Source organism: Pavona decussata, unplaced genomic scaffold (assembly GCF_977016875.1).
Source record: "Pavona decussata unplaced genomic scaffold, jaPavDecu1.1 SCAFFOLD_130, whole genome shotgun sequence".
Taxonomy (NCBI): domain Eukaryota; kingdom Metazoa; phylum Cnidaria; class Anthozoa; order Scleractinia; family Agariciidae; genus Pavona; species Pavona decussata.
This window is the reverse complement of record NW_028145544.1, coordinates 1,528,577-1,812,656: the sequence shown is the minus strand read 5'-3', so window position 1 is coordinate 1,812,656 and position 284,080 is coordinate 1,528,577. Positions and strand designations below refer to the sequence as shown.

Genomic DNA, 284,080 nt, shown 5'->3' with positions numbered 1-284,080 from the left:
GACGCACGTCCTGTAGACTGCTGGGATTGATAACACTGAAAACGAAATGCTTACCGGATAAAGACAATTACACTGAGTTTAGATTACTATTCTGGGCCGGGTTGTTCGAAAGCCGATTACGCCAATCTACAATTAAAAGTTAAGGTTTTCATCTCTGGTCTTAAAGCCTAATTTCAAGCTAAAGGTAAAGTATAATCAAAGTCAAAACTGGGGGGCAAAAATCTTTTGGAAGAATCTTTACCGAATTGTTATCAAACTCGAATCAAAGTTCACGTTAATCCAGGATTAGCTTAATCGGGCTTTGAACAACTGGGCCCTGAATCCACCATTTTCTAACCACCATAAAAGGCATAAAATCTTACGAGCCCTCAAAATATCAAAATTGTCATAATTTTGTTTTTTACTGCCTACGGAGAGACGTCTTCTGTCTTCTTCATGAGGAAGGGAAGGCACCTGGGCATGCGCACTGACTAGTGTAGGAGGTACGTCACGTGACCTAAAGGAAGGAGGAGAAACGAGAATTGTGGGAAAACATGACAGACAACCAAACTGTAAAAGGATCCTGTGGCATCCCCGAATAGTTAAAACAGAGACTTCTTGGCAAATTTCCGAATGAGTATTTGGGTTTAAGTGCTGTCATGCCAAGGCACACAGCTGGAACCGCTGGCTGCCACGGGGACACAATAGTGTCAGCTCACATGAAAGGGTATATCAAACGGTGGGAAATTAACAAAATAGCAGCTTGCGTCTGGAGAATATTTTGGGCGTGTTCATTGGAAATACTGTTCCACAAAACGCAATATCCCGAAATAGATATATTGATCCCGTTGCTAAGCGCTGAAAAATATTCAGACCGCAAGAATAAAAACATCTATTTCCGATACGTTTTAAAAGAGGAATACGTGTCAGATTTCGAGGAAATGTGATTTGAGAATATCCGAACTATGTTTCGAAAAAATAAAATTAAAATAACGCACTACTAATTTTATGTCGCGTTTATAAACTTACGATTTTCAAAGCTAGACGGATATATGTCTTGTTTTTAGATACATATATAATACAATCGACTCCCGTTTTCACCGCAAACTCTCGTGGGAAACTAAACTTCATTCTAGAAAGAGGAAGTTCGAGATACATTATCAAATGACGGTAAACAGAACTGGTAGAGAAAAGAAGTTCCTCTTTAAGATTAGCGGTGTTCCAGACAGCGGCAGCCTACTTTACAAACCCCCTGCCAAAGTTATCATCTTTTTATCGGCCATGCCAGAAGCCTCTGGAATCGTCCACGGCACAAAGCTTTCTGCCTGTTAACGTAGCAGAATTCGCCTTCGTCGTCGCCTGTGTTTCTCGCTCGAGCGCCAAAATGGCCAATATGTAAACAAGCACGCAGAAAGCTGGGATTCAAAAATACTCGCCAAAATTTTTGTTTCTGAGAAATGAACATTTAACTTTCATAGGAAATATTGAAAGTATAGCCGCACATTTGTCTGGTTCGCATAAAATATACAAATTGTCAAAGTACTCTCGTAATTCTCTCGCGTCCTTTCGATAGCCCTCGAAACGTTTTCCATTTTAAAGGTGGCGGAAAGATTTTAGTTAGTTCCAGAGGTGGGAAAAGAAAAGGTGGTAGCCTTACAAGAACTGTTGCGGGTGGTATCAACTCATTGTTATTGTCTACCCTTTAATGGAAGTGAATTTTCCTCTTTTTGCCTTCTCTTCCCCGTCCACATGATTCTGTTTGTGGGCGTTCTTAATTTCGTTGCTCCTCCTTAATTTGAACGCCTGAAACCGGAGCTTGAGAAAGTTATTTGCCAACGTCTTTCCCTAACAAAACCTATCAGTCACCGATATTTACGGCTTTTCAGAATGGCAGATCATTTTTAGTGAGAGTAGGTCTATGCAAATATTGTTTAGAGAATTATTTGCCAACGTCTTCCCGTAAGAAAACCTATCAATCACCGACGTTTACCGCCTTTTCAAAATGGCAGATCATTTTTAGTGAGAGCAGCCCATACAAATATTGTTTTAGAAATATATTTGCCAACGTCTTCCCGTAACAAAACGGTTACCACCTTTTCAAAAAGGCAGATCATTTTTAGCGAAAACAGCCCATGCAATATTGTTTTAGAAAGTTATTTGCCAACGTGTTCCCGTAACAAAACTTATCAGTCACCGATATTGATGGCCTTTTCAAAATGGCAGATCATTTTTAGCGCGAGCAGGTCCATGCAAATATTGTTTAAAACTTTAAACAAGTCAATACAAGCAAACCTGTCAACTGACCGCATGTTAAATATATTATTTAAGCTTCTGAGTTGTTTCGGTTAAATTAGCTTCCTTTCTGGGCAAATAAACACGAATGTTAATTTATTCATTTTAAACAACACGGAAAATACAGAATTAAAACTTTAAAACTCAACAATGATCAGAAATAATCTCGGTTTTTTAAAAACCTTTCTCGCCTCTGCAAAACACATGAATAATTGACTTCAGCGTAAATTAAAGATATGTGAATAAATTTGAGAACACGAGTTTTAATTAAACAGTTATCGCTTTGTTATATGGACCAAGATGGTTAACAACGGTGTAACAAATCTTTCTAGTTAACTTATATTTAACAGTTTGTGATAAATAGACCTAAAACTTTCTTTAAACACTTTCTTTGGAAGTCCAGCGAATTAATAACAAGAGAAATTTCTAAATGTGTCATTAATATTTAATGTTTCCGCAGCGATATAATCGTCTAAGGGAAGTTTAAGACAGACAAAATATTGAAAAAAAAATTAAGTGAATTTCATGCAAATATTAGGGTCTGTAAAATTTACCTTAAGGCCACGAGCGTCATAACTTTGTATGACCTTGTATTGTATATCAACAAGTTCTTCAAAAATTATAAGTTTTGTGTAAATGACAACAAAAGATAAGATGATTGCAAATGTTGATTTAAACAAAAATTTGAGGGCTTTTCATTGATAGGAACCAAATAGTCATTCTTGTCAAGAAACAGAATTTCAGGCGTGGGAGTAGAGCAGGGAATCTCTGCAATAAAGCATAATGCAACAGATTCTGCAGCCGAGTTGAAATAACGCCATATACCACGATCCGCGGGCAGCATCATGGCCGTATCATCAAATATCGCTCGTTCTCGAAAGAGATTCGATTTTTATTGCTTTATAATTTTACAGAACATATAGGGCAAGTTGCGCTAAAAATATCATCAATGATTTTACAAGAGAGATATAAACGGATCTGAAAATTTCTGACCGGACCCGGGAGAGAGGAAGGGCTGTGATTGGGCCTTAACCACGCATCCGGTAGGCTATAACTCATGCGTATAATTAACAATTATTCCACGTGCGTGCGTTGGATATGAGATGATTGATAACCAACGAGGTTGGTTATGATCATCATACATCCACAAGCGCGAGTGGAATAATAACTTTATTACACAACCAAGAAATATTCCTAGGTCTTGCTGATTTGATTTTGCAAGAATGACCAGGATATGATGTGCTGGTCACCATTTTGGGGGCATGGTATGACTGTTATCGGCATGGCCGCTAAGCCAATCAAATTTCTGGATTTCCATTAGTCAATGACCAATATTTAGTAATGTGATTTATCTATATATTTTTATAACAGGCGTACTTCGCTGTATTAAAAACAGCAGATATCTAAACTTCCTTGAACATAAGTGCATGGAAATGCAATTTTATTTACATTCATTTCGATGAAAATATCTCATAAAAATGACTACGACTTGAGCTTATCTACAGACTCTCGAGTTAAAAAACCTTCATTATAAACAATACAGCTGAAAGGAAGGGACAGCTAGATAGTAGGATTTCATCCGCAGACTTAACAATGAGTACCCCAGGAAAGTACGACTCAGTAGCTTTCATTTGCATGAATGGTCACACTTCATGACTTCACTCACAGACTCAAAAGTTAGAACCACCTTGTACAGCATAATAAACAGCACCACAGGAAAGTACTGCTCTGTAGCTTTCATTTGAATACTCGCACTTTAGGATTTCACCCACAAGACTCAACAATTAGTCAATGCTTGACTCGGGTAAATAAATCATTTAGCATCAGTATTCCCCAGCCACAGAAAGCTCGCAGTTACTGCAAGGTTTGAAGACATCACCCATGGCGCTTTTCAATCAAAGTTACCATAACAAACCCACGTGTTCGACAGTGCAGCTAATTGTACCCTAACATAAATTACCAGCTGCAGTCGCTGAAAGTGAGTCAGTACTATTTTGTACAGCATAATAAAGAGCACCACAGGAAAGTACTGCTCAATAGCTTTCATTTGAATGGTCACACTTTAGGAATTTATCCATAGACTCAAACGTTAGAACCAACTTGTGCAGCATAATAAACGGCACCACGGGAAAGTACTGCTCAGTAGCTTTCATTTGAATGGTTTAATAAACTTTGAAATCCTAAAATTTTCGCACTCTTTAAGCATTAAAATTGCATTTGTGTGTTGAAAAACGATAGCTTTTACTTTTTAATATGCTTCTTTCTGGTCGAAAAATTTGGCGCCGTTTTCATTACTTTTGTAAGCGATCAATCCAATTCATCAGCCCACGCTAAAATTATAAGAGAAGAAGGCTCTTGCGGGGTATTCAATTGCGGTTCAATTGTTTTATAATCAAAACCATTGCGGATTTATTTCCGAAATCATAACCAATGTTTCGTAGATTTAAAAACACAGCATTTCAAAGTAATTTGTTTCTCTTTACGAGATTGTCGCAAGGTAATAAAATAAAATATACAATGCTCCGTAACTAAATATTCTAAATTATTAAACACTGGATCATTGTATAATGGAATTCCAGGGATTTGATTGGCTTAGCGGCCATGGTATATGAGCTATTATACCATGCCCGAGGATAGGGATCATTAAAATGGTCTTCTGGTTGTTCTTGCTTAGCGAAACCAGCCATAACTTACAATATTTCTTGATTGTTTTTAATAAAACAATTATTCCGCTCGCGCTTGTTGGATATGAGATGATTATAGCCAACTCGGCGCTTCGCACCTCGTTGGCTTTCTATCAACTCATATCCAACGCGCGCTCGTGGAATAATTGTTAAATATGATCTGATGGCGGGAACGACATTATCAAAAGAAAAACAGGTAAAGTTTTTTAGAGACACTTTTTTAATGTGTTGATTTACTTCAGGAAAATGCACACGTATTTTAGAGTTGCCTTTTGATGATGTAAACGTTGTTAACACATGTACAGCGCTTAATTCATCTGTTTTTATAAATTAAGGCAACGGCTAATCATCTAACTTAGGCTGTTATAATTATTGCGAATAAAACAAACATGAGTACTAGCATGGACTGCACATTTTAAAAAGAGAAAAATAATCCTTTTTTACTTTGCAAAAAACGACGACAGTGGCGTTTGAGTACACTCAATTCAGGGTACAGGGTTTTTTGCAGTTTAATGTGTGTACTGAAAAATATTCACCAATATGCCCTGAAATTTCTTTTGTACAACAATTACCCCTTTAGGACGCACAACCAAACTTAAACAAATGGCAGAAACATCACCACACATTTGAAGTCGCCGACACCGCTCTGTTATGTCTTTATAGTCACCACCGTATGTTAAAAAATTTAAATACAATGTCTTTACTAGTCTTACAGTCCTAACATATCTCCAAGGAGACCTCTCAGTATAAGCCCTGGGGGTTTCTTGAGGTCTCCTCGCCACTTCTATTATTCACTGTAATTTTTTTACGAATGTATGTCGTGGTGAATAAAATAAAAATAAATAAATAAATGCACACTAACAGGTATGAACTTGTAAAAGGTAACTGAATTTAGTCAGCTCAGTTACAGCCGTAGTGGATCCGCGCGATTCAAACGACCCCTCTGTGGACTGCGCACTTGTCATGTTGTGATATACCTGGTGGGCAACTCATTGCACACCTGAAAAAAAAAAATTAACAGCGGCATCAATGAAGAATGAGCGCACGAGAGTTGAAGAGAATTCATTTCTAACTTGTGTCTTATGCCTTCTCATTGAAATTAGCAGTGGAACAACGGAGAGAGTTTATAACAAGAGTTTAAATTCAATCCATTTAGAGCTGGAGGTGGCGCTCAAACATGCTAAAGAGGACGGAGTCAAATCTTGTTCACTCTAATGAAATTTGTGAGTAGAATCCGTCAAAGGGTTTGACAGTGTATGAGAGGTGATGACAGTGGGTGCGCATTAAAAGAGTAAAGATTGAATTTGCTTCTGTTTGTTATTACATTTTCGAGTACATTATTTAGTAAAACTCTTTGAGTGGTCACTGTCGTGAGCCTTTGAGCACCCTTGACGTTGGGCGCACAACTACACGAGGCCGAGAGTACGGCGGTCTCTCTTCAATGCTAATGAAAACTACGAGGTCATCAAAACTGCTTGAGGCACTCGGGAGAGTTAAGCGTATTCAACTGGCGATTAAACAAGACGCGGAGTTCGGTCACTCGTCGTATCTCCATTGTCATAGGCCTTTGCAATTGTCAGTGTTCAGAGAGCGAATCTCGTATGTGTTTCACTGTTTGTCTATCGCGTGTGATATTTCCCTCGTTGTTCCAATTAGAACCTGACTAGGTTAAATTTAAACCAAGACCAATATGACTGATAAAACACTTACTGAATAATTCGTTGGCATGGAGCTCGGTAGGCGAGACACTTCCGTTCTTTAGTGAAAGGCTGTCCTGTCACTTGGTCATTATAAGCCCCCGTTTTCCATTCTTTCTACTGAACACATTTTCGCTTTGCTTTAGGGCTGGAAGCAAATAGGTGGCATTCATTAAAACGATCTGATTCTAGATTTGATATCAGTTTTATTTAGCGAACGTTTTTACCCGCTTAACTTTATCGGATAACTCACAATCCCTTAAAAAAAATTAAGGATAAAGAGCCGGAATTTTCACAATCGTAAAGTTGGGTCAATATTCAAACACAGGAATACAGCTTTTTGTCAGCTGGCTTATCATTCTAGCTCCTTTACTATATTGAATACCAAAAACGAAATTTAAAAGAAAATGGTATTATCTGTCAGCTGGTGAAGAAACAATGAGCAAGGAATATAAATGGCAGTAATTGTTATCTGTAGGAAAAACAATTTTCTCACTCTTAGTTCGTGTCGGCAGATTGTTCCTTTCTTTGAAAGAATAATTTAATTCTTGGCTTTGCCAAGGAGGTAATTAAATTTGACAGACAAGATGTGTATAAGGTAACTAAAGCCTTTCTAAAACTAAAACTATATTTGAAAGAGGTCTGACATTAAAACGAGCGTTCTTGGTTTGATCTGCAACTTCTTTGAATTTTCAAACAAAAACATTATTTAATTTCAAGGGGGGATGTCATTAAGTGTTAAGAGACTGAATGAGACAAGGTTTTTATTAATAATATATCAGCAAACTTCAACCGCAAACACTAAATAGAAAGCAATTCGTAAATAGAGCTGAGACATGAAGAGCATTAGGGAGTCAGAATTAACATCATTTAAATATTTAATAATGGCATGCCCTACGGCTGACGAAGATGAAAAGTGAAAAAAGAGAAATGAAAAAGCAGGACGAAATAGTTTTGGCATCGTTTCATCCGGAGTTTTTCGTCTTGGTTGTTCAGGGCTTTGATTTCTCGATTGCGTTGGCCGTTTGGACGAGGAAACAAAGGTGTAACACGGGTCTCAACAATGCCGCATTCAATTCAAAGAGCAAAATTTATTCGTAAAGTAGCTCTTTGTCAGCCAGTTGTATTAGCATATTGAACACCTGCTCGCTGAATGTTTATTTCTCATATTGGCCACGCTAAATAAGGGGCGATAAATCCTCGCTGCCTTCGCATGTTCCCTAAACTGATCACCGTGAAGTATTAAACACAGCGACAAAAGAGCAAAGCATTTCGAGAAGATAACTACTTAGTGTATTTTTGAAGTAGGACGACAGGCGCCATGCGGTAAACTATCTTGATTTAGAAATTCAGTTTGCCAAGCTCGCCATCGTCTGCAAATAAATGCCAAGCTAATATCTGTGAAATTTAAAACGCGTATCAAAGTGGACATAAGCTGGGGTGTTTACTAAAACCGCGGTTGTTTCATTAGCGCTTGCCAGCCTTTTTTGGTAATGATGTGTAACCTAAATGTGTCTTAACCGCAGCTTTAGAAATGCTCAGTAGACAACTTTACAAATTAACAAAGAAATTAAAACCACAACACTTCTTGGACGACACCGTTCATAGCGTTTTGAAGAGAAATTAAATGACGTCTTTGCGTAAACTGAAATCGCTAATGAAGACGTCGCTGATAATTTTAAGACTATTTTTAACAACCGTGTTTTCCTGCCGTTCTCCACGTGCGTTCGTTGTTTTGTCTCGTGAAATTAATGCATAATAACACTTTAGATCGTTCTTAGAAACAATTACACATGAAATCAGACTGCTTCTTGACAGGGCGAGCTCAGTGACCAATCACGTTGAAGTAAAATGACCCCGATCTTTAAAAAAAAAATGCTGACTTTTTAAAACACGCCGCGATTCACTCAAACCGCGTCCAAAGCCATTACGTGATTGGTTAAGGCTAATGATCGTTTTCAATGGAAACAATGAGACCACATGTGCACCGCTTCTCCTTAAAGCCATTTTCAATGCGCCTTTCAAATGCATTCACAACAGCGATGATAAAGTGACAAAAACAGCATTTCAAAAGCTCTCTGGCAGCTGGTGTTGAAGTGGATCGGTGTATAATTGTAGCTCCATGCACACATTAAGTTCGAACGTTCACGTTCTTTAGGTGGTGCCGAGCTTTTGTCAGTGTCAAAACCTGATACACCTCATTCACAAAGTTAATCAGCACGATCGAAACAAGTGCAAGAAATATATAGTTTCGCTCTTGGATCTTTGGTCGCGCAGGAAGATCGCAGAGGCTAAATTCGTTAATACAGTCCCTAATCTGCACGCGATAAATTGCTGACTGCACCACGAGCTCGGAACAATGGGAGACGAAATGTTGAGCGTATTCTATAGCGGAGACATCTTCCCAAGCCACGGCAAGATAAGTGCCCGGGAAGTAGCGAGCCTCAAGGCTAGTTTCGATGAAAAGAGCGAATTTCGTCTCTTTAGGGACTATTTTGGCCTGATAAGGCTTGTACAGAATGCGGCGGATTTGGACAGCCAGGAGCCGGGTTTTGACAGCTTGTACGATTTCACCTACACCAAGAGATCTCGAGTAGACAGCGTGGGATCTGATCATTCCCTAACGAGTTCAAGCTCCGGTGGAAACCCTGATATAGAATTGTGCATTGAAACGTCCAAAGCGCCTGGTCCCTCGCTGGCGCCCGGTGCGCCTACGCGTGTTTCGAAGCGGAACGTTGAAAACAACAGCGAGGTAGCCAATCGTAACCGAAAGAACCGAGAAAGCAAGAAAAACAGAAACGCGAACGTTTGCGTTTTTTGCAGGAATAACGGCGAGAGTAAGAAGGTCTATTCAAGCCATGTTTTGAAAGATGCTGAAGGAAACACAACGTGCCCGATTCTGCGCGCGTATACCTGCCCTCTTTGCAAAGCTTCAGGGAATGAATCGCACACTATCAAGTACTGCCCGAAGAACAAGGGTACTTCAAAACAGCAACAGCAAAGTGCAACGGCAGCAGTAAGCCAAGTTTGAACTTAGAACGTTGTGAGATCACCAACGCACGCGGGTTTTTCAAAGACTGAATTCGCCCGTCGACTAAGCACCGACGCGAACTGTACCTTCCGCCAAGAATATATCGCACAGGTTCGAAAAGGCTAAAGCCCTTAAAATCAAGCCTCTAAACTATATGGTAAATTAATCTAGATATATAAATTATACAAGGACATATTAAACCCATATTTAGATAGATTGTTAGGGTTTTTATAACGATACACATTGTAGTATTTTGCGCTCGATTTCTTCACAAAAGTACCGTAGATTTTTAGATCTTTGTAAACTTACAGAACATTTATAACATATGACTAAAATGCCGAGATAATTGTTTTCTGATTCAGCGACTTATGTGTTCACTACTTTGTCTGATTTATGCATTCAAAAATTTGTGCATCAGTGAATGTTTAAGGTATGACGAAATTTTAAAAGAATTTGAAATACCACTTATTATTGTATCCCAAAATTTGCCTGTGTGTTCGGCACGTCAAAATTTGAACTCATATAAAATTAATTTGTGTACAGAACTAAGAAAAATACTCTAACTTCTAGTGTTGAAAATTGTTTGATCCTAAGGATAATTTTTATCAACATTGAGATTTCAGTTTCCAGCCGGAATAATTAAAGGATTTCTAACTGAAGAGCTTTCTCGATAGAAATTTATTTCATTGTGTTTCAGTTTAAAGTTGATATCACCGAGCAGGGTTGTATTCGGTCGTGCGGTAAATAAATTGAAGTTATAAACCTGAAATAAGCAAATGACAAAAATATCACCCGTGTAAAAACTGACCATGCAGAATTGAGGTGAATTGTATTGTTTCTGCTTTGGAGCCAGTTTGCGGGCCTATGCAGAGTCCGAAATATTTCCCAAAGTAATATTTGAATTTTAATTGAGAGTAAAATCTTCGCCAGCATTTGAAGGGCGATTTTAAGAAGCTGGAATTGACAAAGTTTGTGTACTAATGATATTAGAAAATACACATCCATTATATTCAAGCAATAAAATTGAATTGTTTTCGAATAGACGTGTTGTTGACCGAAGGAGTGCAAATTCATTTTTAAATGAATGCTACTTTAACGTTTCTAGAAGTTTCTTTTAGAAAGGAACCTTTTTATAATCTGCCTTACCGTTATAGCAAATGTGCTATTAAAATATCAAGCGACAGTTTATGTATACAGTCAAAAATTATTGTTATCGATGCTTACGAGCAAAAGGTGTGACCAGCGATTTTTTTCAGTTCTCCTGGAGAATCTCGTATCAAAAGGACCCTGAATATTGCGAAAATTTCGAATCGTCAGTTTAATTAAACAAAACAAAACGAGATAAAATTATATTATTCTATTTTATTGTACGCTGGTATTCTAAAGCAAGGCGCTGAGTTTCGAAACGATCTTAGAATTAGCAGCGTGCATCGAAACTGAAATTGACGATGAATTGATGAGGCAGGTTATCCATTTCTTTTCAAAAGGCCAACCTCCGTGTTTTAAACGCCGCCGTGTTTTAAAACGCCGTCGTTTTTCGATGAGATCCTCAAGTATGACTTCTCAAATGCAAGCTGCTGAGCAATGGTTTCTAACATTGCTCATGTTTTTTTGGAAAATTACATCCTTCAAAATGAGGTTTAGAATTTTTTTTACACTGAGTTTGGAATTAACGCTTCGCGTGATATGAAAAGGACAAGGCGTTTTTTTCGTGTCAGTTTCGCTCGTGTTGTTCGAAATAAGGGCGCAAATGACTTAAAGCTTGCTACTGAGTTCATCTCTTTCGAGACCTTCATTTGCCATGCCGGCAAGCTGGCACTTTGGAAATCGAAACAAAAAGACACGAGACTTCTGAACAACACAATAAAAACCGTCACGTAAATGTGAGCTTTATTACGGCTTTGTGACGTGCACTTATTGTCAAAATAATTTCCAAAGAAGACACGAACGTAGTACTAGTTCTTTGAATTTCAAGAAAGATTTGTTTTGCAGTTTAGAAAGCGACTCAGAGGAACTTTTCTTAGCGTGTGACCATTAATCCGCTCTTATTGTTATCGACATTGCCCTTAGCTTAGCACAAGGTGCCGTTTCTTTATTAAAATTAAATGAACTCAGCTTGGCGCTTTTTAAACGCACGAAATGCACACTTGACAGGAGTTGGCAACGACGAAAATCCGCGAGAAGATATGTCAAGCCCGCGCTGCCTTTAGCCAAGACGTTTTATGCTCAGAATAAATTCTAGCCTTACTTAAAAACCGACAAATTTTTTAAAAGAAAAATTGAACACAATTTCATTACAGTGCAACACCCGCGAAAGACACTGTTTAAATTTCTGAGTGAATAATTTTCAATTTTTTGCAACATTTCAGCGCGCCCAAAATAAAATTATGAAACAACTTCATTTTTTCTTTCATTTTCACGAAGATTGAAGAAAATTTATGCAAACCCAAAGCTATACTCTTATTTTTACTGTTTACATTTAGTAATTTTTCTGCTAGATATTCAGCTCTTATTGGAGTTGAAAAATATCTTTTTGGCTCATGAAATTTCAAGGGATGCTTTATATTTGCATAAGCAAGGCTCTAATGTGCGCGCAAACATGGAAGATTAGTATAAAACAAACCGACTTAAACGCATGCAGAGATATTGTTCCAAAGTGTTTAGGAAAACAGCGGTGGTGCCATTTTTTGAGGCGATCGACCGCGATAAGCTGCTAATGTTCACTGGCTGCTTTGTTTGCGATCGGAATTGCGGCAACAAAACATAGGAAGGAAGCGAGAATAAACTGGAGCTGTAATTTATGGATTTCACGTTTAAAAAGTGAAACGAGAAATGCTTGTCAATTCTGCACATTTTGTTTCGCGCGATGAAGGAAGCTTAAACGTGAAGACGCGGAATATTATAGCGAAAATTAGATCGATTCAAAGTTTTGATTTCCGTGGATAACAAAAAAAATAGTAAAAGATAGACTGGTGTGGTTAATTACAAGGTAAATAGCGCAGTACTTTTTTTTTTGGACTGTTCATTTTCCGAGTCCGTGGATAAAACATTTTAAACATGAGCCACCTTCAATATTTGGTTATTTAACAGTAATTTTCTACTTGAATCTTTGGTTTTTCGACTTTCTAGTGAAACAGATTATATATGGAACTGGCTATTTTACGATATCTTTCTCGAATGTGTGTTCGTATCCGGGGTGAGTTAAAAAAAAAGGATCGAACCTTGGCTTTGTTGTCAGAACTTTGACAGTTGTTAGTTAAACTAACCGAAACAATCGAAAAACAGTGTACATAATTCATTGCCTTTTAATTTTTTTCTCAGGAAAGTTTAAAGAGAGGCCTTGATGCTCTTATCTCATCATGTAGACCAAATTCAGTTGCTGTTCGTTGCAGATAAAATCTTGCGGTCAAAATACAATTTCCTCGCCCTCTCGGGCTGTTTCTAATTTTGACAGTACAAACTATTCAATTGTTGTTATACGGTACTTTTTATCGATTCTAATCCATTCGCATCAAATTTATCAACTTGTGTTAAGCGAAATCGAAAAGTTCATCGATAAAAATCTTCAACCGTCTTCCCGCCTAAAACACTGTTGAGTATTTAGAGACATGCACCAAAGAGGGGCAAGAAACACAGCGAAAAAATACAAAGGGGAATCTTGTTGTTATTTATGTTTCTTTAGCTAGGTGATAACAGGAAACATAAGCTCTACTTGCCGGAGGAAATAAATTTACCTTTGTTTCCAACTGGAAACACCGAACAAAGAGCAAGAAAGAGAAATGAATTAAAGATTGGCGCAATAAGTCAACAGGTAAAAATTTTGACTACAAATAACACAGACGTTTCCTGGACTGTTATTGATGTAATTCTATTTTGCATGCTTTTTCTACTTCAAAAATCCGGCTAGTTTGGCGAGTCTTGTCTCGTAAAGCTGGCTGTAAACTTTAATGAAAAGAAAAAAAACTGATAATGAAATGCACAAAAGCAGATGTTTTGATTGTGAAATGGTTTATAATAAATCGCGACAAAACATAGAATTAAAATTCACCTTTTGTGAATACCTGTCATACAAAAAAAAAATGTACATATATATACAGTATTATAAAATTAACTTGTACAAAATTTGTTCCTAAATATAATTTAAAAAATGAAGTCTCAACAACAACGGTGAATATTTCTCAGCCTGTTTGTTGGGTCCTAGTGTTTTCCGTAAACACAAAATAGGTTCAGAGGTTTAGACCAACATTTCGAGTTATTAACTCACCATGCGGTCCTGATAAGTTGTCTAAGTTGCTATTTATCTCCCTTAGATGAGTTAATGGTGTCAACAAATTGCCGACCATGCTTTTTGATGCTTTTTGTGCCGTCATAAAATAGATAAATTACAAAACAAAATGTTCTCGCACGGATTAAATTACCCTGTGTAAGTTATCTTTCGAAACCCCGTCGGGCCTGCGATATTTTTTTCGTGAAATTTTTGGCAAGATTTCCGCGCGCACAGCCCTATACATTAATGATGTATACATTTTGGGATTCAAGCTCTATTCACGCTCGTCGTTTTTGGAAGAGGGTTAGTATGACAGTGTCACATGTATAATTAATGTTGGGGCTGTGTGGACTGAATGCGCGTACTGAAATCGTTTAAAATGCTTACAAAGATCTGAGGGCTGTTAAGATATGAGTGAAAACAAACAAACAAACAGTGGAAAATTCCGTGTGTGAGATATGAAGCCTAAAGCCAATGGAAGAGAAACGGAAAATTTCAATTACAGAAAATTAAAATGCATAAGGCAATACTATAGCGGGCAATCTGAAAGAAAATCGAAGAAGAAAAAACGCAGGCCAATTAGCTTTACAGGTGAAAATAAACTTTCCCAAGCTGCACGTAGCAATAAAAATCGTGCTTTTTGCTTGGGCTTAGCTTTCAATTTAAAACACAGAGTTAAATTAATTTTGACGCATTCAAAAACAAACAAACAAACAAACAAACAAACAAACAAAACAAAAAAAGCAAGAAATACAAAAATTGCTTTATTTCGTTAGCTCTAAAGTTTTAATTTTATCGGCTTTTTCTCGCTCTTTCTGAGAAATAAGCCAATCCGGAAGCGAACGTGACCGTGTAACACTAGATTGCGACCACGCGGGAGGTATTTCGAAAAATTGCCTTTCTAAATTGATTTTATATTATTCAACCGGCTCCTTTGGTTTCGGAGTACAAAGTAATGAATCTCTGATGCCTTCAGGCTATCTGTATTATTCTGGAAAGATTTGCAATTATCTGCAAACCTGAACGACAGCCTCTTGGCAGAAAGCTATCAAACAAGGGAAATTCTCTGGTTTTATTGAGTTTGTGGTGGCAATATAAATCAGCGCGATGAAAGTAAAAACGACGAGACTCTCTAAATGGGCAAAAGCAGGAGTGATTAAATTCGATATATTTGACACGAGGCAACAAATCAGTCCGGAGGAGATTTGCTTCACTATTTCCACTATATAAACCAGTCTGACCAATCAAAAGAGACGCACGCAACACAATGAACCAATAAGACGCCGAGGGAAATACATGTAACCACCGCCAAAGAAAGCGCGCGAAAACGCGTGGGAGCAAGTCGCGATTGGTTTTGTTGTTACTTCTCATTGGTTAAGAAAATGGCGCCAGTTTTGCTAACCAATCACAGAGCGAAGTAAAGTAAAACCAAAGCAATTTTGACACTTCAAACCGCTGTAATACGGACACTACAATAACACTGAGCTCTTTAATGAGTATGTACAGTTCTTTTTACGGATACCTACAATTAAAGACAGTTCACTTGGTCCATTGACCAAAACGTATCTTAGGTCGGTGCCTCATTTTGCTACTGCGCATACGTTCTGCGCATTTCAGGATGGCCCGAGAACGCCTATGGGCGGCGACTACTAATACAGGGATATTTTGCGCGCTTTATAACTATGCAGAAAAGGCACAATTTAGCATTGGTTTTTGGTACTTCAAGTAAAATTGGGGGTAACCATGCATTTTTTACAGATAATTTAGATTCAATTTGCATGAAAAAAACGTCATACATTCCTTTGTATTTGACAACTTTTTACAATTATTGTCGCTTAATTATTTCTAAAAAGTGTACGGCTATCCCCAATTTTCTTTTTGTTTTCCAGTAGCCCATGCTAAGATATGTTTTTCAATTGAATGGTCACACTTTACGATTTCATCAACATATTCAAAGATTAGAAACACATTACACAACTCAAGGTCAACCAAGGCTTGTTGGACAGTGTGAACCACCGCTGACTGCATTTAAAAGGTAACAAAGGTTGAAAACTAGCAATAATCAAAGATTAGGGAGTTCGTTCGATGATCTCGATCCAAGGCTCTCTCTCCTTTGCCAAGTTGGTGATGACGTCTCCGCCCCTGCAAAATCTGTGGGGGATGCCAGATACGCTTCGTAAGATCCATTCATTTGTTGATTGTCCCATACAATCTCGACTCCAAACGCAATTCGGAGTGCATTCTTTCTACGTCGAACGCACTTTTAAAACAATTAGAAAGACGAATCCGAGGTTTCTATCGGCTGACAGCGAGGGGTGAAGCCCCTATCCAACTAATCAAAATTGATAAAAAGCGAGAACGCGCCGTGTAATCGTTTTAGTATAACCCCAGTGACCGATCTGTTCAACAAAGATATTCCGTAAAATTGGTTTTTTTCAAGCTACAATTGACTTCTAAACCTTGAAACAATGTCCGATGAAAGCACTTCCCTCCCTCTCCCCATCCAAATAATGTTGTAAAATAGGAAAACACAAGCCACGCACGCGCTGATTTACTCAACTGTGTCGCAACAACTTTTGAGAGTCGTTGTAGCTAGTTGGTTTGTGAGTTCTGTGATTTTCCTTGCGTGCACCCCGAGGGTAGTCTATCGAAAATTATCTAAAACTGGATAAAGCAATTCTACGGATTTGATTGGCTTAGCAGCCATGATATATGAGCCATTATACCATGGCCGAGAAACAGCGATCGTTGAAATGTCTTCTGGTTGTTCTTGCAAAGCGAAATCAGGTGAGCAAGAGCTAGCAATATTTCTTGGTTGTTTTCAATAAAGCAATTATTACACTCACGCTTGTTGTCCTTGTTGGATATGAGATAATTATAGCCAACTTGGCGCTACGAGCCAAGTTGGCTTTCTATCATCTCATATCCAACGCGCGCTCGTGGAATAATTGTTAATTAGACTGCTCTTGTGTAGCCAATCAGATGCGAGTTCACCTAACAGTCGGTCATAGGGGTTATACTAATATATAAATTAGAACACCGCTCAGTCGTGTTTTTGTTGCCAAGCGTTATCACTGTGTACTTAGTAATCTCTACTCCTTATACACCGCAAAAAGCAGCGCAACAGCGAAAATATCCCCCTTTTTGTAACTAGTCGAAGCAAAGTTGTCCACATTTTGATCCCATAGACACTGACTAGCCACTCGCATTCCCTGGCCGCTCACAGATCCAATATGCACAAGACAGACCAGCTTACAGCGCTCGTAATTTAACCACTTCACTCTTTGCTTGATATCTTCGCACACCTGCGTGGTGAGCGCGCGGCATTTAACAGCATCGTAGTGACTGAGTCCATCTAAACTCTCCTCAAAAGCTTGGTCCATAATTTGCTTGACAACAAACGGGCGGAATCTTCGCTCGGGTTGCGGCTGCATTCGGTACGTCGGTAAAACTTCTGCTTGGTTTCCACGAAGTTTTGATGGGTCTCCAGTGTAACCGTCTGATCTCGGAGATACGCTGCTCGATACTTTACGGTTTGACGAGTACAGAAACGGACTTGTAGTTTGGGACGGTTTCCTTCGCTCGGCCCTGTCAGGAGAGAAATTATGAACGCTTGAATGTTGTGAGGTGTTAGTTGACGTTCTTTGTCGCTGCTCTGTTTCAGCCTGTACAGAGGAGACGGAAAGCGAGGGAGGACGATGGTCTACGGTGCTGAAGCGATGGGTTTGTGTATCCATGATTGTTTGATACTAACAATGAAACTATCGTATCTTGGAGTTCGCTGTAAAAAAAGGCCGATGATTAGGTCCTCAGTGACTATGTAATCAAGCAAACTGCTCTTCGATGCAGTATCAACTGAAAAATATCAGTCAATGTGTTTATAGTTTTCGTTCGCTCACAGTTCTTGCTTCGTCACTGTGTAGCGTTAACTTTCAGCTGACTTTCAGCGAAGGGCAATCTCGAGTAATACTTTTTCATTAACCGATGATCTTTACATCTGCCTGTAAATCTTTGATAACATAATCTGTTTGATCGCTTTACATGGTACGGTTGCCAGGCAATCCTTAATGAAGAATCATCTTGTCAAAACGAATGTTTACTTAACTTAGGCAAACGATCGATCGAATATTTCGTGTGGTGTGCTTAGTATACATATAATATGCAGATGTTCTGACTTGACAGCCCAAATTTTATGTCCACAATTATGTATAATTTCGCTATCATACCTGATACGAACCTTGCTTATTGGTTCTTATGCTTCTCTCCTGCAAGCTTCATGGTGTTTCGTTTTGTTTAAAATTTCTAAAATTAACTTGATCTGTAAATGAAAGGGAGGAATAAAATATTTTCAAATCAGCTTGAATTTTGTTTAACTAGCCTGACTTAGCAGAACAAAAGGACGACTAAGAGCCCATCAATCAAGAACAAGGTAACAACAATAGGGTCAATTCAAAAGGCCTTATGTGAATGCTTCAATTAAATGGAAAATGCGAATCGTTTTTCTTTTCATCCGCTCAAAGCCAATATTGAAAAAAACAGAAAGAGGATTAAAAGGGAGTGGCTATTAATTTAGCAAAAAAAAAAAAAAAATTCACGTTTAATTGTTTTCTGTAGCATAAGTAATGACGGATTGTTGGCCTACGAGCAGTCAGGTTTTACGGTAGGAGAAACAATTGCACTCAGCGTTACAAATTCGTCGCTGTCTCCCAGGAAAGAACCATCAACAGATTTCGTTGACGCTAGCTTGAAGTATACAGTTCATAAAATGTCGAAAATAATTACATAACTGATGTTTTGCATTTCCTCGTTTCATGTTACAATAACTTTTAATTTTTTTTTACCCCACTCAGGCTTTTTTAGGATATCAACGTTCGTTTTCAGTGAGATAGTTAGCCATAAAAACTTCTAATTACTCCAGAAATACCTTAATTCTATATATTGTATCCCTTAAGGGATTCAGTAAATGGCGCCTTATCTAAAGGAAGTGTGACAATACGTATTACAAACGATAAAACAGGTCGCAATCGTCGCCTTTTTAGCGTTATGTCGGGAGGTGAAAATAATATTTTAATTGTAAACTTAGTTCAATTCCCTAGTTTGGTTTTTATGCTCACTTCGAGTGAGTAACTACGAGTATTCTCGAGGGAAACACACAAGTGAGAAGCAAAATCGCCTCCAGCGAGGAAACGCGCGCGACGCGTGAGCGGCGAAGAGAACATAAATTTAATTTCGTGTTTGTTCATGTAGGAAGCGTTTTTCTTGCCTTATCCAAGAATTTTGCAAAGGCAAACTTTCTTAAACCGTTTGTACTGATAAAGGTATTCAAGGCGATGGAAACTGGAAGTCCCACTGTTTTTATTTCGCGTTTGACCTGCGCGAAACTCGCACTCAATTCTCCGCTCACTGTTGTCAATAGGTTGGTTACCAAGACACCATACCAAACCGCTGCCCTAGGAGCCTGAACACTCTGAAAACCTGGAAACTCATAATAAAAAATAGGCCCGCAAGGCGTCCGCACGAGAATCGAAATCGGTGAAATTGGTAGTGACCAATTATAGTGGATGAGGCTAATTATAGTGTTCATCTGTTCATCCAGCCTAAGCTTTCAGCTGTCTAACAGAATAGAATAGAATGGTGCTTTGTTTAAACACGGTAAAATCCATCAGAAGTATAAAAATTAGAAATAACCTAACTATTCTAAACAAAATTCAAAACCTAACTACAACTAATCTAACTAAAACCTGTTTTTCATGAATGCCGTGTATAATGAACATTAACTAATCTTTTAAATTGACTTAGAGATTTAGCTTCTCTCACATCACAGGGCAGGCTGTTCCAGAGAACTGCTCCGCTATACCTAAAGTTGTTTTTCATGAAATTAGTTCGCGGAAACGGGGCAAATAGTTTGTTAACAGAGTCTCTCAGGGAGTAACACGTTTCATTTCGTTTAACAAATTTAGAGGATAAATATACAGGAACAAGACCATTTAAAGACAGACTGTTTAAAGCCAAGATAAATGTATCAAACTTAAATTACTTTTTCTGAACTTTTGCATGTACCACTTGAACAAACAAAATTGAGCAATTTGTAGCTGGATCTTGGTGTCTAAGAAAGACGTGGATCAAACTTAGGATTGTGACCAGTGCTGATGCTTGGGATGGGACTCAAGTCACTTCGCACCATAACAAAGCGGGGAACAGGATGTGCACTCTGAATAGAAAGGTGTGGTTAGAATGAAACTCGAGTCACTTTGCACCATAGAAAAACGGAGTAAGTTGACATAAGGATTCTGACGAATGCAGGATGGTTAGGATGGGACTCGAAACACTTCGCACCGTAGCGAAGCAGGCAATCAGACAAGGTTTTGACTGTCGTAGAGGGGGATCGAATCACTTTGCACTATAACAAAGTGGAGATCGGTATATGGATTCTGACTAGCGTGAGATTGTGCGATGGGTCTCGAGTCACTTCGCATCACACCAAGCGGTTCTGCCTGGCCCGGGATAGTAGGACTCGATCGAGTCACCTCGCACTATAACAAAGTAGGATCTGAATGTGGATTCTGACTGGCGTGAGATGGCAGAACAGGACGAAAAACAACGACGAGAAGTGGAATTGAACAGGTGTGCGCATTTATAACAAATAAATTAGCACGCAAATTGCTCATTTGATTGGAGTTTCTCGATACTCTAGATCAGCTGCCGGCTTCGCCCTGCTCTCAGGCTATAAACAAGCACCAATCGCAAACCGGTGCGTTGGCGTCTCTACATTCAAGATATTTTTAGCCATGCACTTGCGTAACCTTCGTTGGCTAAGAATACCATTCAATACTTTATTGTTTATCGAGTTTCTTTACGTTAATTTTGCTCATTTTAATCTCGTTTCCAAGGTCACTGAAATATCCAGTCATTAATTTGGAATCAGTTATTGTTAGGTGACAATAACTGATAACCTGCAGATGGGAATTAAAACCCAAAGGAATCTGCATTCTTAAGTACTTTCTTTTATTAAAAACTATTAAGTGGAAACGTGCGGGACTAGTGAGTCATTTCAAGAGCAGCTATTCATTGTCGTCAGTTCACGCAAGGGGTTTAAGCGTCAAATTCCAATTTTTCAGTTTGGTGCGAGACCGGAACTACGCCAATCACAGTCCTAGTGTTCGTCAATTTACGACTAATCATCAAACGATTGCAGGTATCTAGCGTCCAACATGACATAAAGTACTGCAAAAATGTAACCGCTCACTTTTCGTAAGACAAGATGTTCATTTTCGTCACTGAATAGGGAATTAATAACAACGTGTACCGATACTTCGAAATGAACAATGATAGTCTGATTCTTACGAACAGCGCAAATACAAGTGCAAATGTATCACATTTGAAACACAGACGAAAAACAAACACAAGAATGAGCTTTTTTTTTTTGGTATTTTCTTTTGCTCGATTTCAGTTTGTACGAACTCTGTTTATTCGTAATCTTTGTACGTGTGGCGTCCCACTATATAAAACTAACTTTAAGTGTTTAATTTCCGTTTTGCGCTTGTTTACTCCCCAACAGATTGACTTCTCCTAAGAGAGTTAAAGAAGATACTCGTTAACGTCAAGGACAAGAAGAGGAAAGAGTTGATAAGACGCACGTGTCCTCTCTGCAGTGAATGAACTAACATGTAACGTAGGCACTCGCGATATTCTCATGGAGCACTCGACCTTGAATCCTCCAGCTTTGACGCCGTTACACACATCGCACGAATCAGAGCCTTCTCTGACTTTGAGAGGTCTTACTAACGCTAAACTATGGGCACGCCGGCGTCGACGATCGCTCTTCGTCCCTCAACGATGCGAAAGTGACATTGGAAATGCGTTTCTGACGCACGCAGACTTTCCCAAAGCCAGAGCAAACTCACTGACTTCGTTGAATCGCGACAAAAAAGAAGAATTCGAAAAACAAGCGGCGTACAAAATCATCGAACAAGTGATTAACATGGAGTTATCTTTTAAGTCTTATGACGCTAGAGAGTGCGCAGCCTCGTCGCAGAAGATTGCCAAGCTGATAAAGGATAAAATTTGCAACACGTTCGATCTGTCAGGCTGTAAAGTCATCTGCTCGTGTTATGTCACAAAGAGAGCCAAGCCTTCGCTAGCGATCGATAGCGGCTGCGCCTGGGATGAACTGAAAAGTACCGTGGACAAGGACGCTTTTGTGGATTACGTTTACAAGAATCAAAACATTGTAGCAGTCGCCTCTGTGTTTGTGGTTCATTGCGGAAGATCAGCCTCAGCGAAAACAGGAATAGATATGTTCCAGGTGCCAAGTACATCGATCCCTAAAGCAAGAAGCGCGACATTTTCTGAGTCAGGAAGAATGAGGAAGGATGGCAGCGTTTTTTTGCCTCTGCCCCAGAGAAACGAGTGGATGAGTTGAGTATAACATAGTTGGAAAACTAGAAAAAAACATCTAACTTTATTTTGCACAGTACCGACAACTAAAAAAACTTAGCTAAACATTATATCGTATATCATATATAGCGTTCATTAGTTTGATTGGTCACACTCAAGAATGGTGTCCACAGGTTTAAAGGCTACAATTTAATTCTCTAAAACATCTTTTGACGTAAGGAGTCTCGTAAAGTTTAAGGGGTTAGTTTCTAAAGAAACTGTGGTGTTGCATCGGTGGGAAGTAGAAACAAATGTTTGGATTTATCAACAGAGTTGATAACTCAGAGATTCGAGTGCTGACGTTTCGAGCGTTAGCTCCTTGTCAGAGCTACTCGAAACGTCAGCCCTGGAATCTCTTTATGGTGGTCAATTTACCCGTAAAGTTTAGTTTGTGACTGAAAAATTCCACTGAAGTGTACGCTTCTAAATGAAAATGTTTGAGCAGTAATGTTAAGTGGTGCTGTTTATTTTAAGTATTTTACAAAAAGCATTTTAGTTTCAGTATTGAATATTGCGGAAACAGTTTGATTTTGAGGTTTCTTTGATGTTCAATGAGATTGAAAATGTACTAACTGGGGCAAAAGGTTGTTTACTAGAATACAGAGTCGTGTACGTGAGTTGCTTACAATTAAAAGTCTTTTGTTCTCTTAAAGAAGAAAAGAGGTTTTGTTTGAGCGAGCCAAGTAAGACTCAATTAGCTATCCCAATGGGACATGGAAGAGTAACTCATGCAGGGTGAGTTAAACAATTAACTACACGTGACTGCTCTATGTATAGATGAGTTTAGTTTAAACGATGAAGAAATTCTTCGTCAAAAGTTCACTTATGTTTTCGCTTAGCCTACGTAATATTCGTTTACTTTCCAAGCGAGCAAGAGAAACGAACGAAAGCTTCCGGAAAGAAGCTCCTTTTCGACTTCAAAGAGCTTCCGTGCTCTCGCAAAGGAAACGACTTCTACGCAAACAATGTTCTGCCTTATTAAAATGTCATTACAAACAGGTGGATTCAAAAGTAGATCTCGCGTTGTTGGTTTAGTTAATAAGAGCGAAATGATCTCTAACTAATGAGACCAGCTTCTCGGGAATTTATGGGAGTAACTCAAAGGCATGTTTAATGTATAATATTGTAAAATAGCGCAAGTGCAACAGGCTTAAAATTTGAGCTCAGCTACCCGTAATTAACTAATGCATGTACAATTACAAGAACACGCCAATGCACGTATTAAGAAAAATAGTTGCAGGTACAGTTTCAATAAAGACAAATGATTAATAAACCAATGATTTATTTGTGTTTCCTTGAACTTTGGAGCTTTAGCTGGTTATTAATGTGTGGGGCTGGCTGGAACCGGTTTGCGCGCATGAAAATCTTAGAAAGAAGCTAGCAGTGCAGAGAAAAAACAACAGACCATTTTTTGCTCCCAAGGTCTATTCTCGATCCTCAACAGAGCACTTCATTGTATTGGGTTAAAGAAAGCTGATGCACGGGCCCAGAAATGCACCTAAAGCTCTGAATTTGGGTACTTACATAACTGACAGACCGTTTAGCTATTTTCATGTCTTCATGTTTAACAGAAGTATTTTTGCTTTAGTAAGACTTTAAAAAGTTTAAGACTTAAGAATTAAGGTTAGGGGACACCTTGTGATGTCTATCATACAGTTCATGCATCTCATTAGCGTGCATTTCTGGGCATATCTCACGGGCTCAAGATCTTTCTCCCAGCCCTGAACAAATTATGTGCTAACAACTCTCAGTCTCCTAGCATTTTGCGTTGATCACGTATATGAAATCAGTTTAGTTTTGTCTCTGCGCAAATATTCATCCTATCCCAGTATACTGGTTAAACGGCGCCTTTGGGAGGCTAATCAGATTGCGGCGAGTTTTTCAACGCTGGAGCTTCGTTTTAGTACCGAGAATTGTTAATAAACTACAGCTGTTTTGCGCGTATACACACATGGAGTTAAGGGCCGGCTTAAAGCCTTGGTCAAACGGTGCATGATAGTCGATGGTAGTTAATGATATGTAAAACTCGTTCACTCGTTTGACCACTCCAACTTTCATTCACTATCGTCAACTATCATTCACTTTGAGCGTGTTCAACTGAATTCTTCATGATAGTTGATGATAGTTTTTCCCGTTTGACCACGCTGCATGATAGTTGACGACAGTGGATGATAGTTTTGACTATCATCAACTATCATCGACTTTCATGCGACGTTTGACCAGCGCTTACGGGGGCTCCCTCCTAAGATGTTATTCTAGCACCCAAGACTAGTCATGTAAGTCCGTCGTGGTACTGGCACCAAAATCCTGACAAATGTTAATGTAAGAGGGAATGAAAAAACAAATAGAAAAGAAACAAAGAAAGAAAAACTGAAAAATTCATTCTAAATTGTAATTTCGTTTAAGTTAGTTCTGTTTGACTGAAATAACTGCAAGGCTGATCTGACTGCGTAGAAAATTTAACATGACAGCGACATGATAGAGACCAAACCGAGAATCAAAATGCAATCGTGGACCGTTACAATAGCAGGTTCAAGGCTGCTGTCATTTGAACTATGATATATTGCACATCGAACTAATTCATTCCCTGAAACCGTTTAAAAGATTCAGGGATGGTTTCATGAACCATTATGTACGTATAGTAGCTTGTATCAGTTCTACAAATCAATCTTACACCTTTTACTAATCAAAACGTCACGATTTAATTCGTTTTAGACAACCTCCTTCCCAGGGCTTTTCCCTTGTAAATTGGGAGGTAATTTACAAGGGAAAAGACTGGGAACGAGGTTGCTGTTTAGACTGTTAATCTCGGTAAATTCAGAAGATTTGTTACTCGTTTAAAAAAAGTGATAAATACTAAACTAACTGCCTTGCATTTTCAGTGTAACGTTCTATATTCAAGTTCCGGTTGTTGAATTTTTCATTAATCCGCATGTAATTAGAGTGAGTATCTTTTTGTTGTTCTTCGTCTTTGTTTTTCAGACACGAAAACAGTAAGTAACTACGTAATACAACCAAGAGCAGTTAAACGGATGGCTCGAATGCTTTCTTATACCGTGAAAAGCGACAAAATCTTGTACATTGATTTGTATTGTATGTACGAGTATCAATTATGAAGACATATTTTTAGCTCAATCCCTCAAGGAGGCGCCCTCTTGTCGCAAATGAGATTAATTAAAATCAAATGTCAGTCTACGTTGGTGGCTAATGTTTTCTAATGAGTCCATCTTGCCAGGATCATTAATAAAATTTAATTATTGAACTAGCAGGTCTTTTCGGTCTCTGAGTGGAATCCTAAAGTGTGACCATTCAAATGATTTCTACAGCACTTTCAAAGTGTGGTTGTGTTCTCAACTGAGTGACTTTAACCGTGAGTCCGTGAGGATCAAAGTGTAACTGTTTAAAAAACAGTGCTTTACGTTCATCGATTTTCAGAATTTGAAATTTTGGAAAATTTATTGAACTCCACTGATTGGTAACCATAAATTCCATAAGACCGTGTGGGGGAACCTTAATCACGGCATAAGTATCACCGCCGGAAATGAAGTGAACTGTAGCTGAAGCTTTCGACCGTATTAAGTGAGTCCACGAACGCCCTAAAATGTGAGATATTTAACTTCTTTCTACTTTTTATTTGTTTGTTTATTTTGCTAAGGAGAAATCTAAAATCACGTTTTCGTGCGCAACGATGATGTGTACGCGTGATTGTGCAGGAGCCCTCAGGGGCAAAAAGCTAGTAGTTGTGCAGACACTGTTTCACTTCATTGATACCAAACCATTTCGTGTCCTGCAATAATAGTTTCATCTTGCATAAGCCACGCAATGTTTCAAATACTAATCTTTTTCTTTTGTTTCACTTTTTTTAAACAATCTATTTTCGGACATCGGCACGGAAGCCGTAAGTACCTCAGTGTATATTAATGTCCACCAGTGCGCAATAGTGTTTAATTAAAAGCATGCAGTTTTCTTAAACAAAACGGTGCAAGACTCGACACATTTTCTGATCTTACAAAGAAGGGAAAATCCTTGTCCACTAATCTCTGATACAGCGTAATTTTGAATAGCTTTATTAAACTTGATCAAAAGCGGCGCCTGTTTGTCGCGAATTGGGTCAGTTTTACAAAAACCCCTCAATGGAATCAATCCTTGATTCTAACTTTTGAGTCTGTGGATGAAATCCTTAAGTGAGACCATTCCAATGGAAGCTACTGAGCAGTACGTTCCTGTGGTGCAGTTTATTATGCTGTACAAGGTGGTTGTTAGTTTTGAGTCTGTGGATGAAATCCTAATTAAGGGTGTCCGTTCAAATGCATCACTCCCAAGATATACATTTTCCATGCTGCACAAGGTCATGTCAGGTTATTACATTTGAATTTAAGGATGAAATCTTCAAATAAAAGCTTTTACAGCTGGTTTCTGTGGTACTGTTCGACGTTTTCTCATGTCTCACAACTTGATCCGGAAAATTTGTTTATCTGCACTAATTGGTCATCATAACAGTATCAACGCTCGGAGTAAACGGAACTACTGAAAACAACTGAAGCTCTCGACCGTGTAAAATGAGTTAAAGAAGGCCGAGCACATCTCATTAATCCTCCTAGAAATTCATATAAAGCGCAAGCACATTCAGCTAATTTCTACTCTTCTACGTAGAAGAAATCAGTAAAGAAATAAGTTTTCAGCGCTGATCATGATATGGGTCTAAACACAGCTCGTGCCCACGTAACTGCACGAGTGACCTGGGGACAAATGGCTCATTATGCAGAACTACGAAGAGCCATTTGTCCTAAAGAATTTTGTTTACATTAAAGAGATCATCAACAACAACGTATTGTATCATTGTAGCCAAACTGAAGAGGGCAGAGATATGAATCTAACCAGTAAAGCAAAAGAAACGCAAGTTAGCGTGATCGCCGCCGAGACGTAACGCTGTCGTGATTTTTGTCCGATGCAATTATTACGTGAGACACGCTTTCGAAGGGATTAACCCACACGAACGGATACAAAAAAGGTACTTATATTAAACACTTCAGACACCTAGAACTTGCAAGGTGCGAAGCGAGAAAGGTCAACTGACTGGTCTAATTGAAAATCAGAAAAGAAGGCGTGAACAAGGCGGGTATCCAAAGGTTTCTGCTCGAGCGCAAGTTTTGAAATGTCAGAAATTTCTACAAAGCAACTGATTCACGACCTCGAGGGTATAACTCTTGCAAAGAATACTGCCGCGAGGAGAAGAAAAGTTTCGTTGTTTGAGGCAACGGAGCGACCTCGACCAAAGGATGAAGATCGCGGGATTGCGGTGATGACGCACGCTGATTATCCACTGCGAAGTCGTTCTCGATCGCTTCCGGTGGATCCACAGAAAGCGCGTGTTCCGAGTGGATTTGTGAAGGAGAATATCAGTAACATGATTCAAGAGGTGTTGGAGACCAAACTGAAGGGGAAAAGGTATGAGGCGAGTGAATGCTCTGCGCTAACGAAGCAACTCGTTAACACTCTAAGAGACAAAGTGTACGCGCTCGATCTGAAGGAGTACAAGCTGATTTGCACTTGTTACGTTACCAAGAGTCTAAAACCCGCGCCTTCAATGCAGAGCGGATGTGCTTGGGACGAAAGCGCAACCGGAGTGGAGAAAGACGGTTTTGCGGAGTATATTTACAAGAGCGACGAACTTGTCGCTGTTGCTACGGTGTACGGGGTTTACAAGAACAAGACGACAGAGCGCGAGAAGCACATCAAAGCGATTAAAGGGTTTATTCACAAACCAATCCCCGAGTAAAAGACATTGAACTACAGCGAAAAACTGCGCACATAAGCGTAAAACAACAAAACAGACAGAAAAGGTAATTTGATGTCATGATTATAAATAGGGGGACATAAACAACGGCGTTGTTAAAGTCAACAGTGGCTTGTCAAGAGAAACTGTTTACATCGGCAACTGTGAGTGCTTTGCAAACCTTTTTCACCCCTACAAAAGACAAACTGAGATGTGGACGCTGTTTATCATGCTCAAGGTTATTGCAACTTTTAGCTGTGGATGAAATCGTAGTTTCATCAATTGAATGAAGCAGTCTTGTTGAACTGTTCTTTTCTTTTAAACGTCGCAAAGCACAACTTCAAAACTCTTGCCAAGTTGTCAAGACACCTCACTTTTGAAATTGAAAGTGATAGAGTAAGAACTTGAACTGTGAACTTGCATGGTTATTTTAAAATGTAGCGTTATAACATTCGCGTCAAACCTCTTGCCTTACAACGGGCGGAGAAATCAAGGCATTCTCATGCCAATATTGTATACGACACAGTTGATAAGTCAATACACCAAGTTAATAACCTCTTATACAGAAAAACAACCAAAAATTGAAAATAGCTTAGTTATTTGGATAATCATTTAGTGAAAAAAGAATTTACGGCATGACGCCAGTTTCTTAATTAAGACGGTGAACAAAATGGAAAGAGTCAAATTAATATTCACATTAGGACCGCGGCAACCGTCGGTAGATAATTAGATTTTGAGGTCCGCTTTCACAATCCGAGTTATTAATCATTTCAAGACAATTTAGACATGCAACAAGTCATACATGAGTAAATAATCTAACATGACAAAAGTTATGCAAATTTTTACATACTACGAAGTATATTAAAACAAGTGTTTGCTTTTAAGAAAGGCTGCACTGAGCAGAGCTACAATCTAACCGACTAACAACTAATTTACTTACTAACTAGCTAACTAGCTAACTAACTAACTAACTAACTAACTAACTAACTAACTAACTAACTCACTCACTCACACACTTACTGACCAAATGACTAACTAGCAAACTAGTTAACTAACTAACTAACTAACTAACTAACTAACTAACTCACTCACTAACTGACTTACTAACTAACTAAGTAGCTAGCTAACTAACTAACTGACTAACTAACTAGCAAACTAATTAACTAACTAACTCACTCACTCACTAACTAACTAACTAACTAATTAACTAACTCACTAACTCACTCACTCACTCACTCACTCACTCACTCACTCACTAACTAACTAACTAACTAACTAACTAACTAACTAACTAACGAACGAACGAACTAACTAACTAATTAACTAACTCACTCACTAACTGACTAACAGCTAGCTAACTGACGTACTAATAACTAACTTACTTACTAGCTAAGACTATCTAAAGCTACTAACTACCTGACTAACTAACTGACCAACCATCTGCTCTTAGGACTATAAACTAACGAGAGAAAATTAAACTAAGTAAGTCTAAGTAACTCATTAAGGTGGACCGTCAACATTAATTATTTTAACATTTTTTTTTAAATGAATTTTTGTAGGTTGACCGTTTAGGTCAATAAAAGTAACTGAATAATGGCGATGGTCTATAAATAAGAGAGAGTAAATAAATAATGAATAAGAAGTATTTGTCCTTTAGAAATAACAGAAAAATACTTATTTCATGATACTCGTGTATATGTATTTCATTGAAGTAATATTGACTGTATATTTGTTGAAATAAAGATGAACATTATATTTACATCCAACCGACTTGTTATTTCTAGCTACGGCTTGACGCTAAACCGGTACGACCGGTTTTCTACTGACCATCACGGACAGCATAGTTTGCGTAACGGAAACAGTTTGTGCATAAAATGCGTCACATTTAAAACTTTATACAGGGGAAACCTCTTACGTCTGTCTAAAAATAACACTTATACCAAACAGTACGAAATAAGGAAATGTTGCAGCGACGATCTCTTTTGGGAAAAAACGAAGATCCCTCTTGGGAATAGCGAAACCATACGAAAGCTTACGGAAAGAACCAGAGGGATGTGTTGAAGTGGCATCCAAAGTCCCAGTAGCAAAATCTGGTGTTGATATATCGTCATCCTTCAAAAGTGGTAACAAAACGTCAAGGTTGCTATGACAACCCCGAGGTAAAAATTCCAACTCACAGACAGGAGCTCTTGTCACAGAAGAATACTTCGAAAGTGAAATATATGGAAGCGGGGGAAGAAAAATACTCTGTAAAGAGAAACTATTTAAATTGAGGTCAAGATATGGTCACAAAGATTGAGTGAATTTGTGGTGAAGTTTAGAGTAAGATCGCCGCTTGAGTCAAATAATGATTGATGGGAAGAAACAGTATATAATACGTCGCCCACTTGACTAACTAAACTAGTAGTTTATTCAGACATGAACGTTCGCCTATTAAAGGCTCTCAAGGAAACCAAGTCTGTCCAGCCTTATTATCGTTTGAGTAACCAAGATGACGTTTCGAGATGCCACCACTGTTTGCTCCGGGCTAGGATTATTAGTAGCAATAATTGTTGCAATCATTGCATTTCATAAAATAATTGATTTTAATTACGGCATACAGGATTAAGATTAACACTGTACCTACATAGGATTTAGATTAGCACTTTAATTAACTGCATTGTTTCTAAAACGTTGAGTTTTATTGAATAGTAACACGTTAAGCGTCTGCAGTTACGTTACCCTACACGCTAAGGCTGAATATATAACAACAACAACAAACAAAACAAAAAAAAAACAACAAACAACACTTTATTAAAACAGACAGTTACAAGCTGGTTATATACCTACCCGCAAATAGCTGAAGCTAGTCGAGGCGGGTAGGTATGTCTATACTTTTTCAAATACAAATAAATTTGGTGTTTACAATTTGTCTAAAATAAAAGTTAAATAAGTAGTAAACAAACAAGTAACGCAAAAAGGATTCGCTAGCTGATAGAAATTAAAGGATTGTTACAAATTTACAAGCTTTTCATTATTTCAAGAATTGAAGAAGGTGTAAGGTAAGCATTTTCTTCTTTTAAAATGTTGATTAGTATTTCATGTGTTTGTTTTTTTTAATAGTTTTCTGTTGTCAGACTTTCTAATATTATCCGGTAACGAATTCCATAGCCGTGCGCCAAATCGAGAAAATTAATTCTTTAGTTGATCAAGACGTGAAGACGTGATATAAAATTTGTCGGCGGTTGCTGACGTGGTGTTGTAGGAATGTATATCTGAGACATGTTTAAATAAATTTTCAATATGAACAGGTGCTAGTTTGTTTTGAATATCATACATTAAACAGGAAACAGATTCGACATAGAGAAAATGATCAGGTAGGATGTTTTAAGGTTATAATGATGATGATGATCCGTCATTATTATTATTATTATTATTATTATTATTATTATTATTATTATTATTAAACAATGAAAGTCATGGCGACTATTTTTTAATGATGCCCACGGCGTGTTTCATACAAAGTCTTTGTGATGTTATGTTGTTTCCAGTGTTCTACATCTAACCACCCTTGCTTTTGTTCAAGATCAGCGAACCACACTAAAAAACAAATACTGCCCACGTGCTCAATAGAGCCAAAGCTTTGATTGTGAATAAAAATGTGACTGGAAGGATGCACATTTGATTGACACTTCAAACAAGAAACTATAAGCGGCGGCGTTTGCATTCAATGGTACACAGTTTCAGTATGCGTTTAATTAAAAGTTAAACCTTTTAAAATAAAACGGTGATTCATCATGAGTGATCTTGACCCTATGTCATTTTGTTAACATAATCAATTTATAGCAAACACACAAACTTTTACAGGAATTTTATTACTAAAATCGTGAAAATCTGCATTGTCGATAAAAACGAAACATGTTACAAGCGTTTCATCGATCCTGTAAGCACCCTTACAACTTAAATATGATTTCTAAGAAATAAATTATCACTCAGCTTTTCCCTCATAAAATAAAACATTTTGATTATCTAATACACTTGCTTTGCATGTAACGGGAACAAACTCTGTTAATTTTACAACCTTTTAAACAGAAGCAACTCCAAGTTGTACAAGGCGGTTGTCAGTTTGAGTCTCTGAACAAAACTGGAAGCTTTAACAGTCCTTTCTTGAGATGATGTAGTTTTTCCAAAGATATTGTGTCAAATGGCATTTAGGGTATATTTAGATTCTAGAAAGAGCACGCGACAACCTTCTTCAACAAATGTCATGTTTCACGTGTACAAAAGCATAAAGTCCGTTTTGTTTCCATGGAAACATAAAAAGCGTGTTTCCAGTTCCGTCTTTTTGTCTCAGGGACATTAGTACATGATTTTAAATAAACACAGCTTCATAAAAGAGTTTAACTAAGTAAATTTGGGACTTCGATGAAAGAATACCGCTAAGAACACTGCAAACATTATATGGGACAATTAATTTATTGTTTAACAACTCAGGCGGGTTAAATATAAGGCGACACACTCATTCACACGTACACCAGATACACTTTAGACACACTTGGGTGGGTAGCGGGGGGGGGACTATTGGCTAATATTCTGTTTGCTGCTAGACTGCGTTTGTGCTTACAACAAAATAGTTACCTCTTAATGCACACTTCTATAGGACACCTCTAATTACCTCTCTAAAACGAACACCTTAATTTGTTTTCCACTGATTTAGTCACTTTAAATGCAACTTATACGTAGCTCTCTTCAAGACCTCACAACTCTCTAAAACGGACAGTGTCGGCGAGGCCCGAGTAGTTGACTTTTGTAAAATCAAACGCAGCTTCAAACAATAAAACGTCAGTAAGTACAAGAGCCCTTTAACTTACGAAAAAACAGAATAAGAATTAAGTCATTCAGTCGTAAACCGGTGCCACTAGCAAAGAGTGCGAGACTGGTTTGAAAGCCGGATAACAAAACCGGCTTGATTATAACTGAATTTGAAAGAGCCCAGCTCTATCCTTAAATGCTACGGAATTTATTTTCCCTATTTATGTAAAAATAAATTGATCATTTCACGCGTTTAGCCTTGAAAAATGGCATAAACTAGTAAAGCACACAGGAAAGATACCTCCCCCCCGGACAAACCGGGTCAGACACCGGGTCTACTCTTTATAAATACCATACACTGCTGCAGAAGCAAATAGATCATCGCCACAAAACGACGATGTAGCCATGCGATCAGTTGCTGTGTCCCATAGACAACGACTGGCCACTCGAACTCCTTGATTGTTCAGTTTACCGATTGTCACCAGACAAACAAGTTTGTATCTCTCGAAGCCTAACAGCTTAACCTGGTCCTTGATTTCGTCCGCGATAGTTGGCAATAAAATCTTGCATTTGTCAGCATCGTAAAGTTGTCCTTTGAGGCGGTGTTCCAAGACGGTATCGATAACATCCTTCACATCTTTGCACCGAAATCGCTTGTCTTCGTCTGGTCCTAACTTGTACGTATTGGCAAGTTTCGAACCGAACGGATTTTCGGCACCGGCTTGATGTGCCCTTGGATGCAAACTGAAGGATCTTCGTCTTCCTGCGGGTTTGGGTGAATTAGCTGAATGTGTGCGCTGTTTAGTGCCAGGATCAAGCAGATTCACTGCTGCCTTATTCTGAATATCGGTAGCGGCCATCGAGCTTCTTCGGCTGGAAGCTTCACTTGTAGGCATGTTTCTTGATGATGTAACAGAACTTGCACCACTCACTTGCGATTTCAACTACTGTTTTCTTTTTCCAACCTTTGATCTCACAGTCTATGACTCTAATCACGTTTGCTTTACTAGAAAAAAAATTCTATTCACGTAATATTATATAATCCAGCCGGTATTTCCGCCCTTGAAGGAAGCTTTTGTCCGTCACAATGGAAACGCTTTACTTATTGCCTGTTATATCGCAATTATGTATCACCTGCTCCAATGGGGTTCATGTGATCAATGAGATATTAAGTGGCCATTCGGGTGTAAATAAAGTGTCACTTTAGGCGGGATGTTACTAACTAATTAAGACTGAATCACGCTGACACCGTTCATGTACACAAAGAAATCACGATATTAAATGCTCAAGGTAAAATATAAAACTTCCTGTTTAATTCCTTAGTTTTACACAAAGAGACCAAGTGAAATAATTGTTTTTAGACAAGGACTTAAATTATGTAAATGAAACATTTATATTTCTTTCCACCATTGACGCAGTTTAATAAAGTTTATTCGTACTGCAAATGAAATATTTCTAATCTTTCAACTATTTCCTCAGTTTACTTCATCACTATACTATAGACCGGGATATATGATATGAGCTGATATCCTATAGCTGGCAACCAATCAGAGCGCGACTTTGCTCACATCTATGGCAGCTGTCAAAAATCATAATTAACTTGACTTATTTGATGCTAACAATCAATGGCCTAATTAAATCTCTCCTAATAAGAGTTCATGGTAAATTGTTCTTGCTAGTTTCACCACGTAGAGAGTCTATAAGTCCCATTCGCAACCGGCCATTCAGTTTGGGTCGTCACGCCCTGTTTATTGTCACGGAGAGAAGGATTGCGTTGTAAGACAAATAATCTCGTTGCGGAGTTCAGCGATGATTTCTGTGGTGCTGACAGAAACGTTTTTAAATTTTGGATTTTTTGTTCAGCTTTGAACTTCAACACTTGTTAAAGATTGTAAAAAAATAGTGAAGAAATGAGATCGTCAATCAAATCGCATGAACATGGTTTAAGGTCCGACTAACGACAAACTGTTTGAAATAGGCCTTATCCCCGGCCTTATCACGGTTTTCGACGCCATTTTGACGAGTAGGCAAACAGGCTTGAAATAACAGTGTTTGTATGGAAATCCGATGTCAAATAATTTTCATAAAACATCGCTTCTGAAAAATTCATGAATTGGAAACTTTTGGCATTAGGAAAAGGATTTTAAGAAAAAAATTGGAGGGATGTAGCTGTGCCAGAAAGCGTCCAGTCGTGTTTTGAACTTTCCATACATTTCCCTGTATTTTTTTTCCCGCGAACTATTTTTAGTAGCAGTTCACGGCTGGTTCGCTTTACAGACAAATGTATGTACAAATGTAAAGCTCCCCAGCCCATCCCCCTCCGCGGTCCCTGTCGATTCCTTCAATTAGCGAAGAAGGAATCTTCCGCAAATCTCTCCAGATTCGTGGAGGAATTTCCTGTGAAACAGGCCCTTGGTCTTGGACACCTAAGGGTTGCAATCCCCCCTGCCCGTAAATGTATTTATCGATGATATATTTTCAAGGGAACGTGTTTTCTGTGCAGAATTGGCTTAAAGCCTATGAATAGTACACAATACCCGTCGACAATTTAATAAGGACATGACAAGGGACATGAATGAAATGCTTCTTTCCCTACGATGTCTTTGAGCGACTTGCCAGCCTTAATATCAACGTGATCATCCTGTTTCTAAAATGTAGTCACAGTGTCTTCCAAATGGCATGTTTAACTCAAAATGGCTGAAAAAGAGAGAAAAAAACAGCCGACAGCGGTACCTCTGGACGCTTTGCCGGAGCGTTGTACCATGACGATGCACCACGAGATTTCGGCCCGCGGTTCGCTTATGCCAGCCGGAGATGGTTCCGCGATGCTTTCCGATACCTTGTCCCCGACAAGACAGTGAGGGAGAGAAATGTCGGCCCCTAGACCATATGAGACAGATCCCTTTCGTTGGCACCTCAGTTCCACCTTACCGACTTAAACTGAGATTCAGCCATGTATATATATGACAATGTAGTCATTTTCTCTTCGATGTGGTATGTTTTGAGGTTTGAGCATGCGTACGTACTAAAACGATATAATGACAGAAGGATGATCCTTGGTCAAACGACCTGTAGTCTTGGAGGTACCGCTAATGGACTCCTTTTACCTTGTTTTATTCTTACAATTTAAGGGTATGAGCATGCGCACAGGCTAAAACGAGCGCAAGCGTATTAAACAGTTGTTTAATTTGCTTCTGGCCTTTTCAATCTCGGAATCAAATCCTATAGTGTGACCATTCAACGCATGAAAGCTACTATTGAAGTAGCCTTTTTCATTTGTGTTATTTATCATACTGCGCTGGTGATATTAAAGTTAGTGACTCTAACTTTTGAGTCTGGGGATAAAATTCTTAAGTGTGACCTTTCAAATGAACGCTACTGAGCAGTACTTTCCTGTGGTGCTGTTCATTATGCTGTACAAGGTGGTTCTCAGTTTTGAGTCGGGATCTGACGTACTAAAGTGTGACCATTCAAATGAAAGCTACTGAGCAGTACTTTCCAGTGGTGCTGTTGAGTATACTGTATAAGGTGGTTCTAACTTTTGAGTCGGGATCTGACGCACTTTGCTTCTGAGCAGTACTTTCCTGTAGTGCTGTTTATTATACCGGAAGAGGTGGTTTTAACTTTTGAGGTTGTGAGTGAATACCTAAAGTGTGGTCATTCAAAATGAAAGCTAATGAGGAGCGCTTTCCAGAGGCGCTGTTGAGTATATTGTATAAGATTGTTTATGTCTGTGGATCCCAAAAGATGACCCTACTTTTGAGTCTGTGGAGTAAACCCTCAAGTGTGACGACCATTCAAATGAGAACTGTCAAGCAGTACTTTACCGAATTTGGCGCTGTTTAGTTTTCGAGAAGTAAGTGGGTTATTCACTAATTTTCTTGAGAGGCAATGAGTTAATGTAAGCTTCAATTAACAGCGCCGACGCGAATTCGAAGTTTTATTTACCATGGTTTAATTATGATTCCAGTATCACTAACAACATTAAAGAGGAAATGAATATTTGCTATAATCTACCCTTTATAAATCTCAAGTAGGGTCATTTATTTTACATGATTAACGATACTCGGAAATACTTCTTAAACGAAAGGCGTTCCTTTAAATACTTGCAGGTGTTATCACTGCGTATGGGCCGGATTTGCCCAGTAAAACCAGTGAATCAGTAAAGATGAATAACTGCTGAGATAATTATTTTAGCAATGCTAACAAATCATTATTCATGCCCTCTTGATTTAACGAGGTCAAAATCAATACACACAAAGATGTCGAAGGTTGAGTTAGAAAACTGATCCGTCTACAGTTCTGTTTCAATCTAACTGGCATCGCCGCAAAGCATACTTTTCCTCGAAACATAGACCTTTGTATCTTCTGAGCCAACATTCGATTCGTAATAGTCTTTGAACAAAATCCTAAAGTGCGACCATTGAAATCAAACGGTCACTAGACAGTACTTTGAAGTGGTATTAATTGTTTATTATGCTATATGAAATAAAGTGCGGCCATTCAAATTGCCGTTCTTGATTCCTGGAAAGCTTTTCAGTAATACGCAGTTTCCCGCATTGGTGTTTAGTAAACTCCACTATTAAAGTGGTTCTAACCTGTGACTGTGGCGGGAGGCGATTTTAGCTAAGCTGCTGTTTGTTCAGTATTTTGCAAAATAAAACCGCTTTTTTCACTGCACGAAACAGATACTATCAGGAATCAGTAGTTTAAATATTAGCCGTCCAACATAAGCCAAGGGGAGTAAAAGTTAAGAAATCAAGCACCAAAACTATCTCGATTCTTTCACTCCATGTATTTAGTAGTGTACGGTGAAAACGGTACACACAGCAAACAAAGTTTTGCTCCTGAAACTTGCAGTTACAAAGTTGTCCGTCTCGGGGTCCCACAAACACTGACTAGTTATCTCAAGCCCTTGATCCCGTATCTCTCCAATGTAGACCACTGCAAGAACCTTGGTTTCCTGCGGAGTAATCTCTTTGACTCGAGACTCCACTGCTTGGCTGATATCTGCACACTGGGTCACACACCTCTCGCTGTCGTAGTCGCAATCGAACAGAGATCTGTCCAGTTCCTCTGCGATAATATGCCTAATGACCTCTTGGGATTCAAGTTCGTCTTGAAAATCTTCCAAATCGGCGATGTCGTGATGAGTGTTCAATGGAAGAGTAAATTTAGGTGAGCAGCCTAAGCTCAGCCCGGATCCATCTTCCGCACCGTGCCATGTCGAAGAGCGCTGCCGTTCTTCAAAGCTCGCAATTCCGGATGCGATGGAGTTAATGCTGGTTGCGCGAAGGCGCTCCCGTTTCTGCTTCCGCAAGAAAGGTTCCACGGAGTTCAAAGTCACAGACCGTTTTCTCACTGCTTTTGTTGTGTTCATAATTCACTTAGTGGAGACTCAAAGTATTCAACGTCTTGGACTCCGTGGCAGACTGCAAAGCAGGGACAACATAAACTGTCTTACTTACTTCCCATGGGCAAACATATCAAGGCTTATTTAGCTCACAGAAGCTTTGTTTCGTGCCAAATTGCGGTATCACCCAGATGATGCCTAATAAATCGGGTTGGTGAAAACATGTATCTTTTAATTACACGCGGGTACGTTACAAAGACGTCAGCAACCGAGGCATTTTATACGGCTTTTCTGCTTTGAAATGAAACGTCCACGGCGTGGCTAATAAGAGGATTAAAATAATCCTTCTTGATATTGCTTAATATTCATAAAAGGTACGTCAACAAGTGTCATAGAGTTGATTCAAAAAGTTCAACACGGTTTCATCGAAGGCTTTTGTCAATATGAAATTGAAACCAAGAATGGGACGCATTTCAAACTGAAAGGGGTCGAAAGATGGTAAAATTTGTTTCGGGTTTGAGAGTACTAAATTAAAATTTGACGAGGGAATTTTTCAAAGTGTTTTCTTTCCTGGATTAACTTACCTTCAAGTCCAGACGATCATGGATTCCTTGCAAAACTCAGTTCGTAGCGAAAGGAGGCTTTGGATCCGTTGCGTGTCTAGGTAATCTTCCGACAATCTGCTATGTTACTCCCTACAATTTCTAAACAACTGGGAAGTCAAATCAAAAGCCGTATCTTGAAAACAAAACAACATCAGAGCGGGCTTCAAAAGCCATATTACCTTTAGGCACACGATACGCGGGGTTGGCCGTCATGGCGCTGATAACAACGTTTGTCTCCCATCAAAACCTATTAACAAAATCAGGCGTTTTGAAAGGCTATTTTAAGGCAACAAAGATTTAGCATTGAAAGGCACTTCCTGATGCACCACTGAGCTTTATCAGATCCATAGCAAAAGCTTCGTTTACTCAGAATTAATCCTTGGGAAAATAGACAAACGATTATGTTCGGTGTTGGGTTCCGTATAATATGCAAGAATTTCGCGACCAAAACATGACCCCAGGCGAGATCTAAGTATAAGCGATTTTCGACCTGCGCCGAGCCTAAAACCGCAAGTTTTTTGTTACGTGGAATGAAAAACAAACTTATTCTGTCTACATTGAAATGAAATATTTGCTTTGGCGAAGACAAAACACAACATTCCATCTCAATACACACTAAAACCGTCCTACGCCCAAACCATTATTGGACTAGCACAAAAATAAATATTAATAACAGAAACAGTTATGGGTCTACCAAAATTAAGGGAACATATATCGTATTATAATTCCTGCAATCATTGCCAAACATCTCCAGCCAAAAAAAAAAACAAAAATCCATTAAAATGACTATTTCGTGAGATCTTGATTGATTTGCACAGAAAGCGCAGGAACACCCAACAAGGAAACTCATTATTACAACTCGATCTGTTTGGATCGCCTTACCTGAATATTAATTTTGGCAGAAAGTTTTGTTGGAACGAAATAATTTGTCCCTGATTACAATTTTGTGAGAGATGGAAGCCCAGCCTGGATTTACAAGGACTCCCCTGTTCCCCTGAACTAAACTTAACCATTGTTACTCAAAATAAAATTCATTGCCGATCACCACTCTATGAACAGTTAATTTGCCCATGACAGAAACACTCTTCGAGGCATTCGGGTGAAGAAAATTCTAGCATAACAGTAATAATATGTTGCCTATGAACCCATGTAGTATTACATGGGATAATTGTTTTCAGTATTATATGTACACAACCCCTTTAATTGTGTGTGAAAAGGTTATACTTACTTTACTAACCAAGGAAAACATTTGGATCGTCAAAATCATTTAAAGAAATGTTTATTTGTACCCTTAAAGGGGGCAAGTAGGATATACCGTGTTAAATGTTACCCTTGGGTATCAATCATTTCTACCGTAACTACTCACTGGCTAGTCGAGGGGTGCCGTTGAAAGCCGATACCAATCGCCATACCGGCCATATTCCGACTGAATGATGAATCACCGCCTTCAAATCATCACCCACTTTTGGTGACTGAAAACGTTTCAGGAATGCCCCCAAAACCATACCTCGAATAGAATTATCCCTACCCCACAAAAGCACCTTTGGGACCAAAACATGAACAGAAGAAACGGAGTTAACGTCTCTTAAAACAACGTAGCCAGAAGTTCCCTTTTTCCGGTAGACATTTTCCCGAGTTTCAGTGCTAGGTCTTCACGCTATCTTATATTGATAAGCAAGACCTTCATCCTCTCTTGTGATAAGACAATACTAATACTGATAGATGAGTCAACAACTCCGAGAGTTGAAATACTGCCCGGGGGAGGGACTCTCATATGAAAGGGACGGGGATGCTCGTCGGAAGTTTTCAATTAAACCCCTAAAAGAGACCACATGGCTCAAACTTTTTTGAACCCCTATTAAAAAAGAGACCATTTTAAAACACAGCCAAGTAAAAAATACAGTAACTTTTTGCGTGCAACCCTAAACGAGACCTTCACGGCTAACTATAATGGCGTTTTACCCAGAACACCCCAAGTGAGAGCAAAATCCGAAATTTACACCCCTAAGCGAGACGACGGGCATCCCCGCCCCTTTCATATGAGAGTCCCCCCCCCCCCCCCCGGGCTTGAAATACTGGCATTGGCTGAATGCAAGTAAAGTTAAGGCACTCACCTTGGGTGACGTAACGTTCTTTAGAGTCTGTTGACTGAATTCATAACTGTAATGTAGTGGGGGTGTAATGCTAAGCTGCTGAGACGTAAACTACATAAATGGTTTCACAGACAGTCCTTTCCAGTGCATCTGTTTAACATGATTTATATCAATGTGATTAACATGTGACAATTCAAATGAAAGGTATTGAGCAATACTTTCAGTGGACTGTGGTGCTGTTGTTTCGCTGTAAAGTAAGGTGGTTTTAGCTTTACGTTGTGGATGAAATCTTGAGGTGTGACAATCAATGAAAGCTACTGAGATGTACCTTTAGTGGTGCTGTTTGTTATGCTATACAAGGTGGTTCTATGTTTTAAGTCTGTGGATTAAATATAAAAGCGTGACCATTCAAATGAAAGCTACTCAGCGATAACAGTACCCGGGGGGGGGGGGGCACTCCCCTATATGAGCTATACGGGGACGTGCCGCTGGATAGGGTATGGTTTCTGCCCTTTCTGCCCTGAACAGGGTATATAATTTCAAGCGAGTCTGTCCTGGATCCCTCCTAGACAGGGTATTGTTTGCAAGACTGTCCGGCGTCTTTTATTTGGCAATCCGAAATCAGAGACGTTAGTCCGTATCTGTTTTAGTGAACAATTCTTCACGTCAATTGAGTTTCCACTTAAGGTTCACCACTGTTAATGCGAAATTTTGGGATTTTTCGCCATCACTTCTAGGAAGTGTATTATTTTATCTGTTGTGATTGGTATTCGTGTTTCAATGCGTGGAACACCACGTCCGGTAAGTGACAGTAGGCCTTTAAATGTTATTACTATTGCCACTAAACACTTGTTTAACACAAGAGCTAGATGTTTTCATTTGTCCTAAATAGGGTCTTAAAATAGAAGGCGCTGTCCTACACAGGGTAGGCATTTAAGGTTATTTTCGTCCTAAACAGGGTCAGGGTTTCAAACCCCCAGCGGCACCCCTATACCCAAACATGGGTCAAGTGCCCCCCCCCCCCCCCCCCGGGTGACAGTACCGGCGTCAGAAACAAGCACTGAAATTGGATGATACGTTTATCCAATTTGGACCTTGATCTCAAAGCTTCTATGGTTAGAGTTGTTCCAGACCTTCTGCGCATGGACATATGAGAGCAGCATACAAAGTCTCCACAGTCATGGTCAACTCGTCATCGCATATTTCTTTCTACAGTCGAACCTGTATTAAGCGGTCACCCTCGGGGAATGGCTAAGTGACCGCTTGATCATACAGGTTGCACGGAATAGACTCTATTAACCTTGGATGCCAGAGGTTATAGGTTACGGAAGAGAGAGAGAACCGCAGCGCAAAGCGCCGAGAGAAGAAAATAACCCGTCTCTCGTCTTTTTATACAACGATGCGGTTGTTCGCTCAGATCCCCGCCGAGGGTTTAAAAAAACTGACGGAGCTTCTTTGTTAACTCTACTTAGTACTGTTCGCGGAACATAGCTTCCCAACCGAGTGAATAAATATGTCACTACATTCTTATTGCGTTTGACGTTAAGAGAACGCATACTGATACTATTCGTGTCACTTCTTTCTGGATGCTGTGCTATTTCAGGGTTTAAGCGACATCTTGGACGAGAGAGCTTTGAATCCCGCTGGCTAAGTGAAGTCCGCGGGTTGACTCGCTTCGGTCTGGATGCCATGTTATTTGACAAGAGATCGAACGCACTCTACTAATCCATGATTATCTCTAGTAGACAGTTAGATAACTTGTACGTTTGGTAGTTATCAGTCTACAGCCGCAAAAGTATGCGTTCTGCTTATGATGCATCTTAGTTTTGAATATACTTTTAATAATTGTAATTGTTAATTTAATTGTTTCCTTAATTAAGGTTTGTAAGGCGCCTTTATAGAACATTTGGATTTTGGCGCTATATAAATTGTATTTATTATTATTATTATTATTATTATTATTATTATTATTATTATTATTATTATTATTATTATTATTATTATTATTATTATTGAAAAGGCCAGAACTCTTCGGCCAACTCTTTAATTTTCACTCCTGAGTAAATATCTTATTAAATGCTTCATTGAGTGATCTCACTGCATTCATCTTTCACTCGTTGTTTTTATTTTGAATGGCTTGTGGCTACATCAAAATCATCTACAGCACAACTCGTACGCTATGAATTCGTAAGAAGCTTAGTCCCTGCAACGAACGCAGGATACACTTGTACAATATTATAGGGTTCTTTTCTTTTCTTGACCAGGATTAAGTTTTTCCCGCAAAGATTCCTGAAAGCAGAACCACATCAGGGTGGAAACTGAATACACAACTCCCATTGAATGATTTATTTTTTAGATTTTCTAAAAATTACTGAAGTCCCTTGAAGTTCCAGAGTTAATTTTCTTTACGTCAGTTCCCTAGCTGGACGTTCGCGAAAATTACTCGATTTAACATGCGTATTCGTCTTGTGGTAATTTCACTGGAAATTCCTGGAACTCTCGAGTTATGCAGAAAAATTTCCATTTATTGCCAAATATGGAAATGGTAGCCGCCACAATAAGTTCCCGCCATTTTCAGTGAGCTAACTGGAGTACAACGTCAGCAAGCCAATCGGAGATGAGTATTTCTGGGCACGTGATTTTATTTGAGCGCACGGCGCCATGTTCAAACTTCAAAACAAGCCCCGGCGTCGTGAAAACATGGTGAAAATTTTAACTCAGTTGCAATTTTACTCCAAATTGCCAGTGAAAAAAGTTAAAATAGCAACGGCCTTCACATAACTGAAGAACGAATTTACGAAGAGGGAAATATTAGTGGTGAGTGTCTCAATTTTCACTGTGCATGATACATTTTGCAACACTTGCTCTTTGGCGTTTTCACATACATGTAAACATGGCCCGCATTCATGCCAGAAAATTCGTCTCTTTGCTGGTTTGCGAACTTATTGTTTTCTTCATGTTTTCAAGGATGAGATTGTTTTGTTTTGTCCAAAGTTTAATTCCTGTTTATAGCAGAAATTCTCAGTAAAACAAACAAATTTGTTACTTTTTCTCAAACACGTGGCATCGGAACATTTAGTTTTGTCAGTGCTGCAGTGTTGACAAGCAAAGTCTTGTTTCCCTTAGTTTTCAAAAATGTAAGCTAAAACCTGAGTTCTTTTCTGTAAATGAAGTTTCCTGGAATTTTCCCTCTAATTCTTGTCGAGTTTATATTCGCAGAAGTTTTTGTAATGCCATTTTTAAACACAGGTTTCCTGCGAGCGAAAATAAAATACATTTTGCTCAAAACACAAAGTTCCCTACAAATGCAGGAACACACACCAGGAAAAATAAATATTTAAAGTTTTTTCTATTCGTAATTGTTTATAGAGGGGAGATAGAAAGACAAGTACAATTTCAGTTTTACTTGTAAGGCGTAAAATAAACAACAGAACGTATACCCCAACGATATAAAAAACAATAGCAGCCGCCACACAATGGCAATTAAAACTAAGCTTGCGAGACCTGCTACTTCTGAAAATATTCGGCTTGGAATTCAAAAGAAATGAAATCTTTTGTTAGAATTTTTGTATTTTTTTTAAATGCGCACAAAGGCTGTCCCAAGTCAGATTATTTTCATTAAGTAAAAGTTAAGCTTAGTAAAAATTTAATGCTTATTTTATGAACTCAAGTTATTAACATTCATAGTTTTCTCACTCTATGCCATATTGATGCAATGTAATTCCATGCTCGTGCAAAGGTAGACTTTCTCAAAGTCGCTCGCTTGCTTCTCATTGAATGGACCTCGAGCTCTGACGATCGCGCTTCGCGCTCTCTAAGCTCGACTTGTAAGCAGGTCTAGTGCAAAGACTTTTAACAAAGTTCATTTCTGACTACAAGTTGAATTTGAGAAGTTGCTAAGTCGGCTACCCTGTGGGGGTTCTTGGAACCAGACTCGGAATCAAAAAGCGTATTATACAAAACTATTGGGGAGGGAGGGGGGTCCGTGCATAGGGCATCTAATATGTATCTTTTACCTTGTAAAAGACCTTTATTATTATTATGTATGCAAATGCCGCATTTTCACTGTTTTTGCTACATGTAGATTTTCTAACCAATATTCCAATACATTTTTTGAATATCTCAGCTATATAGGTTGAAATGCCCGGCCATTTCCACAATAACATCTACGCATGGAGTGTACTATCACTTTCCCTTGTTGAATTGTATTCTTTTTTTTTCCAGTTTCCCATCTGCAAAAGAAGCCAGCCAGATTTATTCATTTCCAGCTCCAAATGTCTTGACCACAGAATTAACCCAGTGTTCAGCCTGTGAACCACAGACCTACCAGCCTAAACACCACAGCATACTAGTCTCCTGCAGCCTAAGCCGGATACAAGTACCAAGTCCAGTTGCTATTCAGATCAGACCTCACTGGCAGTTCCATACCAGCCAACTCTGTCCCTCAACTGTCTGAACCACAGCATACCCACTGTCCAACCTCCATGCCAGAGCACATCCAGTTTCCATTCAGATCAGATCAGCTCACCCCACCATCCATGAGTCTCAAGAAAGATGCTTTATTGTAGTAAGTGAAATTCCTTGTGGGTTGGGAGTGGGGGGTAAATAGAGCTCTGGATGAACCTTACAAAGCATACCATGCACACATGTTCGGCTAGAAGTCCAGACTTCTTATTCGGCTTTTCATTCGGCTTAACTTAATTGTAGTTAAATTAGTTAAAGGGTCCCCTGGGTTGGGATGGTTTTTGCCCCCAGCTCCCTTTAGGCTCCTTGTGGGTTCTTTTGCAGGTCATTCATACATCGACTCGACTTCGATCGGCTAAATTGTCTTCTTCAAATCATTCGGCTTCGCTTCGACTTTTCTTCAATCAGCAAATGTTTTTTTGATTCATTCGGCTTCATTTTGACATTTCATCGTCTTCAACTTTTCTTCGACATCTCTGCAAGTCTTCCACGATGACTGCACATTTCATCATCTTCATCTTCTATGCATTTTCCCGCCTAGTTGCGCCTACTGAAGTGAATTACTTTTACACTTCACTTGACAGACTAAGCACTGATTTAAGTGAAGCTTTTTCTCGTAAGGTTCAACCAGACATTAAAATTATTGTAATGACTTAGGAAACCAGAGGCTACAAGCCATTCAACTGTTGCAGGGAGACCTTATTTGGCCACTACTTGCAAGTTTAGTGGTTTCTCTGGTTACAGCCAGATAGTTAGGTTAGGCTGGCAATATTTGGGTTGGCTTTACCTCAGTTGAATTTGAATAAGCTTTTTCATTACCAAAAAAAAAAAAACAAACAAACAAAAAACATGACCGTGGCAGGCTGCAAAGAAATCATTTGTTTATTAAAAAAAATAAGTAAACAATTTAAAAAAAAATATACAGAAAATTTTTTTTTAAGCAGGTTCCAATGTGGCAATGAGGTAATTGTTTTAACTAAAAATTTTGCAAGCGTAGAAAGTTTTCAGGACTTACAATAGGTTACACAGCGTAACCTGGAATCAGGCTCTCTGTCACTTTAGAGGAAGCTTTATCACAGGTTACTTAGGGGCACTATGGGACAATACACACACTCTAGAACGTTGTTGTTATTGTAAGCATACATAGTCTTCGCTGGAGACCAACCCACGAGGACGATCAGTTGGCCAAGACCAAGATGATAGGCAGTTTTAACAACTAAGCAGTCAGTATAAAATGTATACTGCAGAGTGTAGACTGAGAAAGCGTTCCACCTGGGCAGTATATTAGGCCTAATGTAGTTCCCATCTGGGTTGCTTTAGTCTACAGTCTAAAGTGTACAGTTTGTGCTGACTGATTCATTAGGCAGTGATAGATAGATGGGAGATTTTTGTAGCTATGGCAGTGTTAACAGTTAGACAATCGCAATTGTCTTCTTGTTAATTTTGCCTTGTTGGAGAAATCTCTTGCCAGGAAGCCCTGCATTGCACCCAGCTGGCACAGACCGTCTGAAAATAGTAGACGTAGGTAGCCTTCACATCGATGACTTCCTGGAGAACAGTCACTTTGTCCTACAGTAGGTGTCAACAGTTTAACACTGCAGACAGTTACTATGGTACAAAGTGACTGTCCATTGGTACTCTTCAACTGGCCCGTACTGGTATAATTGACTGTCCAGACAAGAATCCAGCTGCGGAACTGCACTGGAGCCAGCCAGCTGAAGAATTCAACCTCAAGAAGACAGCAGACTATCATGCACCATAGGTAGTTATTGTAAGTAGGCCAGGTAGCTGCCAATGCGGCCATGACAGCTCATGCGAGATCACAAGGTTGGAGCAGACCTGAGGATTATAAAAGGAGTTCATCATTCAATGACAGTTATAAATATACACACTTGTTGTTGAGATTTAGACAGAAACATAGTCAGATAGAGTATTTACTGTAATAAATTAACAGCTGCTTCAACAAAATGTTGACGCACAGACTTCATTAAATTGATGCAAACAAAAATTTGCTGATGAAATAAAAATAAAGTTTGCCCTTGAAACATGGTTTAAATCAAATTAAATCCTTTATCCAAACCAACATTTTTTTTTAAAGTGAATATATGAAAATTCATACATTTGAACTGCAGACCAAAGAATGAATAAGTGAATGATCACGAGATTGCCATTACAGACACCACTTAAGCAGTTGCGAAAAGAATGCCCGAAAAAAATAGGCTTGAATGGGATTCAAACCCATGACCTCGGCCATACCAGTCTAGTGATCTGCCAATAACTATTGAGCTATCAAGCCAACTGGGAGCTGGTCAATGACAAGCAATTAATTTTCAATTAATTAGCAATTTTATTCAACCTTTTTGTCTTTCAATCCTGATTAAATTGTTCCATCCAAACACTTGTTTTGCCCTTGAAGCTGAAGTCGCAACATATGTTGAAATAGCTATAAAATTATTTAATTGGCTGGCTGGCTCCCACTTTTGGGTAAGTGAAGCTCAGGCCAACAACAACACTATCCAAGTCAGCTGCAACAACAGCCAACTCGTTACCAAACTTGGAGATTAAAGCCAGACAGCAGCCCATCCATGTAAGGTGGGGCCAATTTTCATGGTACAGCTTTTGCCAAAAACTGCTGCTGCTCGGGACATGTGAATATCGGGTAATACACTTTACATGTCCCTGAGCCCAGGATTCAAACCTGGGACAAATTTGTTGGGAGGTGAGTGCTCAAACCACTTCACCATTCCTTGCTCCCCTGTTTACATAAGGTCTATACAAATTCTATTATAAATAACATTGGCACCTCAAAATGTTTCAAAACTTTAAGCAACAGTTTTAACAAATGCTGCACCATGTCAATTGGCCCGAAGCTATACACTACAACTTGGCATGAGGTATGTGGAGCTGGCGCGCAATGCTGCATCATTTTCGGTTCCGATTTCAATTCCATTCTTTGACTGATTCAGCCTGTCTTCCGTTTTCATCTCCGAGTTTTTTATTCATCTTCGATACTTCGGTTTTTGCATTAGCTGTTCCAGTTATGGATATGTAAAAGCTTGGTATCGACAATGACTCGATAGCAAGTGAAAAATGATCCCTGATATTGTCTAGGGGCCCTGAGTGTTTCATTTGCGGTGTCAAGTTTTATGGACACAGAAACATTCTCGGTTACACTGGACAACAAAATTTTTCATCTTTAGGAGCGCACCCCAACATAGCCTAGTTATGGAGTAGTGTAGAAAAACTTGTAAATCATGAATATAGAGAAATAAAACTTTGATGACTCAATTGTGTTCAGCTTATTATTGTAAAAACTAAATAAAAGCTTACTTGAAATATTAATTACTACAGAAATTTTTACTGCAGGTTTAAACTTTAACCCGGCTTTCGGTACATTTTAATATTTAAGCGCATGTGCATTTCACTGAGTATTCAAAACAGTGAAACAAATATTGTAATCAAGTTACTGCAAATAAAGATCTGAAAAACAGCCAGTCTGGCAGTGTTTTCTACTAAAACATTGCCTCCACAGCTACTAACAAATAGTTTTATCCTAGCAGTTTTTTACTTTTCAGGACAAGTATTTGCCGCCGCAAAACAATTTAGCGACAGTGAAACAAACATTGTAATCAAGTTACTACAAATAAAGATCTAAAACAACCTGTCTGGCAGTGTTTTCTACTAAACATTGCTTCCACAGCTACTAAGTTAAACAAAGAATTTTATTCTAGCAGCTTTTCCTTTTCAGGACAAGAATTTGCCGCCGCAAACAATTTAGCGACAGTGAAACAAATATTGTTATCAAGTTACTACAAAATTAATAAAGATCTGAAAAACAACCTGTCTGGCAGTGTTTTCTACTAAAACATTGCTTCCACAGCTACTAACTAAGAGTTTTATCCTTGCAGCTTTTACTTTTCAGGACAAGTATTTGCCACCGTAAACAATTTAGCAACAATGAAACACATATTGTAATCAAGTTACTACAAATAAAGGTCTGAAAAACAGCCTGTCTGGCAGTGTTTTCTACTAAAACATTGCTTCCACAGCTACTAATGAAGAATTTTATTCTCACAGCTTTTTCTTTCAAGGACCAAACAATTTAGCGACAGTAAACATGGCAATACTTCAGTTAAAATAAAATTAAATCTGAGCACAACACTGTTCTGACTAATAATGCAGCTGTCAGTTGTATATTTACAGCAATAAAACAATGAAAAAACTGTTGTTAGTATGTTTTCTTCCAAGATTATTTTTTCCTAACTGAAAAATTGCCTCTACAGGTTCACTAAAATAACACAAAAAGTTTTATTCCAGCAACTTTCACTTTTAAGGGGAGGTATCTACAAACAATAACTATTTTAGTAAGAGTGAACACTCGCACATACTTTAAATGCAATTCTGTTCCATGAAAAGCTGTCAGTGATGCATGTTTTATTAACAGCAATAGAACAATGGAAAACTGTTGTCAGGGTGTTTCTTCAAGAGAATTGTAAACTGTATCAGTTAAAATAAAAACAATGAAAACCTGTTGTCAGTGTGACTACTTAAAACTTTAAAGATGTCAAAAGAATTAACTTCATTTTTTTCAGGAACTTTGTTTATTTAAGCTTGCAATCAGTCAGGTTTAATTTGTACCACCATGACTGTCATATTTAAGGATTATGTGGAATGCAAAAAAACAAATGTTATCAATAAATTTTAAGGCTGTCATCTCTTTGATAGTACAAAACGTAAACGAAAGAGAACATTCATTGAAAGACTGACTGCTGAGTGAGGAACAAAATGTAATTATATAATTATGGATCAAATGTTCTGCTACAAAAGGTAAGGCATGAATTAATACTCTATTTGAACTTTTTTAACTTTGCTGTGTGCTTTAAGTTTGCAGTTCCTTTAAGGATACAACTAACGGACCGTCTGAAAACACAGTTCAGACCAAAGCCAGTACTGTGCATGTAAGTACAGAGATTAAAACACACTGGGCCTGCCTTGAGATAGCCTGAGTATCAGGCCTTCCTAAGGGGAGGGGGGAAGGGGAGGGGGAGGGGAAGGGGAAGGGGGAGATAAGGAAAGGAAGGCCTGACACAAAACCTTTCAGAAGTTTGTCAAATGTCCGAATTTTGGACGTTGGCGCTGATTGGATGAAACACACTGCCGGAAACAAAAATTATCATGATAGACTAAACAATGCAACTGTCGCATGTTTTGTATTTTGATATCAAAGGTCATTTCTGTCATTTCTGGGTTACGAGTGCTGCGTTTATCGCCTGTTGAGCAACCGTCGTTCTTATACCCGTTGAGGCATTTTATTTGGGTTTGGTACGTTTGGCCTGTTTCAGTGCGTCCGGTGACAGTACAGCCTCTCTAGTTAGGATTTGAACTTTTTAATAATCTTTGTCCGGCCGCCTATTTGTTTTCGTAGCTGAGATCTTGTGTTTCTTATCACGGCTATTCGTCTTTTGATTAGTTACGGCTGCATTTTTGCCATCACATCTTGCCATCCTGAACTGTGAGATTTGTATTTTCCTCCTGTAATGAAGCTGTATTTACTCGCGAATTCTGCTTAGTGGTGCTCAACAGAAAATATTTTGTTTGGAGAGTCTTTTGCAACGGAGCTGTCTGTGTAACTTCAATTCATATCTCTCACAGCGGTCATCGCTGACATGACAGTTGCATGACCGGAAGTTACTTGCGAAGCGTCATGCTCATCGAGGGGGTGGAATACTCGTCTCAATGCTTTTGTGTCAGGCTTTTCTTCCCTTTTCCCCTTCCTCTCTTCCCCCTCTCCCCCCCCCCCCCCCCCCCGAAAAGCCTGATACTCAGGCTAGCCTTGAGATGGATTGTGTGTAAGTACAGCAAGGGAGTAAGCATAGCTGAAAATCATTCAGTGTTGACTAACAGTGAAAGTTGCAAAATTAACAAATCGAATGTGGTTTATAGCGTTGTCCGTACTCTTATTGACAACGATAGTCGTCATCACAGTGGTCAAAATGTTGTGCGCCAAGTGAGTCCACAACAAATTTTGACCACTGTGATGACGAATATCGTTGTCGATAAGAGTACAGACAACGCTAAGCCACATTCGATTTATTTTTTACCACAATATCAACGTCAAAGAAAATTTTTACAATAACTGTCAAAATTTCCGCGTGCTGATTGACGTGAGCAGCGTTGTCTAGACTCTTATCGACAACAGAAAATTAGCCAATCAGATTGCGAGATTACAAACAGTTGTGGTAGAATGGATGAATGGAAGACAATCAATATTGTTATTGTTCAGTCAGACAATCAACCAATCAATCACTGAGAGTGAATTCTTTGCAGTTATCATCACTAGTCAGTCTTTAAACTCAGATCTCACGACACAGAATCCAGAACATCTTATGCTTTGGGTAGTTATCAAATTTATTCATTCAAAGATTCCAGCTTCATATAGTCTCTATTGTCACGGATGGAATATATTTAGGGACGGTGCCTACTAATACCGAAGTATTTTTGTTCGGTTTATGACAATGCGGGAAAAGTAGATCTTAGCAAGGCCTATTGGAATCCAAAAAGAAAATTGGGGTAACCACGCATTTTTCAGAGATAATTAAGCAATAATATCTCTAAAAAGCGCCAAAATATAAAGCAATGTATGGGATTTTTTCCTAAATAAATTATTGACGCTTAATTATCTCTGGAAAATGCATGGTTACCCCCAATTTTCTTTTGAGATACCTAAAGCATTTGACAAGTTCTGCTTTCTCCGTATAGTTTTAAACCGCGCAAAAATATTCCTGTATTAGTAGGCACCACCCATAGGAAACCTGAGTATCTTGCGATGCGCAGAACGTATGCGCAGTAACAATAGTAGGCACCGTCCTTAATAAACTTTTGATTCTGTCTTTTTCATAAATTAAACTAGAAATATGTGACTCGCAAAACCTCGAAGCTGGGGCTGGGTGGAAAGCCCTCTTTACTCGTATTGTAGCATCGAATGAGGAGATTAAAAGGTTTCTGAACATAGCAACTATTTTGATGAGCATGGTCTTTTCGTAGTTCCACAGGCTAGTTTGCGGTTTGCGGTTAAAAATCTATTTCTGACGAGATGAAATGTACAACGGGCGTACAATGCTGTCGTGTTCGATGAATTTATTTCCCACGGAAAATTATTTTACCGCGGCCACAAAACGTGTAATTTCTTCAATGCAATCTTTCACAAAAAAGATTTCTGGAAGAAAGGGAAAAGATTCTGGAGAGATTGATCTGGATCCGGGGAATATTGATTAAATTTTATCCGACACGCAAACTTTCCCGATGTATGCAAATTTTGCTGCAGACGACGCCAGACAACCTGACGTCATTCATACTTTGTTTTTCACCGTTGCTAGGCAATATGCGGACACCTTCACGGAAATATATAAACATACATACATACATATATATAAATATATGTTCGGCTCGAATTTTCACGGCTTAGCTCCCGAGCGCGGCCTTCGGCCCGACAAATTTATTAACCTCGCTACGCTCGGGCCTTCGGCCCTCGCTTCGCGAGGAAAAATACTTTTTGGGGAGCATTTATTTTTTAAGGTGACAGGAAGTCCAGGACACATGTACAGTCGATTCCATAAGGCCATAAATATGTCAAAGGTGAGTGTAGAAACTTCACAGTCAAGTAGAGTTGCATGGGATTCAAACCTATGATCTGTTATTTTTGCACATGTTATGTGCAAAAGCAGGAAGAAAGCCGTGGGATACACCCCATATTATCCTACATCATGAAAAGTAAAACAAGTTGTTATCTAAGAAAGCAGAAAACCTTTTAACAACCTGTGATCTGAAGGGTGTATGTTGAGAGCAAATTTAAGTCTTGAGATTGATTGACGCACATCAATTTGAATATCAACATTTGAACCCAAGAGCTCCGTGAAAGAAAAAATAGGCATTGATCAAGGGAACTTCATGAGCTCATGACCTTTCATGTAGAAGGTGCTGGTCAAACACAACTTAACTGGTGGAACTACCATAGACACCTGATGATTAACAAAAATCAAGACTTGCATGTTGATACCTATATGTGATCGCGATGAATATTCAATTAAAATTCCAATGTTAACTGTCTCCCGAGAATGTTTTTGTTTGATAAGATTTCAAATGAATTAATTTTTCTGTAGTGAGTGGTTTTCGCAGGTAACCGAGAAGTTCTAGAGTCATGGTTGTGATGTCAAGCTAAAACAGCATAAATCAGAATCGCTAAGAGTCTTACCAGAGGCCGGGTGTCCTGTCCACAGAGGTATGAGTATTGAATCTGTAAATATTTTAAAACAGTAAACCCTTTAACCCCTATAAATTTCAAAGAACAAATTCTCAAATCTTGTCCCCATACTTTTCTTATAAAAGTACTGGGAAGAAGTGATTAAAACATCAAGAAAATTCACCTCAGGTAATAATATTCTTAATTTTCATGACCTCAGAGGTTGAAGAAGCATTGGAATTACAAGGAGAAATTTGATGCTGATCACTGTTAGGGCTTAAAGGATACAAATCAACTCTGATCTCCTTAGCAGTCTCCTTGGATCTCCTTGGCAGCAAACAATTAAAAGACCTTTGTCCTTTGCTCTTACATTCAAATTTTAATGTTATTTCTGATAATATTCTTACCAAAATGAATTATTTTTCTTGATTGAGTGATGTTTCCTTTCCAGACGTCACAGCGTCATGCACTCAGCTGAACCATTTAGGAGGTAAAAAATGTGCCAGCTCAGCCACTGGCTAATATACGGAAGCTAACTGTTATCTGTTTCCCATGAATTCAGAAGAGAGATCAGCAATCCTACAATGGATCATGCAGCAGGATATCTACCAAAAAGAAAGAAAACTTTCAATTCTGTGTAAATGTCTGTTAAATTGCTACTGCCAAGGCACTTTTTATTGATAATAATTCACTTTGGTGAAGTGGACATGGATGATCAGCATTCCCAACCACGCATGATTTGAACTACAAACACAGACAGTATCTTCAAGATTTTGTAAAATTTTATATGAAATAAATATTACAGAGCAATTTCACAAACCTCAATTCTTATATATATATTCCAACCAGAATACTGTAAGTAAAAATAATTATCAAAAATAAAAAAGAGAGCACACATGCATACTATACAGAAAGAGAAGCTAGAGAAGAAATTTGTCATGTTATTTAGAATTATGAAAACAAATGAACCCTCTAAAATATTGTTGCATGTGATTGTCATAATGACAATCACGATATGCTGAATTTCAGCATTTTAGTGATTCTTTACTGACCAACAGTTTACAAGGTTTGAGGTTTGTGAAATTCCTTTTCTTTAGTAAGCTTTCCATAATGAATCATTTCCAACAGAAAACTTGTAATAAAATCTAGACATCTGTGGTGGAACACCTTTAAAGTGTATGTGACAAAAATGTTTTTATTTACTTGATCAAATCTTCATTTCCTTCCCTGCGTTTGAGGCATATAAAAGCGTCAAATTTCACATCTGGTTGGGTACATTAATACTGTGCAAGCTGACCTTAGACTGGGATAGTAGGGCTGTAATGTCAATACAGGATTGCTAGTTTTGCGGTTTCTCTTACCTCAGTTGTTTTCTTCTTTTGTGAATGGAATTGTTGAATGTTCAGAATGAAACAACTGAGGAATAGAGGCCCCGTGAAACTAGCAATCCTGTATTGACATCACAGCTATACTATCCCTGTTGCCAAATCTTGTGCAGCATTTGTATCCTACCAGAAGTGAAATTTGATACTTTTAAATGCCTCAAATGTGGAGAAGAATAATTGCCAAGGAATTTGTTTCAATTTTCATACAAGAACAACATGAAGATTTGATGAAGCACACAAAAAAATTCTGTTGTGTATACGGTTTAAATTTCACAGAGGCAAAGTAGGCAAATTTTAAAGATTTTTAAACTGTGCAGTGAGGAGGTACATTACAGTGAACTTGGAACATGATATGGATTTCTTCTTGATTAATAACATTTACAATAAGCCACAAGCTGATGTTGCTAACATATAATAAAAACAAGCAATAATGCTGATGCTAATGCTTCGTGAAGTCTTCCATTCGCAAGTTCCAAGTAAGTTGCAAACCTTGCAAAAATGTCCTGCAAATTTAGACAAGTTTGCTTATAGGAAGATCAGGACCCAGAATGAAATTAAATATATCAAACTGATAAAAAAAAAAATCAGCAATTTGAATTTATTGTCAACACATTGATTTACCCACACAACAACAGGACCAGTTTTTTCTGATACAGAATCGGTTGGTTGAAATATTATATTTAAATTTTACATGACTTCCTGTAGCAGAACATGAAAAATAGTCCCAACAAAATAAAACATTAAACCAAACAAACAGATAAGAAAATAAAATAGGGTAAAACAAAATAAATATAAACAGAATAAAAAAAAAATAAACTGAAAAAAAAAAAGAATTAAAAATAAATGTACTAAAAATATAAATTATTTTGTATTTTATTTTACACATGTTTACACCATTTGAACAACGTTTGTTTGACAAAAGTTGAATGGATCAGTTGGACAAATGTTGAACGGATCGAGTGTTCAAACGGCTTCAACACCTTTCAACATTTTCAAGAACAAAGGAAATGTTGTATGGATGTTGAATGGAAGCCCTTACCAAACCAATGATATGGCAATAATATGGGGGAAATGAGAGCCATATATGGCCCATATATGGAAAGTAACTGGGTATATTAAATCAAAATATGGGTTTTATAACAAGCATGTACTTTCAACTTACTCCAAGTATGGTGTTTATATGGACACAAAATTAAAGACATCAATAATGTGGGAATAACATGGTTGACTGATTCCCCGTGCAATAACCACATTCTCTCTCATTTTGAGATATATAACAGTTATATGGATATAATATGAATGATAACTATAGTTATGTCATATGTGGAATTTATATGGCAGATGTACCCATGATCACTACATTACTAATATATCACTTGGTGCCCATGCTAATCCCATATATGGGATTAAGACAACAAATTAATGCAATCTAGTGTTGGCTGAGGAGGATAAAAACCACACTCCCTCAAGCACATATGGAAAAAAAGATCAGCAATGCTTTGAATCATAATTCGTTCAAGCACAATGCTAGGTTTTACAACGAGTTAGAAACAAGAAATGGTGGAGTCACAACAATGGCAGCCATCTTGGATTTCAGTCAGACTGGGAAGACTGGGCATGAACAAAGCTATTTTGGTCAGCAGCCATGCCACTGCAGGCTCGCAGAAAAACCGTTTCATTTTAGATTTTAGGCGGGATTCAAGTTTACAGGCATATTTCTCCTGGCTTTTCACCTCAGTTAAGCTAAGAATGATGGCCTCAAGCAGGAATAATGTGGATTAATACTTTAAGAAAGAGGTATGCTTTGATTTATCAATAATTTTGATGAGAAACTGCACGAAAATGTGTGATTATGTAAATAGATTATAGTCTAATTGAGTAGATGTGCTTCTTGGATTTATATAGCTCCAAATTCTAGACTGTTGAGATAGACATTCCCTCTTAATTTTTTTAATATATTGATCCACTGAAAAGAATAATTAAACCATAATTGGCTTCAATAACAGTTGAGATTCACATTACAAACTATATTCCTCTAACCTTTGTTCAACTTCATGCCACATGCTTTAGATTCTATTAGTCATTCCATAGAGTGGAAAGCCAAATCTGAACAGGATTTTTAATAATATTTATAGCCTTTACAAACGATTTTAAGGAGTACTTTGTAGCCAGGTTGATATCATGTCTTGGTATAATCAGAAGACTTGTACGTCTGATCTTGATTTTGATTCAAGTTGCATGATCCACTTCATGGAGTACATGTAAGCTTACTTTTACACTATTATATATACTATACTTTTGTAGCACCATGAGTTAAATTCTGTATACCCTCATATTTTTAATTACTCACGATTGTTATGGGGGAGAAGCTCATTGTAATATGTATATATCTGAAGTCGTACTGGCAGCCCTGATCAATAAGAAGAATTCACTAAAAGTGCATAATTTTCTGTTTTACTACAGATTGTGAAGGCCAATACTCAATTAAGACTGCAGCTTCAGAGTCAAGTCGCCAAATCCTGATAAATATAAGCTAAGCCATCCATGACTGTGAGACTCTTATCTGTTATTGGGTTCAACTTGAGGAGAACACATACTATTCGTGTCGCTTCTTTCTTGATGCTGTGCGAATTCAGGATTTGGGTGACAGCCATCTTGGACTGGTTGACCACCTGCCTCGATTTCATGAAAAAGCTTTAAATCGCGGTGGCTAAGTGAAGTCCCATGGGTCGATTTTCTGGGCAATCAGTACAATAAAAAATATAATTTGAATGGAGATCGAAATCACTTTATTAAACTATGATTTTTAGTAGTAACTGATTTAATTTTAATTGTTATGAATTGTGAGTTCTGCTACTACAACTTCAGGAACAATTACCAAATATATTTTTTTAACTTGAGTAATGCAGTATTGGTCATTGCTTGATATCACAGATGAAAATGGCAAAGGTGCAATCTTTTTTATCAATCCAATCATTTCTCTTATAATTTAGCACTTCCCCTAGACCTTAAACCGCAACACAATTTGAGACAAAGGCAAAAAGGAATGTTTCTTTCTCGAGAAATTCGATCACTGTGAAATTGTCTTGCTGTTACTTGTGACGTTTGTAGCTCTGGCTGTCGTATATGGTGTCAATCATAAATTTATATAGTGTGCAATGCATGTTATTACTCATCCAGATATAGGTAGGTGAAGGAATATAACTTATCGATCATTAAATGATTTCTAATATTGATAAATACTACAACTAAAGCACACCATCTTTGGTAATTCTAGGCTGAGGATAAAGACATGCTGTTTGATCTGTCACCTACTCAACCTATTTTATATCTATTTCATTTCTGCATCATTCTATAAAATGGCAGTGCTGTTTTAACCCTATTTTAACTTGCGTGGCATACATAAAATGCCCTATTTTACACCTATTTTAAAGGTATTTATGACCTATTTTTCAAATTTGTTTTCCTATTTTATCCCCAATTTATGTCTATTTTAAACCCATTTTATTTTTAACATATCTAATCGCGTACACATTTTTTCTCTATGTTATAGCTATTTTAAGGCTATCTTTTAGGTAGTGATGACTTGCTGGTCGGACTATTTTTTGACTATTGTTTGTTTCAAAATAATAGATTTAAAACAGGTAAAAGAGTAACTTGAAAATAGAGAAAAACTAAAAAAAGATAGGAAAAAAATAGCTTAAAAAATACATATAAAATAGGCACTATTTTTGTAGGGATAATTATATGGGATTCTTATGGTGGCCTGAATTAAATCACTTCATGTAATGTTTAAATTAAAATCAGATATCATAATTTTATAGTTATATATACAAGGCCAGGTTGCGTGAATACCTGCAGGTATATGCACTGTGGTGCAATTATAAATGTGTTTTCTAGTTTTCTTCCATATTTTCTCCATATATGGGCAATATCTGGGGACAGTCTGATACCTGTTGTTTTTTTAGTTTTCTTCCATATTTCCTCCATATATGGGAAATATCTGGAAACGTTGCAACTGACTGATTGTAATTTAGTTTTCCTCCATATTGTTTCCATATATGACAAATATCTGGAAATTGTCCAAATACATATTAAACCCATACCTCTTAAGTATGACAACATCAGAAAATTCTAAAATATGGGTTTAACATGGCCATACAAAACTCATATATATCCCATAGCAATCCCATATTTTGCTCCAGATAATTTCCAGTTTTGGTCCACATATGGCCCATATTAACATTTTGGTAAGGGAGTTTAAACCAATTTAAATTTGATTCAACATTTTTTACACTTTCAACAATGTTGAATGACCTGTTCAAACGTCCTCAACATTTGGTTCAACAAAGTGTTGAACTCATGTTGAAGCAAATGTTGAAACCGTTTAAAGACCTGTTTAAACGGTTTCAACATTTGCCCAACATTCATTCAACAAAAGTTGACCGGATGTTGGGCAAATGTTGAATGAACGGAGTGTTCAATTAGTTACAATGCCATTTAACATTTTCAAGAGCAAAGGAAATGTTGAATCGATGTTGAATGGAAGTTTAAACCAATTTAAAAAATGCATGTTGAAGCAAATGTTGAAACCCTTTAAACAGGCCTATACACGTATATTATAAGGAGTTAGTTGTTTAGGTTGGACTATTTTTCATGCAGTCAAAATTGCTACACTAGGCTATTTGAAATTTAAATCTAACATGGTGATCAACTGACGAAGTCTCAAACAAAACTAGTCTTGTCGTCGCATTTATAAATCAGTGTGTTGACAGTAAACACAAATAAGGTGTGTCCTGATCAAGATGAACAATTAAGCATTTTGATCCTAAAAAGGGCGATTTACACGGTACGACTTTGTCGCATACAACAAGCTTACGACAGGCCTATGACACGAATTGTTTCGTGTAAATCAAACCTACAACTCGCTTACGAGTGTCGTGCATGTCACAAAAAATGTTGTAGGATTTTAAAACATGTTTTAAAATCCTATGACAATTGTAGGTATAGGCAATGTTGAATGGCAAGAGTTGTGTGATATTTTTTGCATGACACGAGCAGCACACGCTCCAGAAATCGCATGTGACAGTCGTAAGCAAAAGTTATACCATCTAAATCGGCCTTTAGAATTTTCTTAAGTTTACTGCTGAAGAAAAAAGGTGGACAGGGCAATCCCTGGCGACCTACAAAATTTTGATCCACCACTGATGTCAATATAATTGAAGGGTTTTGTGCAAGAGTATCATAAGACTTTTTATTGAAATTGCCCCATGTAAGCTCTATTTTGGCACAGACTGTTTATCACACAACTCTATGTATTTAGTTTTTTAACAAAATGTTAAATTTATCTCAGTCGCATCGTTAGATGTATTTAACATGCAAACAATCTACACAAAAGAAATCGGTCAAGCACCATTACCTCTTGTGTTTGCGGTGCGTAGTTTCTTGTACATTATTAAACTAGTTTCTGTACTATGCCGAAAAAGAGCTTATCTGGAGCAATTTCGAGGCAAAAAAGTCACGATTCTCTTGCATAAAACCCTTAAGTTGTTTGGGGGTATTTTGCAGAAAGCAGAATATAAATTAAATAGTCTAAAGTGATTAGGACTTGAGCACATGTACATGAGTATCTATCAAGGGTATGTTGCAAGTATTCTTGTTTCTCACATCTCTAGGTTCACTTGGTACACAGATTGATAGCATTAATATATATCTTAGTTGGCTGTGTTGTTGCAAGACAAATTAAGGCGTGCATGAATTCTGCATTCAGCAAAATAGCCCAGCATCAAAAATTTGAGATGTGAAACAAATTTCTGAGTGATGAAAATTTATTAAAAGAATACAAAATACTTCAATCTGTTTCCATTAAAAAAACTAAGCCATTTTGGAAGTTAAATGGTAAGTTACTGTTGGTGTAGTTAACAATTATCTTGAGAAATTACGCAGATTATTGCACAGTGTTGGACAAATGTTGTGGGAAGTGTTCATTTCAGGGCATGTTAAACTTACCCTCCCATGCAGTCATTAGGGAGTTTAAGAAGCTACTACAGCAATGGCAATGATAACGTCACAAAACAATAAGATTTAATGAGAAAAACAAATAAGGCAGTGCACATGCTTTTTCAGTTTTGCTACATTTCTTCGCCCTACTCGGCCAAACAACATAAAATTGCCGAATTCAATGTTTTGTGGAGTTCGAACTGCAGTCTTCGACGGGTAAAATGAGTGATGAGAAAGCGATGAGGAAAAATTTTTAAACAAAAAACGTGAATTGCGAAATAATAAAAAATGAATGTTTGTTAAAAAGAATGTTGTACTGTCCAGGTAATGGACAAGAATTGTTATCTGCGTTAGGTGTCACTTTGGTTTGTAACGTAACAAGGTTACACTAGCCCAAGTTTACAGAGCACTTTGTCTGCCACAAAATTGCAAGAGGGGTGTGACGTGTAATGTAAGGTTGAGCTTGAACTGTCAACCAGCAACCCCCATTAACCCTTCTATCCACTGGTAATCAATTCACTTGTTATTGTTCAACACATGAGGATCTTACACTGTCTTGACAGTTTGTTTTAGGAATCGAAGAGCCTGCCAAGTGGAAGAAGGGTGAATGCAACTATTCGGTCTATAGAATACAAAAATTAATTTGAATAACGTAATAACTAGTAAGTCTGAGTATTTTTTTAAAAAAAATTTTCATCACGTTAGAACTTTTGTTTAAATTAAACAAAGAAGAAAAGAGATCATTTCAAACAGACACTTTTTTATTGGTAGAGTTTTTAAGCTCAACTAAGGCCCTTAAATCATGATCTTCTGGAAATGTGGAACTATGTTTCTGATATGCCAAATTAGAGCAAATTTAAAGAAATTTCAATTTCATTTTGAGGCCAAATCATCACTTGCGCCCTTCTTCTACCTGGCCATTCAATTGAGTTTTGAGAACAAGTCCTTCCTGCAGTGTGTAGCCTTAGTGCTGCACTCTAGGAATAATTTTATTTTAAGTATTATGCCCAGTTGTTTAAACACTTGTGCTAACTAATCCAGGATTTAAACATCAAGAAAAGTTTTTCGGCTAATTTTAAGCAACACTTTGAAGGTAGTCAATAAAATGCAAGGTGCAATAATTTATAAATGGATCGGTTTCCATAATGATAAGGGGTAAAGTGAATTCAAAACAGAATTTGGAGAAAATTGGCAACTTGTTTGAGTTTGCAAGACATGTTTCGATTGACCATCGATCATCATTAGTTGCAAGTGTTCATTACAATGTGAATTTGAATTATATTTAAGTTACAAAACACTTTTTAACTATCCTGGATTAGTATAAAGCTACTAGTATTCTATCATGAATGCCGTTCTCTGATTGGCTACGCTACTCACTATCTATTCTGTGATAGATAGTGAGTAGCGGTTTTCAACAAAATGGCTGCCGCTTCGTCGCGTTTTTGAAGTGTCTGCGATGAGGAAATAGATATTTTACTTGTTTAGTTTTGACTGACTAGTAGATTTATAATAAAACAATTAGATTATTTGCTCTCAATTTCTATGCGTGATAGCAGATTCGGGCTGTGCCCTCATCAGCTATCACCCGATAGAAATCTCGAGCTCATAATCTAATTGTTAATTAGATTTATTGCTTTGAACAACTTGGCTTTGTAATAATGAATGTACATGTTTGTAAGTCCTGTTTTCACTTTTAATTTCTATAAGTTAAATGTCGACTACATAAATTAAAAAAAAAAAAAATAGCCTGAATGGCAGAACTGGTCAAGAGTACCAGTATTGGTGTGCTGGTGTTTGCTTTAACTCAAAGACAGATTCCATATTTTACTAACTTAATTGTTTTCTCAGTCCGTACGTAGTTATGGACCAAGTTTTTTTCCACTGATTTATGGCCCACCCTTGGGTCATAAATCAATGGGAAAAAACGAAGATCTGTAACTTACCGTATGAACTGAGAAAACGAGGTTAGTAAGATATTTATTATATTTCTGAGGTTAATTGGCCGCACGGGAAAGGAAACTAGTTGAAGTTGAGGATAATTTAGTGGGCAGTACAGTGAAATATGGCCCACAAAATTGACCAATCACACTGGGACGGTGCCTCCTGATAAAGTGGGTTTGTTTTTTTTTTTCATGGTAAGCTGTGACTTGAAGGGACTATGTTAGCTGGGGCACAAGTGTAGTAGAGTTAAGGGCGATTTACACAAACTTACAAAAGGCCTACAACACAAACTGTTTGGTGTAAATCAAACCTACAACTCGCTTACGACTGTCGTGTACATCATAAAAAATGTCATAGGATTTTTTGAAAATCGTAGGTATAGGCAATGTTGAATGACAAGAGTTGTGTGTGATTTTTTTGCATGACGCAAGCAGCGTGCACTCTGGAAATCGCATGCGACAGTCGTAAGCAAAAGTTGTACCGTCTAAATTGGCCTTTAGGATTAGTGCATACAATTTGTCACAGAATTTTTGCTTTTCTGCCATATTGCAAAAGCTTGATCAAAAATATCGCAACAAACAGCTTGACATGCAGCATCAAAAGGGTATGGTTTTTGAGCCGTTTTGGTCTACAATAGGGTATAGATTTCGACCTTTTTGGTCTCAAAAAGTGGAAGGATTTTACAGAGATGATTCTCAATTCTTTAAAACAGGTATGAATTTTAGAACCCAGATCTGAAAAAGGGTACCAGAAGATTACATATTTTGGTCTGAAAATAGGATCAGGGTTTGGTGAATCAAGCTGTACACCCCCACCAAAACGTCCGAGGGGGCCCTCTCCCCGGTACCCACAATAAAAAACAATGATTACCATTTTCTCCCAAATTGAAGCTTAATTATCTCTGAAAAAATGCGTGGTTCCCCTTATTTATTTATTTATTTTGATGCTAATAACTTGCCAAGACCTGCTTTTCCGGCATAGCTATAAACTGTGCAGAAATATGTCTTAACAGGTACCACCGTACATAACCTGAGTTTCTTGAAACATCCTGAGTTGCACAGAACATGTGCGCAATACAGCAAAAGGAGGAACCGTTCCTGACATTTTGTTGGCTTTAATCCAAAGAGAAAATAACCTGTTTGCATAACCTAGTTGACAATGATACCCAAAACTCGAGAAATATTTGCAAAATATGAAAGCAATTAAGACGTATTTTACAACATGTGTAGCCTTATTTGCGGCACTGCTCACTCAAGTTTTCGAATTCTTTTCAGTGCATGACATGGATCACGCAGATTTTGCAGAGAAGCGCAGCATTTTCTAAATTTCATAATGAATTGCTTTCTCGAGCAGCATTGAAATTAATTTAATACTTACTTGACTGACCATGAAGTCTCTTAGCTTGTTTTTCTTCATAATTTTTGTATTCCAACTTCAATGAACGGCCAATTGATGAAGCAAAAAAGTAACTCCGCATGCACACGCATCAGTAGCCCATGTTGAATTTTTCTGGCGAGTGAATCTGGGGATAAGTCGATGGTCGCTGGAGCTCTGGGGACGAATCTTGGAAGTTGCGAAAAAACAGTTTGGGCCCCTGGTCAGTATGTATTTTTAACTGCAGGTATGCTTTTTCTTTTCATCAGTTTCATCACTGTTCCTTTCATCTGTCTTCATTCTCACATTCTATCCCACCCCTTCCAGGCTGATCCCGGCCACTAGTATTTTTGAAAAATTAACTGGCAAATGCCCCACGCTGTAGTAAACAAGATGCCTATACTGGCATTTACGCGTGATGCTATTCCTGATTTATTTCCATTGTACGCTTCACAGCTATCCTGAGATCATAACGGTAATTGCTTTCGGAAAACGTCATGACCCGGGGCAGATTACATTATCTGACTCAGAAGACAGAAGATAATATTATTGTTGAAGACAAAAAGCTTTACTTAATGAACACGTAAACTTTAAGTAGAAATTGACAATCAGACTTTGAATTTTTTTATGGAGTGGATTTCCAATAAAGTTTAGGCATCAGTTCGACGAAGTCTGCAGCGCAGGTTTCCTGGCTCTTCGCACTGCGAAGCACAATCTGGTCCGCAGTCAATACCGCGAGCTGTCCATTTTCTATCATTTAAACTGTCGAGTAGTTCTTGGAACTTATCCTTTCGATTTACCCCTTCAAAAGGTTAATTTTCTTTCTGTAAACAGTACATTTGAATCTAAAACATTAAAACGATATGGTCGCTTGCTCCTTGTCAGTTCCAGGTACGTGACGATGTACTACATAGTTTAATTTCCTCTTCACGCCGTAGTTATCAAGAAGATAGCACAACTCACTGTATTGGAGCTGCAAGTTACTCTACAAACCAAGCAAAAAAAAAAAAAAAAAAAACAGACTGAACAAATGCTTTATCCATGTACACATACTTTTGAATACAGTAATATTTTTTCTTCATCTATAGTTTTCTAAGATTTCTTGCACTTGTAAGTACTACCGGGAACTACAGCATTGTGCAGCAATAGTCTTGATTCCTGTAGCTGTCATATGTTCACATCTTCGTATAATGAGTTTCTTCAACGGAGGCCAATGAATGCTGATAATATGCATACCATCAATATCATAATCCATGATGTTACACTTCCCCATATCAAGAAATATCAGTTTGAAGCAGTTTTGAACGATGTGAGTTATGCCGACATCTCGTACAGCTTTGTAGCCTTTGATATTCAAGTAGTTTAACTTAACACAGTGCTTCCCAATGTATTTCATTCCATTGTCTGTCACTGGACACTATGCTTCACTGAGATACTTCAGGTTTGCAGAATTCTTTCCAAACTTGAAACTGTCGCCTGTGCCTTTTTCAATAGGCGACAGCGCGAAGGAGTTCTTGCGCCAAACCGAACATTGGTACTTGAAGCACCCCCTCGGGAAGGGCTAGCTTGAATTGTCCTCAGTTTAATTGTTTAAAAATTCCCTTTCTGAAGCAGTTCTTGTGGTCTTCCAAAATTCCTGAAGCCTCGTTTGTTGTTGTTGGGTAGATTGATCCATGAGTTATGTTCGTCGTCTAAGTACCGGATCTTTATATTACATTTATTCAGGAAGTTTATACTTGAGCATCTACTCATTATATCTTGCGCTAGTGACTGAAAAGAATAATGGCTGGAATCATAAAGCGGATCTATTTCGTTCATTTACAAATTAATTTATTAGAAAATCTACTTGTATTCTGCATAATTGATAATACAATCCATCGACGCATTAATCAAATCAATCAACTTCTAGAGCTCAACAAAACATCACAGTAAGGAGTCGAACGTTGATATAGAAAAAGTAAAAAGCCTTTTTGTATCCTACTTACTTGATAACAGAATCCATGAATGCATTGATGACAATACATCGGCACTCGGCTAGGAAGGATGGACGGGCTCCTTTCTGTGTCTCATCAGATCAAATTATATCAAAGTTTTTAACATTCTTTTTTGATTTAACGAATTATTTTCTGTATTGGAGATACGAGGTCTATTATTTATCAAATACGAAACGGTAAATGCGAAGTTTAAATTCGTATTGTGATTTTTATTGCATCATGATCAGAGTAGTACACATTGATTACTGAACTATCGATATTAAGTTTATTTGCTTGTCTGATGTAAACATGGTCTAGTAAACTACCTGAAATAAATGTAGGCATCGCTACAATTTGTAAATAATCCAAAGACTGCATTAATGATGAGAGTACTTCCATGTCGTTGCTGCTAAAATAGTTAATATTGAAATCTCCTAAGATTATATCGATAGGATTGCTTCTAACTAAATAGTCAATACCATTAATAAGGTCAAGTATGTTTGAGTTATTTTTACGATAAATTAAAAGGAGAGAAATATTTACGTGTGATCTATGGTTGTTAAATGTGAACATAAACCTAACAGCATTTAAAGTTGGGTAGTATTCTTGATTTGTAACATGAAATTTTTTTTTGATGCATATGGCTAAACTTGAGTATTTATCTGAATTATGATCATACCTATATAAGGAAAAAGGAGATAAATTATCTATAATATCTGAATCGTTATCATTAGGTAAAAGTTGAGTCTCAGTAAATGCTATAAGATCATTTTTCAAAAGATTTACATCACATTTAACATCAGAACTATGTTTTCTTAGAGAGCGTATATTTAAAAGGCATAATGTTACAACTAAATTGTTATCTTCTATCTTTCGTTTATTTGAATGTGTAATGTCTTTTAAATCTACTAACTTGAAACTTCTTAATCTATCATATTCATTATGTACTCTAGGATCTGCTTTTATGTGTTTAGTATTGATTTCTCCTAAAATATGAAGTCCTTGAAGTGAAGTTGACCTGCTTAACGCAACATATACTTGTCCATAGTTAAAAGATCTTTGTTTGTTCAAATGGAAACTTATAACAACATTTCGCAGTGTTAAACCCTGGACTTTATGAATTGTACATGCCCAAGCTAGACTTATAGGAAATTGAATTCTCTGTACTTCTGGAGACGATGGTTTACCTGGTCGAACTTTTATTTTTGATAATACTTGTTCAATAGGAACAACAGCATTTTCTCTAGCAAATATACTACTACTGTTTTGTATTAAAGTTCTTCCTGCTTCATTATCATCAAATTTTATATAAACCACAGTTGGCTTTTGTGTTTTTTTATTGACATGAATCTTAACAACAGTTCCCATTTGTCCATTTATAAGTCTATCTGCAATATTAATATTTGTAGTAAGCATTACTCTAGCACCTTCTTTAATCTTCACTTCAAATTCAAGCCCTCCTGTTTCAGATCTCCCTCTTGATAATACTTTGTCAATATCTTGTTTTGTAACATTTGATGGATACTGGTCTGTTGCTCTAAGTACAAACAAAGGTGTAGATAATTGTAAAAGTTGTTTGTTGTTATGTTCATTAACAGGATCATTTTCTGCCCAGATGTGAAGTGCATTCAAGGGGTAATTGTTTGTTGATGGGACTAATACTCGAGAATTAATACAATTAAGATCCTCTTCAGTTTGTGAAGCTGTTCTAAATCTGTTTAAAATTTCGGCGAACTGCCGATCATTTTTCTGCCTCATAATGTCATTCAATTCTATCATCGTGAAGACATGCCATGGATGACATAAATTGAAACACTCATTGTTGAATTTTTCAAAAATAGGTTTCCTCCGTATAGGTGGTAGTTGATACAAATCTCCTACAGCTATAATACTTATACCGGCAAATAGTTTAGAGCTGGATGATCCAAAAATGTCCTTTAGCCTTTGATGTATATGAAGAAGAGTAATGTTAGAAACCATAGAAATTTCATCTATTATAATAAGCTTTAATTCCGACAGTGTAAGTCTCATTTGTGTTTTCTTTTGGTCAGACATTGCTGGAAGATTGTCACCGGTTTCTTTAGGGATAGCCAACGCTGAATGTATAGTTGTTCCGCCTATGTGTATTGCAGAAACACCAGTGGGTGCCATTAACAGTACTGTTGGCAGATCAGGATTGCTTGTTGTCTGTCTAAATGTTTTAATTGCTGTCTGATATATTGTATTTATTACATGACTTTTCCCTGAGCCAGCACCTCCAGTCATAAAAAGATATATTGGGTTAATGTCGTAAGGTTTTAAAGAACGAAGATTTTTAACTTTGTTTCTACACCAGCGTAGCACACTATCATACGCAATACGCTGTTTCTCGTTTAACGACCTTATATGTTCACGTAATAGATCATCAGAAATTTCCCTTGGTTGAACATAACTTGTAATTGTTGCATTTGTAGACACTTTATCACTATTAGAATTGGAAGAAAGATGTGAAATAATTTGTTCATTAAATGATTCGTCATCAATTTCAACATTACTTTGCATATCTAATTGCAAGTCTTCATTTTCTTGATCATTGAAAGAATCAAAGGAATGGCTAAAATTATTAACTTCACTATTTCTTAGGGCTTCTAATGCTTCTGTTATAGCATCTGCTTCAGGTTCAAATATTGTTCTTTTTTGTTCAACAATAGCTTGCACTTTCGGCTCATAAAATCTTGATGCGTATGTTTGTTCATTGCCAATAAGACTATCTTCATTACGCCATGGATAGTACAGCATAAGTAAGTGGTGAAAGTACTTTTCGGGTTCTTTTACTTTGTTGGGTCTATGATACCGTAATACAGCCTTAGTTTTTCTACATTTCATAACTTCGTTTGTGTTTATTAATCTTATTTTGGATGGTAAATAGTTAATGACATCTGCATTTGTATTAAATTGAACATGTGATTCTATAACATCATCTGTAAGAATTTCAGGTTGTGCATCGCTTGTTACACAATCATTTTTGTATTCTTTGTAATAATATGCAGCAAATTCAGCTAGACATAAGTTATCAATAATTGGATTTTTGTTAGGTCTGATGCTATAGCGTTCTATTATATTGGATTTGTAAATATCTGTACTATCTTCATGTAACTCATCAAGTTCTATTTTGCTCTTTGCAACTCGAATTCTATTGTCAGGTAAATCTGTACTCACAAAAACTGTTTTAGGGAAAACTTTTCTCAACCAAAGTTCAGGCATACATCTATATACACATTCTTGTGAACTCACTTCTCTAGTAGAAAGAAAAGCCGCTCCTATTTTTCTCAAACTGTCTTTAATGGCTAAATTTGAAGTCTTTGCTTCTTTTGCTGCATTGGCAATAGCCTGTGAACATTCTGTTTCATCCTTTGTGAAGTATGAGCAAACATAAGTTATACATTTGTAATGGTTAAAAACAGGTTGTAAGTCAACATTAGCCCTAAAACCTTTTATTCCAGCAACAAAATAATTATTGATAAAACAGCTATCAAGCGGTCGTTTAAGGTGGCCGAATATAGTTTTTTAGTGTACAGGTGTTAGAAGACGTTATTTGGAAACTATGTACTTCTGGACGCCCAAAATTGGTATGGTGTAAGACTAACTAACAAGGAATGTATTTTCGTACGTCTTGTTGAGCTAAGTACCGTTTCCATGGCAACGCAGCAAACTATTAAACGTTCATAAATAATAGGTTTCCTTTATTTTTAGAAAATGTACTCATTAGATTTTTTCCATTTTTTGTATCTAGAAAAACTCAGAAAATACTGACACAGTTGCACTAATATCGTGTAATTTTAACAGACAGATCTCCTGTAAATATCGATTTTGCATTTTAATGTTTTTTGAAGTTACCCTCTGTTAGATTTACGTTTCTCTTTGAAGACGAGTTACGCTTTTAGGGAACTATTTTCATGCCAAATGTCACGAAATTCTAATGAGCGGTTCCTTAGAAAACAGTTCATTTCCACAAAAACAACCAGTCACAATTTTTTGGTCTAATGCGCATGCGTGGCTTTAATTGGGTTTCGTGGCAAAGATGAAAGCATGCATAATGTCTTAGTGAATGAATTTTTTTGCTCGGAAAGAAAAGAAAAAGAGTCCAGCAACGAGAAACTTAGTTATTTAAGATCAAAACTTAAATTTATTCTCCATTTCATGTGAAATTGAGGGATCACTTTATCGACCGCCGTATTTGCGTACCACAACCCTAGCGCGCGCTTAATAGCATCACTAACAGAATCTGTAAAGCGCGCGCAAAAACTGTGTTCGGCCACCTTAAGATGCAGATCAAAATCAGAATCACCAGATATAGACAAGGCCCAGTAATATTGTTCTTCTGTAACACCTAATGAACTCAACAGTTTTTCTTCCGTTGTCTTAGGATTATACTGTGGTTTATTTGGGTTCAAGATTTTATTTATTTCTTCTTTTACTAAGCAAAGAATTTCATTTCTTCTTGTTAAAATGTCTCTTTTCAACTCTTCATCTAACTTTTCAGAAAGTGGTTCTGCTACTACTGTTCTCTTTGTGAAAAATTGTCCAAAATTAAATCTGCATGGAACATTAGTATATTTTCTACAACTCTTTGAGTGATTGTGCTTCTGATAAGTCTGAACTAAGGTAAATAATTGAGAATCTTTTTGTTTATCTGGCAAGTATGCTTGAACATGATTGTCTATATATTTTATGTAATCTTCTTTTGTTTCATTTGTTAACTTTGGGCAATCACTTGTCCATATTAGTGCATGTAAATGAGGTGATCCTCTCATTTGAAATTCAATACGTAAAGCATAATAAACTATTTTACCAATAGGATTTGCTTTGCTCAATAACACTTCAGTAAAAAATGTCTCTACTCTATACTGAAAATGCTTAGCAACAACAACAGGATTAGAATTAAGCATAGAGCACCTCTCATTGTAAGACAATCCTTCAATTTCTTCATCAGTTAAATTAAGTCCTTGTATTTTCCCAATAATTTGAAACAACTCAGGCCATCGAAGGTCAGCACAAGACAATGTCATGAACCATGTTGGAATTCCAAGTTGTTTTACCATCGCTATAACTTCAAACATAAATTTTTGCCAGTATGGTGGTGTACCTGGAATTTGCCTTAAAAACAAGTAAGCCTGGTCTTGAAAGATAAGATTTTGAAAATTTTGCACATTAGATCTTAAATGAGATGCAGTCAGAGACTGTCCATGAACTTTTGTCAGAGCAATAGCAATACTATCTGAAACTTTTTTTTGTTCTATGATGAACTGCGCAAAAAACAAATATTCAGGATTCATTGCAAACTTACCACTATAATGTAAAAGACGGGCATTGAAGTATTTTGTAGGTGACAGATTGACCGCTCTCTCTACAGTATAGCCAAATCTGCCCTTTGGAAATAATACTGGAAATGCTAATTCTTCACAATTTTTATCAGTCATGAATGAAACTGGATGTTTATTTTCACCTGGTGCAATATTAAAAATTTCATTTCCATGAGACTTTAATCTGGTATTTTTGTCCACATTTACAGGATAATCTGGTAGCACTGACTGTAAACACGTTTCAGAAGTTGCTGCTCTAAATTCATTCAAAGGATCATTTCTTTCCTCCTCACTTTGATCATTTGTTGCTTTCTGTTCACAAGATACCTGAATAATTGGAGACTCTTCACCATCGGCACTGTCTGAATTAGCTCGTAACTGCATTTCTCTCAGATTTATGTCAATGTTTTCAATATTAACTGTTATACAACTATATAAAGGATTGTTTATTCTGAGCCAATTTAGCGCATTGAGTATAACTGCAGGTCGTACAGCTTGAAAATAAACATGGCCTCTAAAATCAAGCTTTCTTTTAAGTTTTAACATAATTATTCCTGAGCTTTCAGGAGGTCTAGGCAAGACATTACAGGTATGATCACATTCTACAGGCACATTACAGATGGCTCCTTTAATTTTCCTTTGTTGACCTTTGGGCATAATTACTATTTTTTCAAAGACAATGCGTTGAGATATAAGAATCTGCTCAAGTTTTTCTAGACATTCTAGTTCTGGGGGGGTTTCATCAACCATTAATTTGTTATAAACAGCTTGACAGGGAACTTGTTCTTTTAACAATTTAGAGTGACATGTTTTACAGATATATTCTTTCTTATCAAAAGACATTTTTCCTGTGAAAAGATGCTGTTTGACATATTTAATTTTCTTTAATTCTATTACTGTTTTCCTATAAAGAGTTCTATTACACACAGAACATATGTAATAAGGCCCTTCTCTTACTGCTTTTTGGAAAGATGCAATACAGAAGTCCAAGTCATTGTCTGAGATAGCTTTTCTTTCCTCTGTATTCCTAGCCACTCTCCTGATCTTTTCAAGCCATTTTTCTTTTTCTTCGCTTTTCATGTTGTGATAAGTTTCTCTTGTTTTAGCTAAGAGTTGTTCTTTCTCATGAGCATCCATAGATTTATATTTCTCTGCACGGTGAGTGAGCATATTTTGTTTTTCATTGGGATCCATAGATTTATATTTTTCAGTGCGTGCAATCAGAACTTTTTGCTTTTCATTATTGTAACACTCACGGCGCTTATCTAAGCAGATTTTTTCCTTGCAGGTTCAAATTGAGAATAAGACTTTCTCCTTTTAATTGCAATTTCTTTTTTGCACTTAGCAGATTTGTGGCATTTCATAATCTTTTGTTTTTCACCTTTATTTAACTCACAAGTGCACAATACACTCTGAAAGAAATACTGTATTTCATTAGACTTTGCAGTATTTGTCACACTTTGACAGACCCTTTCTACTAAGTAATTTTTATCACTTATTCTGTGTACACCAAGTCCTTGAATTTTATTCAAAGAAATTAAGTAAAATGTTACATTTTTGCTGGTTTTGTGAAAAACGCAACTTAAACATAGGCTGGGAAACTGAAGTAAAAATCCTGAACTCTTAGTTCCATTTTGCAACATCAACCTCTCAAGGGCTAATTTACTAAAAAATGAATTACACACAAGAATTCCTTTATTACTCGTAACAACCTTTACATTAATATTGGCACCGTATATATTAACATTCTGTGGTAGTTCACTGGAACTTGTCTGATTTTTAATAGTCTCAGTAAAGAAAGCACTTCCATATTCAACAAGAGCATCTAATGTATCAGACTTCCAATAACTACAAGGTTTAATAACAGAAAAACAAATTGCATACAGAGCTATGGCAGAACTCTTCGTTATAGTTTCATTATTTGTAGTTTTAATAATAGGTACATCTTTCGGTAAAGTGCCAACAAAAACGTTATTACAACTTTGCTGCACAGTTTTGCACGCCACTGCATTTTTTTGTATACCATTATTATCCCTTATTAAAGACTTTTCATATATAGCAAAAAACCAACCGTTAGAATGGCTACTCAAGAGGTGCTGAAAAGAAGTGTAAATTCTAACTGAAACACACATATCATCTACATATATCCAACGAGCATCATCTTTTATAGCAACTGTAAAATGAGAACTTAGACATCGAACCATGCCTTTAAGTACATAATTTTGACCAAGTACATCCATAGTCAAAGGAAAAAATATTTGATTAATATAATTGGATGACAGTTCCATAGTTAAAAATCGTGGAAGTATGACAAATTGTTGTAGCATTGAAAGATCCCCAGAATGCTCTTGACACAAATCACAGTAGAGTGCACTGCTATTTGGTAATATAGCCTCAGAAACATAATTCTCTAAGCCATTGTGAAGCAAGTTCGGAGAATTTATGTAAAGTACAAATATAGCTGTGTTTTTTATAATTGCATTGTTACACGATGAACAAACTGACTGATTACTTTGTTGTATAAGAAAAAGGGATTTTAATTCCTCCGTCATCATACCAACTGTATCCAACCTAAATATGTCACTAAATACAGCATCTGCAGACATTGCGGTAAATGAGTTGCAATGTTGTCTTAAGTAAACCCAAACAGGTTCTCGAACTACTGCCATTTCTGTTTGTACATCATGGTTTTCTAACTGTAGACATGCGTCAAATAAAGTTTGAAAAAACTCATTACGTTCGATATCTCTCAGAGAATCTTTAAAAATAGCAACGCTAAGTTCAAGAAAACAATCTACTGCACATGAAAACTTGCCTGAATGAGTAAGGCAATAATTTATGAAATGTCTTCTAGCATTTGTTCCCTGTTGTGACAGTTCACTGATGGAAGAGGTCTTGGAATTTGTTGCTTTACTGATGAATATATTCCCATTTATAATATGTGCTTCTTTGTTTGAAATAACGCAAGGATCGAAGAGTCCACGTAAAGCAATGACACGAGGATAAGGATTGGTCTCTATATCGCCAGATTCCTTTATACTGACATGTGTCATTTCATGATTAACATTTTTATAAGTCCTTTCTTTTTTCGATGCAAGATATTTGCTTGTGCAGTTTTCCATAGCTTTCCTGCTGTTACAAAGTACTGTTTTTCGTAATGAAGCTACTTTGATAATTTGATAAAGAAAAGACGATTTTGGGACAGTTTTTAAAACATACTTTCTAAGAAATATTCTGTTTCTCCTTTTTAAACCCTTCTTTAGAGCTCTTAATGGGATTCTACTGGGTTCTCGATAATGATGTCGTCTTCTTTTAGTATCCCTTTTAATATTATTAATAAACAATGCAAATAGTGACCTACAAGTACCGTATTTCACTTTTTTATTCATGTCAAGCATTGTTAAATACTCTTACTATTTTTGTCCCACTCTTCTTCACAGTCCTTTATTGTGTAATTCACTGTCTCTTTTGTTTCAATATCGCACTCTATGTTTTATGTCACACTCTTTCAGGTTTTGCAAGGTTTGCAAGGTTTGTATAGCTTTGAATATCTGTTAATTTCTGTTAATTTCTTGTTCAATGTGTTACAGTTGTAACAACCAAGTGGCTGCTACTTATTGTTGTAACAACCAGGTGGCTGCTACGATGGGTGTAGCAACCGAGTAGTTGCTACGATGGGTGTTCTGTTGTAACAACCAAGTGGCTGCTACGATGGGTGTTGTAACAACCGAGCGGCTGCTACGATGGGTTGTTGGGTTTTCTGTTTTGACAATCAGCTGACTGCTGCGCTGGGGGTTCTGTTATGACAACCAGTTGACTCCTACGCTTTGTGGTCGCTACGTTTTCTGCCACTGGATGCTCTTGTAACAAACAGTCCACCACTATGTAGGTGCTACGTTTTGTAGGCCTTCTTTGCTAACAATCAGTTGGTTTCACTCTCAGGAAGAAATTCAACCTTAACGACTTACACCTGCAAAACAAAACCAAAAAAAGACAATCTGTTAAAATTGAAAGAAAAAATAACTACTGAAAACTAATCAGAATTATATTACTAAAATAAAACAAAATACAGTATATGAGCAAGTTTTTGGCTGAGGTCACACTAGAGGCTTTACCATGGTAAAAATTGCTTTACCAAGGTAAATTGCGCAACCACCTAGTTACCGTAGTAAACCTGTCAAAGTCATAAAAAATAGATTTGACGCTTTCCATGTACACTTTTTCGCATGATCAGTAAACTTATACGTGACGAGTACACTAAATGTTGACATGTCGCGTGAGTTCATATCGGCGGTAAGTTACTGAACTGTGACTTAGCGCGTAATAAAATTATGGATCAACAAGAGAGAGTTGCATTTTCAATTGTTCCCATTTTGCTTTTAATTCTGCTGCTTAGACAAGCACGTAGAATTCACTTCCTTCTTACATACAACCATTTAGATCTTGGGACCAAAGAAAGTGCAGCGGTTTCGTTAATTAACCGTCGACGGCAAAGACAAAGAAGAGCGCGCAGGCAAGCCTGGGTTTACCCTCGACCACAGGGATGGTTTGAGGAAATGTATAATAACCGGCTCCTTCGAGCCCTTTGGAAAGACCATTTCAGGGTAACAGGGGAAACATTCGACTTCATTTGCCAGCTCGTTGAAAGGAACTCAAACACACGCGCGAATGAGCGGGGAAATAAATTTCATGTTTATAAAATATGAATCCACAAATGTATTGTAATTACTGCGTTTGTCCAAAAAGATGACAAACTGTCAACAAAATAAGCATGGTTTAGATAGACAAGAGATGTACCCACCTATTTTTTGGGGTAACTAGATTCTTATCTGGGATCAAGTCAACTTTGTTCTTGCCGCTGTTGTCAGGGCAACTTACCAGAGTTAGGTTTACCATGGTAAACTGAAAATTGGGGGTCACACTTGCGGTGCCGTTAACCATGGTAAACTTGAGTTTACCATGGTTAACTTTCTCCAGTGTGACCTCAACCATTGTCTTACTGACCTTTCATTATCTTACGTGACATCATACTGGAAGTTGCTTATGATAAGGTAATTACCGATACGCCAGAGACCTGACCTCCGGCTACTTCGCCGACTTGTCCAAACGTACAATTTAAGCATTGCGAAAAACATTTCTACCAGTGCCATTGAGATTATTTAACAGTTTCACTTAAAAACTCTACTAAGCCTCTGGAGAGGGGGTTATTTAATTTCAGGCCTCATCAAAGGGGGATTACTAGAGAAAGGCGCCAGTAATCAATAAGAGGGACCAATTTATCGCCTAACGGCCTCCACCCTGTGAGGTCGAGAGATTATAGAGCGTTTTTCTTTCTTTTTCCTGCAGGGATTTGACGTCCTGCAAACACTGTTTTAACTTATTTGGTTTAAAGGCGCCAGTATGTAAAGAGGAAACACGCAAGTACGCGCAAAAAAATCGACTCCAATGAGGAAACATGAGCCTTGAAGGTTGTCAGTTTAAAAAAGAGGTATCAGTTGTATTTATTATCAATGGGACAATGATTATTTCAAAAAAGAGTAAAACTTCGCTGTTATTATCCTTTGTTCGATATGCCGAGAAGAAACTCTACCGAAGATTTCTCAATTACATGTACTTCACATAAGGCGTAAATACACGAGGTAACTTTCCGTACCACGCGATGTAATTAAAAATACAGAACATGACGTAATAGTTTTGCCCATCAGCCTCTCTTGTTTTTCCTTAAAAAGCATATAGGGATTTCTAGTGATGTTACGGTAGATGAGTTCCCCGTTACGACATAATAGAAAACGTTGCATCACGCAGGCAGTCACATTTTCATGTGTAGGGCATTGTTATAATTAGAGCGGCTGCACATGAGGGTAAAGTCATGAAATTCAAATACAGAGGTTGAGTATTAGTTAACAGACGCTGCAATAGAGCAGATTTAACTAAACGGGTTCTTGTTTCATATATTACATTAGCCTGTGACAAGACAGGAAGAAGTAGCTCATCCTCTCTTGCCTGTGTACAGGGTTCCAAATCGCGTACAGCGTGAAAAGAAAAATGATGAACGTTGTTGGAACTTCCTTTCACCCGAAACAACAATTGAGTCTTTGGTATGCTACCAAATGCAGTCTTAACACAAAAGTATAAGAATGACAGCTTCTTCAATCGTCGCCTTTAAAGATAAATTACAAACCATCAAATCAGAAGTAAATAAAAAAAATTGATGCTTTTTCAATTAATGCCAGTTGAGATTATTACAAACCACAACCTTGCAGTGAAACACATGAGTGAACGTAAACTATGAATATATAAACCGAGATCTGCAGCACACTTTTCGCCTATTTATCATTTCGTACAGAATACCGCTATTACAAGCTATATCAACCAAACAGAGTCTACGTTAAAGCAGTTACCTCAAGCAGTAATTGATGTCCTCCTCGAAAAGGATCGCTAAATACGACTAATGAACACGTTTCCAACTCAACGCCAATCGCTAACTGCAATTGTTACCATCTAACTAACGCTTAACTTGCTATTCGCCGTATTTATCAACGTAGATTGCGCAAGTTCAACGTAACCTTGTACCCAGATTGATTGCACCATCACAAAGTAACATTGTACCCAGATTGTTTGCACCATCATAACGTAACCTTACACCGAGATTGTTTTCATACCATGGCAATAACATAATTGATTTTTCGCTCCAAACACCGTACATCATCCCTCCAGAGTGCACATAAGCTTGCAAAGATTAGATGGCATTTCATATTGACTAAGCTTGTTAAGGGATCGTTTCTTGAGTAAAATTATGACTTTTTCAATCAATTTCAAAAGTTGCTAATGATATCGTAATTGTAAGATCACAGCAATTTCAGAGATACCGGAAATTCTCGTGAAGCAATCTGAGCTGAAAGAAAAAAGCATCGCTTAGGCTAAAAATAACGAATATCATCCATTCCCAATTCATGAAATCCTATCAGCGATTTCCATGTGTGCATGCAATAGTATGAGTCACAAAAATAGCATTATGTTGTTTCACCCGCCGACGTTTTCTTTAGATACCCCACCTACCGGTCTGTTTGACGAAATTTTCATATTTTGTTATTGTATGAAATGACAGCTAACGAAACTAGAGGCGAACGTCATATACTTACTGTTGGTAGCTTTCTTGAGGAATAAATGACCGCAGAAAACAAAGGAATTAGTTAGTCTGAAGGTTATCTGTTTGTGAGACGTCAGGCGACAATCGAAAATGAAAGTAATTTGTTCCCCTAAGGATGTTTATTCTCTGACGTATGCGTCTATTTTCACAAAAATAATCGTAAGGTCAAAAATGCGCAATGACACGCATATTTTTCCTACCACTACTTCCAAGTTGTTGTGAAAATGTTACTCAAGCGTCAAGGATGTTTAAATCAGACGTTTGAAGAAGAGAACTTAATACAGTCGGGACACGAGCAATATTTTATGCGTTTATTTTTTTTTTTAGAAAATGGAAATGTTGATAATCACGCGAGCGACGATGAGTGACATGACAGATTGTTGACTTGCAAAACAATGTACCTCACGAAACATTCTAACACACCGTAGTATTGCAAAAATGGCCAGTCTGCTGCTGTAGCGTCCCATTTTTGTTGTACATAGACGTATTCAATAAGAAACTTACTGTATTTGCCAATGAATAGGTCATTAAAGGGGGGGGAAGATTCTGTAAGGTGAAAAACAAAGAGATGATCAAATTCCCCGGGGTAATTGGGTAAAAGTCTAATGCTCGACCACCGGAATGGACAGTGTGGCAAAATACCCCATTATTTCCTGGGGGAGGAGGTGTCAGTCTCCCATCGTGGTTCTAAAACTGTCAAACAAAGCACGATTCCTTCGCCAGGAACTATCCAATTTCCACCGTTTTAAATGTCGAGTGCTTCGCAGAAGTTATTCTTTCGATTTACCGCTTCAAAATGATTGCTTCGCAGATTGATAAAACTATCCTGAGTCACCTGAGTTTGAGTCACGATGATCGCGTTTATGTTGTTCCCCCTGTGGTACGCTACCGGAAATTTCGGAGATCCCATTACGATAACGTAAGCGTATCAATGACCTCTTCTCAAGTCCCATCGTGTTCTAGAACAGTCAAACAAAGCACGATTCCTTCGCAAGGAATTTTCCAATTTCTACCGTTTTAAAGGTCGAGTGCTTCTTAGAAGTTATTCTTTCAATTTACCATTTCAAAATTGTTTATTTTCCGTTTGAAAACGGCACACTTGAGTCCACAACATGTTAACAATATGGCGCAACCAATTTAATCCAAGATTAATGCATAAATCAAATGATGCTTTGACGTCACACGAGTAGGGTTGAGTGGGTCCCCTCCCTCGCAATATACGCGACAGATATGGATTTTGATTGGCCTGCTTCTGTTGAAGACAATCAGAACAATACACCCCGAGTAGGAGAGGGGTGAGTTTAATGAATAAATTAATGTACCGATTTGAAGCTACGACGAAGAAAAAGAAATCGTCCCGTTTTTAGACACGGTATGCCCCCTCAGGGCATCCCGCGTAAAAAGAAGTTGATTTCTGGGCTTTCGTACCTTCATTCTAACAAAAGTTTTGTGAAAATCCAAGATCAGATGACTACCATTTACCAAACATGATGTAATTAACACGTCGTATGACGTCATGAATTCCTGTTGCGGACCTCAAAGGAAATATCTTTGGATGTACTATCTCCTTGATCCTCCAACTCCGCCTGTTCTAGCTTTTATTCTTGCAAAGTTATTTTGGGGGGGGGGGGGGGGGGCGGGTAATCCGCCCGGCCCCAAATAAAAAAACCGGTCTAGATAGCATTTTTTTTTCCTTTAGAGATCGGCTTTTAATGGTGATTTCATTTTCACACTGTTATCGCTTGGTTGGGCGCGCATTTGAACGCTAAAAACCATGTCACAATATAAACAGCTCAGTAGGAAATTGTGTAATGCGCCGTTGCGTATTTTTATGATTCAGTGTTTAGTTTTTCGGGCGGAGAAAACAAAACTGACGAGTAAAAATTCCACTGGTTCTTTTCAACTTTCCGCTGAATTAATTTTTTATTATATGACGTTTTCAGATATTGCCCTAAACGTTTTCAGATATTGCCCTAACAAGCGGCTTTTTCTGTGGATTTCGAGACGCGCTTCCGAAAACTGAGTGTCTCGATCTCCTGCACTCGTTACAGTACCTTACTGCGGTTGTGAGAAGCAATCTTTCATCATAAAATGCCAAAAGCGAAATAAAAAAATATTAATACTGTCTCTCAGCAACGATTATATCTGTTTCGGAAGTGGCAAAGCACGACATAGCAAGCGGTATAAAGCAAAGAAGTGTTTATAACTAAACAAGCTTTTGTGGAATATTGTTGCCAAACTCATATGAAATATATATACAGCTTTCAATTGAAAAGTACTTCAAAAGTAATTCATATTAGATAAAGTTATTAACAGGTGTGTTTGGTAATGTATAGTATACAACATGCAAAGCTCCGTTTTGTTATTCCGGTTACCGTAAGTTGCGTTTTTTTATGTCTCTCGTCAACGGTCTTCAGCGGTGTTTCATGGCGCACTTTCAGTGTTTTGTAACTGTCTAATCATAGCTCAGTTGAAAATTAATAACCTGCATATCAACCTACGAGCGATAATACATAAACAAATTAAAGCTAATGCTGAAACTGTAATTATACAATTTACGACTTGAAGTGTTATGAAACGCGAGGCTTCATTCTTTCAATTGTATTTGACAAGAATGACAAATGAAAAAAGTTTGAGGCGAGTTTTATCACGAAAGCCATTCAAACTCGAAATTAAACGTCCTTTAAATATTAGCAGGTGCTTATGGACCGCCGGTGGGAGGTCAATACGGTTGTCTTAAATGACGTACGGACCGGACAAGCCTATATCAATGTCAATCAAATATCAATATAGAATCAATTCACATTTTTCTTGTTATAGCTTGTTGTCTCTGGAGAAGGAGCTCAGTTCCTAGGTGGGGGGAGGGGGATACTCCCCTATATAAGCTATATAGGTATTTGCGGAACGATAGGGTGTGGTTTTTGAGTCGTTTTTGGTCTAAAATAGGGTATAGATTTTAGTTTGGTCTGGGAACTGGTATGGACCCCGGCTACAGAAACGAGTATGGATTCAGGTCTGAAAATGGGTATAAATTTTATAGGCCTGGTCTGCAAAAAAAAAAAAAAAACTGGAAAATTACATGTCTTGGTCTGAAATAGCGTCAGGGTTTGGAGAACTGAGCCACATATCTCCACCAAAACGTCAGTGGAGTACTCAGTAGGCTCATTTTAGCAAAGCCTCTGGGCCTTTCTCAGAGTAGCCTGCGTGGCCGGCGTAATCGGGAAAGGGGAGGGAGGCGAGAATTTTTTCTCGCCTCCCTCGCCCCTTCCCCGATTACGCCGGTCACGCAGCCTATTCTCAGAGCACCTGTTGAAAGAACTTATACTTTAATTGCCTGGGTAATATTTTTTGGCTGTATGCGGGGTTCCTATATGCACTCTAGTTGATCTATTATTAAATTACAATCACTAGTTTTCTAGGTTTTAATATCACTTCACTGTTTCGTTTCATCTTTTTTCCTTCTTCTTGAAGACGTCTCAAGCTTTCAATAACGAGAAACACTTGATCTGTGGAACGTGTCCTCGCCATTGGAGGTGTACGTCTACATTGAACGCCATTAGGAGCCATAATCAGGGATGGAGACTGTAAGCGTGGGGTCCACGCGTCCCCATGTGTTGTACCAAAAAATATAATTTTAGAAAAAATTGCGCCACCCTTCACGTCATAAACCCGCGCGGATACACTCAAATTTGCGTGGGGCTAGTACCTTATATGGAAAATGGAAGAGAAAGTCCAGTTCAGTTTCGACAAAATTATATAATTTTTAAACTTTAAATGTGAAAATAACATTTTATTATCATGTCAAAATGCAGGAGTACCTGGTGGGGCCGCTCGACTAAAAACGCGCTCTGCATGCTGTAATAGAGCTGGCTGTTAACACTGGCTGAAATTTTTCTAAATATTTGGCTTGCTGAGTATTTTTATGAAAACACTGGTTCTCGCTGGCAAAAAATGTTTAGTTTGTTTTTCCTGCCTGGCAGGCTCGTAAAAAAACGTACAGTGAAACCTCTCCTTACGGACACCGGACACGGACAGTTCACTTGGTCCTTGGGAGAACGAAATCCATATAAAGCCTACCTCTCCAAAACGGACACCTTTATAATGCGCACACTTATTCCTGTCCCCTTGGTGTCCGTAATAAAGAGGTTTGACTCTATTTGACTTTTTGCTCTCTAACACTGCTAATGAAATTTGGAGGTAACACGCCAGGAAATGATAGCGGTTCCTTTTTAAAATTTGCTATGATTGTTTTCCGGCATCATCATGCTTTGTTCTTCATAAAAGCAAAGCCTATATCACGCTGTGAATGTCAACAGAAAAGAGGAAATGCAGAGCATAAATTGTCAAAACATTTTCGGCGGTGAGAAACAACAGAAACAACTCTGTCTGTAAGCCCAATCTGTCTAGCTAGCTGTCTGCAAGCCCACCCAACTCTTTTGTTGAAGTCGTCGAGACATCGATCTCTGATAGCCCTCTGAACTTGTCGGGAAAGAAGCACTGATGTGCGTGACGTAGAATATTAACTTGGAAATTTGATGAACAATGTCACGAAATAGTAACGCGAGCAATACTTTAAAATTAGTGAGCAAAGCAGATTGCACAATTGTACTCCGGGAAAGTCCGAAGTTAATACACTGCATGACAATGATGTAACTGCACGCGTAGACCCGCGTAGTATTAAGCTAAATAAGGAAGAGAAACGCGTGTAATTGTGTAATTGAAATCAAATTTAGTAGCATTACAATAGTGTAGCCTTGGGATTATACTGTGCTCGTGATTGTAGTAAAAATACTTGTTGCGCAAATAGAACCTAGAAAATCTTAGTACAATTGTAATGTAAGATCAGATCGATTAAGAACGAATTGTGAACGGAACTGTGCATCGCGAATATTGTAGATTGGATCAGAGATTGTCAGATTGTGAATGTTAAATAAATCTTCAGAAAAGGAAAGAATTACAGTCCTCTTCAGTTTGTGAACCGGCAAGTGCGGAGTTCATGAAAGATTCCGCGATACTTGGTCAGTTCGAGCCGGATTGGAAATGACCGCGGAGGTTGGAAAAAAGAAAAAGCGACGAGGAGGCCATCGATTGTACCTTGCTGGAATCCTCCCAGATGTAGAAGCCAGTCTTGAACATTACACCGTGGAAAGGAAGGCAGAGCTGGCGAAATGGAAACACACGCTAAACGAGCAGTTGGAAAAGATAGCGCCCCTCGACTTAGAGATCCTGGCCTTGATGGGAGACGACGAAAAGGTGACGGAGGAGGATATGGCCAGAGAGATAGACGAGAGCAGCCGTCTTGCGTCGGACATAAAGTGCAAGTTGGCTGCGATCGAAGAACTGTTAACCGCACCGCAAATACCACAAGTACAAAATGTACCGCAGCACCAGAATTCGCCGCCAATGCAGACCGGACAAGCAAGCCAGCATAAATCCGTCCGAGCGAGACTGCCGAAATTGGAGGTGCGTAAATTTGACGGAAAAGTGCACGAGTGGCAAGAGTTTTGGGACTCGTTTGAGAGCGCCATACATCGAAATGACATGCTAGAAAACGTCGACAAGTTTTCTTATCTTAGAGGTTTGCTTGTGGGACCGGCCAGATCGGCGATCGCGGGTTTCGCTTTAACGTCCGCAAACTATCAAGCAGCGGTGGAACTGTTGAACAAACGATATGGAAAGAAGGAGGCGATCCAGCGAGCGTACGTGAATGAACTTTTGAATGTTCAACCTGTATACAACGAGAGAGACGCGCCGAGACTGCGGAGCTTGTACGATTTCCTGGAAACCAAACACAGAGCCTTGCAAGCACTTGGAGTAGACGAGACCACTTATTCAGCGATAGTTGTACCATCTGTCCTGGAAAAATTGCCGCAGACGCTGCGTTTGACCATTACGCGAGGTAAAGATCATCATCAGTGGAACTTGAGAGACTTGTTGGAAGGCCTGGAACAAGAAGTAGAATTACGAGAAGAGTACAATGACAGCGCACGTCAAAAGAACTCGGCTGGAGACTTCCGGAGAAAAAACAATGTAGCCACACTGTATGCAGGAAACACACGGAAAGCGGCGAAAGAAACGAACTGTGCCTTCTGTTTAGGAGAGCATCCACACGAAGACTGCAGAAAGGTCCAGGACATCGAGGAGCGTAAGCAATTGTTGTTTAAATACGGTAGATGCTTTAAATGTTTAAGAAAGGGACATTTATCCAAAGACTGTACTGATCGTAGTGTAACATGTAAGCGTTGTAATTGTAAACATCATTCGGCGATTTGCATCGCCTCCCAAGGGAATTTAAGAACGACAGAAATCGGAACCCAAGGGGCCCAGGGTGGTGCAGAACTAGTGGGAAATAGTATGCACGTCGGGACTGGGAACAGTGTAGCCTTACAAACGGCTCAGGCTCAACTAGCGGGGAAGGGTCGCGCTAGAATTAGAGTGCTTTTTGATTCGGCTAGTCATAAGTCCTTTGTCACTTCCCGCGCGGTATAATCGTTCGGATTGCGATCTGTTAGAAGGGAATGGTTGACTGTTAACACCTTTGGCCAAAGGGCTACTGGATCAAACCTGCGGGATGTAGTTGAAATAGATTTGACCCCAGTGGGTGGGGGGAAGGTTATGCGCATCGAAGCTTTTGTTGTTCCCGAAATTTCGCGCGTGCAGAACGAACATCTGGAAATTGCGCGTAAGGACTATCCGCATTTGGCGCAAATATGGCTGTCCGACGTTTGCAAGGGAAGCGAACAGTTAGAGATAGATGTATTGATAGGGGCAGACTATTTGTGGAGTTTTCAGACAGGCAAGATAGTCCGGGGGGAGGTAGACGAGCCAGTCGCAGTAGAGACAGAGTTAGGATGGGTTCTCTCCGGACCCTTGACATTTAAACAGCCAGCAGATAGACCGCAGGAAGTTAACGTAAATTTTGTTGGCAGAGACAGTGTATCATTAGAGAGTTTAGAAGGGAATGTCCAAAGGTTGTGGGACTTAGAAACCCTAGGAATTAAAGAGAGTGATGGAGTGTATGAAGAGTTTGTAGACAGTATTGCCTTCAACGGTAATAGGTATTCAGTTAAGCTCCCCTGGAAGGAAGGTCGGGATAGTTTGCCAAGCAATTACGAGTTGAGTTTGTCGCGCATGAAGAGTCAGATTAGGAAGCTTAGAAAGGAACCAGACATTTTGCAGGAGTACGACTCAGTTATAAAGGAACAGTTAGATTCGGGAGTGATAGAGAAAGTCGCACAGTTAGAAGAGACGGATAGGGGTCACTATATTCCCCATTTAGCAGTCATACGCAGAGAGGCGAGCACCAGAAACTGAGAGTTGTGTATGACGCGTCCGCAAAGGCAGGAAAGGGGGGGACATCTCTGAACGATTGCCTACACAAGGGACCCTCCCTCAACCCTTTATTGTTTGACATCCTGCTTAGATTCAGAGAGAAGAGAGTGGCGTTGATAGGGGACATAGAAAAGGCGTTTCTTAACATTGAGGTAGACAGTGCAGACAGGGATTATCTTAGATTTTTGTGGTTAGAAAACGTGCGCGATCCTTGTAGTCGAATTGCAGTGTACCGCTTTTGCCGTGTTGTGTTCGGTTTAAATGCGTCTCCGTTTCTGTTAAACGCCACGCTGAGACACCACATTTCGAAGTTTAAGGATGAAGACCCAGAATTTGTGCGAAAGATGATCGAAGGTTTCTACGTTGACGACTTGGTAACGGGCGATAGCAACACGAGCGACACGTACACATTGTACGAGAAATCCAAACAGAGGATGGCCAGTGGGGGCTTCAAATTGAGAAAGTGGATGACGAATGACAAAGTGTTGAGAGAACGCATTGCGCAGATTGAGAGTAACGCAACGGAAAGCGCGATCGTGACCAGTGAAGAAGAGAGCTACGCAAAGTTCATCTTAGGTTCGGGGCAGGCTAGCAAGAGTTGTCCAAAGGTCTTGGGGCTTCCGTGGGATTGTGAGAAAGATGTTATTCAGTTTAGTTTTGAGAAGCTTGCAAGCAAAGCCCTAGACATGCACCCGACCAAGCGAAGTTTGTTAAGTCTGCTAGCAAGCATTTTTGACCCCCTGGGAATCATTAGCCCCATCATTGTGTGCATGAAAATATTGTTTCAAGAATTGTGTTGTGAAAATTTCGACTGGGATAGTAAACTCGAGGGGAAAGTAAAGAAGAAATGGGACGAATGGATTGAAGACTTATCCAAAATAAGGGGTATTACGATCAGTAGGTGTATTTGGGACCATCCAAAACAAGAGGTGCTTAATTGTTACTTGCATGGGTTCGGCGATGCCAGTAACAAAGCTTACTGCGCTGTTGTGTACTTGGTATACAACACGCCAGTAGGGGTTTTCGTGAGAATGTTGACCTCAAGGTCACGGGTAGCACCTCTGAAAGCGTTAACTATTCCCCGTCTGGAACTCATGTCCGCTAGAATTTTGGCGCAATTAATGAACACCGTGATGAAAGCATTAGAAACGGAAGTGAAGCTCAGCGGAACCAGATACTGGTTGGATAGCAAAACTGCTCTCTGCTGGATTCGAAACGGGGGGGAGTGGAAACAATTTGTCCGTCACAGGGTAAACGAAATTCTGAAGCTCACAAAGAAAGAAGAGTGGAGATATTGCCCTGGTGAGCAGAACCCGGCAGATGTTGGTTCCAGAGGAGCGCTTGGATCGAAACTAAAAGATGACGAGCTGTGGTGGAACGGACCGCAATGGTTGTCAGAAGGAGAAGACAGGTGGCCACGCGTAGAGAGTGTCGTCAGCACACCAGAAAGTGAAGAAGAAGCTAAGAAGACCGCCAACGTGATGGTAGTAGACGTTCAGAACCAACCCAGTGTTGCAAATCTTGTTGACATCAATCGCCATGGAAGGCTAGAGAAGCTACTCAGAGTGACAGCATGGGTGTTCCGTTTTATCCGAAATTCGAGACCGAACCGAACCGAGACAGCTAGACGGAAGGGAAGACTGACACGAGAAGAATTAGTCGGGGCCGAAAGTGAATGGGTGAAAGCGGCGCAAGCTGACCTGAGAAGTAAGGGTAACTTCCAACAGCTAAAGACCGAGCTCGGCCTAGAAGAGAGTGCAGGAATTCTGAGATGTACCGGAAGACTCGTCAATTCAGATTTGGAGTTTGATGCGCGAAGACCAGTCATTCTCCCAAGGGATCACGCGTTAAGCATTATGCTCATAGAAGAGTGTCACAAGAAGGTGTTGCACAGTGGTGTGAGAGCAACGCTTGCGGGGTATTGGATCCCGAAGGGCAGACAGTGCGTGAAAAAGGTTTTGAGCAAATGCGTAATCTGCAAGAAACAAGAAGGGAAGGCTTACAGCGCGCCGCAGACCGCCGCATTGCCAGATTTTAGAGTAAGAGAAGCGCCAGCGTTTTCGAAAGTAGGCGTAGATTTTGCGGGTCCGCTCTATGTTAAGGCACAAGCTGGGGGAATGAGAAAGGCGTACATTGCATTGTTTTCCTGCTGCGTAACTAGAGCGATACATTTAGAATTAGTTGAAGACCTATCTTCCGAGGCCTTCAGACGAGCGTTAAGAAGATTTTCAGCGAGACGAGGCACGCCGACATTGATCGTATCAGACAACGCGAAAACCTTCCAAGCGACCGAAAAAGCGCTTAACAATCTTTTTAGCCACCCAGAGGTAGCTAGTGAGCTAGACAGACAGCGAATTGAGTGGAGGTTTAATTTAGAGAGATCACCCTGGTGGGGAGGATTTTTCGAGAGAATGGTTGGAAGTGTGAAAGCTTGTCTCAGGAAGGTGTTAGGAAATGCACGACTTACATTTGACGAGCTGCGAACGGTGTTAGTGGAGGTAGAAGGAACGTTAAATTCCCGTCCGCTTACGTACGAGTACAATGAGGTAGAACATGAAGCTTTAACACCTTCACATTTAATCCTTGGTAGAAGGATTAAGTCTATGCCAGACGAGATAGCGGAAGAGCCAGAAGCGAACGAGAGTAGTTGTTCAGAGAGGTTTAGATATTTGACAGTGAAGTTAGCGCATTTTTGGAAGAGATGGAGAAACGAGTACCTGGTGAATCTAAGGGAGTTTCACCGCCTGAAGGTAGATCGCAAAGACAGGCAGATTCAGACAGGAGACGTAGTAACTGTGTTTGAGGAAGACAAAAAGAGAGGAGAGTGGAAAATTGCAGTGGTTGAGAGTCTTATCAAGGGCACAGATAACGTTGTTAGGGGAGCAAACGTAAGAGTCATTGTCAAGGGTAGACCGATGCGTATTTCCCGACCAGTTCAAAAGTTGTACCCCTTAGAAGTAAAATGTGCCATACAAGGGAACGGCCAAATTGGTCAAACTGGGAACCGTAAATTTGAACGGGATCATACTACACCTCTTAGACGTAACCCTAGCAGATCTGCTGCTTTAGATGCTAGGTGGAAATCGAAACATATGCTTTGACTCGTAGACGAGTCAAGGGGGGGAGAGTGTCGGGAAAGAAGCACTGATGTGCGTGACGTAGAATATTAACTTGGAAATTTGATGAACAATGTCACGAAAAAGTAACGCGAGCAATACTTTAAAATTAGTGAGCAAAGCAGATTGCACAATTGTACTCCGGGAAAGTCCGAAGTTAATACACTGCATGACAATGATGTAACTGCACGCGTAGACCCGCGTAGTATTAAGCTAAATAAGGAAGAGAAACGCGTGTAATTGTGTAATTGAAATCATATTTAGTAGCATTACAATAGTGTAGCCTTGGGATTATACTGTGCTCGTGATTGTAGTAAAAATACTTGTTGCGCAAATAGAACCTAGAAAATCTTAGTACAATTGTAATGTAAGATCAGATCGATTAAGAACGAATTGTGAACGGAACTGTGCATCGCGAATATTGTAGATTGGATCAGAGATTGTCAGATTGTGAATGTTAAATAAATCTTCAGAAAAGGAAAGAATTACAGTCCTCTTCAGTTTGTGAACCGGCAAGTGCGGAGTTCATGAAAGATTCCGCGACAGAACTCACCGCGCGAGTCAGGAGTTACCCACATTGGGCTTAGTGCTTTGTGGTTTGTTGTTGCCTTTGTGCCAGATTTGTTTTATTTTTTTTGCAATATTTGGAGTGAGAAAGGGCCAATCTGAGCTCGACGGACTGTGAGTGATCTCTGGGAATTGCAGTAAGCCTGAAGGCGACAACACTACCAGCCAGAAATATCTGGACAACGGAAAGGTGGGCAAAAATGTTATGTTTCTCGCCAAAGCTCTTTTTAGCGAAAGCCAGCCTTCTTATATACACCGACGCAATAGGAACCATGACGTTACAAATTTGGGGGGGGGGGGGGTTACTCCCTTATATGGGGTGTATAGGTATATGCGGTGCCAAAGGGTATGGTTTTTCAGCCGCTTTGGTCATAAATAGGGTATCGATTTTAGCCATTTTGCCGCAATTTTGGTAATAAATAGGGTATCAATTCTTGCACTCTAGTCTTGAATTCTTTTTTTTTTCGTGCCGCAACGGGTGTACGTGCCGCAACGGTTTGTCATGCGCTCCGGTCACGCGCTGGACTCCAGGGGTTTTGGTCATCAGTAAATAGGGTAAGGGTTTTGGGAAGCGGGCCGCACACCCCTGTGCATTTTTTTTTGGTAATAACCCCCCCCCCCCCCCCCCGGGTCAATTTCAGAGCAAACGGACTTGCTGTCATTATGGAAGTGATATTATTTCTATTCAGTAATGTGCAAGTTTACCGTTCAAATTAAACAAAACCTGACTATGACTGTGTAAAGGTAATACTTTGCTACAAAGTCAACAAGTGGTTGAGTACAAATAGTTCGCTCAGTTTAGAATAATAAGGATTCAGCATTTTATGTGTTAATTTTTCCTTCCCCTTCGCTCGGCGCTCAGTCGGTTGACATCAGGCACATCTATCATCCCGGAGGGGGGGGGGGGGTTACTCCCTATAATGGCCTATACGGGAAGGCTCCGCCCGAAAGGGGTACCTTTATCACGCTTCAGGTAAGTGTAGGCTAGGGATTTCACGAGTCGAAGTATATGTAAGGGTAGGGAAATCTGTCATTTAGGTATTTAAAAGGGCCTTTCATTATTTTCTAATGGAAGGTATACGAAAGGGGTACCTTTTCTGCCAAAAATAGTATATAAAAGGGTAAGGGGTCGGACCTCGGGGCAGAGCCTGCCTGCACGTATTAAATTTTTTTAGTCCCCCCCCCCCCCCCCCACCCCCGGGCTATCATTTAGAAGGCGAGTAAAATGATGGCCAAAAATCACTAAACAGTTGACTAGGGACAATCCAAAGGTAGGCAAAAACTGGGTTTAGTTTAGCTATGATGGCTATGATGTGAAAGCCTAATTTAATTTAACGACATTCAGCCGTCCTCCATACGCTAGGAAAACACGTTCCAATTTTGAAACTTGATATTTCAAAACAGACTGCTTGGCATGATTTATAAAACTTTAATCATGAATTTTTTTAAAAGTGTTATAGATAAGAGAGGGGTCTCAGGTCAAAAGCCTCGCAAAACTGGCTTCTTGACCTGACATATTCATAAGATTTAAAGTGACCCATCGATTCCTTGCTGTAGAAAGTTCACTGGAACATTGCGTGTGTGCCATAGATGTACCGGCACGACGCTCCCAGCTTGAAAAATTGCGTTCGTTTAATTTTGTTTGCCTCTTTAACAAATTTTTAGTTCCAGGTAATGACAATTGTCAGAAAAAAAAGTAAGTGGGAGAGACATTATTTTGTTATACAGTAAAAAAATCTCGAGTGAGAATCTGCATTTGTCAAAGAAATTCTTAACAGGCTCTTATATAAGTAGTGCTTAACAGCAATGTAGGCTATATAGGTTCATAAACACGTTCTTATTTTCTTAATAACAAAAGCGTATACACTCTGCTTTTTTCTTTTTATAAGAACCTTTGTTATAAGAACGTCGAGGCTGAGATTAACCAAAATTTTAAGAACTTATTAAGAACATTCCTCAGGCTGAGAGTCGATTAAGAACGTTTTAATTTTGCTAATCTGTATATAAAATCAAGGTCACAAATGTAAATTAACCAAAATACTTAAGGGCATGTTTTTTATAACATTAAAAATGGTGACACATCTCGGTTTGTCATAATCAGCAGTTCTTGATACCATATCTCAGCAGGCAATGCACTTGATAAGTTTCCTGGTCACGTCCGCATTGATTTACTGATGTAGTGTATACCATGTAATTTAAGAACATCTTAAGAACGTTTTTAGCCTCAAATCGCAAAAAAATATAAGAACGTTCAGCCTCAGCTCCAAAATTAGACGTTCTTATAAAAAAAAAAAAACAGAGTGTAGTGGCTGGAAGAATCTAGTGTTACTGTCTAATGTGTAAAGTAGTGCCATAATGTGTGCACTGTAAATTACGTGTTCTTTATACCGTCAAAACAGAGATGTTTTATGAAATGTTGGCCTTTTTCTATGCCTGGTGAAGTTTTGGTCTGTCAAAGGATTGGAGTTCTTACTGGGTACACAAAACTTCTCTGGCTGGCTAAAAATTTTCTCTGTCCTGGCTGGCATTGTCTACCTTTTGCTATTTTAAACTTTGCTGGCTCGTTGATAGACGTCATAGATATGGCTAGGCTGGCTGGGATTTTTATTTCTTAATAGTCTTGCTCGCTGGCAGTGAAGAGCGGGTATTTTTTTCCAAGGAACGTTAAATATTAACCAAGATTGACGTGGGGACACTCAGCTGGTGTTAAGTGTACGTTATGTACAATCAATTTTCTATGAATGTGTCGTTGAGTACTCCTGAAAATGTTTAAGTCCCTCTGTCTAGACTTACTAAACTATGACTCCTGACACCATAGAGGAAACTCGTATCATTTTTTTGGCGACAAATCCCCTTTCCTGATTTTATATGGTCAAAAAAATATCCCAATCGATCGACAGAAATTCGATTGAACAAGGTCGTCATACTCCAAGCAGGCTGCTACAAGGTGGGGGGTCTAAAATGCCGCTTTGCGTCTTCCGGTCGTGAGTGGTATTTGTATTAAACAAGTTAAAGAAGTAGACAGGTGTTTTAAAATTTTCATCTCAAGAAAAATGCGTGCAAATTAAATATCACTGGAAGATGTTAAGCGTAGAGTGCCAAAGCTCAGCGGCACTGATCTCAGTGGTGGCTCATAAGACCTCCAAAACCAAATAACGTTTGACAGAATTATAACATTACATGTCAAAAAGTTGACTCTGAAAATGAAAACTTTAATAAGAAAGGATGCTAATTAATTGCCACAAGCGTCAGATCTAAAAACTAATTAATACGGTCTTGAAAGCGGAGGCACTTCATAACAACGAAATAATCACGCGATTTAGCTTGGTCAGTTATAACAGAACTTTTTCGATTTAAGACCGTAAGGTTAAGTCTATTACGAGCAGACTCTGTTTCAAACGATCGCGAAAAGGCTGGTGAATAGTCTGGACTAAGCCACGGAAAAGCTAGGAACACTTTTCATTTCCGGTGAGTACAACTGGTTATTCTCGAGCGCTTTCCACTGATATGGAAAGCGCTCTAACAAAACCTGTTTTTCCGGTGGGAAGACAAATGATACGGTCCTTTACACCGTAAATTTAGGGCAACAAACCACGCATTTCATCAAGAAGCTTGGTACTAGAGGGCTGAAGAAAATGGTACAGTGATATTCCGGTTAAAAACGAGAAATGAGAAATTCCTCTCAAGGCATAATTCTATTTTTCCGAAAATTTTCAAGTAGAAATGGCCGTTCTATTTGATCTTCTACTGACTTACAAATGGGTTGGCGGCCAATTTGAACTAAGGCAAACACGGCTCGAATTGAAGTGCTTGTATTGAATACGATGCTAAACAATTTCCATACGAGCCATGTTTTGAAAAACACTCAGTTTTTTTATAAGAACTAGTTTTATGAGAACGTCGAGGCTGAGGTTAACCAAAATGTTAAGAACGTATTAAGAACATTCCTCAGGCTGAGAGTCGATTAAGAACGTTTTCAGTATTTTGTTAATCTGTATATAAAGTCAAGGTAACAAATGCAAATTTACCAAAATACTTAAGGGCATGTTTTGTATAACATTAACAATGATGACACACATCTCGGTTTGCCATAATCACTTTGATAGGTTTCCTGTTCACGTTCTCATTGATTACTGAAATACATGTAGTGTATACCATGTAATTTAAGAACATCTTAAGAACGTATTCAGCCTCAAATCGCAAAAAAATATAAGAACGTTCAGCCTCAGCTCCAAAATAAGACGTTCTTATATATATAAAGAAAAAAACAGAGTGTATGCAATCTCTGTAAAGTGAAAAACTCAAGCCAAAGAATTCGCTGATTTAACACGATTGCTCCGCTAAATACGATAGGAGTTGTATAATGACTTTTCCCGGGGATTTTACAGACCTGTGACTGAAAACTAAAAACGAGAATGCCCGCTTTCCACTGAACCTCAGCCTTCGAACAGACGCCTTCTCCAGCTTATACATACTTCACCCTAGACTTCTCAAATTTCATCAGCAAAATGGTTTGAGTATCCTAGTTAAGTCTTCAGAGTTTGAATATACCGGAAATCAATTTATACAAAAATTATTGAAGCAGCGGCCATTTATTTTACGTGAAAGGACTTAAAATTGGTGATTTCTAGAATTCTTTGAAACAGCTATTCTGCTAGAGCTAAAAAATCCAAGCAAAATCTAAACTATTTGAGAAATGAGTCGTAAATACAATAGCCTGTTCCAGGCCAGTCCTCCCCCCTCCCCCCCCTCCCCCCCCGTTTTCGTCCCCTCGCCCTCTCCTTCGCGCGTCTCTCTAGGAGCCTGGAACAAGCTACAAATACTACTTAAAATCACGGTCCTTTGTTTGAGGACGGTGCTTCCTCTTCCTATTGCGCATACGTTCTGCGCATCTTAGAATGGTCCGAGAAGGCCTACTAACTCAAAGATATTTTGGCGCGGTTTGTGACTACGCGGAAAGAGAAGATCTTTAGCAAGGGCTTTTGAAATTCAAAAAATAGACTAGTTGGGGGTAACTACACATTTTTCAGAGTTAATTAAGCTTCAATTTGAGATAAAAATAAAATGCCATACAGCGCTTTTTATAATAATTGTTACTTTATTATCTTGAAAAATGCATGGCTATCCCCAATTTTCTTCTTGTATTTCATTAGCCCTTGCTAAGATCTGCTCTCCCGCATAGTCATAAACTGCACAAAAATACCTCTGTATTAGCAGAAGCCTCATTAACGTACGTATTTTTTTTCTTAAAATCTAGGCCTTTGATAGTATTTCGTTTTCGCTCGGTTGGGCGCGCATTTGAACTGGAAAAACCATGTCACCGTTATAAACAACTCGGTAGAAAATTGCGTAATGCGCCGTTGGGTACTTTTATGAGGTTTTTCGGGCCCTTAGGCAAGAAAACAAAACTGATGAGTAAAAATCCCACTCGTCCTTTTCAACTTCCCGCTGAATTAATTGTTTACCCCCAAATTTCTTTTTGGGTTCCAATAGCCCTTGCTAAGATCTCCTTTTCCCGCATAGTCATAACGGCGCAAAAATACTTTTGTATTAGGGGACGCCGACCTTAAATTTCTTGACTAGATCCCCTGCTGTTTAAACACGCTGAGATACAGTGGAATACCGATTTTTCGGACCTCCAAGGGAAACTGAATTTGTTTTGAAAAATGGGGAGTTCCAAAACTCGGGGGTAAAAATGTGACAGAAGGAACTCCAACGGATACCACTTTTGTTGCGAAGAATCGGGAGTTTCGAAAAAACGAGGGTTTGAATAATCGAGAAATAAATTGCACTGTATTAAAAACATAATCACAACTGAGTTGCATTAACGTCACACGTTAAGCGGTAAACTTTAATTTAACCTTGCAGCTGTCTCTCCAAGCCAAACTGTCGGCCTGATAGAAAACAATTAATTCAGTCATAATTAGCCATATTGATCAAGGCAGAAGCAACAAGCTGTCAGAGGCGCTTCAGGTTCGGTTAGCTAAACAGCATGGCATTGGAAGACGCCTTGGAAATTACAGAGTTCGAAGTTGGAGTTGAAAGTGACGAGACTTTTGGCCTGATAAAAAGACTGGAACAAGATACAGAAGAGGTAAGAACACATTTTTTTTAAATTTGTAATATTATAATGCTTTGGGGTCAGAAATTTGTATATAAACACACTGACAGTTGAATAAGAAGCTAAAATGTAGGAAAAAAACTGAATGGTTTGTCGATTACTGGTTATAATACTCCCTTATTTTCTCTTGCTAAGACTGGCATGATCGTGCAGTAGAAAACATCCTTTCCGCACACTGAGTTCAGTAACGGTATTACCACCGACCCTGCCGGTTCTTAGGAATAATTACAGTATCCTCTCTCTGTCACCAAAGAGACTCTAGAAGAGGTTTCGTTAGTTTCAAACTTAATATATAAGTTAATTGACCTTTCCGGCCCCGGCTACAACAGGACGAATGGATGAATTGAAAAATTTCTGCCCGTGTGACCTTTCCAACAAAAACTTTTGAATATTTAGACCGTTTACTTTCCTGTGGTGCGGTTTATTCACTGTCGGTGTTAGAAGATGGTTCCTAACGTATTTCCACGTGCATTCACTGGATCAAATTTATCGGAACCGGTGCCGGCTTACTATGACCGTACTGCACTTCACGGGTAGCTTTGCCATGGATGAAGCCGTAAACTGAGTATACGATTATCCGGCTATAAAACAGAACTAAGTGAAAGCTACTTGAATGCATTGCGTAGTCCTTTTTGTGGCTCTGTTTTCCGTCCTTCGATTGTTTCTTTGTATTTTGCTGCGCAAGCTGGTTCTAGATTTTTATTTTGTCAATGAACTTTTAAATTGTGACCACTCAAATGCTAAAGCTGTTGAGTAGATAGGTGCACTTTGCTGTGAAGTCGTTGGTTTAGTTTCTCTCTCCTATTTTGCCAACGAAAATTACTATTATTTTTTTTTTGAATGTGAAGATATACTCTTGGTGGTAAAAGTATTAGCCGGGTTCAATTTATACCTTCTTTTTTAATTATACCCCGTCGCTTTCTGTAAAGCTGGCGACACGCTAGGTGATTTTATACGCCAATGGCAGCGATCGGAGAAAATCTCCAGGTGTGCTCGCTATTCCTATTACGATTTTCGCCGCGATCGGCGTTATCGATTAAACTCGCCCAATGCAATGCGCTCGCTTCCGCCTTTTTTAACACTCATCGCCAACTAATCTAACTCATTAGATTGCACAAATAATTCACGACTTTTTCAAGTTGGCGGACACCAACGAAGTGGAATGCGAAATCTTATCGACTGGTAATTACAAAGATTGGAAGAAAAAAACGGTGCTTTTTCATTTTCAAAAGCGACACTGGGATCATTTGCCCTGATCGATCGAATCCTGAAAATTGATGGACAATTGTGTCTCGTGAGTAGTTTAAGTTGAAGTAGCTATGGTGACGCTTGCGCATGCTCTGTTCAGCTAATCTGTCCTGGGAGACGAATGAACCACTTAAGACGAATTATAAGTATTTGCTCAAGTCGTAAATTCGCAAACGCATAAAACATGCACTAAGTGGATAAAAAGAAGAGACTAGACACAACGCCACCACCTGACAAAAAGTTGGCGTGACATTATTTGAAAGGGTATGTGGTTAGGATGGAATGGATTGCCATTTGAAAAAAAAAATGTGCCTTTTTTTTTTCAACTTTCTCACTTACAACTCATCCCAAAATACGTAGTTTTGGGGTTAAGTGAACGGTCAGTATTTTCTTTGTGGATGATACTTTGCCGCCATCTTGGATTAGTTTCAGAAGGCTAGGAAGAGTACTGAGAAATGTGGCCAAAAGAGTGGGCGTACACAACCGACTGTAAATGCAGCCCACACCTGCACTGAAGGCCAAGCGGCATATGACGCACGAAAATGGTTAATTAGTTTTAATCACTCAAAACAGTTTTGACACATACCCCCACGGCGAAGGACGTCAAGGAAGGTTTTCCATCTTAATTTTTTCAAGTTTTTGCCGTCATCATGTCAAATCACAAACGTCAAAAAAAGGCATCAGTTTTCCTATTCGTGAAGTAAGCAAAATTCGTTAATCCTGGTTATTCATCATAAAGGGACTAAGACCCTCCCAGCTACCCACTGAAGAGGACGAGGATTCTGCTAGCTTGGGTTAACCCGTGCGGAGACTTTAATGTATAAGAAATATTGGCGGCAAGCCATGCACGTACCGGTCAAGTTATGTCGTCAATGGAACCACTGCTTGCTGGTTAGCTTGAGGCGATCCTTAAAACCCCGTCTTATATCACGGGTGCGTAGGTGCTTTTTTTTTCATAGCGACGTTCATTGGCCATTAATTATTATGAAATAAATGCTAATTCCGCTAAGTGGGCCAAGAGGAAAATTATTACGTATCGCATAATAAAATTTTATTTGAAATGTCCGACTGTTAAACGGTATTTGGACTGCGAAAAATACTTCATATTTTCGAAGGTTTTTTGAAATACAGAAACACAACTCTTTGCCGCCTTTCTCGCGCGAGTAAAAAATTTAAAATTAGTCGCTTTTCAGTTTCTGCATGCATCCCGTGCACTGAAGGATTTTCCTTTTCAAATTGACGTTATTTAAATTTATAATTTATTGCCAAACAGTCATTATAAGTATAGTGTCAAAACAATTTCTCTTCAGTAACTACGGAAGTTTGTTTTGCCGAAGAACATGGAAGAGGATCTCCAATTTTCGGACGTGGAAAATTCGGAGATATTTCATTTAGCAGTTGTCTCCGCTGAGAAAGAAACTTCAGGAAAGTTTTCACTTTACCTACCAGGGGTGAGTAAATTGATCGTATCCCGGCTCCAGATATGATCCTATATCAATAATTGTTTATTCTATCGCGGAACAGTAGTTTTTCCTTGTGATGTGTTGTATTGCGTGTGAAAGGAGATCGTACCTTTCTAGGCAGAAAACTCTTCATGACACTTGTTCCAGGGAACTCATACTGATGTTACTTTCAATTGACATTAAATACTGATAAGTAACTGATTGATCGGCTATAGGTTGAAATGCTTTTTGAAATTATAAATGCCCGCTTAATGTCAATTTTAGCCGTCTGTAAACGTATCCAGTTTATAAATATCGGAAATTATTTAGCTGTTATTTCTGTAGCTCGGAACTGTTCGTTTCGAAGAAATATCTGTTCGGAAAGCATTATTCGCCGCCAAAATTCGGATTACGTTTTGAAGAAAAAGTAGCATTTTTTTAGCTAAAATGTCACCTCAAACATTCGTTACGAGTCAAAACACCAGCTTGGAAATTCGGGGGTCACTAAAATTTTGTCAGATTTGAATCTTTTAAGTCTCTGTAAAATACCAACAGATCAAACTATATTAGCTTACACAAATCAACCACTGTCCACTCAACCGAGACCGTGGGCTCGGCCTGTCAGATTTATTGTGGTATTAGGCAAGTGATCAAAACCACTATAAACTAAATGTCAGAAGTGGTGTTCCTGTGACTTTCCGCCCCATCAATCAGCCTTTCACACATTTTGCGATCCAGCTGAATTTAAATTAAATTAAATTCACCTGTTTATTCAATGTTATTGTTACACACAATGTCGCATAATTACACGGAATGCCCGCAGGGCATGACGTGTCTAGGTTTCGGTCGGGTATCTTTTTCTTCATCGGTGTCATAAATGTGCACATTAATTCATGCATTAAACTCTGTCCTCCCCTAGTAAGGATATATTGTTCTGATTGTCTTCAACAGAAGCGGCCCAATCAAAATCTATTTTTCAGGCACATATCACGAGAGAGGGGACCCACTCATCACTTCTGAGTGACGTCAAATCATCATTTGATTTATTCATTAAAACTAGATAAAATTCTTCCCTCTCCCAAAAGGGATCTATTGTTTTGATTGTCTTGAACAAAAGCGGCCCAATCAAACTCCATTATCTGCGCGTATATCACGAGGGAGGGGACCCACTCATCTCTACTTGTGTGACGTCAAAGCAAATCATCATTTGGAAAAATTGTTTTCGTTCAATGGCGGCCACATGTCTGAATTTAAGACTCCGGATCTGCCGTTTTCAGAGAGAAAACCAACCTTTTTCAAGCAGTAAATCGAAATAATAACTTCTAGGTAGTACTCGGCCGTTGAAACGGCGGAAATTGGGAGAGTTCACAGCAAAGAAAATCCGCTTTAAAAAACAGATCGAATGATCAACGAGAAGGATTAGAGCTAGAGGAGGCCAGACCAGTTCAGCGGGGTCATGACGTTATTGCATAGTTATTTCTGGTATGATTCCTAGTAACACAACGATAAGTATCACGCAATATATCTGAATAAAACCATTCAGACAATTATTTCAATGGCCAAGGGAGGATATTTTTTTAAATATCTGCGAAACATACAATGGGGAATAATTGGGGCTACATTAAGCATTCCGTGTAGTGCCATTAGAGGGGCATCTTGTTAAGGTGTTAAAACGTTGATGATCCTTTTCGAGGAAAGAATTAAGTCACCCGAAGCAGTATGGACGACGGTCTCGTATTTTCGACATTTTCAGAAGGGGAATCTTCGGATATAGTTCCCCTGGCTGTTTTTGTTGATGAGGCACCAAAAGGGTTTTCACTACCAGGAGTGAGTTAACGTATTCTCTTTATATATGAATTCTGCACCGCATAACAGGTTCCATTTCTATATTTTGCGCTTAATTTGCATGCGTTTGTATGACTGATGATCAGCTTGACGATAAAAAAATTGTTTGAATCTGTAAAACATTAGGTTTCAGCGCACGTAATTTTTGGAGAAATATATACAATACGAGTCAACTAGTAGTATCGTTTAGAATAAGGCGATTACAAATTTAAAGCATGGTTTTAGTTTCAACAATTACCGACCGCATTCAAATTTAATGACCGCTTAATAAGATCAAGCTATTTTTCTCAAAGCACACTATAAGTTAGGAGGGTCTCTGAGTCCACTATACTCGAACAGGACCCACCCTGAACCACAAAATAGATGGTGGTCTCTGCCTGCAGCCCCCTTCCTCAACCTCAAAAGCAAATGGAACCTTTATTACGTAGCCACTCCTCTATCCAGCAGTAAAAAATGACAGTGAGATTCAAACCACACCTTTCTTGTTTATCTAGCAATTCTGGCACATGCTAGCTGAATATTTCTGTGTCAACTCAAATTTTAAAGCCAATAAAGTAGGTAATGTTCATGAGATAGGTGGTGCCTTCGGTAATCCACATTACTCCAGACCAGGCGCATGGTCCTCTTAGAACAAACCTGTTACGACCAGTTCCTTAATAAAGATGCAACAGACAAGCATACCGGGTCTGTCTGGGAAGAAGTCTTCAAACAACGCTCACACGAAATTTAACTTATGGCTGGCATTATTTTGTGTCCACTTCAATATCTACACGGATATCTATCAGAACAAAGAGATTATATTCCGTTTGTGCGCTTAACGTCATGATAAAACTGGCCAATAAGAACCCGTATTTGTTTGAACCCGCTCACAGCTGCTGGATCTGCTAAGTACGGGGATTTGCAGAGAAAAAATTGTGACCTGATAATTAAAGTATTTTTGATTTCATTTAGCAAAAAAATGCAAGCTATTAAACAATGTTGAGTCATCCTGTTCTTCGAAGTCTCAAAAATAAAAAAAGGCTGCTGCTTTTCTTTTCCCGTAACGAACTATTTCATATCTTTAAACCCTCAGTGTTTTTCTTTTTAGCTGTAATGAAATCCATAAAAATAGTAATCCATGAATATAACAAAAAAAATAATTATTCGTAATTCCTCTTACTGTAATATTAAAATTGATTTAGAAATAGCAGCACGAGTAATAATATCCCAAATTTAATAGAGAATAATTAGTAGCTGATAATGAATTTGATTTTGAGCATCAGACTATGAGGCGACATTTAAAAGGAAAACTGCCCATTTTCAGAGTTAATTATTTCAATTGAAAGTTAAGAGGAAAACCAAATTTCAGATTTGCTTTTCAACTTAATACATTACATCTCTACATTTGGTTGCTATCTCTTTCAAATAATTGACATGTTATTAATTTCAATTTAAATTCATTGTCGTGTTTCTAGAACCTACAAATTAATATCCAAACATTCGTCAGTGTAGATAAGGTGTCAAATGATACTGTAATTAGTTTGTGGGGCTTTGGCTTATGCGAGCAACATGATCAACGAGGCTTTCCAGCTGTTTTCAGATTTCAGTCCGGAGGTACTTGAGTTGGAGGCAGTTGCTGCTGCAAAGAAAGAATCAAAAAAGTTTACACTTTCTGCCATAACAGTGAGAGCAGTGAGTTAAAATAATCACATTCTTTGTTTCTCATCAATATTATTTGCTCACTATTTTATCATTACGTACTTGTTAATTTGCCTTAGTTTGTTTCTTATTGAACTACTTCTGACTGTAATTCATAACATATATATTGGGACAAGAAAACACGTAACAATTACTTCCCCGAAATAGCGCCGACTTTTCTTTACCTCTTTAGTGCTCATGTGATGGAGTAATCAAACTGATAACACAATTTTAATTTTGTTTTAATTTGTGACACCGGTGTGACGAAAGCTACGTTTTGCAGTCTATCGATACATATTAAACTAGACTTGCTCAGTACTTGGGGTATATTTACCGGCTTGAGAGCTTAATGAATATACTGACTTCTCGGCTCAATTGTTCAGTTGCGCAAAAATCGAGTCTTTAACAAATAGAACGTTTGCCGAGAACGTCAGAGGCTGGGGAAACTCGGTAGCGCGCACAGCGCATGGCGCCCAACCGCCTACACTCGGTCGGTACCCGGCGCCAAGGTACAGAGAACTCGTTTTAACTTATCTACTGGGCGAGAGAAGAACCACTAGTAAGACTTCTTTAAGTTTCAACAAACGTCTTTATTCTATGTAAGTCAAACCTCGAGGATGACGCATATAACCGTATAGCTGCTACTGCTTAACTTCAAGTAAGGGCAATGAAAACTAAGCCTCGAAAGTAATCGTATGTAATCATATAGCCGGGTTAGGTGGATCGTCGTGTATAGGTCAGTCGAATTTTTGTTGAATAACAACGGTTTTGTGAGGTATTAAACTTATTCTTCTCTACTTGCAATCGATATTAAGAAAGCTATTACAGCTTGTGATTTGTAATCAAAAATTGGTCACTCAGTTTAGATCTAATGATTTCTGGATTTTAATTAAATCTAATCTAAATTTAATTAAAGTTTTCGTTTATCCTGGTTATAATTGATAAGATAAAGACTAAAACAAATTTTCTTTTGAAATACAAAACTGCAAGGACATGTATACGTGTTCTCAGTATTCAAGGGCAAATCCTCATTGTGAAATTTGTTAAATTCTCAGTATGACTATTTATTGTAACTTATTTTGGACTGTGATAAATTTTGTTTTACCATTTTGAAAGACAGATTTCATTCATATGCAAAATAGAGATGTGCTAAAATGGCGCTATAGAGTGTTTTCATTCACGTGACTACTGGCCATATTGGTTTACTGAAACAAAAGAAAGTATTTGCATAAAAATAGAGTTCAATTCTCAGAGGTTTAGTTTGGGGCACCAACATGGCAGCCATTTCTTTGTTTTGGGACACCAGCAAGGCCGTTGTGACGTCATGTGAAAACACTCTATATAAGCATTCACTTATATCATTATGGAAATTCCTCAGTGATATTTTATAAAAGGAATAAGGAAATTATTGGCAGTTTTATCACTTAAATTCCAGACCCACCATTCTCAATTAACCCACGTTCCAGAGTCAAGGAGATCTACTCATTTCACTGAGTCTGATTAAATTAATAACTGATTATACTTCATTTAAGTCTTAAGGTAGCAGGAAACATTAACAAAACTCGTGACACTTTCTCAACCAATGAAAACCGAAACCGATCATGCCTCGCCCGCACGCTTTTTCCCGCGGCTGGCGACGGTGGCACGTATTTGCTTCGAGTGTTGATTGGTTAATTGCGCTCTTAACGTCTGTTGTCATTGGTCAGAGTAATAACTTTGGTTTTGGTTTTACATTTACGATCCTCAGTTGAAAACCCGCTTTATCCTTAAAATCCAATGATATCAAGTATATTTAATTGATATATTTTGCGATTGACCACGGACATGGTGATGTTTACGTCAAAAAGAAGGAACCTCCCCTTACGTGCCTAATAAATGCCATCCCTTCGTTCAGTCATACGGCGAACATAAATAAGAGCCCCTATTAGAAAATCGAATCGTTATTGTACTTGTAGCAAAGGTGAGTACTTTCTGAAATTATAAATTGAAATCATCGGATATAACCCCAGTTCCATGCAGTGTCGTCATTAAAGCCGTTAACAGCATGAAGAAAACGTTACTTTATTTGAAAGGAAATGAACGCGCGAGACGAGGTGAGATCTCCCAATAAAGGAAAATGCCTTTTCAAGTACTTCAAATTATAACAATAAACTAAATGTCAGAAGTGGTGTTCCTGTGACTTTCCGCCCATTAGACAGCCTTTCACAGCTTTTGCGATGCAGCTAAATTTAAATTAAGTTAAATTTACCTGTTTATTCAATGTTATTGTTAGCCACAATATCGCATAATTAAGGTGTAAAAGCATTGATGATCCTTTTCGAGGGAAGAATTAACACCCGAAGCAGTATGGACGACGGTCTCGCATTTTCGACATTTTCAGACGTGGAAACTTCGGATATAATTTCCCTGGCTGCTTTTGTTGAAGAAACACCAAAGGGGTTTTCACTACCAGGAGTGAGTTTACACATTATCCTTTATATACGAATTCTACACCGCATAACAGGTTCCATTTCTATGTTTTGCGCTTAATTTGCATGTAATTGTATGACTTACGATGAGCTTGACGATAAAAAACTGTTTGAATCTGTAAAACATTAGGTTTCAGCGCACGTAATTTTTGGAGAAATATACAATACGAGTCAACTAGTAGTATCGCTTGGAATAAGATTACGAATTTATAACATGGTTTTAGTTTCAACAATTACCGATCGCATTCAAATTTAATGACCGCTTAATAAGATCAAGCTATTTTTCTCAGAGCGCACTATAAGTTAGGAGGGTCTCTGAGCAGTCCAGTTTGTAATTGGCCTGCTGTAAGTTGAATAAGTATAATAGTAAAATCGATACTTGACATCGACCCGTTCAGATTGACTGCAACGCTTTAAATCAGTTATCATTTGAACGCCTGTTTTAATTTCGTCCCTTTGTTAGTGGTAAGGACAGACATTTCATTCTCTACCGCACCATTTTTGGCAGACTTTTAAAGCATCTGATCTGGGATGATTTTTTCTACTCAGAGATTTCATTGTCAGTTGTTTTTTCCAAACACGATTTTTATGAAATATTTTGCGTTACTTTTCACAGGGTTATAATAATACCTTACTGTTCTTTTATTAGCCGGTGCGCCGCGGCTTAACTCGTGGTAACAAGGCAGTGGTTTCCTGGACTACTTATTGTAGAATGTCGGAATTCGCCATTTGATCCCCGCCGAGTTCAGTAAGCCAGTTTCTGGGCGCGCCCTTGGAGCCACAACATTGCATTTCTTTTTAGTTCAAGAAACATTTAAGTTTAAAATTTTACTATTTATTCTTAGAAATCTTTTTAGCTTCCATTGCTTGAATTTTACAGTTTAACTTTTTTTTTATATATGTGCAAGGCCCCCGCTGAAAACCACCCGCTGTGACGTGGGCTCTGTATTAACCCTTTAACATTTTTTATTCGATTTATCGTTCGCCGGCGAACGATAATTTTACTCGCTCGGTACAAGAGGAGAATAGCCTATGTTGGAAAACAAACAACGCCAGATACAACGTTTGATTGAAGAGGTTTCTGGCATTGGCAGGTCTAAAGGAGTACCTTTAACGTTCTTTGGCAATTTCTAGTAAACTTTGTACTCTCAAGGTACTTAAATGCAAGAAAAATAGGTTAAAAATGCGACATGTTCATATCTGCCTGTAAAACAAATCATTCATTGCATGCAACCTACATTCTGCTAATTGAAGCGAAATATCGTACCATAGATGTGGAGGGCAATAAAAGGTTCCCAGCTTAAATTCTCAAGCTACAGCCTCGCAACATAATGCATTTTTCCTAGTTTAAGGACCAAAAAATGTGGAACATTTGACCTTGTAACCCCACGGGGGGGCCAACTATCAATGCAAACACAGAAAGAAATACAAAGGTTTCTCGCTGTTCTTAAAAACGATGTGTTGTTGACAGTTCCTGTCGCTATAATGTTACAAAATCAACCCAGAACAAGGCGAACTCAAAAACATGAAAATAAAGATCGTAAAAAATAATCCTGATAAAAATACACAAATGTGTAAACCTTAAATAGTCAATTCGGTTTCCTAGGGATATCATGGAACATCAGAATAATGCTAAATAGCAATCAAAATTCTCCGTCAACCCTCTTGGTGGCCGAAACAATTCTGTTTCCTCCCTCCCCCTCCCCCATTCCTCAACAATGGCACACAATACTAAAACAATGTTTTGTCTCCGGCAACGTTGAGGGGAGGGGTGAGCTACGAGCATGCCAAGTGTAGTACCACAAATCTAAATCCTCTGTTGTTGTTGTTGTTTTTTTTTTTTTGGGGGGGGGGGGGGCAAATTCGCTGTGGTAGTAACACAAACTACACAAACTAGGCGTCGGTCACATTTGAACTAAGCCGTCTCGATGCATGGTTTATCAAAAGAACACCGGCCACAGTGTTGCTGGCACTTACTGGCATGCTTTCTGTAGCCTTTCTGAAAAGCATTCTCTATAAGCCCAGGATGGATGGCAGGCAGAGTTATCATCATTCTCCATAATCAACCAACACTGCGTGAGGGTTTTACTAACAGTTCGATTCGCTACAGGTACTAATTAGATTGAATCAGAGCAATACTTAAGCTTAAGTCTTATAGTTTTTTATTTATTTTATTTTTTTTAATTAAACAATCGTCTTTTATCAAACTTTGATTCTAGAATCTGATAATCTTACGGCCTTAACACTTCCTTTCTTGCTTCTCAGTTTACACTCATTAATTTTTCAATGACTGTTAAACATCATTTATCGCTTTCGGATGCCCACTTGACTCTTTCTTACTATGATCAAGAGGCCGTAGGAGCGATCAGAACCAGTAGGAAACCGCTTCAAAGTGGAGTACGAGTGCACTGTCGCATGTCGCACACTGTCATGTTTTTGGCGGGAAATTTCCCGCCAAAAAAACACGACGGCAGCAGTCGGCCGCGCGGCGCTTCAGCTCGATTATTTAAAAACAAAGAAGAAGCAACAAAGTTGGACGGTTTTACACGATTTTCCACAACTTTTGACGCTAGGATTAGCAAAAGAAAGCGTTTAGGTAAGTTGACAGGCGGATAGCTATATATAGGCTAGAATACGTAGGGACAAAAGACCGGTTTTTACACGGTAAACATTCCTCCTAACTAAAAACATGACAACAACTGATAAGCTTCGAGCTTACGTATCAGTGACTCTATCGCAGTTACGTTTTGACTAGAGGAAGATGTTACCTTTGAAAAGGATTTCTTAAATCAAAGTTCGATATAAGAATTGCTATCATTTTAGGCCTCAAACTGGCCTATATGGAGAAGTTTCAAAACATCGATGATACGAATCCATTTTCGGCTTTAGCTGAAAATGATTCACCAGTTCAGCGCTATTTCTTGCAGAATTTCAGGCTTACATTTCTTCCCAGAAATTTAGTTTTTAATTCAACAAGCGACAGTTCTGAAAGAACAAAAGAAAAAAAAAAGAGAAAGAAGGACACAAAAGGAAAAAATTTGCCGTGGAGAATCCGGGTATCGATCCCGGTACCTCTCGCATGCTAAGCGAGCGCTCTACCATTTGAGCTAATCCCCCGAACACGCCAGAAAATGGGCAAATTTTGCATGTCTTTCGTTCAAATGCAATATTTAGTCATACTTCTGATATTTTGACTTATTTTGTACGGTTTCTAAGTCAGGTTTGGTCTAAACGGTTGAAAAAGCGTGTAAATAAAAGCATTGGGACGCCAAAACCAAGCTCTCTTTACCTTTTATTTGCCGACCATGTGCTTATGAGCGTGACATATATTACGTCACCATTGCGTTACTCGAAATGAACAACAGTCTCTAATGGATCATCGCCTGTAAATTTTAGTGTCAGTGTAGACTTTACCGAATTTTGCAATAAGATTACAGAATCAGCATAGCAAAATTAAGATTCCTCGATTCCATTAAATGGATGGCTTGTTTCTTTGCAGTCAGTTTCTCTTCTAAATTTTCTTATGCTTGAATGATTTCGGGTATATATAATAAGTGCCAAGCCGTGTATACGTTAAGTTTACCTTTAAAAATTTAAGTTTACCTTTAAAAATTGCCGCATATTTCCAGACTTCAGTTACATGATATATCGCAGGTCTATGAAGCCCATTATCGGCTAGCTGTCGCGAAAATGTCGTCGACCGACGTGGAACCTTCCGACAGAGTCACGACAGTTCAGCAGCGTTCAAGGACTTATCAATTCTTCAGTAAAAGGAAGGCTTAACTCATAATTCCTTATGAGTTAAGCACGCAAAATTTCACTGCTTTGCCCTATTGAAAGAAATATCCGAAATCAAGCTGACCAGTTCGGCCAGTGTGCGTGCGATTCGCTGTATACTTTCCAGGCCGAGTACTCAGTGATGACACAACTTAAGCCCAGTTAAATGGACGTTACAATAGTTAATCGCGACACAAATTAATTCTCTTTTAATTTTCCACCCATGGAATCAGCCATTATTTCCATTTAAGTGTCCTTAAGGAATCATCTTTAGATTTTCTTGTGAATGGTATCTTTAATTCTTTGGTTTTTGCGCTTTCGGCACTGACAATTATTCATACGGCAAACATAAGTTAAACACGCAAAGCCCTATAAACTGATATCCCGGCTGAATCTTTAAGAAATCTTTGATTATAGCATCAAGAAATAGATATATATAAAAAAAAGTAGACTTTAATTTTTTGTCTAGAACTCTCAACCCCTTCAATCAAAACAGACGTTCAATTTTTTTTTATGTTTTTCATCGATCTCCTATATAACAAACTGACGTAAATGAATATTACAATAAGAAAAGAATTAATCATTGCACTGTAAACAGACTCGCATTTATCAATAATAACTGGACCTTAAAATTTCCCCATTCATTTCACTCACTGGTGTCAACAATGTGATGTTGAACCAGTATCTGTCAGATAATTAGTGATCTGCAAACAAATCATTGGCAGAGCAGACAACTGTAATGAAAAAAATAGTTCTGTCACCTGGAAACGGGGCAAGAAAAGTACTTTTCTCTTGGTGGCCTAGTGAAGATCGCGACCTTAGAAGGAACACTTCAACGATGGCTGCCTCTCCAGGAAATATGTACCAGAAACAGGCCTTGAAAAAAAGGCAGACCATTTCATACCTTCAGCCTTCCTCTGGTTCCCTCTCTAAAGCGGACAAGTATCGCAAAGCAGAGAAAGACATCAGTTTAAATACTTTACCTCCGCCGAGTCCAACGATAAACCGATCGGCAAACATGAGAAAATTTAGTCAAATATCTATGAGTTCTAACTCTTCCGATGGTCTTCATAAGGACGCTAATAGCAATAATGCGATAAAGACTAAAACTCCTAAACCCGCGCGCCCAAGACTTCATCAGGTAAGATATGACTTTTTGTAGCCCACGCTAAACGATTGTCAAACTTTTCGTGTGAAGGTTATTGAAAACGGTGTCATGAAGTCTTTCCAAAGAGCGAGGTGATGTTGACATATGTACTTGCATGTGTAATCAATGAACTCTAGGAACGAGAATACTTTTTTTATTGAAAAATATATTAAAGGGAACATACCATCAGTGAAATAGGCAATATAAGCTAGCTATCACTAGTATTCAAATTTAAGTTGAAAAGACCAGTTGCGGAATGTAAAGGACGTATTTCATATACCGGAGAATTCAGTTTAATTTTTGGGCTTTAATCACGAAGAGCTTAACCTTTTGTTATTAGTTTTCGCACTCGTCAGCCCTGATTTCTTAATCTGGGCAGTAAATGGCGTGAATTTTTCCATTAATCGCTTCACAAACAAGATTGATTTTACCCGAATGAAGTATAGTTTCCAACTCGTTCCGTTTTCAGCACGAGTGATGTGTTTTATTTAATCCGGCTTGGCTTGGCTATCCAAAACTATGGGAACTTGACTAATATGAGAGAGCCTTGGAACAGAGATAAACAGCAATCTTGACAAATTCGCGACACTCATGTTACATTATTACTTTGGATCTTACAGGAGATTGGTAAGATGAAAGTTCGCTAATTATTACAGATAGCGCGCAGCTCCACATAACCTCAAACTTCGTTGGACATGTATATCACGCAAGTCTATTGTTTCTGGCTGATTATGCTGTCCCTTTAAGCTTTTTGACGAACGTCGGGAAAATATACAAAACGTGGCTGCATGCACGTTCATTGACGTCTCAGACTAATTGTGTAGTGTACTGTCTAAAGGAGTACAGTTATACTTCTCAGACAAGTGCAGCCTGCCGCTGCTAACTGTATATCACACGCGAGTGAATTATAACATGATCACAGGAATTGAAATGGCAAATTGTCAGGGAAGAGTTTAAACTACTTTTTTCCTATCGAAAATGATAACGTTTACGCAATGGTTAAAACTGATCAGCGATTAAAACCTATTAGTGTCTAGCTGACCGGCTTTTCAAAGTTTGAAAAGTTTTCAGACGCCTAACGAGATGACGTCAATATTCTCACGCACAACTCCTTCAGTATAGAAGTTTACTTCAGTTAATTATATAGTTAGAGTTATAATATATTGGACTGAGATAATTAGGTATTAACTGGATTATATATAGTACCTTATCTGCACGGTCGAAGCTTTATGCTACTGATCAATAGTAGAAACTCGGGTCTGGAAAGTCAATGTGAACCTCTTCATGACTCAAAACGTAAAATATAATATAAAAACTGTCAACGCATTGTTTACTGAGTAGCAATACACTTACATCGATATGACTTACCACTTTAACCCCTGATATCAAAGAACAAATTCTCCTATCTTGTCCCCATACTGTTCTTATAAAAGTACTGAGGAGAAGTTATTAAAATATCAAGAAAATTCACCTTGAATGATCATATCCTTTATTCTCATGACCTCAGGTGTTGAATAAGCATTGAGAAATTTGATGCTGATCACTGTTAGGGCCTAAAGGGTTAAAGGCTAGTTTGCAGGCACTTCATGTAAATAATGAGAGACGAATAATTCAAACAAAACATAACAGATTAAAAATCCCAACTGGCAGGAGGCAGACCAGCCTCCTGTGCGTGCGAGAGGCAGGAGCCAGCAAGAGTGGCCGAGCCAGCAAGCGGTAAGAGAGGAACTTGAACCCTAGACCTCCGTATTACACGTCCGGCGCCCTAACCGCTTGGCTAGTACCTCCGCCAACCTACTTGAGAGAGTTATATCCTATCAGTTTTGCAAACAGTAGTCTAAGTAGAGTGGTTCTGTTTCTCTTTCGATATTTCTGACAACTGCATGAAAAATGGATCAGTATAGCCTCCCCCGCAGACGTCCTTAGGGATTCGTCACGCGTTCCTGCCCCACGGATAGGGGGGCAGGAACGCGTGACAAACCCGTAAGGACGTCTGCGGCGGAGGCTAGGGTCAATATATTCCTTGCAATTTTCACGGTGACACTGTGAGTACCGCTTTAGATGTGAAACTTGTATACGGCTAACATTGTTGAAGTCTCAACACGTTTCTTGTTTCTTTTGTTTTTATTAGAAAGCGGGTAAAGGAAACAAGTTGCAAAAGCTACACCTCGCAGCTTTGTCTGGACATGAAGAGGAAGTTCAAAAATTGCTTGGGAAAGGTGTTGGTGAGTACCTGCTCTTTAATAAGCCTGTGAGCAAGCTCACTAGGCTTGCTTTTTTGGCTAGTTTGTTGGCGGCTCCTACTTGGTGATCCGGCGGGGAGAATAGTTTGTATTGTACTGTAATAAGGTGGAGTGGAGGAGAGGGGGGAGAGAGATAAAAAGTACTCTTTGACAATAATAACAGGAAAAAAAAAATTCTTTTCTTGTCTCATAAAGTTCTGCTAACACAGGCTTGAATGGTTTCAGATAAGAAAGTCCTGTGGATGTCATTGATGTTTCAAGTTCTTCCACACTTCCTGGTTTTCTTCCGGGTTTTGTTGCGTTTCTTTTTTCTGCAAGTTCGGATTGGTTCATTTCCTACTGGCGTCAACCGTCTTTGGCTTCCGCCATTTTGAAATGACATACAAAAAAGCCTCGTTATAAAAGACACGCTCAGTTGGAGCTAAGATAAGGTGTACAAGCAAGAACCCTTCCATAATTGCGAGACTATTCTGTATAATCATTCGCCGGAATTATAGGATAGTTCCGTAATGAAAGGGTTTTAGAAAAGCTAAGACTGAGGACTTAGTTGAATGTATTAAGCCGGAATATTGAGTGACTTTTCTTTACCCGCAGACGTAAACACCCCAGATTCGTTTGGCAAGACACCCCTTCACAATGCTATCCTTGGCAAACATGTCAATATCGTGGAATTGCTGCTGAAGTCGGGAGCTGATGTCAAGTGTCTCGATGAGCGTGGAGATACGCCTCTGCACGCTGCAGTTAGGGTCAACAGCGAAGCTATTGTGGTGGTGAGAGTGAAGAACTAGCTGAGCTGTTGTTTAAGAACAATTTTTAAGGAACCCCATATTCACAATATTCGTTAGGAATTCAAGATGTGAAATATGAGGTGTTCCAGACAGTGTGTTAGGACCTTAAATTGATCCACTGTTATGGAGTTACCTTCGTTACCTTGTCGGTTACAGAGAAAAAGAAAGACAATAGAAACAAATGTAACTTCCACGGTGACAAAAACGGCGCGTACCGTACGAAGAAAATGTAACAATTTTGCCGGGTACCTCTTAGGGCATCTCCATTAATTTTCGAATTGGGTCTAGTCCTACAGAGTTACCTCACTCACGTGATATAGAAATCAAAATTTGACACTAACCCGTTTAAGCAAAAAACAGTATTATTATAAATACTTCGAATCTAATTCATTGAGTGTTAAGAAGACGTGGGAATGTATTAATAGTTTGCTAAACAAAAAGAGAAATCGAAAATTCATCTGTAAACTCAAGGAACCTGATAATAGCGGTTTTACGCAAGACCCATCCCGAATTGCCAATATTCTTAACAGCCACTTTGCCTCCATTGGACGCAAACTAGCTTCGAAGCTACCCCGATCTTTACACCATTTCACTGATTATTATCGTCAAACCAGTCACCTGAACTCTTTCTTTTTTGCTCCTGTGACCCCTTTACGAGGTTCAACTCGAAATTCTGTCCATCTCCAACAACAAAGCGCATGGTCTGTATTCGAGTCCAACTTCAATCTTAAAATGTGCTAGCTCTACCCTCTGTTATGTTTTGGCGAATATATTCAATGCTTTAATTAATTGTGGGAATTAGCCGTCTTAAAAAATATGCTGTTATAAGATTCTTGAAAATAAGTCACGGTTGTTATAAGATTTATGAGCATAGGCTTTACTGAGTTGCCATGTTGCTTTAGGCCTAAGACAACAGTTAATGCATTTTGCTGCTCTATTTTCAGCTTCTATTGAATGACAGTAAAAGCGATGCCAACGCCGAAGGCTTTGGTTCATACACGCCTCTTCATATCGCTGCTCAGGTTGACAACGTCGACATTTGTAAGCATCTGGTAAGAAAATAGCATCATTCACCTAGCTAACAACAGGGCCTTATTTTGTCGACAAAACTATCTGTTTAGCCTAGCCTCGCTGGGAAATGATGGTGGTGGGGCGTTTGGCTATTGTTGGGTGGTGGAAGAAGGTCTTGGGGTGGTTGTTAGTGAGTGATAATTCACACGTGGACACGAATTCATGCAGACATACAGGCACAAAGATTGGTAAATAGACTTACAAGCAGACGAACAGATAGACCCATAGACAGTAAGACAAAGAATCAGATGGAAAGACAGACTAACAAACAGAAAGACGTACAGGCCGATAGACCCATGAGACAGTCACATATACAGGCAGACAGACAGACAAAAACCTGACGAGATGTTTCCTTTTGCTTAGGTGGAACATGATGGTGACATATCGCAAACAGCTGAAGATAAGATGACGCCTTTTGGTATGGCGGTATCCAAAGGAGCACAGTCAGTGGCTGAGTACTTCGCTGGAATTGGTAAGTATCTACCTTGGGTCATTTGCCCTATTATAGTGTAACCGACTAATCTGTGTACTTGAAAACAAAACTTCTGACAGCCACTGTTAGGATCCTACCCGGGATCGGCTAAAGGGGGAATGCGCCTGTTCATCTTAGCTCTAAATAAGGAAAGCAAAACTGTATTTCACAAAGATTTAGTGAAGAGAACCACGTAAGGCATAAATAAACGTCGCTGTTCAGTTGCTAGCGCTAAACGCGCTGGATGTTTGCTAGGTTAACACTCCTGCAGAATATGGGCAAATTTATTGGTTGATATTTCAGTCGCAGAGACAGTCTTTCTCATGGCCATGGCCAGAGGAAGACTCGTTGTCCCTATGCCGTACTAACGCCAGCCCATCGTATGCACCTCCCTCCCAAAACCCCCCTTCCCCCACCCCCCCTCCTCCCTTTCGGTTTAAGGAAGCCAGCTAGACCTGCTATAGTGATTGCCACTTTGGTTTTTATCGCAGTCGAGGAAAAACAACTGGATGTGGAAAGTCTCATTTGCAATGCTGATATTGAAGGGAGCACATTACTTCATCTTGCAGTGGATAGCGGAATACTGCCGGTAAGACACGAAACCAACATCATTTGAAATACAAAGAAAAAAAAAACTGAACAGAAAACTGACTTAAAGGGCAAGCAAGCATATCCAACAAACAGACATGTTAAGCAAAAATTAGCCATTGCAAAACATCAAACAAACAAAAACGAATGATACCAAACAACTAAGCTCAAACAAAGAAACAAGCAAATAAACAACCAAACATAAACAAACAAGGATAGACAAACACACTCGTAAACAAAACAAAACAAACAGTAATTGGCCTTAACGGATAGCTCATCTCTCCTCAGATTGTAGGGCTGTGTTTGAAGCTGGGATCAAATGTGCGTCGACAGAAGGTAACAATGACTTTGATTGGTTGATTGATTAATTGATTGATTGAGATCAAGTCAAATCATCACCTTTTAAAATGTATAATGAGTTGTCTGTTCACAAATCTCGATCTTTCACGTTTCTGACAATGTCGTACCCAGAGTCCTCAGGCTTTTTGATCAGCGGGTGGGCCCCAGGAGAGACTCTGGAGAATTCGAAAAAAAATATTTTTTTTGATTGGCTGCCCCGTAACAGTTTGCATTGTTTTACCGCAGAAATCCTGCGGTAATAAAATTCCAGTACCCCAGAGTCTCTCCTGGCGACCAACCGCTGGCCAAAGAGCCTGAGGACTCTGGATACGAGATTGCGTTTCTGAGGACAGTTTTCCGTGGAGGGACCACAATTCCTGGATTAGAACCGTCCAGTATAGTCAGTTGGCTCCTACAAAAGGGGTTTGTTGTTTACCTTTAGTCCATGAAGAAGGTTTGATTGTATAATGCCTTACATCTGCTGGGTATTCTTGCTCCCTCAAAACTTAAAATTGACAAGTGTATAATAGCCATTTGTTGCTTTCTAGGAATCAGACAACAGTACAGCGTTCCACCTGGCCTGTTCACAAGGATCGCTTGAGATTGTTCAATTAATGACCACAGAAGACATTGAAGTATGTAAAGCCGAGATCCTGGATGATCAGGGAATGGTCCCACTGCACCGAGCGGCACTTAACAATCACGTGACTGTAGTCAACTTCTTGTTGGACCAGGTATATAAATTTCAGAAACTACTCAAGACGTTTGAGTTAGGTACAGTTGTCAAGAGTTCGAATCCTCCATTTCACACCAACTAAAGCAATGCGATTTTTTTATAGAACGACTTTCAATTTAGTAAGATTTCTACCACATCACAGCAGGCTCAAGGAACACAGTGATCTAATCAGAGCTCAAAGTAAATACAAGTAAACGTGTTAAGATCTGGAAAACGTGCATGAGCCAGTCATGTTGATATTCAACAAAGTGTTCTGTCTTAGGACTCAAAACAAGGTCATCAGGACTCGAACCAACTTCCTCCCGACCTCATCGATTGATGTCTAATATTCATATCCACTAGCCTATCATTCCTCGCTTAAAAGAGTACAATACGGTCATACGGTCTAAAAGTACACTGACTCTAAGTCTCTTTGTTTTCAGGGTGCCCCGGTGGATCCGCGTGACAGTCAAGGCCGCACCCCTCTGTTCTTAGCAGCCTCTGAGGGGGGTACATCTACTGTTCAGCTTCTCATGGACCGAGGAGCCGACATCACACTTAAAGATGTGGAACTGCGATCAGCTTTGCATGTGGCTATTGGGAATTCGTCCACAATGGAGGCTTTGATCAAGGTTATAATATAAAAAATGATTTCCTAGTTTATGTACGTAAATTGTTTTTTTAGCGGCTTTAGCATCATTTTATTTAACCCTTTAAACCCTAATATCAAAGAACAAATTCTCCTATCTTATACCCATATTTTCTTATAAAAGTACTGGGGAGAAGTTATTAGAATATCACGAAAATTACCTTGAGTGATCATATCCTTAATTCTCATGACCTCAGGGGTTGAATAAGGATTGATATTATAAAGAGAAATTTGATGCTGATCACTGTTAGGGATGAGAGGGTTAATTCGTTCCTCTCCTTTTCTCCTGCGTTCATGTGCAGTACACCTAGTAGGTGCGTGTCTCTAAACGGCCATTCTTGATCCCAAAGCTCACCAAATTTTATGATAATTAAGACCACATTTCCGAACCTCATTCACGGTAGTGATTTCCTTGGTTTGCTTTTCATGAATTGTTAATTAATCTTTTAACGAAATACGAGGTATCCGTCATGCGTCGTACTGTTATAACTTGACTCTTTCTGCACTCTTTCAGAGCTCTGCGTCAAAGGCCTTAGTGATCGACAAAGATGTGTCTGGGTACACACCTGTGCATTATGCAGCTCGTGCAGGATACTTGCAGGTAAAAACAAAACCCACGTTAAACAACCCACCTGCTCTCATTTGTAGTCCAGCGAGATTTTTTAAGCAACCTGGCGTGCAGCGCAGAGTGGGTTATTAAAGCTTATAAATGATAAAGTTGATTCCTGATATTAAGTAATGGACCTTTACCACGGTGATTTATAATTTTGATGCCGTGTAGGCCTGGTAACGAGAAACCATTGACACTGCTGGAAAGGCAAAGCACCTTAAACTATGAATTAGTAAAAAGGCCAAGTTTGAGAGTCTTCAAGCGTAGTTCCGTAAAATTCAGTGATTTTTGCAAACTGTTCGTAAGGAGACGGGAAAAACTTGTCCGTTCTTGTTCTAACAAACGTCTGTAAAATTCTCAGACTAAACGAAACTACATCTTCGCTATTTTAAAAGACAAAGTGCTGGGTAGATTGGTTATATCCAGTGTTAGTAGTTAGTGAAACTCTTTACGGTTGCTCAACGATCAACAACTGATCATTCGGAATATCGCAATAAATGAATCTAATAACGTCCTATTTTTCTACAGCACATCGCGCTGTTCATCAACAAGAACAAGGCAGCAGCTCAAGTCACATCAGACTCACTCGATACACCTCTTCATATCGTTGCAAGGTAAGACAGCGCACTTACAACTATACAGGTTATCACCCACAATACCAAAGAACTTAGGTCATAAGTAGAGTGAATATGAAATAGAGTGTGCCTATTGTTCATTCGAGGTCTTCCCCTCCTCTCTGAAGGAGTTAGGGGCTGATATTCGAATAACTTAAACATAAAAATCACAAAAATATTGTACGTAATTGCTTTGCATTGAAAGCTTTACCTGTGAAATGTTCTTATTTCTCTAGATATGGTTGGCTAGAGATTGCGCAAACACTGCTCAATAAAAGAAATGTTCGAATGATAAATTTGCAAAACAACCAGGGCAAGACACCTCTGCACTATGCTTGCCACGAGGGACATGCGCAGATTGCTCAGCTACTGCTGACGGAAGGAGCTACTATTGAAAGGTCAGTTCAGTGAAAATAAACGTTTTTGTTTGCGTGCGTTATGTTGCAATAATCTCTTTCTATCTTTTTACAAAAATATTCATGCGTTTCCTCGTTTTTTTAAGTTCGTCCTTTATTTCATTAGAATATTCCAGGCGTTCAGAAAGTGGGTAGCGCCGCAAAGAAAATAGGCCATTTTCGAGTTGCTGTGAACCTCATTATGAAAGCAAGGCTAAGTGCAAAGTTTTTCATATGAAAATTACATTTGTTTGCATATGAATGAAAACTAATTTTCATAACAAAAACTTTGCACTTAGCCTCGCTTTTACAATGAGGTTCAAAGAAACTCGGATTGGCCTATTGCGATGTGATCGAATAAGAAAAGCGAGGAAACTGGAGAGAGAAGACCCCTCTACCCAGTCTCTTCTCGTTTTTCCGCTCCTCTCCATTCGGACGCATTGCAAATTACTTCGCGCCGCTCTCCACTTTCTCAACGCCTAAAAGAGGCTATTCTTTCGTTTTTTTTTTTCAAATCGTTGAATCATCTAACCAACCACCTAAAGTGTAGCTCCATTGCTCACTATATAAACACAAACAACCACAATTCCTTGATTCGCTCGGACGAAAGGCTAACGCTCGAAACATTAGCACTCGAATCCCTTTAGTTTACGGTGGAAAATTTACCTTGAGTTGTCAACTCTGTTGATAAATCAATCAATCAATCAAGCAATCAATCAATAAATTTGTCCTTTACTTAAATATAGGTCTGGACCCGGTTGTTCAAAGTGCGGATAACTCTATATGCCGCTGTCCAGTGGATAAAATGCATTACATGTTGTTGGCTGGATAGAATTATCCCCTCTTTGAACAACCGAGGCCAGTTTGAAATTTAGTTTTCAAAGCTAACAAAAATTGACTTCTTTTAAGAAACATTTATCACCAAAATCACTTATCGGGCCCGGTAAGTTACCGGGACTTTCGAGAAATGGGCCCCTGTCAACCAATGTAGTCCATTTATTGAGTGAAATATTTACTACTGTTTGTAATATATATTATTTTCCAGGGATCATCATGACCGCACTCCACTCCACATGGCTGCCGTAAACGGCTCTGAGCGCTGCGTGGAGTACATACTGGAGGCACACCCTGAATGTTTGAATGCTGTTGATAAACATCAGGTAACGAAACGTAGCTCTTAGGACAAAGGGGTACCTCCCTTAATTATGTGTGGGATCCTAAATTGTCACGTGATATTCTTTTTTTTCTTGTACCCAGAACACGGCCCTAAATCTGGCCGCCACCACCGGCCACGCGTCTCTCGTGTCCTATCTGCTGTCGGTGAAAGAACAAGAAATCCTGTTGAACAAGTATAACCAGAATGTTCTTGATCTCGCCATCTCCAATGACAAAGATGAGGTTGCCATGGCAATAATCGAACATAGCAGGTAGGCAAACTTGACGAATAAGTGATCACTATAGCCTTTATGTACATCAACTTGCACATGCTATCGTGTGATCAACGACTCTTACGCCAGCTCGCTATAACGCGTAAAAACTTTCAAGTCGCGACCGAAGCATTATAAGAATGATTTCAAAAACATCAGTGCTAAATAGGCTAGACACTAACGACAACGTGGGCAGTCTAACCTGCAAACTATTTGCAAAATTTCACATTACAATGATAGTTGTACGCAACTGGCGCAACGTTTTCCAAGCTGTTTCGTATTACAAACAACAACAAAATTCTTCCTGTGAGGTGCAGCCAAGTTGATGAGGATTGTACCATTTAGAAACATACATTCGTAATAAGTAACGGTTATTGTCAACTGACAGGTGGACGGAGGTGCTAGCTGCTGCAGTTGGTGGAGGATTCTCTCAGATACAGACACTGGTGGAAAAAATGCCTGACGTGGCAGAGGTATTGAATAAAAACTGAAAGAAGACCTCTGAATATTGAATTAACTTCCAGAGCGATAATGTATCACTTATGAAGCAGTACGGTACACTTACATGTCGTCAGTCACGGCTGTATCAGTTCATGTGTTGCAGTTATTTTCGGACCAGACAAAATCAGTACTTTTCCTTTCGCTGTGGGGTACAGAGTAGATCCGCTAAGCTGATTGTGTTTTTTTACGCTTAAGCCTTCAGTCGAGAAAACTGAATTTCAGATAAGGAAGTTTAATGTTTTGATTTTGAGCCTGTACCGAAGCAGTGGTTGAAATGAATGCTTTTATTCTCTAGCGCGTTCTTGACCAGTGTATTGAACGAGATGGTGACCCAAGCAGTAAAGATTTCAAGGTAACCTGACAAGTCATCTAAAAGTATTAAGGTCCTCTTTTAATTAAGGAATCGAGTTTTACCTAGATCCCTTTAAATCAAGATATCTCGGGAGAAAAACTCTCCAGAAACTTAGTATTCAGACTGCATAGACATAGATACACTTTTTTTATGAGTAGGTTTAAGACATCGGGAAGCCAAAGGGCTGATGTGGCCTGATGGAGAATGGAGAATGAGAATTCTCTAGCATTAGATCTCAAGTGGAGCACCAAAATTAACATATTTGGATCTCACAGGGCTTTTATCTACAATCCTAGCCAAAATTTATCTTGTTGTAATTTTGGTAAATTTTGACAGATAACGTACAATTTAAGTATGATACAAGGAAAGCAGAATTCATCAAGTCCGTTGGAGCACTCTCTTGATGCCCTCAAGGTGAGATACTTGTGCAGTCTGTTATTTAACTTGTCAGGATGGCCGAGCGGTCAAAGGCGCTGCGTTCAGGTCGCAGTCTACTCTTGTAGGCGTGGGATCGAATCCCACTCCTGACAATTCTTTTTTTATATATTCTTCTCTTTATCCTGTATTTTATATATATATTTTTGGGATCATTAATGAAAAAAAAGAAAAAAGTACTAGTAAACGGGAAATCGCTGAGCTAGGTTATAACACTAAACCGATCTTCATGGTCAAGAAAATAGAAGGAAATGAACTGCCCTACTAGCAAAAAAGATAGCAAAATAAAACTTCATTATATTTAGAATGGACTGCGGTCGAGCAGAGGCATCCAATTTTTTGTTCACACGCAAAGATGATGAAATAAGAAAGATACAGTATGCAACATGCATGAACTGTCTCCACCTCAGCCTTATTTCATACTTGGGAATAAGATGCATCGTTTTGCTTTTTCATCATGGTGACAGAAATGTTTGTTATTCCTGCGTATACACTTCAAAAAAGCCTATGTTGGAACATTATATTTCCTGTAAAGTTCTTATAAACAATGATAACGTTGTATTATTTTTTTCTCTCCAAAGACTATGGCGGAACGACGCCGGGAGAATTGTTTGACGCATCCAGTGTGTTACGTTCTCATGAACATCAAATGGTGAGCTTTTGGTTCAGTTTGGTTCGGATATAGTGGATTTACTTTACTTTAATAGTTTGGCAACACAAAGAACAAGTATTGACAGGAAACCCTAAACAGCACCTAAGTCCCTCACTGGAGGGTTACCTAAAGCCTACGTTAACTAAAAGTAAAAACAGCACTAAAGTCAAAAAATAACTACATACATACATAATCAAGTGGAAAATATGTACAGTAACTAAACTAGAAATATGATAAAAGAAAAAGAACAAATCAAGAGAATGTAGTAATATCCTTCAGGTGTAAAAACCTTCAGGTGTAATAAGGATTTAAGGCGATTCTTAAATTCCTTTAAAGATTCAGTTTTTCTTAAATGTAATGGCAGATTTCCACATGAACACTCTATTGTTTTTTTGTTTTTTTTTTTTTTTGTTTTTTTTCATCAGGAAGAAGTTTGGTTGGATAACATTTATCGTTAATCTGTCACTGTATCTGGCATTTCTGCTGCCGTTCACCGCTCTGGCAGTTTACCTTAAGATCAACATTTGTAAGCTGTGCAGCAATTATCACTTCTGCAACAGTACACCACAAATTCCTACTCTTGAATCAGTAAGTGGTAGAACAATGAGTGTTTGATTTAATTACTTGGCATAGCAATTCCATGTTTTCCCGCGCTGTCACTGCGTTGGTTCAATGTTTTCTTGCGCTTGGCACCGATTGTAAGAGTTTCCCGCGCTTGGCTCCGGTTGTACGAGATTCACGCGCTTGGCCTGCAGGTTTATATATGCTGCTAGTTTTTTGAATGGTTAGTTGTGTACTTAATACTTTGGTTTTGGCCTAGGACATTTGCTCGCTTTTTTTTTCCTGTTGCAGTTTTTCAGTCCCGATTTTGCTGTTGAAATTTTTCTTATCTTTACTACTGATATCTGACTTTTTTCAAGGAACAGCATTGTCGTCTTCACAATGCATTCTATATTCTCTCCCATTCCCATCTCTCTTGTAAGTGGCATCTTTTCTCCATCATGGTTAAACTGACTTGTACAATTCATCTCGGCAGGAGTGGCACGATGAAAACAACACATGCAACACTGACGACAAGGTGACGCAAAAGTATCTTTCTTAGACTCGCAGTAGCGCATATTAGTATATTCTGTACTGTAATGGCTGTGGTAGTAGCAGTAGTAGTAGTATTAGTAGTAGAAGAAACGACAACAGCAGCAGCAGCAGCAGCAGCAGTAGCAGTAGTAGTAGTAGTAGTAGTAGTAGCAGTAGCAGTAGCAGTAGCAGTAGCAGTAGCAGTAGCAGTAGCAGTAGCAGCAGCAGCAGCAGCAGCAGCAGCAGCATCAGTATGTTCAAATGCAAAAAGGGCTCTGTCTAATACTTATATATGTGCTGTGTTCCATCCTTGCCTCTAGACTGTTGTGGTTCTCCATTACATTGTGCTAGTCTTCGCCCTGATTCACCTCATAAAGGAACTAGTGCAATTTTTCAGACAGGTAAGCGTATTCATTGTTTATCTTTACACCTCTTTTCAGTTCCAAGTATGCCCAACTTCAAAATAACGAAAAACAAACTCTGAATTGCGTATCTGAAAAAATCTTCACGAAAACATTTTGAGGTTTGTGACTTGTGTTTTAATCACTTCGAGAATCTTCAGAAGTCTTCCGGTGAGGTGAAGTCTTTGAATGTTCATAACACCTTGGTGAGTTTCGGGAGAGCTTGATCAGTTGAACTACGAGGCTAAATTGAACTAAGCTGATGAATTATCGGGAGACTTCGGTTGTCTTTGTTAGTCTTCGGCGGAACTTCGTACGCTAGGTTTTAGTCTTCAAATCGTGATCATTTGGAAAACCTCGGGTCAGGAAACCTCGGGAAAAACAAAGTAAGTTACTGTAGCCAATCACAAGACTTAAACAGCGCAAATGAACCAATCTGAACTCGAACCATATACATGTAACGGTCGTAAAGCGCGAGAGCTAAATCAGATGCTCCTGTATAAATAAATAAATAAATAAATAAATAAATAGCTGAATAAATAAATAAAATGAAAACGTGTTCGTGCAAGTCACGATTGGCTTTGGTTTTGCTTCTCATTGGTTGAGAACGTGGCGCGAGATTTGCCAACCAAGTCACAGAGCGCTATGAAGCAAATTACCAAAGTAACCACACCTTACTTTTTGAAACTCAGCTGAAAAATGAAAACCAATCCAGAAAACAAAACAAACACATTGCATTTTTTTTTTACTTTCAAATACAGCGCCTGAAATACTTGGCCTCTGTAACGAACTACATCGAGTTGCTGATCTACGTGTCTGCTTTGGTGTTCGTGTTTCCTGTTTGTGCTTGCAAGTCACACTACAAAGCTGAAGTAGCCGCCTTCTCTCTGTTCTTTGCTTGGCTCAATCTTGTCCTGTACTTCAGAAGGTCTGTAAAACTGTAGCTACGATAACAGCAACCAAACTGTGTTATGTATATCATGAACACGAATACCCGACGAAGGAAACCGAACCCACGATCTTCAATCAACCGGTCGGGTGTTCTATCAATTGAGGAAAAGAGAGACTTTTAGCGAGAAAGGTCGATTTTCTTTCATATGTGACAAACGTCCAGCAATATGACAACGGGAGCTCAGTTTAATAGAGCAGTTTTTGTTTTCCTTGTTGTTGCCTGTAAAATTTCAAAGCAAATGGATAAGGATTTCTAAAGAACTGTGGTGCTGCGTCGGTGGGGGAGTGGAAACGAATGTTTGGTTTATCAACAGAATTGATAACTAAAGGTAAATTGGACACGGTAAAGAGATTCCGGTGCCGAAATTCGACTCTTGTTTGTTGTTCTCTGACATTGTTACTGGCAAGGAACATATGTCCGACATGGTTGACCGAAACAAAAATCTAGGGTAGATTAGATTATCAGAGGAATTTTGTTTTTGTCTAACATTAAGAAGACGTTTATAAACTCACTTTGTTTTGTTTTTCTTCAGACTTTCGTATTATGGTAAATACGTGATCATGCTTGTGACCATGTTTCAAACGCTTTCCCAGGTAAACATCCTGTTAACATAATAACGCATGAAAGAAACTAAAATTTTGTAGAAAAAATGTCAGCCTTGGACATACGGTGCAACTTTGTGTGTAACAGTGCATGTAATTTGCTAAATTCCATCCTGTGTACGTGTATCCTTGAAAATGTTGCTTAAAAAATTGCAAGAAATCGCTAAATTGTAACATGTGTCCATCCTGAAACTGTTGTTCGCAATATTATTTGCAGAGACATTTAAATTGCATTATGAATTTGTCCGCTCCTTACGAAACTGCAAGAAGCAATATTGCGCACTTTTGCAAAATTCAAATTTGAAATTCGAGTTTCAAGTTTGAGCCTTACGAAATCCAGATTTAACCGGAAATAACCTTTTGTCTTGTCATTTCCAGGTACTGCTTCTCTTCTTCCTCTTCGTGGTAGCATTTGGGACAACGTTTTTCTTACTCATGTACAACAGGGTAGGTGATACAATAATCTGTCTTGTGTAAAATCTAACAAAATAACAAATCAGGACGATTTCTTGAAAATATCAGGGCGATGACTCTTTTTGCCGCTGCGCACACGTTCGGCGCATCTCGGGGTGGTTCGAGAAACGCGGGTTCTTAAGGACGATGCCTTTTTATACAAAGACATTTTTGCTTTGAATTAGGAGGCATCGGCCTTAACTGACTGTCACACATAATACAATGCCTTCATTTAACAGATCCTTAGGAAGCGTGGTTGTGTAGTAGGTTGTGCGTCAGTGTTTTTTTCGTTTAATAAGAGTGTCGGTAGTTTGAGGCTAAGTTTTTCGTCTCTCAGCTGCACTGTCGTGTTGTCTCCTTAAGGCAAAGTAATAAGGGCAACACTTTTTTTTTTCAACTTGTCGCGCAACAATGTTGCATTGCAAGTTGCGATTGTTTGTTGGTCCAACTGCTGCCCCAAATTTCTATGTTGCAGAAAGTAGACGCTCTTTCTACTTTTTGCAACATGAAAATTTGTTACGCGCGGAGGCGGTAATACGGGCAACAGACAATCGCAACTTGCAATGCAACATTGTTGCGCGACAAGTGCCAGTAATAATTGGTCTTTAGATAAAGTAAATAAATAAAGTACCAAAGTGGACGTTTTACGCGCAAATGTATTCTAATTCCGAGAATCCCGCAATGCCACACCTTAGATTAATCAAGCTTCTTTCTTCTAATTTGCCCTTGCTAAATTGTCCTCCTCTTCTCTCTCAAAGGAATTCCAAACCTTTGAATTTGCTTTAATGAAAACCTTCGCCATGACTTTGGGTGAGTTGGACTATGAGAGTGACTTCATGTTGCCGGACACGAAACCGCACTATCCAGAGGCTGTCAACGTTGTCTTCGTGTTGTTTGTCCTGGCCATGCCTATCATCCTCATGAACATGCTGGTATGATATGGAGACAATAAATAAACCCCTTCAGGCTGCTCGTATATTGAACGATTGGCTGAAAGATTAACGGAGCTATCCTAGGAAAGAGAAAAATTTTGAAGACGGGAATTTTTCAGCAAAGGACTTAAGCTCCATCCACACCAACAAAACATATTTAATTAAACCAGGTTTAACAAAATGAAAATTTTCAACAGAAAGCTGAACCTTTGAGTTTGACATAGGATTCAAGTAAACTTTAACTTATGCTTTCATTTGTGCTAAATCTGCAGTCGACAAAATCCGAAAGCAGCTTTTAAACTGTGTTTAACTAAACAGCTTTTAAACGTTTTAGCCGTGGTGTGAATGGGGCATTAGATATACCAGCAAGTCATAAAGGGGTTTATTTATTTATTTATTTATTTATTTATTTATTTATTTATTTATTTATTTATTTATTTATTTATTTATTTATTTAGTTTATTTCTACCACGCTTGCGCTTTCTCGTAGTAAGGAGAAAACGTGTACGTGAATGTTAGAGAATGTAAGACTACTATTTTATTCGATTTCATTTTCTAAAACAGATTGGTTTAGCTGTTGGCGACATCGACAAGATTCAACAGGAATCCGTCATGGAACGTTACGTCATGCAGGTAAACTGGTATACTATAATAATTTAATACTATAAAACATTACGATATGATACCATACGATGCAATACGATACGATGCGATACGATACGATACGTTGAACACGAGCAAGTTTTCCTTGATAGATACATGTATGCATTTGACAAGTTTGTGCTACCACAATAAATGCAATACACGTCAGCACAGAGGAGTCGCAAAACCTCGATAAGACAACATATACAAGTGATGTAATGTAATGTAATAGCCGTTTATTCACAAATCCAAGTGAAAAGGAGATAAAAAGGAAATAAATGATGCTTAAGCTTTGGTCAATTCAATGCACAATATCATCAAATTAGGTTTTTTAAGGCCAGTACACGAACAAGACAAATTTGACCCAAAACTTTTCAACATTTTCGCCGTTTTAAATTCCTTCACTGTAAGGCAAATCTTGAAGGAAAACTTTTTTATAAATTTGTTATTGCATGGAAAACACAATAGCGGCATGGGCATTAAAGACATAGATTAATTATTTCGCAAAATGTGACCTTTTAAAACCGCTTCTTGTCCATTTTTCAGTTCTGCAAAGTATTACACTGATCCAATATTGACTAACGTTCCCTTACATCACACTCCTGAGTTACGAATTCGATTTATCTGTTTTCTATCAAGGTTGAGCTGTTGCTTGAGATTGAAGAGTCTCTTCCTCAGTGGATTTTGAGGCGAGTTCAGGTCGACAAGCATGAAGAGTTTCCAAACAGGAGTTCTAACCTACAAACTAAGGTCAGCATATAACAACTACCGCACGAGAAAGTTAACAAATTCTTTTTAAAATTCTGCTTGGAAAATGGACAGCAATATCAAAAGTACTGGGCCCGGTTGTTCAAAGAGCGGATAAGTCTATCCAGCGGATAAATCGCTATCCATGTACTCCAAATAATACATTTTACCCACCTGTATAAAGTTAATATCCGCTCTGGCGCCTGCTTGATAACCTTATTTAACTTTGATAGACACACTTTGCTTGGGATTTCATCCACGGAGTCATAAAATGGAACTACCTACAGTCAACTTCCTTTATTGCGGACACCCTCGGGGCCGCGAGTCCGTAATTGGGAATTTATTTCAGTCAAACGTCTCTATTCTCTTTTTGCCGGGGATTTAGCTGCTGTTCGTATTATCGGGGTGTTCGTAATAGCGAAGTGTCCGTAAGGCGAGAGTTGACTGTAATTGTGCAACGTAATAAATACAAAGTGCTATGTGCATATATTTAGAACAGTTAATTAGGCAATTTATCAGAACACCCTTACAACGTTTTTAAAGCTTACAAAAAGGTTCACTCTTCGTTTCTTTTTTGCTTGGTTCCTTTATCAGATATACGAGAAGATCATTGGATTTGGAAAAGCAGAAACCAAGGGAGACGATGACGGCCTTCCCCCAGCAATGGCACAGATGATTGAAAAGATCCTGGAACAAGATTCAAAGTACAGTGTTAACGCTTTTAAGTCCAGAAAGAGCACAGAGCAAAATTTAACAATTTTCCCCTTGAAGATTATTGAAAATACAAGGCGGGACCTTCGACAGTACTATTCTAGCCTGATTACTAGTCGCTCAATTGATTATAGGACGATTGTCGAGGGTGTGCAAGGGGCTTGCATCTGTTTTTTTTTTGTTTTTGTTTTTTTTCAGTAGTTTATCATTTAAGTGGAATGGCCACACCTCGGTCATCCACAGTCTTAAAAGCTAGAGCTACATCAAATGCATGACTGTCACATTAGAGTCTTAGAGTGGTTTTCAAATGAGTGTTGTAAAACCAAATCCACAGTGATTACTCTAGCCAATCACTACAGACGTAAAAAGCGTAGTGAACCAATCAGAATTCAAAGAAAATATATGTAGCCGGCATAAAGCGCGGAAAATGCGTGCGTCCAAGTCGAGATTGGTTTTAGTTTTGCTTCCAATTCAGGCCTGTAGGCTGGGGTGGATCGGGGGTTTGGACGAACCCCTCCCCCCCCCGCCCACCCCCACCCCCACTGCCAGAAAAGGACCGGCCATACAAGGTCTGCTCATGCAACTGTTCAAGATTACTGATGTCACCTCTATTTATTTGTATAAAAAATAAACCAATTTCCTAAACTTTCCACCTATATCTTACGTCGATAAACCGATCTGAATGGCATGGCCGCACAACTGTTACACGTCTACATTTTTAATTGTAATTAACAAATCATTAGTATTATCCAAAAAAAAAGACGAATAAATACAAGATATTTACTGCCTTAAATTCTCGTCGTCATCGTCGTTATTTTGGGATGCTCTCTACCTTCCCCGTGTATTCATTTCTTATAATTCATTCGATTCCGATTAAACTTGGTTATGTGGCAATTTTGCAGCATGCCTTTTAACGGTTATAGCGCAACTGGCTGGAATTACAGTAAAGCTTCAGCATGGAAGCCCAAGGGATGATCAAAGAAGTTGCTAGTTTCTACCGAAAAGAAAGGGAAGTTTGTGACACAAACTTGTCCGTCTTTATGTACAAAGTGTTTTAAAGGCTGAGACTGAAGTTGGGTACTGAGCTGCTGAAATGCCCCGAATTTCTTCGAGACAACCGCATCGCTCTGATGCTGAGGCGCAAACTCCTAAAGAGTTTTTCAAACGGAACTTAACGATTCCTTCACTGGATCACATCATTATGAGTATCGATGAATAGTTTTCGCCGTCAGCGACAGTTGCCACATCACTTCTTGGCCTCGTTCCAAGTTTTTTCTCTGCTCCGCGAAGAATATGGACCTCGAGGTAGCTATTGCTAAATACAGTGACGATCTTCCATCACCGGAGTTATTCAAAATGGAGCTTGCGCGGTGGAAAGTCTGATACTTACTAAAGGAACCGGAACTGAGGCCCCGCTGTGGCAATTAAGGAGTGTGATGCTGCCATATATCCGAACGTTAGCGTTCTGCTGCAAATTGCGTGCGGTATTCCAGTAACATCATGTGAATGTGAAAGAAGTACAAGCGCGTTGCCCCGACTGAACAACTACATGCGCGCATCTTTGGGAACAGCCGCTTATCGAACCTCGCGCTTCTCCACATCCATTACGATACCGCTGTAGACCTAGATATGATAGTAGATACCCATGCGTACCTACATCCCGAATACTACAATTGTAAAACCTTCTCGGTAACTTTAAACTTTACTGTTCATTGGTGGAGAAGGTTTTCCAGTTGTAGTCTTGAACCAGTTCGTATATCACAATATCATCAGTATATAACATTGACAAAGATAAAGAATTAATGATGAAATTTTTATGCCACGGCTGTTTGGTCCGTTTAAAGAGAACACAAACTTACCCGGACAAAAACCAGCCTACAGGCCTGTCAATTGGTTGAGAAAATGGCGAGCATTTTGCCATTCAATCACAGAGCGCATTGAAGCAAAACCAAAGAAAACGCGCAAATACTTTCGACACTCAACTGCAAAATGCTCTATACACTTCAATAAGATGTTGTTATTTTTCATTTCAAAATCATGTAGGATTGAGGATATACACCAGATGCTGAAAGAGCAATCCAAGCTTCTCAAAGCCATTGGCCAGCGCGAAGGTCTCGAGGAAGCTGGGAATAGAAAGAGCATCTTTGGATGGTTCTCAAAGAAGTAGTAAGCGTCCATGTGAAGGTCACACGGGACAAGTGTTCACGGGACGGGATTAGGGACAACAAACAAGAAGCTTGCATATAAGATAGCAAATAGTTAAATTTTAAATATTGTTATGGAATATATAAATTTCAATAGTGGGTGAAAACAAGAAACAAGAAGTGTATCAAGTAGAATCTGTTTTTACAGAACAAACAAACAGAACTGAATATAAAAAACGGCTGGGTAAACGTTTCTGTTTTCCACACGTCGCTCGATTTATCATTTAAACAAATTTAGATGTTGACGGCCAAGAACATCTGTGATAGGAAAAAAACGATCATAAGGGGGTAGCAACTGCGTCGCAAGTGCATCTGCAAGCACAATTAAAAGTTACTTTAATGAGCAAAATTTTCAAAATATTGTCTATACTGCCCCTTTAACCAATGAGCTATAAGATACTAATGTAAAGCTAAATCAATACTAGCTATAACTCTGATATAATGCTGTATAGAAAAGGCAAGCGATAAATAAATTCATAAATTAGTAATGGTACATTAATAGGACTGAGTGGAGTACAATTCGGGGAGTAATCGGGCGAGTAATTTTAAATCGATGTGAAATTACGAGCACAATTACCCATGAATTGTACGACACGAAGTCCGATTTCCAATTAATTGTGTCAATAAAAAAAATGCGAGAAATTCAGTAAAAGACTATTTAATGTAAGTACTAACCTGGAACTTCTTATTACATCAGCTTACAGTTCAGTATTCCAAAATCAAAATCATTTCAAAATTGAAAAATCATTGTCAATTTCCAAAGAAAGCATACTTGAAGAAAAGTCATTTCACCAGTTAATTTCGTCCCTTTTTGTTTTCAAGCTGAAGCTTGGCAACCTACCCACTCGAAGTTTTTTCCTTGATTTTGATTGGTTAGCATGGGCCAGATAATTAAATTTCATTGGCTGGTAACAATTGCTGCTTTATTTTCATTGGTTGTTTAATTGTCCGATTTGACCTGATTGGACAGATTTGGAGTTGAAACAGCCAAATAAGGGCTGTTGAGAACCAATCAGATTACAGCATTTTGTCATTGACACAATAACAAAATCGAAACAAATTGTTAAACATAGTATTTTCTTACACTACCCACCTCGATTAGAGTTCACTATAAGCGGGTAGTGTGTGTCTGTGTCATTGTTTAAATCCTGTTATCAATAAATCAAAACCAAATCAGAGAAAACCCATACTATTAATTAAGTGTTCGGACAGCGATTGGTGGAACGGTCCAAATTCTATTCTATTCTCATTGTACTCTCATTGCATTCTCCCTTCGTCACAATTATCTCTCCATTGAAATAAACTGTACGACTTGTGGGGTTAGAGTTCGATATTCCTTTATCACAGCAAACTTGTTCCCAGATCCTAATGAAAAATTCTCGGAGTTTTGGGGCATAACGAAGGCCTCGTGGAATCTTGAGAAGTGTGAAGTGAACAGTTAGGGTCGCAACGTAAACAAAACAAGGTCCCACAAAAAAATTACTTAAATATGACACTGTCAATGATTCGACAGGCCTTTTTTCTCTTAATTCTCTTAACCTACTCAGTTACCATAAAAAGATTTTACATTGTTGACGTGCAACTTGTGAGTGGTTCTTAACCTTTGCTCTGATACAAGCAACTGCTTGGCATGAAGCACTTTTTTCTTAAACAAAGCGTGAAAATTAACACCTTGACAAGAACATATATAAAGATATACTGCACTCATGAAACGACCTTCATTCTCGTAAATATAAGGAAACATTAGCTTCCTCTTAGTCGCTGTTGTGTGAAGAGCCCTTGAACATTTCAAAGGATGACTTTATTTTTTTTTCCAAGGGAAATACTTAAGTTCCATCGATTTTGGAGCAATAAATTATTCATAGGCGTTTCGGCCAGGTTTTAAAGTCAGGCCGGATGATAACGTTAAAATATGGCGGGGGCTAAAGGAGATAAAAAGAGCGTAAAATGCATTTAATCATTTAAGGAAATGTAGTTTTCAGAGGTATAGAGAAAGACAAATTCCCGCTGTTGGTTGACGGTAACATAAACGCTCATTTGTCACTACAACATGACCATAGACTCAACCATTTAATATTTTGTTGATTTTAAACCGTGGAGGCCAAATCCATAGTACACGCTTGCAGTCGATTGTTAATCTTGGTGCAGTCGCGCTTCAAGACAAAACGGAGATTTTTATTCATCTTACATCCACTTTGGCAGCGGTTCAAAGACACGGCTGGATCTAAGCAGATCATGTGGACAGTGTTGGCCTGTGTTGTGGTGGTTTTCTGTGCGCTAAAGGGGAGAAGTACGTTGCTTTTATTATACATGTAGTACGTTTTAAAACGAACTCTATAGATTTATTTCACTGAAACTTCCTAGCAAACGATTTCTTCAAAATCGAAGAGTCGGTACCACAAGGAGGTTGTCATTCACTTGTTTTCAACTCAATGAGCAATCTTAACCCTTTGAGTCCAAACAGTGATCAGCATCAAATTTCTCCTTGTGATATCCATTCGTATTCAACCCCTGAGGTCAAGAGAAATAGGGCTATGATCACCCAAGGTGAATTTTCTTGATATTTGAATAACTTCTCCCCAGTACTCTTATAAGAAAGGTATGGGGACAAGATAGGAGAATTTGGTCTTTGATATTAGGAGATAAAGGGTTTGTTTGTAAACTATTAAGTACTCAGACACTATTTGAATGATCAAACGATGTGAGTCAAGCCCAGTCTCAGAAGTCAGAAACTGTAGCCTCGTAGATAAAGGCAAATATTGCTGCCGTAATAGTAGTAGTAGTTGTTGAGCCCTCGGTTCGTCCGTGGAGCATACGCCACTAATGATTATTTGATAGCTTCTCTCAACCTGACTTAATCCAGTGTACAAACTACTCGAAGTTGATCCAGTCGTAGCCAATTCTCCTCAGCCCATGCAACCTCAAAAATGTCTCGATCCTCAATTAATGTATTCTCTCGGCTTGGAAATTCCATTTCATCCCTTGCCTGGTATATACAGTGTTGTTGGCAACTTATTCAGAGTTTCGTCAATCCATGCGTATTCCCTTTTCTTGATCTCTCTACCCGTTGTTGGTTTTTAGTATCTAAAAAGTTGACTTCGACTTTGCGATTTCATCCACAAACTCAAAGGCCACATCACAGAGCGAAGTAAGTCAGTAGGGTGAACGAATGATTGGCATCAATGGTTTTCAGTAGTCCAAACCGTCCTTTACAATCGGAACCATGGTAAGTAAAATATGACTGAACGCAGAGTTTGAACTGAAGTTTTCAGAAAATCTAATGTAAAGTGTTTGTTTGTGTGTCATTAGGTCAGGAATGTGGAAGACAGTTTGATTTTGCCGACGAACTTACCGGGAATGTCTCGAGAAGAATTATGGGTGGAGAAGTCTGCGGCGTCTGCCGCTGGCCTTGGCAGGTGGCACTGATCAACAATGGAGAGCAAGTTTGCGGGGGGTCCCTAGTAACTGCTGAATGGATTGTTACTGCAGCTCACTGTTTTGATTTAGGTACCATGTATCTTAAATTTTTCGCTCCAGGCTTAAAATCCCACTGTTTTGGAGCTTTTATCTCATACACATAAAATGTCATCTTAGACAAGTCTACAGTTGTTCTTCCTCTTCGATTTCGGTTGGCCCTTCATTCCCGTCAGTAGTATTGTGTCTACATCTCGAAAATATTGTCAAGCATCATGCAGTGTTGATTTAGCTGCCACTGCAACAGGCGCTTAACGCTGAAACAAGTTTTTAGAAAGTGTTGATTTTTCTTTGCAGTGTCGCTTGGGAACACCTCCTCCTGATCTCGCTGTTTATTTTTCCTTGCCTTTCTATAGTCGACGTTTCGTGATTCGTGAGACACTTCCTGAAACCGGAGTTTCAAAAGGGTACGGTTAAACCACGCAGTGCATACGCTACCTCTGTTAAGACTCTGTGGCTAACTTTTCGTGGTCAGTTTCATCCAATAGACCCTTCTCCAAAATGGCGGCCGAAAACTCGAATAAGTCAGTTAAAATCAAAAACGTATACCAGCACTAGAAAGAGCACTTTTACTTTAGTAACAAACCCTGCAAAGTTTCAGCATATCAGGTGTAATATCAGCTTAGAAAATGTAAGTTGAAAAATGAAAATTTACAGACGTTTGTATGACTGGGGGTATGACGTATACCTCCAGTCATACAAACGTCTGTAAATTTGTCAAATTTCATCTTACATTTCCTAAGCTGATAAAACACCTAATATGCTGAAACTTTGCAAGGTTACTAAAGCAAAGGTGCTCTTTCCAGTGCTGGTATCAGTTTTTCATTCCGTTCAATTTTAACTCATTCAAATCTGTTGCCGCCATTTTGGAGAAGGGTCCATTATAGCAAGCAAAAAATCTAAAGAGAAGAATTACGATTCGATCGGTTTAAAGTTCTGATCACGAGATTATATTTCTTTGCAGATGTCATTCCAACTCAGTGGAGCGCTATTGTTGGTGAAGATAGCCTGAAGATTAACGGAGCACTAAAAAGAAGTGTAGAAATCTCTAACATTTATATTCACCCAGACTACAAAACTAATGCCCCCACCTACGAGTTTCCATCTCACTATGATATTGGTAAGTCGACTGTAAGATGCGTTCACCGTTTTCTTGATTTCTCTCCGTAGTTTCAACCATGCGTTCACCGTTTTCTTGATTTCTCTCCGTAGTTTCAACCATGAGTTCACCGTTTTCTTGATTTCTCTCCGTAGTTTCAACCATGAGTGCACCGTTTTCTTGATCTCTCTGTAGTTTCAACCATGAGTTCACCGTTTTCTTGATTTCTCTCCGTAGTTTCAACCATGACCTGATCGAGAAAACTGCTATCTATTTGTTTTTTACAATAACATGGAAAAAGTACGAGACGGAATTGACTTTATTTTCACAAAATGAAGCGCGCGCGTGACCGGTGACGCCATTTTTATTGTCTGTTCTCTTTTAGACAATAGCTAAGAGCCAATCAGCGCGCGGAATTTTGACAGTTATTGTAAAAACTAAATTATATTTTATGTCTTTGTTGTACAGCCATGGTCCTATTAAAGCAGTCCTTACCATTAACAACAAGCACATTTCCAATTTGCTTATTACCGAATGGAGCAAGTTTTATTCCAGGCACCGCATGTTACGTCACCGGCTGGGGAAGACTGGCCTTTGATGGGCCTCATCCAACAAAACTCTTCGAGGCCCAGGTCCCTCTCGTTTCAAGAGATCTATGTAACATCCCCGAGATATATGATGGCATCATACATGAAAGAGCTCTCTGCGCTGGCCCAGCCGAGGGTGGAGTGGGGCCATGTCAGTTTGACAGCGGCGGACCGCTGGCGTGTCAAGAGCGCGGGCTCTATTATCTTACTGGGATTGTTTCGTGGGGAGTAAGGTGTGGTGAAGCTAACAAGCTTGCGGTGTATAGCGACATGAGTGTACTCAGTGACTGGGTGAAAAATATGATATCCACAGTTGGCGAATAAGTCGGATCAAAGAAATGCTTTGTCACTATATTGTCTTGAAGTCTGCGAAGACGCTAGGCTCGATTTCCGCCGCTCCCTCGGGTCCAGCTTTCCTCCCAGAGTCCTCAGGCTCTTTGGCCAGCGGTTAGTCGCCAGGAGAGACTCTGGGGACTTCGAAAAAATTACATTTTTTGATTGGCTGCTCCGTAACGGCCTGCATTGTTTTACAGCAGAAATCCTGCGGTAATAAAATTCCAGTTCCCCAGAGTCTCTCCTGGCGACTAACCGCTGGCGAAAGAGCCTGAGGACTCTGGGTACGAGATCGCCCCGAGTCTTTTCAGGGGGATAAGCGCGGACTCGTTTTCCCGAACAATGGCTGGTAAAAGACGCTTGCTTTGTAGTCTTGGAATCAGTTTACATTTAAGGACTAAATAATACTAATACAGATGTATTTTTGCTTAGTTTATGATTATGCGAGAAAATGAGATCTTAGCAGTGGATTTTGACATCCAAAAAGGAAATTAGGGGCAACGGCGCATTTTTCAGAGATAATAATTACGCAAGGATAATTCTAAAAAGCTTTAAAATACAAAACAATGTATGGCATTTTTTTCCAAATTGAAGCTTGATTATCTCAAAATCCGTAGCTACCACCATTTCAATAACATTTGCTGAGATCTGTTAAAGGGGAAGTATCACGAAAATTTGATCAGTAATTTCAAAACCCAAAAATGTTTGTCTGACAACAGAAACAAAAAAATAGTTGTCTAGGTTTGTTATAAATTATCACTCCAGTGCAAGAAAACTCTCGATTAGTGCCTCTGGCCAGGGACAGAGTAGGTCGCAATGGATTGAAACTTGAAAAATATTAGGCTAATGTTTTTCAAGTTCTCGTATTTTGTTTCCAAAATGTGCTAGAACAAATCACAAGTCGTTCCTGTCAAGAATTGAGTTGATTTTTCTCTTCTCCTTGTTCTAGTAAAGTGAAGGTCTTATTTCACCATTTTTAACAAAAGAGGTCAATTAAACCCCATGATACTTCCTCTTTAAGACTGTCCACAAGTTGCTCGTAATTTCTCACAACATTGTTGAAACGTTTCTTAAAAAAAAAGGTTGCTGATTCTCAGTTATTCTGATTATTGAGTAATAATTCTCCCTTATGTCATGAGAGTAAGGCTTTTCCAGGTTTTTATGCAGATTTATTAAAAGGCTTGCAAGAGTAACAACATGAATACTTTCTGTGCCCTTTAAAATACTATTAAGCTTGTTTTATTAAGAAAAATACATATTTCGAACAGTTCTCTCTAAGTATGGTACGAAATTCAGAATAAATCAACTGAAAGTACACGTCGAACATTGAACCAATATTTGATATTTTTTCGAGATTGATATCGAATGGCGGACTAATGACGTCATCGCTCAAGGTAACCACGCAAATTGTAGATTTTGTAACATGATTTTTACAAAGTTATCAAACATTTATTGCCAAAAATGTCGTTAATGTTCAATATAAGGCTTATAGGCACTAAACGTTAAAGTTTCTCAGAACGAAAAGAATTTGCTGAAGAAGTAAATAATTCCTCAAAACGAAAAAACTTGCGCCAGATAAGCAAAGTTGCAAAAAAGGTTTTTTTTATTTGCACGATTGATTTTTAGTTACAAGCGTAAATTCAAGAAAAAGAAAAAAAAGCTAACGTGGTAACCTGCTTATTGCAAAAAATGTTGCCGCGCAACTTAGCGTGGACAGTCTAACTTGTAGTCGTCTAGTCTTCGGGATAAAAATCTCCATGTCAATCTCGTTATCGCTAAAAGTATGAAAGTTAAGGTAAAACGTTCTACCAGATTATTTGCACACCTGATTAACGATAGAATCCGCTACTTCTTTCGCAGCCTTAGAATCAGTTAGCCTAAATAAATGTTGTTTAACAGGTTCGCTAGATAAAACTTCCATTTCTTCCTTGTTGATTCTGTTGGTAATTCCAATAGCGAACATTTCAATTCCACGTTTCTTCATAAGATCAGCTCTTTTCTTCACAATTTCTGTTCCTATGGAGCTATAGCCGTCTGTAACAACAACGATCGCTTTTCTTACGTCTAAAAACATAATTTTCAATAGACAAGACATGATTAAAAACTGAAAGAACATTTCCATTTGGTGACTTCAAGAAAAAAGTAAAAATCAGAAGTTGAACTTCCGGTTTTGGTGGTATAAAGATCTATAAGGAGTATTACTACTCCCCCTTGGATACTCAGCATGCAGCGACTGGGAGTATTACTACTCCACACTGAATAGGATGCTAGTCCATCACAGGATACCTAGCATGAAGTGACAAGGAGTATTACTACTCCCCCCTGGATGGGATGCTAGTCCATCACAAGACACCCAGCATGAAGTGACTAGAAGTATTACTACTCCACACTGAATAGGATGCTAGTTCGTCACAGGATACCCAGCATAAAGTGGCAAGAGGAATTACTACTCCACACTGAATATGATGCTAGTCCATGGTAGGAAATAAGCATGAAGTGACTAGGAGTATTAATACTACCCCTGGATGGAATGCTAGTCCATCGCAGGGTCAAGTCAACTCCACCCCTCCCCCTTTCCCAGCATTGTGGAATTACCCATTACAATCTTGAATAACTAATGTCACTTCACTACTTACCAGGCTCCCAGTTTCTCGCCCCACCTTTAGCTGAAAACACCTCAACATTGATGGCTTCCAAAGTCTTCCCAGTACCAGTTGAGGATCCTTCAAAAAGGTGCTTGCTTAGAGTATTTTCAATGGATTCCCGATCGTAATAATCACTGAACTTGGGTAGTATATTAATGTACTGAGAATATGAGATGGCAGATAAGTGAACCTTGTCTTTGGATATTTCAAATCGCCTGGCGAGAGTTTTGACGAAGTCTTTCGCCATGTTGAAATTCTCTTCCCCGATGCTTGCAGAAGCGTCCAGCATAATGGCTAAGTCAATCTTCTTGTGGCATTTATTTTCCTCTCCTGCAAAGATAATTTCATTTTTTTTAATATATGCCAACCATCCATTACTTCCCCATGCTCACTAAACCCGATACACTGGAAATTAAAAACATCAGACCCCGGTTGCCCAAAGAGCGGATAACTCTATCCAGTGGATAAGTCGCTATCCAGCGGATAAATGTACTCCAACCAATGCATTTTATCCGCTGAATAACGGCTTATCCGCTGGATAGAGTTTAAAAAACCGGGGCTTGTTCTAGCTCAAAAATTAGGGCTGTTTCGGTAGGTAAAATACAGAGCTATTTTATATTCTGTTCCATAATGATGAGGTCATGAATACGTAAAATCTTACCTTGTTAAAACACAATTATGATCAAAGGAAAGATTCTTGAAGATTAATTGTACTTTATTCGTTGCAATTTTATTTTCAGTAGTATGCAATAAGTTACTCGGGCTCCAGATGCCCGTTGTGTAAAAAATCAAAACGAGCAAGTAACTACATCGGTGCCGGGTTAAATGGTCACATTAGGAGCATAAGCATATGGTTTCTTTTAGAGCCAAAGGCACGGAGTTCTAACCTCTTCTGAGAACTCCAATTTCCAATCATTGTAACTACGTTATACCTTAGGCACCCAGTGTAGCGATAAATTTTTGGTGGAGTATACGTGTGATACTCTGAGTAGCTTGTATCATTTACTCGTGGGGCTTCACAGTTTGTTGGTATAAATTGACTCACACCCAAGTTGCGGTAGTTGCATTTCTAACGACCTCAGAAGACGCAAATTTCAAACACGGATTACACTCACAGACTCCCCCAGGGACGAAACGTACCCACCCCACCCCCACAAACACACACTAAATATGCTCCGCGCTCCCTGCTTGTTATGGTGCTGCACACTGTGTCCACAAGACTTCAATACGAACAGGAAGTTGTGTTTATTTGTCCGTCAAACTCCACTTCGAATTTACCAAAAAAAAACCATTTCGTACAACACGAGAAAAACAACGAGATCTGATCCGACTAAAAAAGCATGAAATTTTTATGGCAAATACATGAAAGAAATATTTGCATGTCCCTCGGGCAAAACAAAAACAATTTTATTCCTAATGAGTAAAGTCTTGGCATTCTTTCTTTTGTCCACACTGAACGTGGTTCTACTAACCGAAGTCTTCAGTTACATTACGGAGTCCCAAAGTGTGACAATTCAAATAAAAGCTATGAATTACCTACTTTCTGTGGTATTACATATACTAATTTTTACTGTCATCTTGAAAGGGTTCATACAGTGATTGCAAATTGAAATTCTCTGAAGAAGTTAGAGCCTCGTGCCAATGCCCTAGGGCTCTAATATGTATCTGATACATTTACAGGTCCAGTTTTGTTGATCTTGTTTCAACGGTTGTTCTAGCGAACAGAAACTATTAATCTGCATCTTTGGCCATAGTTTTTAGCATGAAAATAGATTCCAGCTTGAAAAGTTCGGACTAACGTGGGGTTTTTTAGTTAGTTCATTGTCTCTAAGCCGTTAAACCGTTGACGCTCCTCATGTGATCCTTTAACTCTAAGGGACAGTTCGTTTTTCAATCAATGTGGGTACAAGACATACAAAATGTTGTTATTTTTTCGAAAATACTTAATGTTTCTGGCTTGAACCACGGCACCTTTGAGATTCATATTTGTGCCACACACAATTTTTGTGCTCTTCTGTTAAGCAAACGAACATTCATAGATGGATCGTGTTCCATTTCCCACTTACTTTGTTACACACTAATACAATTTTTTGCATCTCTCAACATTATCCCTTCATATTTTTTCTTACCTTCAACAATGATAACGGATGTCGATGACACAAGAAAAAACAAGCAAAACATATCCATTTTCAGGTTCTCTCCCAAGTCAAGTGTCTTCTTCTCGTGAGTGATTTTAATTGTTATGAGGATTTCCATGAGAAAACAATGGTGTCAGTCAACACAGGTGGTATCACCTGCATGGATCAAAAAGGTACACGCGATTCTTTTCACGTTTTACTTGTAAAATTAGGGACAATCACAAGACTATGGTTACGATAGTTTCATTAAGAATAGAACGTCAATTGGAGGAATCAGGTGCATCGAATCTAAAAACGTTGTGTGACTTTTTTCAGACCCCGAAAACATCGCAATTTAAATTATATTTCATTTAATGATTGTTTCGAAGACCACGTGCTGAGGCACTTGAAGTACAAAATCAAATTAAAGCAAGGAATTCGAATGCACGCGCTTAGACACTACAAATGCAATGGCAAATCAATGGAGAGTAAAAATAGACAGTTCTATCGATGTAGGCGCGGCAGATTGAAAGGCCTCGTTGGTCTCTGAAACCAAAATCCTGGAACTTTATTGCCTGGTTATGAGTCATCTGTGAAGCCGGAATAGAACTTTAATATAATATTGTCTATCAGCAGACTTGCTTGACAATAGAGTCAACTATATCATTTATAACTTTAGCATCAGTTAGCCAAAAAAAATGGTGTTTCATAGGTTTACTGGATAAAACTGTCAATTCTTCCTCGTTGATTCTGTGAGTAATTCCGATCGCGAATGTTTCAATTCCAAGATTCTTCATAACATTAGCCTTGTCTTTCACAAACTCGGTTCCTGTCGTGCTGTATCCATCAGTTACAACTACGGCCACCCTCTTAACATCTGTAAAAATAAAGCAAACGGGATCTTAAGCTGAACACTGGCCAGTAACGGATCTAGGTGGCTAACATGAGTGTTTTGCAAACAATTTCACAGCCCTTTCCCATTTTGGGGCCCGGGGGTACTCAAAAAAATTTAATACGGGGAGGCTGCGACCCGAGGTCCTACCCCTTAACTTTTTATACACCATTTTTGGCAGAAAAGGTACCCCTTTCGTATACCTTCCATTGACAAATGGTACCCCTTTCGTATACCTTCCATTGGAAAATAATGAAAGGCCCTTTTAAATACCTAAATGTAAGATTTCCCTACCCTTTCATATACTTCGAGTCGTGAAATCCCTACCCTTTCATATACCTGAAGCGTGAAAAAGGTACCACTTTCGCCTCCCTGTATAGGCCATTATAGGGAGTACCCCCCCGGGTCTTAAGGACACCCCCAAATTCCCAACCATGAAAAGCCCGCGGGGAAAGCTGTACCGTTTGGAAAGTCTTGCATGGTTGGTCGAGAGGACAAAATGACGAACAACAGAACAATGTTCCCAGCCCTAAAAAACAATGCAGCTATAGGTTATCAGGGTCCAGTGAAAATAGAGCTTTTGAAAGATGCAGGTCTATTGAATATGACAAAGTCATATTAAAGCAAGGAATTCGAGTGCACGCGCTTAGACACTACAAATACAATGGCAAATCAATGGAGAGTAAATATATACAGTTCTATCGATGTAGGCGCGGCAGATTGAAAGGCCTCGTTGGTCTCTGAAACCAAAATGCTGGAACCTTGTTGCCTGGTTATGAGTCATCTGTGAAGGCGGAATAGAACTTTAATATAGTATTGTCTATCAGCAGACTTGCTTGACAATAGAGTCAACTAAATCATTTATAACTTTAGCATCAGTTAGCCAAAAAAAATGGTGTTTCATAGGATTACTGGATAAAACTGTCAATTCTTCCTTGTTGATCCTGTGAGTAATTCCGATCGCGAATGTTTCAATTCCAAGATTCTTCATAACATTAGCCTTTTCTTTCACAAACTCGGTTCCTGTCGTGCTGTATCCATCAGTTACAACTACGGCCACCCTCTTAACATCTGTGAAAATAAAACAAACGGGATCTTAAGCTGACATAACACTGACCAGTAACGGATCTAGGTGGCTAACATGAGTGTTTTACAAACAATTTGACAGCCGTTTCCCATTTTGGGGACACCCCCAAAGTCCCGACCATGTAAAGCCCGCGGGTTAACCCGTACCGTTTGGAACGTCTTACATGGTTGGTCGAGAGGACAAAAGAACGAACAACGGAAAAATGTTTCAAGCCCTAAAAAACAATGCAGCTGCAGGTTATCAGGGTCCAGTAAAGATAAAGCTTTTGAAAGATGCAGGTCTATTGAATATTCAGTAAAAACCTGAGTAATTTTAAAACTGTGTTTGCAAGGACCACCGCGACAAAATAAAAGTCAGCAAAAAATTGTAGAACAAATGACATGATCTAAAAAAGAGCAAGGCTGATTTCACCGTTAGGGAAGTATATTTTTCCAATATTTCAAAAGGCACGGCCTTTCGTCTTCAGGATATGTTTGAGACTAACCCTGTGGCAAGAGACGTTACAATTTAATAGATAACTTAAAAAAAACATAGACTAAAGTTACGTAAACAAAAACGTTACAATTTGAAATTTGAAAATACAACTGGTCAATAGGCCGCAAAAAACGTGGAAAACGAAAACAAAACACGTGGCGGCCGTTGTGTACAGCGCTTGTTCCCAGTACCTTTCGGGTGACGTCACATTATCTTCGTAGCTCGTTTCCAGTTTTACTCGGTTGTAATCGCGCACCATTCTTCCACGGCCTTACAAAGTTTTTATACTCGCACGACGACAAGAATCGATTTCACATGGTCATAGATGTAAAAGGGGCGTATACATTCAATTACTGAAAAGGGATGATAGAATCAACGGAAGAAAGGGAGAGCCCGGTTTTGTTTTCTCTTAACATTGTTGAATGTTCTGACTCCTTCTTTCTGACGACAGGCGAGCATGAGTGCCAAAATATCTTGGCTAGCAACCGTCAATCAAACACTTAATGAGATTAGTTCGATCCGGTTGCTATAGTTGCACGACAAGTCGCATGTGCTGTGCGCATGTGTAAACGAGTCTGTAATAACTCATTGTGTCTTTTCAACTCGTTAAACCGTATTTCTCGCCGTTCTCTGATTGGTTAAAACCCTTTTACTACTCTGCCATTTGTTGTCCTCACAAAGTGTTACATGACATTGGTTACAACAACGGTCAAGAAATATTTCCGGTTTTTCGGTTTTCATGTACGATCCGAAAACACTGCTCACCAGACTCCTTTGTTCTAGCACCGCCCTTCATCTCATTAAACACGTTAAGATTGAGCACTTTCAGAGCCCTGCCAGTGCCGGTCGAGGACCCCTCGTAGAAATGCCTGTCCAGGATAGTTTCGATCGAACTCTCGTTATAATCATCACTGAACTTGGGCATTAAGTTGATGTGTTGTGAATACGAGATGACGGACACGTGGGCCTTATCTTTGGATATTGCAAATCTCCTACATAGTTTCTTGGCGAAGTCTTTCGCCATGTTAAAATTCTCTTCACCGATACTTGCAGAAGCGTCCAAGATGATAGCTAAATCAATCTTCTTGTCGCATTTGACTTGTTTTCCTGCTTAGAGAGTAAGAATATAACATAATTATCATATAATTATTTTTAGTGGCAACAGTCGAAACTACTGCCCCCAGGGGTAGTGGGTGTGTGTGTCTGTGTGGGGTGAGGGGAGAGGGGTGTTCAGAGGTTTTTAGAAGTATGGCCGGTGACCGTACGGAACCAAGAACTCTGGGGTACCCTTCTTGTGCCGTGTTGGTCTGGAATAGTGCTTGGTCTAAACTAGGGTTTGGAATAGAACATAAAATTTCCCAGCCTTTTTTATACAGTTACTGACAGATACTGACTACGTTGTCACGGGAGTTACAATTTTAGAAGGATAACCCATCTGATTATCCTTCTCTTGAGACGGATTTTGAGGACGAATTATACATCTGAGACGGATAATCTGTCTTCTATGAAGTTCCGTTTTTACACTAGGAGGGATAATTCGTCAGACGAGTTATCCGTCTAGACGGATGATCCGTCTTTAGCGTGACAACGGCCATTGATGATATCAGTGAATTTTTCCTTGACTCGTATGGGGTGCCCTTAACCGATAAATACCTCAACATTCTCTCTTTACGTTTTTCTTACCTTCAGCAAAGACAATCGCTACTGTAATCAGGAGGAGACGGGAAACGGCCATGTTAAGAAACGTCTGGTGAAGATAACCGACTATAGCTATCTACTGTAGGCGCAAGAACACAAAGATGAATCATTTATCAACAAAGTGATTTTAGATTGATTAGCCCACCTTAAAAAATGACCTCATGCCGGTCAAATTATGACCTCAACCACTCTGCTGTATTGTGCTAATTTTAAAATAGTCTTATTTGCCTTGCAACTGCACCAAGAGAGGCATTTACACAAGTTTGGCCCTTCCAAGTTCACTAAAATGCCGAATTTCAAACTGATTCCAGATCAGTTAGATCAACAATTCAGATACTTCAGTCGGCCGTTAAATAAACATAAAACACAGCGCCCTAACCTGCCACCATGCATTCATCTTCCATTACGGACGTTAATTAATTATTAACAACTACCCAAACTGAGAACTGAGGCCGGTAAAGCAAAGAAATTGATAAAAAAACAACGGAAATGTGATTTGCTGGAACACAAAAAAAAAGACAAAAAATGAGCCAAATTTATGTAGCCGGCTTTATCAGGTGTGAAATGCTTTGAAACGCTAGGATCTTTGATGGAAAAATCGAATTTCATACATTTTGCAGGTGGATTCCTCGGGGGTTAAAATGATTCATTTAAGTCTTTCGCGACGGTGGGAGATTCATCAGTAGGTCTGGTTCCAAAGCTGGTGTACTGGTTAGATCCCAGGGCCTCCCCGTAGCGAAAGCGATGTTTGCCCTTTTGTCCTCAGACAAAGACTTCACTTTACATTAGGGTTTCGTTTGTAAAGAAACTGTAGGAGTGGAAAAGAATGTTTGGTTTTATCATTGAGCTGAGTAACAAGGTAATTTGATCACCGTAAAGAGATTCTGACAAAGGGCTAACGCCCGAAAGAAACGTTAGCACTCGAAACTCTAGTTACGGTGGTTAATCACTTTTAGTTATTTTGTTTAATTTTTCCCCTATTTATTAGAAGGAACACAAAGTTTTTTTTTTTTTTCATGCGTTACACTATCATTAATTGTTTCAAAAAACCTCTCGAATACATTTTGACCTAAGAAGTATTTTTTCTTTCACACCATATTTAATCAAATAGTGTATTTTTTTTGTGCAAAGCAAACTAGAAAATTAAATTCCTGTTGATGAACTCTGAGTCCATTCGGCAGTTTTTCGGTCCCAAAATAATTCGTGACTAAGTTCTGGGCATAGAAATACGTTTATTTTCCTTGTTCTTTTGATTCTTTCTTCTTTTAGGCAGCAAGAACAAAGAAATGAACGCTGACTATATACTGTATATAGTCAGATCGGAGTGCGGTTAGGTGCCCACGGAGATTCCAACACTCCCGAAAGTAGCCCGAAGTCTCCCGAGTCGGGAGTCCCGAATCCGAAAGTATGACGATTTGAAGACTAACCTCCCCTTCTCCGATTTTAGTCACGTTGTCCCTATTTACACTTTAAAAAAACTGCAAACCTGGAAAAATGCTGCTTGTCTTGGTACTTTTCAGTGCGATATCAATGCGAGAAAACACGAAACGAAAAAGGGTTGTAATAAATCTTTTCAATTCCTTCCTGTTTATTTTGGAGTTATCGCTAAAAAACGAAATATATTTTGTTTTTCTTAGAGAAATCACTATTTTTTTCCTCTCGGTGCTTTAAAAGCAAATTGATGTTAGAGTACTAGTTAAACAGTGAATTATAATTTAATTATATTTGCAGAAAGCATAGCAAAAGAGGGCCGTTATGGAATTCCCATCCAATGAACAGGTCATGAACAGGTTATGAATAAATAGTTTATGAAAAAAAAAAAGAAGAAAATTCCGGCTTTCAGGTACTTATGAAGCAAATCACGATTTACGCCAGTCACGAGTGATTTTATTCCTCGTTACTTCCCTACCCCTGCCAGCTAGAGATAGTACCGAAACCTTACGTAAATTTTACCAGCGAAAAGACGTTTCCAAAACGCAAATAGAAGGCAAAAAACAAGAAATTAAATTAAGGGAAGATCTGTCGTGAGAAAATTGATTTTGACTGTTAATTGCTATGTATCACAACTGAGTCATGTGCATATGGTATTCCTGTTTATACGTAACACGTATGAATTCGTGCGTGTTTTTTTTAAGTTTGTTTCAAATTGGCTATCACCTCTAACCATACCCAAGTGTAATATAATAGAAGACTGCGAATTTGCTTTACCCTGTAGTTTTCGAGGTTTAGGGAAGAAAACTCGTAGCAGTAACAACTTAAGGTGGTGATGATAAGCTATATTTGGTCACAAGAGATGATTTCCACTACCCCACCGACGCAGCACCACAGTTTCTTTGGAAACGAGCCCCCTTATCTAAAGTAATAATGACTTGCTGTTTATGATGCTTCTGCCGACTTTAGCCAATTTGGAGTCGACGCACGTTCAGCTTGGCTGTGCTCAAACAGCACTAATTTCACTATAAAGAAATTCAGAAATTATCTTTGTAATTGCAGAAAAATACTGCTGAGAAACTTCATTTTCACAGGTTTACGGAGATCTTGTTTGCCGGGGGTCGATTAGCTACCATTAACCATTGTAGCGAGGATTCTATTTTTATGTATTACACTACACGTTCATCTAAATTCGAAACTCGGCGAAAAAAACTTAATCAAAACAAAGCAATGACTCATAGCCACAAACCCAGCTTGGAAATTTTCATCACGCTATAGTACAGTGGTGCAATAACCTAAAAATAAAAAATTTCGTAACTAGGCGCCAAAATATTTACATGAGAACGAGAAAAATGTGGCGCAAGTCCAATCCAGTTATGCTAATGTGTTCATTTTTTAAACGCACCGGGAGGGAGTAGTGTCCAGATAAATTTATTAATTGATATTTGATATCCTTCCAATAGATAGAACTTTCTATACCGAAATGTAAAGTAAGTTTTAAATACTTGAAGGCGAATGAACGTTGTTCAGTTTCTGAATTTTTCTTCACAATATTTTCTGTTGTCAAGTTCCTTCTCTCCCCACTCCACCCTAGAAGTTATGTAACTACGTCTCAACAGGCTTATCAAGTTTGCATGCATGGATTAACCACGCGAAAGCGGTTGTCGGTTTCAGTTGCCTTTCGGCTTGACTTCGAGAAGAGTGTTTGTTTGTTTGTTGGCCTCTTAAACGTAAGTTTTAACAGCTATTTTACCTTCCTAAATGAGCGAATTCTTTGATGGTGATTGCGAGGACGACCTGGATGGCAGTAGTGGCTTCAGAGGGATTCTGGTGCTGCGAGAAATTTTTCAAGTAATTTTTGACGAAGGAAGTTAACGCGTGAGATACAAAGACTTGAACGTTCTTCTTCTGCTATACTGAAATTGCTAGCGGGAAAGGAATTGGGGAAAGGACTGTTTAGTTTCGTTTTTAAAGCTCAAGAAGAAGGTTTGAAATACAGATGAAGAACCAAGTGGGCGCAAAGCTTGCGATGGCAAACGACAACGAAAGCTGCTTCGCTTCGCCTGGATCCATCTTCGCCATCGTGGACAACATTCACTGGGCGATCGCTAGCGCAAAGCACAACAAAGCTTATGTCCTTCGATTTGTACCAGTAATCAAACAGATCACCAAAGTCTTAAATGGAGCAGATATGAAGTTTATTCGTCAAGCGGAATTCTACAGCGATCTGAGAGAAACGCTGTTCAAGATCGAAAACCATGTGAAGGAAAGTTCGACCCGAGGAAAATGGATGAACAAGCTAATGGCGAAGAAGAATCAGAAGAGCTTCGAAGAATTTGAACAACACGTCGAACACCTCATCACAAGAATAGTCTTTTCGTTTGCTCAACGAGTTCAACTATTAAACCTAGCTCGCCAAACTCGACAAAAGCGACAGAGGGCCTTATCAGAGATACAAGAAGAAGATGAAAGTGAAAGTGACATCGTTGACAACAGCTCCTGTTCGAGCCAATGCATTGAAGAAGAAACTTCTGGGGAATTGACAAGCCAAGACGAAGAGATCGGCGAACGATAAACTTTTTATATCATTCTTTCCTTCGATTATTCAATCAAGGTACAAATCAAAGAACATGAACATTTGCTGGAAATGCAGTAGCGTCGTGGTTTACCGTGCACATTAAATATTCCTGACTTTGTGGTAAAAATCCTTGGTGATTGAGCTTTGTAAACGAGTGTTGAATAGATTAGCATGTAGAATTTAATTTTTACGACGTTTAAGTCACGTTTTTAGATAAATTATAATATTATTGTAATATCATAGGTATCCGATTTGGAAGGGAATCGCTTGTAAAATTCTGAAAACAGAACCATTTCTGTCTTGTGTATAATTATATTTATTTCTGAAGAACAATTGATGCACGCCATTGAAATGTACATGTATATAATAGCTACTAAGACTAAGACTTGAAAAGGTTAAAAAATTCCACTATTAAATTTGGGGTGGACAGGGCTATATTTAAGCTTATATCGTTATATTTTAATATAAGGTTTATTTTGGCAGTGTGTCTACAGTTAAGCAAAATTATTGTGGGAAAAGGTTCAATAAACACGAATATGTACACCACTGAAATCCCTTGATAATGATTTGTAAAACCATAAAAAACCTACGTTAATTAATCCCTGGACTTGTACAATCTAAATAAAGGTGCTTATAAGTGGCAACTTGGCTGCAAGGTGAATTGGGCGCTTGCGATTTGCTCCCCTTGCGTGCGCCCGATCCCAGTTCTCCCTTCCCCATTCTAGTGGGTGGGTACAAAACGAAGACCCCTCCACAATTGTTTAGAAATCACTTGAAAAAGGCTTGAACATGATTCGCGACCAAAGCAGAAACAGGGCACAACACATTTGTGGTTATCAATGAATTTGACTAGGGTCTTCGTTTTGTACATAACCCTACCAAATATACAAAACAAAGACCCCTTCAAAAACATCATCTTGAAATTAGCTCAAAACAGTATTCTCTGACTTATTAATTAGCGAATAACATTTAGTGATACTTTGAAAACTTTTTACAAATTTTTTCACACGAGAATAGAAAATTAGTGAAACTTGCCCATGCACATACAGATTTGGAGAAGGTTGTGACAGTCTTGTGACGAGTACTGCTGTAAACATTTTGTTATGCTCATGATGACATGATATTTATGTCAAGCACAGCCTCCAAAGAAAACTGTATAGTCAAGTCTCTATGGTGACAAGTAGTACAGCTTGCTGTAATTTTTCCAGTCTATACCTAAATGGTTACTACTAGACTTGACCCAAGAGGTTTGGAAAGCACCCCACATTAGGCACTTTTCCACAAGTCTTCCCATACAGGGAGAGAATGCCTGCCTTGTTTGGTGGAGATAAAGCAATAAAATGTATTGCTACATCTCCACCAAACAAGGCAGGCATTTAATATATTGAGGGGCTGGGCGCATGAAATAATGTATAATTTTTAGGTTGATTTGGCCATGTAAACAACAAGAAAGCCCTGAAGGCTTAATAAGCAGCCTCAATTATCCCCATTGTACGCCTCGCAGGGTTTTAAAACCTTTTATAATTATTTAAAGGGAGGGTTTCATGGTTTGGTGCAAGTCCATGAATCAAGATACTTTACACTCTTGCCCACTATGACACAAGCCCATTTAATTTAATTCATTGTTTATGAACCATTCAAAAGAGGGTGGATAACTTGGGTGGCGAATTTCACGGTTGATGACTTCTCAGCTGATTGCATTATTTCGCATGCAAATACCTGTAAAATTATCAACCATGGAATAAATCCTTCTGGTCAACACCAAATTCAATGTTGACAATGTTGGTGTTTATTAAGCCTTTAATACAAAACTTCCCCCTTTGTTATGACATCATAACAGGGTATTTGTAATACATATGTACAAAGACTTCCTCAAAGCAACAGTTTCTAGTGAATAGACAATCAAATATCATTTTGTTTCAGGCCTTTGCTTTTGAGGATTAAAGGTGCAGACTTTTGTTGATCCATGATTTAGACTGTTTTAGCTGACAATGCTATTTATACTTGTAAACACTTTCATCAGTTTTTTATATACATTAAATATATTTTCTTCATACAAAATTCAAAGAAAACCAGCCTGCAAAAAAAAGGGAAATTGTCCAGTTCAAAGATTGTTTTGTAGGAGCGAGGTCCTCAAATTCGTTTTCACCCTTATCATCATCATCATCATCATCATCCGCCGACAAAACTACAATGGCATGGCCTTGAATCTGGCCTGATGTCTGACATGCCACAGAATGTTCACGATCCAGCATGCAGCTGATTAACTCCTCCTTCTTATCTACAGCTTCTCTACTGTCCTCCATCCTAAGCATTGTCTTGGTAGGTCAACCAGGGTTACGCTTGCCATGATGTGGCAGTTCCCAGACAATGACCTTGCTGTCTGGCAGCTCTGCATAGCATAGGCAGTGCCCAGTGGCCATTTTCACCCTCAAGAGCTACATGTATATTTTAACACCATACAAATACAATGTATTCTACGGCAAATACGTTTTATAATCATGAGTTTCTGGCAGTTCATCAAGCAGTGTGCCACCCAGTTCTCCTTTTCTGAATCTTGAAATAAAATGAACATTGGCTTTACGGTAATCTGGTATTCTTCCTGAAATACAAAGACAACATGCATTATCACACAGGGTTTATTCTAGAAAAAAAATTATTTTTATAAGTACATTAATTCTGCAGTGTACCATACTCAAAAATATATCCTGATCAGTGTTAAAAATTTTCTGACTAGCAGTCATCAATTTTCCACCCTTTTTTTTTTTCTCTTAACTTTTGTGGTCGTTGATTCCCTTTATCCTCCTACCAACTCTGCATGTTTAGTCAAGTACTGACAAATAATACAAGGAATATTTTTAAGTAATAGATGCTGAGCACCGTTGGTGCCTTAAGGGCTATGACAAATCCATTGCTTTTCATTGTATATCCCTTAAAATACGATCTTCGCAATACAGCATCATCATCCTCTACTAACAAAGAGTCATTAGCTCATAGGGTTAGATGCCCAATGTGAGTTATTGTAACAGGGCAATGGTGTAAAGCAGATATTTATTTAAATGTTACCTGGCACTTTGTCATCAAGCTTCCAGGCGAGCTGTCTTGCTACATAGTCAATGTTATCACTTGGGTCTGTGAGACCAATCATATCCACATATCTGAAATTCCACACAGTAGTTATTTAGGAATAATATATTAAAGCCTGGTTCTCACTAGTGGCAAAAGCATAGTTGCAACCACAACCGCCAGCATAAGAGTACTTATTTCACCATCAAAACGGCCTTGATGCAAGCATAAGCACAAGTGCAATCACAAGCACAAAGATCAAAATTTTTCCTTCTCTTGTGCTTGTGCTTGTATCGCTAGTAAAAATCAGGCTTAAAACACACCAATGTTAAGAAAGTTAACATGAACTGTAAATAATTATGATTCATTAAATCAAAATGACAAAACATAAATGTATGTAAGTATACTGTACACATCTTTCAAACAATGAAGATAACAGTCACTTGTCTCCTGGATGTCATAATTTTATCCTAACAGTTCAGTAATTTGGAGTTAGAATCATTATTGATAATCAGAAGTTACAAGTTATTAAAACTTACTTGAAGCACCTTGATTTGTTCAAGGTAAAGAGAAGATAGTCTGCAATCAGATCTTCACCTACAACATGGTCTTTAAAACAACCTACAGGACAGACCATAAGTTAACAATCTTACAATACACTGTAGAACATGACTTGCACTTACACTGTAAAAGGAAACCTTCACACAACACTAAGGGAAGTGGTCAAAACTACTATACTTGAACAGGACCCACAAAACCCCAAAATAGATGGTGGCCTCTGGCTGCAATCCCCTTCCTCAACCTCTAAAGATGGCGTCTTTATTACACAGCCACCCCTCTATCCAGCAGTAAAAATGACAGTGAGATTCAAACCTCACTTTTCTTATTTATCTAGCAATGCTGACTCTTGTTAGCTGAATATTTCTGTGTCAACTCAAATTTATAAAGCCAGTGAAATTTTGTCAGGATTTTGTCAGAAAAGATAGGTGGTGTCTTCGATAACCCCCCTACCCCAGACAAGGTGGATCCTCTTCAAACAAACTTGTTTTGACCAGTTCCCTTATAACTGAACATAGGAGAAAGACCCTCGCAGTGATTTATGCAACTTAAAGTGCCCCTGGGACGAAAATTTCATTTTCCATCTTTTTGCATTTTCGTGTAGAATATGACCTTCTTACTCATGTTACCAAATTGCAATCCTTTACGGCGATTGAAAGTTTTTTTTTTTTTAGCTTTTTATTCGAGATTTCACGGCCGCCATTACTTGGCCTTGTTCCGGAAGTTAAGGCTCAAATTACAGGAAGTGACGTCATTGGCTCAACACAAAAAATTCCACATGGCTAATTTTCATATGGATTCTACTTCATAAACTGTATTCTGCTGTTGCGAACTAAATAACAGCAGAATACAGTTTATGAAGTAGAATGCATATGAAAATTAGCCATGTGGAATTTTTCGTGTTGAGCCAATGGCGTCACCATCCTTAAGCAGACTTAAGGATGGTGCCTACTAATAGCAAAGTATTTTTGCGCAGTTTATCGCTATGCGGGAAAAGCAGATCTTAGTAGCAGCTATTGAAATCCAGAGAGAAAATTGGGGGTAACCACGCATTTTTTAGAGGTAACTAAGCAACAATTATTCTAAAAAGCAGCAAAATACAAAGCAATGTATGGCACTTTTTTTCCAAATTGAAGCTTTATTATCCCTGAAAAATGCATGGTTACCCCCAATTTTCTTTTTGGATACCAAAATCACTTAATGTTAAGTTCTTCTTTCTCCGCATAGTTTTAAAGCGCGCAAAAATATCCCTGTATTAGTAGGCACCACCCATAGGAAACATGAGTATCTAGAGATGCGCAGAACGTATGCGCAGTAACAATAGTAGGCACCGTCCTTAAAGGGGATTGAACCCATGACCTCTGTGATACCAGTGCAATGCTCTACCAATAAAAAATTGTTGAGCTATCAAGCCAACTGGAAGCTAGTCAGATTGTGAGTTCACACCACAATTATGTAACTTCTAGTGTACCTATTAGTGCCAGCTTCATTCCCACTTCTGCTGATGGGATGTATGGAGCCATGATGCCTTCAGGACAAGAAAATGCAATAAAATTACCAGATAATACAGTAAACAAAATTAAAAGGATCCTGGGGTATAAGAATACAAGAAATTAATGGCAATTTTCAAAGATAAAGGTTTCAAGACAAACAAATGTAAAAAGTAAACTTGGAGAACTATTAAATTGCTGTTGAATTCAAGGAAGGAGGAAAGGAAGTTTGAGAAGGAAAAGGAAGGAAGGAAGAATAATTTATTATTAAAAAGTTGCTTAAACCCTTCAATAAAAACCCTCAATTTGAACACCTCATTGGTCAATTTCTTAGTATGGTATAATACACATAAGAGAATGCATGCTGAGAGTCCTACATGAAATAGTTTCTGGTGGACATTTTAGCTAGTGAATGATTTCCATGTAGTACACCACATAAATTACAAGTAACATGGATTAGAAATTCTGCATTAATTTTCATTAAATTACCTGGTGTGTCAAACATATATGTGATTGGCTCATCACAGACCTACCAAACAATAAATAAATAAAAAATGATAAATCAATAATATTATTATTAATTATTATTAATAATACAGTAATTAATAACAACAACACTAACTAACACAATACACATGTTGGGTTAAGAAGGTATAGGGTAATAATGCACTGATATCTTACAGTGCACTTCTAAGTAAGCAGCATTCAGTTTGGTACAAGAATGAGGCAAACAAGATGTCAGAGATCCTGATAGCAACTCTTCCAACTCAACAATATTATTATCTCCACAAAAAAATGCTATTGATTGAGGCCGAGATTTAAGAAGGAAAAATTGTTAAATAAATCCAGCACAAAATTCACTGCAAATTACACTCTTTTTTCTGACTAATTATTTTCTAAGCCATGTACATCTACCTTAACTCTGGTTTCCATCGCTTTAGTTATCCCTGGCACAGAACCCACTCTTGTAGCCTTTCCTGGAATACAGACAGATTAAAAACAGTTGACAACAAACAGCAAACAAACAACCTATTCACAACAAAAACAAACAAAAACAGGGATTACTCCTTACCTTTCCTCATGTATTTCCTCCTCAAAGCATTGATTAAAGACGATTTTCCAGTATTTGGTAAACCACAGATTAAAATATTGTAAGGCTTGTCTGGTTCCTGTAAAATTGATAATTACAGTATATAAAAGAACACATTGGAAACATTAATAAGATGTACTATAGATTATAAAATAAATCAATGGCCATTTTTATACTAGAGGACACATAATCTATCCAGATGGATAATGCATCCGTTACGCTATGTGCCTGGCTGTAAGTCTCTGGTATAAAGATGGGCACAAGACGCGTTATCTGTCTGGAAGAACTATCTTCCGTCATGCATCATTCAAAACACAAAAGTCGCGTGGTTCTCGTCCATAAACACTTGCATTTGCATTTTCCCAAATTTCTACTTATATTTCTATGACTCCATGTATGGATATAAATCAAAGACATACACTAACATTTACTGTACATGTAGGTGCTAATAATTGAAAAAAAAAACACTTACTGATCTGATGTAAGTTCCTTCATATTCAGCATCTTTAATAGCTTCTAAGGCTGTAGGGATAACCTAAAGGAAAAAAATTCAAGTATTCAGAGGCATGCGTTCTTCAATGTTGTTGTTTTTCCTATGGCAATGTCTGAAAAAGCACAAATAAAAGCAAAGCTTTCCTTGCAGACACACTAATCTAGATACATTTTATATGCCAATAGACAGTTTATACTTGGTTTTAAGTGAAGACAAGGCCACAGTTTATCCTAAGCTGGAAGGCTCACAGTTTGAACTTGCCTTTTTTACACTGTAATGATACTGTGATTTACAATCAGTAAAAATGGCTCTGATGCCATCATCTTCCAGACATCTAAGAATATCCTGAAGGTAAAAAATAACAAATTGAATATGGTTAAGTTAAACAAGGAATTAGACAGCATGTAATAAATAATTATAATAAAAATAAAAATGAATGATTACTAACATCATGGAAGAATGTTTGCCAACAACCCAGTAAACAATAAATACTTGATTGATTAAAAGATGATTAAGGCAAGCTAGAAATGCCAATCCCCTAATGTGCCGTACCAAATTAAAACTGCCGTACCAAACTGATTCAGATGCCGTTCAATTCATCAATTAGGTTTAGGCACATGAGTGGAGTGGTGTCTGGATCAGACCTAACACTGACTCAGGACTAAAATATATGGCTTTAAAAGACTTGTTTCCTTACCTGTTTCCTCTTTGTGTTCCCTAAGAGATCTACCTTGTTCAGTACCAACACATGTGGCCTGCCGCTTAGTTTCTCTTTTAACTTCGGATTTCTTCCAGTAAATGGTACGTAAAGTACAGTTAAGGTGATATTTGTACACAGATATCGTTATAGGTTTATAATCACACCATGGAAAACATAGCCTGCAGTGCAGGCGTATTTTGTCGCGTGAGTGCACATTTTCTTATTAGGTCACCATCTTCGATTTGGTAACTGTGGAGGATTGCGGCGAGGAAATATTTGCCGAGGGAGTAGGTGTTAAGTAGAAAAATGATATTTTTCCTTCCCCTTCCCCTCCCCGCTTGCCCATTTTTCCTCGCCTCAATCCTCCACAGTTACCAAATCCAAGATGGTGGCCTAATAAAAAAATGTGCACTCGCGCGACAAGATACGCCTGCACTGCGGGCTATAGATCACACTAGCTGGGAGATGTTCATGATAAGGGAGCTCAAAGATAATAATGAAAAGGAGGAGGAGAAAAGACTTGTTCTCCTCCTTTCCATGAAAATAAAATGGTCCTACATCAAGAGAGAAGTCAGATATAGAAAACCACAAATTGTCAACAGCAGAATGTCTGGCAAGTCAGTCTCAACAGCATCAATGGGATTGTACATAACTTTATCAATATGACTGCCCCATTACAAATTGAAAGAGCTTGAACTCCCCTGTGTAGTTAAATGGTTCACATGGGTGCATGCAGATGCATAAACACAATTAGTTACTGAGTTGGAATTTGCTTTATAATAATAATTATTACAAATTGTACAAAAGCGTGACCAATCGGCCACAGAATAGACCACAGTACATCAGATGTAAAGGATATTCTTGCATCATGTACTTCAATTACGCAGTCACATTTTTGCAACCGCATCTGCATCAAACGTAAACCTTTACAAGAACACATAAGACCTCAGTTAATTTTTACAAGAGGCAGTTAGTGTGATGCCTCACCAGCCTTAATGACTTAACACAGATGATGATGATGATGACAACAATGAAACAATATTACTAATTCGTATAGTTACCATTATTTCAATAGAAAAGCTGTTGCCTGAAAAATAATAGGGAAGTAATTGGGAAGGGTGGGAAAGGGGTGTTATCAAAGTGCTAGATGGAAGGTAAGGGATATTATGGGTCCCATCAACATATTTCAAGATGTCAGTGATCGGTTCCTTTAAAGATCCATAACGCACCTTTCGCCATATGACCTGGAAACCATTTTAGAAATATGCTGGGATGAAAGTCGTTTGGAAGGCGAAAAACTGGTCGAAAACTTGAATTTGCAAGCCACAACTCTGCACGACTAATGTAAGGACTGACCGCCATCTTGAATTTGCCTGGCGCGATTGGCATGCCGGGAATTTTAATACCGCTGAAGGATTGAAGGGAGGAATGCAGGCGGATAAACACGACGCTTGGATTCAGTGTTGATGGTGATGAGTGTGTTTGAATAATGCGGTTTTTGAAGCGTTGTAAACAAACTGAAACGCATCTCTACCGCATTGCCTTTAGTCCTTGAAAAGAGAAAAGATAATGCCTGGAATTACAAGTAAGTTTGTGTTCACGTTCGTGACATTATGCGAGAAAAAATGATTCGAATGTCGCTACATAGCCTGATTGATCTCTAAAATAATGGCTCGTATTTGTTTTCTATACAGGCATATTACCCGACGGCTGGGAACGTTCTGAAACGACCAGTGGGATTCCGTATTACATAAAGTACGTATGTATGATAGACTGAATATTAGTTTGTAATATTACACGACGTATGTAGAAATTACAGTAAGAATTTCTGTGCGTGCACGGTCATGTCCGCTTGCTACATGTGTATGAAAAGCTAAGCTTAATTCAAGTGAAACAAATATACTTATTAAGCCTGCCGGTAGTTAATTAACGCTTGAAGGCCATAGGGAAAGAGAAGACATTGAATGGCACCTTCTGTCTTTAATTTCATTTACAACCAAAAAGATATCTGTATAGTCTTGCATGTGAACTAAAAAATTACAAGCTATCAGGAAACCATATGAGGCAAGGAAGCCAGAAAGAAAAGTATTAAAACAAACCATAAGACTTTTGATGTGAGGGTTCCTTAGTGTAGCAAAGATTTGCAAAATGTACTGTATTTTCTTCATGGAATGAATTTATAAATTTGTGAAACCTAAAAAATGCTAGCACTCAGAACTGTTTTTTAATAGCAGTTCCCCTGATTCACTCTATGTGACAACGCAGCTACAATTGTAGAGCTTCCGTATACAGAGAAGTTGCATTAACCATCATTTCTAAATCTACAATTTGCAATAATTTCCTAAAACCTGTTTTTTATGGGTTAAGGTTTTTTTGTTTATACCAAAGTGCCCCAATTAGTCATTTTTATTTTGGGAAATAAACTGTAGTGAGTACTGTCTGGAGGCTGAGTAGCCAATTGGAGTATGTGAATATAAATACCTCTTACTAACTTGCTTTCTCGGTCTGTAATGTAGGTTACGAACAGAGTTTTTTCCTGTTGGTTTATGGCCCAAGCATGAAGTGTGTTGGCCATAAATCAACAGGAAAAAACGAGGATCCATAACTTACAGTATGAACCTAGAAAGCAAGCTAGTAAGATATTTATTATATCACTGAGATTAATCAGGTGCGCAGGAAAGGAAACTACTTGAAGTCAAGGGAATTTAGTGGGTTGTACAGTGAAATACGACCCGCAAAATTGACCAATCACACCGCACGTACTAACTGAGAGATATAATAATATATTTTACATCGGCATTCCCAAAATTAGAAGTCAAAAGAAGTTAGGGAGCTGCCAAGGAACTTGGCTTAAAGGGTTTACAAGTAACATGGGAAATCGAGCATAGAGTAATACTAATATTATAATAATTATTACAAATTATGAAATTTTTATCTTGTTTAATAACAGCCATGAAACAGAAAGAACTCAATGGGACCACCCAGAGATGATCAGTTTGCTCGAGGAAATTGGTACTTGAAATTATTTTCTTTAATTCTCATAATTATTGAATTTTGTAAACAAGTCTTGCAATAAAAATTGTGGATCATGGATCAACATGATTTTTACTAATATATTCTATTTTGTATATTTGTAGAGAGTTTGAGTACCATTAAGTATGCTGCATACCGTACAGCTATGAAGTTGAGAGCCATTCAGAAGAAAACCCAATGTAAATAGTTCAATAAGTAAAGTTTTGCTGATACAAAAAAAAGCAAAAATTGACAATAAAAAATGATGTTTCAGCATCTTCATGACACCATTATCAAGTTGAAAATACTGTGAATTAGACTCAGCTTCCTTCTTCTGCTTATTTATTTGACGGTTATTTCTGATGATTTTTCAGAGTCTAATTTACATTTTAACTTGGTAATGGTGTCATAAGGATGCCTAAAGGCCCGTTTACCTGTTAAAAGAGAAGGAACGGCTCGGTTAGAAACAAGTACTGGTTCCAGACGAAATCTCCCGTTTACACGTACAAATTCTGTAATGTACCTAACAGAAAAAGGCACGGTACTTGAGCCCCTTTGAACGGGTACTAGACGGTTTACATGTTGTTTTCTTCGAGACCGGTAACGATAGAGCCCGCAATAATTAAACATAACTGCTTCGATTAGTTGTTCATATGCGCTTACACATACAGTACACTGTGCGCATCTCCGATTATCATGGATTTACAAGCACTTTTCTGGTTTCTTCTGAAGAAGAGAACACGAAATTCACGTTTGACAGCGCAAGTGATTCTTCAAAGAAATTCTTTTGAGTGAATGTACCGAATTAGGGGAAAAACAAGGCGTACGGTTCTCCTATTACAGCCCTTGTATCGCACTTCACAGTCGAACGGAGTTTGTGGCAAATTCCAAGAACAAGCGCTTGGTTTGACCTTGCATAATCACTTACTCTGACGATCAACGGTATGCTAAACAACTGACGTGGAGTACTATGGGCTCAGAAAAACGCAACAGAACGGTACAGAAAAAAAGGACGAGCGTTTACACGTTGAAAAGAAAACAAAAATGTGGGTACGGAACCGTTTTTTAACGGTTCCGCGCCGAAAGGGGTCCATAGCCGCCTATGGACCTTTTTAGGAACGGAACGGATAAGACTGGAACAGGTCAAGTACTGTTTACACGTCAAATTTTGTCGGAGCCGTTTGTCTTTTTATCCGAGCCGTTCCAATTTTTTTGGTCGTGTAAACGGCCCTTAAGTGTTGTTTTTTTATTTTTGATTTTTGCTTGTACATGACTATTATTTTGTAAATGAGTCTACATTGATAATTTACATTACACTGAGCATACTACGGTATTAACCGTTAATTATTGGACATATTGTCTGTCTCTGCCTAGGTCAATACCGGTACCCCAGACATCTTGTCACTTATTATATCCTATAAATAACATGTAAGACAAAAATTTAAAATTTTATATTAATGGCCGTGAACAGACTGCATTTATCTCATCAATGGTATTGTAAAAAAAAATTAAATTCAGTGAAACTACTTGCTGATCAATCCTATCTGTGATGTTTATTTTGTTAGTATATATGGTTAATCTACGTGTCATAAAGTCATCTCTTGATGAAGAAGGAATTAAAGATGGCTATGTTGAGGGAACCTTGTCTGTAGCAGAACTGACTAGAATCATAACAGCCATCTTTGTCAACCAAACTGGTGATCGCCACACTGATCAAATTGATGTTTCCCTTGCAAGCGAACTGGTGCTTAATTGGATCCTTAATGTATATGACCCGTGAGTACTGTTCTAATAATTTATTATACTCTACAAACTACAGCTATAGTATTGGACTCGTGCACCTGCGCAAGTGTTGGGCAATTCTATAAATAAATAAATAAATAAATAAATAAATGAACAAATGAATGATTGATTGATTGACTGAATGACTGACTCAGACTGACTGACTGACTGACTGACTGACTGAATGAACGAACGAACGAACGAACGAACGAACGAACGAACGAACGAACGAACGAACGAACGAACGAACGAACGAACGAACGAACGAACGAACGAACGAACGAACGAACGAACGAACGAACAAACTTGCCAATAATTATGTATAAATTTATAAGTACACATACCAGTTGTAATTGACACAGTTCTCATACTGTTTGTAGTAGGATCAGACTGGCCTATAAGGTTGAGACCTTTCTGGAGGAAAGGAAAAGGGAGTGAGGGGGGAGGGGTGAAGACAAAACTTTTCACATCAAGAAACAAATCAACAAACGACAGAATTGTTCTTTTTTATTATTATTATTATTATTATTATTGTTACCGTCCAACTATAGATCATCGTAAAGAAGCAATACTTAGGACGAGACATCTTATCTTAGGAAGGCTTTGTGAATCTGGCCGCCAAAGCACTTCTCCTATCTTCTGCCACTAAGAGTGGAACTTCCCTGACCAGTGAACCTCAAGTGTTACTTTTTTTTAGCTGCATTGACTATAACAGGAATTTGGACTCCAGGTGTGCTTACCATTTACATGGAAAACCAGGAAATTCTGGTTGGAAAATCAAAATAATGGTACACATCATTCCATTTGGAGTACTTCGGAAATTATGGGCTTCTGGTCAAAGTGATGCATTTTTATTACTCCTTTTGGGATTCACAGCCGATGTTCATACATTTTGCATGTTATCCATCTTCTGTTAAGACAAGCTAAATCATTTGGTATTTATGCTGAAAATTTCCATCCGGGTGGTTTGCGTAAATGGTAAGCACTCCAGATTTCTCTTTCACATATGAGTTTCAGGATTTTGCCAACATGTTAAATCTGATTTCCATTTTTTTTTTTTTTTACTGCAGAGGGAGGATGGGATTTGTACCAATTCTTTCACTCAAGGTTGGCCTTGCTGTCATGTGCTCTGAGAAGGTGCAAGAAAAATACAGATGTGAGCTCATTAATTTCATTTTATTTATTTCACCACACACATTACAAAAACAAAATACAAATGAAAGAGAAAAAGAGATTACAGAGAAAGTGGCGAGGATGCCTTAGGAGAAAACATAAGGCTTATAGAATAAGGCTTCCTCATTGCATTGCTGTAACATAAAAGGTTTAGAGACTGTGAGACAGTTGATATTACTAACAGTTTCAGAAACAATCATAAAACAAATAGACGGAAAATAATCAATAGATGTTTGAAAAAAAGTAACATTAAAGGTTAAAAATGGTGATAATAGTTGGTTTTAAGGGCATGACTCTGAAAAGTTTAACAAACCATGCTTACAGATGATTTAATAGTGAGGCCTGTTAATGTATAGGTAATTGTCATGTTGTTTATAACAATACAATATAGGAAGAATATTATAGGAAGAACAGAAAAACAGAACTGCACTTTTAGCAAATAAAATACTGCTCTAACTTTAATTTCACACTCTGAAGTGAAGATACAAAAAAAAACAGAAAACATGGTCCGGATGAATGGTTACCATGGCATTTGTTATGCATGGTTTGACGGGAAGTAAAATAGGAAATCTCTAAATTACAATGACAATGTCACAGTAATTACAGCATAGTAATTGTATCCTTTTTTTAAAGATTTGTTTTTGCAGCTTTGTAATAACCAAGGATTTTTGGACAGCAAAAGGCTCAGGTTATTCCTTCAAGAGATGCTTCAGGTGATTATGTAGTAATTGCCTGATACACATATTATTGACTGAGTAAAGACAAAAAAGTCAGTCTATTTAACGGTCATTCCACGAAGTCTTGCATGAATGGTGGATAGCCAAACAGCTGTGCAGCACTGAGTTGCCAATCAGTTCAAGCAATGTTTAATTACTAGAGTGTGTCATTGTGGCATTACCACAAATAAAAAGATATTGCGTCAGCAAATAAAATTAACAGAACCCTTGTATCATGAGAAATGTTATTAAGGTACATGTAATTACCAGAAAAAAATTTTCCTGTAAAGGAAGCAGTTTTCGACATCTATTAAATAAATTGTAAAGATAATGTTATCTTTTAATTTATTTACTAGTGAATCTTACTACTTAGTAGCACTCCTCCTCTTTAATTCCATGCAGTGGTTGTTTGGGCAATCTAAATTTTTTTTATCTCATGAATTTTGCGTAGATTCCAAAGTATATTTATGAGAATGCAGCATTCAGTGGATCAAGTGTGGAGCCAGCTGTCAGAAACTGCTTTGAAAGGGTAAATTTAACATTTATTTTTCTTTCACAGTTCTAAATGACACCTCTTTCCAAGCACTCAGATTCTGTGGAACAGACTGAGAACTACTGTACAGAAAAGATTTCTGTCCATCCTCCTCCCCACCCACTCCTCTGGAAAATCCCATTTTACCTTCATATTCTCCTCCCTCTCCCCTGAAAATTTATTAAGTTCTGTTCTAGCCATGCTCACATCATTCTTTGAGATTCAAATGCCAATATTTTCTCAGTTTCCATAATCTAAGTATCTTCCTGGAGCAGATGATGACACCTCTTTGAGCTTGCACAGTTTCAAAAATCAGTTGACTTTTGTTGAAAATTAAAGGGCCTTTGTCAGGATAACGCGCATGTGCGATCTTGATTGACAACAATTTTTTTTTAACCAATAGGAAATCGTAATAATCAACACTGCGCGGCAGCGCTAACCCCAGGCAGTCTGAAGTTTTCACGTACGTTGTAAAACCTCTTTGCTTGGCCTTTAACCTTTTGTATTTGTGCAAAGGCCGTGTCCGTGGAATACAAGCACATACACTTTAATTTCTTCCAACTGGCGTGTACATCGGCAGCAACATAAAGTTTCCCATGCTCGTCCTCCCATCTTTTCTTCGTCTTTTTCTTCTTTTCTTTTGAAACAAGGCGGCTACGAGGCGACAAGAGCTTTCGTCCAGAGCCGGTTCAAATACCTCCTCTCGAGGACATCAATTTTCTCAACGATATTCAAATAAAAATACAAAATATGGGATTTCAATCCCTCACAAATGACCAAACAGTTCCTCGATATCGTTATTTTCACTTCTACAAGCCTCACAAGGTGGATGGAAAAAGATTTTCCTCACAGATGCCTACTTTGAAAACTGTTGCATAGGATCAGAAATCAAATCGCAGCACATGTGCAGAAGAGTGTCAAATGCCCTTTAATGCAAGGTGACAACTCAGTATAATGGTTACATACTTAATCATTTTTACGTAGGTATCAATTCCTGAAAGAGTTTCTGCTGAGGAGTTTATTGAATGGATGATCGCTGAACCTCAAACAATTGTATGGCTACCCACCCTTCACAGATTGGCTGTTTCAGAAACAGGTACTAGTTTCCTTAAGTTAAATTTGTATAGCCGCTTTAATGGTTGTGGCTAATGCATTGTCTTTCCAACTGAAAGTGGTTTTGATTCCAACTTTTCTTTCTTAAGTTCTGCTTCAGTGTTCTGCCTCAATTCTGGATATAACGGTGTCATTCATTGTGGCTGCAACATTTTAGTTTTCTGTGCCAAAATGACATGTAACTGATACTGGGTTGATTTTTTATGAATGTTATCAGCTTAGCTAACTATGCATAATAGTAATAATTGAAGGGCTGAGAGCATAACCAACCTAACTGCATTTTATAAGTAGACCCCTTGTTGTTGTTTTAGCTCAGATTCACCGGAGTTTTTGCATGTGGCCTTGAATTCCTTCAGGAAACGTTGCTCCAATGTTTTATCCGCTGTTTTGCACTTCATTTTATGATAAAAACGGAAATCTTGCCCATAATCAAAGGTTTTTATTGCAGATGTTGTGCAAAGAAACAAATAAAACACTGGAGCAATGTCTCCTGAAGGAACTAAAACCACATGCAAAAACTTTTGCGAAAATCTGAGCTACATGTAAAACATTAAAAAGCAATCTGAAACGTGGCATACAGTAGGTCGGTTATGCACTGAGCCCTGCAATAAAATAATTATTACTTTATTAGCAGCTAGCGTATAATCTTGCACTTTTTCATTAACAAATAACGGGTATTCATATTTTAATGTTTGTTTTTGTAGTTAAACATGAGTCCAAATGCAATGTGTGTAAGATGTATCCCATTGTTGGCTTCAGGTGAGTCCACAAATCTCATTCTCATTTGTTTATATTAATAATGGTAATTGAACTGAGTGGAGTGCAATTTGGTCTGAAATCATACGCGTGATTTTAAAATCAAACGAGCACGCAGCGCGAGTTTGATTTGAAATCACAAGTATGATTTCAGACCAAAATTGCACGACACGAAGTTCAATTACCACTTAATTACATCCATTTTGAAATCACAGAGTATCATTGTCAATATTAAGATTCTATTTGTGTTACTTCATTTCCATTTTGATGGGCTAAAGAAAGGATGCAATTTAGAGCAAAAAATGGTGCAATTTGGGAATAAATTGCACCATTTTGGACCAATCAGATTCCAAGGATCACCAGTGATTTCAAAATGGATGTAATTAACATGTTAATTTGCGCAGTAGAAATATTAAATTAAATATTTTTATATTACTTCCTCAGACATACTGTATGGTAATACCCCAAGCAATTTAACTTCACTCGATGTGCCTAGAAATTTAAGTTACTGCATTTTTATTTTTGTTCAATTCTGACAGATATCGCTGCCTAAAATGCTTCAACTTTGATCTATGTCAGGTGAGAGAGATTTCTGTATCAATCAGTTTTTGTTACTAACAGTACTTTATAAATAGAATAGTTTGTGTATATTTAATTGCTACATTTACCAAGGTCTGTAGTATACTTGATGGGAAAACTTCCAACGAGCTCACATTTATTTATGAAATTCGTATTATACGGTTTGTCAGGCGTAGTCAATCGATAAGCTGCATAATCAATAAAAGTCAATAGCAATCGATTGATATCGATTTCCAATACCACTTGATAAGAATGAAATATAGCGCTACACCGGGGGTTTGACTAAAGATCAAATAACACTGAAATAATAATTCACAAAGTGGACAAATACTAGACGGAGATATCGCTAGACAAGTAAACATAACCGAGTAACTAGGAAACTGCATGAAATCAAACTACAAACTCACAAATTAATATTTCCCCAAGAATTGTACGGCAAATTGTACAGAAAATCGAAGATACGCTCAGCTTTATGATACCTTATTTTGCAAAGACCGTTCTCAAACTTATTAATAATTCATCGAGAGAAAACAAAGAAAATCACTACTGTGACCGTGGTTTGGATATGTTTTCCTAATTACACAGGGCGCAGAGGAGTGAAATTTGATGTAAATTCCCCCACAGGGCGCAGAGGAGTAAAATTTGATGTAAATTCCGGTTAAATTCCCCGGGAAATGGCAGCGCAAAGAACTTCAGCAGAGGTGTAATAAGACCTATGACGCTTTGCTCGATCACGTTCTTGAATTTACGGGTTTCTCCGTTCACGGGGTGAACGTCCTCAATGAGAGCCTGGAAACGTTCGAATCATTTGGATGGCAAAGCGGATGGCAAGCCACCAATACACCGTCGGCCATTTGACAAGGACATGACAAGGGACATGAATGAAACGCTTCTTTCCCTACGATGTTTTCGGGTGGCTTGCCAGCCTTAATATCAATGTGATCATCCTGTTACTAAAATGTAGTCACTGTGTCTTCCACATGGCATGACAAAAAGGCTGAAATAAAGAGAAAAAAAAACAGCCGACAGCGGTACCTCTGGACGCTTTGCCGGAGCGTTGTACCATGACGATGTACCACGAGATTTCGGCCCGCGGTTCGCTTATGTCAGCCGGAGATGGTTCCGCGATACTTTCCGATACCTTGTCCCCGACAAGACAGTGAGGGAGAGAAAAGTCGGCCCCTAGACCATATGAGACAGATCCCTTTCGTTGGCACCTCAGTTCCACCTTACTGATTTAAACTGAGATTCAGCCATGTATATATATGACAATGTAGTCATTTTCTCTTCCATGTGGTACGTTTTGAGGTTTGAGCATGCGGAGACGTGCTGAAACGATATAATGACAGAAGGATGACTCTTACTGACTTGAACTGAGATTCAGCCATGTATATAGATGACAATGTAGTCATTTTGTTTTCCATGTGGTACGTTTTGAGGTTTGAGCATGCGCAGACGTACTTAAACGATATAATGACAGAAGGATGACCCGTGGTCAAACGACCTGTAGTCTTGGAGGTACCGCTAATGGACTCCTTTTACTTTTATTTCGTTCTTATTTTTTATCGCCGTTTTCCCGAAAACGATTGCTCCTTCGATGGATTGTTGACATTGTCTCCGTTTTCTCTCTCGGCACTTCGTGCGTGAAAACAATTGTTCCTTCGATGGTCTGTTGACATTGTGTCTTTTTTCTCTCTCGGCACTTCGTGCGTGAAAACGATTGCTCCTTCGATAGATTGAAAGCTGGCTTGGGGATAATCTTTCAACAGACACGTAGTAAGATCCCATGACGCTTTGTTCGATCACGTTCTTGGTTTTCCAGAAAATTTAGCCTGAATTTACATCAAATTTGACTCCTTTGCGCCCTGTGCTAATCACCATAAAATTTTGCCTCCAAGAATTATTGATCATTTGAGAAGCCAAATCCAACGCTCGAAAGTGTGTTTCATCAGATATCCAAACATCTCGAAGTCGTTGAAAGAAAACTCTGCTGCGCCTCCTGGTTGGATATATTACTTAAAAGTTGTTTAAGATTAGCGTATTGAGAGGTTCTTTCCAACGGGCCGCTAAGGATTCAAGCAGTGTCTAATTAGACCAAATTATGTGTGTAAGAATGTGATATAGACCTCATTTTTGTTTCTTTCCTCACAGGGATGTTTCTGGTCTGGTCGAGTAAATAAACAGCACAAAATAGGACATCCTACTCAAGAGTATTGTCTAGTGGTAAGTTTAAGAGTTTCACAGTCTGTACAAGGTCACTGATATGGTATGAATTTGCATGAGCCAACTAGTTCCACAAGTCAGAGCTGGAGTTATACAAAAGAAATACATGATAGAAGTTTGTTGCTTCAAGTCATCAGAGAAATTTAGAATAGCGTTTACGGCAAACGGCGAACGAATCTTGAAGATTTCTTTGGAAATCTTTCCGAAAAGACGCATTAACTGAAAAAAAATACTTGGGGAACAATTGTTATTTTTGAAATACTTAATGCTGTTATGTAAAGAAAAGTTAACAGCTTTATACAGTCAATAAACTAGGGAAATTTCTACGGGAACTCTGAAATCTCGCTGGCAACGTTCAAAACTGACATGTATTTTCAAAACTCCGTTTAAATTTCAATAATAATGCTCACACGTGTTGTAGATAGACTGTAACTGTATTTACAATTTGTCTCTGAATTGCCACAGTCAACGCAAAAAGAAGACATCAAAGATTTTGCCAAAGTAATGCGGAACAAAGTGAGCAAGAAGAAAAAGAAAACACCAGGACATCCGTCCAAGGGAAGGTTTATTCCGATTGAAATGGAAGAAGCTGCGGCCTCTGATGGAGAGGACGAGTGAGTGAAAGATTTAGATACAAATGTATTTATATACCGCATATACTTATCATAGTCTCGTGGTGGTTAACAATTCTTCTGTTGGGTGAGATCGTACGTCAGCATGTAAAGGCGCTACTGACAGCCGCTATCAGTCCATACACTGTAGTTGATCTCACCCACCCACCCAACCTATGCATGAATGTGAAAGACAGATGAAATCAGAGATAGAGATAGACCACTACACCAGGGACCACGTCTCCTACTCTTTTCGAACAGTGTGTGGGTTCTTTAACGTCCCACAGATTATAATTTAGGAACATGTGTTGTGAGACAGGACCTATGGTTTTTTCATCTTTATCCGAGAAGACTAGACAATCTAACCATTTGTAGATGTTATTGCAAAGGCAAAACTTTCTTCTCAGTTATTTAAAGACCTTGAGTGCTGGTCTGTTCGGGGTTTGATTTTGCGACCTCCCGCACGGTAGTCCTCTCCCAAACTGAGCTAACTGGTCGACACTTTCTTTGCACTCAGGGAGAACCAAGCGAGGGCACTTGGAAATCACTTGCTTTGTGGCTTGGAGAAGCCCGCACAAAGCACCAACGATCACTGGGATAGATTGCACTCCAGGTTTAGTGCAAACAAGAATTGGATTTGATCACATCTAAATCTTACAATTTATGTATTCCCGTACGTTTTACTGGAGTAAACTTAGTGTGATGCATGTATCTCATAATTTTGCATACTCATACTGATGATGCGCTTGTGTTCAGTTCCCCCAGAGATTCTGTTGACGCTGGATCCCCAGTAAAGGTCTTTCCGGGAACTCACGACAAGCTAGGAAGTTACGCAGCAAGGTTTGTGTCTCGTAATCAAAAATCATCTTTTCTTGTTGTGGAGTGCCAAGATTATTGTAGTTGGTTTTTTCCTTGTTAATTGCTCACTCTGGGGCTTCACTCCTCTCCTGGTGATATTTTAATCAGGTGTCGTTTTATTCTTAGCTTGCGTCGGGGTCGCTAGAAAGGGAAGAGAAACAGAAAAATAGGAAATGCACGTGAAATTCGTTTGTTTTTTTGCGTCGTTCACTAGTTTGTTTGTTCATTTGGTTCATTCGTTGATGTGTTTGATTTTTCATCTATTTGGTTGACTGCATGTTCGTTTGTTCATCACGCGCAGAATGCCTGGACATCATGAATGATTCATAGCCACTAAAGCGGCAAATTCGAATGCGATCGCGCTTTGAAGAGCTATAAATAAGAGAAGAATGGGCCGAAACTAGGCGACTAGGGTTCACAAAATTCACTTTCCCGTGTCTCAGAAATGATAATCTCAAAGTTCACGCACGACTTTTTGAAAATCAAGGATTAGTCTACAATTTGCACTAAAAAGGAATGAAATTGAGAAAGTAGAAGTTTTATGTTTTTCCACTTGAACATACAGAAAATTTTGCAAATTTTCGTATAGACAGTCATTTTGGAGAACAGTTTTGGGAAAACTAACATACCTACTAGACTTTCACGCACTTTCACGTTCTTTTTTTTTTCTTTGTTTCATTCTTTGATTTTGTTGTGAGTTCAGCTCGTTCGTTCGTTTGTTCTTTCGTTCTTTCCTTAATTTTCCGTGTACTGTTTTTTCAATTATTTATCTGATTTTGTTTCTCAGATTAGCAAATCATGAAGCTAAAGAAGATGAAGAAGTGACTAGAGAACAGCCTGTAATGGCAAGACCTGCCATGTAAGGAATAAACATTTACTAAAAAACAAACAAACAAACAACGACGTCAAATTCACCGCTACTTACTTGGTGCTTTGTTTAGTATTATCAAATCTGGCCAATTTCTAAGAAAGACATATGATGTAATGAAACAATTAAGAACTTGGAAAAATTGCGCACAACCGGTTTTTCAGCATCGTGAGCGCGTTCTCGAGGTGGGAGGATTGTGTGACAATGCCTAAGAATAGGAGCCTACCAGTCTTGGTGTTCGCTATGTTCTGTAAGATTACAATTGCAGATGAAGCCCGGTGTTCGTTGGCTCTCTGTGGACACTTGTGCCGAGTCAAAGAACAGCACAAGACTCAGGACAAGTGTCTACAGAAAGATAACAATGGGTCACAGATTTATTGTCGGGCTAAACGTTTGTAAAACTAAAGCAAACATGGAAACACTCTTAATCAAAGCTTACCTTGTGGTTATTCAGTTAAAATTATTTGCTCTTCTACTCACAGGAATGATGAACACCGTCTCATACGGCATTACGCTAAGAGGTAATTTTTTAATTTTAAATAACCTTTTCATCTTCAGAGCGTTCACACTAGTTTTTTGTGACATGGTTTGAATTGAAGCGAAAAGGCTGATACTCACGTTACACCTGTAGGATCATAGAGGCTATTTAGGTAAGACCTAACCCTTAAAACTCGAACAGTGGTAACGGAATTTAAACTCGCCATCTCGATCAACATAGTGTGACAAACGATAATTAAAGCTATCGCGAATTTACATGGTATCTTCCTCCTTGTGTTCTAGAAGTATTTCATGCATAAGCAATGGTTCTTAGTCAATTTTTGCCCAGTTTTGGAAAGCAGAAACTCATCAAAATCCCAGGGATATGTCCCCTGTAAAACATGTAGTTTGTGACTTTTAATGGAACACTTGTGGTTTCAAACTTAAATCTATTTTGTTGTTTTTGCAGTTTGACGGGGGAACCAGAGTTAAGGGTAAGTATTTTGGTTTTATTGTTTAATATTCTAGTTAATGTTGGATAGCTATAAAACTCTAATAACTGGAACAGTTAGGCTGAACTAACAAAAAGTTTGGAGGATGCAAGGTAGCCCCCCTCGCAGACGCCCTTTTGACTCGTCATGCAAGGGAGGAAAGAGCCAAAAGAGGGGGGATGATTGCAATAGGGATGATTGTTTAGGTATTAAAAGGTTACTTTAAGAAGCTTACTTGAACATATTGGTTTAACTATGCAAAGTTTTAAAAAGGTGCTCTTGGATCATTTAATTAGGTATGTTACAGGTTAGGGGGGTATAACCCCTTCATCATTCACGACTGATAAAAACGTTTTGCTAGTTAGACTACTGTGAAACGAAGTACTACACGGCAACAATGAGAGGTTTTTGTTTACCTGGCAAATCCCCAGTTGTGTTAGCTTCTGCCAAGACACTGATATTCAACTTAACCCTTTAACCCTTAGTATCAAAGAACAAATTTTCCTATCTTGTCCCCATACTTTTCTTAAAAGAAGTACTAGGGAGAAGTTATTCTAAAAAATATCAAGAAAATTCACCTTGGGTGATCATATCCTTAATTCTCATGACCTCAGGGTTTGAATGAGCATTGATATTAGAAGGAGAAATTTGATGCTGATCACTGTTTGGGCTTAAAGTGTTAATGTGATCTTTGCAGTCTCCCAGTGCCACTGAAATCGAGAGAGACATGGACAGTCGGGAGAAGAGAGACCTGGAGGATCTGATCAACAGCTTAGAGGACGATAACAGGTTTGTCAGCTGCCGGGAATAAATAAATCTGTTGACTACTTAAGTTTTGGTCCATGGTTGGTTAAAAAATAAAATACGTTTTCACTTGTTGGTTATACTGCTAAATTGAGCAAATTTTTTATGCAGTCTGTAACTGAGTTTAGTGGCGGTAGTCAGTAGGTTTATACAGGAGCGGGTATGCCCCTGTGAGAAGATTCTTGCAGTCGGCGTCATATATGCGACGTGATTTGAGTATGTTGTTGGTTCACGTCCTTTCTCCGATGAGTTTTTCTCCGGGTACTCCGGTTTTCCCAGAAACCAATATTTCCAATGTGATCTGGACAGTGTGCACTCTTTGCTGTATACCATCGACACTTGTATTGTTTTATTTTTATTCCCGTTCCTGAACTGTGATTTTAAACGGAGAGTTCAACCGTACTTAATAAAAGGCAATAGTTATGAAGCTTTGTTATATGTTTTTGTTAGCATTTTTGGCCTTGAATGTACACAGACCACAATAGATTTTGAAATGTTTTGGAGCGACTGACCAAAAGAAACGTTCGTGTTAAGATATTCAACTGTAGTATGAAGGTTAAAACAAAGGATTGTGCACGGTCGAGGCCTATTCCAACGTAAATTGCAGCACCATTGTTGTCATGGCAAGGTTTCATAACCAATCCCTCAATTAAATATGATTAACTATGGTTCAACCGACAGGTACAAACCAAAACACGCTCAGCATTTGTTCTGACATTGCTTGTCTCTTTATTTAGAGCGTTACAGAGCGAGATCAACAGCATCCATCAGTTACAGCGCCAGAATCAAAAGGAGCAGAGTGTGGTACCTGTAGAGGACCCCGCCAAAGAGGCCTACTTACGGCACCAGAGGGAACGCCTGGAGGCACGCGAGGAGGTCCTTGAGGAGCATAATTACCAGCTTCAAGTTCAGCTCCATCGTTTAAGGATCCTGCTGCAACAGGTACAAAGACAGGTTGAGCTGCGGCGCTCACAGTGTTGGGTCTAAGTTGTATTGTGGAGTCTTGAGTCAAATAAAAGGGGACGCTTACGAGAGTTTACTCAGGGAGAACGTTTGGAAGTAGAAATAGATAAGAGTGAGTGTCAGGAAACCGTTAACCCTTTAAGCCCCAATAGCGATCAGGGCCGCTGAGTTGCTCGAAGCATGGTTAGCGCTAACCATTGGTTAAGAGGTATTAAAACCTATAGGTTGTCATGGTATTTAACCCGGGTTAGCACTAACCATGCTTCGAGCAACTGGGTCCAGTAGTTTATTTCTCCTTACAATATCACTGCTTGATCAAACAAACAGGTTGTGAGAATAAAGGAAATGATCACCAAGATAACGTTTCTTGATTCTAAACAAATTCTCCCAACTAGAACTATTGGAAATATATGGAGAACAGTGATGAGAATTTGCACCTTGATATTGGGGTTTCAAGGGTTAAAGGAGATATTCATCCCTTGTCGATTCTCATTACTCTTGTGCTCTTGTACCTGTACTCTCCAAGAGTTGATGAGAGTGCATGAAAGGTGGCATGCAAAACTTCGTGTTTCAAGCGTTATACGGTTTGATTTTTTTTGTACAGTATTGATATTTTGTGGATGGGCTTTTTTATATAAGTGGGAGAATTTGATTATGTGTTTTGATTCTATGGAGCTGCATGGAGACACGATAACGGGGTGGTCTGCTAGCTTCTGCTTGTTGATAAATTATTCTGCTGAGCGGTTATTTCGAGAATTAGTGCTTTATTTCCAGTTGGAAAAGAGACAGTAAAATTTAAGGTAGAAAGGTTGTTTTCATCATGGTAACATAAATGTATAAAGCTTCGAGCAAAACGGACATTAGGAACTAATTGTTTTAAAATGGTTATCTTTAAAATGCACATTTTGTTAGCAAAGTGTTTCCCTTAATCGCTTCTTAAATATTTTAACTTTGTTTCACAAATGTGTGATATTAAATTGTGAGTTAAATGTTAACTTAAGAGTTGACATTATCGATTGAATGATAAGTCTGTTTAATCCTAAACTAAGCTTTGCAAATTTGCGGTGATGTAAACATTAAACTGCTTGACTAAATGCTCTCGAGTTGAACTTAACAGGCACTTCTTCAAAATGGCGATTGAGACTTGAATCAGTCAATAAAATAGTCGACCCCACAACGTTGAAAGGTGTGGCTTCAATTGTGACGAATAATCTAGCATTCACTATACAGAACCTTTACTTTCACCGTAATGTATATACACCAAAAACTAAACGTGTTCTTCGCCTTCACGGAGATATTGCTGTATTTGTTCAAAACTGAATGCTCAAATATTTGGCAAAGAACCTTTTCTATAAAACGAAATTGTTCTTAGAGCGAAGAAGGACAAACTATTATCAGATTTTTAGTGATTTCTCCAAAATACACAGGAAGAATTTGAAATAAAAACAAGTGATAATAATGACGACTGACGTTTCGAAGACTCCATGTCGCTTGTTTTTATTTTAAATTGTTTATCGAAAACCTCCGTTACACAGGAAGAACTTGAAAAAAGGTGGATAATTTTTTCAAGTTGTAATCCATTTACATCCGCAGCCAGAGATAATTAAGATTAGTTTTCGTGCACTGGTAGTGTCATTGTTAATAAAAGTGAACCATTATTTCAACGTTTCCATCGACACAGATGTTTTATAGCTACTCAAGGTGACACTAAAAATATTGAGGTGACAATGCTCCTTTAAAACTCGAAAATTCGACACCACCCCCTTGTTATCTGAAAATCCGGCCGCCATTTTGCAGGAGGGTCTGTTGTGCCATTTTCAGTTTGATTCAGTTGTAAGAATCAGTAATCATTAAAAACTAAACTCTGTTTAAATCTCGTGGTCTGGTTTTTCTTCGTTTGTCTCAGGATGAACTCACCCTTGCCAGTCTTATTGAAGAAGAAGAGAATATGGCGGCAAAGTTTAAGTGTAGACCTATGTGAACGATAGACTTAGACGCTGAAAGCAAAGCACGAACGGTACACTTTTAATTCTGTTTTCTTTGCTTTCTTCTCCTATTAATGTTGCTTCGTAGAGCACATTGCTTCTGTTAAATTTTTAACACGCTGTCGTTCACACGTGTTAAGGTCCTCAGTGAGTTTGTTTTCCGTTCACACGAGGATGATTCATTCACACGTTTTGGATCCGCTTGCGCATCCTTCCATATCCTTTGTTTGATTTATTGGTGTTATGGGAATTTAAGGGTAAATAATTAATGTTCGTTTGAGCGTAGCGAATTAGAACGTAATTCTAAATAATATATAAAGCTAATATAAAGTGCTCTGAACACAAGCTGCATTACTAAATCTTTGTCCCTTAGCCGTAAGTACTGAATATTTCTGCTATAAATGACATAAAGCGTCCGTAAAACAGTACTTGCTTACTTCATTCTGCAATTTTTGTCGGCTAAATTTTATTTAACTAATTTAAAAATTCTCCATAATACTGGTAAGTACTCGCAAACTTTAAACTTTGTTTTAGATGCGGAGAAAAATCTTTAAAATAAAAGGTGTACTAGACTAAGTTGTGTTTAAATTAGCCTGTGAACAGGCACCCAAGTGGGGTATAGGGCGAAGATAATACCGCGATTTTTCTTTTCGCCCTATAGCCCACTTGGGAACCTGTTCATAGGCTATGTTTAAATCGTCGCTAAAAAACGCTAGGGTATGCCTCCATTCGACATACCAAAGACCTTTAGATTCTAGTAAGAGTAACGCGTTTTTCCAATAGAGAAAGAGTGCGTGCGCGTGAACCAGTGTTATTTTGGCGGAAAAACGAGATAGCCGTCGTCATTTTACTATGAGTTTTTGTGAGAACGTCGTAGTGGCGAAAACAAGTCCTCGAAACGTAGGTGATCTTGTTTTTTTTTTGGAATCACAAAAGAACTTAGCTGTCATTATTCAAAACAACTGCGTTATGTTCGTCGCTCAGAAAGGGTAAAATGAAGCTTCCTGAGATGTATCTCTTCTTAGTACTTCGCTGAACACTTTTACTCTGTTTTCGTTAAATAGAAGGTCTGGTTACGAGGTTAACAGCGGTATGGCATGACTTATCGGAATGTTCCGCCTCGCAAGTGCTTTACAAAATTTAACAATTCAAAACCTTTCGAGGGTTCGTAAGAAAGTTTTCTTAAAATGTAGTCGCCCGTTGCCTCCGCCAAAATGCACAGATCGAGACTGCGTTTAAGGAAGCAGCGATGACGCAGTACAACCTCGTTCCCAGGTTCGACAGTGTGAACGAGGTTGGACGCAGCGGTGAGAACACCCGCCTCACACTGATGTCACCAGTGTTTGATTCCCCGACTCGGCTGCGTATGTTGGTCCTTTTCGTACTTCGAGAGGTTTTCTCCCCTCTTCAAACATTATCATTTCCTTTTTCAAGTTGATTTGGATAGCGTTCCAATACATTAAGCACCGCAGGTTCCGTTGACACTTCAATAAAGGGCCACGGTAATATTATGTCTTTAGCATGCGATACAGTTAGAGTGTGTTCAAAGTGCTTGACATTTAGCAGTTTTTAAAAACTAATTCAAGCAGATTCAAACTCCTAGAACGCAGGGGATCCAACAAGGAGAATTTAAAATTCAATACATTTCATTTTCGGAGATCATTTTCTTTATTCTCCTATTTTACTTTATGGTTGGTCAAGTAATGATATTCTATAAAAGAAATTGAATGACCAACATCTAATTTCTCCTTACAATGTCGCTGCTTAATTAAACACTTAAGTCAGGAGATTAAAGGAAATAATCACCAAAGATGAAATGCCTTGATTTTTAGACAAATTCTCCCAACTAGTAACATGAGAAATATATGGAGGACAGTGGGGAGAATATACAGGTTGACATTGGAGCTTAAAGAGTTAAGGGGTTTAACTGACGACAGGTGACTGTTAATCTTATTTGCATAAGGCTTTGTTAGCATTCAGCTATGTTTGGGCGGGTTGTAATTATTTTATCTCATTTTCTTGTTATTAATCTTTTAAAAAGACATTTGGGACCATTACTGAAGACAAAACAAGTGTTATATTATTTATTTATGATGGCATCCGTGGGCTTATGAAAAACTTGCGGTTTTGCCACCAGCTTGTTCGCGTGGTTTGACACCTCAATCTCTTCCTAACACTGAATTTCTTAAGTGTCCGTAAAATTCTTTTGCAAACAAAAACTTTGTATTGAAATACCTTCGCACAAGAGCTGAAGAAAATTTTTTTGGCTCTTGAAATTCTTCGCACTTTGAGGAAAATGGAGATCACTCCGGTATGTATTAAGTTTACCTAAAAAATTTTGAACTTACTCCATAAATATGCTTAACCCAAAGAAAAACACGAAAATCTCAGGATAGGATTTGTTTGACGAATGAACAGCGACGGTATTTTGATCTTCGTCTCCATCTGGAATTAGAAAATCTCAGATCGCGGAAAAAGTAGGTTTACATTGAGTAGAAATTTGTATAACAGAGCTTGGTATTTATAAGTCAGATTTTCTCTCGAGCTTTTCGTCGAAGAAAAAGTAAAAAGCGACGAGCTGAAATACCCAAGTTTTCTGTGACTATTTAGGCTGTTTACTGTGGGGTATACACGTTTCCCCAAATTCAGGCTCAGCTTTTTACACGTTTTCCGTTGTGACGGGTCAAAAGACGGCGCATCTTAGCAGCAGGCAGTCGGTAAAGTTACTTTATTATATAAATGGGTACCTGAGAAAAACCTAACGTACCCAAGAATTGTTTTTTCCTCTCCCACGGAAATTTAAATACATATTACTGTACACTTACAGTCTCAATTCGTTCGCCGCTGGTAAGAGGAAAGGAATTTTTCCGTCTTGTTAAAGTGAATTATGGTTTTGTTGTTTTTTGTTTTGTTCTGCAACAGAGAACTCATTAGGTTGAATTCAATTAGATTTGAGTAGTTAAAGTACGTTACTTCACTGACTAAGCAAACTGTCCGTATTATAGAGGTGTCTGTTTTAGAAAAGTAGGCTTTATATGGATTTCGGTCTCTCAGGGGCCAAGTGAACTGTCCGTAATAGAGACGTGTCCGTATTATAGAGGTGTCCATAAGAAGAGGTTCCATATATTTTGTTTCTGTTTCAGGGTGGTGACCTTTCACAACTTTCTCCAACAATGAATACAGTGTTCCAACCTTCTTCTAAGCCCTACTCCAGTCAGACAGCATCTGTTGCCACTAGTACAGCGCCGCGACCAAGTAATACCATGTCTGGGATAAACGATAGCCGTGTACCTTACCGAGCTGTTTCCTCTCCTGGTATATCACCAATTAACCCACCAGCCTACACCGCAGGACACCAAAACACTTTTCTAACGCCTGGTCCATCAATACAAGCCTACCCCCCACAGTACTCATTGCCGCCTGGCATGTCTTCTCCTTGGGTAGATGCATACCCACAGCGACATAGGGGTGATTTGCAGGGGGCCTCGCCAAATGCAAGTGTGACTTCTTTGGCAGGTCCGTTCGTTCCCAAGACGGCTGCCGAGTTGGGACTGTTGGACAGACCGGACACGTCATATGAAGGATTGGAGCTAAGTAATATTGTGGACAGAATGACGGCTTCTTTCCCTCTGGACGTTCATTCAGGTACTTGAGATATCTTTGAAACTTTTCCTCTAAATAGTAAAAATTTGCAACTTTTAAAGTTTGCACTTGAAGAAACACACAGTACCTCAAAACAATGGTGGACAGCTTTTGTTTGAATGGTTACACTTTAGGACACAAAACTTAGAATCATCTTGTACAACATAATAGACCCTATGCAAAAATGGCTGACATTTCAATATTCTTTTGTTTGCGTTCATATTAGCCTCACTAACCTCGTTATTGAGTTCAAAAATCAAAAGAATATTTTACCTTGAACGAGGCTAGTGAGGCTAATTTGAATGCAGACAAAAGAATATAAAAATGTCAGCCATTTTTGCATAGGGTCTATAAACAGCACCACAGTCATTTGAATGATCGCACTGTAGGATTTCATCCACAGACTCAAAAGTCAGAATCTTCTTGTACAGCATAATAAACAGCACCACAGGAAAGTACTGCTCAGTAGCTTTCATTTTAATGGTCACATTTTAGAATTTCATCCACGGACTCAAAAGTTAGAACCACCTTGTACAGCGTAATAAACAGCACCACAGGAAAGTACTGCTCAGTAGCTTTCATTTGAATGGTCATACTTTGGGATTTCATCCACGGACTCAAAAGTTAGAACCACCTTGTACAGCGTAATAAACAGTACCGCAGGAAAGTACTGCTCAGTAGCTTTCATTTGAATGGTCACACTTTAGGATTTCATCCACAGACTCAAAAGTCAGAATCTTCTTGTACAGCATAATAAACAGCACCACAGGAAAGCACTGCCCAGTAGCTTTCATTTGAATGGTCACACTTTAGGATTTCATCCACAGACTCAAAAGTTAGAACCACCTTGTACAGCATAATAAACAGTACCGCAGGAAAGTACTGCTCAGTAGCTTTCATTTGAACAGTCGCACTTTAGGATTTCATCCACAGACTCAACAGTTAGAACCACCTTGTACAGCATAATAAACAGCACCACAGGAAAGTACTGCTCAATAGCTTTCATTTGAATGGTCACATTTTAGAATTTCATCCACGTACTCAAAAGTTAGAACCACCTTGTACAGCATAATAAACAGCACCACAGGAAAGTACTGCTCAATAGCTTTCATTTGAATGGTCACACTTGAGGATTACATCCACAGACTCGAAAGTCAGAACTGCATTGTACAGCATAATTATCAGTACCGCAGGAAAGTACTGCTCAGTAGCTTTCATTTGAATGGTCACACTTGAGGATTACATCCACAGACTCGAAAGTCAGAACCGCATTGTACAGCATAATTATCAGTACCGCAGGAAAGTACTGCTCAGTAGCTTTCATTTGAATGGTCACACTTTAGAATTTCATCCACAGACTCAAAAGTTAGAATCATCTTGTACAGCATAATAAACAGCACCACAGGAAAGTACTGCTCAGTAGCTTTCATTTGAATGGTCACACTTTAGGATTTCATCCACAGACTCAAAAGTTAGAACCACCTTGTACAGCATAATAAACAGCACCACAGGAAAGTACTGCTCAGTAGTTTTTATTTGCATAGATGTGTACTTACACTACAAGCGTGTGCCATCTGCCCTCTACAGTTCATTGATAATATTTTGTTTATTTGTGTTGTTCAGACATGCAGATGGACGTACATAACGATCTTTTCCTCTCGGCGAGTCTTATTGGCGAAGCCATGCAGTCGATGGTCAACACAGTATCCAGACATACGGGTAAAAACATCTTTTCACCCATGTAAAGGCGCGACTTTTTCCGTTCATATATAGAACTGACTGTTACGTTGGCAACGCGGTTAAAAATCGATTCTCCTTTATAACGGTAATTTAAAATTTTGAGGCAGGTCGGGTAATGAGATACCACTGACACTGTTGGAAAGACAGAGCACCTTAACATTAGTTTAAAAAAAAAAAAGGCCAAGTAGCCAAGATATAGCTGCGTAAATTCAGGAATTTTTGCAAACGTGACTAGATTCTTTTACTACTTGAAGTTAGGATTAAGGACGGTGCCTACTAATACCGAAGTATTTTAGTGCGGTTTATGACTATGTGGGGTAAGTAGACCTAAGCAAGGCCTATTGGAATCCAAAAAGAAGATTGGGGGTAACCATGCATTTTTCAGAGATAACTAAGCAATATCTCTAAAAAGCGCCAAAATTTAAAGCAATGAATGGGATTTTTTCCTAAATTGAAGCCTAATTATCTCTGAAAAATGCATGGTTACCTCCAATTTTCTTTTGAGATACCAAACGCATTTGCTAAGTTCTGCTTTCTCGTACTCCGTGTAGTTTTAAACCGCGCAAAAATATCCCTGTATTAGTAGGCACCACCCATAAGAAACCCGAGTATCTCGCGATGCGCAGAACGTATACGCAGTAACAGAAGTAGGCACCGTTCTTAAAAGCGCTGTTTTTATTTGCTTATTTTCTCTGTTATTGACTAACTCAGTAGGTGCAAGGAAAGAGGGCCTCATAAGTCCTGGAAAATCTTACAAAAGAGATCCTACTGCGCCGCCCGATTATTATAACCAGGTTTGTGCTGATAACTGTTTATTATCCATCAAATACTTCTGTTGTTCGTTCTTTTGTCCTCTCGACCAACCATGTAAGACGTTGCAAACGGTACAGGCTGCCCACAATGGGCAACTATCAGCCGATAGTCCCTCGAGGAGAACACACTAATATTTTAAGTAGTTTGCCCAGGGAAGAAACTAAGCTTCTGGTTGTCCCATGTACATATATGAACAGGTACCAGCCAAACCTTAGGACACTTCAAAAAGGTGCAGGGGCAATCGTGCAATTAGCCTGCAAGACCAGGTGAAACAAAAGCCGGGAAAAGGCGTCTGCTCCCGTAGGCTACCATGCAATGGACTAGCATCTGACCTAGGAGACTGGACTGAATAATACTCTTTAGCTCTTCATGCAACAAAGGTTTTATTCCGTGATAGTGTGGGTAGTCTGTGGCTCGCGTTCGAGTTGTCCTACCTTTACGATGTTGGCCCTTGTCTCTGAGTCTTTAGAATGACTACCTCATGAGCGGCTATCCCATTTCTTTGATAGGAAAATCCAGGTTACACCGTGTGGCCCAAAGACGACCCTGGAGTACACAGTGGATTCTTAAATCACAGGTACTAACAAACATCACAAGAATGAGACTATCGCTTAAACTTTTACAAAAATCTTCCCCTTCTCGTTGTCACTAATAGATACCCTGGCCTACTCTCCCCTCTTGCTTGCGTTCTTGCCCCCAAGCGCTTGGTAGTTGGGTTTTTCCCTCTTCAAGAAAAATTCCTGCGCCCTACTTGCTGGCAAGTCTATCGATGTCTTTAGAGTGGTGTTATTTCAGAGTCGTAAAACCAAAACCATAGTAATTACTCTGGCCAATCATGATAGGTGTAAACAGCACAATGAACCAATCAGAGCTCGAAGCGCCAAGCGCGGGAAAACGCGTACGAGCCAGTCACATTTGGGTTTGATTTTGTTTCTCATTTGTTGGAAAAGTAGCGCCAGTTTTGCTAATCAATCACAGAGCGAAGTAAAGCAAAACCAAAGCAATAACCAAATTATTTTCGACTGTCTATTCTAAACCGCTCTACCATTCACTCACTAAGGGATTTCTTTAGGAATTGTTGATTTTCTTGTTGCTGTTGTTTTGGTATAAGGCTAATTTATTCGCTTGTCAGCTGAGAAAGAAGAAAATGAGCTATGTCATAGTATCTCGACAGATTTTTTCTGTGATTTATTAGAGCTGTCTCTTGGAAGGAAAAAGATGATTTTGAGCAAATACATTAGAAAGTCGACCAATTTTTTCGATGTTAATGCACCAGGGTTTCAGTGCCGAAAGTGTTTCGTCAATAAGAAACACTGCATTTCTAACAAACCCCTCTTTTGCTGCGTAAGTGTATTTGACGGTTCTTTGTTTTCATCGTGGTTATTTTACTTATACTTATTATTGCAGTACCAAAGGATTTGAGGACGGGCTCCAGTGATTGGAATGTCCAGAGGTGGTGTTCTGCAAGAGAACCTGGTGACTTTCATCTTGACTCGGCTGTTGTAGATAGACATCTGTTTACAAAGTACGCTCGATTATTATTCATAGTCGTTGCGTAATGACTGAAAACACCAGGAAGCGGTGATGGGCTCAAACTCGTTCTCAGGGTCTCCCCTTTTCCCGTCCCCTGAACGAGGTTGTGATGGGTTCTCCATTTAGGTAAAAGCACCGAAGTGGTGACAGACGAGGTACATGATAGCAGGAGAAGACTAAGAGGGATCTGTAAATGTGGGGAAGCAACCGTAAGGAAGACGGGGAACATTATGGAGGAAACAAATGGAAGAGATGCGGAGCATAAGGGAGAGAAATGGAATCTGTGTCGGATGCGGCAAATTGTGGTGTGGACGCACCATGGCAAGAAACAAGTGGACGTTGTGACGAGGCAGTTATATTATGACAAGAAACAATTGGAACCGGTGACGTATGACACATTTTGGCGGGAAAAACTGGACACTGTTGCGGACACGTCACTATATGACAACTGAAAGCTGTGACGGGCACGACCGATTATGGCGGGAAACAACTGAAATCGGTGACGTATGCCACACATTTTGGCGGGAAAAAGTGGACGCTGTGACGGACACGCCACTATATGACAACTGGAGGCTGTGGCGGGCACGACCCATTATGACGGGAAACAACTGGAATCTCTGTCGGATGCAGCATATTTTGGTGTGAACGCGCCATAGTATAGGAAGGAATAAGTGGGACTACGATGGCGCAAAAGTTCATGGAAAGAAACTAGTTGAAATGGTGACGGATGCAACACATTGTGGCGGGAAAAACTGGAAGTCGTGATAGACTCGTCACCAGACACGACCGATTATGATGGGAAGCAACTGACAGGGACGTGCGCGCATGCTGTGGAGAAAAAACGTGCTATGGACAAGGAATGTCATTTCAGCGATTAATTGGCAGCCTTATCTGTACATAATAAAAAATAGATTCTATATTTACAAACAAACTTGAATTATATACCTCTTTCTCGCTTTATCATAAATGGTAAAACATAAATATTTGCTATTATTCTGACATATTTCTTCTAACAGTCAATTACTTACATTGAGTCTGTTGATGAAATCCATTCCATCTCCCCACAGCCGGCCTACCTCTCTTAGCCGCCTCCTTAATCAGCATGATGAATGTATCATACTGAACAATTCTAGGTCAAAAAACAGGGCACACAATTTACCAGCCCCATGTCACTCGCTCACCGAGTGAAAAAACGCCGTTTTTTCACTCGGTGAGCATAAGACCATAAAGAACGATAGTAGCCCTGCACCCTTCAAAAGCTCTATTTTCAATGGACCCTGATAACCTGCAGCTGCATTGTTTTTTAGGGTTGGTAACATTGTTCTGTTTTTCGTTCTTTTGTCCTCTCGATCAACCATGTAAGACGCTGCAAATGGTGCAGGCCGCCCCAAGAAAGATAAAAGCAAAAAGATGTCGTTTGCTCATGTTTCTCGCTTTAATAACTCACGGCGTGGTACGTAAAAGTTATTTCGATTCGACAGAGAGAAGAGAGTAAACGCTTACGATTACATGCAATATTCATCCGCAAATGGCTCCCTCTAACGACGAATACTATGTTCCACGAGTGAATATTAAACGATTTACTCGACGTAAGAAACACCTTTTAGAGCAGCTGTTTCAGCTTGTTTAAGAGCAATGTCGTGTAGCCGTTACGTTCACAGTGCAAACAAGTAAATTGAAAGTGGCTTTGTCATGGGATTCGTGCTTTTTTGTGAAAACTGTATCGAAACTTAAGTATCACTTCCTGCTCACGAAGTGCTCCCAGAACACCAAGCGATTTTTCTAAGTAGGCTGAAACTGAGGCAAGGACTTGAAAAAAGTGGCAATTTTTTTTTCAAGTGCGCAATCCATTGCTATTCTCGATATCCGCGACCAAAACACTTATAAATAGTTGCAGTGCACTAGTATAGCAACTTGTAGCAAAACTGGACTTTCATTGGTCCAGTTTTCAAACTGTTCCTAAAAATAGCTCGCGTACCCTCATCAAGGCTTACGTCATTGCCAAAGAAAGTTACTGTCGAATCCAGGTTTCTCACGGACAGGATTCTTGGAATTAAAGTGCCGAGAGTTGTTTCGATTCCGCGAAAAAGCGCTTCCGTTGCAATTTTAAATCGCAAACGAACATCAACAACATGGCGAAATATAACAGGGAAGGAGTTCCAATTCTGGGATTTCATAATCCTGCAGGAATGATTCTTTACCCCAAGGGTCTTCACTCTTATTCTATGGGTAATACAAGGGCCAGAGACCTCACAGAATTATTAGGAACATCGAACGAACGACAACTAGACTTGCTGCTCTTAGCTTCGGGTGATGTGAGGAACATTTTGTATACCGTGTCAGAAATTTGGCTAAGAAAGCCTCAAGAACGTCCTAAGATTTTAAATTTTCATCTAAATGATTACGATCCCACGATTATTGCTCGTAATGCTGTTTTGCTCGAAGTCGCCGGTTCGATAAATCCTGATGTCACAGAAGACATGAATTTTTTGTGGAATATCTGGTATAATATGGCGCTTTCTGAAGCCCACTTTGTCAGGTTACAGCAAATCCTTTCAGACTTTGTCGAGAAGAGTTTTGATGACGCCGACCCGAGCGTGTTGAAGTTTCAAGACGGCGCCGTTCTTGAGGAGTGCCGAAATATATGGAAGGATTGGAAGGGGCTCGATCTTGACGTGAAGAACGTTAAAGAGGACAGAAACAAATACATAGGTGATAAGATGCAAGAATTTAGATTCAAACTTGACGGCCAGTGCTCTACTGTAATATCACAAATGATGATGGGGATAAGTGATGAAGGAATTGACTTTATATCACCAACACCAACAAATTCATTTTACAAGGAAATAAAGCACTGGTTCGTGGAGGGATCCACAAGCGATGAGTCTGACAGAGCAAATCCAACATTGATTCGCCCATTTGTTCATGAGTGGAAGCAACACTATGGTGCTTGTGCCTTTGAAAGTTATCTGCCATTTGAAAAGTAAGTCACCAATAAACGTTGAGCTCAGCAGATCCGCTTCCCAACTTGTTATATTTTGCTTGTCAGGTCTGTAGGCAAACACCTTATATCTATAAGATGAACGTAGGATCTCTCCCCTTCCGTCCCCCCAGTTTTTTTTTTTTTTTTTTTTTGTACCAATTTAGGGGTGTCGGCTACTTTGAAATGTTCTCATTCCAAACAGCGTAAGAAGAAGTTCTTTCTTGTTCGTATCCATTTACCATCGCACGCCTACGTATTCACTGAATATGTATGCAAACCACAAATTCATGTTGCTAGTGGCAACTACACTAGATTTTAGACAGTCGCCTTCTTGCAGCTAGAACACTGACGGCGCACCCAACCTGTAGTTTACCCAACCTCTAGTTCATTTTCAGGTGAATTGTTTGGAATGCCTAAATCGCGTCAGAAGTTTTGATCAAGGTGATTCCGTTGAATTGCATTGCGCATCCTTGCGGCGCATAATTTTTCGCGTCATTTAGCGCGCGCACGAGCGCGCGCACGTAGAACGTTACGGGATTTCGTTGAGTTTAAGCTCGGCAGGAAAATAAATGGTCCTTTTCTTTTAAACGAGCACGGTGACCCCCATTTTTTAATGCATCAATTTAAATGTCATACGGTTGGCCACTATATATCGCGATTTCAAGAAAAGTTTAATACTCTACTTTGAGATATTTTTATCTAAATGCGTTAAAAAGCACGTATTTAGGTAGTGCTGCTTACGTGCACACGCAGCAAAATCTTTGATTTCTTTCATAATCTTAATTCCAGTTCAATGAAAATAGTTTGTTGTGTAAGATTAAAGTAAATTTTGTTGAACTGCTTCGATATTTTAATGCAAGAAATTAATTTTTCTAGACATGATAGTTCCCTTTTCTGATTACTAGCGTTTCTAATATAAACCTCGTGGGTCATCTATTTACTATAATAGCCATTCAGGGTGCACAAAAACGAGCACGGTGACCCCCATTTTGCTGCCCGATACTCTTTGGTGTTTTGTCACCTAAAACTTTACTAACATGGGAAAATTAACTGAATTCCTTTTACATATTCAGCTAACTTATCCAAACGGATCAAACAGGATCCAAAAACGATCTTGGAAAACAGAAAACTGCCTTAGAAGTATTTTCTTAAATATTTTCATTGGTGCTCCTGAACTAGGAATTATCCTGATAATTGACGTTTGAAGAAATCGTAATCGGGTTGCTTTCGTTTGCGGGAATTAAGAGAAAGCTGTTCAGGTTTTTTTGTTTTTTGTTTTTTCTACTGGAGTTAATTCAATCGGTGGTGTTCTAAGGAACAAAAACAGATGATTGGAATCAGTGTTTGTATCAGGCTGTGTACGGACGTGCGGGCGATGTGAGAACGCTATTTCCTTATGATCAGTGGTAGTTCTTTCAGTAACTGATCGATATTAAAAATCCCCAGAGATCCTCTCTGAAGAGACTCAGCTCGCAGGATGCTCTGAAGCCGTGTATTTCGTGTAGACTGGTTTTCTCTACAATCACGAACTCGTTTAATCGTATACATTAACGTTGTTTTCCTAGACAAGACCTACTTCGATGTGGATCGCTAACCGCTGCATGTAAGGGAAGCCTAAAGTTGCTGGTGAAACGATACCAACAGTATAAGAAGAGTCACCCAGCAGCTTTGAAAGTTAGTCATGTATATTTGCTATGAAAATACATAATATAGACGTATTCACACAACTTCCCATTCTTTCATATGAACATTTTAGCAAAGACAAAGAATGTCACCTTTGTCACAAGTCAAGTCAATTGCTCAGGTACAAAAAATCTGGCACCCCAGCGAGAACCTTTGAGTAGTCTGTCTTGCAGTGTGGTAGGTTTTATCAACAAAATTGATAAGACTGATAAGGCAATATGGCCACCGTAAAGAGATTTCGTTAAAGAGATTACGTTTCGAGTGTTAGGGCCTCTTCATATGAGCCGGCCGGTCGACCGGGCTGGCTCGGTTTCCGAGATCTCGCCTCGCCACTCTTTTCTTTACAAAAATTTCGATGTGTTCATAAGAGAAGGCGGGCTGGCCCGGTTACCGAGATCTTGGTTTTTGCGACCGAGATCTCGGTAACCGAGCTGGAAATTTTTCCCATATGAACATTCCAGCCCGGATACCGAGACTGTCCGGGACGAAACATTTTCAACTGCGTATGGCTTGTAAGGTCGCTGACATTTTTCATCTCGGTAACCGGGATTAAATTTCCCATATGACCAGAAGACAAAATTCGTCCCGGTTACTGGGCTCATAAGAAGAGGCCCTCAGCCCTTCGTCAGAGCGAATTCAAAATCTCTTTACGATAATTTTGTCATTTTATAGGAGTGTTGGTTTGGTATTAAAGTAAGCAGTAGAAAAACAACAAAACCTGGTGCAATCACCTGTAATATTGAATAAAACTTACAAAGTGATTCATTAAAATGATATAAGAAGGTACACTCTGTTTTTTTTATAAGAACGTCTAATTTTGGAGCTGAGGCTGAACCATTCTTATATTTTTTTGCGATGTGAGGCTGAAAACGTTCTTAAGATGTTCTTAAATTACATGGTATACACTACATGTATTTCAGTAAGTCTATGCAGAAAACCTATCAAAGTGCATTGCCTGCTGAGATATGGTACTCCAAGAAATGCTGACTATGACAAACCGAGATGTGTGTCACCATTGTTAATGTTATACAAAACATGCCCTTAATTATTTTGGTTAATTTACACTTGTGACCTTGATTTTATATACAGATTAGCAAAATAAAAACGTTCTTAATCGACTCGCAGCCTGAGGAATGTTCTTAATACGTTTTTTTTAAATTTTGGTTTATCTCAGCCTCGACGTTCTTATAAAAAAGGTTCTTATAAAAAAAACAGAGTGTAAATCCATTTTTCAGGTTACCCTCTGGACTGGCGATGCCCTCGGCTTGTGTACCAGCGGTTTTCCTCGTGAACTGGCATTTGATGTCATCGATACTAGCAATGTTGGTGATCATATTGGTTTGCTGAATGTGCTCGTATGCTGTGCACCAAGGCTAAAAAAGTACGTGAATTCTAGTATTTCCTTTTCACAAAACATAATCATGTTACAGCAGGCGACTGCACTGGTCTGGCCCATGAACTAATAACGTTAATATCAGAGTCATACCTCTCTGACGTAACTATCGTTGAGGAAAAACATCCCGTCGCAGGTTTTCGAGTTATCTGTATGATATTGCATAAAACAGTGAGATTTATGCCCGTATCTTGTTTAAATTCTGTCAAGGAACAAGTTGTCCTTACCGTTTGGTTGAGCAACGTCCAAATCGTGTCCACTACGACCACGGAAACGAGACACAGTCGAACCTGTATTAAGCGGTACCGTATCAAGCGGTCACTCTCTATTAAGCAGAAAGAAAATTAGGAAGCTAAGAAAATTACTTCCTTTTTAAAGTTACTGTAATGCTGACCTCTATCAAGCGACCAAACCCTTACAGTTGTGATCAAAATTTCGTATTGAACGTACCTTTTAATTAAGGTTCATCACTCCAATCCTGGACAAAGCCGTTGAGGAACATTTCGTCGACCTACAGATTCTACCGGTACATTGATACATCAACAACTCAGCCCCACCCCGTCCGTTTATCAGTGTTGGTCCGCGGCTGAAAAATGGGCTGATTAATCCTCCAACCTTCAAAGCAACATTTAATGAGGGGGAGGGGAGGGAGAGTGAAGGTTTGTTGCTTTCCAGGCGGTGTTTTAGACGATGCATACTTTTGTTACTGTGCATACGTTCTGCGCATCTCGAGGTACTCGGATTTCCTATGGGTGGTGCCTACTAATACAGGGATACACTTTTTAGCGAGGTTTAAAACTATGCGGAGAAAGCAGAACTTAGCAAGTGCTCTTGGTATCTAAAAAGAAAATTTGGTGTAACCATGCATTTTTCAGAGATAATAAAGCTACAATTTGGAAAAAAAAAACGCCATACATTGCTTTGTATTTTACTGTGTTTTAGAATAATTGTTGCTTAATTATCTCCAAAAAATCGTGGTTACCCCGAATTTTCTTTTTGGATTTCAAAAGCCCTTACCTGAAAATCTGCTTTCCCCGCATAGTCATAAGCCACACAAAAATACTTCTTTATTAATAGGCACCGTCCTTAAGTGAGATTGAAATCTATGCGAACAATTCGCATTTTTCTCAACTGGTTTTGTCCAAGATTGTCGATTGTCCGGATGATTATAGCTAACGCCCCTCGTTGGATTTCTATTATCTCATATCGGACACACGCTAATAGAATAATTGTCAAATAGAGAACAGCGAGGCAGCTAGTTAGAACCATCGACTTGCAATAAGCCATGGAAAAATCAGTTACAAACTGTTATAGCTAATAGAGTTGATATTTTTATTTCAAGGCCAAACGAGTCACTCCTGTTCACATCGAGCATGTTATGGGCTGCGGGTTGTGAAAGTATTGAGGACTTTTACAACCAAAGCATCGGTGTTCCGGTCCAACTTCTGCCAACTGTTCTTGGTTTGAAGATGGCTGTTGATCTGGAATTGGGCAGCAGGTATTTAGTCTCACTTTAACAATGACTGTTTCCATGGTAGAAATCGGTTTATAAGGGCCAAGGAAACCCCCTTTTGAAACTTTAGTATGTTAGTATGTTTCCACTGATGCCAGGGCTCATAAAGTTACTTGGCTTACCTTAAACAGTATTACATTTTAGGCAAACTCCGTGGTGATATGCAATTTAATATTTTGGAATGCGTTGCTCGAATACCGATTAAATTTATGGAGGAGCTATTTGAGGTTTGAAGAGAATCAACGGTTTCGATTGATGAAGCTAAAAAAAACCCAAGCTCTTCGGCACAAAAAACACTTTATGATATTGGATCAAAGGCTTGCTTGGCTAAGGTTTGTACCCCAGGTTTGACGAGCTTGTGCAATTTCAATGCACCAATATATCTGTAATTGTGGAAATGGACTGCACGAGGCGCAAAGGAGTCAAACTTGATATAAATTCCGGCGAAATTCCCCGGAAAATAGCGGGAAAAATCGTTTTAAATACAAGAACGTGATCGAACAAAGCGTCATGGAATCTTATTACGCGTCAGTTGAAAGATTATCCCTAAGCCAGCTATGGTCGCCTGTGGGGAAACAGAAGGGCGAAGGTTTTCGAGCGAGGCACGAAGTGCCGAGAGAGAAAAAAGAGACAATGTCAACAATCCATCGGAGGAGCAGTCTTTTTCGGGAAAACGGCAATAACAATTTTAAGAATGAAATTAAGGGTAAGAGGAGTCCATTAGCGGTACTTCCGAGACTACGGGTCGTTTGCCCACGGGTCGAGTCATCCTTCTGTTATTATATCGTTTTAGCACGTGCGCATGCTCAAACCTCAAGACGTACCACATGGAATATAAATTGACTACATTTTCATATATATAAATGGCTGAATCTCAGTTTAAGACCACGGGTCATCCTGCTGTCATTATATTGTTTCAGCACGCGCGCATGAAAGACAAAATGGAACCACATGGTACCACATGGAAGACAAAATTACTACATTGTCATATATATACATGGCTGAATCTCAGTTTAAGTCAGTAAGGTGGAACCGAGCTGCCAACGAAAGGGATCTGTCTCATATGGTCTAGGGGCCGACTTTTCCCTCCCTCACTGTCTTGTCGGGGACAAGGTATCGGAAAGTAACTCGGAACCATCTCCAGCTGGCATAAGCGAACCGCGGGCCGAAATCTCGTGGTGCATTGTCATGGTACAACGCTCCGGCACAGCGTCCAGAGGTACCGCTGTCGGCTGTTTTTTTTTTTTGTTTTGTTTTGTTTTGTTTTGTTTTTTTGTTTTTTTTTGTTCTCTTTCTCTCTCTTTTCAGCCATTTTGTCTGAAACACACCATGTGGAAGACAGAGTGACTACATTTTAGTAACAGGATGATCAGACCGGCAAGTCGCCCGAATACATCGTAGGGAAAGAAGCGTTCATTCATGTCCCTATTCGTCAGAAACCAACAAAACAACTATTTAAACGAGCTCTCTTCCAGTATTATTTTCTCAGTATTAATCACTGCCACACGACTTTGTAAAACGTTTTCTGTCTTTCTTCTTCTCTATTTATAATTAGTTTTCCTTTTTCTTTTTTTATCTTAACAAATATTGTATCGTAATTTTAAAGGGCATACAATTAGTTAACTATATTATGCCCTTCTCTACTACTTTCTCACGCACTGTAACTTAATAACGCTTAATCTTTACCAAAGAATTTAAAGCACTTTCAACTTGAGAGAACGAAAAATGTATACTACCCATCTGAGAGACCGAACCCGATCCATTGTAATTATCTTGCATCTAATAGACTGGCCAAAGGACGGACCCCTTTTATAAGAAGCTTTACGCATCAGCTGCATGGCGAAATCTGGTTCTTTTGTTCTTGTTATAGTAAACTGCCAGACAGAGTGGAGGGCAGTGAAGAGATTCTTTGCTGGGTAAAAGCTGCACCTAAGAGAACTATGCTGACGATAGGTTTGTTTATAATTGTTATTTTAGTAATTTCAGGGCCGTACCTAGGATTTTTTGTCTGAGGGCGCAATCTCCGCACACCCCTCACAGGGGTCTCCCGTATACAGACGGGGTTTATAGTTGGACGTTTTTGTTTTCACCCCTACACAGAAAGAAAACAAAACACACTGATACTTTTTTCCTAAATTGTCATGATTAATTATGGCATAAACACCTTGTTTATATTGGTAATTGAACTGAGTGGATTTCAGATTTCAGACCAAAATTGCACGACACGAAGTTCAATTACCACTTAATTACATCCATTTTGAAATCACAGAGTATCATTGTCAATATTAATATTCTATTTGTATTACTTCATGTCCATTTTGATGGGCTAAAGAAAGGATGCGATTTAGAGCAAAAATTCCCAAATTGCACCATTTTGGACCAATCAGATTCCAAGGATCACCAGTGATTTCAAAATGGATGTAATTAAGCTTGAAATTGCCCCCGAGGTCTCTGCTACACAATAATGATTTATATACCATCTTAAATTCAAGCTATAAGTACTGTGAACAGAAGTTTAACACTTTATATGGGAGGTTTCAAAACTACGTTGAAAGCCTTCGTCAGTTTTAACAGGGACAACGGCTTGACGGAACTGGAGCTAAAATTCCAGGTTTCGGTATCAAAAACTAGCCTACAAGGCTGTTCTAGATTCTTCTCCAATTTGACTTCATGTCATAGTTCTCTATTGGAGTGGGAGTGCATCCCGTTCCGCGATGAATTAAACAGCATGCAAGGCCACGTAATCGATCTTCTGTCATTGATGACCGAGTCCACAGGCAGTCAGGCAGCCAAAATTACAAAATCATTATATATTTTCACTAGAAAACTCATACTGGCGTTTGCCTCGAAAGATTTTTCAAAATGATTATCCAATATGTTTACAAGAAATAGCCCAGAAAACTCAACTACTATGTTAGAAAAGAAAATTCAGTTTTCCTTGCGGGGCAGCTGCCCCCCTTGCCCCCTCGCTATGTAGGGTCCTGAATTTAGTTCCGCTATTAATCTTCCTCTTGTAAAGGGGCAGTGTTCTGAGCCTGAGACAGTCATTCTCTGCTTTGTTTTCCTTTGGAAAAAAAAACCTGTAATTGATCCTTCTCTCGCTTACTTTTGCATCGTTCAGGCTATTGTCAGACTGTTATACGCCGGTAGGATTCGGGAGAAACAGGGCCGAAACAACAGGCAGACAAACAACTATACAATATAAGGTGGAATTTTAAAACAGCATGAAAGGCGGAGATGACTTGTTATATTTCAGGGTGTGGGGAGCTAACGCAGAGGAAATTTACCGTGTCACTACAGAGTAATAGAAACACAGCTTTTAACCCATCAGAGCACGAATGTACTGAAAGTTATTTTCATGATTACAGAAAGAAACAGTGACGTTGTACAAGCCTTACTACGCCTTGTTGAGCGGTGCTTCAATATACCGAATGTAATAGAAAGAAAACAGGTGTATGGAGTTACCTTGTCCTCGCCTCTCACCTTCATGAGAATTATTGATCAGATGAAGCCACTTATCAAAGGTGGAGGTTAGTTCTTTCGAGATGTGTAGTTTCAACTAATGGTCGCCTGTTTCAGGATCGCAGTTTGTAAGAACTGCCAGGATGAAAGTAGAAAAAGGACGCATGGTAGCCAAACAGGGAGTGGGGACTGGGGAGAAAATAGAAAGGGATTTGCTAATCTCGTACCCAGATCTCCCACGGTCAGGCGGTTATCCTTGAACCGACTGAGATCTGGGTACAAGATTAGGGATTTGGCACTTTCCCCAGTCCCTGCGCGTTTTAGTTTCGAATCTGGTTTTTGCCATCCGGATGTTTTTCTGATTCATTTCCCACCAAGTGAGCTAATCACGCCGAGAAGCAATAGTTCATCCGCTCGCATATTTAACTCGTCCATTTGACATTCAAGAAAGTTTCTCCTGACAGTATGACCAATTGTTGTCATTGTCATTTTGTGTTTCTCACAGCCAGAACCATATTCGATCTTCTTGAAAGTGAGCTGCCGGCTGATTTCAATGAAAAGTTTGGTTTGTCGTGGAATTTGTTGAAAGCATCGGTTGGGATTGAACAAGGTAAGACTTGATTACCAAAAAAATGGCTAAAACGATATTCCTATTAACATAAAATGACCGTTTGAATATCGTACCGTGGGTGCAGATGGTAACTTAGGTGCTTTTTCCCAACTCATTGTCCCGTTTAATCTCCATATTCGCTGTGAGTTTAAAAGTGGATAAAACTACAGGTTTCTTTTCGTATTATGGAAAACAAACAGCACCACTGAAAAGTAGTGCCTAACCGCTTTCATTTGAATGGTCATACTTTGGGATTTCATCCACAGACTCAAAAGTTAGAACCACCTTGTACAGCGTAATAAACAGTACCACAGGAAAGTACTGCTCAGTAGCTTTCATTTGAATGGTCACACTTTAGGATTTCACCCTCAGACTCAAAAGCTAGAACCACCTTGTACAGCATAATAAACAGCACCACAGGAAAGTACTGCTCAGTAGCTTTCACTTGAATAGTCGCACTTTAGGATTTCACCAACAGACTCAAAAGTTAGAACGACCTTGTACAGCATAATAAACACAAGAACAAAGATATGGACATACATATAAATCTTTACTGGTAATATCATATATATTTTCTTCTATTCAATCGTGAGGGTTCGTACTCTTTTTTTTCTCCCTTTTAGAGCCTGTGGTGGAAATAAAAGTACCCACCAAAATATCGGTTGCCTCTTGGTACAAAGGAACACCCGTGCCGATGATTTGCATTAAGGTACCGCACAGATTTTGCAATGAGCCAGTTTCAAGTATAAAGTTTTAATTTAATTTCATTATTTTCTTTCATCATCATAGTTGTTAATGCAGGCCGTATGCGATTTAGCCTTTACCTTAAAAAGAAACAGTCGCTTTTGTTTTCTGATTCTTCCGTTGTCATATATATCACGCCTTGCTTATCTTTGTTTTTGTTGTTGTTGTTGTTGTTGTTGTTTATTGTTGTTTGTAAAAAGTACTCAAAAAGAAGTTTAAAGATTATTTCATCTTTTTCCCGCAAGAAAACAAGGCCTTGCAACAAATGCCCCATGGCTCCCGCGCAAGATCGACAAATTCTGCCCGCTGCTGGAACTACAGTTGAACCTCTCCACAACGGCCACCTTGGGGACAGAAGAAAGTGGCCGTTGTAGAGAGGTGGCCGTTATGGGGAGGTGGGGGTGTAATATGACACCTTTTTTCGGGAAGTACAACATGTTTATTGTGCCAAGTTCATGCTTACTGTAGCCTATAATGACAATCTAATCTTAAATAATATATATAGATAAAAAACACAATAAAACGTAAATAATGTTTTGAATCAAAATGTTAACCAGAAAGACGAAACGAGCAAGGTTCGCAACATTCGCTATATTATTGTAGACAATTTATGCTTACTGCAGCATATCAATGGCACACAATTAAAATGCGTATATCATTAAAATGGATACAGAAACGTAATTTTCCGAAAACAAATGTCGAATAAGGCATCAGTTTATAGAAAAAGGTTTTTACACATGAAAAAGAACTGTATACTGGCCGTTGTCGAGAGGTTATTTTGGCAGTTGGGGACGCGCTTTAGTGGCCGTTGCCGTTGTAGAGAGGTTTAAACAAGAGCTAATGTATGGACTGTCCGCCGGGACAAGAAAAGGTGGCTGTTATAGAGAGGTGGCCGTTGTGGAGAGGTGGCCGTTAGTGGAGGTTCGACTGTAATCATATTGCATGATTTACAGAATCTCGCTCGCTCGCAACTGAGAAAAAAAAATAATGCGCTTTCTTTCCCTGGTAGATTCTAACCTTGTGTGTATTTATCTTATTTTATTTAAGTGGTGTTTTGGTCTTCCTTTAACCGAGGAACGGACATTCTCAGTAATTTACAACAGCTTACGGTACGATGACAACACCAACGTCGTGACATTTCATCTTCGTGAAAAAGACTGGAACGAGCTTAAGTCACACTCCCGGATGTGGATTTCCTCCAGTGACATGATTCCAACCATTGAACGTGAGACGATTTTTCTTGGCGATGAAAGTGTTGTTAGTGTTGGTCGGGTTGATCCGGTGCAAGAATTTGGTTTGTTCTCTGTGCAAACTTTTACCGAGGTTGAATCAACCGAAGACAGCTGTGAAATTCTTGAGGTAAGTCTTGGCTAACCAAGTCCGTTGTTGAAACTGCTGTCAGCAAGTGAAAACATTGTGGTAACTACTATTGTCAACAATCTGACTGCCGGAAATCGTGTATACTAACGTATAGCAATCACTATAATGTAATAGGCATGTTGGCACATTTTGAAAGATCGCAGTTACGCCAGAGAACCAATTTTCAAATAAAGACTGAGAGGTCCTAAGGGATTGCCTTCCTAAAGGGCAAGGGAAATGCTGATTATCCCTGGCAGGCGTGGTAAACTATTCAACAGCACTCCGAGGTACAACAGTTGTCAATCAATCAACGTGCTCAATTGTCGAACGATTGCGCGTATATAATGTAACCTAACTGGGGGGTTCGATCAAATACCCCCACTTTTTTGGGTTGGGTCTTTTTGTTAAAATGGAAAAGCGTTGCTGGTTTAAACTAGTGCTTAATTTACCTCTGCTTTAGGTAATAAAAGTCGAGGAAAGCAAGATTTCATACTCTGCAGAGCTTAAAATTCTTGACTCAGCCAGATGCAAAGCAAAGACTATGAAGTTTCGCTTTCAGCCTGACAGGTGTCCAACTCAAGTCACGATTTACTTTGAAGGAGCTGAAAGGTGGGTGTTAGTTAAATACATCTTACAAAGCAGAGAAGAGCATGGACGCTCAAATCTTTGTGGTACTTTTTGAGGGTGTAATTTAGGGGAAGGCAGTCTTCTGACGCTTTTGATTTTAGGCGTTGTTCATTTAATTTCCCACTTTGTTGAGTGGTTGGCTTGAACCCCTTTGTTCCTTAAATAGTGCCATGAATGTTAGCACGCCCACGCTTGTTCTTGGATAGTGTTCTTTTCTGATGTCAACGGCTGCTGACGTGCCATTGATTTGTTTTTAGATTCTGCTGAAGAAAATTGCTTTATCGTATGTAAAGCTTGACTTTCTCGTTAAATTGATAAGCAACAACGAACGTGTCCCATGACGGCTGGTAGTTTTACAAATAACTCACAAATTGATGACTCATTTACCGCAATGAAGACTACAAAGATCGAGACGGGAAAATTCAGTGCACGCAAAATAAATGGCCAGGGGCCCGTTTCTCGAATGTCCCGGTAACTTACCGGGCCCGATAAGTATATTTTTAAACGTTTTTTCGCCGATAAAAAAGTGATTACAGATATGGTACTTGGCCAATGTTTTCATAGAATTATAAGATTTTAAAATTTAGTATTCAAAGCTAACAAAAATTTACTTCGGTTGAGAAACATTTATCGCCAAAGACACTTATCGGGCCCGGTAAGTTACCGGACTTTCGAGAAACGGGCCCCAGGGCCGGTTGTTTAAAGCATCTCAGTTAAGATAAGTGGAAGTTTTCTGTAGTCGTTCCCTTGGAGGATTTGATCTCGCTTTTTATGTGATCCCTACCCTCAGTAATCTACCTTCAACACAATACAATACTTTATTGACACTCCCCTGGTGGGGCTTTTCAGTGACAATGCAAACAATACAAACATACGGTACCTATAAGAATTAATTATGTAATTATCACTGCCTACTATACAATTATAGTCCTCAGTCTAGTGATTCAATATAGCACTTAAGAAAATCCTTCAGAATGCAGACAATGGTTACAGAAAACTCCTTCTTATCTTAAAATGCTTTGTGCAACCCGGCGCAGGGTGATAAGTAAAAATCGCTTAGACTTGCTAAAAAATATTACACTTGCCCAAGAGAACTCTTGGCTAACAGTTGTACATTTCACCTTTATTCTCAGGGAAAAGTGCGTCATGCACTTTTCTTGTTCTGTCGATGAGAATTCGTCAAAGTTCCAGATTTCACGTACAAAGGGAAAAGTCTTTTGCCACCTTCCCAAGAGAGAAGAAGGGACAGTTGGTGAACTGGTGATACAGAGGCCAGCACAAGTGCCATTCCACGCCTTGCCACTATGGGATTTCAATCTATATGACATAAAGTATGTATAATGAAAACAGGCACTGTCAAACTACTGAGTGAGGACAGTCCCTTTCCTAGCGATAGTTATTGCGTTCTACGTAGAAAGAACGCACTCCTAATACAGATTGGAGTCGAAATTGTGTGGGACAACATTGATTGAATGAATGGATCTTAGGACGCGTATCAGGCATCCCCCGCAGATTTTGCAGGGGCGGATGACATCATCACCAACTTGGCAAAGGAGAGAGAGACTGGTGACATCGAACGCACTCCTTAATCTTTGATCATTATTAGCAGTGTCATATCGTGCACCCCTACTTCAAAAACAGAACAAAATAGGCTCCTCTTCCGCTGCTTGCTCTCAAGCCCAAAACAAGAGAGGTACAATTTGAGAGAAACGCCAGATCATGGTCCACAAACATTTTAACTTCCTAAGACTCGTCAGGTGTTATCGCTACTTTAGGGGGCGTTACGCAGTTGCAGTAAGGGTTCAATTTTTAAAACGAATAGACTCACTATTTTTTTAACCTCTTCTCTACCGCTTCCTTTTTCATTTTGTCGTTCCTCCCGAATGACACACCTTTCGATTTATATTTCAGGATCTGCATTACAATGTTTCGAACCAAAGCCGATCTTGTGCTGAAGAATCAAAGAAAAAGTGGTTCGCCATTTTTTAACCTCAGAGAAACCATTCAAATGATTTTATTGGGAGAGAGGACAGAGTCGAAGGTGTGTGTGGAGTTAAGGTTGTTTCCTGTAAATAGCCGGCTGGGTCTCCCCCACCCCCAACCACCAAACTACTTTCACTGGCCCCCATGAATTAATGTTATAACTCGCCGCAGTCACTAGCTTTGGCAATCCCTCAACCCCTGCCCTTGGTCAAGGAAAAATGATTGATTTCCTTCCCCTAGACAAAGTCGTTTTGTGACTCTACACCCGTTTGCAAACACGCAATTTTTATACAATTTTTGTCGTACATCTTATTGAAACTATTTTGCGCTCGATCTCGCGGTGAAAATCGCAAATGTAAACTTGCGCCGATTTCAGATGATTTTTGGCGCGATTTGTTACTACGATATCGCAGAAGTTTCGAAACGTCATGCAAATTTGCGGTGATTTGGGGAGAAACTGAAGCAAATTCCAAGTAGGTATCGCACTCGACTGGAATAGCGCTCAAATTGTACAAAAGTTGCCGCTGGATTACACTTGCGAATTTTTTTAGCGCGAAAATAGAGCGATAAATCGAGACGAAAGTAATGTGAAAGTGTCCTTTTCGCATGATTTTTCCTCACGCAGATTCTGGGATCAATGCTGACAGGTTCTTTAAAGAATCTGTTAGTATCCTGGGAGTAGAGAAGTTGTAGTTTCCAGTTAAAATTGGTCAAGTTTTGAAGAGATGAAATTTTATTTGAATTTGAATTTTTATTTCCATTGAAAGGTGATGCCCAAGATATATTGCGTTGACGAACGTGGAATTATTGAAGAGCCTTACCAAACGCCAGACAACATGTCAAGGAAGAAGGGTTTTGTTATTAAAGTACAAGAAATGTACAGATGGAAGAATTTGCCTGTTGCTAAAGTTTTGTTCCTCGATTGTCAACAACATGCCGAAAAGTTCCGGAATGATTTACCGGCCGTACAAACACTCAAATCCTACTTCTCCGTAGAAAGAATTGTGGCCGACCCTCAAGTGAGTTGTGATATGTTAATGATATTAATCATTCAGTTACGAAATTCTCTTTATAACGATAATTCGCTGTCGTATAGATCCACATGCGAGCTTTATCGAGGGGGAGGGTAAGAATTGATCGATTGATTGATTGATTGATTGATTGATTGATTGATTGATTGATTGACTGACTGACTGACTGACTGACTGACTGACTGACTAACTGACTGACTGAGTGAGTGACTGATTGATTGATTGATTGATTGATTGATTGATTGATTGATTGATTGATTGATTGATTGATTGATTGATTGATTGATTGATTGATTGATTGCCTGGCTGATTGGCTGGCTGACCACTGTAACAGACTGGCTGGATGGCTGACTGACTAATATTGGCAGGCTGACTGACTGCCGGCTAACTGGTTGGCTGGTCTCAATATAACCTTTGCTTACTTATTTAATACCATGATCTCCTTTTAACAGGAAAAAGTCTTGTTACGAAAATTGCTTTACACGAATGCAGCTAGAGTTGCTCAGTCTAGCGAGTCTGGTGCGTGGAAGAGTTCATTTTTATCACCGTTGTTTCCAAGAGTAAACAACCTCAAATTCTTTGGTAAGTCGAAGATCTAGGCCAAAGAAACGACGTTTCCTTGCTTAAGATAGTTTTCTCTCCTTTTTCAGTAAATTTGACATTTGACAGAGTGCTTGGCTCTTGGTAAATAAAAATAAATAAATAAATAAATAAATAACCTTTATTTACCCTCGGCAGTGTTTATAGCACAAGTGCTAGTGGGGCCGAGCAATAAACTTCATAAAGAAATAATACAAATTGAAAATAACGTGGTTAAAATTAAATCCCAACTGGCAGGAGGCAGACCAGCTGGCTATTTACAAGCGCGGCCGAGGAGTTGAGCTTGGGGCTGCCGAGAAACAACTCCAGCTAGCGGTCAGAGCGGGACTTGAACCCGGGAAGTCCGGATTTCAAGTCCGGCGCCCTAACCACTCGACCACGCTGCCTCCGCTGGTGTCAGTGCAGATAGATGTTCAAAGTTTTCTTAGGTCGCCCTCTTTTTCGGAACAACATTTCAGTTGCATGGATTTTTCGAGTCAGAAATCTTTCCTTCGTTTATGATAAAAAATGTCTTAATACAGACTAATATCAGAATTTATGCATAATTGTCTTCAATGAAGAAATTTCTCTAAAACTTTGAAGAAGTAAAAGGCGGGCGATGGGAACATGGCACTGAATGTTTGTGTCAGTTTAAGACACTAATTCGACTAATATGTTTGTTTACCTTACAGAAGCAATGAAAGACTTCCCCTCCAGCCAGTCCTTTTCTCCAAACACCAATCCAACTGAACAAGACTTTTCCCCAGATAGCTTCTCCGATTTCTTCGGAGACTTGTTTCAACAAGAACTGATGGCCTCCCTCTTCTCGGGACTGAATCGAACAACTTCGTTTCGCCCTAGTCAATGGGCCCCTCCTCTGAAGGAGCCAGAATGTGCCTTTTGTCATTCGAAGACAGAGGATTTAAAGAGATGCTTTGGTTGTAAGAAAGTATTCTATTGCCGCAAACAATGTCAGAAACAACATTGGAAGGAACACAAGCCTCACTGTCAAAATGATAGCTAGAACTGCTTTTCTTTTAAAATGCAGATGCCTTTTTCAACTCATTGTTTGTAAGCTCTTGTTGAAATCAAATGTTGTGAGCACAGTGATTTCTTTAAGAATCAAAGTTAAAAGTACACTGTCACAGTAATTCAAGAAAAAAGAAATGATTCTCTTCTCTGACATCAACTTCCTCTTAGATCAACAAGAGGAAGTATTAATTTCTTTTAGGAGGAACAAACTATAATCAGGTTTTTAGAGAAGAAGAACTTGGAAAAATTATCCAAGTTTGTCAAGTTGTACTCCGTTTCCATGCTGTTAACCCGCAGCCAAAGATAATTAATACTAGTTTCTGTGTATTAGGAGGGGAGTTGTGAACAAACGTGCTTTTGACGGTCAAAGTGACTGTTTCTAAAAATAGATGACACTGCTCTTTAAACACTTTAATTTTGGTAATTTTCGTTTCTTTTTCAGTGTAACTGCTTTTTTAAATCGTACTTGACAAAACTAGAGAATACTTAGATCTTCTAGCCCGTGTAAAAAATTTAATTTTCAGTGCCAGCCAGATATTTTGTTTCGAGGTTAGAAGAAGATTTTTCTTTCCTTGTTCATTACCTGGCTTTTCTTCGTTTGTCTTTGACAATTTCCTACTTTTAAGCTCAGTGGAATAAATGTGATGGTATATTTCAAGCCTGGTACATGAAAGAGAATGATGTATTATTCAGAGAGTGACCCAGGCACACTCGGATAAAAGAGTCCGGAACCTATGACCTTCCGGTTACAAGTTTGGATGCTCTACCACTGAGCTACAGGAGCTTACAAGCAAGACGGCATGGACACATCACAGTGTTTTCGATAAAGGAAGAGTTGACCAGACAATTGCTTCCAATCCAGTGTTGAGTAGTGGAGGACTGATTGGATGTGCATCGAAATGCAGTGTTTTTATTTTCATACCAACCAAAGTTATGTTCATCTTCTACAATTCGCTCTCTGCCATCAAACAGCTTTTTAAAGAACTCGAATAACCGTTGATATGCATGCATTTTCTTGGACCGTTCTCACAATGTAGTCTTAGCAAACAATTCCTCGTATGTTTATCACTCATTCGTTCAGTTTTATACAGAGTAGAACTACTGACCACGTGGGTGCGTAAGAAGGCATCCGCCGATGAACGTTTTTACAAGAGCAAAAAGAAAACAGTTGGAATTCCTTACTACCAGATATCCGTAACTTGTCAAGAAACACCCAAAAATGTGTTGAAGCACACTCTGTTTAAAAGTTTAGTAAAAACTGATGAATATCTTAGAATCCCCTAGACATCAATGAAGTAAATTAGCTTTGTCTAAACAGCGTCACTTAAATTTAGTACATTATTCATGGTCACTTTTGCATCTATTTACTGTTTTGAAAGGCAAATTGAAATAAGTTAAGACGCCTTTTCTTCCCGCCCTCGATTGGGTCAGCCAATCAAAACAAAGCAGACGCAGATTAATTTCGCCAGTCGATTACAAACTGAAATAACTTCGCCGATATAGAAGGCATTAAGAGTTCTCCTTAATAATTCATTTGCTTTCATATGTTTTCCATTGTTTTTTAAGTTTATATTATTAAAAGTTCCACTGGAAGTAAAATGAAATTCTTTTTAACTTTGGTCAAAAAAAGAAATCAATTTAGTTCGAACAATGTAAACTGTGAGCATTATGAATCTGACCGCCATACGACAAAAAAGGTGGTCATTCATTAGAAATCTGAAAACAATTTTATTCCAATTAATTATTCAAACCCGTTATAAACTTTGTGGATAAAGATAACACTTAGACAAATTGTTACCAGTTGTGAAATATTTCGTCGCTGGCTAAGCTACTCAATTCGATATCTGAAGGTAGGTTTAAGCCTTCGTGATGTTAAAATAACTTTGGTTGCACACACATTTTCCGCATTTTGCACCCACATTTTTTGGTCTCGTACATATAAAGTGGAAAAATTTTAATTTTAATTTGCTATTTTAATTTACTGCCCTGAAAAGAACACGTCTCACAAAGTTTCAATCATTAAATTCTAAAAGGAGTTCGTGATCGAGATTCATTGTTACTTGTAATGTGCTACGGAAATTATTTATCGATTTTCCTAAAAGGATACTGCAATGTGGTACAGCCGCTTTTCGTCAGATCGAATATAATACAAGCACTAGAAATAAATGGGCGAAAGTCACTACATATCAGACTATAACCATTCAGGAAACAACACGAGTTATGAACTATATTTCACACGTGAAAGGCCTGAAAAGTCAAACAAAGTACAGATTCGATTGGTATCTTTAACTTGAATTGTATTCGAACACGATTGATATCCAACGTATAAATGAAGCCTTTCTTTTAATATTTCTTTCTTTGGAAATGTCGAAATGCGCCTTGATCACATGCTTGAGAACAAGCCAGCTGTTGTGGCAGTATTTTCTTCATTATTTGGTTTGTTTAGCAGCTTAAAGAAAAGCACTAAAGGTTAACTGTAACATTTTCCGTCAACTTAACTTTTAAGGTATTTTAGAATCGTGGAGACTAAACTCACTTCGTTCTTTCAGTCAACTGCAAAAGCTCCTTGGCTGAATAATTAATATGTATTGAAACCGGCATCAATTCAACAAAGACTACGTTCAAAACTAGAGCTTGAAATATTAACGAGGTCAGTGTCAAGTAGAGCCTTTATCTTTGCTTTTTTTTCCTTCAAGATAAAGGGATACCCGGCTAAACGATACAGTAAATTGAATGTGAATGCTAATGTGAGTTTGCTTAACAAAATCAATGAAAACTTTACATCAATTATTTTCAAATCTCTTAATTCAAGCTAGCTGTGAAAAGTTAATTTAGCCAAACAAAGGTCTGATACAATATTAATGAACATCAAAGTCGACAAGAGTCCGAAAGCCTTGGTTCTTAATTTTTTTCTGGTAACACGACATTATTCTTCTATTAAAGTACACAATTTTTGGTTTTGATAAACATTCGGAGGACTTTGGGTTGGAATAACAGGGATAACTACCAAAAACACTAGAGCTATAAGCGAGAATTGACGCAGCTAATGATACGTATAACTGTAACCGCAAAGTTAACCTTGGCAATTCTATGGATCAGAAATAATTAACTTTAGAATGGATGACTTTTCTTATTATTAAATTAAATGATGAAAAAAAAGTAAACATGGTAAAGTGTCACACTTGAGGAATAACACTCAGGCCGAATTTGTTTGTTTGCTTTACGTAATGGTTAGTCAAGGAGAAGTGAACTCTGCTCACGCGGGTTTAGTGCCCATTCCAGTGGCTACAAGATACTGAGGCACACATTACGTCTTAGTTTTTTGACACTTTTCTTTCTCACTTGAGGGATGGGCCTAAGAATGCACTTATGCTCAAGCTCAAATACGATTTTTTTATTTCGTTCGTTTGTTTAGGGTGTTTGTTTCTTTTTCTTTTTTGCACAACCTGTACCATGTAATCTTTTCGCTTTAATTTTACTCCTGTTATCATTGGTTCTGCAAATGTCCATGATCTGATTTCCGACGCCCATAAATCAAACAAGACAGAAGTTATACAGATTTGCCAAAATACACATTACCTCTTGTTTTTTTTTTGTTTGTTTTTTTTTGACAACTTTCTTTCAGATTCCAACCGATTTCCAAACCACATGGAAATTATTCACTGGTTGATTCTTTCATCTCTCTTGCTGGGCCAATCCCCCGCCTCTGCTGGCGGCATCTGTCAAAACTTCAACTTTGGTATATACAACAACGTTGTTTCCCATCATGCCCTTGAAGGTCACGTGTTTAAAAACTTGACAGTGGATAAAATTGTCGATTGTCACGTGATGTGCAAACGTGATTGTCGCTGTATTTCGATGAACTATATACACAACAAACAGAGAGAAAACTGTGAACTGAACGACCTCAATAAAGAGATGAAACCAGCGGCACTGAAATACAAAGTTGGAGCAAGCTATTATGATTTGGTGCGAGACTACAAAGTGGATGTGAGTATTTTTTTTTCTTAATAAGCCTGCTGGCGTACAGAGACGAAAGTTTCAACTTCAGACAATTCAAACCGTTGTTGGTTTGAAGTAGAGTCTAGTTTTCTTACGCTCCAAATTAATTCTCGCCCCAAGAAATTTCGTAACAATCAAAATATATAATGCAGAGTATATCGTATATTCATATATTTTTGGAACTGTATAAATTTTGTAGTGAATTAACAATTTATACGAAATAAAACCTGGCAAACAGGTTCGGTTCCCCGTTACCAGGAAAAATTCTTTATTGAATACGTGTTGTTTGTTTACATGAAAGTCACCCACAGAAATGTTTTTTATGTAGAACTAATTATATTTGCCTACTTTAAAACAGTACGGGCAAAACTTTGTTCAAGGGAGAGACCGCTGTATCAACACATGTTGCCAAACTAATCCATGTCTCCAGGGAGGGACCTGTCAGGAGATTTGTGACCCCACCACTGTGAGGTTCAACTGTACTTGTCCTGATTATTACACTGGTCAGCGGTGCGAGAAAATAAAACATCCACGCAGCTGCAAAGATCTGGTAACAAATGGCGCCAAGGTATCTGGAAGGCACTTCCTGTACGATTCTCAAGGCAACCGTTTTCCAGTTAACTGTGATTTTAACTCCGAACCTGGCTTTGTTTGGGCCTTAATACAATCTTTCTCGATCGCGAACAACAACATGTTTAAAAATCACAGATTTGGTGTTGACAATCCTGTTAATGAAGATGGTGGAATGATAAATTGGAATGCTTATCGTTTGTCTTTGTCCCACATGCAGTCAGTTGCTAACGTGTCAACCCACTTAAGAGCCACTTGCAATTTCCCGGATGATGGTCTCGTGTACACCGACTACGCACGCGCAAAGCTGGAAGGTCATGATCTGTTTGGTAATTGGGATAACCAGTGTCGGAAATATGAGTTCCTGAACATCCGGGGAATTGACTGTCAAGAATGCACCGCGGCAACGTGGCAATTTGGTGCTTGGCACATAGACAGTTTTCAAAGTTCTATAAATTGCGAATTTGATGGCAGAAGAGGAGCTGTGACGTCAGAAGATAACTTTGGTGCGTATTCGAATTGTTGCAGAAACCCAGCATTTCGATGCACATCCAACCAGGACTCCACGACTCAACACTGGATTGGAAGCAAGTTGTCTTAAGGACGGTGCCTGATTTTGCTACTGCGCATACGTTCTGCGCACCTCACGATGTTACAAAAAAGTTGGGTTTCTTAACGGTGGTGCCTGCTAAAACAGAGATATTTTTGCGCGGTTTATAAGTACGCGAGAAAAGCAGATATTGGCAAGGGTTATTGAAATCCGAAAAGAAAACAAGGGGTAACCATGCATTTTTCAGAGATAATTAAGCTTCAATTTGGGAAAAATTCCATACATTGTTTTGTATTTTGACGATTTTTAGAATTAATGTTGCTTAATTATCTCTAAAAAAATGCGTGGTTATCCCTAATATTCTTTTTGGATTCCAGTAGCCCTTGCTAAGATCTACTTTTCCCGCATGCATAGTCATAAAGCGCGCAAAAATACTTCGGTGTCGTTTTCTTTTACTCCCAAAAGCCAATTAATTCTTAACTCATGATTCGGCATTATGTGCGAATTGGCCTTTAACAGTCGCAAGAATGGATGTTTTCGATTAACTTTGCTTTCCAGAATGCCCCACACTATAACCCTAACCCTCTGACTGAGTGTTCAAAATCCTGAACCCTTTTCAATTTTCACGAATTATCAAGTTTGTCAAAAGTGGTTCAATTTCATAAATATTTTAAATAGTAGCTCAACAGCAACATATTCCAATTGAAATGTTTCACTTCAGGATTTTAACTACTTGAATCTACAGGCTCAAAAGTGAGAATAAATTAACCACCTTGTACAGCAAAACAAACAGTACCACATGAGACAGCACTACAGGAAAGTACCGTCTTGTACAGAATAATAAACAGCACCAGAGGAAAGTACTGCTCAGTAGCTTTCATTGGAATGGTCACACTTTAGGATTTCATCCACACACTCAAAACTTTGAACCACCTTGTACAGCATACTAAACAGCACCACAGGAAAGTACTTCTCAGTAGCTTTCATTTGAATGGTCACACTTTAGGATTTCATCCACAGACTCAAAACTTTGAACCACTTTGTACCGCGTAATAAACAGCACCACAGGAAAGTACTGCTCAGTAGCTTTCATTTGAATGATCACACTTTAGGATTTCACCCACAGACGCAAAAGTTAGAATCACCTTGTACAGCATAATAAACAGCACCAGAGGAAAGTACTGCTCAGTAGCTTTCATGTGAATGGTCACACTCTAGGATTTCATCCACAGACTCAAGCGTTAGAACCACCTTGTACAGCATAATAAACAGCACCACAGGAAAGTACTGCTCAGTAGCTTTTACACTTTAGGATTTCATCCACAGAGTCATAACTCAGAATCACCTTGTACAGCATAATAAGCAGCATCACAGGAAAGTACTTCTCAGTAGCTTTCATTTGAATGGTCACACTTTAGGATTTCATCCACAGACTCAAAAGTTAGAATCACCTTGTACAGCATAATAAGCAGCATCACAGGAAAGTACTGCTCAGTAGCTTTCATTTGAATGGTCACACTTTAGGATTTCATCCACAGACTCAAAAGTTAGAATCATCTTGTACAGCACAATAATAAGTATGGGTTAGCCCCTTGCCCCTTTATTTGAGTCAGTGATCACGCTCTAATTTCAATAATAAACCCAAAAGTTGCCACAATCGTAGCTGTAAAGACAAGAGCATTGATATGATATATAACTTTGTAGTCATGAAAACAACTTAGAATAACATGCATGATTTTTTTAGTATTGCTGTCTTAAGGACTGGGTCTATTTTAAAGTAACGCTATCTCAGTATTCACCAGTTTCTACAACGAAATGTAGGGCTGTATTTTTGTGTGGTTTCCGTTCCTAACTGTTTAGTGCTGTTACATTAAACAATGTTTAGGCAGTTGGGTTATATTCAGGATACTCATTAAACGACTACTGTTAGAACCAGTTCTGCCTATTTTCTGTCCGAAGTCCTCTCAGAAAATGTTTGCATAGGCCAATCTAACAGCGGAGCTCCTAAATTAGGAGAAAGGGTATATTATGAGTAGTTTATGATTTTTCTTAGCAATGGTGGAACGAGCGAAAACACGCGAGCGCATGTGGAAATCGTCTTATTTTCGCAAAACATTATTTAATGTCGACAGCGAAAGTCAAGTGTTATCCAGTTCGCAATTGTTGGTAAACTTGGTTTTCAATTTCAAAAGGCTATTAATGTGAAGGTACCTGAGAAGCCTTTATTCTGTGTTTGGTTTTTAACTCGTGATTGCGAAGCAATCGGAACGAGTAATAGCAATTAACAGGGAAAAAAAACAAATTCGGTAAAGGGGCATAGTCACAGAGATTTCTCTGTGTCTTTTCTACGTCTACATCTTCATCTACATTTATTTAAGTCGGTAAAGTCGTGATACATCACGCCAACTGTGTTAACTTTTGTCGAAACTGCTCAAATATTTGACAAGGTACCTTTTCGCAAACATTAAATTGCTCCTAGAGCAATATTTAAAAGTGGTTTCTCCTGCGAAGAACAAACTATTGTCAGTTTTTTAGCGATTTCTCCAAATACACTGGAAGAACTTGAAAAAAATGGCCAATTTTTTCAAGTTTCAATCCATTTCAATAGTTGGCTATCTGCAGCCAAAGATAACTCACACTAGCTTCTGTGTAGTATATAGTAGGGTTACTGTTAACTAAAATTAAACCATGATTTAAACGATTCTGTCGATGCAAATATGTTTTTTGGCCGTTCAAAGTAACATCACAAATAGGTGACACTGCCCCTTTAATTTAATCAGAATCCAAGCAAAATCGGCAAATCATTCACTACGTATTATGTATTCCCCATCAGCCGTTATTACGGGACAAAAAACAAAGGCGAAAAATCAACACAACGATTTAATTATTCTAGAAAGAAGTCAGTTTGCAGAGGTTGTCTGCTAATTAAAATCCTTCAAAAAAAAAAACTTCCATGAGTTTGTTGTTAGTTCTCGTCCCTGCTGCGAGGGTTTTTCTCCGGGTTCTCCGGTTTTCCTCCCTCCATAAAAACCAACATTTCCAATTGCCAATTCGACCTGGAACGCACGGACACCTTTTGAACAAGCTCCGAGAGCTCTTTGGGGCTTCGTGGGTAAATAAATTACATTTACAATTTTTTTTTTTTTTTTTTACATTGACCGAATCTAAGGCACAACTTTCCTTTTCAGTGGACAGATACAAGATAACATGAAGTAAGCACCTCCTCCATTAAGACCTACTCTCTAATAAGCATTCCCCTTGGGGTTTAAAATTAAATGAAAAAGCTTCCTTGGGGGTTTAATGGAACTTTTAGGGTCTATTTTCAACTAACCAGGTGTTTCGAGTCTTTAAATTACTTTGAAGACGGTAAATGCACGTATCTTTAAAGTTGATGTTCACCTAATACAGAGGGTTTTGCGCTGTTTATTGAAATACAAAAAGAAAATTGGGGGTAACGAAGCATTTCTGAGATAATATATCACGCCACAAGAATTCTAAAAAGCGTCAAAATACATAACAAAGTAAACATGAGGCTTAATTGTCTCTGAAAAATGTCCCTATTTTTTTTTTTTTTTTACTTCAACAAGCTATGTCATTTCAATAGGTGCACCAAGCTCAGTTACTTTGAGAAGAGTAAGGAATTGTCTGCAGGGCGCTTATTTGACCTTTCTGGGTGCCTATTGCCAGCTTTTGAATTCTCGAAAAAAAAAAAATAAGAGGGAGAGAGAAAAAAAAGAAAACTCCTCCATTCGATAGGGTCCTAAATTTCGCATTCGTAACTTTCGAGCTCATTATTGTCGATTTTATAGATGAAAATGTTTGTCATTTATTAAAGCTTTTCGTTGTTTCTTTTGCTATCATCAAATATTAACAACGTGTCCTTCAAGTTTGCATCTTATTAAATCGTTGTTAAGAGCCAATGCCAAATCATTGTCTTTATAGGTGAGTTATATTAAAGAATAGTTTAAAAATTCTCAATTCCCCTTTAGATAGCGTGGTATCACTACCAATTTTGCTGCTAAAATGTATATTTAGCAGAATACTTTTTCTTGAATTTCTAATAGGTGCCTTAAAGATGAATTTGATATTTGGTAGGATTATAAATTATGCCGTTCCAATCTACACTCGCGTTATGTTGATGGCATATTCAGATGCGTGCGCAGACTTCGTAAAGCTAATTGACCTACAAAAGGGCGTGAATTAGCCCCACTTCAACAGTTGCCCGTAATCATTTGTAATCACGTCGCTTTGACGTTGAAGTCTTGTTTGTTAACAGAGGGCGAGGCTGCAACTCGTTCTAAAATTCTTTATTGTTGAAAGCCAAACAAGAAGGAACTTGTTTGCATTCTAGGGCAAGAACAGCAGAAGTAATGTTACTAACAAACGCTACTGGCATTACCATAAAGTCAGGTTAGTCATGTCGCTTACAGCATTCTAGATATTAATTTTTTCACTTTCCTTTCTCCTCGCTGAAATTCTTCACTCCTTTAATGCGCCGTGATGAACCGATGCCAAAGACACGCGAAAATTTGAAACTTTCACAGACCATAAAAATTCAAAAAATATATAATGAAATGAATCGAACAAATTTTTTTCGCACACGTAATCAGGACAATTGGGAGTTTTTATTTAGGAAAAGAAAAAAAAATGGGGTTAGTTGCACTAGAGTCGTGCTTTTGAATCTCTCCGTTTCATCCCCCAATGGAACGACTTGTTCCATAAAATGTAAAAATATGTAGTTATATATCACCCCGTAACACCTGGTGTTTTGGTTTATTTTCCAAATGTCCAGACTGAAACAACAAGTTTTTAACCCAATGGAAATCTTACACTGGCTTTTTCCACTTCTTATCCTACTGGGACAATTTCCCGCTTCTGCCGAGAAAATCTGTCAAAACTTCAAGTTTGTTGGAGACGAGGACGTCATTCCTGACCACGCACTTGAAGGTCACGTGTTTAAAAATTTGACAGTGGACAAAGTGACCCATTGTCACGTGATGTGCAGAGATGATTGCCGCTGGATTTCAATGAACTACATACACAACAAACAGGAAGACAACTGTGAACTGAACGACGCCAATAAAGAGATGAAACCAGCGGCACTGAAATACAAAGCTGGAGCAAGTTATTATGGTTTGGTGCGAGATTACAAAGTGGATGTGAGTGTTCTATATTAAACTATGAGTTACTTGCCATGCGCATTCTCGATTCAACAAGTTAAATTTACACGAATATGATTTAAGATGCTTTATCCATTACATGTAACAGCCTATAGCGCAGTTAGACATTAAAATACAAATTTGCTGTTGTATGCCGAGATATATAATGCTATCGCTGTTTCTTTTAAAATAACAGGGGCGAAGTTTTGTTCAAGGGAGAGACCGCTGTGTCAACAGATGTTGCCAAACAAATCCATGTCTCCAGGGAGGGACCTGTCAGGAGATTTGTGACCCCTCCACTGTGAGGTTTAACTGTACTTGCCCTAATTATTCCACTGGTCAGCGGTGCGAGAAGTTAAAGCCTTATCACAGCTGTAAAGATCTGGCAACAAATGGCGCGAAAAAATCTGCAATCTACCTCCTGAAGGACTTTCAGAACAACATTTTTCCAGTTTACTGCGATTTTGTTTCCGAATCTCCTTATGTTTGGGCCTTAATACAATCTTTTTCGCTCGCGAACAGCAACATGTTTAAAGATCACAGATTTGGTGTTGACAATCCTGTTAATGAAGATGGTGGAATGATAAATTGGAATGCTTATCGTTTGTCTTTGTCCCACATGCAGTCAGTTGCTAACGGCTCAACCCACTTAAGAGCCACTTGCAACTTCCCGGATGATGGTCTCGTGTACACCGACTACGCACGCGCAAAACTGGAAGGTCATGATCTGTTTGGTTATTGGTATGGCCAATGCCGCGAATATGAGCTCCTTAACATCCGGGGAAATCAATGTCAAAATTGCACTGCTCGAACGTGGCTACCTGAAAACGAGGCGTGGCATCTTACTAGCTCTGACCCAGGCAGCTGTCAGTTTGATGGCCGAAGCGGAGCTGTTGGTTCTGAGCAGAACTTTGGACGCTATGCACCTGACCGCATAAACCCTGCATTTCGTTGCACTTCTTATCCAAACTCCACAACTCAACACTGGATTGGAAGTCTGAAGTAGTCGTCTGTACCTATTTTTCCTTTTGAATGTCAAAATAGACAGACTCAGGCAAAAAACATTAAGCAACATTTCAACTTTTCCTCGATGAATATCTTTCAGTTAAGGAGAAACCAAGATCAAAGTCAGCTTACAAAATCACACCAAATCTGGCATCAAATGGTTCACAGCCAATAAATTTGTAAGTTCCACACTAAACAGCACTCGAAAAGTACTGGTCAAAACTTTATTTGAATGGTTAAAATTAAGAATAATGGCGTATAATTTATTAGGGATTCATCGACAGACCAAAAAAACATCTTGTACATCAGAATAAACAGTACCACAGAAAAGTACTGCTCAGTAGCTTTCACACTTTAGGATTTCATCCACAGACTCAAAAGTTAGAACCACCTTGTACAGCATAATAAGCAGCACCAGAGGAAAATACTGCTCAGTAGCTTTCATTTGAATAGTCATACTTTAGGATTTCATCCACAGACTCAAAAGGTAGAACCACCTTGTACAGCATAATAAGTAGCACCAGAGGAAAGTACTACTCGTAGTTTAAAAGGATTCTAATCACAGTCCCAAAAAAAGAGAAGCATGGTTGGACTTTGGTTGTTAAGAATAACCACTTAAGCTCGTAGAAATGTAATTATGTCCCACATAAACTTCGTTGCATCTCTAACAGTTGACTTCGATTGCCTTTAAAAGAGGTAGTTGAAGAATGTAACCACTCTCTAATTAATAAAGGTAACGTGTAATTCCTTATAATTCTTATACGAAATCGTGATACAAGTGTTTAATATTCTTATATTTTCCTGGCATGTCCTGACCCTTATACGGGAACCTTTACACTATACATGCTACATCCGACTAGCTATGTGCTGACTGCGTACTACCTGATTATGAGTTAAGGACCGTATTTGGATTATTTTAATCAGTGCGAGGCTTGTATAACAACTACGCCCTTTCGACGAGCAATGGGTGTAAACCGATATAGTAACAGCTACAGACCAGTTTTGAATCGCTCCTTTCCATGTCCATACCTGGTGGAGGTTCCTTGATGATATTTTTATGATTTGGACTGAAGGTCTAGATCATCTTAAAATATTCATCGATTAACTCAATAATATTCATCCCACTATTAAGTTCACTAGCAGTCACTCATTAACTAACGTTCCTTTTCTCGACGTAATGGTATCTCTACATAACGGCACTATACAAACTGACCTATACACTAAACCTACAGATAAACACCAACATCTTCTTAGTTCATCATGCCATCCTCAACATACTAAAACATCTATTCCATTTAGCTTAGCTCTTCGCATCCGCCGTATCTGTTCTACTAACGCTACATTTCAAATCCGCATTAATGAATTAAAAGCTTATCTCCTCGCACGAGGATATCATAACACCTTCCTTGACTCACAATTCCTACGAGCTGCTAATATTTCTCGCACTGACGCTCTGCAAACTAACCGTAACGACTCTATTAACCGCATACCTTTTGTCGTTACATATAACCCAGCACTTCCTCACCTCTCTAATATATTACGCAAACATTTTAACATATTACTTTCCTCCGACCGTTACAGGGACGTTTTTAAACACCCACCTATCGTCGCTTACAGACGCACTTCCAACCTTCGCGACATTTTAGTTAAAGCACAGCTACCGACTGTCACAGCTCCTAACAGCACTAATTCACCACCAGGATCTTTCCGCTGTGGACAAAATTGCGCCACTTGTCCTTACATTACTAACGGTCTTAAACATTATACATTTTCTTCCACAGGCGAAACCCGTAACATCACTTCACACATAACCTGTAACACCAAAAATTTAATCTACATGGTACAATGTAACCGCTGCCATTTACAATACATAGGCGAAACTAAGCGACGTCTCAAAGACAGATTCAACGAACATAGACGCCCAGTTGACAAAACTAACATTACATCCAAACCAACCACTGTTTCTGAACATTTTCTTTCTCAACCTAACCACGCCACACCGACATGCAACTTATACCACTTGAAGTTATCCACTCCTCACGTGATTCAATCAGAAAAGCCAGAGAGTCTTTTCTTATAGATTTAGCGGGGACCTTGGAACCCCACGGTTTGAATAGACGTGATGAATTGTAATTTTTTTTTATTTTATTTTACTTATTTCCTTATCCTTTGGTACCACCTTGTAAACGTCATTTCCGCCGCTCCTATGTATTTCAACATCTTCCATAATATAATATTGTAATTTCATGTATATAATTTAGTAACATCTAAGCCTGAAGAAGGCTGGTTTGGCCAGCCGAAATATTGTTTTAAAATATATTACGTTGTGTCAGCTTTGCAGTAGTCTTTGGACTTCTCATCGTCTATTTAAACTAGCGGCGATTTTTGCGGTCGTGATATAATGTGATACCGTAGGGGTTTCTAATAATAATAATAATAATAATAATAATAATAATAATAATAATAATAATAATAATAATAATAATGATGATGATGATGATGATGATGATGATGATGGTGATGATAGCAGTAGAATAGATATTCAACATTTCAAAACAACGACACAACATTTTAGCTTGGATGAGATATTTTGAATAGTCAAAGCTTATATAACGCTTATTACAACGTCTCTAAGTGCTTTACAATTCTAAAAAGCTAAGTTACAAAAATAGTACCTAAATATTTGCAATCCTATATGATTGAAACTTGACACAAATTTGAAGGGTTTCTCAGAAAGTGTACAACGATCTCGCACTTGTATCGCACTGAAATCGTAACTGGTTCACATAAACATTGTGGTACAGTGAGACAAAAGTTGCTCCAAACATCGCATGTGTAAACAGGCCTTTAAGGGGACACCGCTGTGAAAGTAAATTGACTCTACTAAGTCAAGATAACTGCGTCAAGGAACAAGTTCATGTTGATCATATGTAGGTAAAAGTTACAATGAATAGCCCCCCGTCTGTGCTCATTGATGGTGACTCTGTAAACTGCATATTGCACCTACTAAATCTCTTGGTGTTTATTTAGATGAAAATTTATCTTGCAGTACACATGTTGCTAATATTTCCTCGCGTGAGTTGTACGACAAGTGCAAGTAGTGAAGAGGTGTTATTTCTCGTTTAAATGATGAAACTGCATCTTAATATATAAGGCAAGGGCCTAGTCAATTAGAACAAGTGGTGGGTATAGACATACCTACCCGCCTCGACTAGCTTCAGTTATTTGCGGGTAGATACATAACCAGCTTGTAACTGTCTGTTTTAATAAAGTGTCGTTGTTGTATTGGACAACCTTTGTCGTATTGATATTGGAATTTTTTTTCACGAATGCATCTCTTGGTGTTTACCGCGAATAAAGTTGTTTTGCATCTTACCGAGTAATGGCCAGCCTCGGGGTTAGGGTTAGGGTCTATTGGAAGATAGCAAGTTTCATTTGAGATTCTCTGCAAAGATCGATCGTCCTATAAAGAAAGAGAGCAGACAATTGAGAACTCGTTTTCGTTTCAAATTTTAGCTCGGGTTAAATTTTGTCATAAATTAAAAAAAGCAAAGTCATGTAATGTCTTATTATCACAAGGCTCTAAGGAACTCGCGCCCTCCACCTCCTGCAAGTTAATTGAACGGCTTAATAAACCTTGCGGCAATCGTTGTTGTAATAAGAATTTTTGCTTTCTACTTTGTTGTTTACCTTTCGAGATTATTCAAGCCCCCCACAGGAGAGACTACACAATCTTTATGGTATTTCAGCTAAGCAGGTGTTTCAAGTCTTTTAAAACTACAGTCGGACTTGTTTGTGTCCTTCCTTTTATGGGGTCCTAAATCTCGTGTTGTAGATTTTCGCTCACCTTTTTACTAGAGTGAGTCTATCATGGTTTTAAGAATCTCTCCATTTGGGAAATCGCAACTCAGTGCAATATTAAAATCCTAATTAGCATTTTTACATAAAATGTTTATCAGTATGGAGTGCAGTCACGTCTGTCCTTGTAATTAACGAGTTTTCAAGTATTCTTACCTACTCTCAGTCCCCTAATTACAATTTCATAACAATAATATTTGTAATTATAATTCTGCCTCAAATCCTTTCATTTGCAGCTGTTTAAAATTTAAAAAGGTTTGGTCTCCTTGTTGATTGAGTGATTGGGCGATTTGATGATTGGCAAGAACTGGGATTAAAGGCCATTAAACCGCACCAAACAACTTTGATATCCATTCACTTTTGGTGGTGCTTCCATCCAATCACGACCCCAGACCTTTAGCTTGACTGCACAGGTTCCCGCCGACAGTCATGCGCAAAAGGGAAGAGCTCTGGAATCGAGAAATCCTCGTTCCCAGAGAGTATGATCTTTTGGTCAGCGGTTGGATCCATTTTAAAATCCGTGAGGGCTCTGGGGATGAGAATGGATTCGAGACTGTCTCATCTCGCAGGCCTTCGTTCTGCGCCAGCGTAGAACTAATATCCGTTGTTCATGTGGTCGGTGTGGTCGTCGAACACTGTTAAAAGGATGACATGAAGATACCCGAGAATTTTATGTTATGGGCACAGCTCTGTTTTTTGTTGTTGTTGTTGTTGTTGTTGTTGTATTGTTTTGTTTTTTCAAAAAAAAAAAAAACTAAGAACGACGTTACAACACAATAAACAGTACCACGACAAAAGCTTCCGTTTGAACCTTTCACACTTCAGCATTTCATCTTTCAAAGTTACTAAAAAACTTTGAGGAAGCATATCGTATGATCAAGATTTTTCTCTAAGTAAGAGGAAATAAGGTGCATGGGTACGTGGTAAGTGGTGCAGTGCCTCGTTAAAAATTCATTAATCTAAACTGAGAAATTCATCAAACTTACGGGTGGCCCGTCATGTAAATATGCAAAGTGAATGAAAAACGAAAACGTGTATATGAAAATTAAATGAGCTATAACGACATCAAAACATGGGTGCCGGCATTTGTTCAAAATTTCGAAAGTGGAGGAAAAGTCTGCGTAAAAGAAAAACTCCTGAAGAAGAAAAGGCCGCTTTAAATGTTAACGAAGAAAATCATAATAACGAGGAACCCGCTAAAGAAACGTTAAGGGAGATAATTCGTCAAGAAGACGACGAAATGAAAGTTGTTCCGTACACTAGTGCTGACTTGGAGGATTTGACAATTGAGCTTGAGAAAGAGCTTAAGAAACTTCCGTGTAACAAGCCGGCCGAAAAAGAAAAATTGTTCTTAGAGCTTGGACATGCGTTCTTTAAATTGTGCAAGTTTGAAACGGCGAGAAAGTACTACGAGAAGTATCTCAATCTTGTGAAACGAAAACGCTCTTTGCCGCGTTTGCAAAGAGCTTACTGCAATCTTGGATGTGTTTATAGAAGACTTGGGGATTTTGATAAGGCAGCCGAGTTTTTAGAAAGTGGCTTAGCAATTGCAGAAGAACTGCAGGATTTGAGATGTCAAGGAAGGCTTTACAATAACCTTGGAAACATTTGCGAGATGCAGATGGACTTCGAAAGTGCCATTTACTATCACTCAAAGAGGCGACAGATAGCTGAAGATTTAAAAGACGGTGATAGTGAAGCGAAGGCTAGTGCGAGTATCGCCAATGCGCATCACTGCATGGGGAATTTAAGGAAGAGCATCGCTTATTATGAAAGAGTCGTTCTTTGGTTGAGGAGAAAATTAGGTAAGACTTCAATATCCCTCCATCTGAAATATTGTAATATCACCAACATTTTTTAACTGTGTTCTTGGCTCAAACTGACACCACCAGATGCGCAACAGGAATTAATTAGATTGTAGAGATGATACGTGCCTACTAATAAGCGATAAAAAGGGAACCTGACATTTCGTTCACTCTTCAAAGCGTCATCTTGACACTAGCACTACAACACCAACAAGCTTGATAACGGGTCAACCACATAGTTGTAGTAGACCAGAGGACTGAAGACACCTATCAAAAATCAAAATTTAGCAAGAAGTGGTAAAAAAATCCCACAATTAATTGTTACATAAAAAGCAGGAATGTTGTTCCAGATGTTAGGTCATTAAGAATTAGTATCGTTGTAAGTTTCTATTAAACTGGAATTTCTGGCGTTATCGCTAAATTTAAACCATACAACAGGGCCAAAATACCTTACACTGAATGTGCTTTCCATATCGCGGTATTAAACCTATAATTAAGTGTATCATACAATTAAAAAGTTCCTGAATTTAAGGAGAACAATTTTGACGTTTAAATTATTGAAATCTTGTAAATCTTTTTCGACGCCTTATACAAACAACATTACTGAGGTACGTATTCTTTCGTACGAGATGAACGTAAACTAACGCCTAATCGAACTAAGAACATGCAGAGATTGCGTCAGGTGAATTTACAAAGAAACAAAAAAACATAACGGGTCTTTGCAATTAACGAAATTAAGTATTGTTGCGATTGGCGTTAGAAGCGAGAATTTTGAAAAAACTTGACCATCGACACTATCCGAATATTCTAAAACGTTACAGAGACAAACAAACAAGAAAATGCCGGCTTGATAACCTTATTATTTGATTAACCTACAGCGTATGAAGAACGACAGAGGAGCAGGCTGAATCTTGTATCTCAGCTACCCACTGAAGACGAGCAATGGGTGTAACAAACTGACAGAGAATCAGTTGCAGAGCCGGGGGCGAAACAAGCGTGATAGACTAAGATGGTTTCGTCTGAAATTGGGCCACATGTTTTACCGTTTTGGTGTACAATTGAGCACAGTCTGTTTTAAAGGGCCCGGGTCTTAAACTACAGTTGTTAAGGCATTTTGTTGGAGGATCTTCCATTAAAATAAGACATGAAATTCAATAAAAATAAATGAATTCCCAAAATTTTACTGTTTAATTTTTTTGCCTTCATATTCAAAGAACTTCTGTTTAATAAGGCTTATTCAGCCGGATCGATTCCTTCAATGAGAGATGCAGGAATCTTTCCGTCGATCTGTAGAGTGGATGGGAGCTTTAATTTACAGTTGTTAAGGCATGTTGTCGAAGGCTCTTCCATTGAAATAAGGCATGAAATCCCATAATTTTACAGTTTAATTTTTTTGCCTTTATTTTCAAAAAACTTCTGTTTAATGAGCTTATTCAACTGGATCGATTCCTTCGATTGGCGAAGAAGGAATCGATCCGTCGATCCATAGAGAGGAACAGAGCTTTATACTACAGTTGTTAAGGCATGTTGTCGGAGGATCTGTCATTAAAATAAGGCATGGAATCCCATAATTTACAGTTTAATTCTTTTTTGCCTTCATTTTCAAAGAACTTCTGCTTAATAAGGCTTATTCAGCCGATCGATTCCTTCAATAAGAGATACAGGAATCAATCCGTCGATCCGTAGAGTGGAACAGAGCTTTAAACTACAGTTGTTAAGGCACGTTGTCGGAGGATGAAATAAAGCATGCAATCCCATAATTTTACAGTTTAATTTTTTCCCTTCATTTCCAAAGAACTTCTGTTTAATGAAGCTTATTCAGCCGGATCGATTCCTTCAATAACGAATACAGGAATCGATCCGTAGAGTGGATAAGAGCTTTAAACTACAGTTGTTAAGGCATGTTGTCGGAGGATCTTCCATTGAAATAAGGCATGAAATCCCATAATTTTACATTTTTTTTTTCATTTTTTTTGCCTTCATTTCGAATGAACCTCTGTATAGTGAGGCTTATTCAGCCGGATCGATTCCTTCAATTTGCGAAGAAGAAATCGATCTGTCGATCCATAGAGAGGAACAGAGCTTTAAACTACAGTTGTTAAGGCAATGTGATCATCCTTTTACTTAAATGTAGCCACTGCGTCTTCCTCTCTCACTGTATCTTCTTCCACGTGGTATGTTTAAGACAAAATGGCTGAAAAAGAGAGAAAAAAACAGCCGACAGCGGTACCTCTGGACGCTTTGCCGGAGCGTTGTACCATGACGATGCACCACGAGATTTCGGCCCGCGGTTCGCTTATGCCAGCCGGAGATGGTTCCTCGATGCTTTCCGATACCTTGTCCCCGACAAGACAGTGAGGGAGAGAAAAGTCGGCCCCTAGACCATATGAGACAGATCCCTTTCGTAGGCACCTCAGTTCCACCTGACTTAAACTGAGATTCAGTCATGTATATATATGACAATGTAGTCATTTTGTCTTCCATGTGGTACATTTTGAGGTTTGAGTATGCGCACCTTCTAAAACGATATAATAACAGAAGGATGACTCGTGGTCAAACGAACTGTAGTCTTGGAGGTACCACTAGTCTTGGACTCCTTTAATCTTATTTCATTCTTACAATTTATATTGCCGTTTTCCCAAAAACGATTCCTTCGATGGATTGTTGACATTGTTAAGGGAATCAGGTCGTCACTTTGTGAAAGCCGTTGCTACTTTTCTGTTTTGGGCTATTAAGTCTACACTTATTACTGTGCCATGTAATGAAAATGTGCCACGTTTGTTACTACAACAACTCAGATGCTACCTTTCTCCTCTTGATGTCTGGTGACATCAATCCTAACCCTGGACCCGTTTCTGCTTCGACTGTTGGTAAGATCATTTGCCTCGTGATGAATGCCAGAAGCAGAAAAAGTTATCACAAAGACAGCACAACAAACTGGCAATCCGTGTGTAACCTCCTTTGCTTCCAAGACCTGGTGTAAGCCGAAAACTCTGACGTTATATGCGTCAATGAGACATGGTTGAACCAAAATATCAGCAACTCTGAAATATTGCATTCTGGCTTTACAACATTTAGGAGATATCGGTCTGATCGAGGTGGTGGTGGAGTGTTTATCGCAATCAAAACAGCCTCCTTCAAAACTGTCAAAGAATTTAAACCTGAATCGGAAGCCGAACTGCAACAGCTTGAGATCATTTGTGCCGAAATTACTATGCTTACTTATCAAATAATTTTATTCTGTTTTTACTATAGGCCACCCAATGAAGGCGCAAGTTAGATGGATGTATTCGATAATTTTCTGCATGAAGTTTGTGACCGGTTCGATAATATGGTAATTTCGGGTGACTTTAATTTGCCAGACATCCTCTGGGACTCCATTGACAGCGCATTGGGTGTTAATGAACTAGCCTTTATTAAAACGCCTCACGACCACCTCTTGACACAACTCAATAACAAACCCACTCGTAGCCACATACTTGCCCTGTAATCACGAGCGTGCCGAACCGCGTCAATGTAATCGACATATTGTCTCCAAAAGATACGGGGATTTTTACAGACCATAGCGTCATTATTGGGTATCTTAGACATTTTCCAAGTTAATTCATTTCAAATAGCCAAATTTGTGTTTTATTATCAAAATCAATTATTACCTCCAATGTTTCTAAAAATTGTTTTTTTACAAGTAGCCAAGTGCATAATTATGGCACCAGAACAGCCAACCACTATCGATCGCATTCTTGTCGCACCAATCTTAAGCAATTTACAATCCTTTATCAAGGTCCCAAAATCTGGATATCAATTACTTCTTCATTTAGTTTTTTCACCTTTAAGAAAATTTTTTTTGCAGTTTTTATCTATAAAATCATGAATTGACCAAGCTGCACTTACGCAGCACCATATTTTCTATCTATTAATGACAGCCGAGGTGGCCTCTCTTTTAAGCCTGGTGGTTTCTTGAGGTCTCCTCGCCATTATTGTAAATTGAATGATTTCTTTATTTGTCTACGATTATGCAAAGGCGACTTTGAGGGTCTGTGTACAGCTCTGTCAACAATTGACCTCTCTTCGATCAAAGCAAATGACGATATAAATACTGACTGGCATCAATGGAAAGACACGTTTCTCGAGCGGTCTCTGTCTATATACAGACCAAGAGGCTTAAGGGACGGAATCCAATACCTTGGATGTCTCGTGCAATACTTAGTTTGATCAAGAAAACGGAATCTGTAAGACAAAAGCTGAATCTATCTCCTTCGAGCCACCCAACATGGCTTAAAAAGGTTAAATTCTTGAAGGATTAGACTTGTATATTTTCAGCAGTCCTTTCTAGGTAGTGAACAGGTTAGTTAGCTTAGCCTATTAACAGGCTCCCAAGTGAGGTATAGCGCAAAAAGAAAACTCAGCAAGTGGAGCAAGCCGAGTGAGGACTGCCAGACCATGCTCGACTGGCTCCACTCCTGATTTTCTTTCTGTTCACAGGCTAACTCCTGCTTGGAAAGGAGCAAAAATTAAACAAATAAAAGCCACAAATAAAAGTTGATTTAGGCTGGTGATTGGTTCACATATTGGACTATCTAGAAGAGAGCTGCTACCAGGTTTCACAGTGCTTTGAAGACCCAGGGGGGAGATAGTGAGGAAGAGGATAAAGTCGAAAGGGGCAGAAAAAATTGACAGAAGAAAAATTTCATCCCCTCTATCCACCCCTAGGTGTCTGAGGATGTTTTCATAGCTGAGAAAAGCTTTGAATTTATTCAGGATGGAAACCACAAATGCATTTCTGATCAACAAATGAGTTGGGATCAGTGCAAAGAACAAATTTTTACTCCTTTAACCTTGCAGATACAAAGAGGCTTATTACTCTTTCTACAATATTGTGACTGTTGTTGTAAAATGATAGCATTTTAATAGCATTTAAACACTAGAAAACAAAAGGATAGCTTATCGTAAAGATGTCAAATATATATCATAAAAGTTAACTTTAGTTTATGTCAAAGTTCACAAGGTTTACTATTCCATTTACACAGAACTGGTAGACCTCAATTTGTGGAATACCTTTTCCAGCACATCTATACTCATCAACAACAACCAAAATATTGGACCAATGTTTTGAACATTGGTCAGTCTTTGATCCTTTGAGTGCATGTTCTTCCAGATTAGACTTGCTGCAAGACATCTCTTTCACACATCTAAGTACGTTTTCTTGTACCTGCCAATCAAGGGTCAATCCAAGGGCAGGAGAGGTCAGTAACCAAGCAACAGGGTAGTGCTCCTTTAAGGATGTGGTATCTTTGGTAGTCAGAGGTGATGAGGCACTTGCGATATGGTAACGCAAAAATCCACAAAGGTCAACTGATAAGGTCGCACTTGATGGCAAGGGGTCCTTGATATCCTAACAAAAAACAGAAGAAAAGGTTCATCAGTATGCTTTCATACAAGCAAAACATCAGTCCACTGTATTCCCAAGGGCAAGTTGCAATACTCCCAGTTACTTCATGAAGAAGAAGAAGAAGAACCTTTATTGATTTATAATGCTCAGGGTAGCCCCTTCAGATGCAAAAAGCTGTCTGTTATCAATGGGAGCCCTGAGCACAACAATGCTGGGTATCCTGTGATGGACTAGCATCCTATCAGGGGGAGGGGGAAGAGCAATACTCCTAGTTGCTTCACACTGGAAGTCCTGAGATGGACTCGCATTCCACCCAGGGGGAGTAGCAAATGGCCCTGGTCACTTCATGCTGGGTGTAGTGTGATGGACTAGGATACCATCCATGGTGGAGTAGCAAAACTCCTAGTTGCTTCATGCTGCATACCCTGTGGTGGACTAGCCTCTCATCCAGGGGGATTAGCAACACGCTAGGCCTTATTCGCTTCTTATGATTTTACAGGTCTAGAAGAGTAAGCTATTATAACAAACCTGGCAACCAAGCTCATCAGGGTGGGATCCTTGCTTTAATGGTTGTACAGTCCCCACAATGTAGTCATACAATCCCACCACCTCGCTCTCAATCACTGATATGCACAAACTTCCCTCTTCTTGGAACCCACGCAAAATAGCAACCTTCCCACAGACATCCACATCTTCATTAACAGCACTTCTTAAAATTTTTGCTTCAGTGTATAAAACTGACTGCAGAGCTTTTAACTTGAGATTTAGAGTTACGGTTGTGGAAATGTTTTTCCTGTTAATCTCAACACATTTATACAAAGACAATGGCTTGATTTGAGCCAGCTTCTCATAGTGTAATCCATTTGAATATTCCATATCATCATAAGGTGAATTGTCAAGCATATCATCATCTCCCTTCAATGCATCACTCCTGGTTGACATGTAAGCTGTTGATATTTCTTCAGAAAACACATCTTTCTTATAATAATCAACAAGTAAACTACAACCCATACTTTTCTTCATTTCAACAGCACCACGTTGGTCTTCCCACTTCCTTGGTTGACTTGAATTTGAACTCAACTCAGTTTCTTCTGAAGCAATGACCAGTTCAATGTTGTGGCCATGATTAACATTTTGTGAGGCACCACTGCCACTGTTATCACTGTCAGAATAAATGTCATAATCTAAGTTAGATGTACCATTATAGTTTGGTGCTGTAGCATCAGCTGTTTTCCAATCAACATCAGCTTTGCTTGTTGGCTCTTCATCATAATGTAGGAGTTGTTCTCTATTTCGCAATCTTGAAAATTTGTTAGAACCTGTCACTGGGTCTTGATTTTGAATTTGGTTGCTGTTATCACTAGTGGATATGTTTGTTGCTTCACTCAATCTTTCACTACCAGTAAAATCACTCTGCAAAGCTCCATTATGCAGTTTAAAATAATGCCGTTTAACTAGCTCTGTTGTTTTACATGCCGATGATAAAGGCACATTTGATGTGGAACAAGAAGCTGAAAGCAAAGAACTATGTGACAGATCATCTGCATAACAATGAGTTAATTGGAAATCATCATCAGGACCAACACCATCATCGGCATCATCACCATTGCCAACACCATTATGACAACTTTTGTCATCTTTTTTAAATATCAAACGAGAAGCAGGTAAGTTAACGTCAGTGCTTTGACTGTTTGGCTGAGAATGTACGGTCGTACACTGTTTGGCAAAATTCCACATGGCGTTTCCAAGTGGATGACATTCTGGGAAACATTTGGAAGATGAGTTATTGTTGTCCTTTAGAATAAAAGGGCTTAAAAGCCTCTTTGCTGCATCCCTATCTGCAGTGTTCACTTCTTCCACATAACCTCGACTATTACGCCAAAAGTCAAGGAATGTTGATGAAAACTGTCTCGTATTTATAGGAAACCCTCCATCCGCCATGTTGATAATGAGCCAGCAGCCTGTCAGCGTGTACCTGATGAACGCGCATACTCAATACTGTAACTCGCCCCAGTTCACTTTCGTTCTCATGATGTTTGGTTTGAAAAATTGAATTTGTCAACATTTCACACGAGTTTTCAGGGCCACAAACTGCACTACAAATATGTTTGACGTTGCTTTAAGTAGTGCTGGAGCGACTATTGCCCTTGTAACATCACATGACGAAAATTATCCGCCAGAAAACATCATAGACGGGTAGGTACTGTGGCGATAGCTAAGAAGAAAAATCTAAGCCGAAGCTTACTTCTAGTTTTTAGTAAGACCTAAGCTTAATTTTATTAAAGTTTTATTCCTTTACATCTTAAAGTAAGCCTACAGTAGGGGTGAACTAAGTTCGAAGATCAACAGTATTTTTATTATTGTATGACAACCTTTAAACTACTATTGTTTTCATGGTAATGTAAATCTCGATTGTTGTTATGGTAACGTAAAAAAGAGAGTCTTTTTTCTTTTTAATTGCATGTCGATAAACATTATTATTATTATATACATTTTTTACAAATTCTGCAATGTTTTTATTTTTTTAATTTAACAGAAGCCTTGAATCTTTCTGGCCAACAACAGGGATGTTTCCTCAAGAATTCATCATCAGCTTCAGTACACTCATGAGCATAGGAAACATAAAAATCTCGTGCTCAAATGGTAAGAAGATATCAATTTCAACCAAACAGAGAAGCAAATTTGGAAATAATGTATCTATATAGAAATTATTACTACATATAGGTGCAAGGAGATCATATATCACTGCATCACCACTAACAAAATTTACTCTTTCTGGCAGTTAAAGACCTTTCTATTGAGAAAAGTACAAAGACAGATCCAGTAGATTTTGAACCCCTAGTGGAGAAAGGTAATTATATTTTTGGGTTTTTCAACTGTGTTGATATAAGGAGAATTTATCGGCCACAATAAAGACATTTAAAAGTCAACATTTCAAGCACTAGCTCTGCGTGGACACACTCCGTTCAAGGGCTAGCACCCAAAATACCAGTTTTTAAAACTTTTTACTGTGGCCAATTTACATAATCCACCCAGTTGATAATTAACCAAATATTCACTCTCCCACCAATGCTAATGTCCCCTTCAGTGCTAAAATAGTGTGGTTGCAAATGTTGGAATGGCAGGGTTTTGTTACAATTTTGAATACATAGGTACCTGATGCAGGATAGTTAACTTGCATAATAATTATGCAAGTTATCATATTAATATCATATTAATATTATGATCATTGTAATCAACCTCATCCCCAGAGTCTTCAAGACATTCAAAATGGCGGATGGCGGTGAAGACACGCACTTGATTTCCGTCTTCCCTTTTTTTCCAGCTCAAATGTGGCTGCCAGATGGATACCATAATTTTGTTAATTTTAATTCTGCAAAATGTGTTACGAAGATGAAAATCAAATGACAATGCTCAACAATTCAAGGAGTATTTTTCAGCTAGTCATCGGGTCTTCGCCACCATCCACCATTTTAAATATATCACAAAGATCCGGCTTTGGAACAAGGTTGCATTTGTGGACAAAAGTTGGTCAGATGTTAAAACCAGGCTTATTCACACAGTCAATTGGTGCATAGCCTGGCCCTTAATGAAACCCAGAGTGGTCCATAGAGTGGTTGGAGCTAAATGGACTTTCCTGAACCTCAAAAGTGTTCTCAATCTCTACTTGACTACTTCTACAATAAAGAGCATATCACTATTTTGATGACATTTGATTACTTTCAAATGCTCATATGTGGGCACATTTTTCTATTTCAGAGTATGACAATACAGATGGTCAAATGCAGAGGGAGGAGATAAAGGTATATTTCCTTGAAAGTCCTTGAATTTGAGGGGCACTGGGGGAAGTAAGAAAGAATTATCAATCTTTGAATTTTATTTGTCAAAGCTGTATCTTCCATCAGGTTAAATTATTGAAAATATTTTTTTCTTCATTTTTATTAGATCCCTGTTACATCAGCATGTCATTTGAGATTTCTCATCAAGAGCGGATATGATCATTTTGTTTCCATTCATAATGTTAGTGTTGATGGAACTGCTGTACACTGAGCATAAAAGAATATTATTGTTGAAGTGTAAGTCAGAATAAGTTATTTATTTAAAAACTTTTTGGACTGTGAGCAGTCTCTCTTTTGCTCAAAAATCTGTGGGAAAGAACGCAAAAACCGTTGGTTGGGAGCAAACATGCCATGCTACTCATGTCTCGCAGCTTTGTTGCTCACCCCTCTGCAAATTTCCAAGTAAAAGAGAGATTGCTTGCAGTCTAAAAACTCTTATGTTCACTTTAGAGGAGTAGATTCTGACTGTGCCAGGGTGTTTACCATATCCAAGTCAGTTGTGGTCAGTGTTGAATAATGTTAAGGTTTTCCTCAAAACAGTGTGATAGCCAAAAGTGATGGCACTTTCCGTTTACAGTGTCGCACAATTCTCCTTGAGAGGAGATTGAAAATCGGAGAAATAGCAATGATGAATCCATTTTGAAAGGGAAAAGAGGAATACCTCTAGAGGTAGCCTGAGAATTCCAGAGGGGATTTCCCAAAATTTTGTGCAGCATTAATTTGATTTCCAACCAAAACTTTCGATTTTTTTTTTGCAAATGGCAAACACTCCTGGTAAGACGTTGGTTGATAACCAATACTTGTTTACTGCAACCTGTGTCAAGATGTCATCTAAACCAACACTTCAGTTTATGTCAGCCTCATTCCAAGGGTCTCCCCTCTTCCGTTCCCTTGGGAACGAGGTTTGTTTCTAATCAGTGCAATTCATACAGTTCTGTTAACTAAACACAACTTGTAAATAGTAAAATGTTAAATAAAACCCTTCTGATTACAACTTGATCTCTTTCAATCTTTAATGCAAAGTTCATAGTTTCCCGAAATAATTTTTTTTTTGCCTGTTGCCTTTGGAGATCATTAATTTTTAACAGTCACCAAAAATGTGCTTATAAGTTCATCTGATTATCTAGCTGAGAAAAATAACCTACTGGCAATATCTATGTCATACAAAGTTAACAAGAAAACATTGGATAATATTTATAATCTGTATATATATTCATTACAACCCATATATTAATATATTTCTTATGGCGGTAGTTATAACCAGGGTTTATTCTAGAGATTCCTGTAATAACAAGCATTGGCACATGAAATTTGAAGAAGTGCACCAATGCAGTACACATTTATATTATTATTCTGCACCATATACCTGAAGAACGCTACTTTAACAGTATGCTACAAAATTGATTTGATTTGCTATCAATTGAAAGTAACTAGTGAAAAGTTCCAGGCCATTTCTCAAAACATTAATTTTACATCACAACTTTAGAGATTCAAAACCGAACTAGACAGGATAAGAGGACTTGTCTTCTGAGGACAAAATGACTCCTACGTTTTGGTCATCTATGGAGAATGGGACAGGGACAGGGACAGAATTTCTGGACAGGATATGATCTGGACACCGAAAGGAAGATGAAAAAAGAGGCAGGCCAAGAAAAACATGGAAGCAAACCATTGTGGAAGACATGGATAAGATGGGATCATCATAATGGGCTGAAGCTTGGGCTCTGGCAAAAAAAAAAAAACACGAGCCAAATAGACGGATGCGAAGAGGAGTGATGGGTTTATGATTATTATAATGATATGAATTTATCATGAATTATTATTATTATTATTTCAGTATTACAAGCTTATCATCTTGGGTCCATTTTTGTGAAAAATGTGCTCTCTAACAACACCAAAGAAACTGCAATTGGTCCTCAGAAGCCAAATTCTAAAACACACCCTAGTTAACCATCCCAAGAGCTACTAAAATTAAAAGATTTATTTTTAATGTTCACTTCATATTGTCTAGAATAAGCTATGTAGTAAATGACCAGCTCTTGTAAGAGACGACCCAAGAGTAACCACAAATCCAGTCAGGGGTGGCCTGTTTAACTTCTTTAAGCAATGGTGAAGATGAATCCTTTCCGTGAATGTATTGACCTGCCACTGCAAAATCCAACAGGTTGCTCTTAGCTGGCATTTCTTTCTCAGTCTAGAATGGTGAAAAAAAAAATAGATAAGAAATTTTTTCCTAAAAATAGATAACTTGAAACTTGAGGTTTCTATTTAACTCGGATCTTGTGAATTGGACATCTCCTGTATAAATATTTGTTTAAATAATAAAATTAAATCAGCTGGTAGTTCAAATTTGATAGAAACATGGAGCAAACTCTCAACATGCAATTATTATTCAGTTTTAATTCCAATATGTGTATTCAGCAAAAGTGGTTCATTTCTCTCTAGGTTTGCAATTTTCCTTGTATACACTCCAAGGACAGTCTATTGAAAATTAGACCACTCTTACATAGCCAATCAAATTGCAAGTCTGCCTTATAGTTAGAGAATACTAACAACAACTTGGCCATAACATGTTTCAAGTTGACCAACAATCCATACCCCTAAATGGACAAATGCATGTTTAAGCTTATGGCATACTCTCCTTGGATGCATGCGAGTCTACAAGTTGACTGAGCTGTACTATTCTGCAAGGGAGCAAAAATTATTGAACATTATGGTGAAATTAGAGTGTCTATCTAAAGATAACTTGGTGAGGTCTACAAAGGGACTAGCCTTTCATTGCATAAGAGAAAGTTCTTGTGCAAAAAAAGTCGGTTAAAGATGAGACTGCAGGTGAAATATCACAGCCCTAACTGCATACTCACTGCTACATAAAGCGTGAACTCCCATGGTCCAACATCAGTGCCATGAGAATAGTAGATGAAGTATGTCAGCCGGTCTCCGCCATCTTCGTCTTGAATGGGGTACAGTGATCCCAGAGACGACCTTACCAGATATACCCCACTTGCAGGAGAGAGATACACAGTCATGTGATCGGGACCTTTAATGAGATACAACATAATGGATAAATTCTTTTTAATTATGCTGCTTTCCTCCTCCTCCAACCAACTTGAAGTACTAAAGAGAACTTTGTCCACATTCTGTTTGTTTGGTTTGCTCCAGTTTTGAATAAAATGTGAAGAGTTGTAATAATTAATAATTATTTTGCACCTACATTTTATTGATCAGTGTCCAATCTAAGGTGAAAGAGGGTCTTTGGGTAAATGTGAAGCATTTCACTTTTTGAAGAATACTGGTCATAAATTTTACAGTTAAATCCTCAAGTTAGTTTGAATGCCCCACATCTGTCCAGGGTCCCCCTCCCCTCCCCTCCCCTCCCCTCCCTAGCCTGCAGTGCAGGCATTTTTCATGGGCGAGCGCTGAATAATAAATTTAGTTTGCGTATTTGAAGGAGGCTGAGGGGGAGGGGGGGGGGGCAGGAAATGTCCCCTCCCAGGCCTTACTCTGATAAGTGAATAAATTAGCTAGCATCCTACAATTTGCCACAGCACACGTACCTGATATTGAAAATGTAAAAATGTAGAGGTCGTTACGGTATTCTCTAGAGAGTAGTTTGACTTCTAGTGGTGGTGATGCAACTTGCGGTGGAGGGCCAGGAAGATACCAAGAGTTCCTAAAGGAAAGTTAAATAAATAAAATTATTATTCCTTTCCAACTTATCATTCTTGGAGAAGCTTTGTGCTTAATTTTTTGATAAAAACATAAGTCTTGCCCATTACGATTATCATAGCTTTTTATTGCAAACAAAGCACAAAGCAGCCGATAAAACATTGATGTAATGCTTCCTGAATCTGGTGAATCTGAGCTAAAACAAGAAAAAGCTATCTGAAAAGTCATTTGGGTTGGTTAATATGCTCTTGAGCAGCTCTTCAATCTTATTGTTGTGTTTGTCTGATTGTCTCAGAAAAGTAACCCTGATACCATCATACAGATTCTTCCTACTGTTTTGGCGATATTTCTCTAATGGCACAAGTGCAGATAATTACATAATATCTTTGGTGCTCATTTTCATTCTTCTCATGGCCAAACCTGAGTGTATAACAGATCAAGAAGTGATACAGATGTATAGGGTTAAATGTAATTTAACTTAGTTAACAACTTGGAGCAAGTTTGCTCCCTGGTGGTGTGGCATGGTTAGGGGTAGGGTCAGTTCTGTGTCTTATTTACTTATTATTTTTCCACTGAGCTTCTAGTCTCAGTGTGACGGGTGCTAGGGTTCGGGCTGGGTTGCTGGCGGGGCTCATGGCGGAGGGGTACCAGCCCCCTGCCTCCTGGGCACCCAACTTCCATTTACGACATAGGCATTAATGTAAATAAGAAGCAATATTATTATTTGATGTTGGTTACTGTTATGGGGCTAATAAGGAGTTAAGTTCATGTACATTCATTCATTGTATCATCAGTTAATCAGCACTGAGTGTAGTCACAAAACTCGAATTTAAGTGGATTATACTCTCTAACAACATACCGCATTATATGCCTGAAAGGCATATAATATGGAAATCCTCCATAGACTCCATACTGAGGTGCAAATGAAGCATTTCTAAATATAGGGACATCAGCGAATGGTTTGATTCCTAAATAATCCAGTGGGGTGATCCAGACACCAGCATCCTCAAAGACAACTTGGCCTTCATTGTTGTGAAATTCTCTTGATGTATGCTAGGGCAGAGGCAACATTTTATTGGACAAAGTGGTCATAAATGATAATAAATAATTTCTAAAAACTGGATCGTTGTATAATGCAATTCGAGTGATTTGATTGGCTTAGCGGCCATGCTATGTGAGGCATTATACTATGCCCGAGAAACACAGACCATTAAGTTGTCTTGTAATTGTTCTTGCAAAGCGAAATCAGCAAAATCTAGCAATATTTCTTTAATGATTGTTTTTAATAAAACAATTATTCTACTCACGCTTGTTGGATATGAGATGATTATAGCCAACTCGGCGCTACGTGTCTCATTGGCTATCTATCATCTCACATCCAACGCGTGTTCGTGGAATAATTGTTAAATACTTTATTCATACAATCAATCAATGATTATATGGATTAATTTAGTCTGTAGGCTTGTTGTCATGTTCAATTTACTTAGAACATTTGTTTTGCTTTAAACAGAGAAGAAAGGAAGTCATTCCAGCATCCCACTTAATAGTTGGTTCACTTTTTTGGCTTAAGTTGTATTAAGCTTGTTGGGCAAATATGACGGTACGGTGCCTCCTAATAAAGGTATATGTACAATTAATTTTATGACTATGTAGAAAAACAAGATCTTACACACTCATGGGCTATTGAAAATAAATATTACAAAGAAAAAAAAAACTTGGGGGCAACCAAGCATTTTCAGAGATAATTATTGATATATAAGCAACAACAATAATATTCTAATAAGCTTTGAGTTAGTTACATAACAATGTATGATTTTTTTCCTATTTGAAACTTGATTATCTCAGTCTGCAAAATATGTGGGATATTCCAAATTAGCCCTGGCTTGTTTAAAAAGATCTTCTTTCCCTTTCATTGTCGTTAACTGTCCAAAAATACCTTTGAATTAGAAGACACCATCCTTAAGAAATCAGAGTTACTTAATCAGACCATGTGTTGCGAGATGTATGTGTCAATACTTGTATTAGTTTAACAACGTCAAGTTAATATTAATGGCACTAAGTTTCTGACTCAAGAACCAGTCTGTATGCATGCGAAACTAGAATGAATTTGGGGAAATTTAGATTCCAAAGCCAAATCATCACTTATGCCCATTTCCACCAGACCATTCATAATTATGAAAACATTGAGTTAACAACCAGCTCACAGACTATCAATCCCCTTGAGACCAGGATTGTAGTGCCACACTTGTGGCTCCTATTATACTCCCATGCAGCCTCCACACTTGCAAAAGGTACTCATTTTGCTATATTAAAATTATTAATTAAAATATTTACCAGGAAGAAAACCCTTTTAGGGCACTGATTGGCAGCTGAATAAGGAAATGAAATCCCTGAGAGAGATATTAAAAGGGCAAGGATAGAGACAAGGGCTAAAAATGCCGCTGGAACTTTGAGGTCCCCCATGAGGTACAATGTACTGACCTAGAGTAAAGAAAAAGGAAAATTATTAGCTGAACGTCACTTGGTGGGCCTTTATCCACTCAATGTAGTGGGGCTTGAATAAGGACAGCTCTTGTTTTAAAACTTTCCACAACTGTCATCCAAAAAGCAATTCAAGGATGTTTATATAAGCGCTGAGAGAACGGCCGTAAGCTCACACGTGAGTCCATTTGACTTATCCTGATTAGATTTTAAGAGACACAGTTACCCCCACCAAATATTCCACAGAAATTATACCTCCCACCCCACCCCGAGATAAAACCCTGCAATAATATTATGCACACATGTGGTACTGTAGTTGCCTTTGACGTAGAAAGAACACACTCGTAATACAGATTGGAGTTGAGATTGTCTGGGACAAGGTTGATTGAATGAATGGACCTTGGGATGCATATCTAGCATCCCCTGCAGATTTTTGCAGGGGTGGATGACATCACCAAATTGCTAAAGAGACTGGAATCAAGATCATCAAATGCTCTCGGTAATCTTTGATTATTACTAGTTTAGATATCTATTTACCAGATAAGATGTCATGACCACAACCACAAAAGCACACATCACTGCCATGATGACATCAGGAGGCATCCGGCTTCCAGCACGGCTCATAACTGGCACAAATATATCAAACACTGCCACTGTCAATTGTATACAGAACTGTACAGGGATTATAGTAGCAAGGAGGTACATGAACACAAATTTGCCCAGATTTTGATCAACTGCCTTTGTCGTAAAGAAATTCTCCCATACAAATACTCTCACTATTAATGGAAAGATCACAAGAATCAGAGGAACATGTGCCAAAGCCAGGCGATTGAAAGTTAAAATTGACAAGAATATTGTCCAAACTAATAAAGCAGCATAAAATGTTTCTGTTTCTCTTGATGCTTTTACTTGCTTTTCTAGAACAGATCTTCTCTGCAAAATAAACATAAAGACTTAAGTTAATATTTAAACAAATTAACAAATTTGGACTCTTTAGAGTGTGGATGAAATCATTTATAAATCTTTACAGTCCATTAACCATTCCAGCTGTTGATCATGACCAGTACTTGCACACATACATGCATAAACCTCTATTTCAAATCAAATTTTTAAATAGCTAAGATAAGCTGCCTAGTTTCTTCGAGAGAAAAGATAAAACTAAACCAAAAACAAAACTAAACTTTATCCTAAAGAAAATGAAGTCCGTATTAAGATTCAAATACAAAAATCATTCTAATCGGTTGAGAAAACCACTTTTCAATTAAAATTACATTGTCATATTGCTCTCATGAAGTCATTTGGCACAGTCAGGCAGTTCTAAGCTTGTCCGGTAAGGAATTCCAGTACTTTGTGGCCGAAAAGTTAAATGAGTTCAAACCATAAGTTTTTGTACCTAGCTGTGGTGCAATTAATTATGCTGTACAAGGTGGCTCTAACTTTTGATTCTGTGGATAAAATCCTAAAGTGAGCTGGACCTGTCAAATGAAGGTTAACTACCGTAGCTTGGTTTCTGGACAGTGTCGCAAAGGGTTTCTAACAGCCTTGGACTGTCTCTTGATTTTTGTCTTTCTGATTTTGTTTCTTCTTTTTTGTTTGCAGGGGTGGGGGAGGGTGGGGGGTGGGGATAAAAGATGGTTTACCTTATTATACTGTATTTCATCAACACACCTTGGACACAAGTGACCTTCTTGCAATATAGTGCACAAATCCAATGCCAAACAAAGCTGGGGCACCAAACAGTGGCACAAGTAGGTATGGCCGACAATACCAAGTAAGTGAGTGCCCTGTGTATGTCAGAAGTAAGGACAAGACTGCAGGAAACGCTATACCAACCAGCCACGATAACACAAGGGTGAGTAGAGAGGTGAAAAGATCAGTCAAGGATGATGAGAAGTGTGCTAAAAAATAAAATAAAAAGCACTGGCTTAACATAATAATAATTATTTGGACAACTGCTAATTGAAAGCAACTCCCCTGAACGATTCCGAGAGTCTCTATTTCCTGGGTTTTCAAAAAACTGACGACTAAAGCCGCCGCTACACATTGAAACTGTTCGCTGAAACTTGTGTGCAACGGCAAGACAAGTTTCACAGCAAGTAGAACCGCTTCCTACTTCTGCAACGGCTCTCAACGGTCGCAGTGGTGAAAAAACAAGAGTTTCACCGTGTAACACCACTTCATGAAATTGGTCCCGTTCGCCGTTGCACAAAAGTTTCAGCTAAAAGATTCAACTTGTAACAGGGGCTTAAAGTGGCTTTTATCTGTGAGGTTTTATTTGGTCATATCACCTGGGAGTGTACAGGAAACTGCTGGGAGATTCACCTCTAGTGTTTCCCGTTATTTGTTTCCCATTATTTCTGAGTGGAATGCCTGTAAACTAGCTTTGGGTAGCTAAGTGCATTTTCCACTATAAACAAACAAAGCATTATTATTATTATATCAGGGAGAATTGGTATGCATGTGTTAGAACAATGAGGGTAGTGGGGCTGTGGACGAAGCCAGGGTGTCCCCAATAATGGATACTCCCCAAAACAGCCTTACCTTCTGGAAACCCAATAAATTTCTTGATGACACAAAGGTATACCACGAAAACAGTCACCACATTTATCACAAGACCAATTCGTTCTGGATAATAAACCATAAATACACCAAGGAAGTCGAAGAATACCATAGCACCATGGCGATACTCTCCAGGGTTGGCCAGAAATGGTGAGTTCACAATACCCTTTACAAGTGCAAGAATGTTGTCTCCAGCTCGCTGGATGGAACCCGCAGTCACAGCTCTAGGCGTGTCATAGTTTGTGTGGTATACATAACCATTGGCAGTGTATGCAAGATCCATTCCTAGAAATACATGTAACAAAGAGTTCATTGAAGGTCTTTCTAGCTTTTCAGTCTTACAAGAAGGATGGAATCTTAAAATGTGATCATTCAAATTAAAGCCACTGAGCAGGACTTTTCTCTAGTCTGTGAGGATAAAATTTATGCTGTCACCTTTCTGCAACATGGTTGAAAGCTGTGAGTGTGTGTATATTTCATGTTACATTTGGAGTGAAAATGATCACTCAAGAGAACACTAGTTAATGAGCAATAATTTCCCATCCTGTTTCTTATTTCAGTATTAATTGGAGGTAACCTTCAGCAGCATTTTAGAATAATAATATTAAAGTTCAAGTGAGGCCTTAAGCTAGTGTTCGGGTAAAATGTTATTAAAATTCCAAGCTTTCGCCGCTGATGATGCCGTTGATCGGCGAAAGCTTGGATTTTTAATAACTTTTTACCCCAACAGTACAATGTAGCTTTAAGGCCTCCATTGAACTTTAATATTATTATTAATTAAAGGGGTTGGTGTATAACCAACCTAAAGTGTTGTTTGTTTTAGCTCAGATTCAACAGATTTTGGCATATCGCCTTTAATTCCATAAGTGAAACATTGCCCCAATGTTTTATGCCTTGCTCTGTGCTTCATCTGCAATGAAAACCTATCATCATGGGTAACATTTCTGTTGTTCCCGCTAAACGAAGTGCAAAGCAGCAAATAAAACATCGGAACTATGTTTCTCAAACTCATTAATAATTCATGAAGAGAAAACAAAGAAAATCACTACCATGACCGATCCTAATTACCATAAAATTTTCCCAACTTTAGCCTTGAATTTCTCCAAGAATTATTGCTCATTTGAGAAGCCATATCAAACACTCGAAAGTGTGTTTTATCAGATATCCAAACATTTGAAGTCGTTTAAGAAAACTCGGCTGCGCCTCATTTTTTCAACCTACTTCTGTGTTTGGATATCTGATGAAACACGCTTTCTCGTGTTTGATATATTACTTCTTGGAGGAATTAACTACCACATGCACTATAGGTCAATAACACACACAGTCCTTTAAGGATATTATTAATTAAATAATAATTTACCTGGTATTTTACCATAGTCCCTATAGATCCTGAAGTCAGTGTCACCGGGAATGAGCCCACTCTGAAAGAGATCTTGACCAAAGACCTGTGCCCAAGGGTGTGGCACTACCTCAGAATACGTCTTTACTAACCACGGATGCTCAGGGCCTGTCTGAAACACTATCTCCTTTCCACCTATTAAAATTTGAGCAGAACATCAAACAAAATCCAAAAATGTGAAACAAATTTTAAGATTAAGAATGTAATACTTCTTGATCGAGTCACAGACGCACAATGTATAGCACATTGAAGTTTTGGCTTTAATCAGACACGTTTGTCCAGAGAGCAGATATCCAGCGGACAATTTAGTATGCAGTAGATCCAGATTTGATAATTCTTTTGTTAAAAGCTCACCTTCTCCATCTCACTCCTTCCATCCCTCTCCCCTTCCCTATACTCGTGAGACACAATATGGCTTGTATGCTGGAGGGATGGACATCCCTCCATTTTTAGACCCCACAAAATATAAGGATAGTGAATTTTCCATGGTCATTTTCCATCTCCCTCTTCCCCTCCCTCACCTCACCCATGGACTTGTCCAGGGAAAAGTATACCAGGGAATTTTGTGTAGGGGTGAGCCGCGAAGTTTCTTGAACCCTAACCCTATTTAAGGACTACGAAGGCGAAAACTGATACCCTTTTTAAAAAAATCTCACACTCCATTATCAGATAATACAATTTAGCTACCCTATCTAAGGACCACACCAGGAATACCATAGCAAAAGGGTAAAAAATGATACCCTATGTAAGGACCGAGAACCTCAAAAACCATAACCTATTCCACGGCACGTACCTATATAGCGAATATATGGGAGTACCCCACCCCCCCCCCCCCCCTTCCGGGAAAGTATACTGCAATGCTCTCAGCTGCTTTCTGCTAAAGAGAGCCATGCGCCAACACTGCTGACCCATCTGGCTTCATTTTTTACTGAGTACTTAATTTCTAGTCTTCTTGAATACATATTATACAATAATTATTGCAACGAAAGGCTGGAAATGTACCTGCTCCAACTGCTTCGAGATTCACGAAGGCTCTTATAGTTTCCACCCATTTGTGCTGCGTGATAAACCCATGACTTGCTTGCAAAATATTCTCTTCTGCGCCATTAAAATTGAACACAACCCCGTGAACAAAATTAAAGTTCCTAGTCTGGGCTAGGCACCTTATGATTTCTAACATGACTGCGCAACTCACAGCATCATCGCTCGCTCCAGGTGAGCCAGGGACACTGTCAAAGTGACCGTTCATAAGAACTGTATTTTTTGGCGGATAGCTGTCTTTCGGCGATATTCTGACGAGAACATTTGTAATCTTGCGATAAATGCTCGTGAAACCCGCTAAAAACCCCAGATCAAAACTTCCAGATGGCTTTTGAATGTCAATTTCAATGATGATATCTTCTCTCGCAGAGGCTTTGATTTTTTGCAAAGCTTCAGTGATGTAGTTCACTGCTTGAATTTCGTTTGCGTAGCTTCCAGCGGGTCGTGGACCAAAAGATGTGATTGTTTCAAGGTGCTTTCTTGCTCTTTCTTCCACAAAATCGCTTGTTGCACTCCCGCCAGATGTTTTGGGCGCGGGTAAAGCGCGCGATGCTTTAAAGCTGATGAAGAGAGAAGAAATGAGGAAAACCAAAACCAAAAAGAAGATCCAGGTTGACGATCCTCTCTTCTTTGAGTCTGAGGCTACTGAAGGGCAACAGGTGTTCCCTCCACAGTCTTGCACGAAAGGGGAAGAACTACCCGCACCTCGCTTCCTCAACTCCGCCATCTTGAATTTGTGACATGGAAAACCTAGTCTTTGCAAATTAGTTACCAGGTTTTCTGCACGATCTTTTTCACCCTGGGAAAACCCCGCGAATGCGATCAAATTGTAAATAAAAATTTTGGCTCATTCCTAGAAATTCTAAAACTTCAATGTTCAGTTTTAGAAGTATGATAATATTTAGCTTATTTTACTCTATTATATTCACTTCTTACTGAAGCCTTAAAGGGGCAGTATCATGGAGATCGATGGGAGATATCATGATATTTGGCCAAAATTCACTAAATTTAAACTTTGAACACTGTTAATTAATTTCTTAATCGCTAATTTAAAGAAATATTAATAGTGATTCTAAGACGAAAGGTTGAACCAAAATATAGTACAACCGGCGATTTTTAGTGCGTTACAACAGCAAAATTTGAAAACGTCCGCCAGACGTTTTCAAATTTGAACCCCTCTCTATCTTGGTCATCTGCCGGCGAAAATATCCGTGGATAGTTTCTTTGTCTGATAGTCTTTTAATGGAATTTTGTCATTATATCTTGGCTGCTATCAACCGAAAAGCGTCTTTCCGATTTTAATGTGTTACTAAAAATAGCGTGATACTGTCCCTTTATAGCGGCTGCCTGTAAGGATCGAGAATTCGCCGTCAACGACCAATTTGGCGAAACGCTCATATTCGGTCCAAAAATACCCTTTGGTGAACTATTTTCAAAAATTCTATTTAAAAGTTCCAGCGAATTTTTAATTTTGAGAGATTCGCAAAAATTTGAAAATGCCGTCAAAGTAATAATAATAATAATAATAATATTTATTTTTATATGGCGCAAATTCAACTGTACAGTTTTCAGATGCACCTCACAAATATGAACTGTATATAATACTAATGAATAATAACAATAGGAAAATCAAATCCGAATTTACATATAAATTAAACTAACTAACCTAACGTATGTGTATAAAATATATCAGAGCTTTATTCGTACGCTTGAATAAAAAGTGTGGTTTTAAGCTTCTGTTTAAAAGTACTAAAGTTCGACGTGCTTCTGACGCCATAAGGAAGAGCTATAAATGTTCTATCGCCAAGTGTAGGTGAGGTCTTGATCATGGGTGGCGATAGGAGAAACTTGTCATTAGATCTAAGACTATATTCAGAATTGGGTCTTAAAGTTACTAAATCCGATATATACTTAGGAGCTGTCCCATAGATTGCTTGAATCTTATAGTCAATTCTGGACCTCACTGGAAGCCAATGTAATTCACGTAGCAATGGTGTTATATGGCAATACCGAGGTGCACGGTATAGTAATCTTGCCGCCGCATTTTGGACATGCTGTAGCTTAGATATTAAATTGCTAGGTAGTCCGTATAAAATTCCATTACAATCGTCCAGTCTGCTAGTTACAAATGCGTGGATTAATTTCTCAGTTGAGTCCCTGTTTAATTTTTTCTGATACGCCTGATGTTATGTAGGTGGTAGAATGCGCCTTTGCAAATCTTTGTGATATGAGCGCTCAAAGTAAAAGAATTATCTATCCACACCCCTAAGTTCCGTATCGCTTCATCACTGGGAAACACCTCACATTCACCCACGATCAGGCTGTTCTGGTGGATCTTTCGTAATTGCACCTTCGTACCAATGATCATGAATTCGGTTCTGTCATCATTGATCATGAGTCTGTCCCTAATCATCCAATTGAGAATGTCCTGTAAACACGCCTCCATTGCTTTCATTGCGGAGTCTTGGACAGCATTGTCATTAGGTTGAAACGCAAGATATAACTGAGTATCACCCGCGTAACAGTGTGTCGTAGGCAAGTGGCGGCTGATGATAGTAGAAGTGTGGTTTTTCGGCCTACTGAAGGTTCAAAATAAGGTGCGAGAACGAAGCACTATCAAATGCTTAAAATAACTTCAGTTGAAGTCAAACTTTACACAAACTATTGTCACAAGGAGTGATGTCCCACTTGTTTTATTCAGCGATAAGAGTTCTAACAGCTCAGGATCAAGCGATCAAGTATCTACTTCTTGTACTACTGATTATGGTTTACAAAGCAGCTCTATTTATGTTGAACGTTAAAGTTAATTGGTTTTTCCTAAAAAATAAACATTATTGTTATGCGAAAAGTAGGTGTACTCAGCTGTGATGAGCCGGATAGCGAAAGGAATAACAAATTAGGTAAGGTTTCTTTGTTCGTGCAAAAATTTGAAAAACCTAAGATACCTGAATGGCTGAATTCCAATAGCGTAATTCAAATCCTGAAAGTAACCAAGTTTTACTAAAATCCTGTCGAAACAGATTTTAGTTTAAGTAAAAACTCAATTGAAAATGATTGAGTTGGCAGCGCAGAACTTACACTGTAAAGATGTTAAAGTGTGCGAGTTAAGTTGGATTTTAATGAGGTTCGCTAAGCCAATTGTTATGTTGTTGTTATGCGAAGCTCGGCCTCAAGGTGCGAACGAGCAAGAGCCTAAAACAAACGTTCATTAAAGATCGGCTGTATCATTTTCCAATTTCACAGCTGAAACACCTTCTAAAGGAAGCCGTAAGTATTTTTTAAAGATAAGTCTCCAGAGGTGTTGTTTTCCCCAATTGAAAAGTTAAATTACTGAAAATGACTAAGAACTCAGTTTCTACAAAGAAAAAGATGTAATACAAGAAAGTGAATACATATTAAGGCTTGCAGCGAGGAGTGAAAATAATAGAGTAATAAAGCTAAATATTATCGTACTTTTAATATTGAACATTGAAGTTTTAGAATTTTTAGGCATCAGCTAAAACATACGCTGATTTACACTATAAACAACTATTTTTGTTTATTATCCACTACTAAACATTTTTCAAATCTATTCATTTTGTGATGCATGCTAGCGGACACTTTAAAACCACCTTTGTAGAGCGCTAAAAATAGCGGCGAAATATAGGTAATATTTAACGGCACAAAAGTGCTCCTGGTACTTCCGTTTTCGATAATTTTACTTTACAGCCTTAACTTACAGCTATTAAACATTCACCATGCCAAGCCTCAAGCTCGGACTCGCAACGCTTCCCTCTGAGAAAATCAGAGAACTTTTGCAATGTGTTCGGCTCAAATAACACAAGATTTATCGACAAATTGGAAGCTAATTAATACACAAATAACTAATATATGTGAAAGAAAACGTTCACATAACCTTAGAGTAATTTATATGCGCAGTGAATCCCGAAAGACTATAAATATGTAGCTAAAAGAAACTCAGAACATTTTCGGACAGAGATAAAAAAGAACTTTCAAATGAAAACAGTAAACGTTTTATTCTACATTGTAAATATTGCCATTGGCAGACTCGATAAATGTTATAATTTGTTGAAAAAGAAATAGAAACTAAACAATATTACGGCATACTTACTTTTCTTCTTTCGTTACATTCTTGTTTGTTGCTTAATCCATGGCGAGTCGTTGGGGCTCCATTAAGGAGTGCCTGTTTATCACGTTTTGGCGTAACCTGATCTTCATCTTCAAAGTCACCATTATCGACATTATTTCACGCGGTCTGCTCTCTCCTCTGGCGTGGGGAAGGGAGGGGAGGGGCGGGGGAAAAGTGGATCAGAGGGAATTATTAGTAAGGACAGTTCGGATTGGCTGTCTGTCTTATTCCTTGAATTAATGGCCAGAAGTCTATACATAAAACTGCATTGCACCCTGTAATCAAAACCTCTCTTGACTCCCCATCTGAAAAAATCCAGAAGGCTCTGCTAGCAGGGTGTTCAATGCAATGACCTCCCAGAGTGTTGTTATCGAGTGCCACACATAAAGGATTCTGGGCCGGTTCTTCCTCCCCTCCTACCCCCATTCCGATGGCCTCAAGAAAACTCAGACTGGTAGTGATGGTCCACCTGCTTGAAAAAAGTAATTTACAGATTTGTTGGCAGAGGAACCGATTCTATCGGTAAATCTGAATCAGGAGCCATAATTGCCTCCTGAATAAGCCTACTCACTTGGCCTGGGAATGAGTTTTGTCACGAGTTTGCCACGTGGAGTCATCACGTGTTAAATTTTGTTGACCCAAAAGGCATTGCAGCCCCATAAACCAAACGTGGCCGCAAGCTTTCACATCTCCTAATTTGAAGGTATTTTTGTCGAAAAATTTTGCGTTTTTACTTCGTTATTACTTTGGTTTAAGTTTTAGACGCGTTCAAAATGTGATAAAGAAACCACATTTGCCGTTTTTCAGGTGTTTGCGGAGTTCTAAGATTGTGTTTGAAAGCAACCTGACTCAGCTTCAGCGGGAAAACATCGCGAAGGTAGGTCTTCTTAAAAGTTGAAATAACGTGTCATTTACGGGTTCAAAGCTCTACGTAACGACAGAGTTTGATAAATTGACTCCTACATGAAAGTTGTAACCTTTTTTTTAAGGGTAAGTCTTAATTAACTTTGTAAGCGCCAAGTTTGAATATTCGCGGGGTTTCGCAGGGAAGATACAATGAGAAGTTCCGGGGGAGGGGGGGGGGGTACTGCTCGCAATGTTTGGTGATGGGGAGGGGATGTTCGGTCCACCTGTTCTACAAATCCTGACCCAATTTCAGACCAGAGTATGAATAATTTTCCAATGCCAGTTTCAAACATTACTCTCTTACAATCCATGGCCATTAATTTTTAAGATTTTCAGATCAAAATTACTCAAAAGTAGTTAATTTAGGTGCACCCATTAAAATTAAAAAATGTATATCTATATTTTTAAATATGGTGAAGCAATAAGCCAATTTTTTTTTAATTTTTAATGAAAAGTAAGGACACAGATGTGCTTTGGAAACTGGACAGCTGGTGATTTGTTGTTCCAAGAGCATGATAGAATGGCAACAGCATGGGCATGGCATACAACAACAATGCATTAGAGTTGGCATTAATTTTTAACGTTTTTTGGAAACAAGGGCATGTGAAAAATAAAACTGCTGTAACCTGACCATATCGTAAATCTGCATTAGATTTTTTTGATTGACACATTTGAGGGGTTAAAGGAGTTTATGTACGGAATTTCAACTTGTGCGAGTTTCACTCTTCTGTAATATGACAGTAGAATAGTCTTGGCATTTGGAGCATAACCCTAGCATTTGTAGGCCTTGGTTTTTTTTTTTTTCTAAAAAAATTGTCTAGCTATCTATAAAACAATTGTGTAAAATTTTAGTTATTGGTGGGCCTGATTTGTTAATGTCTGCATATTTGTATTGCAGGATCAGAGGCATGATGAGATGATGAAAGATGTGCACTGCTCAAGTGATGACCAACTAGACAGTGTAGATAATCTTTTGTTTTGTTCTGTCATAATAGTGAACCAAGCATTAAAAGGAGAAGTGTTGTGAAATGTGCAAGCACATTGAGATTGCAGTACAAATTTTGTAATGCTATCTCAGCAGCGTAAATTGCATAAATTTACATGTATTATGGGTTGGACAACTTTTATTTGAACAATAAATTGGAATTGAGTTTTGGTCAACTGAGTGATGGACGAACAACAAAATTTCAAACAGTGATGTTTGGATTTGATACTAACAACTCTTCTCCTTTTAGTTTAGGCATGCAGCTATATTTACAAAGAAAGTGCATGATTACATGTAAATCTCCCAGCTACGGAACACAGTTCGTCTGAAAGTTTTTACAGTCTAGACTGTAATTTATTTGTCTACTGACCATTCAACTTGGATGCAAGGTTGTAGGGGGCACAGGGAAAACTTGACATTACTTTTGTTTTGTGATATTTCATGCTTAATTTGTGCTGTGAGAATGGTGATTTGTAATCAAACACTTTCTTTGTAGCTGCATATCTCCAACTAAACTTCTGCTGTCCCATGTCTGCATCCAATCATCAGACAAAAGATCAACTTTTTCTTTGTTAGTGTTTTTAATTTTAGAATTCTGAAGACATTCAGCTGTAGAGGCGTTTATTAAAATTTTGGTATGCAAAAGTTAAGAATGATACTGCCAACCACTGTGATTTGAATGTCCCAGAACTGCCAAAAATTATCAACTTTCAAGGAAAAGTACAGAATAACTGTTTGAATATGCTTTCTAACTCTTTAATTTTTGGATTGCAAATTTAAAAAGAAACATCTTAGCATGAAACTTGAAAGATGGCCAAATTGATGTTCTTCACAACAATCTTAGTTTCCATAAAGGTCACCAATTGAACTGCAGGCACAAGAAATAAAAAGGTTTTTCACCAACAAATATCAAGCATTTTAAAGGGAAAAGAGGAAGTCAAGTTTCAAGTTCACATACATTAAAAATTTGTACAATAGGCTCTGATTACTTGAAAGTGGCGTTACAATTTTCCAGAACTTAAACTTACACAAACATATGCTTTGTCACTCTGAAAACTGTTTTACTTCTCAAGACAACATAGATGCTTTACATGCACAGATAGTAAACTCTCAGAAACAAAAGATGCTGACACAGCACAATGATTGTTTTGCATGGATGATGAAGGATTAATAGAAAGATTGCTGGATTTTCCATCCATTGGAATTATTGAAAATATAGCATCACAGTCTTCTGCCGAAGTCAACCTAAACCAATCAACTTAACGCACATCACAAAGCTGTATCACACTTTAGGATATTTAATCATGGTAGAAACATGACATCATCATGCCAATCACTATACAAATAATAATATTATTGAAAAAGACATTTAAACCGTATGGGGGATTTAAGTAAACTTGGGTGTACTCTAGACAAGCAGAACTTTACTTGGCTTATGTATGTTTATTTTAATAAAGAGCAGATTGATATTTTGACCCAAACGGACCAAAACAATTTTTCCAGAACAGGTTGTATTATTTTTTGTTTTTCACTTCTACCGTTAAAATGAATATTATAACTGTCCACCTTTGACCTCATGTAAAATAACAAATATTGATTGATTCCTAGTACATTTTTTTATTATGCTGCCACAAATCATTTCACAGGATAAAACCACAACAAAAGCAAAGAGACTGTTGGTAATGAAGCAAAGATTATATTTTACTTTGCAAAATTTCTTTCTTTTTTAGCATTTTTCGCTGCTACCTGACCTTAAAAATCAAACACTTTTGGCAAAGGTCTCCCCTAATAAAAAGTCAAAAGATGAAACCAAACTTGTCAATCCTTATAAACAAGAAGTAAACTGACTCGCTGTTCTTTCAACAATTCTGGGACCAAAATGCCAGAAAGACTCAGTTGGACAAAAGCTTTGGAAAAATTTAAGCTGAGTGATAAACTCCAGGAAGAATTAATTGTGGTGATGACTTGGACTTGTGAGCGAATTTTCTTGAACTCAGAAGTCTTCTGATTGTATAAGTTGTTGACACATGGAACCCAAACAAATTGACCATTGGTAGTTTTATAATATAAGGGAATGAATAAGAATACTGGAAAATTTGGACTTTTGTTATCTCAATTGAGGCTTTCGTTGGATGACAACAATATTCAGTTTAACATTAATTTTGAAATGCAATCCATTCAGAATTAGTGAAGGTCTTATCAAATCATGAGCAGGATGTGTAGAGAATTTGAATGAAGTATTTTTTTTTACAATTGTTGTGGTAAAAATTCAGGAAATCACTTTATCACATGCAAAATATCTAAGGACTCTGTATAGATCACACTATTGCCATGGAAACAGGCAAAAGAAATAGTGGAAATCCTCAGCTGGGAAATGTTGTTTGGATGAAGACAAAAGTATTTCAACTGAAATCAAAGTGCTTGGCAGTTTTAGATCAAGACAGACAAAACAGATTTTTATTAATCAATTTTGATGTAAGGCTGTCTTTTGGTAAGATTAATTTTATCAATCTGCTCTTTATTAAAATGGGGCTGGTTATGTAATCATTGCAGGCTGTAACATGCTTACATCAGACATGAAGACCTAGTCACAGTTGTTCAAAGAGTGGATAACATTATCAAGCAGAAAAGTTGCTATCCAGTGGATAAAATGTGTTAGTTGGAGTACATTTTATCTGCTAGACAGATAAAGTTATCCACTCTTTGAACAATTGGAGCCAGAATGTCTCTTGTTAGCATAAGTCCAGCATTGATGTTTATGTAGCCATCCCAAGAGCTTTTAAGTGTCTTCGTGTCCTAGGGCTATTCTTTTTCTTAATATTTCTATGATGTGCAGGCAAGTGTCCCAAACATGTCTGATTCTGATGCTTTTTGACGATTCAGTATAGCTTTCATTTGTTATGCACTGAGCCTTTCAATTTAGGGGGACACTTGTCTACACATTGTGGAGATGTCAAGTAAACAAATAGTCATGGGCCATAGACACTTAAAGTTATACTAAACCTTTTTGGCTGTGTTACGTACAAAGACCCGCAAGCGCTCAGCTTTAGAGTAAAGTATCCAAAGCTGTACATCATTTTAAAGCTAAAAGAATGGAGAAATGTAAGTACAGGACCTTAAGTGCAAATTTATTGAGGTATATAAATGTGAATTAACTGCACAACCATTTCACTTAACTTGAACATCCGGTGATTGCAAGATGTGGCAGGTATTGGCCACTAAAACAATGTCAGGGATTTTTGGAGTTTGTTTTAGTTTTGAAATTATAACTTCAAATGCAAAAAATGGCAGTCAGAAATCAATAATCAAACTTCAAGTAGCTTTTACTTTGTTTTGAAAACTCTGTCAGGTATTTTTGACAGCTGTTTTCAAAATAAAGTAAAAGTGACTTGAAGTTTGATTTGTGATTTCTGTCCGCCATTTTTTTGCGTCTGAGCTTGTAAATTCAAAACAAAAGCAGACTCAAAAAATCCCAGACACGGTTTTAGAGGCCAATACCTCCTAAACATTTTGCAACCACTAGATGTTCAGTAGAGTGAAGTGGTCGCGTGGGTAGTTCATGTTTAAAACCCTCAGTAAATTTGCACTTAAGGTCTTGTAGTGGGTACAGTTTTTGTGTTAAAGAAGTTTGATTTCTTACTTTTGATCATTCTTTAAGCTTTGATGATGTATAGCTTTGGACACTTTACTCTAAAAGCTAAGCACTTACGGGTCTTTGCGCGCAACATGGCCAAAAAGGTTTAGTGTAATCTTAACTTTGCTTGGTTCACTATTATTGTCGCAGACAAAAACAACACACACTAAGTTTGCAGTGAAAAAAGGTTTATTTTGTTTATCAATGACAAAGTTGTAAAAAAAAAAAAAAATGAATTAAAAAAAATATCTAGCCACCCACCCCCTTGCCTTTTGGGTTGCTTCCACTCTGGGCTAAGTTGTTCTGTGTTCTTTTGTCCTCATTAAATATTCCAACTTTGAAATCCTGTCAAGTTTTATCTGATCTCATAATTTCTAAGGGGTGATGTGGACACTGGGAGATTCCTTAATGATCGGCAAGTGGACATGGCAACATGGAGGCTGGTGAGGGTTTGTTTCCCTGCCCTCTACAGTCCAATCCAACTTTGCCTGGATACCACAATTCCTAAATTTTTGTTTAAGTGCCAATCAGTTTCAAAGTGGTTGGTATATGCTTGTTTCATAATTTGGCTATTCGGTAAAATAAAATTTTTCCCAAATTCAATGTTTGGCTTTAGATCTTCCACTGTCTTGGATGAAAAAAATAAGCGTCGCTGTTCAAGAGCAAGGTCGGCATTTCATCATAAGAGGAGGAGGACGAGACCGGTTCAGCGTGCCGTCTACCATTTCCCCGGCCGCACCTTGTCATACAGCAAATCAAAGAGCACCATAAAGTCTCGTGGAGGGTAGTTCTTTCTATGAAGCTGCCAAAAGCAAAATTTGCCGCCCCTAATCCCGCCATTTAGTCGCAAAATCCAAGCAGAAAAAAATTTTAATGTGTGAAAGTGCTAAATTGTAAAGAAAGCAGACCTAAATTTCTGGTTAAATTTTGATGTTCGCTAGCCTGCGGTAATATTCGGTTTATTTGAGTGTCGTCTCAACATTGAGTGTGAAACAAAAGGCAAATAACAGCATTTTGACAATTTTAAGAGTGAACTTCGAAATGGCGAAATGAATTAATTATACACAGCTTCGGATGACATAAAAGCACGTGCAATATTATGCTAAGTTGCGGTGATGAAAAGCAATCGAAGAATTCAAAATGGTTGGCCGTATGGTACTTACAGTTTTTTGTTTTCAATTCAAGTCTTTTTTGTTTCTTGAACCTAGAATTCGTGGTTATGAAACGGTTAAGGGCATTCAAAGTCAAAAAACGTTATGAAAGCTGTCATGCTTTTGAATGCATTTTTGTAAACAAAATTTGTAAGCATGCATAATTTAGTGTGGGCCGTGTAAAGAAATTTCTTGTTACGATTTCCTTAGCCAATTTATTTTAAAAGAATGAAAAGTTAGGCTAGCCTAACTTATTGCAAATCAATTTTTTGGAATCATATATCAAACAAAGGAAGAGTTTCATCCGATTTCCAAACCCAAGAAGTGGCTTGAAAAAACGAGGCCAAGCCGAGTTTTTTTTAGACCAACTTCGAGGTGTTTGGAAATCGGATGAAAGTCTTTCGAGTGTTTGACATAGCTTCTCAAACCATCAATAATTCTTAGAGAAATTCAAAGAGAAAGTTTGCTAAAAATTTATGATAATTTAGATCACATTTCCCAAACCGCCTTCACGGTAATGATTTCCTTTTGTTTCATGAATTGTTAATGATTTGAGAAAGAGATTTGAACTGTGACATCATTAGACAACAGTACATCTATGAGCATTTTGTTTTGTTTTTGGAATGAAAAATAAAGAACCAAGGTAGGACCAATTGAATTCTTTAAATTGATATGTCACATAACGTCATAGTGCATTTCCCTGTCAATTTCATCTGATCACAGGCAGCCCAAACACTGTACATGAACACAAACACTTGAAAGGTGCAGGATTCATGTATCGTGTACCTGGGGTCCTGGAATCTGAACAAAATTCATCAAGAAATTGGTTTATGAATACAGTATCGTGTTCCTACAAGAATTATTGTTGGAGACAAAATGTAAATTTTCCGCAAAACTGAAAGATGTTTTAGATAGGAAAATTGTGAAAAAGATAATAATTTGATCATGTTGGTAGAATATAATAGTTTTACTAAATAAACTCCATCAGGCAGCTGGTATATTAGGGAATATTAAAAAAATTAAAATATAATGCCCAGGGCTGAAAGATTGTCTAAAAAAGTAAACAGTTGGCCCAGAAACAAAGCTTCAGGGGCAACTGTGACATTTTGAGGACAATCTTTAAACTGAGGGCATTATCAATACACCAGAAAACCAGAAAGGGGTTTATTTATCCTATAATCCTCTCATTAATTCCTTAAACACGTACGCTTTAAAAAGAAAAACACAGCCAGTGCTAGCCATAGCATGACTGCAGGAAAATAAACGTTAGCTGACTAATTGTTTTTGGTTTGGATTGAAAATTCTAAAACCTAAAACCGTGATGTTTTCTTTGGATTTTCTCTTCTAAAAAATCAGACAGTGGTTATTGTCTGATAAACACTGTCTAATTTTTTACCACGTGACGTGTTTTGTTAATCAGTGGGTTACAATAATAAATAAACAATCGTTTGTCTCATGATGTTGTTACTTAAGTTATAGATCACAATCTTCTACCACTTAAGTGACTACATTATGAGACAAACAATTTATTATTTTATTTATTATTAAAGAAAATTTGGTTGGTAAATTTTAGTTCATAATTTTTCATCCGAATTAAGGAAATGATCAATAAATTTTTGGCATAAAATTTGGTCATTATACAAACGAAAATGTTTTGGCTCGAAGTTAAGAATTTGGAGTGCAAGGATTTTGCGACTGCAGAAAATGCTCAATGTGCAGAAAAACTTGATTAGGCAGCAACACAGCAAAGAATCCCCTCAACAAGGCTTCCAGCTCAATCCGAATTGCTACATGTGAGTCGACAGAGAGGGGCGTGCAGGGTCCCCAGCCTCTTAATGCCCCCCCTATCACCATCCATCAGAGTAGCCTAACCATAGCCCCATCCCTTAAACACCTACGTTTTTCATCCATGACAGTGGAAGTGAAACAAGCATCTCGGCCAAAATAACTTCCCCTCGCAATAACTTAGCAATGTGGTATCCAACCAAAGCTGAATCAAACCCAGAAGACAAAGGAACAAACCCTCACCTGCCTCCATGTTGTCATGTCCTCTTGTGAATCAAAAGTGAATCTCCCAGTGTCCACATCACCCCTCAGAAATCAGTCGATCAGAATAAACCTTCCAGGATTCTCAGTTGGAATATTGTAGAGGACGCCAGAAACACAGACCTTCTCAGAGCCAGAGTTTCCGCAACCCAGTGGCAGGGAGATGGTTGGCTAGATTGTGAGTGTGCCGCCAGTTTGTGTTACCTGCTAAATAAATAAAGCTTAGAAAAAACAATAAAAATTAATTGTTATAGATACAAATCAAGCTCATTGACAACACAAAATTAGAAAAGATCCTTCAGCCACAAATCCTTACAGGTTTTCCAGAGAAAAGCCAGAAATAATAATATGAAACAGCTGAAGTTGATTTCTTTGATTAGCCGAGGTGCCATTTTTTGACCAAGGCCAACATTATAAAGTTCATCTTCAATATTGTGCATAATTTGTGTAAAGTGGCTGAAAGATATCGTCTGTCTAATGAAAAACCCAAAATAAACCATTGCTTCCTAGAACTTTCACCTACACGAGCTTAAAAATAATTTCAGTGTCAATGAGCATGAGTTCTACAAAACAAAGGAAGCAGAATGATTGTGTCTACCTATGGAAAAAATTGTTTCCGGTTAATTTGTTTAATTATCCCTGCAAGCCCCTTATGAGGAGAGAAAAATTTTTTAAGTGATAAAAACTAAAGGAAAATTTGTAAAATAACGTGAATAATGTGTCCAAGAAAATTAAATAGTTACTTAGTGCTCCATTTTTGCATATGTTCCTGCTTCCTTTGTTTTGAAATGAGTTAAACAGTACTTAGACCAGCTATCAAACTACCCAATCATGATCATGTTGAGCATTAAGTGTATTCTACTGGAAACGACAGCATAGTCTGTTTGTCATTGTAATGCTTAGAATATACAAATCGGATGAAAATACTGATCTGACATCAGTGTGGAGTAGTCTAATATGTTATGAGATGTCATTTCAAAGTGGAGCCAAAAAAGAATGAATTATTGTCACTACCATTTCAAATGCTGCATTGTTTCTGAGTACTGTCAGTACTCATTTCCTTTCCTAATTTATTTAAATGCTTAATGCATAATACATTTTTGTTCAACATGATCATGACTGAAATATGTAGGTCATAATTTAATGTAAATTTAAAACAGCGATGGACACTGCTATCTACATTAATTTTGAATGATAACAGCATTTACAGGCAAACTTTGAACTTCAAAATTGCAACCAACAGTTATGTTTGGCATGTAATTTGATCTCAATAAATTAGAAGTCAGAATAAATTAAAAGTTTTGTTCTGTAGTTCAAAAGACCTTGTCAAAGGCTTGTGATCGGTGAGTTTCAAGGTTTCTTGTCCTCTTTATTTTCTGTTGGTTGTCATGACAATAATTGTCGCAATGAAAATTGTTGGCTATCAGTTGGATTTTGAACAGAAGAATTTGCACTTCAGTTTGGCTTTTCAGTGAAGTTTAAGACTCATTCAAGTTGGCCACAAAAAATTATGAAAGATTTTTCTTTAAGAGGTTCAAAAAGTTCCGATAAATGTAAATCCCTTTAAGCAGTTCCATCACTGTTTTGAAAACAAGTTTACCACAGAAGTTGGAGGAATAGGATGTTGGCAAATCTCTGAGCATATTAAAAGAATTAAAATGAAGGCCAGCTGTCGGGATCTTCATTTAACATTCTACATCAGTAAAATAAATGAACCAGAACGTGTGTACATTCTTTTCTTCAGAGAATGAGGCAGAAGCTTCATCAGTGAAATGAAGTGTAAAAACACAGCTTTTCATCTCATTATGTTAAATCAGAGATGAAAAGCCGACGTGTTTTCACACCTCATTTTTCTGATGAAGCTAATCTGCAGTAGAAGCAAAAGCTCCAAATTTAAAACCTTTTTCTCCAAAGCAAATAATTCACACATGTAAATTTACAATTTCTGGTCAATAAGAATGAATTTTGGCGCCAAAAAAAATTAATATTGGAATGTCAGCACAAATTCAGTCTGAACAGTGACCTTATTCCTCCAACTGCATGGGTACAAACAAGTGTCTCACTTCTGTGTTGAAAAATTAATCGACCAATTTTCTTTGCCGCAATCTTTCATGCTGAATCCTCAAACAAATCTCAAGTGAAAGATAATTTCTAGCACTTTAACTTCTGATTTTTTTCTGTTTGTTTGTTTTAAAAGGAAAATGTTAACTGACTGTTGATTTTGATGTTAAGTTTCATGTGATCTGAATACCTCTGAAGAATATTTCTGCAAATTTGTGCTAAAGGGTATTAATAGTAGGAAAAGAAAAACCTCAAAGGAAGCTAGGGTCAATGCTCTTGGTCTAGTTGAAAGCTGTGTAGGATAATGGTAATTTTCCATACCCTTTTTAAGGAAAAAGAAAAGGATGTCTATTTTTTAGTTGTAAAACTTTTATACTATAACAAAAATGGACACTTATTTGTATACTTGATGGTGGCACACTCACAAGATAAGGCTTAAAAAACTTGCCAACCAAACCAGTAAAAATTACTGAAAAAATAATAGAGAATTGGCTTCTGCTAAAGTTTGCATGTTATGAAAAAATTTAGTCTCAAATGCAGCAGCATTTGAGTACATTGTGTAAAGATTGGAAATTGTATGTTTTCTTTGCTAAATTGAACGCCCAAACATCCACCAAAGGTGGTTAATTCAAATTTAAATTATGGAACAAAATCAGGTATGCGTAATGCCCTGTATCATCCTTGAATGGTTGGTAAGCTTGGGTTTCCTTAGTATTATCTAACCTGCTACAGAAAGAAGATGATGTTTTTACTGACAAAAAAAAAGAAGAAAATTCCTTTCATTGAGCCATTGCTCCTAAGAAGAAATGACTCAATTGAGATCTTATATATTCTCGAAATTTTGAAGACATGCAAAAATCAGATAAGGTGTGGGTCAGCTTGATAAATTATAAACTGAATGTGAGAAAAAAAAACTTTGTAGCTGGTTAAATAGTAATGGGCTGAAAAACTATCAAGACATAAAGTGAAAAAAAAAAAGTTCCAAAGCAATGGCCGTAACTGAATGGAGGTTGTGGAACAACAGCTGGGTGAAAAACCTCCCCGTGCATCCACTTGCTCCTAGGAGGAAAACCCCGGGCCAGCTGTACCCCACATTCAAAGACCTCCCGGGCTGGGTCAGAGTTCATTTCAATTTCTAAAGCTTTGAAAAAGTTAATTGTATTAAAAAAATTAAAGTAAACCCAGCTTTAAAATTTAAACCAAGCCATGTGTGTTTGAAGTCATCGGGATTCTTCTTGTCCTTGCTGTCCTCCAGTCCAACCTCTCCACTTCCCATAAATGCCTATCTTCTATCCATCTTGTTTTCTTCTTTGTCTGCCAAAAAGAGAAAATAACTTTAGAGACTTTGTTCAATGTGTTTAACACAAATATGTATGTTGTGACTGTGGAAAATTTGATTTCAGGCATGAGAACAATTCAAATTTTTGAGATTTTTGAACGAGTCAGCAACAACAACCCAGGCAGTTATTTGAATTTGCATGCTCACTCTTTCTAACTCTGGCCTGATTCAAAGGATCAGTGTAATCTACACTGTGCATATGTCTTTTGGTTATGAGCATCAAAATAAAAGACTTCCATTGCCCGAGGGGAGGGGGGTGGGAGATAAGGATATGCTTCTGTATTTAATTCCAGATATTTGGTATAACTGTTCACATAAGTTGCCAGGAGAGGAGAGAGGGTAGGAAACAGCTTAAGTTTTCTATTTCTTTTGAAATGAAAAAAAAAAAACCAAAAAACAAACATAGCTCATGACTGTTTTACTGATCACACAGGGAAAAACAACAATAATCGTACATTCAACACCCTTATTCCCTCTAATTTTGGAGCCCTGGAGCCAGGAAGTATTTAGCATGGAGGCTAGAGCCCAAAGCAATTAGGGACTTTAAGATACGGCAACGGAGGAGTACAACTATGGACGAGACCAAAATTAGGACTGGGATGAGACAAGCGTGCTCTCGCTTCCCACCGTTGCAAGCTGGCGACGGTGTGAAGTAAGCGAATTTCTCGTATTGTGATCAAGGTGAGTACAGAGTCATAAAAAAGTTGTACGAGAAGAGAAAGTTTTCGTTAGAATGTGGACTGAGGGCTTGATGCTTTCTATCACGTACACGAACAACCACATCTGGTGCAATTTCAAGCACTTTTGAATTCCCAAAAGCGAACAATTTACGGCTAAGTCATGTTTACAGATTTTGACAGCCAATTTGTTTTTACTTTTATTTACATGAGAAACAAAACTTACGAGTTAAAACACACTCTTTGCAATGTGTTTTTACTTTTATTTCCACGAGAACAAAACTTGAGAGTTAAAACACACTCTTTGCATTTTCTAGATGGAAGTGACTTTTCCCCAAGTGGTAATGTAAGTAAACAGTTTTTTATGTTTGTACCGAAGTATTTTGCAAGGAAATTTTAGACTATTTTGAAAACAAACCATTAGAATTTGATTGAAGTAGTGATGGATTTACTGATTTTTAGGCATCAAACAGAAGTACAAATTCTTTTTCGTTGATTATTTCATCCACTTAAGAGGAGATGAGGTCATTTTGAACCTTTCCAAAAGCCATTCTGGACGCAAAATACGAAAATGAAGAGAGCTTTTTCTGGATTTACTTTGTTCGTAGTCCGGTGTTGTAGTCTGCGATCTTAGCTTCATATTTTGGCATCACTCGTTGTGTGGTCGGCCCAGTCCTCCGTAGTAAGAAAACCGTGCGTCCAACCGTAGCCTGTAGTCCCCGTCTCTTAAAGTCCCTATTCTCTGCTTGGAGCCCAGACATAAATCCTGATTTTGGCTAAGTGGAGCTCTGAAGACTAAAGCAATAGATCCCTTAAGAACCCTTATTCTACTGTCTTGGAGCCATGATGCCCTTTTTTTTCTTGTGGGTGTGTTGGCTAGTCGTTATTATGTGCCAAGTATCGTAAGGTTATAATACTATTTTATACTTACAAGTGAAAATTGTCCAAGTTCAAACAAGATCCTGCACGTTAGACCACAAATGTCTATCTTCTATCCATCTGGTTTTCTTCTTTGTCTGCCAAAAGAGAGAAAATAACTTTAGAGACTTAGTTCAACGTGTAACACAAATATACATCTGTTGTAAAATTAATTAATGTGTGGAAAATTTGATTTCAGGCATGAGAACAATTCAAATTTTTGAGATTTTTAAATGAGAGCAATAACAACCCAGGCAGTTCTTTGAATTTGCATGCTCACTCTTTCTTTCATTTTTATTCGTTGTTTTCACTTTTTGTCTAGGTATCTTAGCCATTGAGTATAAATTCCTTGACAAGGAAAACATTTGGCCTAAATGTAGAGGAAAGAGTAAATTTTTAACAAAAATAGTGGTCCATCAGAAGGTCACAAGTTTATTCAATTATTTTGGGAAAATTTCTTAGTTTTTTTTTTTTTATGTGTAACTCTGGCCCGATTCAACAGATCACTGTAATCTACACTGTGCATATGTCTCTTGGTCATGAGCATCAAAATAAATGACTTCCATTGCCGGAAGGGAAGAGGGAGGGGGGAGTAAGGAGTAATGCTTGGGTATTTAATTCCAGATATTTGGTATAACTGTTCACATAAGTTGCCAGGAGAGGAGAGAGGGTTGGAAACACAGCTTAAGTTTTCTATTTCTTTTGAAATGAAAAAAATCATAGCTCATGACTGTTTTACTGATCACACAGGGAAAAACAACAATAATCTTACATTACATCTTACACACTCATTCCCTTTAATTACCTTTGGAGCCCTGGAGCCATGAAAGTTTTTAGCATGGAGGCTGGAGCCCAAAGCTGTTCTCTGCTTGGAGCCCAGACACAAATCCTGAATTTGGCTGAATGGAGCTCTGAAGTATATTAAACAATCAATCCCTAGAACCCTTAATTTTCTGTCTTGGAGCAATGATAAATGCCTTGTATTTTTTGTGTTTGCCAGTTATTAGTACATGCCAAGTATTACAAGGTTATTAATGCCCGGTATTACTTTACTTACAAGCAAGATTCAATTTTAAGTTAGCTTTTATTGAAGTCAAGTTGGTTTCTATTAAATTTTTTTGATTTTATCTCTTTTTTATTTTAACATGTTTTGTTGAAACCATTGTAAATTTATGTCTTTTAGGATTTAAGTCTTATTTCCTATGATGTACAGCACACTTGATCATTTTATGGAAAGGCACGCTATATGTCATTGTCCGACATTTTTTTTTTGGGAAACCTTGAACACAAAAATTTTTGCGATAAAAATATTGGGTGATTCTTTGTAATAACAAGGCCAGATCAGTGTTGTAAAAAAATCTCTGCTCTTGAAGGCATTTCCTACGTCATCAAACACTAAACTAGCTGACCCAGTCCCCGGAACACTATTTTTCTCATTTTAGTCTACTTTGTACGACTAAAAAAGCACCTTGTTTTTTTTAGCACATTTCTTTTATAATTTCATCACAAATGGTTTATGTCATATTTAAGCAATCGCACTCAAACTTGTCTAATGAACTCCTTTATGTCTACTCCAAAGTTAGTCAAATGTGGTGTCCCCCAGGGAACAATTCTAGGACCCTTGTTTTTCCTATTATATATTAATGACCTGCCAAATTGTCTGTATTTTTCACAACCTAGAATGTATGCAGATGACACCAGCCTCACCTTCGCTGGAGTAGATTTAAAACATATTGATGACTACCTTAACTATGATTTAAGCAGGGTGTATACATGCATGGCTACCAGCCAATAAACTGACCTTAAATTTAACAAAAACTGAGTTCATGTTAGTTGCGTCGAGACAGAAGTTATCAACATTTCCTGAAATTCCTTCTTTCAGTATAAATGACCATCCAGTGAAGCAGGTGTCATCTACGAAATTTCTTGGTGTGCACATCGACCAAAACATGAACTGGGAATGTCATATACAGAACATTTGTAAAAGGATTGCTTCTGCTTTGGGCGCAATTAAGCGAATAAGACATCTTATACCTTTTAACATATTAATTAATGTATATGACAGCCTAGTTCAACCACATTTTAATTACTGTAGTGTTGTCTGGGCCATCTGTGGCAGTGGTCTCTCTGAAAAGCTTCAGAAGCTCCAAAATCGTGCAGCCCATATTTTAATGTGTGCCAATTATGACTCTAACATTTGTAGTAACCGAAGGGTTCTTTATATAATTGAAGACACGAGTGAAGACACAGACATCCGTTTAACTCACTGTATTATACCATGTGCTTTCTGCTTACAGTAATCATGTGATACGTATCATGTATTGCATAATCATGCACTATCATATTACTACATTCCTCCCTTTTCAGTACATTCCTGTACAAATCGTGAATGTAAAAATAATCGACCAAGATCTCTTATTACTAAAATATAATCATAAATGATTCGTGCGATTACATAACAGTAACAGTTTATGTCCAATGTCCGATCGGTGTCCTAATTCTTAGCTATTCTCTCACGTGTTTCTCAAATTCTAATTGTCATTGTTCAAAATCTCTTAAGTGTCCTTCGAAGACTGATCTAGGCCTTCTGTTGGATCGCCTGAGTGGTTCCGGTGCGGCCTGGTTATGTTCTGCATCGTTGCTAGCTGCATCCACCCTCTGTGCTGCTATTGCTGGTGGTTGTGGGAGATATGCAGGTGGTATCTGTGTTTGAGGTTGCGTTCCTGTTTCCCTTTCGTTGGAATCGGTGTTGCTGGTATTGCTTTTGAGACGTCTGAATTTTGATTTGTCTCGGCAGATACTTTTGCCATCAGTTAACCTCTTGGCGATGATGGTTGATCCCTTCACCTGGGTCACGACATATATGTGCGGTTCGTACGGCGTCTCAGCTTTTCGTTTCTTGTCTCGCTTTACGATGACTGCTTGCCCGATGTCTAGGTGCAGTTCCGTCGCTCGGTATCGCTTGTCGTGGTATTGCTTGATTCGTTCTTTGTAGTTTCGGTCGTTGACTCTGACTTCTTGATCCTGTGTTGGTATGGATGATGGGAAGTGTTCAAGTTTCGTTCGGATCTCTCTGTTCATCATTAGCTCATAGGGTGTCTTCCTGGTTGCTGGGTGTGGTGTATCCCTGTATGTTTGGAGCATGTCGTAGGTTGCTTCGCGTACATCTATCCCTTCCTGTTTTGCGATTGTCGCTATCTTGTTTACGAGCTTGTTAAAACCTTCAACTTGGCCTTGAGCTTTCGGATGTTTGGGTGTGATCTTCTTGTGACTGAATCCCATTTCTGTTGCAAGTGTCTGGAACTCTTTTGAGTTAAATGGCGGTCCATTATCGGTTTGTACTGTCTGTGGTACCCCATGTGTGGCGAACATCTTCTTCAGTTTTCTTCGGACTGGTTTGATAGATGTTGAGCTGATGAACTCTGCTTCTGGGTATCTTGAGTACTGGTCGGTTACAACGAGTACATATTCGCCATTAGGAAATGGGCCACAGAAGTCTGCCTCGACGGTGTTCCACGGTCGTTCTGGCAGTTCCGTCATCTTGGCGGGTTCAGTGTGCTGAGTGTTGGTGGTCACTTGGCAGCTGAAGCATGTGCTAACAATATCGTCGATGCGTTTGTTCATGTTGGGAAACCAATACTTCCGTCTGAGAAGTTCTTTTGTTTTTGAAATGCCTAAGTGTCCCTGTTTGTGAGCAATGCTGACAATCTTGTCTCGCAGTGATTCTGGTGGGATAATCCTGTTGAGCCTCAGCAGGACTCCTTCGGATTCGTAAATGTCTGCTCTTACGTCGTAGTATGGTATCAGGTCTGGATCGTTTCTATTCCATTTCCCTGTTTCAAGTGCTATCTTCAACTTCTGCAGCACTTTGTCTTCTTTACTTGCTGATCGGATAGTGTCCATGACTATCGCGTGGTCTGCGTCAATGACTGCTTTGACGTAGCCTTCATGTTTTGTTTGCTGGACCTCTGGTAATGGGTGTCGGGAAAGGTAGTCAGTCATATTGGATTTCCCCGGTATATGTACTGCAGTGAAGTCTAGGTTCTGCATCTTCATCACTATTCGCTCTATTCTTGGTGGTAGCTTTGCAGTTGGATTATTGAAGAGTGGGAGGAGCGGTTTGTGGTCAGTTGCTAACTGAAAGTGCTGTGCTCCAAGTAGATACATGTGTAGCCTGGTGGTGGTAAACTCTGCAGCCAGTGCTTCTCGTTCTATTTGAGAGTACCGTTTCTCGGTGTCTGTTAATGATCTGCTAACAAAGTGGACTGGTTGGTAACCATGTTCAGTCTTTTGGAACAAGCCACCTCCAAGGCCAGTTGGGCTGCCATCGCATATGACCATGGTTTCTCGACCTGGCTTGTATGGGATGAGAACTGGTGCTGAAGTAATTGCAGTCTTCAGATCTTCGAAAGCAGTTTGCTGAGCTTCGGTCCATTCAAAGCTGTGTTCCTTCTTTGTGAGTCTTCTCAACGGTTCGCAGCGGTTGGAAAAGTTGCTGATGTAACGTGATAGATAGGCCATCATTTGCAAGAATGACACAAGCTCTTCTTTAGATTTCGGTGGGTTGCATTCGCTGACAGCTTTGACTTTACTGGGACTGGGCTTCAATCCTTCGGCAGTGAACAGGTGCCCATGAAAGTCGATGGTTGATTTTCCAAATTCACACTTCTCCTTACGTAGGGTAAGGTTGTGGAGCTTCAGTCGTTGAAGTAAAGCTGCTAAGTCGGCATTGTGGTCATCCCAGTTGGTTCCGCCAATCATGATATCGTCTCGGTTGTTAAGGACTCTTGGTATTCCCGAGATAATCTTGCTCATTTCAGCATCAAATAAATCTTGGCTGTTGACACCTCCAAACGCGAGTCGCTTGTAACGATAGTTACCCCATGGACTTGAGAATGTCATGAGTTTTCTTGATTCTTCGTCTAGTGAGAACTGGTGGTATCCGTGGTTCATGTCAAGTTTACTGAAGACTTTGCAATCTTTGAAAGTGGTGATGAAGTCCTCTGTGATAGGTGCTTGTACTTGTCTTGTGCGCTCCATGGACTTATTCAGTACTCTTAAGTCAAGGCTGACACGGATGTCGTTGGGTTTTTTTGGTTTCGGTTGGACAACCAGTGGTGAGCACCATGTGATGGAGTTATGTTCTGGCACCTTTTCCATGATGTCTCTCTCGACAAATTCTTCCATTCGGTGACGTAGAGGTTCCATTAGGTGGTATGGTACTCGGCGGGGCTTTTGTGCGATCGGTTTCGCATCTTCTTTAAGTGGTAAATGGATTTCGATGTCTTGTCCATCTCTTCTTGCTTTGCCAATGCCTCTAAATCTCTCTTCGTGCTGAAAGAGAATCTTGTTAAGATCTTCATTTCCGGTTTGGATCTTGTGGATCTTCTGTAATTCTTCTCGATTTGGTTCTTTCAGTCCTCCTGTCGCGTCAAATTGGATCATTCCCAGCTCTTCCAGTGTTTGTCTTCCGAGTAACGGTAGGGAATCGATTGTTCCTTGAATAACGGCGATTGTCGCTTGTGTTTTTCGCGTTTTGTTTTCTAAGGTGACGTCGCATTCTCCAATAACTGGTAGATCTTCGGTGAGTGTTTTCAGCTTGATCTTCGTGTTGCGTAATTTAACCTCCGGCGTTACTCGTAGCAATTCATTGAACTGGTGTTCGTCCATGACGTTTGCATCGGCGCCTGTATCCGGTTCAACTTCTATTTTGGTTCCATTGATCCAAATCTCGCATTTGTTTTTCTCGAAGGTGTCCTGTGCTGTACGGTGTACGTGCATGTGCTGTACGAGTCTGGCGATGTCCTCATCGAAAGAGTCTTCGCTTTCTGAAATGTCGCGTGCATCTTGTGCATCTTGTTCAACGTGTCGAACTCGTCTTCGGCGGTGTTGATGATCTGTCGGCGGTCTTGGCTGTCGCGGCGCGTGCTGAAAATCTTCTTTCTTGTCATTTCGGCGACCCGATCTGCCACCTTGTTTATCATCTGAGCGGTATCTTTGATCCGTGTTACGGCACATTTTTGTGTAGTGGTTACGTTTACCACATTTGTAGCATTTAGCTCCGTATGCTGGGCAATTTCCTTTTCCATGTTTTGAACCACAGCGGGGACACATACCATTGTTGTCACGCTTGTAACTTTTGACTTGTTTAACTTTGTGTGATTCCGTTGTGTCCTGGAGTTTCTGGTCGATTTCGTTTGCTTGAGTAGTGGACTCTTCTTCTATGGCTGCTTCATCCAAGATCTGGGACAACGTCCAGTTATTGCGAATTGTTTTTACTCGTAAGCGGCTGTTTGTCATCGTCTTGATAAGATGGTCTCGGATTGCATCATCTTCGTCGGTGAATTCGCATTTCTTTGCTATCTCTCGTAGTCTAGCGTAATATTTCGCCATGCTCTCATCGATCTGCTGAGAAAGGTTTCCAAACTGGAATCGTGCATAGTCCTTGTTTTTTCTTGGTAGGAAATTCTTGTCTAGTTTCCGAATAAAGCGCGAGTAGACATCTTCGCCCTCGTGTTGTGCGGGTAGATCCGGGAGGGAATCTTCTAAATCGGCAATCTGCGATCCACCATAGATAATTAAGCCATCTTTCTTAACTTCTGGATCTGTTAATCCGAAGAACCTGAATTGTCTCTCTATATCCTTTTTCCATTTCGCCCATCGCACGGCTGTGTCGTTAGCATCATTTGAGATGGTGAACGGACGGATGTTTAATTGACGATTCACGACTGTGATGTTTGGTTGCGGATTTGTGCTCGGACCAGGATTATCGGTTTCTTCTGGTGGAGCCATTGGCTGATGTTCTTCTACTCCTTTCTTCTTTGTGGGATCCTCGTCGCCAATGTAGTAACCGAAGGGTTCTTTATATAATTGAAGACACGAGTGAAGACACAGACATCCGTTTAACTCACTGTATTATACCATGTGCTTTCTGCTTACAGTAATCATGTGATACGTATCATGTATTGCATAATCATGCACTATCATATTACTACAACATTGATGAATTGTTCCGGGCACTGGGTTAGCGTAACTCAAATACCAAAGATTGGAATCAGCTGCTGTTATGATGTACACATCTTTACATGGAATGACCCCTGAATATCTGAGTTCTAGATTTCTTTTTCAAAACGAGGTAACATCATATCGATTAAGGAATACTGAAAATAAGGCAAGGCACCAATTGTTTATAGAAGAGTTTCTCTTACAGTGGAGCCGGGTTGTGGAACAGCCTATCCAGTGACCTTTGTGCAGCAACATCTTTACATGATTTTAAATTTAATGTGCAGTTCCAGAAAATATCCATACCCCCCCCCCCCCCCACGGAAGGTCAATGGAAATTCCGAGGGGATGGGGGAGTTAATAGACGGAAATTTCTGAGGGGTTGGGGGTGTTCCTATGAAGAATTTCTCCAGAGGATAAGGATATTCACGAAAAAATCGTAAGCGAGGCACAAAGTTTGCTGACACAAATTTTTAGTCGCCACTGTGGAAAAATAATTATAATCCAGTGCAAACGATGAATCATCCTGGAAAAAGTCATTTTGGTAGAAGTGTCATCTGGTTAATCTTTTTTGATAAGCGAAAGTAACGCGTGACAGGTATTTTTCTTTGAAGTTCGACTTCGCGGCGTGATCAATCAGCCTCATATCATGCCGTGCAAATTGGCTGTGACTTCACAATCATTTGAAGTTCAAGTTTACCACCACCGTATGTTAAAAAATCTCAACACAATGTCTTTACTGGTCTTAAAGTCCCAACATATCTCCGAGGAGACCTCTCAGTATAAGCCCGGGGGTTTCTTGAGGTCTCCTCGCCACTTCTTACTTCTTTTACTATTTTTATTTACTCTAAACTTATGTACTTGTAATCCTAGTCTATTATTCATTGTAACTTTCTATGTTTGTATGTCGTGGTGAATGAATAAATAAATAAATAAAAAATAAATAAAAAGTTTTGAAATAAATAAAAGCTCTCTTTACTTGAGCATGTCCTTTTCGTATAGTTCCACAGGCTAGTTTGCGATTTGAAATCTATATCTGTCACGCCAAAATGTACAACAGGCGTGCAGCGCTGACGTGTTTAATGAATTTATTTCCCATGAAAAATTATTTTACTGCAGCCACAAAACGTATAATTTCTTCAATGTAATCTTTTACAAAAAAGATTTCTGGTAGAAAGGGAAAAGATTCTGCAGAGATATTTTCATCCAGTGAATATTGATGAACACTGCAGTTGAAATATGATCCGGCACTGAAGGCAAGACTTTCCCGATGTATGCAAATTTTGCTCAAGATTGAATTCCGTCAGACGTGAAACAGCAACGTTTATTCGATAAAAACCTGACATAAAACGTTGAAAACACAAACTCCTCTTCTTTCTCGAATTCATTTCATTCACAAACTCAGTTCAGCGCCAAGACGTGAATCCACGGACTAATTTGAAATTTTGAAGTTTTGAAAGGAGAACCTAATTCCCAAAGGCGGCTGTCAATTTTTGTGCATGCAGCCAGTTTTTTCGACTGGGTTTTAAAAGTCCTTGAAATCTTCTTGATAAATTAAAATCCAGCATCATAATTATATTCAATGTGCAACTTATATTCATAGCGGTTTCTCGCAGCAAATTAGCAAACGTTTTTCTGCGGGAAGTCATTACAAAAATGGAATTTGTAAAGGCCGTCGTCTTAAGGTGAAAAAGAAAAGTTATGTAACGTGATAGAGATAATTTCTTTAGCGTACGAGAAAGTTATAAACGTAATCTACGCAACAACAAAGAATTCAGCCGTGTTTTATTGACGGAAAAAATCGACCATTTTAGAGTTTTTTCCAATTTTTTCTGGATATAGTTTTAGCAAAATAGCTGAACTAGAGTAGTCAATGTTGCTTCAATAATAAAAAAATTGATCATAATAGTGTGAGGCGTCAATTTTCATATTCTAAATGGATTTTGAATTTCCGAGGGGTTCAGGGAGGAGGGTTTTAAAAACCGGGAAATTCCGGAGGGGTGGGGTGGGGGGGGGTTTATTGTAAACCCTCTGGAACGGAAATTCCGAGGGGGTGGGGGGTATGGATATTTTCTGGAACTGCACAATCTACGTCACCACAGTTTTGAATGAGCTTTAACACGGCATCCTTGTAAAGCAGCTTTTAGTATGTGGTTAATAGTATTTTAGGTTACTTAGTTTAGTTAGGGACGGTTTTAGTCATATTTTATCTCTTTATAATTTTTGCTGAAGGATTTACCGTGTATAAATAAAGTTACGATTACCATTACCCCAAAGTTTGCACAATGTCCCCAATTTTCACACCTATATGGTCTGGATAGCCAATAACAAGTGTATAATGTCCGAGGGTGCAAGGCATTTTCATTACTGCTAAGAAAATGACCAGGGCCAGGTTGCATTAAAGCATCTTAATAAGATATATGGGATTTTTTGCAACCATGGTCTGTGTTCAAAAGGATTTCTCTCACACTATATTGGATCACATGGCCAAAGACACCTCAAGTTTACCAAGGACAGGGAACACCAAACAGAAAGTTTCAATAACATGTTTTCACTGACACACCACGTACATTCTTATGAAATGAAAAGTTTGGGGCTCCTTTCACTTCGAAACTAAAAGCATTCCTCTCAATTGTAAACCTAACATAAGTTGTAATTTGCTGCGGTTCGCAGAATAGCAGTAAATTGTTGTTTTCACGGTTCACCTACTTTTGACAGTTCCCATGACAATGCCACAGGGATAAATGAGCGGGATTTACTGAGGAAAGTCACTCTAGACTGACCTCGCTGTCGTTCTTAACGTTCAAATTTTATTTTTCTTTTGTCGAGTTGCTTTTCATAGCCTTAGCAAGTTCCAAACTATTACATTCTTGACCTTAGTGGCCACTTGCTTCGACCATTACGAGAGGACATTATGGATCCCGCCATTCAAACAGAAATCGAACATCAGCAAGCCAAGATGCTCGACAAGATCTCCGCCATTATGGACACAAAAATGGATTCCATGAAGCGCCAGCTTGAAGAGACGTCAAACTCTCAGATGACTGAGCTGAAACGCATTTGTTTTTCCGAGCCACGTACCTTCCGCAAGAAGGGTCACAAACATAATGAACAGGGCTGAGTTGCTCGAAGCATGGTTAGCGCTAACCATTGGTTAAGAGGTACTAAAACCTATAGGTTGTCATAGTATTTAACCCGGGTTAGCGCTAACCATGCTTCGAGCAACTGGGCCCAGGTCAAAACTACGATAAACGAGGCAAGAGCCGCTGTTTCATCAGAAAAGTGCGAGGAAAGCATCGCCAAGCTCGACAAAGGTATAGAATTGATAGATCAAAGACAAAAACTTATTTTGATAGTAGACCGCTCCGAATACGGTTGGAAGACTGTCGGAGAATACATAGATAATGAGCTGGCCGAAAACGATGACGATACAAAGAAAATAAAGAAGGCCGAGAAAGAAGCCCAGCGCAAGATCGCAGAAACGCGTGCTTCCAAAATGGCGAAGAATCGTAGCGCTTGGTTGACAACAAATCCTCAAGGTCATTCCCGAGTCCAGCGACGCAATCCCAGACACAGTATTCCTTGCCTGCAGCGCTTACTTCACCTCAGTTTTCCCCAACATTTAACCCCTCAAGAAGAGCTGTTCTTGGCGGGCTGTTGAAGAAACCAGGCACGTGCTTCAGTTGTGGGAAGCCAGGCCACTGGCATAATGAATGCCCCTTGATCAGGGCTGTCACTAAGATTTCAAGTTGCTGGATAAATACAACAAGTAGGCGGGGAATCAAACAGCTCTAGGAATTTCTTTAGGTTCTATTCTTCTTCTATTTCCCTACGAAAATAGCTGGGGGCCACATTCTTAGTAACCAGGGGAAATCCCCGGCCCCCGCCTCTTAATGACAGCCCTGTTGATGGCCGTAACTCAGTCACAGGAGGGGAAGAAGTTAAGTAATTTTTTCATTGATTTAAATGATAGAGAACCGCTGGCAAATAATGATTTTGTACACGAGCTCGGGGTTTGTCTGGAGGTTGAATCTTTCGAAGTCGGTGAAGTATTCTCCAATGGAGGGGATTTCGCAGAAACCGAATTTTCCAAGGGAAACGTACGCGGAAGGCTTGGAAGCAATATCTCTGCCTGGCAGGCAATAGGACCTACCGAACCTGTTTTAAGCATCATTGCAGAGGGTTATAAATTACCATTACTTTCCATCCCAGACTCAGTAGTTTTGAAGAATAACAGGTCTGCTTTAAACAATTGCACTTTTGTTACATAAGCTTTAGATGATCTGTTAAGCAGTCAGTGTATCTCTATCATTTCTAGTCAACCGTGGGTGGTCAATCCCCTGAGTGTGTCCATCCGAGATGAGGGGAAAAACGCGTCTCGTGCTTGATTTGCAACATGTGAATCCCCATCTTTTCAAATACAAGTTCAAGTGTGAGGATGTGCATACTGCTCAAAACCTCCTCGGAGAAGGCTATTACCTGTACACTTTTGACATCAAAAGTGCTTACCACCATGTTGAGATTTTGCCAATTCACCGTACCTATCTGGGATTTCAGTGGCATTATAAGGGGAAAATGACATACTTTGATTTCAATGTATTACCATTTGGACTGTCTACAGCACCTTATGTATTTACGAAGCTTCTTAAACCCATAGTAAGTCATTGGAGAAGTTCAGGTAAGAAGGTCTGTATGTTTTTAGATGACGGCCTGGGTGGGAATTTTCCCTTAGATCTCAGCTTCTGTAGATGCTAAAGAAGTTAAGGAGGATATGTGTAAACTGGGGTTTGTTTTGAGTGATAGTAAATGCAGTTGGGAACCAGACCAAATACAGACATGGCTGGGGCACATTTTCAATGTGGCAGAGAATCGGTTGTATGTCACTGAAAGCAGGATTGCTAAACTTAGAGCGTCTCTGTCAGTTATTTTGGCCAATCCTTATTCAGTTACTGCCAGACAGTTGGCTCATGTTACTGGCTGCATAATATCCATGTCACAGGCAATCGGCTTAAGTGTCTATTTACATACCAGGCACATGCACTTTGCCATTGAGATGACACGTTGCAAGTCGTGGGATTCAATCGTTCCCTGTTTGACTAAATTGATAGAGGAACTCTCTTTTTGGGACACACATGTTACGCATCTTAATGGTAAGAAACTGTTTGACCAGCCAGAAGCTTTTCATTCTGTTGTCTATTCTGATGCATCAGAACAGGGGTATGGTAGTTACATTATTTCTGGAAAGCAGAATTTGGTCTGTCAGGGCCAGTGGGAGGTAGAGGAAAGTACTAAGAGCTCCACCTGGAGAGAACTCAAAGCAGTACATAACATGTTACTGTCAGTTGGAAGTGCCTTAAAAGGGCATAAGGTACAGTGGCATACTGACAACCAGAATGTGGTGCGCCTCATGGCGAGAGGAAGCATGAAACCAGACTTGCACACAGTTGTTGAAGACATTGTGTATATGTGTACTAAGCATCATGTTGTAATCTTTCCAGTTTGGGTGCCCAGAGAAGAAAATCAGTTAGCTGATTATCTAAGTAAACTCACTGACGTCCATGACTGGGGAATACACCCTTGTATTATTCCACTATCATGTCATTTCACCAAATAAGGTCAAGAGAACGCACAAAATATGAGACCGTAATACACTGCAGTGTCCCGGTTTGACCGGTTTACAACAGAGCGAATACGGACGGAAAAGGCAGAAAAAAGGAGCAACAATGGCCGGACTGGACGAAGAATAGTTTTTGAAACGATGCAAGCTCAAACACAAGGTTTTAGCATGCCAATCACTTTTCATTTATCTTTTCATTTTTCTCCAATCAAATTCAAGACATTTAACTGGCTTTCTGTGTTGTTTACGTCATTCGTACGCGCCATATACCGATGGACAGTTTATGCCGGGTGTATTTCAAAACTGTTACCAAAACAGAGAAGCCAAAATAACAAAATCTTTTTGTAGTGGAATAATAAATCTCTTATTTGATGGTTTTACATATAAAACTCGCGGACATTTTGCTCATTGCTTGTATGTTTCCTCGCCCCACGCAACTCGCAAAATATCCGCGCGTATTATATGTAAAACCATCGAATAAGATATATGTATTTTTCAGTGGATTAACAATATGTTGGGACCATTCACTGTTGATCGGTTTGCGTCCTGGTACAATGCTAAGTGGGTAAGGTTCAACTCTCGCTTTTGGAATCCTGGCTGTGAAGCTGTGGACACTTTCGCACAGGACTGGGTGGGAGAAAATAACTGGGTGGTACCTCCCCCAAGCCAAATTGTTAGGACATGGCATCACTTTCAGACATGTAAAGCTAAAGGAGTTTTGATTGTACCTTTGTGGAAAGGGGCTGCCTTCTGGACTTCCAGATGGTGTGCATCTTGCTAAATGTGTTACAGACTGAGAGGGCATCCCAGAGTTCAAGTCGGCCGCTACAGTCAAAGATTGGACGTATAATTCTATTTTCCATGGCAACAAGCTCAAGTTTAAACTTATAGCTGTTTATGTTGACTGGCAGTCCCTCCGAAAGGAAAATAGCAATAGGGGGTTTTGCCTATCAGAGAGAGGCTTGTGCCAAAGTTGCCTAAACTGTTAATTGTTTAGTGTGTCCACAGGTGACATCTTATATTACAGCTCACAGATAGCTTGTCATAGACCCTTTTCAGAAGGTCCGTGCCCACAGGTGGCTTGTTTTGTGTCGATACACTAAGGGAGCGTTATGGATGTTCAGGTGGCGCTTTGAATATATTTTCAGCTAGATAATTGGCAAATGTTACAATGTCAAGAAACTTAATTTTCTTCCTCCTTGCAGATCTAAACATCTTTAGTCAAGGACCCTGGATGGAGCTTCAAGATCATGTCAATCTAATGCTCAACTCACTAATTTGTTTGAAAACCTAAAACAAACTGTTTTCGCAGCCAAAGCTAGCTATAGTGGAACTGTGAATACCTATTGTTGTTCGTTAAATCGTTGGATTGAATTTGCTAAAGCCAAACAGTTAGTCGTGTTCCCAATTTTGGTAGTTGATGCCGCTTTGTATTTTAGTCATTTGTCTACTTGTCAAGTTTCAGCATCAGTGATAGAAACTAACCATTGTGCACTGAAATGGGTGCACGAAGTTGCTGAAGTCACTAATCCGATGTCAAACCTATTTGTTAAAAACATTGTTGAAGGGGCCAAAAGGCAAAACGCAAAACCTGTAGTAAAGAAAGATCCAATCACTAAGGAAGTGTTATTGGCATGCTGTAACACGTATGAGCATTGTAATGATTTACCAGTGCGTAGAAACATCGCTATGGCACTGTTGTTGTTTGCCGGTTTTTTCAGATTTAGTGAAATATCAGCACTTACTGTTCAAGACGTTACTATTAATGCAACTCACTTAGTTATTAGAGTTACTCAAAGTAAGACCGATCAGTATAGAAAAGAGGACGAAGTTGTTATTAGTAGGTCAGCCAAAGTGACATGCCCTGTCAAGAACTTGGAAAGATACCTGTCATTGGCATGTATTGATAGAAAGCACAAAGATTATCTGTTTAAGCCATTAGTTAAGTTAAAACCCGCCTATCGCCTTACCCAGAAGGTAAAGCCTATCAGTTATACTGCAGCTGGGAATCAATTATTAGTCTGCTCAGGGAATTTATGCCAGCATCGGCAAATATTAGTTTACATTCATTTAGAGCAGGTGGTGCCACTGCTGCAGCCAATGCTCAGATTTCAGACCGCTGTTGGAAACGCCACGGTAGATGGCGGTCAGTCTGCAAAGGATGGCTATGTTGAAGATTCAATAGATGCACGCTTGCTTATTACAAAGTCTCTGGGGCTTTAGTCCTTTAGAACCAGTTTATTCACGCTCATAATCCAGTTCTTTTTGTTCTAGCCCTTTACCGGCAGAGCGGTCAGTACCCTATTTAACAGTGAATTTGTGTGGTTGTGGGATTGTTCTGGATTGGGAATAGGGAAAACTTGTAATTTGCTGCGGTTCGCAGAATAGCAGCAAATTGTTGTTTTCACGGTTCACCTACTTTTGACAGTTACCATGACAACGCCACAGGGATAAATGAGCGGGATTTACTGAGGAAAATCACTCTAGACTGACCTCGCTGTCGTTCTTAACGTGCAAATTTTATTTTCAAGCTTTCTTCTGTCGAGTAACGTTCAAAATTTTTAATAATATGTATTTAAGCATTAAGTTTGTAACCCTACTCCCTCAGGGTTGTTAGTAATGCCTGGCGCTGCATTCGGGAGGGATCAGGTTTCCTCCTTTCGAGACAGGGTTTTTTTCCTGACGGGCAGCAGGCAAGGATTGTTGTATGCCACATGGCTCATTTGAACTTGTCTAACAAACGGGACTGTCACTAGCCCTTTACCGGCACAGCGGTCAGTACCCTATTTAACAGTGAATTTGTGTGGTTGTAGGATTGTTCTGGGTTGGGAATAGGGAAAACCTTATATTTTTTTGTTTGCTTGTTTGTTTTCAATTTTCGATTTTCATTTCCTTTTAGCCTAATTATACTTTAAACAAATAGGTAATTTAAATTAATGTATTAGCTCTGTTCTATTTCTAGTCTGCCATTGATTGTCATTGTGCAGTTCCAGAAAATATCCATACCCCCCACGGAAGGTCAATGGAAATTCCGAGGGGGAGGGGGGCTAATAGACAAAAATTTCCAAGGGGTTGGGGGGTGTTCCCATGAAGAATTTCTCCAGAGGGTAAGGAAATTCATGAAAAAATCGTAAGCGAGGCGCAAAGTTGGCTGACAAGAATTTTCAGTCGCCACTGCGGAAAAATAATTATAATCCAGCACAAAAGCAGCGCAAACGATGAATCATTCTGGAAAAAGTCATTTTAGAAGAGGTGTTGTCTGGTTAATCCTTCTGATAAGCGAAAGCAGTGCGTGACGGGTATTTTTCTTTGAAGTCGGACTTCGCGGCGCGATCAATCAGCTTAGTATCATGCCGTGCATGGCTGTGACTTCACAATCGTTTGGAGTTCGAGTTTTGAAATAAATAAAAGCCCTTTTTACTTGTATTGTAGCACCAAAGGAGGAAATTAAAAGGTTTCTGAACAAAGCAACTATTTTGATGAGCATGGTCCTTTTGTAGTTCCACAGGCTAGTTAAGTTTGCGGTTGAAATCTATTTCTGACCGGACGAAATGTACAATGGGGCCGTACTGTCAGCGCTGTCGTGTTCAATGAATAATTATGTATTTCCCACGGAAAATTATTTTACCGCGGCCCCAAAACGTGTAATTTCTTCAATGCAATCTTTCACAAAATAGATTTCTGGAAGAACTGGAAAAGATTCTGCCGAGATATTTCCATCCAGTGAATATTGACGAACGTTGCAGTTGAAATTTGATCCCGCGGCACTAAATGCAAATTTTTCCGATGTATGCAAATTCTGCTCAAGATTGAACTCCGTTGGAAGTGTAACAGCGAAGTTTATTTGATAAAAACCTGACATAAAACGTCGAAAACACAAACTTCTTTTCTTTCTCGAATTCATTTCATTCACGAACTCAGTACAGAGATAAGTATTAAGTGCCGAGACGTGAATCCACGCACTAATTAATTTTGAAGATTTGAAAGGAGAACCCTTTAAAACTGTTTACAAATTGAAGGCAGCTTTCAATTCTTGTGCATGCAGCCAGTTTTCGACTGGGTTTTCAAAGTTCTTCAAATTCTACTTGATAAATTAAAATCCAGCATCGTATATTCAATCTGCAACTTCTATTCGTAGCTTTTTCTTCACGGTAATAGCAAACGTTTTTCTGCGGAGGCCATTACAAAAATGGAATTTGCAAAGGCCGTCATTTTTAGGTGAAAAAGAAAAGTTGTAACGTGATAGAGATTATAATTTCTTAAGAGCTCGAGAAAGTTAGAAACGTAAACTACGCCTGGGGGGTATGGATATTTTCTGGAACTACACATTATTCTACTGTTAATTCTGTTAATATATGTAATAGAGGGAGCCCATTATTTAAAAGCCTTGTGGTTTTCTCATGGGCCTCCTCGCCACCTTTACTTAATTATTACAGGGGCGTAGCGTCCATATACGCATGTACGCCCGTGCGTACGGCTGAGATCTGAGATAAAAAATAAAATTATCATTCAATTTGCTGGTTAATAATTTCATATTTGCACATTATACTGGCGTTTTTTATTAGAATTCCTATTATCCAAGCATTAATAATTCAGTGCTGGCCAATAATAATGGCAGAATGCATTTGAGTGGTAAGCAAAAATAGGAAAAACGCCTTACAAGATCGAAGCACGAATGGAGTGGCATGGATCCGAATGCGACGCCGCAGACTTTGGTTGAGACTCTTGACCACATAAACTCCCAATTTTATCCTAGTGTATATGCTGCTCTCGTAACATTGTTAACTTATTCTGTGTCTACATGCACCCCTGCGCACGTAGCTTCAGTAGCATGAAGAGACTAAAATCTCCTCTGCGAAGTACGATGACGGACGAAAGACTAAGCTCCCTAGCAATCCTTCATATACATAAACATAAGAACGTGGATATTGACAGGTTGGTAACAGAGTTTGCCCGTCTTAAGGGTCAACGCTTCGCCCTTTGCTTGTGACCTGTCTTCATTGTTTTTGTATTTTTTTCTTTTCGGGACACTGTAGCTTACAGAAATCACCAGGGAAATGGTAAAAATAAACAACTTTCTACTGCATTTTTGCCGCATTACTTATTGAAAATGCTCCGAAGAAAAACTTGGAGATGGCATTTCTGAGACCCTAAATTTCAAAATTTTCTGGGGGAGCATGCCCCCAGACCCCCCCAGTTGTAAGCACCTTTTGCAAAATTTATTCTCGTGCATACATCTTCAAAAATCCCATGCTACACCCCTGTATTATTACACTGTCTTGTAATTCCTCTTATTGTGGCAAAAAAATAAACTTGAAACTTGAGAAAATTGTTTGGATATAAGAAATGGCTGCCGAAAATTCCCATTTATCTTAGCTCCATTCAGCCAGAGACAGCAGTTTTGTCCGGGAACCAAGAAGAAAAAAGCTTTGTGATACAGGCTTCAAGGACAAAATATGGTGACTCAAAGACTCCAAGAGATCTACACCCCCCACCCCCCCCCCCCCCCCGCGCGCGTTTTGGGGTCTTTCTGCAGGTACCGGAGGGCATTGTATTTGTATTGTTTCACACCTATTGTGGTCTTGTTTGGAGTTGTTTTGTTTTCTGTCTTTTGTTTCTTTTGTTTTATGTCATCTGTACTCCGGTACTCACAGAGAAACCGCTTTTTTGACATTGTGCAATACCAAACGACCGTGTAGCAAAACGACCGGATACGGTGCGATACCGTCGAGATTGTCTGACAAACACCGTACGAAAACACAAGACTTTACCTGGAATGTCCTTTGGCAGCTTCACATGCTTCTTAAGTCAGGAGATTCTCTTTCTCAATCCACACTAGCAACCAAAGTTATATGCCAAGCTGTCCTTCTGTTAAAACCACCAACTTTTCCACGGCCCAACCACGCACGAGCCAAATTTTTGCACATGGCGCTTCGCAAAGTCATTTATAACTGAAAACAAGAGTCAAAATTACCATACCAGTGAATAAATTAAATATAAATAGTAAGTAGAGCATAATGAACACATTTTAGGAAGTGTCAGAAAGTAAACTGACCTGTTTGGACTGTTTTTCGATGAAATCTTTCAAGTTTTCGCGCCGAAGGTGAAAAAACGCGGCTGCCAGCATTCAATCCCATCCCGCTTTGCAAGAAGTGCGACACGTGGGTAAAGTAGTTCCCAGTCTGCCTCCTGATTTTTCGTTGAAATGAAAGGAAAGTTTTGTTTGATATTTTGGACAATGATTGGGGTGTACTGGCGTACCGGAAATTATGGTGGGGTTGTGCACACCGGACTCCTTGCCTACTACGTGCACACGTACTCGCTTTCACTACATCTTCTTAATGTGGAAAAAAGTTCGCCTCTCCAAAAACGACTGCAGAGGAGACAAGAACGTTCCCGCCGTCCCTCTGTGCGTTTTAATAGGGACAAAGCTTGAGACTCGAGAAGCTTGGAATCTCTTATTGAGAATCCGCCTCCCTTACGACCTTGACTTTAGCGACTTTACCGGTGGTCCCCTTATTCTTCATGAAATCCTCGCAGCACAGCGCAATTGAGATTGGGTAAGGTTCTGACTCAGGCCGCTCTGACTTATCTCTACCCTAACCGCATTTTTCTTGCGCAACAGCGGCTAGCAGGAAACAAGCTAGCCCTCCCCAAAAGAGCTGGCTGCCTCGAAAGGCCGACAAAATTGGTTCAAAACAGGACTTGGCCTATTCCAAACGTCGTGCTACTGCCATGCCGAACTTAAATCAATTTGACCCGGCAGTGGCACAGCAGTGGTTTCAAACGTCAAATTTAATTCAGTCGCGCCAAATTCTAAAATATAGAAATGCGTAGAACGAGCAAATTAGCCCAAAATACATTAAAATAATTTATGAACTTAGTTCGGCACGGCAATAGCACGCCGTTTGAAACTAAGTGCCCTAGAATTTAAGAGCAGCTGCCTGTAAGGATCTTCCCTGCTACTCGTGTGCGGAGCTGACAGGCAGAGGATGAGAGATTTCATCCAGCACTGTTACACGTTGGTAGCGACCCATCAGGTAAGAGCTAAACCACTACAAGAGGCTGCCTCCAAATCCGACCTCGTGAAACTTTTACAGCAGGCAGCCATGGTTCACCTTATCGAAGGCCTTAGAAATATCCATATAGATCATGTCCATCTGTTTTCCGTCGTCTAGTAGGGAGCCCACGTGGTCCAAAACTTCCAAAAGGTTGGAGGTGCATGATTTCCCTCTAATTAATCCATGTTGACGATCTCTTTAATACCACCTCGTACAGTGTATCTTTGAAGTGTTAAATACACATCGCTCCAAGACTTTGGATACCAGTGACGGTAAGAAGATGGGCCTGTAATTCTCTGTGCACTCGGCCTCGCCCTTTTTAAAAACAAGAACAACGGTAGCTTCTTTCCAATTCTGGAGGAAAGAACCAGTGCTTAATGACTTGTTAACTGACAGCTTGCAAAGAGATGGTGCAATTACAGAGGCTGTTTCCTTGAGAAGTTTAGCTGGGATTTTATCAGGTCCTGTGGCTTTCGAGAAATCAAGGGCTTCGAGCACGGATTGGACTTCGCTAACCGTCATTAGCAGCGCTTCCAGATAATGGGGAACGGGGAGAGGGGTGTCATGGGCGAAAACTGATGCGAAGTAGGAGTTAAACATATTGGCTATTTCCCGAGGATTTTCAGCTGAAGATCCTAACGGCGTACGATTACCTGGGTCAGCGGATGTACTGACTGATATTGGCGTCGAGACTTGATCAGGAATTGTATGCGATTTGGAATTCAGCTTCAATATAGACCAAAAACGCTTAAGGTTTGTGTTGAGGTCGGACTCGACAGAACCAAGAAAGTCATCACGGCTGTTCCGCAGCAAGCGCTAACTGTTTTGCGCAAGTTTTTTTTAACTTATCCCTTAGGTGCCTCGAGGGAGATAGTTTCCGCTCTAGTCTTATAGATTCCTTTTGCTTTATCAAATTAAGTATGGCACCAGACATCCAAGGTATGGGATTCCGTCCCTTAAGCATCTTGGTCTGTATATGGTCAGGGACCGCTGCAAGAAACGTGTCTTTCCATTGATGCCAGTCAGTATTTATATCGTCATTGGCTACGATCGAAGAGAGGTTTATTGCTGACAGAGCCGTACGCAGACCCTCAAAGTCGCCTTTTGCATAATCGTAGACAAATCTCAGGGTTTTTGGTGGGGCTTTCATAAAAGCGTTAAACTAGAAGATAATGACGAGTATGGTCTGTAAACCCCCCCGTATCTTTTGGAGACAATAGATGTCGGTGACATTGACACGGTTCGGCACGCTCGTGATTGCAAGGTCAAGTATGCTGGTTTTTTATTGAGTTGTGTCAAGAGGTGGTCGTGAGGGATTTCAATAAAGGCTGGTTCGTTAACACCCGATGCGCTGTCAATGGAGTCCCAGAGGATGGCTGGCAAATTAAAGTCACCCGAAATTGCCATATTGTCGAAGTGATCACAAACTTCAGGTGCAGAAAATTATCCAATACATTCATTCAACTTGGGTCTTCATTGGGTGGCCTATAGTAAAAACAGAATGAAATTCTCTGACAAGTAGGCGTAGTAATTTCGGCAAAAATGATCTCAAGCTGTTGTAGCTCGGCTTCCGATTCAGGTTTAAATTCTTTGACAGCTTTGAAGGAGGCTGTTTTGATCGCTATAAGAACTCCACAACCACCTCGATCAGACCGATCTCTCCTAAATACAGTAAAGCCAGAATGCAATGTTTCAGAGTTGTTGATATTTTGGTTCAACCATGTCTCATTAACGCATATAACGTCAGAGTTTTCGGCGTACACCAGGTCCTGGAAGCGATGGAGGTTACACACGGATTGCCAGTTTGTTGTGCTGTCTTTGTGATAACCTTTTAAGCTTCTCAGTTCATCACGAGGCAATTGATCTTATCAGCAGTCGAAAGAGAAACCGGTTCAGACATCAAGAGGCGAAAGGTAGCATCACAGTAATAAGTGTTGACTTAATAGCCAAAAACAGAAAATAGCAACGGCTTTCACAGAGCTTTTTCGAGAGACCACCTGATTCCCTTAACAATGTCAACAATCCATCGAAGCAGCACTCGTTTTCGGGAAAACGGCAATAAGAATTGTAAGAATGAAATAAGGTAAAAGGAGTCCAAGACTAGCGGTACCTCCACGACCAAGAGTCATCTCGCTGTCATTATATCGCTTTAGCCCATGCGCATGCTCAAACCATGCCCAAACCTCAAAACCTACCACATGGAAGACAAAATGAATACATTGTCATATATATACATGGCTGAATCTCAGTTTAAGTCAGTAAGGTGGAACTAAGGTGCCTACGAAAGGGATCTGTCTCATATGGTCTAGGGGCCGACTTTTCTCTCCCTCACTGTCTTGTCGGGGACAAGGTATCGGAAAGTATCGCGGGACCACCTCCGGCTGGCATAAGCGAACCGCGGGCCGAAATCTCGTGGTGCATCGTCATGGTACAACGCTCCGGCACAGTGTCCAGAGGTACCGCTGTCGGCTGTTTTTTTTCTCTCTTTTTCAGCCATTTTTTAAGGCATCGTAGGGAAAGAAGTGCTTCATTCATGTCCGTTGTCATGTCCTTGTCAAATTATCGACGGGTATTGTGTCATTATTCATAGCCTTTTAAATACGTTCCCTTGAAAATATAGGAATTTCGTTAAAATGAGCTTTGGTGAATAGCCAAGTGAAACGCTGTCTTCAGAGCCGATTTCTGTCTGGTACTTTTGTCGCCTTCAGGCTGACTGCAGTTCCTGGACACCACTCACTGTCCGCTATGAGTCCGCCGAGCTCAGAGGGCCCTTTTTTGCTCCAAGTATTAAAAATAACTAATCTGACACAGGGGTGACCACAAACCACTAAATCCTAATGTGAATAACTCCTGACTCGCTCAGGGATCTCAGAGGTCGATGTCTCGACGACTTCAAACAAAAGAGACACGTACGTTATCACTTGCGGGCTTTTTAGCCTGCGAATGTAGACGAATTTCTGGCTGTTGTTGATCACGTCGCCGAGTTATGATATGAATATGACATGAAATAGTTCTGTATGACAGCTGACATACGCAGCGTGACATAGAGTTAGAAAGAACAACACAAGATGGAAAACAGTGGAGCCGCCGTTATTTCCTGGCGCGCTACTTGCCTTCAAATTTCATTGGTAAAGACGGTGTTAGAGTATAAAGTCAAATTGGATTTTTTAAGAGCCTGACAGAGGTCCTGACAGGCAGCAAACACAAACGAGACAATTTTTACCCAGCTAGAATCAGTGCTTTATTAGAAAATCTCAGCAAGCTAGATATAATAATATAACCTGCTCTATTCCAGATATTTATAAACGTCCCTACCAGTCAACCGTCTAATGTAGTCAGTTCCCGGCCAGCCCTATTCCAGTCTGCAGAGCGGGTTTTTAGTCGAGCAGCCCCATCATACCGGGGGGGGGGGTACTTCAGACCGGGGGGGGTACTCCCTTATATGGACTATATAGGTATGTGCGGCGCCAAAGGGTTTAAGCTGCTGTGGTCATAAATAGGGTATCGATTTTAGCCATTTTGCCGCAATTTTGGTAATAAATAGGGTATCCATTTTTGCACTCTAGTCTTGAATTCGGTTTTTTTTTTGTTTTTGAAGAAGCTACTTCTTCATCATGATGTTTACAGCAACTGTGTACGTGCCGCAAAGGCTTGTCACGCGCGGCTCCGGTCACGCGCTGGGCTCCAGGGGTTTTTGAACTGAAGTTGACCAGACACTATCAGGTCATAAATAGGGTATCAAATTTTTGGTCAGGTCATAAATAGGGTGGGGAAAATCCCAGATTTTGGTCATAAATAGGGTAAGGGTTTTGGGAAGTGGGCCGCACACCGCTATCTAATTTTTTTTGAAGGGACCCCCCCCCCCCCCCCCCCGGGGCCCATCAAGTACTCCTGAAACGTTAAACGTCTTGCAATGGTGACGATGTGTTACGGCTTGTGACGGTGTGTCACGGCTTGTAACGGTGGGTCACGGCTTGTGACGGTGGGTCACGGCTTGTGACGGTGTGTCACGGTTTGTGACGGTGTGTTATGGCTTGCGACGGTGTGTCACGGCTTGTGACTTGTAACCATGTGTTACGGCTTGTGACGGTGTGTCACGGCTTGTGACGGTGTGTTACGGCTTGTGACGGTGTGTTACGGCTTGTGACGATGTATCACGGCTTGTGACGGTGTGTCACGGCTTGTAACCATGTGTCACGGCTTGTGACGGTGTGTTTCGGCTTGTGACGGTGTGTCACGGCTTGTGATGGTGTGTTATGGCTTGTGACGGTGTGGTACGGCTCGTAACCATGTGTTACGGCTTGTGACGGTGTGTCACGGCTTGTGACGGTGTGTTTCGGCTTGTGACGTTCTGTCACGGCTTGTGATGGTGTGTTATGGCTTGTGAGGGGTGTCACGGCTTGTAACCATGTGTTACGGCTTATGACGGTGTGTCACGGCTTGTGACGGTGTGTTACGGCTTGTAACCATGTGTTACGGCTTGTGACGATGTATCACGGCTTGTGACGGTGTGTTGCGCCTTGTAACCATGTGTCACGGCTTGTGACGATGTATCACGGCTTGTGACGGTGTGTTGCGGCTTGTGACGATGTGTCACGGCTTGTGACGATGTATCACGGCTTGTGACGGTGTGTTGCGCCTTGTAACCATGTGTCACGGCTTGTGACGGTGTGTTTCGGCTTGTGACGGTGTGTCACGGCTTGTGATGGTGTGTTATGGCTTGTGACGATGTGTTACGGCTTGTGACGGTTTGATACGGCTTAGCGAGTCAGAGATGAGTGACACACAGATGACCGTGGCAGGAACGCCGCCAGAAATTCAAAGTTCCTAAGAGAGTATCCCTAATGCTCAACCGCCTTGACCATCCCAAGAGCTACTAAATTGGAAGATTATTTTCTAATGTTCACTTCATATTGTCAAGAATAAGCTATGTAGTAAGTGACCAGCTCTTGTAAGAGACGACCCAGGAGTTAGCAAAAATCCAGTCAGGGGTGGCCTGCTTAACTTCTTTAAGCAATGGTGAAGATGAATCCATTCCGTGAATGTATTGGCCCGCGACTGCAAAATCCAACAGGTCGCTTTTAGCTGGCATTTCTTTTTCCGCCTAAAATGGTGAGAAAAAAAAAATAGATAAGTTTTTTCCTAGAAATAGGCGACTTTTCCAGACAGCTTGAAGCTTGAGGTTTCTTAAAACCAGCACTGAAGAATTGGAAAAATTTCAGTTGTCGACAGTTGAGACCGCAGTCACTTCACCTTCAGTACGTACAAGTAAAACAATACAAGACGGTGGCATTTGAAGGGCCTCATGAATTATCAAGTAATATATCAAACACGAGAAGGTGTGTTTCAACAGATATCCAAACACTGAGAAGTAGGTTGAAAAAACGAGGCGCAGTCGAGTTTTTTTTTTTTAATGTATTCGCGGTGTTTGGATATCTGATGAAACACACTTTCGAGTGCACACTTTCGAGTGTTTGATATGGCTTCTCAAATGATCAATACTCCTTGGAGAAATTCAAGGCTAAAGTTGGCAAAATTTTATGGTAATTAGGAACACGTATCCAAACCACAGCAGTGATTTTCTTTGTTTTCTCTTGGTGAATCATTAATAAGTTTGAGAAGGTGAGGCAGTCAAGGAGAACAGTTTCTTATATGATCAAATATTATAACTCTCGGTGACAAAGCCTACAAGTATCACTACAGACGCAAGTTCCTATTAACACAAAAAATGTCAAAGTTGTGGGTGAAGGGAAAATATATCCCTTCGCTAACTGCATACTCACTGCTACATAAAACATGAACTCCCACGGTCCAACATCAGTTCCATGAGAATAGTAAATGAAGTATGTCAGCCGGTCTCCGCCGTCATGGTCCTGAATGGGGTATAGTGATCCCAGAGATGACCTTACCAGATATACCCCACTTGCAGGAGAGAGATATACAGTCATGTGATCGGGACCTTTAATGAGATACAACATAATGATTAAAATAATTATTATTTATTATTATTTATTATGCCGCTCTTCTGCTCCTCCCCCAATCAACTTGAAGAACAAAAGAAAACTTTGTCCACATTCTGTTTTTTTGGTTTGCTCTAGTTATGGTTAAAATTTTAAAAAAAGTAATAAATAACAATTATTCCATGAGCGCGCATTGGATACAAGATGATAGATAGCCAAGGGGAGTTGGCCATAATTATCTTGTGTCCGACAAGCGCAAGTAGAACAATTGTTTTTTTAAAAGCTTGAACAATGAAAAATCGTGTACAATGGCTCGTATACCATGGCTGCAAAACTAATCAAAACCCTGGAACTGCATTATCCAATGAATCAGTTTTTTTAAAAAAAAAAATTAATTATCTCTAATAATATTTTACAGCTACATGTATCAGTGTGAAGTCTTAGGTAGGAGAGGATCTCTGGGCAGATGTGGAGCATTAATGAAGAATTTTCATTAATAGAATCTCCATGCATTCATGGACCAAAAGAATCTGGCCAGTGAAGGCTAATCTTCGTTTTGGGCAATATTTATTCATTCCCCTTTGATGGGGTGTCTGGTGGTCCAGGGCTGAGATAAATAGAGTCTCGCAAAATTTAGGCATAAGTCTCACAATCTCATATTTTGTAGACTTTTTGAGATTCCTAGCAAGTATTTTGCAAACATGTTACAGTTGGCTGGAGATATACAGTCTCAGTCTTTGATTTTAAAACAAAGGTCTTAGCATATAGGCAAGTCTCAGAGTTACCATGTGACAAACCTCTTTCATGTTTACAGTCAATTCAACTCCCCAACTCAAAGTAAACATCTATCTGTAAGGCAGATAATTTTCCAAACCAACTACAAGGTTGCACTAATTTTTGCCTGATAACTCTCTAATCCAACTGTCAGGTTGGCTGGTCCCACCTAAACCTCACTTGTTTTCCTTGTTACTAAACTCTTGTTGAAGATGACCCCCCTTGAGGGTGTCTGTCTGACTTGAGTTAAGTGTAGACTGGATTCATACTGGTCATACATTTTTACAGTCAAATCCTCAAACTGGTTTGAATGCCCCACATCTGTCCAGAATCCCCCTCCCCTCCCCTCCCAGGCTCAACTCTGATAAGTGCATAAATTAGCTAGCATCCTACAATTTGCCAGAGCACATGTACCTGATATTGAAAATGTAAAAATGTAGAGGTCGTTACGGTATTCTCTAGAGAGTAGTTTGACTTCTAGTGGAGACGCTGTGACTTGTGGTGGAGGGCCAGGAAGATACCAAGAGTTCCTAAAGGAAAAGTTAGTTATATTAATATTCCTTCCCACCCTAATAGGGACTTTAAGCAACCACCAAATGTCGCTTCAAAATATAAGTTTGCGTTACTTGTACTATTTTGCAATTATTCCATTTTGTTTAACTTGTACAATGTGGCCGAACTATCCAGTAACAGCACAGGTGGAAACGGCGTTCAAGTTGAGACAGGGATCGAAAAATTTACCGTCATGTGCTCACATTCTCCACAAAGCCCTGAATTTAGTCATTTCATGTTGTGGTTTGGGTGAGCATGGTGGAGAAATGTACCAAAATT

General features: G+C 38.8%; 25 protein-coding genes, 4 long non-coding RNA genes, 1 other non-coding gene and 3 pseudogenes across 48 annotated transcripts in view; 19 read left to right on the top strand and 14 right to left on the bottom strand.

The window, feature by feature from the left end:
* The window catches only part of LOC146468593 (dynein light chain Tctex-type 5-like), a 3,113-nt gene extending 3,008 nt beyond the window's left edge, over nt 1–105 (bottom strand). The window contains exon 1 of the mRNA XM_085124254.1: nt 1–105. This exon is cut by the window's left edge and continues 3,008 nt beyond it. The gene's annotated coding sequence lies outside the window, so the exon portion shown is untranslated.
* Nucleotides 106–6,347: 6,242 nt separating this feature from the next.
* On the top strand, nt 6,348–23,654 carry LOC146468590 (uncharacterized). Of its 2 annotated transcripts, none has more exons than XM_085124314.1 (2): nt 6,348–6,530; nt 21,509–22,599. In XM_085124314.1, exon 2 carries the CDS (start codon nt 21,644–21,646, stop codon nt 22,370–22,372), a length of 729 nt encoding a protein of 242 aa, XP_084980440.1. In that variant the 5' UTR covers nt 6,348–6,530; nt 21,509–21,643; the 3' UTR covers nt 22,373–22,599. The 2 variants fall into 2 exon arrangements, with proteins under 2 accessions (XP_084980440.1, XP_084980441.1); XM_085124315.1 differs by lacking the exon at nt 6,348–6,530 and adding an exon at nt 19,618–20,574 and having other exon boundaries at nt 21,509–23,654.
* LOC146468592 (uncharacterized) lies at nt 8,645–10,722 on the top strand. The gene has a single exon (XM_085124319.1). The coding sequence runs from the start codon at nt 9,012–9,014 to the stop codon at nt 9,681–9,683; it is 672 nt and encodes a 223-aa protein (XP_084980445.1). The 5' UTR covers nt 8,645–9,011; the 3' UTR covers nt 9,684–10,722.
* LOC146468591 (dynein light chain Tctex-type protein 2B-like) lies at nt 15,384–19,514 on the bottom strand. Its single transcript, XM_085124412.1, has one exon. The coding sequence runs from the start codon at nt 17,685–17,687 to the stop codon at nt 17,043–17,045; it is 645 nt and encodes a 214-aa protein (XP_084980538.1). The 5' UTR covers nt 17,688–19,514; the 3' UTR covers nt 15,384–17,042.
* Nucleotides 23,655–27,099: 3,445 nt separating the features above from the next.
* LOC146468589 (dynein light chain 2A-like) lies at nt 27,100–29,923 on the top strand. Its single transcript, XM_085124415.1, has one exon. The coding sequence runs from the start codon at nt 27,542–27,544 to the stop codon at nt 28,163–28,165; it is 624 nt and encodes a 207-aa protein (XP_084980541.1). The 5' UTR covers nt 27,100–27,541; the 3' UTR covers nt 28,166–29,923.
* A 2,074-nt stretch (nt 29,924–31,997) lies between these two features.
* LOC146468588 (dynein light chain Tctex-type protein 2B-like) lies at nt 31,998–34,168 on the bottom strand. Its single transcript, XM_085124377.1, has one exon. It carries the CDS (start codon nt 33,847–33,849, stop codon nt 33,289–33,291), a length of 561 nt encoding a protein of 186 aa, XP_084980503.1. The 5' UTR covers nt 33,850–34,168; the 3' UTR covers nt 31,998–33,288.
* Nucleotides 34,169–36,860: 2,692 nt separating this feature from the next.
* On the bottom strand, nt 36,861–39,311 carry LOC146468587 (dynein light chain Tctex-type 5-B-like). The gene is made up of 3 exons (XM_085124251.1): nt 39,091–39,311; nt 38,891–39,010; nt 36,861–38,385 (listed from the first exon to the last, which is right to left on the bottom strand). Exon 3 carries the CDS (start codon nt 38,331–38,333, stop codon nt 37,752–37,754), a length of 582 nt encoding a protein of 193 aa, XP_084980377.1. The 5' UTR covers nt 38,334–38,385; nt 38,891–39,010; nt 39,091–39,311; the 3' UTR covers nt 36,861–37,751.
* Nucleotides 39,312–46,580: 7,269 nt separating this feature from the next.
* Nucleotides 46,581–54,696, bottom strand: LOC146468586 (uncharacterized). The gene is made up of 2 exons (XR_014867442.1): nt 54,115–54,696; nt 46,581–47,307 (listed from the first exon to the last, which is right to left on the bottom strand). It is a non-coding gene; the product is annotated as an uncharacterized LOC146468586 (long non-coding RNA).
* Nucleotides 54,697–66,590: 11,894 nt separating this feature from the next.
* Nucleotides 66,591–72,987, bottom strand: LOC146468585 (uncharacterized). Its single transcript, XM_085124202.1, has 2 exons — nt 71,084–72,987; nt 66,591–68,435 (listed from the first exon to the last, which is right to left on the bottom strand). The coding sequence occupies exons 1-2, from the start codon at nt 72,914–72,916 to the stop codon at nt 66,591–66,593; spliced, it is 3,678 nt and encodes a 1,225-aa protein (XP_084980328.1). The 5' UTR covers nt 72,917–72,987.
* Nucleotides 72,950–79,248, bottom strand: LOC146468584 (uncharacterized). 2 transcript variants are annotated; one of them, XM_085124335.1, is made up of 2 exons: nt 78,865–79,248; nt 72,950–75,692 (listed from the first exon to the last, which is right to left on the bottom strand). In XM_085124335.1, the coding sequence occupies exon 2, from the start codon at nt 75,118–75,120 to the stop codon at nt 72,988–72,990; it is 2,133 nt and encodes a 710-aa protein (XP_084980461.1). In that variant the 5' UTR covers nt 75,121–75,692; nt 78,865–79,248; the 3' UTR covers nt 72,950–72,987. The 2 variants fall into 2 exon arrangements, with proteins under 2 accessions (XP_084980461.1, XP_084980460.1); XM_085124334.1 differs by lacking the exon at nt 78,865–79,248 and adding an exon at nt 78,124–78,850.
* A 4,105-nt stretch (nt 79,249–83,353) lies between these two features.
* LOC146468583 (uncharacterized) lies at nt 83,354–85,433 on the top strand. Its single transcript, XM_085124386.1, has one exon. The coding sequence runs from the start codon at nt 83,913–83,915 to the stop codon at nt 85,359–85,361; it is 1,449 nt and encodes a 482-aa protein (XP_084980512.1). The 5' UTR covers nt 83,354–83,912; the 3' UTR covers nt 85,362–85,433.
* Nucleotides 85,368–89,805, top strand: LOC146468582 (uncharacterized; annotated as a pseudogene). The gene is made up of 2 exons (XR_014867421.1): nt 85,368–88,750; nt 88,955–89,805. The product of XR_014867421.1 is annotated as an uncharacterized LOC146468582 (transcript).
* A 3,408-nt stretch (nt 89,806–93,213) lies between these two features.
* LOC146468580 (transient receptor potential cation channel subfamily A member 1-like) lies at nt 93,214–130,848 on the top strand. 7 transcript variants are annotated; one of them, XM_085124283.1, is made up of 30 exons: nt 93,214–93,355; nt 95,756–95,981; nt 111,744–111,837; nt 112,450–112,625; nt 113,588–113,695; nt 114,078–114,186; nt 114,678–114,775; nt 115,063–115,110; nt 115,662–115,847; nt 116,272–116,460; nt 116,992–117,078; nt 117,616–117,701; nt 117,938–118,099; nt 119,142–119,256; nt 119,354–119,523; nt 119,912–119,996; nt 120,320–120,376; nt 120,713–120,790; nt 121,393–121,463; nt 121,889–122,051; nt 122,500–122,541; nt 122,858–122,938; nt 123,700–123,866; nt 124,423–124,483; nt 124,871–124,939; nt 125,704–125,877; nt 126,442–126,510; nt 127,159–127,269; nt 127,861–127,970; nt 130,021–130,848. In XM_085124283.1, exons 2-30 carry the CDS (start codon nt 95,880–95,882, stop codon nt 130,142–130,144), a joined length of 3,192 nt encoding a protein of 1,063 aa, XP_084980409.1. In that variant the 5' UTR covers nt 93,214–93,355; nt 95,756–95,879; the 3' UTR covers nt 130,145–130,848. The 7 variants fall into 7 exon arrangements, with proteins under 7 accessions (XP_084980409.1, XP_084980410.1, XP_084980408.1 ...); XM_085124284.1 differs by lacking the exon at nt 93,214–93,355 and having other exon boundaries at nt 95,609–95,981; XM_085124282.1 differs by lacking the exons at nt 93,214–93,355; nt 95,756–95,981 and adding an exon at nt 98,583–98,707.
* Trnal-cag (transfer RNA leucine (anticodon CAG)) lies at nt 120,823–120,906 on the top strand. The gene has a single exon. It is a non-coding gene; the product is annotated as a tRNA-Leu (tRNA).
* A 147-nt stretch (nt 130,849–130,995) lies between the features above and the next one.
* On the top strand, nt 130,996–135,665 carry LOC146468579 (serine protease hepsin-like). Its single transcript, XM_085124313.1, has 4 exons — nt 130,996–132,471; nt 133,491–133,688; nt 134,620–134,775; nt 135,223–135,665. Exons 1-4 carry the CDS (start codon nt 132,417–132,419, stop codon nt 135,663–135,665), a joined length of 852 nt encoding a protein of 283 aa, XP_084980439.1. The 5' UTR covers nt 130,996–132,416.
* A 1,814-nt stretch (nt 135,666–137,479) lies between these two features.
* Nucleotides 137,480–140,590, bottom strand: LOC146468578 (matrilin-1-like). The gene is made up of 3 exons (XM_085124316.1): nt 140,449–140,590; nt 138,311–138,649; nt 137,480–137,738 (listed from the first exon to the last, which is right to left on the bottom strand). Exons 1-3 carry the CDS (start codon nt 140,573–140,575, stop codon nt 137,488–137,490), a joined length of 717 nt encoding a protein of 238 aa, XP_084980442.1. The 5' UTR covers nt 140,576–140,590; the 3' UTR covers nt 137,480–137,487.
* A 197-nt stretch (nt 140,591–140,787) lies between these two features.
* On the bottom strand, nt 140,788–144,892 carry LOC146468577 (matrilin-1-like). Of its 3 annotated transcripts, none has more exons than XM_085124321.1 (3): nt 144,573–144,892; nt 143,655–143,999; nt 140,788–141,313 (listed from the first exon to the last, which is right to left on the bottom strand). In XM_085124321.1, exons 1-3 carry the CDS (start codon nt 144,622–144,624, stop codon nt 141,066–141,068), a joined length of 645 nt encoding a protein of 214 aa, XP_084980447.1. In that variant the 5' UTR covers nt 144,625–144,892; the 3' UTR covers nt 140,788–141,065. The 3 variants fall into 3 exon arrangements, with proteins under 3 accessions (XP_084980447.1, XP_084980446.1, XP_084980448.1); XM_085124320.1 differs by lacking the exon at nt 140,788–141,313 and adding an exon at nt 141,958–142,399; XM_085124322.1 differs by lacking the exon at nt 140,788–141,313 and adding an exon at nt 141,958–142,399 and having other exon boundaries at nt 143,655–143,996.
* Nucleotides 144,893–147,678: 2,786 nt separating this feature from the next.
* Nucleotides 147,679–149,148, top strand: LOC146468576 (uncharacterized). The gene has a single exon (XM_085124324.1). It carries the CDS (start codon nt 148,018–148,020, stop codon nt 148,591–148,593), a length of 576 nt encoding a protein of 191 aa, XP_084980450.1. The 5' UTR covers nt 147,679–148,017; the 3' UTR covers nt 148,594–149,148.
* A 1,038-nt stretch (nt 149,149–150,186) lies between these two features.
* LOC146468575 (mitochondrial ribosome-associated GTPase 1-like) lies at nt 150,187–157,397 on the bottom strand. The gene is made up of 12 exons (XM_085124310.1): nt 157,223–157,397; nt 156,853–156,917; nt 155,991–156,098; nt 155,555–155,638; nt 155,273–155,335; nt 154,783–154,879; nt 154,626–154,687; nt 154,200–154,239; nt 153,692–153,748; nt 152,202–152,283; nt 151,663–151,754; nt 150,187–151,198 (listed from the first exon to the last, which is right to left on the bottom strand). The coding sequence occupies exons 1-12, from the start codon at nt 157,380–157,382 to the stop codon at nt 151,074–151,076; spliced, it is 1,035 nt and encodes a 344-aa protein (XP_084980436.1). The 5' UTR covers nt 157,383–157,397; the 3' UTR covers nt 150,187–151,073.
* Nucleotides 157,398–157,435: 38 nt separating this feature from the next.
* LOC146468574 (dystrophin-like) lies at nt 157,436–183,601 on the top strand. Of its 5 annotated transcripts, none has more exons than XM_085124298.1 (24): nt 157,436–157,578; nt 157,688–157,748; nt 158,944–159,005; nt 159,131–159,205; nt 160,571–160,781; nt 161,858–161,943; nt 162,594–162,673; nt 163,128–163,205; nt 164,193–164,304; nt 165,026–165,080; nt 165,617–165,656; nt 167,808–167,879; nt 168,345–168,493; nt 169,247–169,330; nt 170,136–170,207; nt 170,699–170,737; nt 171,163–171,187; nt 171,882–171,973; nt 172,726–172,930; nt 178,080–178,581; nt 180,202–180,297; nt 181,033–181,112; nt 181,641–181,708; nt 182,539–183,601. In XM_085124298.1, the coding sequence occupies exons 1-24, from the start codon at nt 157,563–157,565 to the stop codon at nt 182,567–182,569; spliced, it is 2,391 nt and encodes a 796-aa protein (XP_084980424.1). In that variant the 5' UTR covers nt 157,436–157,562; the 3' UTR covers nt 182,570–183,601. The 5 variants fall into 5 exon arrangements, with proteins under 5 accessions (XP_084980424.1, XP_084980423.1, XP_084980426.1 ...); XM_085124297.1 differs by having other exon boundaries at nt 181,030–181,112; XM_085124300.1 differs by lacking the exons at nt 181,641–181,708; nt 182,539–183,601 and adding an exon at nt 181,329–181,472.
* Nucleotides 183,602–184,691: 1,090 nt separating this feature from the next.
* Nucleotides 184,692–203,273, top strand: LOC146468573 (uncharacterized). Its single transcript, XM_085124291.1, has 15 exons — nt 184,692–185,647; nt 187,213–187,321; nt 188,566–188,711; nt 190,066–190,221; nt 192,107–192,189; nt 193,605–193,766; nt 194,204–194,308; nt 194,932–195,017; nt 196,100–196,411; nt 196,872–197,020; nt 198,172–198,369; nt 198,950–199,079; nt 199,789–200,040; nt 200,505–200,634; nt 201,324–203,273. Exons 1-15 carry the CDS (start codon nt 184,797–184,799, stop codon nt 201,653–201,655), a joined length of 3,201 nt encoding a protein of 1,066 aa, XP_084980417.1. The 5' UTR covers nt 184,692–184,796; the 3' UTR covers nt 201,656–203,273.
* Nucleotides 203,274–203,480: 207 nt separating this feature from the next.
* On the top strand, nt 203,481–207,060 carry LOC146468572 (uncharacterized). The gene is made up of 3 exons (XM_085124307.1): nt 203,481–203,513; nt 205,289–205,653; nt 206,024–207,060. Exons 2-3 carry the CDS (start codon nt 205,312–205,314, stop codon nt 206,834–206,836), a joined length of 1,155 nt encoding a protein of 384 aa, XP_084980433.1. The 5' UTR covers nt 203,481–203,513; nt 205,289–205,311; the 3' UTR covers nt 206,837–207,060.
* Nucleotides 207,061–210,994: 3,934 nt separating this feature from the next.
* Nucleotides 210,995–213,954, top strand: LOC146468571 (uncharacterized). The gene is made up of 3 exons (XM_085124383.1): nt 210,995–211,195; nt 211,578–211,944; nt 212,141–213,954. The coding sequence occupies exons 2-3, from the start codon at nt 211,603–211,605 to the stop codon at nt 212,948–212,950; spliced, it is 1,152 nt and encodes a 383-aa protein (XP_084980509.1). The 5' UTR covers nt 210,995–211,195; nt 211,578–211,602; the 3' UTR covers nt 212,951–213,954.
* Nucleotides 213,955–217,706: 3,752 nt separating this feature from the next.
* Nucleotides 217,707–219,793, top strand: LOC146468570 (uncharacterized). The gene is made up of 2 exons (XM_085124356.1): nt 217,707–218,612; nt 219,491–219,793. The coding sequence occupies exons 1-2, from the start codon at nt 217,880–217,882 to the stop codon at nt 219,562–219,564; spliced, it is 807 nt and encodes a 268-aa protein (XP_084980482.1). The 5' UTR covers nt 217,707–217,879; the 3' UTR covers nt 219,565–219,793.
* A 3,621-nt stretch (nt 219,794–223,414) lies between these two features.
* On the bottom strand, nt 223,415–226,066 carry LOC146468569 (uncharacterized). The gene is made up of 2 exons (XM_085124303.1): nt 224,530–226,066; nt 223,415–224,004 (listed from the first exon to the last, which is right to left on the bottom strand). Exons 1-2 carry the CDS (start codon nt 225,940–225,942, stop codon nt 223,594–223,596), a joined length of 1,824 nt encoding a protein of 607 aa, XP_084980429.1. The 5' UTR covers nt 225,943–226,066; the 3' UTR covers nt 223,415–223,593.
* On the top strand, nt 226,004–228,333 carry LOC146468568 (intraflagellar transport protein 25 homolog). The gene is made up of 5 exons (XM_085124326.1): nt 226,004–226,197; nt 226,538–226,644; nt 226,784–226,852; nt 227,761–227,804; nt 227,947–228,333. The coding sequence occupies exons 1-5, from the start codon at nt 226,106–226,108 to the stop codon at nt 228,049–228,051; spliced, it is 417 nt and encodes a 138-aa protein (XP_084980452.1). The 5' UTR covers nt 226,004–226,105; the 3' UTR covers nt 228,052–228,333.
* A 126-nt stretch (nt 228,334–228,459) lies between these two features.
* On the bottom strand, nt 228,460–239,748 carry LOC146468567 (endoplasmic reticulum metallopeptidase 1-like). 2 transcript variants are annotated; one of them, XR_014867435.1, is made up of 11 exons: nt 238,951–239,748; nt 237,910–238,083; nt 236,532–236,834; nt 235,659–235,888; nt 234,528–234,923; nt 233,844–233,990; nt 232,369–232,562; nt 231,398–231,513; nt 230,705–230,880; nt 229,272–230,034; nt 228,460–229,219 (listed from the first exon to the last, which is right to left on the bottom strand). XR_014867435.1 is itself a non-coding variant. In XM_085124296.1 (10 exons), the coding sequence occupies exons 1-10, from the start codon at nt 239,714–239,716 to the stop codon at nt 229,858–229,860; spliced, it is 2,679 nt and encodes an 892-aa protein (XP_084980422.1). In that variant the 5' UTR covers nt 239,717–239,748; the 3' UTR covers nt 228,460–229,857. The 2 variants fall into 2 exon arrangements, 1 of the variants encoding a protein (XP_084980422.1); XM_085124296.1 differs by having other exon boundaries at nt 228,460–230,034.
* A 4,035-nt stretch (nt 239,749–243,783) lies between these two features.
* On the top strand, nt 243,784–248,107 carry LOC146468566 (uncharacterized). The gene is made up of 3 exons (XR_014867441.1): nt 243,784–243,821; nt 243,926–243,995; nt 244,923–248,107. It is a non-coding gene; the product is annotated as an uncharacterized LOC146468566 (long non-coding RNA).
* A 5,192-nt stretch (nt 248,108–253,299) lies between these two features.
* Nucleotides 253,300–275,828, bottom strand: LOC146468563 (uncharacterized). Of its 2 annotated transcripts, none has more exons than XR_014867439.1 (4): nt 275,510–275,828; nt 275,221–275,405; nt 256,849–256,927; nt 253,300–255,215 (listed from the first exon to the last, which is right to left on the bottom strand). It is a non-coding gene; the product is annotated as an uncharacterized LOC146468563 (long non-coding RNA). The 2 variants fall into 2 exon arrangements; XR_014867440.1 differs by having other exon boundaries at nt 256,849–256,933; nt 275,226–275,405.
* Nucleotides 266,555–272,302, top strand: LOC146468564 (uncharacterized; annotated as a pseudogene).
* LOC146468565 (uncharacterized) lies at nt 268,891–270,644 on the top strand (annotated as a pseudogene).
* A 71-nt stretch (nt 275,829–275,899) lies between the features above and the next one.
* Nucleotides 275,900–281,541, top strand: LOC146468562 (uncharacterized). Its single transcript, XR_014867443.1, has 3 exons — nt 275,900–276,813; nt 277,041–280,578; nt 281,404–281,541. It is a non-coding gene; the product is annotated as an uncharacterized LOC146468562 (long non-coding RNA).
* Nucleotides 280,917–284,080, bottom strand: part of LOC146468561 (endoplasmic reticulum metallopeptidase 1-like) — a 10,330-nt gene continuing 7,166 nt past the window's right edge. Inside the window, exons 8-10 of one of the 2 annotated variants that reach the window (XM_085124294.1) lie at nt 283,664–283,779; nt 282,299–282,474; nt 280,917–281,619 (exon numbers count right to left, since the gene is read on the bottom strand). In XM_085124294.1, coding sequence (XP_084980420.1) covers nt 281,443–281,619; nt 282,299–282,474; nt 283,664–283,779 — 469 coding nt within the window. In that variant the 3' untranslated portion in view covers nt 280,917–281,442. Of the gene's footprint in view, nt 281,620–282,298; nt 282,475–283,663; nt 283,780–284,080 lie in introns of those variants that run through there. The other variant, XM_085124295.1, reaches the window with a different exon arrangement.

Excerpts from the sequence above, each read along its gene's own strand:
- LOC146468569 (XM_085124303.1), bottom strand. The coding sequence starts at position 225,942 with ATGGCGGATGGAGGGTTTCCTATAAATACGAGACAGTTTTCATCAACA. Across the intron at positions 224,005-224,529 it reads CTGATGAGCTTGGTTGCCAG|GATATCAAGGACCCCTTGCC; the intron begins GTTTGTTATAAT and ends GTTTTTTGTTAG.
- LOC146468578 (XM_085124316.1), bottom strand. The coding sequence starts at position 140,575 with ATGGAAATCCTCATAACAATTAAAATCACTCACGAGAAGAAGACACTT. Across the intron at positions 138,650-140,448 it reads ATCCGTTATCATTGTTGAAG|GAGAGGAAAATAAATGCCAC; the intron begins GTAAGAAAAAAT and ends TTATCTTTGCAG. Across the intron at positions 137,739-138,310 it reads GGCGAGAAACTGGGAGCCTG|ACGTAAGAAAAGCGATCGTT; the intron begins GTAAGTAGTGAA and ends TTATGTTTTTAG.
- LOC146468580 (XM_085124279.1), top strand. The coding sequence starts at position 109,205 with ATGAAAAAAATAGTTCTGTCACCTGGAAACGGGGCAAGAAAAGTACTT. Across the intron at positions 111,838-112,449 it reads ATTGCTTGGGAAAGGTGTTG|ACGTAAACACCCCAGATTCG; the intron begins GTGAGTACCTGC and ends CTTTACCCGCAG. Across the intron at positions 112,626-113,587 it reads ACAGCGAAGCTATTGTGGTG|CTTCTATTGAATGACAGTAA; the intron begins GTGAGAGTGAAG and ends CTCTATTTTCAG.
- LOC146468573 (XM_085124291.1), top strand. The coding sequence starts at position 184,797 with ATGGCGAAATATAACAGGGAAGGAGTTCCAATTCTGGGATTTCATAAT. Across the intron at positions 187,322-188,565 it reads GTCACCCAGCAGCTTTGAAA|GTTACCCTCTGGACTGGCGA; the intron begins GTTAGTCATGTA and ends TCCATTTTTCAG. Across the intron at positions 188,712-190,065 it reads TGTGCACCAAGGCTAAAAAA|GCCAAACGAGTCACTCCTGT; the intron begins GTACGTGAATTC and ends TTTTATTTCAAG.
- LOC146468568 (XM_085124326.1), top strand. The coding sequence starts at position 226,106 with ATGTTTGACGTTGCTTTAAGTAGTGCTGGAGCGACTATTGCCCTTGTA. Across the intron at positions 226,645-226,783 it reads AAAAATCTCGTGCTCAAATG|TTAAAGACCTTTCTATTGAG; the intron begins GTAAGAAGATAT and ends TCTTTCTGGCAG. Across the intron at positions 227,805-227,946 it reads TGCAGAGGGAGGAGATAAAG|ATCCCTGTTACATCAGCATG; the intron begins GTATATTTCCTT and ends CATTTTTATTAG.
- LOC146468587 (XM_085124251.1), bottom strand. The coding sequence starts at position 38,333 with ATGAACACAACAAAAGCAGTGAGAAAACGGTCTGTGACTTTGAACTCC.
- LOC146468585 (XM_085124202.1), bottom strand. The coding sequence starts at position 72,916 with ATGGATCCCAATGAAAAACAAAATATGCTCACTCACCGTGCAGAGAAA. Across the intron at positions 68,436-71,083 it reads AAGAAGATTACATAAAATAT|ATGTCTGACCAAAAGAAAAC; the intron begins ATAGACAATCAT and ends AATCTTCCAGCA.
- LOC146468570 (XM_085124356.1), top strand. The coding sequence starts at position 217,880 with ATGGGTGCCGGCATTTGTTCAAAATTTCGAAAGTGGAGGAAAAGTCTG. Across the intron at positions 218,613-219,490 it reads TTGGTTGAGGAGAAAATTAG|CGTATGAAGAACGACAGAGG; the intron begins GTAAGACTTCAA and ends ATTAACCTACAG.
- LOC146468576 (XM_085124324.1), top strand. The coding sequence starts at position 148,018 with ATGAAGAACCAAGTGGGCGCAAAGCTTGCGATGGCAAACGACAACGAA.
- LOC146468584 (XM_085124335.1), bottom strand. The coding sequence starts at position 75,120 with ATGCTTGACATGAATAAAAAAGTGAAATACGGTACTTGTAGGTCACTA.
- LOC146468591 (XM_085124412.1), bottom strand. The coding sequence starts at position 17,687 with ATGGATACACAAACCCATCGCTTCAGCACCGTAGACCATCGTCCTCCC.
- LOC146468567 (XM_085124296.1), bottom strand. The coding sequence starts at position 239,716 with ATGGCGGAGTTGAGGAAGCGAGGTGCGGGTAGTTCTTCCCCTTTCGTG. Across the intron at positions 230,881-231,397 it reads TTTTACATTTTCAATATCAG|GTCCCGATCACATGACTGTG; the intron begins GTACGTGTGCTG and ends ATCTCATTAAAG. Across the intron at positions 230,035-230,704 it reads AGTTCACGCTTTATGTAGCA|ACTGAGAAAGAAATGCCAGC; the intron begins GTGAGTATGCAG and ends TCACCATTCTAG.
- LOC146468575 (XM_085124310.1), bottom strand. The coding sequence starts at position 157,382 with ATGCCAATCGCGCCAGGCAAATTCAAGATGGCGGTCAGTCCTTACATT. Across the intron at positions 151,755-152,201 it reads AACAAATCAAGGTGCTTCAA|ATATGTGGATATGATTGGTC; the intron begins GTAAGTTTTAAT and ends GTGGAATTTCAG. Across the intron at positions 151,199-151,662 it reads GCTTGATGACAAAGTGCCAG|GAAGAATACCAGATTACCGT; the intron begins GTAACATTTAAA and ends TTTGTATTTCAG.
- LOC146468592 (XM_085124319.1), top strand. The coding sequence starts at position 9,012 with ATGGGAGACGAAATGTTGAGCGTATTCTATAGCGGAGACATCTTCCCA.
- LOC146468579 (XM_085124313.1), top strand. The coding sequence starts at position 132,417 with ATGTGGACAGTGTTGGCCTGTGTTGTGGTGGTTTTCTGTGCGCTAAAG. Across the intron at positions 132,472-133,490 it reads CTGTGCGCTAAAGGGGAGAA|GTCAGGAATGTGGAAGACAG; the intron begins GTACGTTGCTTT and ends GTGTGTCATTAG. Across the intron at positions 134,776-135,222 it reads TCCATCTCACTATGATATTG|CCATGGTCCTATTAAAGCAG; the intron begins GTAAGTCGACTG and ends TTTGTTGTACAG.
- LOC146468571 (XM_085124383.1), top strand. The coding sequence starts at position 211,603 with ATGGAAATCTTACACTGGCTTTTTCCACTTCTTATCCTACTGGGACAA. Across the intron at positions 211,945-212,140 it reads TGCGAGATTACAAAGTGGAT|GGGCGAAGTTTTGTTCAAGG; the intron begins GTGAGTGTTCTA and ends TTAAAATAACAG.
- LOC146468572 (XM_085124307.1), top strand. The coding sequence starts at position 205,312 with ATGGAAATTATTCACTGGTTGATTCTTTCATCTCTCTTGCTGGGCCAA. Across the intron at positions 205,654-206,023 it reads TGCGAGACTACAAAGTGGAT|TACGGGCAAAACTTTGTTCA; the intron begins GTGAGTATTTTT and ends ACTTTAAAACAG.
- LOC146468588 (XM_085124377.1), bottom strand. The coding sequence starts at position 33,849 with ATGCCTACAAGTGAAGCTTCCAGCCGAAGAAGCTCGATGGCCGCTACC.
- LOC146468577 (XM_085124321.1), bottom strand. The coding sequence starts at position 144,624 with ATGGCCGTTTCCCGTCTCCTCCTGATTACAGTAGCGATTGTCTTTGCT. Across the intron at positions 144,000-144,572 it reads AGCGATTGTCTTTGCTGAAG|CAGGAAAACAAGTCAAATGC; the intron begins GTAAGAAAAACG and ends TTACTCTCTAAG. Across the intron at positions 141,314-143,654 it reads TGCTAGAACAAAGGAGTCTG|ATGTTAAGAGGGTGGCCGTA; the intron begins GTGAGCAGTGTT and ends TTATTTTTACAG.
- LOC146468583 (XM_085124386.1), top strand. The coding sequence starts at position 83,913 with ATGACCGCGGAGGTTGGAAAAAAGAAAAAGCGACGAGGAGGCCATCGA.
- LOC146468589 (XM_085124415.1), top strand. The coding sequence starts at position 27,542 with ATGTCAGAAATTTCTACAAAGCAACTGATTCACGACCTCGAGGGTATA.
- LOC146468590 (XM_085124315.1), top strand. The coding sequence starts at position 21,644 with ATGGAGCACTCGACCTTGAATCCTCCAGCTTTGACGCCGTTACACACA.
- LOC146468574 (XM_085124297.1), top strand. Across the intron at positions 162,674-163,127 it reads TCCTTCAAGAGATGCTTCAG|ATTCCAAAGTATATTTATGA; the intron begins GTGATTATGTAG and ends AATTTTGCGTAG. Across the intron at positions 171,188-171,881 it reads CGGGGGAACCAGAGTTAAGG|TCTCCCAGTGCCACTGAAAT; the intron begins GTAAGTATTTTG and ends TGATCTTTGCAG.